We start from the raw sequence: 273,116 nt of genomic DNA on the forward strand, positions 1-273,116 counted from the left end.
TTTGGCTTTTACAATTAGGTCATTGATCCATTTAGAGGATTTTTTTTCAACATATGTAATATGAGGTAAAGGTCCACCTTCATTACTTCATTCTTTTGCACGTCGATATCTAGTAGTTTCAGTACCATTTGTTGAAAAGACTCTTCCCATTGAATCGCTTCAGCATTCTTGTTGAAAATCAATTGGCCATAATTGTGAGAGTTTATCTCCAGACTCACAGTTCTATTCTATTGATCTCTACATCTTTCCTTAAGCAAGGACCACACTGCCTTGGTTACTGTAGCTTCATACTACTTTTTGAAATTGGGAGGTGTGAGTCCTCCAACTTTGGTTTTCTTTTTCAAGGTTGTTTTGGTTATTTGGGGTTCTTGAATTTACATATGAATTCTAGGATCAGCTTGTCAGTTTCTGAAAAAAGCGACCTGGGGTCTTGATGGGGATTGCTTTGAATCTGCAGATTGATTTCTGAAGCATTGTCTTCCTAAGAGTATTGAGTCTCCCGACGCGTGAGCACCCGGCACCCTCCCATCCGTCCTGGGCTTCTTTCACTCCTTTCACCAATCTTTCCCTTCTTTTGTTAAGTTTATTCCTAAGCATTTTGTTCTTTTGGAAGAGACTGCTTTCTTGATTTAAATTTTGATGGCTCATTGCTGGTGTGTAGAAATACAACTGATTTTTGTATATTGGTGTTGTATCCTGCAACCTGCTGGGTTCACATATTAGCTCTAATAGTTGTGTGTGTGTCTGTGTATTCCTTGGGATTTTCTATATACAAGATCATGTCTTCTGTGAATAGAGACAGTTTTACTTCTTCCTTCCCAACCTGGATGCCTTTCATCTCTTTTTGTTGCCTTTTTACCGTGGCAAGGACTTCAGTGCAATGTTGGATAGAAGTAGTGAATGTGGGCATCCTTTTCTTGTTGCGATATTAGAGGGAAAACATCCAGGCTTTCACCCTGCCATGTGATGTCGGCTGAGGGTTGGGTGGATGCCCTTTACCAGGTTGAGGAAGCTCCCTTCTGTTCCACCCTGTGCAGAAGCAAAGCTGTGAAATCTGTGAGTGGTTGACTCCCAGTAACAGAGCCCAGTGATGGAGAGAGTGCTCCTCACCCCATGCTGAGCCACACTGTCTCAGAAGCAGTGCAATTTCCATTTTTGTCTTACAGAACATCCCAGGAACAGAGTTCCTTTTAGACTCACTTCCCTCTCTCTGGGTTGACTCCTGCTCTGGGGCCTCGATGGGCACGAAGACCACCCGTTTGCTCCCTTCCTAGGCTCTGAGAGAAAAGACCTCCTCTCCTCCACGCAGATCATCTCAGGGGAAAGGAACAGCATCCACTATTCCAACAAAGACAAACTCTGAATCCCATTTAGACTCAACTGGGACCCTCTATACTAATAAGAGATATTCTTTCATTCACTCATACATTCTTCACATTCATACATCCATTTAGTGATTCCTTCCTTCATTAGTTAATTTAACAAGTGTTTGTAAAATGACTACTGAGCCCAGCACTGGAGTGACAGCGTGAACACCTGGGGAGGAGTGCTGTATCAGGCAGTGAGAGGAGGAAGCACAATCAATTTGCTAATGAGACAGAGGCCAGAAGGAAAGGGTCACAGTGAGATCAAGGCTTATGGGTGGAGAATTTATTTGGTGGTGCACCCAGATTCATACTGGATCTTAATACACTTGTTTTAATCCAGAAAGTTACATGAGACATTCATATGCAAAGGTAATAAAGCTCCCAGCAGGTGGAGGAAAGCCAAGGTTTGGTGCTTCCCATGGAGTGATCAGAAACAGGAATTTCAGCTGCCTCCCTGGCCTGGGGCCATTCCCAGGTAGCATTTGGCTCAGGCACTAGGCACATGGGTAGGAAATGCAAAGTGCCTGGAGGATTGGATCCTCTTTAGGGAATGATAACAGAGGGGTCCACTTCTTTCCCTCAAGGGCTGGGGGAAAAGTCCTGAGCCGGGAGACTCCAGTTGTCCAGCACCTGGAGAAGGAGTGCTTGAGGGGTCAGGATGTGTCTATAGTCACTCAATGGAAAGCACAGATCTTTAGGAGCTACTTGAGGTCTGTGGCCAGAGTCTCAGATCTTGCACTGGCAGCAAATGGGGACACAGCAGCTGGACTGGGAGCAGCAGGGCTTGCAACAACTGCACTGGGAGCAGCAAACAGGGACACAGCAGCTGGACTGGGAGCAGCAGGGCTTGCAGCAGCTGGACTGGGAGCAGCAGGGTTTGCAACAGCTGCACTGGGAGCAGCAAACAGGGACACAGCAGCTGGACTGGGAGCAACAGGTCTTGCAGCAGCTGGACTGGGAGCAGCCACAGGAGCCACAGCTCCCCTTACATCCCCCACTGCAGCCACAGCTGCCTTTGGAGCCCCCACAGGATCCACAGCCCCCCTTGGAGCCCCCACAGGAGCCACAGCCCCCACAGGATCCACAGCCCCCCTTGGAACCTCCACAGGAGCCACTGCCCCCACAGGAGCCACAGCCCCCCTTGCAGCCCCCACAGGAGCCACAGCCCCCCTTGCAGCCCCCACAGGAGCCACAGCCCCCCTTGGAGCCCCCACAGGAACCACAGCCCCCACAGGATCCACAGCCCCCCTTGCAGCCCCCACAGGAGCCACAGCCCCCTTTGCCACAGCTCGAGCAGGAACAGGCTGGCACACAGCAGCACACAGGCTTATAGCAGCACACGGGCACACAGCAGCTGGAGCCACAGCCCCCACAGCTGGAGCCGCAGCCCCCACAGCTGGAGCCGCAGCCTCCGGAACAACCACAGCAGCCCATGGTTCTGGTGGGTTGAGGGTGGAGCAAGTCAGAGGAGCAGGTAGAGACGGGAGGGTCAGGTGTGGAGCCTCCTGGGCCCGGAGCCCTTTATACACCTGTGCAGGGTCAGGTGTGATGCTGGGCATGTGGTCACTTCCTGGTTCCTGTTTGTGCTACTTCCCCCGGATAATTTTGTTTGTTTTTACAGTCATGCACTGCCTAACGACATTTCGGTCAACAATGGACTGTGTATACGACAGTGGTCCCATAAGATGAGTACCATATAGCCTCTGTGTATAGCAGGCTGTACTGTCTAGGTTCGTGTAAGTGCACTCTGTGACGTTTGCATGACAAAATCACCCAATGACACATTTCTCATTAGGTATCCTCATCTTTAAGTGGCACATGACTCATGACACATGTTGACTAAATTTACCAATAACCCTTCTATAGATAGAGAGATAGAGTGAGTTTTACTTCAGCCACGCTGAAGATTATAACCTGGGAAGGCAGTCTCCACAAAGGAAAAGACATTCTAGAGAAGCATGATTTCCAGTACAGTTTTATACATTTTTAGAACAGAGAACATACGTCAAACATGCCCAGGATACATATTCATCAAAGTTTCAAAGAGATATTCAGTTGCAGATTAGCAGGTCAACATGACCCTGATGTCTAGGAAAGGGAGCTTATCTTCAGGAGCACTGATATGGGCATTACCAATACCTGTGAGCGTAGGAGGGGAAGTATGCATTCTTATCTTCAAAAACTGCATTCTTTAATGGTTTAAGCAGATGTACAATGTATGTTTGATAGGCCATAAATCAGGCCTCTTTAGTTGAAGCTGAATCAGTTTTAAGCCAGAATAGCTACCCTACATACCTTGATATGTGAAAATTTCTTGTCATTTTCTCCTCTTGGTCAATAACCTTTCAATAGAAAACATTGATGATCAAGATATTGTCCCTCACTGCTGGCTGGTTGCTGCCTGCCCTGGGTCCATCATGTCCCTTGATGCTAGGCTTTTATTTCACTGGTTTGCCCCGTTGTCACGTTGGGGGAAGACCGTCGGATACAGTGGACAAGCATAGCGGTATATATTGACAGGGGAAGCATTTCATAGGTTATGTAATTTGTCAATTATTTTTAGATTATTGCACAAACATTGTACATGTGCTTTTACGTGACTTCTTATGATTACATTGTTTGTAACAATTATAGAAGAGATATAATAACAATGGTAATAAATTTAATACTTGAAATGATTAATTTAGAAGAACGAGTTTTAAGCATAGTCTTTATCAGGAAAAGAATTCATCCAGTTATAAGATCAGTTGACTCTCTCAAGTCATTGGGCAATCTTCACTCTAGCCTGCATGCCAGTCTTACAACAAAGGGTTTAACTGAGGAGAAAGTTGGAAATACAGGCCTGGTCTGGAGTTTCAGGACAGCTGCCTACAACAGATGCTGTCTTCTTCTCATCCTGGTTTGGAGGTGTTGTCTTGGTCAGTTGAAGTCGGGTGTCAGAAATAGGAGTTGAAACCCACTCAGGTCAAGGGGCCTTTTTAAAGTGAGTCTATGCCTTTTAATTCTGCAGCACATGGATTGGCTAAAAGTAACTGAAACGGTCCTTTCCAATGGGTCTGCAGAGTCTTATATTTGACGCCTTTTCCAATAAGCAAAATCTGTAGGTTGTAGTCCATGATCCTTAAGGTCCTTGTCACATGTTGGAGTAAAAGAAATTGTGCTCCAATAGGCACTACAGGTTTTTTATCAAGTCCAAACCACACTTGTGTGGCAGGGTCAAAAATTCCCACTTTTTGTTGCCATATTTGTTTCTCTTCTTCCATGACAATTTCCTGAACCTGTAGAGGAAATCTTTGACTGGCTTATCAGGGTTAACAGAGAGCAGTGGGCATTCTCGATGCTGGACAGGACATCCAGCCTGGTAATGTCCCTGCTTATCTTTAAAATAGGACCCATCTGTAAAACAAACTAAATAATAAAATGCAGTCATGGTCGTTTTCCTCCTGTGGTGTTGTTAAGATAATGACTAGAATACCAGACATATTAGATTTTTTTACATTTTTATATAATTTTTGGAATACTTATATTAATAACACTTACCCATGCAATACAACATACGAAGGTTTATTGCCATTTACTTGACAATGCTTCCTATGTGGTTCAATATACCAAATAAACCTAATTAGTTTAGCATCTCCCTCCTTGAAGGAAGAGAGAAAAAATTCTTTGAGAAGTCCTGCGTGCCTGCTAGAAATTCTCAAAGTTACTTTCAAGTCAAAAGAAATACTTCATTTAGGATTTGAATTTTGGGGAAGCTTGTCAAAAATATCAAAAGGTTTTAAAACTGTTGGTCAAACAGGATCATCAGTTGCTTTGAAACATTGCTTATCCATTTAACCAAGGTGACAATTGAAGATTTTCAGGCAAATACAAAAGATTAAATAGCTGTAAGGAAAACCTTAGCTTCTGTGATTGACCCGATAAAAGCAATACAGGAAATTAATTTTGATAAAACCCCTGCCCCTCTGGTAGACTACTCAATGGTAAAGAAAAAACCTTCCATAATCTCTCCATCAGGAGCAGACTAAAACTCCAAGAAAATTATCCTTTTAAGACAAAGAAAACCAAATGTCAATTTTTGCACCAGCTGACTTTGATATTAAAACTTACTTGCTTAATTAAATTCAGTTTAGTCTTAGCCAACTTGACCAGGCACAAAGCTCTTTCCTCAGGGCTCCTTTTCTACAAACCTTCTATAACTTCCTTTTTTGACATCCAGAATTTGTCCCGTGTCTTCTTTCCTTGCTAGTACTTTAGGACAAACTTACCTTTCTTAACAAAACGAAAACAAACAAATCTCCAAACATCCACCTTATTTTTTTGTATACAGAGTTGTTTTCTTCATTTCTTATATTGGCATCCTGTGGAGTGGCAGACCCTCAGATACCGTCTAGAGACATGTGCTTCCTGGCAGAAAATTTCTGTCTGGCACAAAACATATTTATTAATAAACCCACGTATTTTTCTAGTTTCTTTGTAATAAGAAACCAAAGGTAGATAAATCTGTGTTTAGTCATTAATGTCTAATATTTTATCCTATGTGGAAATGATCTGGATACTCAATGAATTTCTATCATTTAACTCAATTTAACAAAACTCTAAGATTTTAAGTTATCAAAAGGTTTTGAAGTTATTTTGAGGACATATATACCATAACATATAATTATTGTTAAAAGTTCACCCAAAACTTTTATCTTACTTGCATCTATTTAGTTTGCTTGTTTCCAATAATGTTTAGATTGCCTACAAAAACCTCATAAGACTTTAGACAAAATCAGCTGTCATTCTAATCTGTTATTTTGCTGACAGATTTTGTAGCAGAGATACCATGAGCTTATTTGACTAATAAACCCGGGTGGAATGAAGGCTGTGTGTCTTCATCATATCCAACGCTGATAACTCTGGAGATATGCTTACTTCAATCACACCAACAAACTTAAATAAGCTTTCATTTACCAAAGCTTATTTTATATCGTGTTAACTTGAAAAACATTTGGGTTAGTTTCTATTACATTTAGAAATAATTCATATAAGCGCTTACTTTGAGCCAGTTGAGTAGAGCTCTCTTATAAACTAGTCTTAATAATACTATCCAGAGGTAGGAAAATATCGCATATCTATAATACACATATATAGACACATAAACACACAGACAAATGCAACAAAGATTTTATAGCATCCATTAAAAAATTTTCCTTAGATTTTTGGGCAAGGGTGTTTCATAGCAGCCTGCACCTCCAGAAGCTTCTTCCCCCTCCCTTTTTTTCTTCAGTCTCAGGAATCTGGGGTGGTCTAGATAACAGCTCCCAGAAAAGGTCACAAGTGTTTGAGATACACAGGGGAGGTGAGTTACTCATGAAATGACTGACACACCCATCCAATCACATTGTTCTTAATTTGCTTCTTTCCCTCTGGATACTTAGTTTTATCTTAATTTAGGGAAGAAGGCCCTAAAAAACAATCCTGTCAGCCTTTGCATATCAGCTTCCAATTTGGCCAAATTTCTGATCACAAGTTGCTAAATCCTTTCAAATATCTTGTCACATTTCAGCTGGAACAAACAGTAACCATACCTGGCAGCATTAAACAGCTCCGCTAATTTTTTATTTTAGTTTCCCCTTGACTGTTGAAGGGAATAATGTAGCAGTTTCCCAGAAAAATCTCTCAGAGCCTCCTCAACTGTGGGAGAGGCTCCTCCTGGGCCCTCCTTTGAAGGTCGGTTATGGGGATGTCTGTAAAGCCATGACTTAATAGACTTTTCATTTAGGTACCTCATAATTTTCTTTAGCTTTTTGCAACAAAACTTTCAGTAAGGCTATTTTGGAATTTTTAAGCCTTTGCTTTTAAGTGCACTTCTTAAATGATCTTGTCTGATTGGCACGTTCCTTCTAACGGCCAGTGTAATTCTGGAGGCTGGTGAAAGTTTCATGAAACTCTAGCTGCAAATGGGGTGCAACCTGCATTTCTGTCCAACCGTCTCTGACAGAAAGACGGGTGCAACCGCATTTGTGTCTGACCATATTTTGGGGCCCCCAACCTGACAATTATCAAGCCAAGGTCTCAGGACATGAAACAAGGTTAGTAAGATTTTGCTATTCTCTGTAAATATTTAGAGGAAACTAGTTTCTGAGCAGTTGTGGTTGAAGGGAGTGCCCTTGCCTCTTTAAAGATTAAAGATTGCATTTAATCTCTGTTTGATGGCTCTTAAATCTGGTGTGAAAAAGACAAGTTTTGGAAGCTCAAAGGAGCCCCAAAGTGGCCATTGTAATTTTCAATTATCCCGGGTTATCTTGATCCAAAGATCCAGCCATTTATAGTAATCTGTTCTGTTCAGCACTTGCAAGTACCAGCTGCACTCGTATTGTATGTGAAGCCAGCTGGAGTTCCAGGGGAGGCTGCCGTTCAGGAACTGGTTGGCTTTTAGAAGGGTGATTTCCTGTTTTCTTTTAGTTTAATTTTACTATAAAGTCTGAACAATTTCTAAGGACAGTGTAGTGGGTCAGAAGTGTGCTGCTTGTGTCACTTCCTAAAAGGCAGTGAACACTGTCTTATGTGTCTTGGTTTCTCCTGCCAGCATTTGAAAACTGCAGTGGGTGCTCAGAGCCCTGGATGACAAATCCTTGCGTGCACCCCCAGACGAGCCACCAATTGCTTAAAGAGAACATTCATGATGGGTCCCCATGAGACCACTGCGCATCATGAGGCTCGACCTCAGACACTCCCACTGGGTCCTCAGCTGCTTGAGAATGCCGTGTGGCTGGAGGAGCTGCTGTCTCTTCTTTGGGGCTGAAGGAGCTTTCAGTCTCTCACTTTGCTCTTCAATAATTTGTTCAGACTTTATAGACACAATTCCTTCCAATTTAAAGCCAAATTAAACAGGTCAGCCTGCCCCATTCACTCCAAAGTTCCCCCTTGGCTCCCCTGGCCCAGGAATTCCCCCAGGGTGTGTACTGGTGCCCCCTTAAGACAATGAGTCTTAGGACTTGAAACAGCTCAAGTAAAATCAGGCCCTCGGGGCCGGCCCGGTGCTGCAGAGGTTAAGTGCACATGTTCAGCTTTGGTGGCCTGGGGTTCGCCGGTTCGGATCCCGAGTGCGGACATGGCACTGCTTGGCACGCCATGCTGTGGTAGGCATCACACATATAAAGTAGAGGAAGATGGACACGGATGTTAGCTCAGGGCCAGGCTTCCTCAGCAAAAAGAGGAGGATTGGCAGCAGATGTTAGCTCAGGGCTAATCTTCCTCAAAAAAAAAAAAAGTCAGGACCTATGACTTAAATAAGGAGGTCTGGGCTTCAGGAGAACTCACCAGGGCACCTGAAGAATACGGTGAAGCTGGGGGTTGGTGCTCAACAGGCCTATGTGGCACCAAGTGCGGGTTCAAAGCAGATTCCAGGTCCCTCCAGTGGGTTTCCTGAAATCCTGCCAACCACACCAAAAAATGTCAGCTCAAAATAACCAACAACTGTTCCATAGATAGAGACATAAGCTGAGCTTTACCTGAGCCAAGCTGAGGATTATAACCCGGGAAGGCAGACTCCACAAAGAGGAAAGCATTCCAGGGGAGCATGGTTTTCAGTGCAGTTTTATAGCTTTTTAGAACAAAGAGCAGACATCAAGCATGCCCAGGATACATATTCATCAAAGTTTCAAAAAGGCATTCAGCTGCAACTCAGCAGGTCAATGTGACCCTGACGTCTGGAAAGGGAGCTTATCTTCAGGAGCACTGACCCAGGCGTGACCAATGCTGGTGGGCATAGGAGGGGAAGTACACAGTCTTGAGAGAGTATGTTCTTTCCTTTAACGGTTAAGCAGATGTGCAATGTATGTTTGAGAGGCCATAAGTCAGGCCTCTTTAGTTCAAGCCAAATCAGTTTTGAACCAGAATAGCTACTCCATGTACCTCAATATGTGAAAATCTCTAGTCAAACGTCTGCTGGAGTTAGGAGCATGGACTCTGGAGCAAGACGACCCAGGGCCTCACCTTAGTTTCTTAGCATACCATCTGTGTGACCTCATTGAATTTTAGCCTGTCTGTGCCTCAGCTTCCTTGTCTGTGAAATGGGTACAGTAGTGTCACTAACCTAGAAATGCTGTTAAAGATGATTAAGTGATAAAGCTCTTAGAGCAGAGCCCGATGAATGGAAACCACTCAATTAAATATTGTTATTATTTCAGATCTTTAAAAAACATTCTTAAGTGTCAGCTATGTGCTGGATCTATTCCATGTCCTCAGAAGCTAGAAGTGAAATAAATAGACAAAAATCCCTACCCTCAAGGATATTCTCATATAATTAAGGCTAGTAGTTTTTTAAAGAAAATTCTGGTGTTAAATTTTCTAGGTATAAGATAATTTCATCAACAAAAGAGATTATTTTTATATTTCTTATTTTCCAGCATATATACTGATTATTTCACTTTCTTGACTTATTGCATTTGACAAAAACACCAAAATAATATTGCAAGTGGTATTTAGGACTATTTATTTAATTAAAGATATTTTAGTAATGCCTTTAGTTTTCCATTTAGTATTTTAGACTTATTAGTTTCTAGTTAATAATATTTTAGTTGTGTCTTTCTGTTTCTGTCTTACTAAGACTTACGGGTAAAGCTACTGAGTTTTACCAAATGCACTTGAACATCTCTTTCTGTGACTAAATGGGTTTTCTCCTTTTTAAAATCCATGTACAGATTACCTGGACAGTGTCCTGGTGTTAAACCGCTCTGCGTCTCTGGAATCATCCCCGTATTCTTTGGATGCAATGCGGTACCCTTCTTGCTAATTTCAGTTTGGGATTTCATTTTGCACTCGTGCATAAGTGAGCTTGGAGCACCACGAGTCTGGTCGTCCCCATCAGCATCTTAGCCCCTGTATCTCGGTCCTCTCTCACCGGCACGCACCACACTCTGTGCATCCATTCACTCACCTGGTGGTGGGGCTTAGGTTTCTCCTGGATTTGGGTGTCAACATCCGTGCACAGGTCTATTTTTGGATGTGTGCTTTCATTTCTTCCGGATGAGCCTCCGGGCTGGATGACTCGGTCGAATGGCACCTGTTCATTTAACTTCATAAGAAACTGCCAAACTGGTTTCCAAATGCAGCTGTAGAACTTCACACTCTCGCTGACGTCGTTCTGGTTGCTGCGCCTCCTTGCCGGCGTGTGCCGTGGCTGCCCTTCTTCATTTCAGCCGTCCCAGTGGCCCTGCGTGTCAGCCTGTCGTGGTGGTGTTCATGTTGTCCTTCTATCACTGAGGTGTGAGCAATGACCCTGCCCGTCCCCCACCCGCTTCCGTCTCCTCGTGACCTCAGAGTGGAGCGGACTCACCCACTTGTGCACCTGGGAGATGGGCACCCGCAGTGGCTCAGGTGGACTTTCCGCCAGGGACCCGGGGTCTGCGGCTCGGCCCTCCTCCGAGTCCTCTGTGTTTCCTTCCTCTTCCCACTGTCTTCTCCTATGAGGGATCCCTGCAGCCTCTCCCTGTCTGCACCCTCTGGGGTCTGGCTTCTGGCTGGCGTTGGGACTCAGAATGAGGAGAGGGAAAGACGCGTTTCAGCTGCCACCTTTGCGGAGTGCCCTGAAAGGCTCCAAAATCAAATTCCAAATTAAGCTGTTTTGTTGAGGAATTTCCCCATCGGATCTGATCCTGACTTCTTGGTGGTGTGGACGACTAACTGTGCAGGAGACACCGTTGGATGGGACCCGCAGCTGACTGCGTTTGGAAATCAGCCACTATGTCTCGTGTTCATCGGGCAAGACACATTCTTAGGAGGCAAATGGCAGTTCTCAGGCTCATGGCGTAGCCACTGGGCCAATTTTATAGCAAATGCTGTGTGTGCTGTAATGATGTTCATTCATTTATTCATGGTAACAAATATCTCTGAGGACGAAATGCCCCAGAGTGTGTGGTCTTCTAAAAAGTTGCCAAAAATGCACAGACTCCCTGTGCTCGTTGGGTGAAATGCTGGGCTGTAAGCTCAGTGGCCTCGTCATCTTCTCAATTTTCCCAGCACCTGGTCTGTGCTTGACAATTGCTGCATGGATCCACGTGCCAAGCGTCCCTCATGACAGTCCGGCAGACTGTTCCCTGGGCTCTCGGTGAGGTCCACCCTCGGAGGAGACCCTGCCTTCTGAGGCCCCAGGACATGTCCTAGATGCCTGCGCCTCCATCACCCACATGCTTCAGGGCCCTGTCCTGGGGCGGGGATGGTCCCCCAAGCTCCTGTTGACATTCTGCCTCATTGGACCTTGTGGGCATCTCCTCTCTTAAATCACCCTCCTCCTTCAAGTTGTAGGATATTTGTTATTTTTATTGTTTTCTTCTTGAAGGATCAGATCCCCTTTCTAGAGTGCCCAGGTGGTGGTGGTCCCTGGAGAGAAAGCCAGCTCCCCGTGTCCCTGATATCATGGCATCGTGTTCACGTTACCCTGTCTTGCTGAGGTCGTCAGCCTCTCCCTCAGCCTCTCCCTGATTCCTTCCTCTGTCACTCCTTTCTCAGTCTCCATCGTGGGCTCATCTTCCTTTGCAGCCCCTACAATGTCGTCAGTCCTCAGGTTTGCATCCCTGATGCTGCCTCACCTCGCTCTAGCCATGGTCCTTGGGACCCACATCCTTCCACTTTTGGACTTCACCCTTCAGAGCCCTTGCCTCCCACATCCCCACGTCCTGCTGAGCTCCAGACCCCTGGATGATGCCCTTGGGGACACCCCGCCTGTGGTGTCCTGCGGACATGTCCACAGTTGTCTCCGTGCCCACCTCCCAGCCCCTCCTCCACCCCTGCCCCCCATCCCTCAGTTGGCATCAGTTGACCCCCCGTTGCTGCAGTGGCTTCCTGGGGCCTCCTTCCTGCTGTACGGCCACCTCCAGCCCATGCTCTACAGAGCTGCCTGCAAAGTGACTAAAACAGGTGATTCCCCTGCTTAAGTGGCTTCTGTTAGGTTTCGGAAAAATACAGTGGCAACGTCCTAGTGTTTGTGACTCTTCATGCTCCAGCCTGCTCACCCCCTTGGGTGGCATGTCCGTCACGGTGTGTCTTGTGCGTCCCCCTCCACCCTTCCCAGCTTACCTCTCCCTCTCAAGCAGCTCACGTTTTCATGTCTTCAAACCTTGTCGTGTGCCTCTCCCCCCACCTACACTGTCTCCCACTGCACTAAGGTCCTGGGGCGGCCGGAGCAAAGTCCCACAGACCAGGCGGCTTACACAGCAGACGCTCACTGTCTCCCGGTCCTGGAGGCTGGACGTCCGAGATCCAGGTGTAGCAGGCCTGATTCCCCCTGAGGCCTCTCTCCTTCTTGTGTAGACGCCGTCTTCCCCCTGTGTCCTCACACAGTCATCCCTCTGTGCGTGTCTGTGTCCTCATCTCCTCTTGTTACAAGGACACCAATCACATTGGATCAGGGCCCACCCCCATGACCTCATTTCACCGTAATCACCTCTCTAAAGACCCAGCTCCAAATGAGGTCACCTTTTGAGTGCTGGGGTGTAGGCTTAACATGTGAATTGGGGGGACACAGTTCCGCCCATGACACCCATCTTTCAAATTTTCCTTTACCTCCTTTATCCTCGCCTCTCTCGACCCTGAGAAGGTTTTCCTCACCATCCCTCCGCCCCCGCCAAAGGCCCCCGAAGCTCTCCCTGTGCCTGACCCGGGCACTGGCCACCGGTCATCGTCACTGAGTTAATAAGGGCCCCCCGCCCTCTCTCTTCACCTCTGGTCCACTGCCTGAAGTGGCCTCACTGGCAGACACGAGGGGTCAGTGGATGATGATCTGGTGTGAGGAGGGGACACAAAGTGGGAAAAGCTCGAGTTCGAGGGGGAAGTGCTGACTGTTTCTCGACGGACGGCGGCAGGTGGGAAAGAATCACAGACACAATCTGTGGTGAGGGGCGTTTATTTAATGGTGTCGAGGGCTGATCTGTCCCTAATCACACCTGCGAAAAGCAGGTCGCGGCTCTGGACTGGGGCCTTCCTAGGGACGTCCCCTGGGGACAAGGAGACATCTAAAGCTCTTGGGACCCGGAGAGTCGGAGCTGCCCCCCACCAGACTGGGAGCTAGTCTGGGGGCTGGACTTCCCAGGATGTCCATCCCTACGGAGCTCCAGGGTGACGCTGGACACAGAAAAGGTGCACAAGCTCCGGGGGCTGGACGGGAGCAGTGGTCACTCCTCTCCACAGGCCTTTGATGGTCAGGTAAAAAGATGGGCAAATGCAAGGCCGGCAGGTTCCAGAGTGTCCACCTTCTCCGCCTGAGGTCCAGCTCGTCCTCCCAACTGCTGACTGTGCTGGCGAAGGCCAGCCCTATCCCCGCGGGGCGATGGCCTCCCTGAGACAGCCCCGCTCTCCCCACGGCTGCCCCCTTGGTGAGTGGAGCTGCCCAGTGTGTGTCCACCTGTGCCAGTGCTCGAGGAGGGCCAGGAGCAGCCGGGGTCTGATTCTCAGTCCCCACACAGGTGTGTCCTACAATGAAGGCCTCAGCCCAGGACAGTCTGCTACCCCGACTGGACAAGATGAAAGGCCACGGATACCACGGACTTCACATGGGGGCTGAGAAGCCCCTGAAGTCTGTGGTCGGCATCTCAGATCTTGCACTGGCAGCAGATGGGGACACAGCAGCTGGACTGGGAGCAGCAGGGTTTGCAACAGCTGCACTGGGAGCAGCAGGGCTTGCAGCAGCTGGACTGGGAGCAGCAGGGTTTGCAACAGCTGCACTGGGAGCAGCAGGGTTTGCAACAGCTGCACTGGGAGCAGCAAACAGGGACACAGCAGCTGGACTGGGAGCAGCCACAGGAGCCACAGCCCCCACAGGAGCCACAGCCCCCACAGGAGCCACAGCCCCCACAGGATCCACAGCCCCCCTTGGAGCCCCCGCAGGAGCCACAGCCCCCACAGGATCCACAGCCCCCCTTGCAGCCCCCGCAGGAGCCACAGCCCCCACAGGATCCACAGCCCCCCTTGGAGCCCCCGCAGGAGCCACAGCCCCCACAGGATCCACCGCCCCCCTTGGAGCCCCCGCAGGAGCCACAGCCCCCACAGGATCCACAGCTCCCCTTGCAGCCCCCACAGGAGCTACAGCCCCCCTTGCAGCCCCCACAGGAGCCACAGCCCCCTTTGCCACAGCTCGAGCAGGAACAGGCTGGCACACAGCAGCACACGGGCTTGCAGCAGCACACGGGCACACAGCAGCTGGAGCCACAGCCCCCACAGCTGGAGCCGCAGCCTCCGGAACAACCACAGCAGCCCATGGTTCTGGTGGGTTGAGGGTGGAGCAGGTCAGAGGAGCAGGTAGAGACGGGAGGGTCAGGTGTGGAGCCTCCTGGGCCTGGAGCCTTTATATACCTGTCAAGGGTCAGGTGTGATGCTGGGCATGTGGTCACTTCCTGGTTCCTGTTTATATTCTTTCCCCAGGACACTTGTGTGTCATTTTAAAATGATAAAAATATTGCTTTACCCGTGTGACTGTTTCCTCCTTAGACACTGTTTTCTTCTCTCTATTGTTAAAGTCCGATGTCACTCCCCTCTGGTGGCCTTGGGAATGGGGCCAGCTTCGTCTGTCCCTGCCCACCGCCCTTTATGTCCCAGGCCTCCAGCACTAATCGAGGAGGACTTACCATAGGATGAGTTGCCTTTAATGGTTTCTTGGTTTTACTGAGATACAGGAGTCCCCCCTTATCCGTGGTTTCAGTTACCCGCGGTCAACCACGGTCCACAAATATTAAATGGGAAATTCCAGAAGTAAACAATTCGTAAGTTTTAATCTGTGCACCGTTCTGAGTAGCATGATGAAATCTCGTGCCGTCCTGCTCTGTCCGTCCTGGGACGTGACTCGCCCCTTGTCCAGCAGACCCATGCTGCGTACACTACCCGCCCATCAGTCACTTAGTGGCCATCTCGTCATCAGGCTGTTGTGGTATCATGGTATGCTTGTGTTCAAGTAACACTTGCTTCACTTAATAATGGTCCCAAAATGCAAGAGTAGTGACGTTGGCAATCTGGACACTCCAAACAGAGCCGTAAAATGCCTCCTTTCAGTGAAAAGTCAAAAGTGCTCAACTTAATAAGGAAAAAAATCGTGTGCTGAGGTTGCTAAGATCCACAGTAACTTATTACAGTATACGATTGTAATCGCTCTATTTTAGTATTGGTTATTGTTGTCAATCTCTTACTGTGCCTAATTCATAAGTTAAGCTTTACCACAGGTGTGTGTGTCTAGGATGAAACATAGTGTGTACAGGGTTCGGTACTATCTGTGGTTTCAGGCATCAACGGGGTCTTGGAATGTGTGCCCCGTGGATAAGGTGGGAGCACTATATTTATAAAGCTTAGGCTCTCTTGGTTCTTGACCCAAATTTGGCCTGATCAAGACGTCGTTCTCCACTGTGTCTGGGGGCAGAAGCTCGGGAACAACTTGTCTGCCCCGCCCAGCGTTCTGGAAGCCCAGCTCCCCTGGGGCTCCAGGTCCTCAGCTTCCCTGGAGTGTGTCTCTCCGTGTGACCTGGGGTGGTTCCTGCCTCTTCTCCCCTCAGGCTCGCTGCTCTCTGGGTCCCTGCTCCCCTGGGCCCCATCCTGGCCCCTCTGCCTCCCCCTGCCCCCCCGCACACGGGATCTCTCCCAACCTGGCACCTCGGCAGAATCAGGCAGTGCTGTCCTCTGATGTCTGCTTATTTCACTGAGCAAAACAAATGAAAAAGGAAGAACAACCACAACGTCTGTGATAATATGCTCTTCTGTTCCCTCGGCCCTCCTTCTTGCTTCCTTTTTTCCCGTCAGGCGAGGGACCCTCTGGAAGGTATTTTTGACATTTCTTTCCAGGTTCAAAAAGTCCACCAATGTATCAACACAACAGGTAGGAAAAAAGAAAAGAACCAGGCACGTGGCATGAATTTCCAAGAAAAATCCCAAAAGCTTCCAGAAATAAAATTAACAGTTCACATGAGAAGAGGGTTCGAATTCTCAGTGGTAGCACCAAAAGTAAGAAGAAAATAGAACAATTTCATCCTTGTTCTGGGGAGAAGTTTCTAATTCAGAATTTTGTACCTAGCCAAGCTACAAATTGAGTCTGAAGTGAGAGTTAAGATTTTTTTTCAGAAATGCGAGTTTTCAAAAGATGTATCTCCATTGCTTTCTTTCTCAAGAAACTACTAGAGGATGTGCTCCACCAAAACAAAGGAGTAAACCAAGAGAAAGACTGGGGACCCACTAAACAGGACATGAATGCAGGATGGGAGCCACAGGGTCCTCCAGGAGAGGATGGAGGGTCCAGGATGATGGCGGGCGGAAGACGGAGGACCCCCAGGGACCCTCTCCAGGGGAAAGAATAGCTGAGATTAGAGACGGCCTGAAGAGGCTGAAGGGATTAAAAGGAGATTCACTTTTTTTTTTTTTCTGCCGTGAGCTGACATCTGTGCCAGTTTTCCTCCACTTTATTTGTGGGTATCTGCCACAGCAGGGCTGACGAGTGGTGTAGGTCCTCACCTGGGATCTGAACCCACGAACCTGGGCCACTGAAGCAGAGCCCACCAAACTTAACCACTGGGCCATGGGGCCGCCCCCCATGAGATTCACTCTTGGGGCACAGAATGTGGGGACGAATTAGAGAACAGGCCCAAGAGGCTGTGTTGGGAGGGTGGTGGGCTAGCTTCTGGGGTCAGCAGAGGAGGGAGGAGAGAAAGCAAAGCCTCATTGTTTATTGTCGAAAGCCCAGAGCTATTGAACAGGAGACTTGACGGAGGGAAACACAGCAACGTCTAAAAACTGTCAAGGCAGATGACAGGAGACGCAGCTGACGTGTTTGGAGGTGTTGGGGCAGGAGGCTTCTGTTTTCATTAATGTCAGTGGTACTACTTTACTTTTCGACTGTTCATGTACAAAGTAGATAAAAATACAATTGTAAGCAGAGGGAGGAAGGATGGGGAGGGAGGGAGGCGGCAGTAGGTCCACTCGACGTGAAAACACAGTGGGGGCCACAGAACTGGACAGACCTTCAAGCAGACCAGAACAGAACGTCCACAGTTTTGAATGAAGTAAACCCAGGGAATCCTGAGTTGGGACAGAAGCCAGACCCTGAACACACAGCTTCGGTCTCCACAGCTGGCGAGGGAAAGCAGACGGGGATCAGAGAACAGTGGTGGGTGCAGAGATGGGACACGGGATAAAGCTTATGATATCTATTTTTAGTAGAAGGCAAACAGAATTTCCCTGGGTTGTAGCATAAACATCCACAAGGAAGTGATCACATGCCCAGCATCACACCTGACCCTTGACAGGTATATAAAGGCTCCGGGCCCAGGAGGCTCCACACCTGACCCTCCCTTCTCTACCTGCTCCTCTGACCTGCTCCACCCTCAACCCACCAGAATCATGGGCTGCTGTGGCTGTTCCGGAGGCTGTGGCTCCAGCTGTGGGGGCTGCGGCTCCAGCTGTGGGGGCTGTGGCTCCAGCTGTGGGGGCTGTGGCTCCAGCTGCTGTGTGCCCGTGTGCTGCTGCAAGCCCGTGTGCTGCTGTGTGCCAGCCTGTTCCTGCTCGAGCTGTGGCAAAGGGGGCTGTGGCTCCTGTGGGGGCTGCAAGGGGGGCTGTGGCTCCTGTGGGGATTGCAAGGGGGGCTGTGGCTCCTGTGGGGGTTGCAAGGGGGGCTGTGGGTCCTGTGGGGGCTGTGGCTCCTGTGGGGGCTCCAAGGGGGGCTGTGGATCCTGTGGCTGCTCCCAGTCCAGCTGTTTTGTCCCTATTTGCTGCTCCCAGTGTAGCTGCTGCAAGCCCTGCTGCTCCCAGTCCAGCTGCTGCAAGCCCTGCTGCTCCCAGTGTAGCTGCTGCAAACCCTGCTGCTCCCAGTCCAGCTGCTGCAAGCCCTGCTGCTCCCAGTCCAGCTGCTGTGTCCCCATTTGCTGCCAGTGCAAGATCTGAGGCTCTGAACCCAGACCTTCGGTTTCTCAATGTTTGGTGAAGCCCGTAGTCTTGTGGTTTCATTGAATCAGCTCCTTTCCACGTCCTCCTTGAAGCTCACCTCTGGAGCCCTCGTCTTCCGGTTTGTGAGAGCTGGGTCTCCAGATGGAGGAGCATCCAGTCCTGCTGGTGTAGAAGACAGACACATTTCACATGGTGGAATCAGGTCCCTCTTTCCTGCTCTCAGGAATCATGCTTGTTCCTCGATGTCACTCTCTGCAGTCTCTGCTGGGCCTCGACTCCTGCACCCCCATCCTGGGCTCTGGTTTGATCTGGACTCTTGTGAACATGACGGTCTCCTGACCCCTCCCCTCTTCTGAAGATACTCCATCCCCAGACCTCCTCTCCTTGCCTGTCTGCCTTCTGACTACAGTTGGAGTCAAGTCCAGAGGACCAGCAGACAGTGGGGTCCCCTAAACCCTGGGGACTTCCCCTGGAATGTGTACCTCTTTGCCACCAAAAGTTGGCCCTGCCTTAAGGCATCTCCACTTGGCCATCTCCTGTGACATGCTCCCTCTGACTTGTGAGTTCCTTAAATAAACATCCGCCCCCCAAAATACTGTCTCACAATGACTCTTCCTTCTGTTCCCTCCTTGCCCTGGGCTCCCTTTACTCGTTCACGTCACAATGCGACCACATGCAGTGCACTCCCGACCAGCCCGTGCAGTGCGGCACCCACCCTGGGGCAGGGCCAGGAGGACAGGAGGGGTGCAACCCCTCTTCAGGGGTCTTGGGGCCCTTGGAGAGTCTGGAGTCTGAGGCGACAGACAGAACACAGAAAGTATTTTTTTTAAATTTCAGAGTCACAAGCAATGCAAAGGACGCCCACGAGATCCTGAGCCAGGCATGGAGCGGTGAATGCTCCGCCCCATGCATCCCTGTTCCTCATGGACCAGCGCAGTGTACCCCTGACTGCAGCTGTGTGGACTGAGGCTGCTCCTGGGCATCCAGATTTGAGGCTCGCTGCCCGGCTTCCTCCTGAGCTCGCTGCGCTGGGGGTGAGGTTCACGGCTGAAGAGCAGGACCCTTCTGCGCTGCCCTCCGTGGCCACCACTCACCACGTGGGGCTGTTTAAACTCAAACTGATAAGAATTGGATGAAGTAAATGCTTCCGTTCCTTAGGGCACCAGCCCGTGTCAGGTACACAGTAGCGACACGGGGCCAGCAGTTATCTTACGGAAATCGCACACATGGAACGTTTCTATCAGACAGCAGACCGCTCTGGTGGGAACAGGAAAGACCCCACACCAGGTGTACCAGCCAGACCCGAGAGCTGGGCCGTGGACCCATAACACGCACATGTCACGTTCACGTGGCTGCTGTAACAAATGACGTCAAGCTCATGGCTTAGAACAACAGAATTTATCCTCTGACAGTTCTGGAGGCCGGGAGTCCAAAATTGAGGTGTCGACAGGACCACACTCCGCCCGGAGCCTCCCGGGGAGAACCTATCCTTTGTCTCTTCCAGCTCATGGTAGCTTCTGTGGCCTGTGACCCCTCACTCCAGACTCTGCCTCCTCCGCTTCTGTCTGTCTCTGCCTCTCTTACGAGGACTCATGTGACGGCATTGAGAGCTCACGTGGCTGATCTGGAGAGTGTTCCCATCTCAAGATCATTCATTTAATTATATCTGTAAAGATCCTTTTTCAAAATAAGGAAACATTCACTCTTTTGTCATATAAGGTAATATTCATAGATTCTGGGGATTTGGAGACAAACATAGATTTGGGGGGTCCACCATTCAGCCCACTACAGTCTGTCATCTGGCCTCCAAAGACTCACATTGGTCCCACGTGCACAAGACACTCACCCCGTCCCCACATCCCCCAACTTCCCCGCCCATTACAGCATCATGTCAAGTCTGACATTTCATCTCCACCTCATCAGCTCAAAAGTCTCAGATCTCTTCAGCAAAATCATCTGAATCAAGTAGGGGTGATATTCGGGTAGGATCCATCCTGGGGCAAATCTCCTCTTCATCTGTGGGCCAGTGAAACTAGAAAATAAATTATCTGCTTCCAAAGTACAATGGTGGGACCGGCATAAGTTAACAGTTATGGACATTCTCCTTCCAAAAGGGGGAAATGGAAGGAACACAGCCGAGTGGCCCTGTCAGCCTGTTTCCCGCGGGAGAATTTTGGAAGTCCCACAGCCTCTTACTACATCCTGTTCGATTCCCTTCAGTCTAGGCCAGCAGTGATTCTGCTGATCAACATTCAGAAAACCTTGTGGGTCCCCTGTGGCCACTGCCTGTGTTGGTAGCATCTGGATCTGTGTGATGACCCCAACCTCCAGGCCTCACCTCTGACCGTCCCTTGGACGCCTCCACTTTGACGTCCTATGGAGACTGTGAATGTGACCTTTCCTCACCCCTCCGAACTGGTCTTTCCTCCTGTGACAGGCAGAAGTGCAAAATGACCCTCGTCCTTATGGACCCTCCCTGTGAGCCCGGGTGGAACCTGATTACAATGAGCTGTCACTCCTGTGATTTGTTCTGCTATCCAGCAAAAGGAATGTTTGCAGGTGTAATTAAGGCTCCTAATCAGTTGAGTTGCATCAAAAAGGAGATTATCCTGGATGGTCCTGGCCTAAATCAAGTGAGCTCTTAAAAAAGGAGTCTAGAGCCTGGACCAGTGGCGTGATGGTGAAGTTCGCACGCTCTACTTCGGTGGCTCGGTGTTTGCTGGTTTGGATCCTGGCCACAGACCTACACACTGCTCACCAAGCCTCATATACAATAGAGGAAGATGGGCACGGATGTTAGCTCAGGGCCGGTCTTCCTCAGCAAAAAGAGGAGGATTGGTGGCAGATGTTAGCTCAGGGCTAATCTTCCTCAGAAAAACAAAACAAAAAAGGAGTTTAGATGCTGGAGACAGAAGTCAGAGAGATGCAGTCCCTCGGGCCTAGAAGGAATCAACAGCCATGTTGTGGACAGTCCATGGGGGTCACACATCGAGGAATTGTGGGTGGCCTCCAGCTGCTGAGAAAGGTCACTGGCGGATAGCTCACAAGAAAATGGGGACCTCGATCCTGCAATCACAGGAACTTAATTCTTCAAACTCTGTGAACAGGCTTGGGAGAGGGCCCTGAGTCCCAGCAGAGAACCAAGTGCAGCTGCCACGTAGACTGCAGACTTGTGACACCTGAGGAGAGAACTCGGCTTTGCTGTGCCCGGACTGCAGACCTGCAGAGGCTGCAAGATGGGCAACGTGTGTTGCTTCAAGCCTGCATTTGTGGCGGTTTGTTACACAGCAATTGAAAACCGATACACCTCCTCTTATTGTTACAGAGCAAGGATCCACTGCCCCATGCGCACAGAAGCCAATACTGTGGCACCGGCTTTGGGGAGAAGAAAGAGCTTTACTGCATGGCCGACCAGCAGGGAGACAGGAGGTAGAGCTCAAATCTGTCTCCCGGAGCTGAAGTGGGAGCGGTTATGCAGACACTAGTTTGGGAGAATCTGATTGGTTGGTGGGAGAGTAAGGATCTTGTAAGTCGGCTGTGCTACAGATCGGGGGGCCCCTCGCTTCTCATTAGGTTCCCCGGGCTGCCTTCTCATCACATTGAGCTCCCCAGTTGGGGAACTTTTGGTTCCTAGTTGTCTCGAGGCCGTCTGAGGACAAGGTTTCCTTCAGCTTGTGCTCCAGCAGTTTTTGCTCATCGTGACATTGTTATTGATACAATTGGATACAATCGGGCGAGTGGGAACTGGTCTCTGATGGTTACATTAGCACCGAGTGTTCCATGACCAGCACCTTCCACTCAGTCACCCCAAGTCCCATCCTCACCCTATCCTGCCTTCATCTGACCAAATGCCAGCCCGTGCGGTCAGCTCCCTCATTATCTGTCTGTTCCATCGCGTGAGTTTGGGCTTTCAATGACCCCCACCTCCCAGATGAACTTCCAGAAATTCCAGGTACTCCCTGTTTTTTTGCTTTCAGTGGAAACGTCAAGCTCCTCTGTAGTGAGTGCCCAGCACGGCCCTCGATGGCTCTTCCCTCTGCTCGCCACCTCCCTCCAGCCATGATGTTCACAGTGCCATGTGTCCGGCTTCACACTGAGCACCTGGCATGGATCAGACAGTCTTCACCACAACGCTGTGTGGTGGGTACCCACATATCCTCACTTTTCAGAGGAGGGAAGGGAGGCACCCAGAGGGCAAGTTACTTGCCAGAGGTCACACAGCATCTGGTACTAATTGCGCGTGGCATGGAGCATTTCCTCGTCCTTAGACGTGCTCTCCCCTGCGCCCCACAGGCCTCCGCCCAACTCTTTACCTGACAAAACCCTCTCCCCTCCGCTCCTCCCCACCCTGCCTCAACTGGGAGCTCCTCCTCTCCTCTAGCCGGCCTGGACTTCTCTCCACGAGTACCCTTCGTGCTGCCCTGTGGCCGTGCACTCCCTCCTCTGCAGGGACTCTGTTACCAAGAGTGGAGCATGGGCCTGCGCATAGTGGGTCTCTGTCAGTGCCGGAATGAGTGAGTGAGTGCACTGGAGCACAATGCTCCGGGAGGCAGAGATGTGGGTCTCACTCACCAGGCAGGTGCTGGAAAAAATTCCCTTGAGGATGTGTCTCGTGCAGAGGGAATGTGTTTGCTGAAGAATTTCACAATGCCTGGTTTGGACCAAAATATGCAAAGAAAAAGAGTTGGAGTGACTGAAGAGCTGGACGGGGCAGGAGGCCCCTTGAGGGGGAGTCAGGGGAGTGAAGTGAGGTGCTCTGAAGCTGGGGGGGTGCGGTGAGTGAGAGCAGGAGACTCCCCCACAGGTGGTGCTGGAGGGGATGTGGGCTTTCCGTCAGGGGTGATGGGCCTGAGCTTCATGCCCCCTCTGTCTGCCTCCATCCATAGCCTTGCTGAATTCCCAGCTCAGGAGACAGGGAAAGAAAATTCTGGAGGCTACGATGACATTACAGCTTTGAGGCTATGACACGCAGCCGGGGACAATCCAGAGAAATCTGAAAGTGGGGAATTACTGGGGTCTGTGGCCACAGCCTCAGGTCTTGCACTGGCAGCAAACAGGGACACAGCAGCTGGACTGAGAGCCCCCACACGAGCCACAGGTCCCCTGGGAACCCCCACATGAGCCACAGGTCCCCTTTGCCACAGCTGGAGCAGGAACAGGCTGGCACACAGCAGCACACGGGCACACAGCAGCTGGAGCCACAGCCCCCACAGCTGGAGCCACAGCCTCCGGAACAGCCATAGAAGCCCATGGTTCTGGGGGTCGAGGATGGAGCAGGTCAGAGGAGCAGGTAGAGAAGGGAGGGTCAGGTGTGGAGCCTCCTGGGCCCGGAGCCTTTATTTCCCTTCCAGGTGTCTGTACTCAACACATGGCCACTTCCTTTCATGTATTTTTGCTATTTCTTGTGGACAACTGTTACTTTTAAACTCTTTGCAGTCCCACGAGTTCTCAAGAGCTCAAGCCAAGGTCCACTTTCTTTGTTTTCTAGCTTTGGCCTCTTCCTTACGGTGCTTTTCTTTGCAAAGATAGACCGAGCTCCCTCCACAGGGGCCCCAGGAGCCGGTCCTCGCCCGCTGGCTGGGGGGCCACCATCCTTGACCTGTTTCTGCCCCGTGATGTGGATCCTCTGGCCCCAAGGGACCACAGTTCTTGTTCCCCTACTTAAAAATCAAGTGGTGGTCATTTTTGTAAATAAAAGTATCAGGAAGAAAGATAAGACGCTTTATAGTTTCACTACCCAAAACTGCCTATAAATATTTGGTTAAATTTGTAAAATTTGGAAGCATTCAGCTTTTAGCACAGTCGCATATTTTTCTTTTTCTTCTTTGCTCAGCCCCTCTGTCCGCTTAGCTTATTCCCCCAGATGTGAGACAGACCCCGTGTTCTCCCCGTGTGGCCCACATTCACGGGTTACGTCACTCTTCCCGAGGTTTTTAGTTTTCCTCAGTTGGTCTTTGTGAAGACCCCACAACTCCACTGAAAGCTCAAAGGTATTTTCTTCAAAGGCTATAAAAATAGTTCAACGAGTGAACCGGCCACAATTTGACTAGCCATCCTTTCTATGGACACATTTTCTAGAAAACCAATTTTAGTATTTCTGTTGAGGTGAAATTTACATCCAGTGAAACGCACGTGCAGTGAATATGTGGCCCTGTGAGTTTTGCTCACTGTGAACTGACGCAGCCAATGGTCCCATCGTGATGGAGCATTTCCATCATCTTGAGCGTCCGCCTGCCCCCTCCTGTCACCCCCCCCATGCCACAGCCCCCTCTTCTGACTGGTTTTGCCCCTTCATGAAGTACACATTCCTGCTTCTTTCGCTCAGCATCTTCTTCCGTGTATCAATAATGGATTCTTTGTTTCATCACTGAGTGGGGTTCCATGTAAGATACACCCCAGCGTGTCCCTCTTCTCTTGTTCGTAGATCTTTGGGGTGTCTGCAGTTTGAGACTGTGATGATAAGACACCTGTGAACATTCTTGTACACGTCTTTTTGTGAACACATTTCATTCCTTTTGGCTAAATATCTGAGTGTGGGCTCGCTGGGCCACGGGGTAGCGGATGCTTAACTTTATGAGAAACTGACAGTTCCCAACATGCTTATGCTGTTTTCAGCTCCTGCCGGCCGTGTCTGAGAGCACCGTCTGCTCCACATCGCTCTTAATATTTGCTGCTGGCAGCTTTTTAAAATTTCAGTTATCCTCACTGGTGTGAAATGGTGTCTCATGTCGACCTAGATTTGCATTTCTCTGTTGACCAAAGTTGAGTGTCTTTTCATGTGATTATTGGCCATTTATCTATCTTTCTTGGTAAAAATGTTCAAATTTTTTGTCTATTTTTATTGTTTTCGTTATTGGTTTATTGGAGTTCTTCATAAATTGTGGCTAGTAAAGCACTTTGAGAGATATAGATACAAATTTTCTCCCGGTATTTGGTTTGCTTCATTATCTCGACAGTATCTTTTGATGGGGAAACGTTCTTCATTTTCGTGGAGTCCCATTAAACATTTTTATCGTTGATGGTTCATGCTTTTGTCTGATCTCTCTGGACAATCTCCCAGGTTTTCTTCTGGAAGCGTTAGAGTCTTTGTTTTTGTGTTCTGTTCTGTGATGGATCTCAAGCCCGTTTTGTGTGCTGTGTGAGGCAGCAGCTCCCTTTTCTACACATTCAGCTGCATTTGACAGCTGGATCCACAGAGACGTGGCAGGGATGGGGGATAAGTTGTGTTGTCAGGCAGGTGTGCTGTTGGAGTAGGGAATCGTTTTAGAAGCAGTCAGCTCATCTGTGGGTGTTTTCAGTACATGACCGCCCTTCCCTGCCCCTGAGACTGGGACATGCACCCTCAGATAACCAGCCCCTGCCTCGACTGGACCTGGAGAAGCTGGGCAGGGCGGGGATGGATGCTGAAGGGGCGCGTCGGCACGAGTGTCAGTTCTTGAAGACATTTCGGTGTCATCAAGGAACCACTCCTCTAACGGGGGGTGACCAGGGGATGGACAGGACAGAACCGGCTCCTGGTTTCCTTTCTGTGCCACCAGCTCCTGTTGATTCTGTCTTTGAAACATATTTGGGATCTAATTTTTACCACCTTCACGGCCACCGCCACACTCAGAGCACTTTCTGCAGACTGGCACTCTTTCGTGCACTTTGTGAACGTCAGCTCCTCTGAGAGTCGTGAGCTCTCGCGAGGAATACATGCTTCATTTCAGCTGCTTATCTGGGGAGGACTGTCAATTCCCTGCAGGTAGGTGGGGCCCACCTTGTGAAACCACGCTGTGGTGCCCACTTAGAGTAGGCACTCCTTACTCTGAGTTTTAATCATCCTGTGCTGCTCGAAGACCTTCTAAATGTTAGTGTTTACCACTTGGGGTTGAGAATTCTGTATCTCCCCAAATTTCTGGATTTCTCTACACCTTTCCTTCTGGCTCGCAAACCAGCCAGTTCTTCGAGATAACCTCTTTCTTATAACGCTTTGCGAAATGCAACCACAACCACTGGCACAGAGGCAGCATAGCTCTCTGAGCCCTTGGCCAGCGGTACACGATCTGGGCAGTCTGACTGTCTTTCCACTTCTGATAACAGCTTCTGCTCAAGCAAACCACACAGCCATGCCCGGCTGCGAGGGACGCTGGGGAAGGGCCACCTACCATCTAACCTCTGACTTGGGTCCCAAGAGAGGACAGATAGGGTGTCTGCGATGCCCCAGCTCAGCGCTCCATGTGCAACTCTGTCGGTGCCACAGACGGGTTTTTAGCTCAATGGTCTCAAGCCTATCTCTTTCACTCTAACATATTCACTGAAGGTTATAGATTTTCCTCTAAGCACTGATTTGGTCGCATTCAGTAAATTTGACGTGGAATGAGTCATTATCGTCTCCTGGACCTGTTCTTTCATTAGTGTTACAGAATGGTGAGTATCTAATCCTACGACTTCTCTTCATTTATAAGCTGGAACGTGTGCTCTCGTTATTTGATTACGATCAGAGAGTTTGTGTATCAAAAATAGGATAAATGTGTGATTCTTTTACTTATTTACTTATTTTCAAAATAATGAATTGATTCCCAATATCCTCCAAAGGTGACTAATGAGGTTCCAGTTTTGCATACTTTTTCCAGCTTTGCTGAGGTGTGATGGATAAACAGAAATTGTATATATTTAGGTTGTACAAAGTGATTTTTTGATATATATACACATTATTAAATGGTTGCAGTGATCAAGGTAATTAACACCTCCATCACCCACATAGTGACCCTTTATTTGTGGTGAGGACACTTAAGCTCTATTCTCTTAGCAAAGTTCAAGTATTTGGTATAGTATTGTTAGCTAGAGTCACCAGGCTGCACATGACATCCTTGCAACTTATTTATCTTATAACTGCATGTTCGTACCTTTAACCAGAATCTCTCCATTTCCCCACACCCAAGCCCCTGGCAACCACCATGGTATTCTTTGTAACTATGAGTTAGACTTTTTTAGATTCCACATATAAGTGATACCATGCAGTGTTTGTCTTTCTGTGTCTGGCTTATTTCACTTGGCATAATGCCCTCGAGGTCCATTCATGTCGTTGCAAAGGATTTCCTTATCTTTTAGGCTGAACAATATTCCATTGCATATATAGACCACATCTTCTTTATCTACTCAGTTGTTGATGGACACTCAGGTTGTTTCCATACGTTGCCTGCTGTGAATGATGCTGTAAGGAACACGGGGTACAGATAACTCTTCAAGATGATTTCATTTGTATACATATGCAGAAGTGGGATTGCTGGATCATATGGTAGTTCTATTTCTAATTTTTTGAGGAATCTCCATATTGTTTTCCACAGTGGCCGCACCCGTTTACACTCCCACCAACAGCACACAAGGGTTCCCCTTTCTCCACATCCTCACCAACACTTGTTATTTCTTGTCTTTTTGATGACAGCCATTCTGACAGGTGTGAGGTGATATCTCATGGTGGTTTTGATTTGCATTTCCCTGATGATTAGTGATATTGGACACTTTTTCATATACCTGTTGGCCATTTGTAGGCCTTTTTTGAAAAATGTCTATTCAGATCTCCTGCCCATTTTTTAGTTGGGTTATTTGGGTTTTCTTTTTTGCTATTGAGTTGTATTAGTTCCTTATATAGTTTGGATATTAATCTCTATTGGACACAGTCATGCGTCACTTAACGACAGGGACATGTTCTGAGAAATGTACTATTAGGCAATTTCATCATTGTACAGACATCACAGAGTGCACTTACACAATCCTAGATGGTACAGCCAACTACACACCTCAGCTCTATCGTGCTAATCTGATGAGACCATCTTTCTTGACTGAAATGTTGTGATGTGGCCACGACTGTATGTGGTTTGCAAACATTTTCTCCTATTCTGCAGGTTGCCTTCTCTCTCTACTGATGGTTTCCTCTGCTGTGCAGAAAATGTTTGGTTTGATGTGACCCCACTGGTTGATTTTTGATTTTGGTGTCACGTCCGTAAAGTCATTTCCAAGACCCAGGTCAAGGAGGTTTTCCCCTGTGTTTTCTTCTAGGCGTTTTATTGTTTCAGGTCTTACATTTAGGTCTTTAATGAATTTGAGTTGATTTATGGTGTAAATGGTGTAAGATAAGGGTCCAGTTTCATTACTCTGCATGTGATTATCTGGTTTTCCCAATGCTATTTATTGAAGAGACTATCATTTCCTCATTGTGGATTGTTGACGTCTTTGTCAGAGATTAGTTGACCATATATGTATGGGTTTATTTCTGGGCTCTCTATTCTGTTTATTGCTGGCTCTAGGAGGGAGTCCCCTTGTCATAGGACCTGGGGGGCCGTGAGAGGTGCAAGGGAGGGGCTGGTGGTGCAAACTCCCCATCCAAGGCGGGGCGTCCCTGAGCAGTATCCTCTCATAGGACTCATACCGGAAGCAAGTGGTCATTGATGGGGAGACGTGCCTGCTGGACATCCTGGACACAGCAGGCCAGGAGGAGTGCAGTGCTCTGCGGGACCAGTACATGCGCACTGGGGAGGGCTTCCTCTGTGTATTTGCCATCAACAACACCAAGTCCTTCGAGGACATCCACCAGTACAGGTGAGCTGCCCGTGGGCCCTCAGGGGCCTCCCTGTCCTCCATCTGCATCTCCTGGATGCAGCCGAACCTGCAGCCTGCTGGCTGATTCACACCTTTCTCCTCACAGGGAGCAGATCAAGCAGGTGAAGGACTCGGATGACATGCCCATGGTGCTGGTGGGGAACAAGTATGACCTGGCTGCACGCACTGTGGAGGCTTAGCAGGCGCAGGACCTTGCCTGCAGCTATGGCATCCCATACATCGAGACGTCGGCCAAGAGGCCAAGACGCGCCAGGTGAGCCGGTTCTCCACCCCACAGTTATCCGCGGACCCGCCCCACCCAGCCACACACCCCCCCCCCCCCGCCCCCCGCCAGGGAGCAGCGCTCACTGCCCCCTCTCCCTCAACACATGGCAGCCACTCAGGCTCTGGCTCCCGCTTCAGCTCCGGGACACTCTGGGACCCTCCAGGACCTCCATGACCCACCAGCCCCTCCCGCTGTAAGTTTCCCCGGATGGCAGGGCAGTGAGGGAGGCCAGGGCCAGGGTGTGGACTGATGCACCTCCAGGGGGAGGTGGAGGTCCCTGGAGAGAGCTGCCCTGAGCCGGGCCGGAGCGGTGACCCTGGGGCCCTGTCCCCTTTCCCCAGAGCGCCCTGTGGGCCTTGTTGGCTCTGATCCCTTAGTGGGCTGTTGGGGACAAGGGCAGTAGTTCAGACAGGACCTGGGCACAGGGTGGTCAAGCTCAGAGCCAGACCTGGGGGCTGCCCTGCCCTGTGGGGGAGCTGCTGAGGAGCAAGCCACCTTGCCACGGGGTGGCCCTGGGGCCGCAGGACGAGCAGGGCCAGGCTCCGTTTGTGGGGGTGGAGGTAGGGAAAGGACTGGGATTCTGCTTGAGCCCGCGGCAGGCGTCCCTGGGTCTCCTCCCCGGCTGGGCTCTGAGGCCGGGTCCGCCTCTGAGCTGGCCCCTTCTTCCCAGGGCATGGGGATGCCATCTACATGCTGGTGCGAGAGACTGGGCAGCACAGGTGCATAAGCTGAGTGCCCCCACGCGGCTGCAGGGCTGCGGTGCATGTGGCCTCGCACCAGGCACGGCAGGAACCGCAGCTCCATCTGGCCCGCGGCCCCTCTGTGGGGACAGCTGGCAGAGGCTGGTCGGGAGGGCCCGGGCTACACCATCCTCTGCCTCGCGGGGCTTCTGGTCCATCCTGCAGAGAGTTCTGGGCGATGCAAGGACAGGCTGGTCTTGCATTTTAACCACGAAAACGCTTTATTGAACTTTAAGAGGGAGGGACCCGGCCTCCCACAGTGTCCTCCAGTCCGTCCTGGAGCAGCAGCTCTCGGGTTCTCTGAGCAGGCCCAGCGCCTTCAGCTCGGCCTCGGGGCTCTACCCCATCACTGCCAGGTGGCCGCTTGGGGCCCAGCGTCTGGCTGTCCCTGCCACCTCTGGGGCGGGAGGGTGAGACTGGCCCGCCTGCCCCTGCCACTCCCTCACTGGAGTGGCCTGATGCTCCTAGAGCTGCCTCTAGTCGCCGACGTCGCCCTGTGGGGCATGCCCAGGCCCCAGGTGACCACACACTGCTCAGAGAGACCTGGCCCTGCTTTGGCCAGAGACCAGGACAGGCCAGGGACATGGGGGGCTCAGTCACCACTGTCTTCATCCCGGCTGGGGGAGCACTCATGGCGCCCCTGCCCTCCCAGAGCCCAGGTTCAAGCCAGGCCAGGCCCCTCTATGAGAGGGGGGCACCGTCCTCCAGGACGGCCAGCATGACGACCCGGGGCACGCTGCTGCTTACTGCCGGGCGCTTCAGGGCCATCGCCCTCTCCATCACACTCCCCTCTAGAGGGACCCAAGCCTCCAGCTTCCTTGTGGACATGGAGATCAGGGGGTGGAGGGGACAGTCGAGGCCCTGGGGCAGCTCGCTGGGCCCTGCCAGGGCTTCATCTCCACTGTGCCCTTCACCACCCTGAGAGGGGCATCGGCTGCAGGCGTCACAGGGCAGGAAGGGTGTCCTGGGCCCTGTGGCTTGGTCCTCGTCAGGCTGGATGGGGCCTGTCACTGGGGCCCCAGTGGGGATGCAGGGCTGAGCCTGTCCTGTGGCCCTGGGGGTGGCCCAGGCGGGCAGTAAAGGGAGAGACGCCCAGCGTTCCAGCTCAGAGCCCACGGCTGGGGGCCACCTGTCCGCGGCTTCGTGATTCCCTGGGAGGTTCGGGAGGGAAGTGAAACGCTGTGGCTGCAGCCGATCCCTAGAGCTGTCCTGGGCTGGGGGCAGGCAGGACAGACCCGGAGCCTCTGGGGCCCCGAGAGAGGTGTGAGCAGCTGTGGGCCCTGTGGAGGCCCCCTCATTCTGTGGCTCCTCGGCCTCGGGGACAGCCTGGGTGGGCGAGGGTCCGGGCCGCTCGTGCTCGACGGGTAGGCGGGGAGGGCCAGCCCGGCCTCACTGGGCAGCTTCTCACAGCTGGGAGAGGCGAGGACAGGCCTGGGCTCCGGGGACGCTCGCTCCAGGCCCAGGGGCACGGTGGGGAACTCCTCTGGTTTGGATGAAAGTGAGCAGACTAGGTTAACTTCTGCACCAGGCCATCTGGCCCACGCAGGGTGGGGCCCTGTGGTGTCCTCGTGGCTCCCCACATGGCCACCCTGGCCCGACAATGAGAACAACCGTCCAGGCTGCTGATGCTGTGTCTGCAGCGTCTGCCCTCATAGCCGGCCTGGCCTGGCTGCTGAAGCTTCTCAGAGCAGAAGAGGAGACGGGGGGAGGCCCTGGGGGCTCCCCACTTTTCACAGCCCCCAGAGGGAGAGTCGGGAGGGGACGGTGCCTGTGAACCCACCTGGAGAAGGCAGGTCACATTTCATCCTCTGCAGCTCCACCATCAAGGCCTGGAGGTGCCTGAGCATTGCGTTATCCTCCAGGGCCCAGGGCTGGCCCAGCCTGTCCTGCAGAAACTCCCGCAGGCCTTCCAGAGGCAGCTTCAGGAGGTGTTCTAGGCAAGGGGATGCGCGTCAGGCCAGGGGCCCACCCTGACTCCAGGTCCCTTGTGTGGACAACTGCTGTGTTCTGCTGGGCGCCACCCCTGCAGGTCCCCCTGTGCCCAGGAGGCACATTCCCGCCACTTCTCAGAGGGTGCCCTGCCCTGACCAGGCCAGAGCAGAGGCCACCACCCCCGGGCACTTGGGCTCGCACAGACTCACTTACTCCTGTGCACCTTGAGCATGGTGTCGGCCATGGCCGTGAGCACATGCTCACCCTTCAGGATGTAGGCGTCCCAGAGCTTCAGGGTGAGTGAGAAGGGGGTCTGTGGGGGAGAACAGGCGTGAGGGGGCATCCTGAGCAGAGCCACTGGGGGTCCCAGCATGTGGTGAGAACCCCTTGTGCCTCTGGTCCCCATGTCTGACAAGGTCCCGCAGCTCCTCATCTGTGCGGACTCATCCCGGTGGGGACATGGCTGCTGGACGAAGGTGCTCCCCGCCAGGCCATGCAGGGACCTAAGGGGCTGGCCTGCACGACTGCTGACCTGGGGGGCAACAGGGATGGCCCCCCACCCAAGGGAACACACCACGAAGGAACAACACTCCGTCTGCAATGTGGGCCCAGAGCTCGCCCACACCCTGGGCTGACCCAGCCTTCCCTCCAGAGCCCAGGTGGAAACAGCCCGGCCCCGGGGCCCGGAGGTGTCCATCCTGGAGCAGGCTCTGGGCTCCCCAGGAGGGGTCCTGGCCCCATCTGCCACTCGGCAGGGCCTGGCCTGTCTGGGCTGAGCTCAGCCCTCCCCGACGCCGGGGGCAGGGAGCATCCCGGGACGGGCCCCTGGCAGCCTCACCCGGTCTATGAAGCATTGCAGGAAGCACTTGGCGGTGTAGATGCCGGTGCACATGTGCTCCTCGTCCTACGGGAGGGCAGAGGGCTCAGGGCCCTCCTGGCGCACAAACCTCCCTATGCGGGGCCTTTGCAGCCGCTCCCGGGGGCTGAGTGGATGCTCCTCCCGAAGCCCCGCTCAGCCCCGGCTGCCCCTGGCCACCGGACGAGCAGGATGAGTCCAAACTCTCTAGGCAGCAGGGGCCTGGCCCCTCCCCAGTCCCCACCCTGGGCCAGCGCCCAGGACGAGGCGGGACGCTCCTACTCCCCAGGTGCTCCTTTAGTTTCGGGAGCCCTTTGGTGAGGACCTGCTCATGGTGGGCCTGGAACCTAAGCAGTTTCGGGAACCCCGGAACGAAGAAGCCTGAGAAGCCCCCGGCCCCGCCAATCAGAGCCGGATCCCAGCAGGGTTGGGCGCTGGCAGGTGCCCCCGCTGAGCCCAAGGCCTCCTCTCGCCCACAGTGACCCCACTTGTGCCCACGGCCTCTGAATGCTGGCTGGACGCCCTCTACCAGAGAGCAGGATGCCCTGAGGCCCGGGGTGGCCCAGGGACAAGACCCCCTCATGGAGGCTCACTTGGCTGGCGCCCTGTGCTGGGGGTCAGGCAGATGTCCCCACACCGGCACCCCCCTTGGCTCCCCACTCCCCACAATGGCCACAGTGGGGGCATGGGGGTCCCACGTGGCAGGTGATGGGGTGTGCACGGCCATCTCCTGGGCTCAGGAGTCAGGCTGGGGGCCCGCAGGAGGGGGAGACGCTGCCATCTGGGCTTCGTTTGGCCATGCACCCGGAGGGCGGCTGGGCCGGGGGGCAGATGTGAGGAAAGAGCAGGAGGGACGTAAGAATCATCTGACGAGGACAGAGCCGGGGGCCATGGCTACAGGACAGAGAGGGCAGCGTGGGGAGGTGGTGCCCTCACCTAGAGGACAGGGTGATGAGGCAGGGGTCCCCGGGCAGCAGCACTGCTGGGGCTGCCAGGACCTCCTGGGCTCTAAGTCACGTCCAGCGGTCCGCAGCGCCCACCTACCATGCATGGCGTGCCTCTCGCTGACCATGAGCTGGGCCAGCGCCCAGAAGGCGTCCTCCTCACCCAGGAACATGAGCAGGACGGCCGCGACCTCGCTCACGCCCTGGCAGTAGCCCACCTCCTACAAGAGCCAGACCGCACGGCAGGATGACCCGAGGCCGCCTCTCCCTCCCTGTGCTCCCATCTCAGCGTCTAGGAGCCCCTGGACAGACCCCTGCCCGGCCCAGGCTCTCAGGGCCCAGAGGGGAGTGGAGGCCGGCGTGAGGCCCCCGAGATGTTGGCCAGGAGAGCCGCTGCAGCAGCTCCGGCGCCAGCCCCATGGCAGCCCCGTGCCCGAGCTCTGGGGTGTCCCCCTGGGGTCCGCTTTCTCAGATGAGGGAGAGGTGCCTCCGTGAGGCCCACCAGGGTGACAGGGACCCGCGAGATCTGGAGACCCCGCCACGACTGCTGGCTGGAGCCTGACCAGGTGCAGGATGGCGGCTGGGCCATACCCCGCTGTGGGCCACCCGTGGAGTCGGCTGAGCTGGTGGTTCTTGAGGGAAAGTTCTGGAAAGGGGAGCAGCCGCCCCGGGAGCCGCCTCCCTGTCTGCCTCACTCTTAGGGAGTCGGGTTGATGGGGAACTTCCTCCCTGCTGGTTTCTGATGAATAATGTGGTGGCTTCAGGATCAAATCTCAAGTGTGACGACAACAGCGATGCCCCTGAGGCCCCGCACTGACTGGTGACACAGCCCCACCGAGACGGGCGTCCGGCAGCCCCACTGAGCTCGTGGGCCGGGCAGCGCCGGGGGTGAGGGCCCCCTTCTGGTCCTGGAAGTGGAGTCTGCATCCAGCCCCGTCCGCCTCAGCATCAGGGGAGAGAGCCCCTCGCTGCGTCTCTGTGACCCTGTGAGCTGGAGGCCTGACGCGTGCCTCCTGTCTGGTCACAGACACTCGATTTTAAGAGGCAAGGACAGTGTGGGACCCTGCGCCTGGGGGCGGGATACTCACAGTGTTGTAAACGGAATAGGCTGCGAGCACATGGAACAGGGCTTGCTGCCTAGGAAAGGACGACAGGGGGCGGTGCTGATGCCATCGGGTTGGTTCTGTGACAAACACCGACGACAGAACAGGTGTGGTTAAGAAGTCAGCCAAGAAGCTGACGTCTTCAGGGTGCCTCAGTGTTTAACAACATTTTGGGGTGAAGTCTACACGCGATGAAATGCAGATACTTCAGGGGGACAGTCTGATGAGTTTTTATCTTCATTCTTGATTTTTTAGTTTGTGTACGTCAAAGTTCCGTCTTTCACCATGCAACATTATTTTGTTTGCTTTTTTCACCTCCCTTCTCCTCGGGACCCTCGCGTTCTTCCAGAACCCCTGCATCCCCCCAGGACCTGCATCCCTCACAGGACCCCTGCATCTCTTCTGGGATCCCCATCTCCCCTGGGATCCCCCATGTACCCCCGGGGACCCTGCCTGCCCAGCGGCCTCACTTGATGCCATCGCGGTTCCAGAACATGATATGGTTTCGGAATGTTCGGTTCACATCCTGGTTGATCTGTTTGATGTCCTGAGAAAACAGCCTCGCCTGCTCCTTCATTCTCTGTGGGGGGAACCAGGAGGAGCCGGCATCAGAGACACGAAACACTACCTGCCACCAACTGCACCCTGAGCAGAGCGAGCGCTCCTGGCTGGAACCTGAGTTTTTCCGCAGGAACCTCATCTCTGAAGCCAGGGAGGGTCCCAAGTGCCCACCACGCCCATGAGGCCCACGTGATGCCCAGCAGCCCTGGGGAGGGAACCCCGATGGTCAGCCCGTGGACTCCTCCAAGCCCAGAACCCCAATAGGCAGGTCCAGGCCCCTGACCGCTCCTCCCTGCCCTGCACGGGGGCCCGTCCAGGGTGACAGCGCCTGCCTGGGCTCTGAGCTCACCCCCAGGAGATGGCTCCCCGGAACCTGCTCCCAGGGCGCTGGCCGCTCAGGACCCTTGGGAGGCAGGAGGGCGGCTCGGCCTTGGCTCCCTGACACCCACCGGAGTTCTGCAGCTGGACAGCGAGACGAGGCCACTCTCTCTGCACCCTCCACCTTCACCCGCTAGCTAATTCTGTTCACCACACAGGGATCCAGCACCAGCCCACCTGGCCAACCCCCAGGGCGCTGGGTGACTAGAGGGCTGCGGGGGCTCCAGGCCCATCTGTGGCACCCGCTCCCGTCGCCCTGATCTTAAAACCGCCCGGGGGCGCGTAGCCCCATGGCCCTGACACCCCCACTTTCGGCCCCCTGGTTGCGGAGGCAGAGAAGCATCCTTGGGGTTCCATGCAGGCCTCCCTGAGCTGCGTGTTTCCCACTTTAAAGCTCCTTGTGCTCAAGTGGAGGGAACACTTGGCCTCTGCATCTCCCTCTGGACCCACCGACTTTCTACATCAGTTACTCATTCTGACTCGTAGGTGTCTGCAGAATGTCTTGAGTTTCTGTCTGTGATCAGATCACCTGCAAGCGAAGGTCATTTTGTTTCTTCTTCATCTGTGTGATGGTTTTTTTTATTTTCTTGTCTGACTGTATGAGTTAAAACTGCCAGAGCAATTCTGAATCAGTGGTGACAGCAGATGGCTCCGGTTCGTTCTTCTGATGTGGATGGAAATGGCTCCAGCATTTCCGGCCCCTCAGAATATTTGCTGTTGGTTTTTCTTCAACAATTTCAGAAATACTCGGTTTATTTCTATTCTTCTATTTCTCATGATTTTTACCAACGGGGAAGTGGCTGCTGAATTGTATTCACTGGCTTTCTGAATCCGCTGATGTCATGGATGACTTTCCCCTTTTACGAGTCGACGTGCAGTTTGGTCCCCACGGGCTGGCTCTGGAAGGCACTGTCCTGGGTCATGGGGTCATTCCTTTAAGATCCTGTACGTCTCCCCTGCGAGGATCATATCTAGACTCGTGCATCCACGGCGAGTGTGCGATGGATGGAAGGTCTTCCCCGGGCACTCTGCACGAGGCTCTGAAGTGGGGCCGAAGCGTCACAAAGATGGAGCGTCCCCTTCGCCCGACCTGAGCCCGGGCCGAGGAGCCGCGTCCACTGTACCGGGAGCAGTGGCCTCCACGGACGGCGCTCTCAGCTCGGCTCCGCTTCTCCTTCACCTCAGGCTTCTCTCCTCCCTCCACACGGGCCGATGCTGCCAGGAAATCCTCTGTTCAAAGGCCGCCCCGAGCCGGGCACGGCCCTCCCTGTAGTTCTCTGAGCCTGTCCTGCCTGCGGCCAGGCCCGCTTCCCTGAACGCCCCGCACCCTCTCCTCTCTCCCTTACTCAGGCCCAGGAGAAGTTTAGCTGTAAAACTGGTTTTTCAAAGGACCAGTTCCTGGTTTTATTTATCTTTTCTACATCTTTTGGGCTTCTATTTCATTTTGCAATTTTAAACTCCTTCTTTATTCTTTTTCTAATTTTTTTCTAATTTTAAAGTTGAATACATAGTTCTTTAATGTTAGTCTTTTAGAAAATAAAACACTGTTTTGGGGGGCTTCTCATGGTCTGTTACATAATGTCATCCCAGTTTTGACGTCCTTGGGTCTAAAGTTTTGGTGCTATGGTGAACAGGACATTTTTCTTAGAACATTTACACAGTAGCTGGTCAATAAGACGATGGTTTCCCTGATGTCCATGGCACACTGTGTAATACAAACTATAACCATGTGTGCTGTGCGGAGTAACCACCTGCTCCTTCAGTCCCCTCTCCTGTGGCCGACTGGGCTCTCGGCTGAGTCCCTCGTGTCTCTACACACGGGCAGCGGCAGCTGTGGGGCAGTTTGTCTGGGTTTTCACCCGAATACGGCTGCATCTGGCGGGCTCCTGGTCATGAGTTCAGAAGCGGACTCAGCTGTCAGGGGCTCGGGGGAGTCTGGGCAGCTGTGCAGGGAGCCTGGGGGCCCGGATGTGGGAGCAGGTGGGTGCGATGTCAGTGCTGCCCCTCCGCTCCCGGGAAGGAGCTGGCCTGGCCTCGCCTCGCCCTGCACGGGGCGGCGGGAGGGGTCTGGGCTCAGCCCCCGCTGGGACAGGACTCCACAGCCAAACTCATCCCGCCTCTTCTCTCCACACCTCCTTCCCCGTCTCCTGCGGGACCACAGGGACACGCTGCCTGCTTGACAACTACAGCCTCCTCTCGTCCTGGTCTGTGGGGCCCTTGGAGGGTCTCACGATTGAGCACGATGCTGGCTGTTGTTCCACAGTCATCAGCGGATGCACACTTGTGGACATATTCACCACATAATTCCCCGCTGCTTGCTGAACTGTGACCCCATCACACCCCCTCGGGCTGCATCTCCTCTTGTCCAGGCTTTGCTGGGCCGGTCCCACTCGGTCTGGGTGCATCGCTGCCTTGCATCATCAAGTGTGCACAGAGCCCCCTCCCTGGGCCATGTGACCTGGGGGACCCTTGGGTGGAGACAGGGCTGAGCCATGGGAACCAGCCGGGTGCTGGGTCCCCGCTGGGGGGACAGGAAAAGACCAGTTCCTGGTCCCATTAAGTTTTTCCTTTCTACCCAATGGCACTCCTGTCTGTGATTTCCGTGGGTTTGGTTGCTTTCCTCATTTTGTGGGTCCTGTGGGTGTGCTTCCTTGCTCTTTCCCTGGTTTCTGTCCTTTGCTGTGTGACTGTCCCCTACTCAGGGCTGTGGACCGTAGTCGGATTCATGTGGCGTCTGTCTGTCTCTGGCTCCAGTGTTTGCACTGGGTCAAGCTGAAGGTAATGGAGGCCCAGGCAGTGGGGGGACGGGCAGGGCCTTCCTGGCGGGAGTGTCCTGGGCCCGTGAGTCCAGTACGGGCCAGGAAAGAGCTGAGGCCAGGTGAGAGGGTCCCATGGCGCATGACCACCCGCCGGCTCCCCCAGCTCCTGAAAGGCCGGGCCTGTGGGCGCTGCCTCTGCCGAGTGTGGAAGGGCCGTACCTCGTATTTGCCTTCATTCTCCGCCTTCACCTTCTCCAGGCCCAACAGCAGCGACCACACTCGACCCTGCACCTGCGGGGGGATCCCCTTAAAGACCCGCTTGTGCATCTACGGGAAGCAGAAAGCTCTGGTGACCAGGCCGCAGGGCGACCCCGCGCACGAGATGGAGTGGGAGGCAACTGGAAGATTCTGGCCTCTGGCTCCGTGGTTCTGTGACCAGGAACCAGGCACAGAAAGGGTTACGGAGGGTCTGGGCAACAACAGACATGGTCCCTCAAACGTCTTTCAGACAAGAGGCAGCTCTGTGCTCTGCTTTGCAGAAGCTGATGTCCCCGTTTGGCAGACGTTGCTGTCTCGCAGAGACACTCACGTATTTGCAGCAAGACCCCTGCCAACGGTTCAGCACCAAGCGTCCTACAGCCACTTTCTCTCATTAACGTCTTAAATTCTCCCGCTGGGAGGGCCAAGCAGCCGCTTTTGGAGCAGGCGATGCAGCAGGAGCGAGTTTACCTGCTCCACACACCCTAAACGGCCACAGTTGTTACAAATAAACCTGTTCTCCTCCGCTCTTGTGTATAACGTCTCCACGGGCACCGAGCTCAGGGAGACGCTGCTCTGGGAGTCCCCGCTGTTCTCCAGCGCTCGTGCAAGCGAGAAACCTTTCTCCCCTACTTCTGCTTTGGTGGGCTTTTCGGCTCCGCACTCACCAAGAGACAAACCCACTGAGTTCGGTCACAGTTTCTCGGGAGACGGTGGGTCTACCTAGACCTGGGCCCCATCTCCCACAGCTAGGAGTGGACGAGGCCTCAGGGGATGAGGTGGACAGCGGTCCCGGCTTATCCCTCCCTACGGGGCCCTGCCCTGGGGTGGCCTTGGCTCTGGCCTCAGATTCTCTCCAGGTGAGGTGACCCTGTGGGGTGGGCAGGGAGGCTGTGGGCTGCCCTAGGGACACAGGCCCGTGGTCCTTTGTGCTCAGGACAGGGTGCAGCCTGCCAAGCGCTCAGGTCCTACCTTCTTGCTGCCCTGGTACTGCCCCCAGTCCCTCAGCATCTTCAGCCACTTGTCGGCTCGCCTGATGTCTCAGCGTTTGTGCTGGAAAATGAGAAATGGTGGTGAGAGCCCAGCTGCCCGCTTCCTAGAGGGGCCCTAGTGCATCAGGTCATATCAGGTGCCCTGACATGAGGGAACTCAAAGGGGCCAGAAAAGGCGCCGACCCTCTCCCACAGACCCCTGGGCCTGCCCCGGTCCCAGCCTCAAGGTGGGGTCCTGGCGGCTGGCAGGCAGTGATCCCTGAGCTGTGTGTGTGTTTCTGAGACAGGTGGGTTCAGTAAACCACGTCCCCTCAGGACAGCTCTGGGGGCGGGGATGGCAGGAACCGCAGCCCTACACCCACGGCCGCCTCCCGCCTGCGCAGCAAGGACAGGCTCTTACCTTCGCCTCCTGGGTGGTGAGGCTGGGCAGCTCCTCCTCAATGGAAGGCAAGAGAAGCAGAGCCCTGAGGCCCTGCACCAGGCCAGGGGCCATAGAAGGACAGGGTCCGCCCCCAGCCCCCAAGTCTGGGCCCTGGATTCTGCGGAGGGAGGGCTGACCTAGGAGGGAGCCCGGACACAGGGCAGAGGAGGGCAGGGCGGCCAGGTGCCTGTGGCTGGAGGCAGTGCCCTCCTCCGGTGCGTGAGAAGGGCCGGTGCTGGCGTGGGGGGTGGGCTGCGCCCAGACAGCAGCCCCACAGGAGGTGACCTGCCATTGTCCTGGAGTCGGGTTGCCCTGAGAACCATCCAACGTGCCAGGGTGCCCCCTGTGGCCATCCTGCTGAGGTCCGCACGCCCCCCGCAGGGTCTGCCTGTCCAGCGTCCAGCTGCTTCTCCCTGCCCCTGGCCGCCCACCCTCCTATCCCTGACGTCACCCGTTTCTTGTCGTCACTTCAGCTACTTGGGCCCATCTTTTAACGCTTGTGCTGTCAGAACCTCTGAGCAGGACCTGCCCCTGATGGGTCCAAACGGCTGCTTGTCCACTGGGTGATGGGCAGTGACTGAGGCCCGTGGGCAGCCAGATTGGCCCCACACCATGTCTGCAGCCTCCGTCCCTACCAGGTGGCTCACCACATGACCTGCTGAGCCCTCCACCTTCATGCTGCACTCCCACGGCGCCTCCTCCTCATCCCCCCTCACAACGCCTCCTCCCCTCCTCCCTCCTCCTCCAGGCAGCTCCTCCACTCCATGCTCCACACCCTCCCTCCCCTCCCCTCCTGATCATGGCACCTCTGCCTCATCCTCCCTCCTCCTCCAGGCTGCTCCTCCACTCCCTATGCTCCACACCCTCCCTCCCCTCCCATCCTGATCACAGTGCCTCCACCTCATCCTCCCTCCTCCTCCAGGCTGCTTCTCCACTCCCCATGCTCCACACCCTCCCTCCCCTCCCATCCTGATCATGGCACCTCCTCTCCATCCTCCCTCCTTCTCCAAGCTGCTTCTCTACTCCATGCTCCGCACCCTCCCTCCCCTCCTCTCCTGATCAGGCACCTCCTCACTGGCTTCTCCCCTGCAGGTCTGACTGGTGGTGTCTCCTGCTCCCGCTGTGTGATCCCCACCTGGGCCTCACCTGCTCCTGCCGGCCATGGTCTGCCCCCCAGGCCGTACCTGCTCCTAGAGCTAGGATCTCCTCCTGGGCCTCACCTGATCATACTGGGCAATTATTTTTGCTCTTTCCAGGGCCAGCAGGGTCTCCAGGTCTTCCTTCATGTCTAATATGCAAGACAAAAAAATCCAAATGTAGCACTGCACTCAGAGCTTCAGAGAGCAAACCTGTGTGCCCCGCTGCCAGCCCCCCGGTCTGTCTGATCAGAGAGCGGGCAAACCCGCAGGCAGGGCGGGCGGCATCCGGCTTGGCAGAACACAGGTTCACACTCACACTTTCTCGCACTCCCGCTTAGGGGCTACCCTCCCAGGCCCCTGGGACTTCTGTCCTCGTGAGATCAGAGTTCTCTTCAGCTTATGAGGAGGGAGAAGGTGGACCCAGGTGCTCAGATGACCTGCTGACCGGCAGCGCGGTGTGCGCGCTCCGGGCCCAGGGTGGCACTGAGCAAAGGAGCGTGCGGCTGCCGGCCAATGATTCCCGCAGGCGCACTGGGAATCCGACTGTGCTCTGAGACACCAAAAGCACAAGCAACACAAGAGCAGATGAGTCAACGGGACGTCAGCAACACGCAAACTGCTGTGCTTCAGACGACACCATCAAGGAGAGCAGAGATGGCCCGCACGAGGAACGAAGATGTCTGCCAATCACCTGTCTGATCAGGGCCTGCTGTGCAGAATATATAAAACTCCCCAACAAACGACAAATAGCCCAATTCGAAAGAGGACAAAGGTCAGAGGGACATTTCTTCAACGTGATGTACAAACGGCCGACAAGCCCGTGAGGAGGTGCTCAACGGCACTGGCCCCCAGGGAAATGCAGACGAAAACCATGAGACCCCACTTCCCGCCCACTGGACCGGCTCTCACCAACAGATGGACAGAACGAGTGTGGGGGGGGGGAGGAACTGGAGCCTCCGCATTGCTGGTGGGAATGTCAAATGGTGCAGCTGCTGCGGAAACCGGTTTCGTGGTTCCTCAGAAGTTACACGTAGAGTTACCATGTGACCCAGCAAGTCCATGCTCGTCAGAGTTGTAAGGCATTATCTGAAAAAGGCTTGACAGAAACATCTCAAAAGCCATAAAATGTCAGCTTTTGACCCAGCAATCTGATGTCCAGGACGCCGCTGGGGAGACTGTCCAAAAGAGGGCAAAAGGACATCATTTTGGCTTTGTGTTTTGTGTCTACAGAAAGCCCATTGCTACCTGTTATTTGCTCCATCTTTTTGAAAAAGATGGAAATTACATGAAGCCTATGTTGGGACACTAAGATCTGGTGTATCTCCTGAGGTTGGCATTCTTATCTGTCATAGTCTATCAATTTATATTCATCAAAGCACAATACTAAAAGAGAGCCAAACTGGAATATAATTTAAATGCCTGTTGATGGTTTCCTCTGTGTGCAGATGATTTTTAGTTTGGTGTAGACCCACTTGTCTATTTTTGCCTTTGTTACTTTTGCTTTTGGTGTCAAATCCAAGGAATCATTATGAAAACCAATGTCATGAAGGCAAGGATGCCCACGCTCTCCACTCCTGTTCAGCTTAGTACTGGAAGTCCAAGCCAGACCAATTAAGCAAGAAAAAGAAATGAAAGGCACCCAAAGTGAAAGGAAGAAGTAAAACTATCTGTTTGCGGATGACATGATTTTATATGTAGAAGACCCTAAAGACTCCACAAAAAAACTGTTAGATCTAATAAACAAATTCACTAAAGCAGCAGGATACAAAATCAACATATAAAAATCTGTTGCCTCTCTGTACACCAACAGCAAACCATCTGAAAAGGCAATTAAGAAAATAATCCCATTTACAATAGCATCAAAAGGAATAAAATACCTAGGAAGACACTTAACCAAGGAAATGAAATACTTGTACACTGACAACTATAAGATGCAGACGCTACAGAGGCCACCGCTTCCCAGCCCCGGCCTGCGCCAAGGCGATGTGAGGACCCACCGGAGAACACCTGTGCAGACGCCATGACCCCTCCCGTCACTTCAGATTCTCTGTCACCTGAAAAGTTGGGAGTGCCAGTTAAAACCACAGGAATGCCTGCCCCTGGCCTCAGAGCTGTGAGGTGCACAGCGGTTGGAAGCCATGTAGGCCACGTTTGAGTAACAAGGAAGGTCAGGAGGGAGAACTCTCAGGCATTTCCTATTCAAGGTCTACAGCTCTTTGAGGTCATAGGTATTGGAGGTCATCTCAAAGTGCTGAGCAGCATCACCTTACTGGGTACGTCATTTCTACAGAGGTTCAAGGCAATAGGTACAGAGCTTCACAGCAAGTGTCCAGAGCAGGATAAGAGTAATGCTGTCAGCTGGGTTTGCAGGATGGCTCTAAACCAGGAGCCCAAACCTAAAGGCACCAGCTGGACAGATCAAGACAGTGGATGGTTAGGTGAAACATGCTTGCTCTCTAATCTTGTGTAATTGGGTTTCTACTTCCCCAGCATTTACCCGTGTGCACCAGGAGGTGTTCACCACTGCACAGACGCCTCCTGCTCAGGAGATCATCAAGGGCTATATGATCACCCAAAACTACCTTGAGCAAGGACTTAAGTGACTGTTGCTGAGCTGAAACTGCTTTGGCTTTGGAGTCAGCCAACTCGTTCGGTGTCAGGGAGAGATTCCTGGTCATTTGCTCATTGGCACTCACTCCAACGCATGGGAAGAAAGCTCTTGCCACGGAGGGAAACCGAGTCACGCACACCTCCTGGGAGTTCTTGTTTAGAGCGACTATGGAGATTCAAGGGGAAAGACCTATGAGAGCTCTCTGTTTGGTTATGCAGAGAGAACAGAACAGTGACTATGGCGGGGCACACTGTCCTTGTAATCTCCAGCTGTCAAGGCAATGGGTTGCCCAAGCATAGGGGCCATGCCTGAAACGTCCACAGTTGAAGGTATAATCGGGGGTGTACATAAGGCTTCTGCGTAAGTGGGGGTATCTATGGACTCATTCATTGGTACAGAGGTGTTAACATTATCTAACCAAGGTTCAGACATTATGTTGTTACACACTGGAAGGCTACTTAAATATATGGGTATATCAAGAAATTTACAGAGGGCCTGCCTGATTTACAATGACGGCCCCAAAGAATTTTTCATACAAATATTTGGGAGGCCTTGTTTTCCCCTCACAAGGCAGGGTCAAATTAAAGCAAGGAACAAGTTTAGGCAGGCTTAGCACTCTCAGTCAGTAAAATGCACCAGCAGCTCAATTTAGACAAACAACCGCATCTGGAACCCCAGTGAAATTGCTTATAGGGTGAACTGGGGTCATTACTGTCTTGGACAGACCGAGGTTTCTGATGGCAAATCCAGCAATCGAAGAGGTTCCCTCTTTCGCAAGGGATTGGAAAATGCACACAAGGGCATTGTCCTTCCAGGAAGGAGAGGGAGAAAATAAAGTAAGAAACAACAGTGGGAAGAGGGTGTACAGGCCTGGTCTGGTCAGCTGGGGGAAGCCATTGCCTCAGGTGTCGGCTGCTTCTCTTCCTAGTCAATTTGATTTGAGGTCCCCAGTGTTTGTACAGGACTGGATGTCAGGAGGAGCCTTCTTCAGCTGTGAGATGTGCACCCAAGGCTCGAGTCCCTGAAGTCTGGCTGCCATCTGGTAGTGAGCAGGACCTGGCATAGTACCCTCCAAGGAGATCTCAAGGGCAGCAAAATTGGAAATGTTAGTTTGTGGAGTTGCAGCAAGACACTTAAGAAAACTAGAAGAATTTAGGATCCAGTCCAGCTTACACATATATAACAACACCTCAAAGACAATTAATAGGACTAGAATTTAATACCTAAGAAGGTACAAACGTAATTTCTCTCTATGATTACCCCCAATTTTATTAAACATAATCATAGTTAAAACTAATTTGTTTGTATTAAACTTGTTCTGATAACTGCAGCTAGAAAGGGTGATTGACCATACAAGCTCCTTTTTTTTTGTTTGTTTTTTTAAGATTGCTTTGCTGAAAGCTTGTAAGCAAGGTACTAGGCTGATTTTTCTAGACAATCCTTAAAGCTATGTGGTTATTTTTGAGTCTATGTACCTCTCTCTTGAACATGAAAATGTGGTCAAAGCCTTGATAATATTAGCCAATACTTCCAATTGTGTCCTGTGATAAGGAGAACAGATTCTCAATGATTTTATGCAAATATATATTTGTCATGAAAAGAATACTTAAGAGTGTCCAAGTGCTGGAAGGATCAGGTAGGGAGAAAAAGATAAATGTTTCAACCTCTGTTGCAAAGATACACTTTGCCAAATTGCTGTAAGTTACACATAGCCTAAAGGGGAGGAAAAAGGGGTCCTTTACATCTGGAAAACAAAACGTTACAGCAATCAGCCCTCCACTCGAGTTCCAGAAATTTCCACACAGTTCAGTGTTATGATCTTAAAGTTATCAAAACCTGTATTCCAGAGTACTTATTAAAGACTTTCCCGTGAATCTCTTTGAAGATGAAACATCTGTAAAAGTATCAGAGGAAAACAGTAACTGTCTGTAAATGGCAAAAGACTTTTTTTTCTTTTTTTTTTGTGAGGAAGCTTGTTGCTGAGCTAATATCTGTGCCCATCTTCCTCTATTTTGTATGTGGGACACCGTCTCAGTGTGGATTGATGAGCAGTACGTAGGTCCGCGCCTAGGATCCGAACTTGCAAACCTCGGGCCACCAAAGTGGAGCACGCAAACTTAACCACTCAGCCACAGGGCCAGCCCCAACAAAAGACTATTTTAAAAAGGCAATGGGTAAATGCACTTGACAAGGAAATCTGGGTATTTTTGTGGCATACGCTTTTAGATAGTAACTAGAATTACAAGTGATAACGTTATATCTATTTGACCCAAGTTAAATGAAAGATTTCAAAGGCAAATACAAAAGGTTAAATAGTTGTAAGCCAAACTGAGCTCTTTTAATATCAAGATGAAGTTGTTTTCCTAAGTAATTAAAAACTTGATAAAAAAAACAACAGGAAATTCTCTTAATAAAACACAAAATCTCTGTTTTCTAGGCATATTATTTAAAAGGTAAAAAAGCTTTCAAAATCTTATCAAAAGTAGGCCAATAGCCCAAGAAAACTTTGTCCTTTTAATAAAAAAGAAAGCTGAATTTTAACTTTGTATCAGGTTACTTTCAATGTAGCCAGTCCTAACCATGCATACAATTCCTTCCCCAAGATTCCTTTCCACAAACCTACAACTTTTTAAAGAAACATTCAGATTTTGTCCTTTGTTTTCTCTCAACAAAAATACATTTCCATTCCTCATACCTTTTCTTAGCAAAAACATACATCCTACTTTCCTTCTTACAGAGTCGTCTCTTGTTATTTCTAGTAGCTTCAAACAATTGTGAATAGTCTGTTACTAGAAAATTTATAAATATATTTCATAATTCCTAGAAGTACATTTTTCTCATGGTAAAATTTCCCATGTGGCACAAAACATGTTTGCCAACAGGCCCAAACATCTTTAGTTTTCCTGCAATTAGAAGCCAAAAGCAGACAGACCTATTTTTAATAATGTTTCACTGTTTTATCTTATTTGGAAATGATCTAGATGTTTAACTACTGCCCATCACGTAGTTTAACTTAGCAAAACTCTAAAGTTTCAAGTTACCAAAAAGATTTGGGGAAGCTGTTTTCAAGTACACGATGGTAACTCTTGAAGACATACCTGTTTTAATTAAACCAAGGTGAAATTAGCTTTATTTACCAAAGATTATCCCAGATCATCTGAACTTGAAACACATTTGAGTTAGTTTATTATATTTTGGAGAGTTTTGTGAATACCCAATTCATATGAATGCTTGACTTCCTTTAAGGCAATTAAATAAAGCTCTTCTACAAATTAATTTTGGCAATACCATCCAGAGGTGATACACAACCTGTCTATAGCATACACACATAGACATACATAGCATGCAGATAGCCACAGAGATCTCACAGCTTTTATTAGAAAACTTTAGCTATGTCTCAGGTAAAATAACATAAAACTCAAAAGAATAGTTGGATCCAAACTGAGTTTCTGGCATACAGATTAAGTTAAGATTACCTGCTGAGACAGTCGGGTTTTTTCCCCTAAAGATTTTTATTTGAATGCTGTCAAATTCTAGAATTATTTCTCCCTTTTGAGCAGGATGGGTAACTCACCAAGAAGCATCAGCACACAGACAGAAAAAGAAGGCAAATTTTCTCCTAGGAGTTTTGGGATTTATTTGTCTATTATCAAAAGTCTAGGGTAATTTCTATTTAAATTTTCCTTATAGTTGTTTATTTTCTCCAGTTAATTTAGAGATAGCAATCAGGGGTTTAGCATTTGAATCCTCAGAGAGTCTTATTTTAAAGGGGCAGGTTTTTGCGGAAGGGAAGAGAGGAAGATAGTGCCGGGGGTGGGGCCTGAGCACATGATGGCTACCACACATCCAGAGACAAAGAAGAAGCGGGAGGGGAAAAAAGAGGTCTCAGAAGTCATTTTGCCTTCTTTCAACTGTTTGTTCACCTCAGGTAATTTAAAACTTGTGTTCTGCAAAGAGGCAATTTTGGAGTCTTAAATATCTCTGGAAGCCTTTAGATGCCAATTAAAACAGGCATACCATTCAGTCTGTTTTATTTTAGAGCCATGGCTTTCTGATTTAGTCCTGAGAAAAGCAAATTTGGGGAGATCAAAAGTTCCCCTTAATGGCCAATGGTGTTCTAAATCAGTCTGTTAAATCAGTTCATTTAGTCAAAAATGCACATGCAGAGGGAATACAGTTTTTAAACACAAAACAGCCCAGGGACTCTAAAGGAGGGCTGCCCTTAGAGCATTCAGATGACTGGGATCCTACTTCTCAAAATTTTCCAAGACCAAAAGAAAATTCCCAGCTAGCCTGATTCCAAAAGGAACCTAGCCTTTCAGTGCACTACCAAAAGGAAAATAACTGAGTACGTACCAAGGATGAAGCATGATGCCAAGGACGAAGCCTTGAACCAGAAAGGACAGAGCCTTTCACAATCCCAGATAAAGTTGGAGTGCTCAAAACACACGCAGAGCGGAGCTGGGACTCTGAGGAGACTGACCAAGCTGGAACTCACAGTCAGCAGCTCGCAGACGCAATGAGCACGGGGCCTCAGTGCCAGTCTCGCACTCGCTTCTGGGGTCGCTGTCTCTCGGGGGTTGCCTCCTTCAGATCCCACTTCCAACACCACTTAACATCAACTTTAAATAAAACAGCCAGTTACCTTACCAGCAAAATGAGGTTATTTGAGAATAGCCAGAGGAATTGCAATTCAGGAGAAGCAAGCCATGGCAAAAACCATAGGCAATGTCCAGAGAACAAAGGCGGGGTTCTTTTACAGGGAGAAAGGGGAGTTGGGAGGGGCTGTTCTAAATGAAAGCTCATTGGGGGGAATAAGAATTGAGCAGGGTGACAGCTCCTCACTGGCTGAGCTGCAGCGTTTTCCACTGGCTGAGCTTGTCACTGGGCAAGAAGAAATTCTTCCTTCCCCCTCCTGGGGCAGCAAAGTGGTAGCTAACTTCCTGTCTGAGATGCCAGGCACGGCTCCTCCTGGTCAGCGACCAAGGATGCGTGGTAGGGCCGAGAACTCCCTCTCCAGACCTTCCCAACTCCAATTTTACTCGAGGTTTCCTTTATTAATGTTCACAAGAAAAACAAACCTGACCTGACTGACATTTTTATTACATTGTATGACATTTGTATGACACTGCCCCAGTGAGAATAAACATGGTTTTCAAGCACAAAAAGTCTTCACCAAAATCAGCCACATGCAGGACCAAACAGCAAGTCTCAACAAACGTCGAAGGTCTGAAATCACAGAGAGTCTGTCCCTTGAGCACAGTGGGTTTAAGCTAGAAACTAATTTTTTTTAAATGTCTATTAAAAAGGATTAAAAACTAAATAGTCCATTGGTCAACGCAGGGATCACAATAGAAATTAGAAAATATTTTGAACTTAATGTTAAAGAAAAAAATCACAAATCTAAACTTGTAGGAAGCAGCTGAAAAGGCATTTTTCTCATCTTAGATGTATACATGGGAACAGGAAAAAATCAGTGATCTACGCATGCAACTCAAGAGCTGACAGTAAGAAGAAGTTAAGCCCCCTTAAATTAGAAGAAAATACAAAATAAAGAACAGAAACTAGTGAAAGAGAAAAAAAAATACAGTATTGAGGATCAATGAAGCCAACAGTTCTTTGCAAAGACTAATAAAATTGATAGGGTTGTTGAAGAAAAAAAAGAGAGAGGCTATAAATAACTAACATCAGGAATGGAAAAGGAGAAATCACTACAGATCCTATGGACACTAAAAAAGAAACAGGATATCATGCAAAACTTTATGCCAAAACTTTGAAAATATAGTGCAAACTGACAAACATCTAGAAAAACACAACTTACAAAATAGAAAAGTCTGAACAGTTCTAGAACTACAAAAGAAATAGAATACAGGAGGTAAAAACTTTCTACAAAGAAAACAAAGAGTTCATTAGTGGACTCTACCAAACGCTTAAGGAATAATTGGCACCAATATTACAAACTCTTCCAAAAGACAGAAAATGGGGAAACACTTCACAACTATGAAGCCACCACAACCTTGGTACCCAAACTACTAGAGCTGAACGCACACTCTATGACGCAGCAATTCCACCCCAGGGACACACCCAACAGAAAGGCCTGCATAGTCCAGCAAAGGACACATATGCCATGTTCACAGTGGCACTGTGGGTGACAGCGGGGACCTGGAAGTGCCTAGCTGAGCATCAGGACGGAAGGAGGAGAGAAGGCGTGTATATCTGGGCAGTAGGAGGAACACAGCACCGACAGGTAGTGGACCACTGTCCCTCTCACATAGTGCTCAGCAAAAAAAGAGAACATACAATATAATTCCACTTATATACAGCTCAAAACAGGCAAAATGAGTCTATGGAATTAGAGGTCTGAAGAGCAATTATTTTAAACCTCTATGCCTTTGCACATGCCTTCCCCCATGCCCCGTGAACTCAAGTAGCTCCTATATAGAGCTGACTCGCTGGCCTCATCAAGATGACTGACCAAGGCCACCAGTGCCCACACTGCACAGCTGTGCACAGCCACTGCCTCCAGCTCCTGTGGATGGGCTGCTGTTTTGAATACCACTTCATTCCCAGAGGCTAACTCAGTGTCTGACCTGAGGCCCTCGAAGGAATGTCTAATTTTTGCAGTGTCTCCATGCAGGAAGAAGAGAATGGCTGGGTGGAGACCACCATGGACTCAGGACTCCCGAAGCGTGCGCCGCCTCCTTGACTGGCCTGCGTGCTTACTGTCTGGCTGAAATCAACAACGTCAAGCCAAGAACTTCTCACTTGTCAGGAGGAGCCCAGGAGGGTATATAAAGGTCTCCCCACACCTGCCACATTGTGAATTTCCTCCCGCCAAGTGGCGGACTCACCCATGAATCAGAGGGACAACACTCAGCTAGAAATCTCCAGTGTCAGTTAAAAACTATCAACTACATAACCACTCACATATGAGCCCAGGGCAGCCACCGATCAAGCTTAAGTCCCAAACGCTTGCTACTGCAGCCTCAATGTTCTCCATCTCACCTGGGCGTTGTCTGTGAGGACCTAAGGCTCTAAGCTTACACTATGTGCACTTTTCTGTATGTATCTTAAATTTCAATAAAAAGTTTGTTTTTTAAAAGAAATATGTTTACAAAACTAGAGCAGGACAGGGACTCCAACCTGAAGACACCGTGGGAGGCATCCCTTCCATGTCTGACTGGTCGCCCTGCAGCACCAGCGGCTCTGTGGGACAGCATCTCACAAACACGGGCTGGGGTCTCTCTCCTCAGCCCCTCACTGTATTCCTGTCTAGTGAGACCCTCTATGTTGGGACACTGTGACAGGTACTAAGGAAAAGGCAAAACCATCCAAAGGCTCTCTATTTCAGGAAACGTGTGGTCAGGTGGGGCCGGAGGAACAAGGGAGGGGGCAGGTGGGAAGGGGCAAGGAATTCCCTCCTATTAGGTGGCTGTTGGGACTGGATCAGGAAGACAAAGCACAGACCAGCATGCCAGGACCTTCCAGAGGTAGGCAAGAGTGTCATGTCTGGGAGGAGGGCAATAAAGAAGTGGGGGCGGGAGGACTTCTGTACACTCCAAATCCCACATCTGGTGAACTGGGTCAGTCTAAAAACAAAGATAAGGACATAACTGGGTGAATCAGGTAAGTTAAAAAAAATAAAGACACAACTTCCAGTGAATCCCATGTGGCCCCCTCTGTGGCCAGCGTCCCGTCTGGGAGGGGTACGGCCACATGGATGGTAGAGACCTGTGTGCTTGGCTTCGTGGAGTGTCTCAAAGTTGACGAGCACCTTCCCCCACGTTTTCTCACTGCTCCTCACAGCAGCCAAGTCCTCATATCTCCATAGGGTGTCACGAAGCGGCCCAAACAGCTTCAGGGCCAAACATTTATTCTGAATTGTCTTCTTCACCCTTACGAGAGTTGCAAGAAACAAATCTAAGAGGTTACGGCATAGAAAAGAATGAAATGAAAGGAGAACATTTTAGCAGCTTTCCTAAAATGTCACTCTTGTGGTAGGGAAGGGAGCCAGTCCAAGAGGCAGGCCAGCAGAGGTCTTCCAGTGACCTGGGATGCACTCGAAACCTCACAGCCAGATTCTAAACCAAAAGTGCCTACTTGTTGCAGTGTACACTCCACACAAACTTAGGGCCCAGGTGCACCGAGCATTCACCTGTATCACACCCTGAATCTTCACCACCGGCATAAGGTACTTGGTGGGCCTGGTTTACAGATGAAAATGACCAAGCTTAGAGGTTTGAGGGATGGGCCCCTGGTCACCCCAGGGCGAGAGTCACACCAGGTCAGCTGGTTCCAGGCCCTGCATCTTCCTGGTCCTCAGCCACCTCCCTTAAAGACAATCAGAAGAGCGGTTTAATAAAATGGGAAGGAACAACTCTGCCGGGCAGTCTCCTTATTTGCAAACCTCATCTGCAAAAATGTCAATTCTGAGAACTGGGGACTAGCCCACAACATGTTTGTTGAATAAGCACCCAAAATATAAGTCGCAACCTTTATGCAACAAAGTTCATAATGTTTATTCATGTGAGAACATCTCAAACCCATGCTCAGATGCCAACAAGCCTTGACTGTTGTTTCCCATTAAACAAAGAAATAAACTAAAACAAGAGATAACAAGACTAGGTCTATCTGGCACCAACACATACTCCTAAGATATCACATGAGCATCACTGTATTTCAGCAAAGGAATCAAAGGCATTGCTCATGACTACTTCTGCCTCTTCTCACAACCCAGCCTGGTACTACCTTTAGAGCATCCGTGACCACCTACCACCTTGAGGGTTGCCCCACATGCAGCTCCAGGCAGCAGGCCTACCCCTTCCTCCTCCAGGGCACCTGCTGTGGTGCTGGCCCACAGAAGGCTCTCCCAAACCGGCTGTTGAAATTAGTTTTAGAGGGCTGGCCCAGTGATGTAGTGGTTAAGTTCACATGCTCTGCATCAGTGGCCCAGCGTTCATGGATTTGGATCCTGGGCGAGGACCTACACACCACTCATCAAGCCATGCTGTGGCAGTGTCCTGCATGCAAAATAGATGAAGATTGGCACAGATGTTGTCTCAGGACTAATCTTCCCCAAGCAAAAGGAGCAAGACTGGCAACAGATGTTGGCTCAGGGCCAATCTTTCTCAGGAAGAAAAGAAAAATCAGTTTTAGAAAAGTTACTCAAGGTCAGTACACTACAGCTAGAGAACAGGAAAGTGAATAGTATAATTAAAAAATCAACTTCTATCAAAATTGTTAAAATGAAATTTTGGCACTTAAATAAAGAAATAAACCTTCAGGAAAAGTCCGTTTTTTCTTGAACATCCTCCCATCCCTTTTGCTCCAGCAGGAACTGACACTCCTGGGAACAGGGCTTCCCCTAAAGGCCCTCTCAAGTGCGGCTGGTTTCTCCCGTGGAGAGCGGTAGCTGGCCTTCTCACTCCTTACTGCTACTTCCAGACCAGTCTTCCTCTCTTCAGTAAAACTCCCAGCTTTCAATTTTATGTCTTTCCCCGAGCACCACTTTTCAGTCCGTGGACACCAGGCCGGGCCCCTCATCAGGTAACCCTCCTAGGCCTGACCTCCCCTTCCCATGTTCCCCCCATCAGGGATTTCTGTCTGTTTTGCTCAGTGTTGAATCCCCAGCACGTACAACACGGCGCAGCACAAAGGAGCTATTGATAAATATTCATAGAATGAATGCACTTAGGTGAACCGCTGAATTATTTCCGGCCCCTCACAGTGTCAGACGAATGAAGCACTACCCATAACTACAAACGGTGCCTTAATGAATAGCGCGGACAGCTTCTTTCTTACAACATTATGTCTATGTACACGCTCCAGCTCTACGACCAGGTCGGTGCTAGGCAAGGACTGCTATGCAGAATCTCGGAACCCAGATTTTGCTCGAAGTCACTGAACCGAGCCCCCCGGCAGCCAAGTTAATGTCACGACCAGGCGAGCTCACGTCCTCACGGCGCCCAGCGTCCGACGCCCGCCCACGGCGCGCGCCCCGCCCATGCTTCCCAGCCCAGCCGGGCCCACTGCTCCACGTGGGAGCACGGTGAACCGCCAGTCGGCCACCAAGAGCCCGCGCCAGCTCCACCCGGGGCCCCGCCCCGCCACTAGGCCACGCCCCCGAGGGCTCGGCTCCACACCCCAGCCCCTCCGCACGCCCCGCTAGGCCCGGCCCCCGCCCGTTAGCTCCCGCCCCCGCCCAGTAGGGCGCGCCCCCCTGGAGCCACGAGGCCCCGCCCCCGAGGACTCGGCCCCGCACCCCAACCGGTCCGCACGCAAGTCGCAGACTTCGCCCCGCTAGGCCCCGCCCCCGCCCAAGGCCCCGCCCCCTATGGCTCAGCCCCGCCCCCCGCCCGTCCTGACGCTCAACCAGACCTCGCCCCGCTAGGCCCCGCCCCTGCCCTAGACCCCGCCCCCTATGGCTCGGGCCCGCCCCCGCCAGACGCGACTCGGCAGCCAGACCACGCCCCGCTTGGCCCCGCCCCCGCCCTGCCGGAAGTAGGCCGTTTCCCCCCTGGTCTCCAGGCCACTGACAGTCCGTCGTCGTGTCGAGGTCAACCCTTACCGGCGCCGGCCTTGGTCGGGCCGGCTGTGGACGCACGCGGGGCTGTACTACGGCCACACTGCCCGGGGGAGAAGCCCGCTCGTGAGACGGGGCGTGGCGGGGGTGGGGGCTAAGGGGCGGGGCCGAGGGGGGCGGTCAGGCGAGGCGGGGCATGCGAGCCGGGGCAGCAGCGCCGCCCCGCGGGCGTCGGCGCGCCCCGAGGACGTCAGAGCGCCGAGAGCGCCCTCGCGCCTGCGCGCCCACGCCGGCCCGCCTCCCAGGGTACGCTGGGAGTCCCGGCGCGGAGCGCTGGTCTGCGCCTGCGTGGTCCGCGTCTTGGTGGTTTTCTGCGGCGCGGGTGTGAGGTGCGCCTTGAAACGCTGACCCATTGGCGCGCAGCAAGCTGCACAGGCAAGGACTGGCTCAGCCACACTTTATGCCCCAAATTGACTAACCCTCGACCTGTTGCCCCAAAGAATCGACCCTCTGGAAGGACAGCCCTGGCAGAGAGGAGTCGCCCACGGAGTTTTGGGGAAATGGTGGGGGTCTCGATGACGTAAGAGCGGAGATGGAAGGACACTCGCACGCGCTTCGGGTGGTCCCCACCCTCCGAGAGTGCCCGGGAAGGAGTACACCGCAGGCGGTGATGACGCGGAGCCCAGTGAGAGCTCGCGGCTGCCCCCGGTCACTCTGCCCCTGGAAGGTCACCGGACAATCCTGGGGGAGCTGGGTGGGCAGTTCACGGGGGCCAGAGAAGAACGGGACTGGGACAGCGCCTTGTGGGCCTCAGGGTCAGGATGGTCTCAGGGTTGGCCAAAATGTAAAAAGGGGGTCAGGCAGTTTGTATTACTGGCTGGCACCAGCCACGGTACCCGCGCAGGTGTGGAGACACGCGGTGCGAGACAGCTCGTGGGCTTCTGCAGCATTTCCGGAGGGCAGTTTGGCGGCGTCTTGGAACCAGGCAAGCCCCGTCTAGGATGGGTGCCAGGAAGGTAACCACGTGTTAGACGAAATGTCGGCCTGTAGAGATGGGTTGACTAAATGGAATACATTCAGACGGTGGCACAGAATGTGGCCACTAAAAGTTAGATTGTATACATATCTATTCCTAAGGGAAAAAATTTATATCAGCTCCATAATGCATTCGTTTCCTACTGCTGCTGTAACAAATTTCCACAGATTTGTTACTTTACAATTCTGGAGGTCAGAAATCTGAAATGAGCCTTAGGAGGTTAAAACCAGAGTATCCACAGGGCTGGTTCCTTCCCGAGCCTCCAGGGGAAAATCCACTTCTTGGCCTTTTCCAGTTTCTAAAGGCAAGAAACTCCATCTTCAAAGGGCAGGCACCCCAACTTCGTGGTCACGTGTGCTCGCTGATTTTGACCCTTTTGCCTCCCTCTTAATAAGGACCCTCGTGATTACACTGGTCCTATCCAGGTAATCTAGGACAGTCTCCTCATCTTAAAATCCGTAAGTTAGTCACATCCACAAAGACCCCTTTGCCATGGAAGGTAACTATTGACAGGTTTGGGGATTAGGACATGGACATCTTTGGGGGCCATTATTCTGCCTACCATTCCTAATACCTGATTTTTTATTTTTAAAAAGTGTATTGTGTGTACAGAGTGAGTAGGAGCAGATAAACAGATGTCAGAGCATTTGTCTCTGGAAGTGGGCATTCTAGAGCTTTTCATTTTCTTGTCTCTGTCTTCTGGTTTTTCTACAAAGAGCACGTGCTGCTCATGTGACAATCACATTGGAACGCCAGTGCACCGAGAGGCACCTCTCCACCCCTTGCCCTCTGCCTCCCTTCGTCCTCCCCACCCTCAGGCTGCAGTGGCCTCTGCCAGAAACCCAAACCTCCCTCATTTTCCTGCATCCGTCAGCTGTCTTCACTTGACAACTTGACATCTTGAACCTACTCAGGGGGAACTCATGGGTGGGGTTGTCTGCCCCTGTGAAGCCAGTGCACTCTACAGGGCCAGTTGGTGGCCTGACCCCCTTGTCCACTGGCACCCAATGAGCTACACAAGCAAGAACCAACCCCACTCGCCAGATCTGCTCCCAGCTCTCCTCCCCAATCTGTAGTGTGCTGCCCCCTGCTGGCCACAACGATTACGCCAGGTCTGCAGTGAGGGGTTTGTGAAACCACTTCAAATCCCCCTGCTGGCCGGCCACCATGGCCTCAGGCGTCGGCCACCCATGGCCTACTCATGCCTGGGAGGGCACTTACCTGACCTCTGCCCTGCTACTCCAGCACTCGTGATTCCCTTTTGTCCTGCATGGTTTTTGCTCCTTTGCACTATCCACATTCTAAATACTATTAATTTTTTCCCCCTAAGGAAAGATTGGTCCTAAGCTAACATCTGTTGCCAGTCTTCCTCCTCGCGCCCCCCCCCCCCCCCCCCCGCCCCAAAGCCCCAGTACATAGTTGTGTATAGTTGTAAGTTCTGGTTCTTTTATGTGAGCTGCTGCCACAGCATGGCTGCTGACAGATGAACCATGGCGTTCTGTGCCCAAGAACCAAACTCGGGCCACTGAAGTGGAGCGTGCTGAACTTTAACCATGAGGCCATCAGGGCTGGCTGTCTTTCAATTTGCTTTCTAATTTCGTGGGTCCCCCAGAGCTCCTCAAGGGCTACAACCTGTGCCCTGCTTGCTCACCAATGTCACCCAAATGCCTAAAACAGTTCCTGGCACACAGTAGGTGTTCAGTAAGTGCAGGTTGAATTGATGAATGCTGCGCGATTACAGCACATCAGCAGCCTGCTCTAACTTGTGCACATGGCAGCAGGACGGCTTGAAGGAACACCGCAGCCGTGTGCTGGGAGCCGGCAGACTCCCGCTGCGGGCCAGGCCGGGTGCTGACTCCCGGGGCCACCTCGTAGGTTTTCGGAGGTGGTGCTATAGGGCTGTTCTGCGTGTCTAGGAAGGTTCACAGCGTGCCCTCGGCCATCCTCCCTGTCAGCAGCGGTGTTTTAACTGGCGGGGTGCGGGTGTCATAAATTACTCAGCCCCCTCCCACTGATGGACATTAGGCTGTTTCCAGGGCACGGTTACAGTGTTGCGAAGAGACCTTCCCACCGTGTCTAAGGTCCTCCGTGAGCGTCTCCTGATCCGTACAGAGAAACTGGTGCGTGCGTGCGTGTTTCACGTGGGCCCTGTCGCGCCCCTAGAGCCAACTGACCGTCCCATCCATGTCATCACGGCCACACACGGCGTCACTCTGTCCAGTGCGACAGGGAGAGGCTCGGGGGTCTTCTGTCTGCGTGCTGCTGGGGGGGGGGGGAAGGGTCTCGGAGGGGGGCAGGGGCGGGGCGTGGGGGGCCGGGCCTCCCCGCGGGCAGGCTTGTGCCCTGTTCAGGAGGCAGAGTTGAGAGGATCGGGGCCACAACGTGGAAAGTCACGTGGGGGCGCCGAGTTGGATCCCGGGCTCAGAGGAAAGCGGCGGGGGCTGGGCGCGCGGTCAGAGAAGCCCCGGGGCCGGGCCGAGCGGGGACAGACAGCAGCCCCGCCACCCCGGGGCCCTTGCCTCCGGAGACCGGCGGGTGGGCGAGCTCGCCACCCGCCCCTTCTCCGGGCACCATCCCAGGACGTGCCCCCGCCCCTTCCCGGGCCCCGCCCCCTGGCGTGGCTCCGCCCCGGCCCCGGCGGAAGCAGCGGCTCGGCGTCGGGTCAGCAGCAGCGGCAGCGCGAGGTGAGGTTCGGGGGTCTCGGGGCGTCCTCATGGCGTCTTCTGGGGGTCTCTCCCTGGCTTGGCGGCGTGGCGGGGGTCCCCGGGGCCAGAGCGCCCATCCCCGCCGCCCCCACGCCTCGCGGAGGTGACCGCGTCCGGGGTGGCCCGGCCGGGGACGAGTGGGCCCCGGTTGAGGCCCCGGTTCCGATTACGAAGGTTGGGAAGGACCCGGCTTCTATCCTCCGGGCCGGTCCGGTCCGGCTGAGCGGCCCGTTCTCGCCCTGAAAGCATTAACTGGGCGCCAGTGTTCCGATCCTGGACCCTGGGGAGCAGCCCGGGCGGCGGGCCCGGTTCCCAGTGAGGCGCAGTCGTGGACCAGGGCCCCTGACCGGGGCTTGTGCGGAAGGCTGTCCGCTCGACATCTTTTGGGGGGTGTTACCTGTTTTCGTGGGGTTCTCAAAGGGATCGGTGGCCCGCTGGTTAAACGTCCTCCTAGCCCCGAGGCCCCGCCAAGGGGACACCCGAAGGTCTGCTCAGGCCTTCGAGGGGCGCTCGATATGGGTTTCCTGTCCTTGTTAACCTCAAACCGTCTCAGGAGGGCTGGGCCCCTAACGTCAGACTGGATTCTGCGAGGGCGCAGCCTGGGGCAGCAGCATTGGGCTGAGGTCCTCGGCCCCTCCCGCCGCGGGGGTGGGCGGCGGCCGAGGTCAGCAGCCCTGAGCTCCCCCTCCTCATGCCGCTCCGGATCCCCCTCCAGCGATGCCGAGGATTCTGAGTCAGAGTTGGACTGACCACACCGTGGGCTCCCGGGGGCGGGGCAGACCCTGGTTCCTCGTGTGATGGTTGTGACTCTCGCCTGTTTCCTCGGCGGCCCTCTGCTGGACTTGCTGGGTGGCACAAGGGCCCCCTCTCTGCTCAGCAGGAGTGGAACGAGAGCCGCTTCCTGGGCTGGCCCTCCTTCCCACTCTGGACTCCCAGCCGGCTCTGGGCCCCCATCAGCATGGCTGCCGTGCCAGGCGCCGACACATTCGAATGGGGCAGCGTTGTCAGGAAGCTGGGGGCTTCGGGCAGCAGGGAGCCTCATGTGGGCTTGAGTCATCCTGTTTGGCACAACCTTTCTAAAGGGCAGCTCCAATCGCATGATTTCCAGGCGGGAATCCTTTCTCTGCTCTCTGTCGCTCTTGAGTGAAACCCAGTTCCCTGCCCAGTCTCAGGGTCATGGTGCCCACAGGTTCCTCCCCTGCCGGCCCCACCTTCAGGGCCTCGGAAACACCCTTCCACAGTCAGCGCCCACGTGGGCTCTGGTAGCCCGTTTATTCAGGCTCTGAGCTCGTCCCTGCTGGGTTTCCAGAGCCTGTACCTGCTCTGGTCCAAAGGCCTTACTCTTGTCAGTCTGCCTGATGGCCTGTCTTCAGTGGCCTGGTCCCTGGGCTGACCCAGGTAGGGCAGAAGACATGCCCTGGCCTGTCCAGAGTCCCCAGCCCCCAGTAAGGGATCATGGAAGCAGGCTCCCCGAGTGGCCCCCTATGAATGCACGATCCTGAGTGCAGCCCCTGGGCCTGGGGTCCCCACCCCACCTGCTCTGTTCTGTCCAGGGTCCCTGTGGCTGGCTGCCTTGGGGAACAGTTAGCTGACCACAGCACCTGTCCCTCCTGCCCAGCTGCTTCAGGGCAGTGAGGCCTAGGCTCTTCACATCCTGGCAGGGGGTCTCTGGCTTTGTGGATGGCCTGGCCAGATGGGGCTGTGGCACTGCCTGCCCACCCAGCACAGCCCTCTTGTTCTCAGAGGGGAAAATAGGCTGAGCAGGAGGAAGGGTTTCCACAGCACTGCACAAATGCTGCCTCAGTGCTCCCCCAACCAGGGTCTCCACACCACATCCAGGCCCAGGCTCCCCCCAACCCCTCCTTGCCCAGGCAGATGGGAGGTGGCGAGCGCAGGTCCCGGCACTCTAACGGGCAGGAGGTGCCCATGACGGCTGGTGCGGGAAGCCAGGAGGTGACTGTGGCCTCTGCTCCCACAGCCGTGTCCCCAAGCGCTGCGGTCCGTGGTGGCGTTTGCCAGGGAGCCTGGTGGGCGCAGCCTCCCTCTGCTCTCCCCCATTTTTACTCCTGGAGGCTGAGGCTGATAGAGGTGCTGGAGAAAGGGAGCACAGCAGGCCCTGACCCAGGGGGTGGCCGTGGCTTCTCCTGAAACGGGTCCTTGGGGTCCCATGTGGATGATCCCGCTGGCTGGATCTCTGGCCTGTTGGACCTTGAGACAGTTTGGCTAGAACCTCCTCCTCTGCCTTCTGTCTAGAAAACCTTCCTCCCACCATGAACCTTGACATCCAGTGTGAGCAGCTGAGTGACGCGCGGTGGACGGAGCTGCTGCCTCTGATCCAGCAGTACGCGGTGGTCAGGTAGAAGGCCTGCAGGGTCCCTGCGGGAGGTGCGGGTGGCTGGGGGTGGCAGGTGGGCTCCCTCAGCTGACACCACTAGTGGGCATGGTGTGCCCTGGAAGCACTTTACTTATGGACAGGCAGTGTAAATTTTGTATGATTTTCACGTGACAGAAAATGTTATTCTTCTCGTACTTTTGTTGAACCATTTGAAAATATAAACTCATTCCTGACCCACGCTGAGTGGGCGTATTTGGGCGGAGGCTCTGAGGGCAAGTGGGCAGAGCAGCCTGGCTCAGGGTCTCCAGCTCGTCTCCTTCCTCTGGGAATGCGGTGGCCTCACTGGGCTCTGTGGAGGCACTGCCTGTCCCGCAGAGGGGCCCCTCTGCCTTTTGCCCTGCTTCCCCTGACGTCAGCGCCCCACCGCCTGGGGCACCCAGCATGGCCACTTTGACTGACTTTACCCCCTTTTCTGCCTGTGTCCTTTCCTGTGCCCGGTCCCTGCAGGGTCCCACATGGCATGTAGTGTCACCTCTCCTTGGCCCCCTCCCATCCACGATGGTCCCTGTCTCCCGCCTTGTCCTTGGCCATCTGACTCTTGAGTCTGCTTGCCCTCTGGAGAAAGTCCACCTGAGGTCTCCTTGTGCTGAGTCACACATTTTTGGCAACATAGAAATGATGTGTCCTGTCTGGCATGTCGTATTGTGGGGTGCACGATTGTGACGGCACCATGTGGTTGCCCCTGTGTCTATACAGTGCCTGCTGGATCTCCACCATGAAGTTACTCTTTTCCCTTTGGAAGTGTAAATGTCTCGAGTGAGAGATCTCGAAGCTCTTCTCACACCTTGTTTCTGCTCAGACTCTTGCCTACTGATTTTAGCATCCATCGGGGGTCTCGCCAGAACAGTTATTACTGGGCTTTTGCCTAATTGGGGTTTTAAGTTTCTCTGTTCCTTCCACATTTATCACTTGTCATTCTGCTGGGAGCAAGAGCTGGCTTTCCTCCCCACTGTGCTTGTTCACCGTTTCAGTCAATCGGGATGGACTTGATCCTGGGCTATCACCTAGTGCCATTGCCTGTCTCGTGGCTCAGTTGTCCATGCTGGCCGTGCCCCTCCCCAGCGCTGCCTCACAGCTGTGCCTCGTGCAGCTTTGCTTTCCTTCCTAGAGGTAGAAGGAACTTTGCACACGGACTGTTCCCCAGACGCGCGTCCATATGCTGGTATCTTCTACAAAACTCACAAGAAGGTCCACACGCTTTTTCTGGTTCACTTTAAAATGTCTTGGCTGTGACCCACCTTGTTGAGTTCTTGTCTCACCGCTGGGTCACAACCTGCTGGGTGAAATGACCATCCGCGTGTCCTGTCCGTAGGCTGGACGACTGTGGCCTCACAGAGGTGCGGTGCAGGGACATCAGCTCTGCCCTCCAGGCCAACCCCTCCCTGACCGAGCTCAGCCTTCGCACCAATGAGCTGGGCGATGCTGGTGTGCACCTGGTGCTCCAGGGCCTGCAGAGCCCTACCTGCAAGATCCAGAAGCTCAGGTGAGCCTGCACAGGGACGTGTTCCCAGGTGCTCCCCCGCCCTGGGCTCGAATCTGAACCTGCCTGGGCGGTGCAGGGACGTGGAGACTTGTGGGTGGCTGCAGGAGGGGAGGAGGTCGCAGCAGGTGTCCAGGCTTTAGCCAGAGGCCCTGGAGCCTGGGGCTCCTCCTGTCTCATCCCAGGCCCTGCCCCAGCCCTGCCCCAGGCCTCTCCTCCCACCTCATCCCAGACCCCTGCGCCTCGGGGCACTGAGGTGCATCTGAGCCCACTTACAGCCCCTCCCGTGCATTGCCTCCTGCTCTCTGTCCTCGGCCTGGAGACCCCAGAGCCCCGACCGGAGGAGGAGCAGGCGAGGCCGGGCTACGTGGTTCCCCGTGGGCATGGGTGCAGAGGTGGTGGGACTGCATCTGTCTTGCTCGCCTACTGCAGATGGAGGGGCGGCCACGCCAGGCTTGTGGGAGCCCTCCTGATGGCCAGGTGTGCTCCAGCCTCCAGAACTGCTGCCTGACGGAGGCCGGCTGTGGGGTCCTGCCCAGCGTGCTGCGCTCCGTGCACTCCCTGCGCGAGCTGCACCTCAGTGACAACCCACTGGGGGACGTGGGCCTGCAGCTGCTCTGCGAGGGGCTCCTGCACCCCCAGTGCCACCTGGAGAAGCTGCAGTGAGTGTGTACCCTCCCTGGGGGTCCCTGAGATGCCTGCCCCACCCCCAGCCACACCCCGCCACCCTGCGCCTGCCCCGGGCAAGCCCCTCACTGCATGATGGGAACCTGCAGGTGCTTCTCCGTGACACTGGGCTCTGGCCCTCAGGGAAGAGCTGGCAGCTGGCCTGTGACCCCACACTTTAGTGTGGGGCAACCTAGCCACCAGGAGCGTGCAGACGGGCTCAGCAACACTGGAAGGAAGCTGAGCCAGAAAGGCCCAGCTCAGGAGGCTGGGTATCTTCCTGAGTCCAGTGAACCCGGAGCTTGGGGTGGGGCTCGTGGTCAGTGAACAGTTTCCACGAGGCTCCAGGCGCTCACTGTCCAGGGAGGCAGCCTCTCAGGCACAGCTATGCTTCACTGCCCATCTGTTCTCCCGTCTCCATGGGCCTCACAGCCTGGGTGGGAGAGGAGACCCAGACAGATGCCCCCTCGGCTGGGACACTTTCCTGCAGGTGAGGGGCTGACTGCCCGCCTGTCCCCAGACTGGAGTACTGCAACCTGACTGCCGCCAGCTGCGGGCCCCTGGCTGCGGTGCTCAGGGCCAAGCAGGACTTCAAGGAGCTCACAGTGAGCAACAACGACATGGGCGAGGCCGGCGTGCGGGTGCTGTGCCAGGGCCTTGCAGAGTCAGCCTGCCAGCTGGAGACGCTCAAGTAAGTGTTGGGTGGTTGGGGGGCAGGGCGGCACAGGCAGGGGTTCTCCCCAGCTCACGCGGCACGTCCTGTGCCCCAGGCTGGAGAACTGTGGCCTCACGCCAGCCAACTGCAAAGACCTGTGTGGCATTGTGGCTTCCAAGGCTTCGCTGCGTGAGCTGGATCTGGGCAGCAACAAGCTGGGCGATGTGGGCATCGCGGAGCTGTGCCCTGGGCTGCTGAGCCCCAGTTCCCAGCTCAAGACCCTGTGGTGAGTTGGCCTCTGGGCATGGGGGCCGCGGGGGTCCGAATAGCTCTGCATGTGCTGTGTCACTCGCCCCGTCCCTGCTCCTTCTCAGGGCCGTGGCCGTGGCTGTGGCCAGGTGGGCAAGGGGCTTGCGGGGCAGCTGGGTGAGGGGATGTCCAAGAGTGTTGCTGTGCTGCTGTCCGGCTGGCGTCCCCCTGGTGGCCCTGCAGTGACGTGCCCCCTCCCCCCAGGCTCTGGGAGTGTGACATCACAGCAGGGGGCTGCAGAGACCTGTGCCGTGTCCTCAGGGCCAAGGAGAACCTGAAGGAGCTCAGCCTGGCAGGCAATGCACTGGGCGACGAGGGTGCCCAGCTGCTGTGCGAGAGCCTGCTGGAGCCCCGCTGCCAGCTTGAGTCCCTGTGGTGAGTGCGGGTGGGGGGCAGACTGGGCCCCTGCGGAGATCAGGACACCCGAAGCGACCCCAGCAAGGAGGGAGATGGGCCAGGAGACTGGGAGAAGGGTGCTGGGGGCCAGGCCAGCTGCCTACCAGAGGGCAAGAGGCAGGCATGAAGAGGGGACATCGAGGCAGGTGGCTGTGAAGGGGGAAGGCACTGTTTCCTTGGAGGGCAGGGAGGATGGTGGGAGGCTGAGCTGCCCAGAAGCCAGGCAGGAGCTAGGGGGTACCATGCTCCAGTGCACGGGGCCTCCCAGGGCACCTTGGAGGCGTGGCCCCAGTCCTGGTTTGTCCCCACAGGGTGAAGTCCTGCAGCCTCACAGCTGCCTGCTGCCACCACTTTAGCACGATGCTGACGCAGAACAGGCATCTCCTGGAGCTGCAGATGAGCAGCAACAAGCTGGGGGACTCTGGCGTCCAGGAGCTCTGCCAGGGCCTGGGCCAGCCCGGCAGCACACTGCGAGTGCTCTGGTGAGCGTGTGCATGAATGTACGTGCACTTGTGTGCATGCACGTGTGATGGTGTGTGCATATTGCCATGCTGGCTCGGTTCTCATCCTAAGGGCTCAGGGCAGAGGTCCCAGCCCCTGACTGGCTCGTTCCCCTTCCTCCGTGTGGGTTCCCCCGTCTCTCTAGGTTTCCTCTCTGTTTCTCTTAACTATCATCCAGCAGCTTCCAGAACGGGGCCTGGAGAAGGTGATTCTTGGAGCAGGTGTTGGGGGCAGGCTGGCGTGTGATGTGTGCGTGTACACGCTCACGTGCTGTGGTGCCCGGCCTCTGCGCCAAGTCTCCGTCCCTGGACCTCTGCGGCATCTGCTTTGCTGTGGCCTGGGGCTCAGTGCTCTTGGCTCCTTTTCTGTGCTGCTCGTGCCCTTGACGGTCTCTCATCCCCTTTCCATTTCCTTCTGGACAGACACACTTGGAACGCATCATCAGGTCTTCTCTCCACTTGCTTTTCTTTGGGTTCTTGTTCTGTGTCGTCCACCCATCAACTCGGTCTTATTTCTGCCGTCGTGTAGCTTGTCTGTTCCCGCGTGTCCCAGGCTGTGCCTCTCGGGCACTTCCCTGGGTGCAGGCTGGAGCACAGGGCTGAGAAGGGATCAGGAGCCCGAAAGGGATCCTCCAGCTTCTGCTGCCAGGATTGTGGGGGCGCTCTGGAGCCAGGCAGGGAGGAGGCTGAGGGTCAAGGTCCCTGTAGACACAGGGCTGCCTCCGCTGCCACATGGGGCGGGGCCATCCTCCGCCTCAGAGAGGCTCCTTGGCGTTGTCTTTGCCTCGTTGTCCTGCCACCCTGGGGGCTCCTCAGCCAGCGTCACCCCGACCCTGGTGAGAGTGGGTCTGGGGACCCAGCCTTCCTCCTGTCTGGGGCCTGTATCCGTGGCCTCCCTCTGGCCTGGAAGCATTCGTGCACTCAGGCCTCCTGTGCCCTCCACCCCCTCAGCTCTCCCCTTGGTGCCCCCAGGTGGAGAGGAAGCGAGGGTGGGTGGGAGGCCTTCTGGGTGGACAGCCAGCTCCACTGTCTTCTCCTGTTGTCCCCGTGTCCTCCACACCGCTCCTTCCAGAAGGCCCTCTGGTGCTCTAAGTCTAGGATATGCCCAGCTCATGTCAGCCAGCGCCCATGGTGCCCACTGAGGGGAGTTCTGTGTGTGCCTCCCATCTTCAGTGGGGACATCTGCCCGGGGCCAGCAGTCAGTTCAGGCCCGCAGACATCACGAGAAAACCACACGCCAAGGCTGAGATTTGGGGAACAGCTCCAGCCCTGGGGATTAGCACACCGTGTGCAGCGTGTTTCAGGGTCTGTGGGTGTGGTGGTGTGTAGACCCCCTTACCATCCTGCACATGTGCAGATGGCAGCACAGGTCCAGGTCACTCTGTTGGTCAGTGGCAGCCTGGGGCACCCTCTGTCCTAACTCCACCCTGCTTTCTGCCCAGGCTGGGGGACTGCGACGTGAGCAATAGTGGCTGCAGCAGCCTGGCCTCACTCCTGCTGGCCAACCGCAGCCTGCGTGAGCTGGACCTAAGCAACAATGCCTTGGGGGACCCGGGCCTCCTGGAGCTGCTGCAGAGCCTCGAGCAGCCTGGCTGCGCCCTGGAGCAGCTGGTGTAAGTGACGCACTGGGTGGTGTGGCCGGGTTGCCGGCTCAAGCCGACCGGGGAGGATGGCAAGGCAGGTGGCACAAGGCCCACTCACTCCCTGCCTCCCATGCAGCCTGTATGACATCTACTGGACACAGGAGCTGGAGGACCGCCTGCAGGCCTTGGAGGAGAGCAAGCCGGGCCTGAGGCTCATCTCCTGAGGCCTCGCTTCTGACACTCCCAGATGGCCCCCTCCCTTCCCACAGGACCAGCCCCTGGCTCTAACTGAAGAGAAACGCTCAAATCAGCTTACTTCTGTGAAGAAATCTGGACACTCTATAATTATTAAAGCACTTTTTTGGCAGGAGGGTCTGTCCTTCTTCATGGGGTCCCCACAAGGCGCCTCCATATTGAGGTGCGCTACTTTGTGAGCACTGTGCTGCCCAGAATCACCACAAATGTAGCAGCTTAAAACCACCTCCGGGCTCTAGCATGGGGCCTGCAGGCTGCCACTGGGCATTGGCCAGGCTTGGTTCCCAGGGGGCCACAGGCCTGGCCGGAGTTCCCATATCACTGGCAGATCCCACTCCTGCAGTTCCTGGAGGCCCCACCTAGACATCTACCTCCTCAGGGTCTGCAAGGACCAGGTCTTAGCCTGACTTCCCGTGTTCTGTCCTTGCAAGTGGCAGGAGCCTGGCTTGCCTTGGCCAGCAGTCTCTGGGGTTGTCGGTCAGTGGCTTGGCTGACAGCCTCCTATGTGGGATGGAAGGCCTGTTGAGCGGCTCCCTGGGCCATCTGCGGCTGCAGCCTCAGGCCTCTAGACTGCTGGCACCAGAATGCTCTCTCAGCAGAGCCCAGGGCCTCTGGACTGGAGGGCAGGGCCCACCCTTGAGTCTAGCTGGCTGCGTCCTGCTGTGGGTGGTCAGCATAGGGGTGACCTGCCCTGAATGGCACAATCGAGAGGGGCCGCTGCTCGGTGTGGCGCATGGGACACTCAGCAGCTTCCCAAGGCCCTGGTACCTGGGCAGCAGCTCTGGCTCGTTGCTACAAAGCCCTCCAAGCACCCAGGGTCTTGGTTTCTCCTACGATCCCCAACTAGAAGAATCCAGGACTCCGTGGAGAAACGGGCGGCCCCGGGTTTGGGCAGGAGGTGCATAGGGTGAGGCCAAGCGTCCACTGCCAGAACCCTGTCTCCTGAGACCAATGGGGCTGCCCAGGCACAGCTGCTGGAAGGGTTCCCCACGGCCAAGCAGAGCCAGGGGAGCAAGGGTCACTACCACTGAGGGCCAGGGAGGCAGCTGCGGCCCAGCAAGGACCACGAGCAAGGCACCACGGACACCTGCCCAGTGACCCTCGCTCATCCTGGGAGTGTGAGCCTGGGTGGGGTTGGGGGCCCTGGAAGTGGGGAGACGGGCGGCAGCCCCAACCCCAGGGATCAGCACTCGTGCAGCACCGAGAACAGAACCAGCCTCCGGGTGGGGCACTGAGGCCCCACGTCCCAACCAGCTCTGGAGCCCGCCAGCCCAGCAGAGGGCAGCCACGGGACAAGGCCTGTGCTCTCAACACCAGGGCGACGCCAGCGGCAGGCAGAGACCTCAGAGGAGCCTTGAGAGCTGGGAAAGCACCCCGGGAGACTCACAGGAACCGCCCCATGAGCAAGTGTGGCTGCATCCTGGAGCTGGCAGGTCCGGGGTGGAGGTCTTCCCTCTGCAGCCAACGCCCCGAGGTTCAGCCAGTCAGGAGACAGCACAGGCCTCTGGGTGGGGGGTACACAGAGCCCCCTGGTCTACTCTCTCAACCTCTCTAGGTTTGAAATTCTCCCAAAAGACAGGTAAGGAGAAAAAGCTGAGCAAACAAGCCCTTCAAGGGTCCTCCCCCCAGGAATGGCGCTGGAGCGTCACCCTCACCAGTGAGCAGGGAACTGCAAATTCAGCGTGTTTTTCTGTGTGTGAACATTCTCGCTGTAGCTGTGGCTGTGGCTGTCTCCCGCAGCCTGGTGCCCACCACCACCCACACCCCAGCTGGAACCGGCTCCCGAGCTTGCCTGAGGGGACAAAGAGCAGAGTGGGAGGCTGGGGCACCCTCGTGCCTGCTGGGTCGTCTGCCCAGGATGAGCGTCCAGGAGGAGCAGCTCCTGCCCACCGACTCCCCACCCTCTGGACGAGGTCTCAGGTGGGCAGGGGCCCACCCGAGGTCAGGGGGCAGCAAGGAGGACACGGAGCTTCATCATTGCTTTATTTGTTCTGTCTGCTCATGGAGATGACACTCCTCTTGGGCCACAGACACCCACGACCCCTCCTCCCGACCGCGGGCACCGGGCCGTGGAGTTTCTGACACGATGCCCTTGAGGGGCCAGCCTGGTGACCTCGGACCCCACACACACACGCCCTCCAGGTCAGTCACGTTAGATGAAGGCTCCGAAGACACACTCAGGGCTGCCCGCTTAGATCTGCCCCTTCTGAGCCATCTCTGGATGACCATCCTTCCCACATGCCACCCGGGTGTCCAGCACGGACACCCCAGGGCCTCAGAGTGGCCCAGGGCCCATGGAGTGGAGAAAGGGGCCTTGATACCTCTGCCCGGGCCGGGCCCTCTGGGTCCAGAGGTCAGTGGGCTGACCGCACATGAAGGGGAAGGGGCTGACCACCCCTCTCTCTGCTGGGACTGGCTGGCCCAGGGCGAGCCCCATGACACCTGCCAGCCCAAGAGAAGCCTCAGCAACCAGGAGCATGGAGCACACGTGTGTGCCCCCATACACATGTGTGTTCACAGATGCCACATGCACACAGGCTGGAGAAGGGGACCCCCATCACCCCCTCCTCTCAGGGCCCCTCTGTGTGCACGAGAAAAAAGGAAAATAAAACCGCGAGGCCAAGGCCCACCAGGAGGTTCCTGGTGGGAACCCCACGAAGGACGAAGGGGACAGCACACCTCAGTTCCGGGCGGGTCCAAGGCGCAGCGTCAGTTCAGAGCTGGCACCCCCTCCATCTCGGCCTCCCCGGGTCCCTGGGGGTTGTCTGGGCCAGGCAGGGGGTCGTCCGGCCGAGGAAGAGGGTCATCCGGCCCAAGTGGGTGTCCGTCCATGCTGCCAACGGCTCTGCCCTGGTCTCCTCTGCTCTGCTGCTTCTGCCGCCGTGTCTCCTTGTACCTCAGGGTGATGTCTCTGGGGGTGGCAGGGGCCGTGTCACCACCAGCTGGCCCACGGTGGTCCCATGAGCCACAGCTCCAGGAGGACTGAGGTGGCTGCTCCACAAGGGGAAGCTCACACAGCCGCAGGCCAGGGACCAGAGGGCTGGCAGGGGACGACAGAAACCACGTAGAACCCAGAGGCCAGGTAAACCCAACCCAAGAGATGGCTGGCACCCGCTGGAGCCATAGGGTACCCGCTCCCCGGGGCCACAGTGCTCACCGCAGGAAGAAGCGCCAGGCAGTCCAGGTGAGCAGGAGCACAGAGCCGAGCACCCAGCACTGGGCGATGTAGAAGGGCAGCGACAGCGTGAGCGTGTGCGGGTCATACTTCACCACGATGAGCAGCTCCGTGGCTGTGATGGCCGCCACCAGCCAGGCCTGCTGGCCCAGCTTCTTGTGGAGCTTCCTGCAGAGTTAGGGCACCAGGCTGAGCGTGCGGACCATGAACAAGGGGAGGCACGGGCCCCGCCCCACCCCACGCGCTGCCCCGCTGCGCTCACGGGTCATCCATGAAGTCGTAGATCTCCCGCATGGCCACGCCACCCACGTTCACAAAGAAGACCAGCCGCAGGAGGACCAGGTAGTGCTCGGGGGGCAGCCACAGCACGAACTTCAGGTAGAAGGTGTTCAGTTCTGCCAACAAAAACTGCGGGACAGAGGAGGGTGGGGGCGAGTCTGGCTGCCTGGGGGCCGCGCACGCGAGGCCAGCTGGCCTTACCACCAGGATGATGCCGCACACAGCCAGCCAGCGGCGCAGGCTGGAGGCAGGCTTCCACTCGAAGCGGACCCAGCTGTAGGGCGTGAACTGGAAGACGATCCTCTTCATCTTGCCCCTGGAAGCACGGAGCCCGTCAGCCTGTGGCCGTACTCCCCTCACAGGGCCTCCAGGGGCTCTGAGCACAGGGCAGCACCCACTGGCTGGGGGTCCTCGCCCACCCACCCCCAGGCACCTGCGATGCATGGGAGAGAAGACCCCACTCCCCAGCGCCCCCCATGGCTTTTCCTGGACTGTTTCTTTCCTTTAAATTCCAAAGTAAAATAGACAGAGTGCCTGTACCTACTACATAAGAAGGGCAGGGAAGGGACAAAGAGGAGCTGGTTAGAGGGGACGGGCCAAGGCCACGGCCACTGCACAGGCCTTGCGGGTTCCCACGGGCAGCCCAGGGGCGACTCCTGGGTGGAGATGACAGGAGGAAGAATCCTCGTCAGTCGCCCCGCGTGAAAAGCGCATTAGAGGGAGGCCGGCCTGGGTCTAGGGGCCACTTCATGGGACGTACTTGTAGGTTGGAATGTTCCAGAGACCCTGCCACTTGTATGTCTTCAGGGACAGCCACTCAAGGGTCTTCATGCCGCAGTAGATGCCCAGCCCGTTGCAGACAAGCACGTCCATGATCCACTGCGGGGGGCCAGGCGGGAGGCAGGCTCCATGGACCCACAGCCCCAGACTGCCTTGTCTGAGGGGACCCTATGCCCCTGTCCCTCCCGCCATGGGCAGCCTGGGCCTTGGGACACAGGGCCTCAGAACAGGCAGGACGCTCCAGGGCCCAGCCCCAGGCTGAAGCTTGGGAGGGGTGCCCAGCGGAGGCAGTTCCCACCCCCGGGGAGTCACCAGCATGCACGCGATCCCCACGTGATGCCATGGCACCTACGTGATCCCACCAGCACTCGCTGAAGTTGGGCAGCTGGTGCTCCAGGCTGTACTCGAGGAACTCGAACATCACGCTCACGATCATGCACATCCACCAGTCGCGGATCATGAGGGTCTGCGGGCGCAGCCAGAGTATCAGCCTCCTCGGAGCACAGCCTGGACACCCATGGGTGCAGCCCCTCCTGCCCCTGCCGCCCTCAGAGGTGACAGAAGCGAGGCATCGGCAGTGGCAGGTGCTCCTCCAGCTGCCTCGACTTAAGACTTTCAGGTGGCCACTTGTGTACCCAGGGCCTGAGGGCGTGGGCCCACATTCACCCTCACCAGGAGTGAGGCAAGGGTGGTGGCCAGTAGCCTCACGGGGGGTTAGTCTCCACTGTTCTCACTGGCCACCACGATGCCAAGGACAAGCGTGGGTCAGGGTCGGGGCCTGGAGCTCCCAGGCAGTTTACAGACCCTCTGGACAGCTTGCCCATCCTGTACCGCAGCCCCTGGGCCCTCACCCACCACTCAGAACCTCAAACTGTAGGCAGGAAACAGACCCAGAGCACAGGATGGGCCCAAAAACCACGGTGTCCCCACTAACGACAAGATCACCCTACCTTCAGGTACCAGCCAAGAAAGTGCGCAGGCACGAAGCCGTCCAGCTTGTCCTATAGGTGACAGGACACAGGCCTCATGAAGGCCCTGCCCTGTGTACGGTCCTCACCCCCACGTTCCCTCACCTCCATGCTCACCCCCCCACAGCCCTGCCTGGAACCAGGAGGTACGGATGTCCCACTTGTCCCTCAGGGCCCTGGGGCCTCCTCTCCCTTGGGGAGCCCCCTCACTCCCGCATGTGCATCACTGCACCAGCTCCCACCCCGACAGCCCCTCTGAGCAGTGCCTGCCTGCCCCAAGGGGCAAGGCTGGGCTGCATGCACATGTGGCTGTGGGCGTGTGCAGACGTCACAGCCTAACCACCACAGAGAGCAGGTGCCCCCTCCACAGCCCCTCTAAACCGACTGGGCCGAGAGCAGGTGTTGCACTTGGGAGGAGGGGTCACGTCCCCACCTGTGGCTGCACGGCCCTCAGGGTTGTCCACACCTGTGGCTACACGGCCCTCGGGGCCCATGCCTGCTCCAACGAGGCTGAGCCCGAGGGGAGCCCTGGGGCAGGCAGGAGGGAGGCCAGGCCTGCCAGGGCCCATGCTGCCCCACCCCACACATGTCTGCATGGTGACCTGGGTCCAGAAACATCCCCGCCTGCGGCAGCGCCTAGAGAGCACCCCCTCCTGGGAGAGCTCTGCCCTGAGTGCCCTAGCCGGCCGCCCCCGCGTCCTCACCCAGACGTTGTGGAAGGGGTCGCTCTCATTGTCCGCATCATAGATGAGGCAGTTTCCCCCGTAGTCCCTTTCTGGCAGTGGGACCCCTAGCCTGGGGTCGACATACTTCAGAAACTGGCGGCCGTCCTGCACGGTCTGCAAGCCCAGAGCCCCTGTTAGTGTGACCCAACGCAGGCACCCACCTCTGTTGCCGACACCTCGAGGCTCACACGTGGGACAAGGTTTGCAGTGTGCAGCGACACCTCCAATGACCGTGAGGGCAAGCACACGTCTCAGCAGCCTCCCCTACTCAGGGCTGGGTGGACCGGGGGAGTCCCAGGTCTGAGGTGACACTCCATACCCCATGCCCCTAGCACAGCACCGCATGGGGTCACAGGTGCGCCTCCGAGGGAGGGGTGGGGTAGCCAAGCACAGGGTGCAGGCACAGACCACAGGTCTCACTGCTTCCCCTCCCCACGTCCGTTCAGGGCCCAGACCCCCCTGAATCGCCCTCTGGGACACTCCTTCACACAACATGGGGACAGCCTTTCCCAGACATGCTGACACCAATACCAGCCAAACGCTCCTCCCAGCCGCAGGACAAAGGAGGCTTTTGGAACTGACTGACGGAGGAGGAGTCCCCCGAGCAGGCACAGCCTCATTCCTCCCTCCAGGCCCCCTCCAGCCACCCACGGGGGCCTCTGGTCCACAGAAAGGGGCCCCTGGACATCTATGCTCCTGCCCCGAATACCAGCCAGGGGACCAAGGGGGGAGGAGGCTGTGGTGACGAGACGTCATCCGTGGCACATGTGGGCAGACAACACTCAGACCTGCACCCTGCCACATGACCGAAGCCACCTGAGCTAGACAGAGGCACTGCTGGTCCTGCAGCTTGACCCTCCCTGGCTGGGAGGGGTCTCTGGACGTGACCCTGAGATGGTGGCATCATTACTAACTAAAATTGCTCCACGTCTAGCTTGTAACCACAGGACCTGGGGCCCCATGAGGACAGCACCAACTCCGTGGGGTCCTGAGTCAGGAAACCAGGGCAACAGGGGTCCAGATTCTTGGACACTCGAGCACTGTGAGACTGAAAACTCGCACAAGTGTAGGCAGTCTCTGTCTCAGAGCGTCTCAGGGCCAACACAACCCACTGACGGCAGCTCCAGCCCTGGCAGCCCCGCTCAGACGGGCCCCAAGGTCAAGGCCAGGAGCCTCTGCTCCAGCAGAGGCCAGCGGTGCCCGTGACCCTCGGCCCTCCCTTGCTGATACAGCTCCCTGGGAGAGGACAGCAGCCTGTGGGAGAGGGACGCAGAGAAGGAGTGCCTCAGAGTGAGCGAGGGGAATCGGCTGCACTTACAGGCATCTGCAGACACACTGGTTGTACACACACGGCTCCATGCCATCGGCTGAGGGCCCAGAAGCAAGGAGCCCACTGCGCCCAGATCCTGGCTCCTCAGACTGTCCTCCAGTGAAGGAACCAGGGCTGCTTGGAGGAACAGCCGGTTCAGGGCCTGGGCAGGAGATGCCCAAGGTGGGCCTGGAGCATCTTGTGTGCCAGAGGGAAGCGCTCCCCAAAAAGTGCATTGAGGGGTTGTGCCAAAGGGAGAGGGGAGCCAACTGGAAGAGCTCCCTGTGGCCAAAGGAACAACATCAGTAATGGAATGGATTATAACCCAGAGTATAAGAGAGCCCGACAAGTCCATGCTGCTCCAGACAAGTGACTAAATACATTAATAAATGGTGGGGAAGACACAGTCTGCCAGGCACGAGGATTCCAAGTAATATGCAGACGCTCCCTGTCAAGGTGGGGTGCTCCACTCACCCCCTGAAGAGTGGACCTCCCCCCAGAGCACGGCATTGGGGGGACCTGGTAGACATACTCAGCCCAGGATGGAGATCAGACGTCAGCATCAACAGTGATGACATGTTGATCACATGAACTCTGACCCCGTCAAGTCATGAGAAAACACCACACAAATCCCAAGTAACCCTGACCCCAAAACCAGGAAAATCACAAACAATACCTCTTATGAGTATGGACGCAAGAATCCCCAACAGAACACTAGGAAACTGAATCCAGCAGGACAGAAAAAGGGTTAGACACACAACTGAGGGAGATTTATCCCAGGAATGCTGAGCTGGTTCAAACGAGAAAATGCATCAACATCATACATCATATTAATAAAGGGAAAAAACCCACATGATCATCTCACTGGACACCGAAAAAGCATCTGACAAAACCCAATACCCTTTTATGATGAAACACCCAACAAATTAGGACCAGAGGGGAACTTCCCTCATCTGATAAGGGGCATCTATGAAAAAGTCACAGCTTCCGTGTCCTTCATGGTGAAGGACCGAGAGCCTCCATAAGGTCCAGACACGACAAGGCTGTCCACCTGGCCAGTCTAGGCGACGTAAGACTGGAGGCTCTAGCTGAGCAGTGAGGCAAGAGCAAGAACAAGACACAGGTTGGGAAGGAAGAACTGAAACCTTCTCTCTGCAGATGACATGACCCTGTGCACAGAAAACCCACCAAACTACAGCAGGGCAGCTGGAGCTCACAGCTGCTCACAGGTGCAGCAAAGCCGCAAGACAGACCAATACAGAAATAAGCTGTATCTCTATTCACCAGTAATGAGCAAACCAGAGACGAACCGGAAAAAAAAATCCACTTACAACAGCATCAAAAAGAATAAAACACTCAGGAATAAAGGTAACAAAGAAAGTGAAGCCAGATTCTGAAAACTACAAAACATTGCTGTAAGACAACAAATGGGAATCCCACGTTCGCGGAGCAGCTGGATGCGACAGCCCCCACAGTGATGTGCAGACTCCGTGCAGTCCCTGTCAGAGGCCCACCCGCTCTCTTTACAGAAATGGAAAAGAGGATCCCAAAACTCATATGGAGACACAAGAGACCTACAAGAGTTACAACCATCTTGAAAAAGAGGAATAAAGTAGGAGGACTCACGCCTCCCCATTCCAAATCCCACTTGAGGGCCGTTTACTAACCAGGACCAGGCCTATGCAAACGGTCCAGGCCACCAAACAGGGATGTCTGGGAACCATCACAGCCCAGAGGGCCCGAAGGGGGATCCTGGGGCAGAGAAGGGACAGTAGGGGAAAACAGAGAGAATCTAGAAAAGTAGAGATCTTGATTAATGATCATGTATTGATATTGGCTAATTGTAACATGTCATATTAATGTAAGATGCTCATAATAGGGGAAACTGGGTGCAGGATTTACAGGAACTCTGTACTAATTTCACAATTTTGTGAATCTGTTTTAAAATAACAAAATGAAATATTGACCATAAAAAAAGAAACCAAAACAAAAGCCGGCCTCCCAAGAAGATACAGAAATGGCCAATAAGCACATGAAAAGATGCTCAACATCACTAGCAATCAGGAAAACACAAATTAAAACCACAAGAGATATCATTTCAACACTTCATACCCATCAAAAAGAAAGGGGGGAAAGCACAAGTATTGGCGAGGACGCTTGTGCACTGCTGGTGGGAACGTACATCGGGGCAGCTGCCATGCTAAGGAGTGTGGCAGCTCCTCTTACACGTGAAACACAGAATTACCATAGGACCCAGCAATCCCACTCCCAGGTGTGCACCCAAAGAAACAGAGCAGGGACTCCAACAGACATCTGCACACCCACACTGACAGCAGAGTTATTCACATCAGCCAAACAGTGAAAACAACCCAAGTGTCCACGGAAAGATGAACGGATAAACAAAACGTGGTCCATCCACACAGTGGAATATTACTCAGCCTTAAAAAGGAATGGAATTCTGACACGTGCTACCACATGGATAAACCTTGAGGACATCATGCTGAGTGACACAAGCCAGTCACAAAAAGACAAATACTGTGTGATTCCACTCATGTGAAATCCCTGGGGTCATCAAATTCAGAGAAAGTAGGGAGGCGGAGTCATTGTCTAATGGGGATGGAGTTTCAGTTTGGGAAGATGGAAAGTTCTGGAGATGGATGGTGGTGATGGTTGCACAACAATGTGAATGTGCTTAATGCCACTGAGCTGTGCACTTAAGAATGGTTAAGATAGTAAACTTTATGTTATGTTTTTTATTGTAATTAAGAATTTTTTAGGGGCCGGCCCCATGGCTGAGTGGTTAAGTTCGCATGCTCCACTTCAGCAGCCCAGGGTTTCATGGGTTCAGATCCTGGGCGTGGACAGGGTACCGCTTAGCAGGCCATGCTGAGGCAGCATCCCAGATGCCACAACTAGAAGGACCCACAACTAAAATATGCAACTATGTACTGGGGGGATTTGGGGAGAAGAAGCAGACAAAAACAAAGAAGAAGATGATTGGCAACAGTTGTTAGCTCAGGTGCCAATCTTCAAAAAAAAAAAAGAATTTTTTAAATGCACTGTAATAAAACTTAGAAAAAAACAGAGAATGATGATAAGCTCTGTGGATTGTGTTAATGTCAATTTCCTGGTTTGATACTGTCCTCTATTTACACAAAATATTACCACTGAGGAGCTGGGTAAAGGGGACCTCCCATTACAATTTTTACAAAAGGGGACCTCTTCTGAATCTATAATTATTTCAAAGTAAGATGTGAAAAAAACTCAACATAGAAGAGAGATCTAAACCTAAAACATAAAACCATGGAAGTTTCAGAAGAAAATATAAGAGAAAAGCTTAATAACCTGGTATTAGACAAAGAAACCTTAGACCTGGCATCAAAATCACAACCCATGAAAGAAATAAGCAACACCTCTGCCAACGACTCAAGGGCATATCGCACGCGGCAAAGGGCTCACATCAGGACCACGGCCAGGTGCAGCCCGGCAAAGGGCTCACATCAGGACCACGGCCAGGTGCAGCCCGGCAAGGGGGACACATCAGGACCACGGCCAGGTGCAGCCCGGCAAGGGGCTCACATCAGGACCACGGCCAGGTGCAGCCCGGCAAGGGGGACACATTCTGAGAGACGGGCCGTTATGTGGCACACAGCTGTATATAAAAAGCTGTTATAGCTTAACGCCATGAAAATAACCCAATTTCTAAAAAAGGGCAAAAAATGAACACTTCACCAAAAAGGATTATCTGCATGGCTCATCAACGCAGCAGAAGTGGGTCGACACCATTAGCTGTTCTGGAAATGCAATGAAAACTGTGATAAGACAGGGATACACACCTGTTACAATGCCTAAGGCTCCAAGGGCTGACCGGGACAGGAGGGAGCAGCAGCGGCCGCTCTGGAAGCACTCTGGCAGCTCCTTAAAGGTAGCCTCCGCCAACATGGGACGCGGCAGTCCCACCCAAGGGTCTACCCCGGAAAGAGCAGAGCTCAGGGCCACGGGAAGGCCTGCACAGGAGTACAGCGAGCAGCCTTGCCCTAAAGGTGGCTCGACGTCCTCCTACATCCGGGAGGGGGTAACACTGCTGTCATGGAACCGCCGGGCAGCAGAGAGGAAGGAGCGCACAGCCTGGTGGACACAGTCTGGGTGGACGTCAGAGGCACCAAAGGTTGCACACTGCACAATTCCATTCACAGGAGATTCGAAGAGACAAAACTATAGTGACAGAGGGAGAACAGGGCAGGCTGCCAGGGGAGGGGAGATGGTACGACTATCCAGGGGTAACACAAGGGAGTTTTGGGGGCAACGGAACCGTTCTGTATCCTGATTGTGGTGTTTACACAAACGGGAGTTAAAATTCACAGAACAGTACCCCTGGCTTAGGAAGGTACATTACTGTGTGATGATAAATACCCCGGCCACATCGACAGGGTTTCGAGACTGTGGATAGGAAAGAACTTTGTACTAAAGATCACCACCAAAATGTGTTACATTTAGCAGAACAAGGAAGATTAAGAAATCAGACATTGGTGGCAACAAACCCTGCTCCACGATTTCCTAAGGAGATGAGTCCCACCCCCACCCGACAGCGGGCAGGGCATGCCAGGAGGGGAGCTCGCAAGGCCACACCTGGTGCACCAATCACAAGAAAAAACCAGCCACCCCCCGCCCGGGTGCTCCTCACACACTCAGAGTGCCTGGGTCATGGGTCAGCTGTGCTCCTCCCCTGGGTTTGGCCCCTTGCTCAAGCTGGAGCACCTGCAGCTCAAAGCAGACTGCCACAGGCACCAGCACCTGAACCAGTCCACCCACCTGGCCTTGCCCCGGCTCACCCGACCCAGAGGCCGTCGGGGCAGGGCCCACACAGCAGAGCCCGCACCCTGAGGTCCAGCTCTCCCCACTCCACACTTAGAACAGACTCTGCTAAAAGGTGATGGTTAGTCTTCCCACCAACGACCCTTCTGAGGGTCCCCGCAGCCTTGGCCCACTCTGGCTGGTCCCACCTTGCTTCCTACAAAGCTCGGGAGGGGCTGACGTGCACAGCCTTCTCTGTCATCTGTCACTCACTCAGGGACCACATGACCATCTGCCTTCCCACAGTTCATCAACCAAGCAAACCACGTACCTGGAAGAGTATGAAGATGAGGAACAGCTCGTAGACCACACTAACGCAGAGCCAAAACCTCCAGTAAGCTAGAGACAGAGGACACAGAAGCATTAGGGAGGCCAGCCCACCAGTTCCGCAGAGTCCCCCCCATGTGGCTCCTGGACCTGCGGCATCTGCTCTGGAGCCCTCAGCTCCCTGTGGAGACTTTATAAAGAGTGATCTAACTCAGAAGTGAGCGCTGGAATGTTTTTTGCCTTCCTTTCCAGTCCTTAAATCCTTCCTCTTTTTCTTGTCCACTGCAGCAGCACAGAAGGCCAATCGACTGCTGGACAAGAGCAGCGACCGCAAACATCCTTGTCTCGTGTTTGCTCACAATGCTGCTGACCTTCATGGTGACGGAAGTCTACAGGCGGTTCTTGGTGGGTATCTTTTATCATGTTAAGAAAATCTTCTTATTCCAGGATGCTAAGTTTCTATGATAAACGTGAATTTTTTTTCTTCTGCATTTAAGAGGATCACCTTTTTTCTTTAGTGTTAACATGATGAATTACATTAACACATTTCCTAGTGTTAAACAACCATCCCTGAATTCCTAGGATAAACCCAACTTGGTCCTGATGTCTTGTTTTAGGACACTGCTTTTGGTTTCAACCAGCAGACTCAAGAACCCATCCCTCTGGCGGCCACAGTTAACAGTACGTATTATACACTGGGAAGCTGCTAAGGGAGCAGATCTTAAACGTTCTCACCATGAAAAACTGTCATCATGTGAGGTGACAGAGGCGTTAACCAACCTGCAGTGGTGGTCACCCTGCACCCACGCGCGTCAAACCAACACGCACACACCTCACACCCACACAGTGCTGTCAATTACACCCAGCAAGCTGGGAAAAAGAACTTGCTTCTCAAAATTCCTTTCATCAGCCAGGACACCTCTCTCTCCACCATCCGCTTTCCATGCTCTCCAATGGAAAGCGCGGTTTTTCAGGGGAGGGAAATCTAGAACTACTCTACAACGTAAGCCTGCCTCACCCCCAGAACCTTGACAACACTATAAATACAGGCCCAAGAGACCTGCCTGCCCTATGCTTATGTCTGTAAAACCACCAGCCGACTTTTAAAACTTGATTCCCCTCAAACAAAAAAGGTGGTGCTCGCAAACATTTAAGAGCCTCTGGACCAGGACACCCAAGGCTGAGGCACAGCCATTCCAGGGAACTCGGGTTTATCTGCAGCCTGCCTATGGTCTCGAGCCCCCCAGCTCTGACAGAGACCGTGGGAGAACGGGCAGTCGGGGGACCTCACGTGCCAGGAGGGCTGACAGTGCTACAGCGGCCAGGCTCCACGTGCGCTCAGTCCTGTGGCAGCAGCTCCTGCACAGGTGTGCACACACAAGGCTCTAGGGCCAACCTAGCACTCAGGGGCTCATGCCTAACCCTCCAGCCGGGAAAAGAGCCACAAAGACTGAAGAAAACCCAACCCTGCACAGGCAGGAAGTGGTTAATTCTAAGGAAAGTTTGCTAACATACTTCTGGGAAGCTGGGGATAAACAACTGAGGTAACGAACTTATTCTTCTAGCCCTTGAGGATGGAGAGCACCTGGGACACTCTCCCTGGTCCACGGGCTGCACCAGCAGCTGACGAGCTTGGGGTGACGTGACTCATGCCGCCTCTGCCCCAAAGCTGTGCCTCCAGACAGGCCCCTTTGGAGGGGCCTCCCCGGCCCATAGGTGCTCCCAGGAGAGCACTCCTCCTGTGAAGTGCAGGTCTCCAAGGGGCCTTGCAGACCCTGTCCGAAACTGAATCTGTCTCCCCTGTGGCTGCCTGATATCAGGGGCCCTGTGCTGTGCCCAGCCAGAAAGGTGGGCAACCTCAGACTCCCTGTCACTCTCACCCTGTAGGGCCCCCAGGGCCCCAGACCTGCCCACCCTACCCCCAAGCATCCAGCAGGCCCTCCTCCCACATTCCCACCACCAGGGTCTCCGCCCCTCCCCTCTCCCCTGAACCACCTGAGACTCCTAAGTTGGGTTCCCTGATTCAGTACCCACCCCCCCAACACTCTTGTTTTCTTCCTAAACGTCACACTGACCCCCTCAACAGCACTGGTAATATTCTGACTTACTCCAGCTTTCGAAGGGAGCCACGGATGAAAATAAACACCATGAGGGGAAGAGGCCTTTCAACGGGCCAGTCTACCTGGAATTGCAGCCTGAGAACCCACTTTTCCAAAGCAAGCAGCTCCCACATAGTGGAGCTCCATCCGGCCCCTCAGCAGGCCCAGAGGAGGGCAGGAGGGCCCCGCAGCACCTCCCTGTTGGAGCAAGAAACCCTTCTCACAGCTGCTCTTGGCGTGCTGCCGGGGCTGATCGCAGACTCACTCCAAATGTAGCCTGCTTTGAGAAGTCTGAAGATTTGCCGCCAGCGACTAAGTTAACAAGACACCTGGAAGAAGGAGCTCCAGGACGAACACTGGCAAGGAGCACCAAGTTCACGCAAAGGAACTACTCTCAAAGGCAGGCAGAGCAGAGCTCAGAATGCAGACTCAGAAGCTACCACACCGCCCTCTCAGAGGGGAAGCTGTGTGGTGCTCCTACAGCTCAAAGGAACCACAGTGGACACTTTCAGATGAAGATGAGCGGCACCCCACCAGGTGACTGACTGGAAGCCAGAGCCCTGGGATGGGACAGAGCTGAGGGTCTCCCAGAGCCCAGGAGCCAAATGCGGGACAAGCAGCTGCCTGCTGGCCAGTCTGGCCCCTGGCAGGACCCCATGTATCCTGCTCACGGCTGTGTCTAGGCCCGACGCCCACAAGGGACTTGCTGTGCCTTCAACCACGGACGAACACCGGCTGCATTTCCAGCAGCTCTTACTCTTCCTTCCAAATCAACCCAACGAGCACTTAGTCACACCTGGTTTTCCACCATGATTTTGGTGGGTCCTACACCGTTCTTTCTCTTTTCCACTGCTCTGCTTAGGTGCCCCCAGACCTTTCTGAGGCAAGACGGGATGTACCCAGACAACTGAGCAGGCGGAGGTCTTGCAGCCCCAGAGCTGGGGGACCCAGCCCCTCCCCAATCCTTGCCATCCCTCACATGGGCTGTGCCCTGCAGCTCAGGACGCTCACCACCACCCCATGGGCCAGGACCACGCAGGTGTCATCCAGCATCGATATCCCCCCCAGGCACTAACGGGGCAGAGCAGCCAACAAGGCCCGGTGCAGGAGTCCTGCACTACTCAGAGCACGGGGCCGCAGGCAACCAAGGCGCTCACTGACCCCGGGCAGACATGTCCGTTTAGAGGGCAGTGCAGTAGTACCTACCAGGGCCCTCGAACTCACCAGCTCTACTCCCAGGACTTTCAGTTCAACCAACAATCAGATACGTACACAGGTGGATGTGCAAAAATTCACTACAGCCTGGTTTATTACAATAAAACTGGAAACCCTTAAGTATACAACCCTATGGGACTAGTTAAGTAAACTGCAGTACATTCAAATGATGGCTGAACCAACAGCCATTAAAAACCTAGCTGTGGGGCTGGCATGACAGCATAGTAGTTAAGTTCGTGCACTCTACTTCGACGGCCTGGAGTTCCGGTTCGGATCCTGCACATGAACCTGTGCACCACTCATCAGCCATGCTGTGGCAGGCATCCCACATATAAAGTACAGGAAGATGGGCACAGATGTTAGCTCAGGGCCAGTCTTCCTCAGCAAAAAGAGGAGGAATGGCAGCAGATGTTAACTCAGGGCTACTCTTCTTCAAAGACAAACAAAAACTCCAGCTGTCAATAAACAGTTAACAGTTAATAAGCAAACGCCCGTGTTACACCTGCAGTGAAAGATGCATGGCACAACGTGGTTCCCATTCTTTTTAAAGCGATGCATATGTATACGTACACAAACGCATCAGAACTTAACAGTGGTTATTTTTGAGTGGTTATTTTATCTAAAAATATTTTTTGTATTTTCCAAGTTTTCTACAATAAATGCACACCCCTACTGAGACAGAAAAGAAACATGTTACTAAGTAGTGACTCTTCAGGAAAAGTGACCACCCCCTGCCCCTAGAGCTGGCCCCTGGGTGAGGCTTCAGTCCTGGACATGCTGGGGCCCGGGGGCAGGACCGGGAGCAGTCAGAGCAGTGCTCTCCAGCTCTGAGGTCCAGGGAGTTGTGAGAACTCCCCATAACTTTGGAGGGTGAGGGACAGAGACAGGAGAACTCGCCACAGGAGACACCCAGTGAGCACCTCAGGAGCAGGGCAGGCACCTCACAGCCGAGGGCAGAGCCATCAGCTTCAGCCCATGCCAACCCTACTGGACAGGCCTGGGGGCACCTGGGCCTGCAGGAAGAATCCCCCTAAGGCAGGGTGGGCAGGAGGAGCAGAAACCCAAGGACAGCTGCAGGGCAGGGTGAGGAACAGGAGGACCGAGGGGCCTGAAGGAAACCCAGCAGCTGAAAGAAGCAGGACTCACGGGTCACCCTGAAACTCACCCCTCGCCCTCCTTGGCTGACAAGAGTGTGCCCTGGCCAGCTGGGGATGGGCCAGGAAGAGGGGAGGACACGACACTCACACCCAGCAGCACAGACACGGGGACCGCTCAGAACAGAACTGCCACACGGGCACACACGGAGAAAGAAATGGCAAGTTACCTGGATGAGGTCTGGAAAATGGCCCGTCTTTAGCTTGTGTGACTCCAAAACATAAGAAAACCAAAATACTGGCCACAATACCTCTGCAAATAAAGAACAAACAGCCCCTCAGTGTGCGGCAGCACGCGCCAGGCTGGCTTCTCCAGGCGGAGGGAGGTGGGAGGGTCCCCCAGGATGCCCACTGCAGGTGATGGCCCCCCCCAGGTGGGGGCAGGGCGGGAGGAGGCTGGCACCCAGCGGGGCAGCCCTGGACCAGCTCCGGCCGCCCAGAGACAGCACCACCCTCAGGAGAAGCCCTTCCAGTGGGGGCTGTGAGTTATTTGTACCGTAGAGTGTTACACCACTCACACGCGCCTCACATTTTAAAAAACACCGAAAATTCCATATGTGACAACCCAGGGTTCACTAAAGCCCTCCTAAGATGACAGGATGTTAGGATCAACTGGCTTTCTGCCCCAGGACAGGGACCCCAAGCAGGTATTCCCCGACAGTGCTCCTGTCCTATTGGGGCCGCCTCACCCAGTCGCAACGGGCCTGCTGTCACTCACAGGAAGACAGAGTAAGTCCTGAAGCTGCAATCACACAAAAACACACAGACACAGCCCAGACAACAGAGCAGGGCGACCAGAGAGAACCCGCTCTGGGGGGGATGCGCAGACTGCAGTGTTCACACGGCACGTGCACGTCCGTGCCCATGTCCACCGCCCGGACCGAGACCGCTCGCCCTCCCTGCACCACTCTGCTGCTCCAGAGGTGGCGGTGCCCACCCTCCAGCATGCGGTCTGAGGGCGTGGCACTGCCCACTCTTCCCACTGTTGACAGTCACATCATGAGGACCCCACCCTTTGCAGGTCTGGCTGCTGTACAGGAAGCTGCTGTGCACAAACGCACGTTCTGACACGAGACAGACAGAGGCCAAAGGCCGTCTGTCAACAGACTTTCAGTCCAAAAACGCCTTATTCTCCTCTGCCCACCAAGAGCACCCAGCTCTCGGGGGCAGGCGCAGGTGAGGCCGAGCCCACAGGGCAGCCAGCAGGTGCTCGTGCAGGGCCAAGGGGTACAGAATGCCACCAGCAGCCCCCTGTGCTCCTGCCTACGCCACATCACGGCCGGGAGAGGGGCTGAGGGCCTGCCTGCCCTCTGTGCAGCCAGGACCAGGGTCTGGTCATTCATGGTGTAGGACCCACAACACAGGCGTGGACGCAGAGGGTCAGCAAGGTGTCCGCCTGCCTGAGGACTCAGTGGTCAGTGGTGGGGGTGGAGATGTGAAGAACACGTGCAGGGCTGCCTGGAGAGTGGCACTGAGGCACCCTTCCAGTGCGAGGTGAAGAGACCATTAAACACCCTCCCGTCCCCCAAAAGAGAGAAGTGGGCAGCTGCCAAGAGACGCCGCTGTCAGCGTCACCCAAATGGCCTCAGACTTGGAGAGTCATGAGGACAGGATTAAGAAGATGCAGTCCCAGGGCGCCTGCGCCCGTGGTGCCAGGTGACCCTGACCCTCACAGCTGAGCCTCATGACTCCAACCTCGGTCACACAACTACTGCAAGGTGAGGATCGCCTGGGAAGATCCGTCAGTCAGGAGAACGATGAACTGCTAAAGGAAAGCAAATAAATTACATTTTAAAATAAACTTTTGATTTTAGAGCAGAAACGGTGCAAAGACAGTACAGAATTCCCATATTCCCCACACCCAGTTCCCCCATTATTAACACCTTACATTAGTAGGCTGCGTTAGTCACAATTAATGAACCCATACTGACATATTAACTAAAGGCCACGGTTTTCAGATTTCCTCAGCTTTCCGCCCCAGGATCCCATCCAGGATTCCACGTGACATCTGTTCATCACGTCTCGTTGGGCTCCTCTGGGCTGTGACAGTTCTTCAGGCGTCCCTTGTTTTGAATGACCCAGGCAGTTTTGAGGACTGGTGGAGATTCTGTAGAATCTCTTAATGAAGACTTCTGCTGTTTTTTAGGATTAGATTAAGGCTTTGGTTTCGGGGAGTAAGATCGCAGAGGCAAAGGACCACTTCCATCATATCATATCAACGGCACACACTATCGACATGATTTCCAATTGTCAGCGCTGACCTCCGACCTCCATCCCCAGCTGAATGTGTCTGCCAGGCCCGCCCCATGCCATGCTCTGGGGGGAGGTCCACTCTCAAGGGGGGTGAGTGCAGCAGCCCCCCTTGATGGAGAGCATCCGAATATTACTTGGAATCCTTGTGCCCACCATTTATTAATGTATTCAGTCACTCGTCTGGTGCAGCATGGACTTGTGGGGATCTGTTATACTTTGGGTTATAATCCGTTATTGATGTTGTTCCTTTGGCCACAGGGAGCTCTTCCAGTTAGTCCCCCTCTCCCTTTGGCACACCCCCCTCAATGCACTTTTTGGGGAGCACATCCCTCTGGCACTGGAAGATGCTCCAGGCCCACCTTGGGCAACTCCTGCCTGGGCCCTGAACTTGCCATTTCTCCATGGGGCCCTGGTTCCTTCACTGGAAGACGGTCTGAGGAGCCAGGATCTGGGCGCGGTGTGCTCCCTGCCATGGGGTGTCATGGCTTCTGGGCCCTGAGCCGACAGAGCAACAAGACGTATGCCTGTGTACTGTGCACATACGTGTGTACTGTAAATATTTCTGTGTGTAACCATCTGCTTCCACATTAAGCTAAACATGAGTTCTCACTGGTGTCTCCACTACCATCTACTTCCCATGGATCGGCCTCCCCTCACTTACCCGTAACCTCCCACTCCAGCAGGGAGACCCCCGGCCCCTGCATCCGCCCACTCAATTGTCCAGTCCCAGCACTCAGGTATGGCAGTAACACACTCATGAACCTGGAGCCCGACGTCATCGCCCCGAGCACAGCGCTTGTGTTCAGCTCCCTGCCTTTAGTCTACACACTCCGCTCACTTTCAAAGTGACCGAGGGCGGCCCCTGCATCAGCCCCCTTGGTGAGGTGTCTGCACACGTCTGTAACACGGTTACATTCTCTTGTCACAGTCTACACTCCTGCTGGGGTCCCCGACCTCCTAAATAACTTTTTAAAACCTGCACATGTTGGGTTTACTCTGTGTTGCCAGGTTCTGTGGATATTGATAAACGACTGGGGTCGTGCATCTACTGTGACAGCATCACACAGAACATTATCAACCTAAAATACCCCTGTGCTCCACCTATTCCCCCTCCCTCCACCAGAAACCACTGATCTTTTTACCATCAGTTTCTCCTTTGCCAGAATGTCATAGAGTTGGAATCATACACTAGGTAGTCTTTTCAAACTGGCTTCTTTCAGTTAGAAACAGGCATTTTTGGTTCATGTATGTCTTCGTCACCTGATAGCTCCTTTCTTTTTATTGCTGAATAATATCCCACGGTCTGGAGGTACCAGAGTTTGGTTATCCATTCACCAGCTGAAGGGTATCTTGGTTGTTCCGAGTTTTGGTGATTATCCATAAAATTGCTCTAAACATACAGTTTCTGTGTGGACGTAAGCTTTCAACCTATCTGGGTAGGTACCTAGGAGCACGACTGCTGGACTGCACGGTAAGAGCACGTTCAGTTCTGTGCGGACGGCCAGACTGTCTTCCAGAGCGGCAGCAGCACTGCAACCCCACGGGCAGCAGCGAGGGGCCCTGCTGCTCCAGACCCTCGCCAGCAACCCATGTTGTTTCATTTTCTGTCTCAGCCACTCATTCACATGGGAGTGGTAGCTCGCGGTTTTAATCTGCATTTCCCTGATGACAACGTGCTGGGCATCCTTCATGCTCTTATCTGCCATCTGACTATCTTCTCTGCTGAGGGGTCTGTTCAGATCTTTGGCCCAGTTTTTAACCGTGTTGTTAGTTTTCTTCTCGTTGAGCTTTAAGAGTTCTCTGCACATTTTGAATACAAGTCCTTTATCAGATGTGTGTTCTGCAAATATTTCCTACCAGCCCGTGGTTTGTCTTTTCCTTGTCTTAACAGTGTGTCGTCCAACTTAACAATTTCTTTCATGGATTATGCTTTTGGTGTTATATCTAAAAAGTTATCACCAAACCCAAGGTTACCAGATTTCCCCCATGTTTTCTTCAAGAAGTTTTATAGTTTTGTATGATAAATTTAAGTCTATAACCATTTTGAGTTAATTACTGTGAAAAGTGTGAGGTCTAGATTTGCTGTCTTCCACGTGGATGTCTGGTTGTTCCAGCACCATCTGTTGAAACAACCACCCTCCAGTGAATTGCCTTTGCCCCCTTGTCAAAGATGAGCTGACTGCATTTCTGTGGGTCTGTATCTGGGCTCCCTATTCTGTTCCACTGATCCACTTGTCTAGTCTTTTGCCTATACCACAGTCACTGTCACTTCACAGTCAGCCTTGAAGCCAGGTGGTAGCAGTCCTCAACTTTATTCTTCTTCAAGATTGTGAATACATTTTCTATATATTATAAATATGCAAAACATATCTGTATCTTATACATATTAATTTATTTATATATTTATATGTACATATTTACACAAACACATAAACATCCCAAATGTCACCAACAGATAAACAGATCAATGAAATGTGTGTGGTGCATTCACACAGCAGAATACTCCCCAGCAATGTAACAGAATAACCGCTGGCAGACACAACAACATGGGGGTGTCACAAAACCATCATGCTGAGGGAAGAAAGAGGGTGTCCGCTGGACGCCTCCTGTACACGAGACTGTGCAACAGGCAAGAAGAGCCTACGGCGACAGGTGAGAGCCCGGGGCCAGCGTGTGGAGGACTGACCACAGGGCTCGGAGGAAACCGTGTGTAGCGCCACTCAGTGGGCGGCACACAGACGTACACACCTACAGAAACGCACTGAGTCCTATGTTTTATTTAGATATATATACTATTAAATTATACATCAATGAACTTGACTTAAGAAGAAAAACAAAACCTTCTCCCCCAAAGTGAGAGAACTTGTTAGATCCATAAAAAGAACAACGGTGCAGAAGTCAAAATTGAAGGAAAACAAACAAGGCTCCTAAATTTTTAACAATGTAATTATAAATTTTTTGTAAATAACTGTAATCTTTAGAACGTATCTTCTGTACATGAAACCTACCCCTATGGGGATCAAAAGCTCTGAAGTAACAACAGTAGGTCAGCCCAGCAGCCTCTCGGAGACCCTGGAAGGCTGGGTGGAGAGCTGCCCCAACGGGTCCTCCTCACAGCCCCAGCCGATGTGCTGGGGGCAGGGCAGGGCTGTGGGTCTGGCTCGGGTCTAAGGGGGAGGATGGACTGAGGACAGATGAACCCATGCACACATGCACGCATGCACGAGAATGTCCCTGAAGGAGCAGCAGAGCCACGGATGCTGGAGCGACGGAGGCTCCCAGGGAGGAGCCAGGAGGAGGGTCAAGCACCACCAGCAGAATTACGGGGCAGGATGGTGGCTCCTTCTGAGCCCTTGAAGTCAGCCAAGAGGGCCAAGACTGTGAGCTAAAAATTGCCCAGTGTCCCCAGAATACAGAACTTCAGAGCAGAGGAGCCAGGAGCCCTCAAATTCCTACCCACTCCCTACCCCTACCTCTCTCTCAGTGAACTCGCACAGGGGATGCCTCGGGGGGCCCAGGCACCTTTTGTGCTCACTGTCCTAGCCTCTCATGTGCAGGAACAGCTCAGGAGAGAGGCCAGTGCAGGATGAAGAGGACTCGTCCCCACGGGTCCACGGCTGCTACCCTGGACGTGGCCAACAAGTCCCCTTAACCTCGGGGGTCTGAGCCCATGGCCCCCTGGGTCCGTGTTGGAGGGCAGGGCCCAGGGCTGTGAGCTTTTGTGACTCTCCTGGCAGCCACCTAGTGAAGCAGAACCAACCCTGCCCTTGGAAGGTGCTCCCAGGACACCCCACATGGGCCCACAGGTGGGGGGGTCACAGTCTTCCTCATGACAGTTCTTGCCCGGTGACATCAGAACTGCCCCACTCTGGCTAATTTCATATCCATATGGGGACACCTCGGGAGTGTAACCAAGCCCTGCTTTTTGGTATTCCCTGCGCAGCTGTGCCCAGATACCACACACCTCCACACCCAGGTGCTGATGGACAAATTCACAAAAAAGACCAAGTTCTACTCGGAAAGCCCCTCCTGCCAACAGCCTCACTGCCTCCTGTATCCACAGGTCAGTGTCCCCTCTAAAGGGACCCACTGCAGTGAGCACAGCCCCAGGCACCTTCCACCCCAACCCAGAGGGGCCCAAGGCACAGCCGACACTCCCCCACTCTGTTTCTGGAATCCATCACCACGCACAGCACGCTAACCAGCTCCACCTGCAACAGGCCTGCAAGCTCTCAGGCCGGGCTGGGAGGACCTGCCAGAGATGGAGCAGCAGGGAGCAGTGGGCAGGGAGCAGCGGGCACTGCCGGGCAGGAGGATCAGACTCAGAGGCCGATGCCAGCCCTTAGGGAGAAGAGAAGAGCCGGCAAAGCCTACTGGGACACGGTGTTGAGAGGAGGGAAGGAAACCCCAGAGCACGGAGCAGAGCCAGGACAGGAGATTGCACCTTACAGGTGAGTGCGAGACCTGTGCTCCTGGGAGCAGGGCCCTGAGTCCAGACCCCCGGGCAGCCATTTCTAACCAGCAATGCCCGGCTGCAGCCAGGGAGACGAGCAGGGTATGAGGCCCATGTGGACCAGAGGCCGAGCACACACCTGACGGGGAGCTGCTGGGCATCCTAAGAGGCTGCTGACACCTGCAGAGTACATAACCATGCTCACAGGCAGACGTTAAAAACCCTCATTTGACAAAAGCAAGGGCTGCTCTGGCAATGAAGCGTCCCGAGCCCCAGCCCCACCAACCAAAGCTGACCAGAGGTCCTCAGGCTACACCAGGCGCCCCTCCCCACCTCTGTCCCTGCCCCAGTGCCGGTCTCCAGACCCCGGTCCCACCTCCTCTGGCTGCCCCACCAGAGTAAATGGGGCCTCGACCCCAGGATGGGAAGAGCAATGGGGGCTTCGTGGGCCTCGAGAAGGAAAAGTAAGTCCATCCTGTACAGCAAACTCAAAGGACCAAGTTCTAAAACCAGCTTCTCCTCACACATTTCTGAGACTGGCCCAAGAACCATGGGATCCAGGCAAAGGACACACACCTCTCAGCTAGTCCCCCTCTGGAGATGGTAGTGAAGACAGTCCACCACTTCTTGACTTGCAGGATGGGACCCTCCACCAGACAGGCGTCTGACATCTTAAAGCCGGTTTAAAGTTTTCAGAAAGGGAGAGTACAAACAGAGCATAGAACAGTGCTGGCTGACAGGGACCATCCCTGGTGGTCACAAAGACCCCTACACCCCCAGACACCCAGACTCAGTCTCTGGGATACTGTGATTTCTAATAAGAAAAGTGCGTTTGGTCTTCATCCCATTTCTGGCACAGAACTAAAACCCTTGGCATGTCCCGTGATGACAGCAGAAAGGTGTCTTCTGCCATGTTAAGGAGGTGACTGGACCCCCTCCGGATGGGGCTGCAGGAGAACCGACCAGGTGGTTAGAGGGCTGGGGCTGTCAGCCTGCCCCACCTCCACCTCTGGGAAGGGGAGAGGGGATGCAGGTCACCAAAGTGACGATTTCATCAACTGTGCCCATGATGAGGCCTCCACAGAAACCCTCAGGAAGGGGCTCAGAGAGCTCCCAGGTTGATGCACACGTGGGGAGATGGGGAGCGAGACACCCCGAGAGGGCATTGAGGCTCCTCGCTCCTTCCCCACACCCTGCCCTGTGCACTCTTCTGGCTGGCTGGTCCTGAGTTACAACCTTTTATTATGAACCAGCGATCTAGTGAGTAAATGTTTCTGAGTTCCGGGAGCCGCTCTAGCAACTTAGTCGAACCTGAGGAGGGGGTTGTGGGAACCTCTGCTTCAAAGCCACTCCATCAGAAGTACAGATGACAACCTGGACTTGTGGCTGGAGTCTGAAGCTGGGGGCAGGCTTGTAGGACGGAGCCCTTCACCTGTGGGATCTGACGCTATCTCCAGGTAGACAGTGTCAGAGCTGAGCTGAACTGCATGACACCTGTGGGGATCTGAGAACTGCTTGTTGGTGTAGGGGGAACCCCCCACTGGAAATGGTGACCAGACGTCCTTTTAGGCCCCATCCCTGGAGCTGCTGCAGCACATTCTGGTCTCTCACTCGTGCAAATGCAGTCTGGGCTGCTGGTCACACAGCACACAGTGCAGTCAAGGGTCCCAGGGACAAGAGGAGGGGCCAAAAATGCCACACAGCTCTGAAAGGCAGCCCGGGGAGGGAGCTGCTTCAGGCACAAGTGATGGGGGGACAGATGCAGATGGCCTTCAAGTGGACGCGGTCCCCTGAGCCCCGGCCAGCTAGAGGAGAGCAAGGACCCATCCCCAGCCACACCAGGCGCCTGCAGTGCCTGGGCTGGCCCAGTTACCTCTTGGTGTTGTAGGCCGTGTCCCGTGGCGTCTCCTCCAGCAGAGTCACGTAGCCAAGCACACAGGTGAGGATGCAGAGCACAGTCAGGGTGTGGGCTCGCCTGGAATCCAAACACGCAGACCACATCAGAACACGGAAAGCATCATGACCACGCGTGTGGCACCAACCAGAGGAGAGCTTAGCCTTCAATCTCCAACTCAGAAACACTGGCTGAGAGTTACTACTTGGGGGAAGCCTAGGTGGGTCTGCATTTGCCAAGTCAGCCTGTCAGTCGGAGCAGGAAGGGCCCTGAGCAACCAGGGAACAGACGGAGCTCTGGAGCACTCAAGGTTGCTGCTCAGAGGACAGAGGGGCATCTTCCATCGCTGGCGTCTGGAGCAGGCATCTGTTGTCAACAGTGACCAGCAGCAGGTTAACTCAGCACTTTTCACTGAGCAAGATTATGCTGAGATGACCAGCCCTGTGATTCATGAAATGACCATATCTGACAGATTTGCAAGGACAAGAGCCCGAGAGAGGAAGGGCAGAGAGAAAGGGACACCAGGACCCAAAGCAAGAAGGGCGCATTTACTTAAAACACCTGGCAGAGAGAGGGCCCAGGCTAAAGAGAGACGTGGGCTTCAGCCCCTTCTGTCCGCCCCCTCTGGCTCAGCCTTCGGAGCCCTGCCATGGGAGGAAGGAGACAGGGCTCCCTAGCAGCTGGTGGATGTGCCTCACCTGGAAACAGGGCTGACAACCAGTCAGGTGCCAGGCTGCAGGGCAAGCAGACCGATGCTGAGACAGGCCCACACGCTGCGCCACGACACTCACCTGGGCCCCTCTGCATCTTAACTGCCTGCCTGCAAAGGAGTCACAGACCCAGCACCTAGATCCAAACAAGCAGGGTGACCTTGGAGAGACAGTGTAACCTCATCTCTACATGAAGATGCCTCCAACCTCAAAGAACATCATGAAGATTAAGTGAACACACATAAAGCACTGAGCCTTGGACTTGCCACCAAGGTTAGCTCCCTGCCCCATGTCAGAACCCCGTGCAAACATAAACTACCACAAATGAGAGCTTCATGGTAAAGAAATGAAAAAGCAAGCCACAAACTGGGAGAAAACATTCACAATACATACACCTGCCAAAGGACGTTGTACCAGAATATCTAAAGAACTCTTACAACTCAACAATAAAGACAAACAATCTAATGAAAATGCGGACAAAAGATTGACTAGACACTTCACAAAAAAGATACACAAATGGCCAGGAACACATGACAAGATGTATAGCACCAGTGGTCTCAGTGAAAGCAATCGTAAACCACAGTAAGGCACCAGCACTACGCACAACAGGCCGAGATGAGAAAGACTGACAACACCCAGCGCTGGCGAGGATGTGGAGCAGAGAGAATTCTCAAACGCTGCAGGTGGGACTGCAAAACAGTACACACGTTTTGCAAAACAGTTTGGCAGTTTCTTAAAATGTTAAATATACATCCAACCCAGCCATTCGCTCGCAAGTATTTACCCAAGAGAAATGAAAACATATGTCCCTCCAAAGACTTGTGCATGAACATTTATTTATAATAACTGAATCTGGAAGCAAACCAGACGTCCATCATAGGACGTGCAAACAGCGGTGCATCCACATCGTGCTGAGCCACCAACACCGGCCATAACACGATGAATCTCAAAAACACGATGCTGACAGAAGTCGGGCACAAAAGACACCAGCGTCTGCTTCCCCGGATGTGGAACTCGAGAAGAGGCGTCAACACAGCACCAGGGACTGGGAGCAGAGCCTGGGGCGCAGCAGCCTTCCAAGAGACGGAATCTTACACATCCGGAGCCTGGTGGTCTGCACAGGTGTGTACGTCGGTCAAGCACCAACGCACTCCCTTCAAGTGGCTGTGTGTCGCTGAATACAAGCATACCTGATGTTCCACAAAGCACGAGGACATGCGAAGACTGGACTGCAGCCATACCCATCCTGACACTGGGCAGCCTGCCCTTTTGTTTCTTTTTCCTGATTTTTCTTGCACATTTACTCATCCATATTAATTTTAACATCAGCTGGACAAATTGACACAAATAATTCTATTACGATTCTGATAGGAATTGCACTAGATTTATAGATTAATGCAGGAAGGATTGATGTGTGAATGACACTGAGGATTCCCCCATTCATGAGACATGGAATATCTCTGTGCTTATTTAGGTGTTATTTTATGCCCTTTAATTAAATTTTATTTTCTTTATGAAAAGAAAAAAGTCATGTCTAAGTGGACAAGCCCCAACTGAAGAAAGCAGAGACACATTTGCCACATTTCACAACACTAGCCATTTAAAAGCAGGAGAAGCAAAACAAAACTATCTACTGTAATACAATTCAACATCAACCACCTTCTGCTTTAAATAAATCCACGTCTGAGCTCTAAGCCGGGAGGGAACTCCATATGGTCAATGCTGCAGTGCCGGAGAGACCCGTGGAACAGTTACAGCACAGACACGACTTTAGAGGGTCCTCTTTCTGACTTTCACCCCTGAGGTTACCTGGATGTCGTGACGCAGAAACTCACTCTGCTGGATACACATTCCTCACCAGGCTTCTCTTCACAGGACTGACTTCAGGTCCAGCTGCAAACATCAAGGCTGAACTCAGATTTCTCACCAGAAAGATCAGGCCAGAGGAAGGGGGACACAATTTGTAAAGCACATCGTGGTGAGGAAAGGAATGTTAAACAGGGATTCCATGTCCAGCAAAGACATCCTTCAGGAATGAAGGTAAACTCAACATTCTTGGACGGCGGAATAATGAGAGAACCCAGTGCCAGCAGACCTTCTCTAAAAGAACTGCTAAAGGAAGTTCTCCAGACAGAGGGAAACGGGACCACCAGGACAGAAACAATAAAGAAAGCAGACTGCCCTCCTCCCGAGCTATTTAAACACGTCACGTCTGACTATTGAGAGCAGCCACTGTCAAACTGCTGATGGGGACCAGCACGGCCAAAGGAGGAAGCTGGATGGATCAATATGAACCTGACGTGGCAAAGCTGGGCCTGGGAAAGCTTAGGAATGTCCCCTGTTACTGGAGCAACACTCAAAGCTCCAGAGATGCACTAAAAGCAAGATGTCAGCTGAAATGGAACAAAACCAAACGAAGGTGGGAAAAGGACAGGAAACGGAGACAGCAGGAGCAGGACAGCAGCCGTGCATGCCAGCACTTCAGTGACTACATGGACCCATCTAGACAGTCACGCAAGGAATGCCGTTCGGCAACAGCAAAGTGCATCAACACCAACAAATCCAGACATGCCGACTGAGGGCTGCTGGGGACGGCCCAAGACTCCAGGCAGGCCTCCCTGCCCCTCCCGGACACCAGAGCAGGGCAGAGGCTCCTCACCCAACCTCCCTATGCCCCGGAAGACAAGTGCACTCTTGGGCTGATAGACAGCTCGGGGGAAGGTTTGGGTCCTGTGATCCAGGCACAGGACAACAGCGGCTTAAATCCTGTGACTTCAGTCACTCGGCAAAGGTGAAGGCGTGAGGACAGTTGGCTCCCTGCCACGATGAGTGGAAAATACCCAGTGGTCAGTCCTCTCCTAAGATGACCACACTCGCTGTGCTGAGTGAGCAGGAAGGCAGGCCTGCCAAACCAATTAGTGAAGATACGAAGGTGTGGCCGGGAGACGGAGTGCACAACAGTGCTTCGGCCAGGGAAGGCCAAGACCAGAGGGCCTCCCAGGCCTGCAAGAGGCGCCTGGGACATGACACTGACTCCCCTCCCCTCGCTGGCCTGCTGACCAGCAAGACCAAAAGGCATCTGGTGAACTATGCTACCCAGATGTGAGCAAAGCCGACAAACCCCTAGCCCACAATAAGAAAGGCATTTTCTGGAACCTGGGACACCTACGACCACGTCCACACACCCTCATGGCTACTATTAAGACGTGCTGCTGATAGTAGAGCCCCGTGAGTCACTAAGAGTGCTCCCCAAAGGCAAACACACAAGCACCGCTCCATGTCACGACCATCCGTCCTGCCCATGACCCAGGAGTTGGTCAGGAAGTCTGCTGGTCCAGTCTCCCATCTACCAGGGGCATGTCCGCAGCACCCTCCAGGGCTCTGAGCCTCCAAGCGTCTCCCAGACAGTTTTCAGACAACGCAAGCTGACGCATCTTTGTGTCATTCCTCTGGGTGTTTGGTTCTAACACTTCCCCCCCGATGTTTCCCACAGGAGACCACCACGACTGGCGGAAGAGGCAGTGTCCTTGCCACCAAGGACCCTGGTGAGCCTTACGCGTCCGCTCTTGGGCTCAATTCGGAGGAGCCCAGCTGTGGGCTCTAAGGCTCAAGCAAACCCTGAACCCTAATTCCATACCCTGCAGCTACAGAGGAATGAGAAAGAAACTCAAACTCCTCATACACAACCACCAGCACTGGCCTCCAAAGAAGCCCAGCCTCTGAAAACAAAAACCCTAAAGACAAGGTTTTGAATCCTGCACAAGTTCCTCTGAGGAATCTTGGAACATAAAGTCATTTCCACAACTGCATGTTTTTCAGTCTTTGTGTTAATTTTTAGTAACATTCATTACTAAAATACAAAATAAGAGTTTTAAAACTCCTAGCACAGCAAGTCAGTGAGGGGAGACTCCGAAGAAGGTTAAGTGGCTAGGCTGTGCAGGTGGGAATAAGCAACTCTCACAGGCAGGCATCCAGTTACCTGCCTTGAGGAAACATGAAGCTCCTTCTCCCACAGGTGAGGGGGAGGCTCACAAGGCAGGAGGAACCTGCACACACCACAGACGGTGCCTGCGCCGGCCAGGGCCCAGCACACCTCACAGCTGTGGTGGGGAGGCCAGAGCCACCCACCAGGAGACCCCCGAGGCAGACACCTGGAACCACCAGCCCTGCTGCACCCCCTGCCGGAAAGCCTCCCAGCCCGTCAGCCCTCCTCACAGGTAAGCGCAGCTATAGCACGCATCTATGTGTCCCACTCCCAAACGACCAAGACCCTGAGGGCAGGGACCCAAGGGCCGCTGGTCTGTGCTTCTGAAGAAACCAGCGCCCAGCACAAGACGAGGCATGTGTTCGTTGGCTCCCGCGGTGCTGCACTCGCAGCGCCCCTCCAGCCAGCACACTCATGCCTCTGAGCTTCCAGGCTTGTGCCAGAACCTGAGCTTGTTTAGTTCTTTGCTGGATCCCCTAGAACAGTGACTGGCACCCAGTAGGAACCCCCAAGATACATGCAGAATGAAGGGGAAACAAGGAAAGCAAGGCCAGCCACCACTATCCGGGACCTCAGTCTCCAGGGGTCACCAGGTAGACTGTGGGAGGTTGGTGCCCTGCCCCCTGCAGCCTGAAGGGGCATCCCCACGCCCTAGCAGGACAGCTGATGGAGGTCTGATCCACACGCAGCATTTCCAGTAGCGTTCAACAGTGCTCATGCCACTAGCTCTGAGACCACACCCACACTGACGAGCGACACCATCTCGCTCTCCCTCCTGCATTATCTCCCCAAAGCAAGACTGGGCACTGACAGGGAAAACACCGACTTCGTCCAGATGCAGGGCGACCTAGTCCCACACCCACCTTCCTACGTCTCTCCCGAGTCTAATATAAACCAGGACACCATTCAGCCCCATACACACCTCTCCTAGGTTTCCACCCACGTGGCCCACCTTCCCCTGAAACATCCAATTACCCGGTCGGGCTCTCCTCACTCCCTGACCAGACCCCACAACTCTGTGCTCTGAAGAGCTGCTTCCACGCACATTCCCCTCCCAGCTGGCTAGGACACGCCTGCCTCTCCTGTGAGCTTTCTTGGGGCTGAGGCCACATCAACTGCACTTCTGTCCCCCAGGGCCCAAGAGAGGACTCAACTGCCCTCACTGCCTGTGGGTCACCTGCAAAGGGACCAACCAGCAAAGGAAAGCCAAGCCACCTCCTCTCACCAAGCATGCTTCCCAGCGTGCGCGGTTTGTCTCTCTAACAAATAGAGAGCTCAGAAAGGAGAAGGGCTAGCCCAAGGTCACAGAGCCAGCAGGCGCGCCTGGGACCTTTCAGTACAGGGCTTGTTTTCTGAACCCTCAAACACAGAGATGCCCAACTCAGTGTAAAGCAGGGGCACGAACCCTTCCAACAGAGGCTCTCGGAGGGCAGGAGCCAGGTCTCTCCGTCCCTACGCCCCACTGAGGCAGACTGGGGACAGCATGACGCTGAGGCTTGCTCGGGCTCAGCCGCACAAGGGTCAAAGGGCTGGCCTGGCAAGGGGCAGCTAAAGAGAGAAAGACCCTTAGTCAACAAACGTCCACCCGAGTGCCGGCACGTGGTAAGGCGTTCGTGCTGGCCAATGTCAGCGCCCGAGCTGGGGGACCAGAAGGTAGTTTCATTCATCCCAGGGGCGGCGAAGAGACCAAAGGAAGGTAACACGACGGAGGGCAGAGGTGAATTTTGGACAAAGAGGTCAGGAGAAGCCTTTCCGAGGTGACTCTTGAGCCAAGTTCTCCCAGGATACGGGGGAGGGGAGCGGGGCCGGACGTCTGCGGACAGCTCCGGGGCAGGGTCGGAGATGGGGGTACCTCGGGAAGGCCAGTCTGAGGCTGCGGGCAGGGGGGCGGGGGCCCCTCCCGGGGTCTCGCGGGCACCCTGCCCCAGGACGCGGCCCGCCCTCATGCCCGCCGGCCCGGGCGGACGCCCCTCACCAGAAGAAGGTGTTGGTGCCGTCGTCGTAGACCTCGGACTCCGTGCTGCGGCGGCCCGGGCCCGGCGCTGGGCCCGAGGGCACGCCGTCCGGCGGCTCCTCCAGCGAGGCCTTGCCCGCGGGCAGCGGGGACCCCGGCCGCAGCCCCCCGGGGCCCCTGCGATCACCCCTCCGCATGGCGCCCCGGCACGACCGCTCCGCCCCGCGCCCTGACCCCACGCACACCGGGTCACCGAGAGAGCGCGCCGCGCGGAGCGCCGGGAAGGGGTCGCAGCGCTCGCTCGGCGGGGTCTCCAGAGAGCAGGGGCGGGAGTGGCGAGGAAAGGGTGGGCGCTGCATTGTGGAGCGGGTAGTCAGCGCGTCTGGGCCGCGGGGCATGCTGGGCCTCGTAGTCCTTACGTCCCGGGTTGGAAGCAGTGCTTGCTGGGAAGGATGCCGCCTGGTTGCTAGGTAACCGGAGCCGCTGGGCAGTGTCGTGCGCCGCGGGCCTCCGGTGCAGTGGCCACTCCAGACCCTCCTGCCCAGACGGCCGGACTCAGTGTCCCCGCGCTTTCCTGGAGCGCCTCCTCGCAGCGTGGAGCCGTGGCCCAGGCCCGGAGGCGGGATCCCTGCTTTGTCTCCTTTTGGGGCGCTTCCTGACCCTTTACCCCACATGCGATTGCCTAGATGCCGCCAGGAGCTCCAAGACTCTGGCCCACAGGGTCGTCCCTGCCGGCGGCAGTTCTTTCGTGGGATCTCGTGAAATTGGGCCTTGAGAATGGAGTGGACATGCTGATTTTGGTTAACTCAATTTGTTAACATAGACAGGGCTCGCCCCCAAAATATTTAGCCCTGAGCCACTTTGAAAAACAGCCTGGCAGCTCCTCCAGACAGAGTTACCATGTGACCCAGCAATTCCACGCCTAGGTATTGCTAAAGATGGCATGAGTGGAGCCTATCAAAATAGCACCAGAGGGGCTGGCCCCGTGGCCGAGTGGTTAAGTTCGCGAGCTCCGCTGTAGGCGGCCCAGTGTTTCGTTGGTTCGAATCAGTGATTCGTTGGTTCGAATCCTGGGCGCGGACATGGCACTGCTCATCAAGCCACGCTGAGGCAGCTTCCCATATGCCACAACTAGAAGGACCCACAAAGAAGAATATACAACTATGTACCGGGGGGCTTTGGGGAGAAAAAGGAAAAAAATAAAATGTTAAAAAAAAATAGCACAAAAGCTGTCATTTCAGAAGAATGCCTTGCAAGTTTTGTTTACTTTATCTTCCAAACTGGACCAAACAGCCAACGTTCCAAGAAGTCAGTAAGGACAAGAATAGCCTGTCGGTAAGGACTGATGGAACTGGACTTTGCTGATGACCTGAATGATGACCAATCTATGAAGTACAAACCTACTTATCTAGTACCCAAGAGGTGTATACACAACAGAAATGAAAATGTATGTCCACACAAAACTGTACATAGATGTTCGCAGTAGCATTATTCATAGTAGTCAAAAGGGGGAAGCAACCTAAGGTCCATCAGCTGATGAATGGATACACAAAATGTGGTATATCCATACAATGGAAAATTTGGCCATAAAAAGGAATAAAATTCTGACACATGCTACAACATGGAACCTTGAAAACAGTATGCTAAATATACTAAATGTACATTTCTTCCTGTAATTGACGTTCTTCTCTGTTGACTTCTTTCCAAGTCTGTAATTGACATTCTTTCCTGTAATTGACCGCCGGTGGTACTGCATGGGAGCTCCCCCTTCCCGCCTCCCGACTCCATTTTAAATGTTTTCCCTTTATTAATTTTCACATATGTGAATTACATATCAATAAAGCTCTTAATATATATATATATTATGTATATATTGTGAAAGTTAATTTTCATGTGTGAATTACATCTTAGTAAAGCTGTTGTTAATATATATGTATATGCACAAGCATGGGGCCTGATTGTTGTGTGACTGACTGTCAGCCCGATCGCTATGTGGAATCTCCCAATAAATCAGGGACCAAGGGGCATGCCAGGAAACACCGGCCCCACGAGGTGTGCTGTCGGGCCTTCCGGGGCCTGGCTGCTGTCACCTGCCTGCCCCTGCACCCACCCCGTGCCCCAGGCCCCTGCACCCACCCCCTGCCCCAGGCCTCAGCCCCATCCACTTGGGGTCGTCAGGGTGGCCTAGGCAGCCAGCTTCACCGTGGCCATCCACAGTGCTTGTGCGTGTGCGAGTGAAGGGAAGTGAGGCTGGAGAGGAGGGCCAGGGCTGGACCTTGTTCTGCATCCTGAAAGCCAGAGAGTCACGATGTGGCCCGCGTCACTGGCTGCTTTTCGGGGAAACTGGGACGTGCAGTCTCCAGGGCACTGGCCTGCAGAGACTGATGCCTTGGGACCCGCTTGGTCCGGGGAAGTGATGCTGGACCCAGGAGCAGGAAGTGCTCAGAGCAGACCAGGTCCCTCCCGCCCCGTCTTTCCAGCAAGCACGTCCAGGCCTGCTTCCCGCCTGCCCTGCGCTCGGGGCCTGGAGCCATCCTTCAGGGCTCCTCTTCTCCCGCCCCAGCCAGTGGCGCTCGCATTCCGGGCGCCGGTCAGGGTAGGGACGGGATCGGGGCGGGGCTAGAGGGCGAGAGAGGGGCGGGGCCTGAGGACCGGGGCGGAGACAGGTGGCAGGGGTGGGGCCTGGCGACGAGGCAGGGGAGGGGCCGGATCCGGGCGGGGCCTGAGGAAGGGTCAGGGCTAGAGAGCGGGGCCTAGGGACCAGGGAGGGGCCAGGTGCCATGGGGGGGGGTGGTTGAGGGCTGAGGACTAGGGCGGAGCCAGATGGCAGGAGCGGGGCTCAATGCCAGGGGTGGGGCCTGAGGGAGAGGCAGGGGCGGGGTCGGATTGGGGCGGGGACAGAGGCGGAGCCACACGCCAGTTGGGGAACATGGGCGGGGGGCTCTGAGGACCAGGGCGGGGCCAGATGTCAGGGGCGGGGCCTGAGGACGTGGCAGGGACGGGGCAGGATGGAGCAACGCGCGCGGACTCTGGCCAGGTGCCAAGGAGAGTTCCCGACACTTTACGAAAGCTGACTATCCTGCTCTTCACACCCTTTAGGCTCTATTTTTATCTCTCGCTTAGAGATCCAGAAACTGAGGCACAAGAAAGTTGGTGACACCCGCGCCCAGCTCCCTCTTCCCCCCTGGACTCCGCCTGCAGCCATGCACCTGGGGCCTAAAATCTGGGTCTTACCTCCGCCCGCCTCCTGTGCTGACCACCACCCTCCCCCCTGGCTGCAGCCCTTCTCACCCCTCCCCCTCGGGCTCGCAGGGTCCGGCAGGGCTTGGAGAGCGGCCCGAGGAGGAGCAGCTAGGGCATGCGGAAGGCCGGCAGTTAGTGGCTCTGGTGGCCGGACCGCAGGTGACGGCAGTTAGCCAAGCAGCTTTGGGGACGTGGTCCAACGCTGTGCTGGGGCTTGCCGGGCTGCCCGACGCAGCAGAACTTGAGGGCCCCCAGGGAGGAAAGAGTGCAGAGGCCCTGACCTTCCTCAGCCACCGAGATGACCGCCAGAAGCCCCAGGGCGGAGGGAGGCAGGGGCTTTAAAGGTGGCCAGCTCTGCCCTCGCTCAGGGATGGCTGCTGTTCCGTGACCACACCGCGCAGAGCCGGGTCAAAGCTCGCCTGGGCGCGGCCTGGCCTCAGATGCCAAGGTTCCCTTAGGCCTGCAGGGCTCACGTTCATGGTGGAAAATAGTGACAATGTTGGCGGAAATGCTTTCTAAAAATATTCTTGCAGGGAAGGGAGAGAAAGCTGAGAATTTGTGAAGGAACAATGACTGTATTTCCACTGGTGTGGTAAATCTGTAAAGGTGAGTGGATTACTTAAAATTGCACCCTACCATGTGCACACCTGCCACCTGGGAGTTTTCTCAAGGTTGACGGAGGGATTTGGGACAGCAGGGCTGTCAACTTAGCCAAGAATGGCTCTCTGCTTCTCTAAGACAGAAAGCAGGACCTGGTGGAAACTTAAGGCCCAGAGGTGTTGGGGGAGCAGCAGGGAGACAGAAGTGTCCCTAGGGTGAGGACATACAGGGACCATCCTGGTGTGACAGGCAAGGACCAGTTTCTGGCAGACTGGAGGAGAAGAGGCCCAGCCTGGCAGAGGGGTCTCCCCTGACACCAGGGAGGTCTGCCGCCCCCGAGAGAGAGGCCAAGGGGGAGCGTGTGCCTGGGACCAGCCCGGAGAGAACTCAGGAGGCCCACCCCAGCTGACCCAGCTGTGCTGCCTCTGAGAACCATCCTCAGAGACATCAGGATGTCCTAGTGTCACAGACAGGCCATGGGGGTTAGGAGGACAGATTCCCAAGGTGAAGACAAATTGTACTTACTCCTGCCTTTGGAGTTCACCGGCAGCACTCCTGGGGGCTTTGTCATCCTGACCTCCGCAGGGTGGCCACCAGCCCCTAGTTGAAAGGGTCTGAGGCACCCTGGAGAGAGTGGGAGTGGGGGGCCCGCCTCCTGCTGCACTTCGGCCCTCAGAGGGAAGAGGACAGGTGGGCAGGGTTCTCTGGAGCTCGGAGGAGGAAGGAAGGTGAACAGAGTCCAGGGTCCACTAGGGAAGAGCAGGAGGCCCACATGGGCCTCGACCAAAGTTCTCCACCCAAGATAGGGCAGCTCTGCTGACAGCCGGGGCGGCCAGGCCACATTGCGCGAGGGGCTGGTGCTCTATGCTGTGGTTCCTTCACGGGATGCGCTCAAGACCAAGGCTGAGTCCGGGAGAAATAAAGTTCATAATAATAGACTTTATTATGACAATAAAGTAAATTTAATAATAAAGTTTATAAAAGTGGTGTGTGGTGTTGTAGAAAATTCAAAGAAAGCAAACTAAAGCAAGAAAAGTATAATTCCACCGTCCGTAGTTCATATCATCCAGCAAATACAAATACCAAATGTTAAATCTGCTCTTCCAGTCTTTTAAGGCATTTTGACTGAGTTGAGATGAAAAATGAATATACGTTTGCAGTCTATGTTTTTTCACTTGACAGTATCAGCATCTTCCTATGTTCTCAGAGACTCTTTGAAAGCATCGTTTTCAATGGCTGCTTCATCAGAACACGAATTGACCACGTTTGCTCAGAGACTTCCCTGTCTTTGAACATCTAGGTCGTTTACAATTTTTGCCTCGAAGGACATATTTATACATGTTTTCATCCCGGATTTTGTTTTGGATAGTTTACAAAAAGTTAAATTAATAGACCAAAGTATAAACAATTGTAAGTCTTTCGATTCTGTTGTAGATTTGCTTTCTGAGTGGGCTGCACCTGTTTTCTCTCCAGCCCAGATGAGATGAGATCTGCCCTGACCTTCCATCCCTTAAGCGTCCCCTGGGGGCCTGGCCAGTGCTCCTCCCCCAGGCTGGGGATGCTGCCTTTGCCCCAAGGGCCCACAGGGGCCGGCTCTCTCGAGCAGCAAGGATCTCAATGTCACTCAGGTTCTCTCACACCCTCGGAAAGGTAGGAATGAGAAGAAGCAGTGTTTCTGAAGCAATAAAATTGGGAACGCCAAATAAAGAGAGCAGCTGTGTAGACATTTGAAATGATGTCTGACTCAGGGGTGACATCCATAATGCGCTGGAGGATTGGTTTATGGTAATGTAAACATCCACGGAGAAGGTCTCGAGCAGGACACTGGGAGTGGCAGAGTCCAGGAGCTGGCTGGCAATGTGGACCTTGAGTTCCGATTACTGGTGCTCAGAAACCCTTGCTGACTGTTTCCTGAACTCTTAGCCAGCATTTGAAGCCCTCTGGCCTGTGCAGAGACGTCGGGTTCCCCCAGTGTCCTTCACCTTCTTCCTTAGGAAAGACAATCACGCTTCCCAGGCTTCCTTGCAGTAGGCCATGTGACTGACCACGTGAAGCGTGGTGGGCCCCTCCTTCACTCTTTCTTCTTCCTGCTGGCTCTAATGTGGATGTGATGCCCAGAGCTTGAGCAGCCATTTTGAACCATGTGGTGGAACCATGGGCTTAAGGTGGCAGAGCAACAAGTTAGTGCTAGTCCCAGACTGACCACTTCCAGACTTCATTTCTGGGAGAGAGAAATGTACTATCATCTGGGATTTTCCCTCACACCGATCTTAATGCATTTGTCCAAATCTGCTCCATCAGAGTTGCACAGGTTCTGTGCTGCCAGATCCCTCCCTTGTCTTTGCCACCTCCTACTTCACTCATGGTCTCTGCTGCTATCACAGCCTGCCATGGGGTCCCCCAAGCAGAAACATGGGTGGGGCCATGTTTTCCCTGGGGGAACCGGGAGCAAACATGTCCACTCAAGTTCCAAACCTCAGGGTTGCATGGGCTGCATAATGCTGTACCCTGACACTAGGGGTGCTCCCTGCCCCCATGACATTGTGGGAGCGCCCCGTGACCTTGGGGATGCTCCCTGCCCCCTGTGACATTGGGGGTGCTTCCTGCCCCCCATGACATCGTGGGTGCACCTCGTGACAGTGTGGGTGCTCCTTTCCCCCCTGTGACATTGGGGGTACCTCCTGCCTCCCCATGACATACATTGTGGGTGCTCCCCATGACATCGGGGTGCTCCCTGTCCCCTCGTGACATTGGGGTTGCCCTCCGCAACGGTGTGGGTGCTTCCTGCTCCCCACAGTTGCCCCCTGTGCTGCTCAGTGTTTCCGGGTATCTGGCTTGGCTGAACTCCTGCCCTGTGTCCTCAGCTTCAGAGCAGCTTTCAGAGTGCGGGCACCCCACCTCCCTGTTGGGGACAGTCTGCTGTCTCCCACGGGACAGTCTTCAGTTGCTGCCCTCAGGCCTCAGTTGTCCATGCAGCCTGGGGCCAGCCATGTGTCCTCAGGACCCCAAGGGCTCCCCTTCCTGAGCTGGGGTCCACAAAGCCAGGGCTCAGGGTGAGAGAAGACAGTTTCTTTTTGGGATCTGTCTCTTCTTCAATCCTCCATGCCCCAGTTTCTCCTCTAAGGGAATCAACACTGGACATGGGGGGTAGAGGTTTGGACACTCTGGAGGGGACCTGGGGAAGGTGAGTCCTGGTGTCAGGAAGAGTGATGGGGAGCAGGGGGCCAGGTGATACTGTTGGGTGCTCATGTGCCCCCCACCCTGCTTCCCCCCGGGAGGGGGATGCCTATCTAGCTCCGCCTTACCCTGGAAGCCCTCTGCAGGTGAACTTGAAGGCTCAGGTAGGGGGAGGGGTCCCCCGCCGGGCCTCCAGGAAGGTGTCTGAGGCCCGCTTGCTCCTCCCCATGCCTGCCGGCTCGGGACCAACGGAGGAGTAGGGAGGAGAGAGCAGGGAGGAGAGAGAGGCGGGGGGAGAGAAGGGTGAGTCCCACGCGGAAGTCAGGTAGACGCGCCGGGCGCCTCGCAGCCACACTCGGTACCCGCACCCCGACCGCCCACCCTGCTGGCCCGGGACGTAGTGTGGCCATCAGCATGCAGGTGAGTCCCGGCTGCGCGGGGTCCACACCTGCGCCAGCTGCCGCAGGTGTTCCCAGCCACGCCCACCCGGCCTGGGCCAGCCCGCCAGCCCCACCAGCCTCACCTGGAGAGTGCCTGCTGAGTTCCCTGCAGCCCCGGGCCGGGCTGTGGTGTGGCGGCCAGAGCCCGGCGGAGCCCTGGGCTCCTGGGGTTTGGGGCAGGAAACAGGAGGGCAGCTTTCCGCCAGGCCAGCCAGGGATTCTGGGGACCCACAGGCCGGGCTCTTGGTGAGTGTGTGGGGCCTAGATGGGGAGGGCATGTTCCTCTTTGTCATCGTCCCCCTGCCGCCTCCCCACCCCCAGCCAGGGCAAGGACCCCCAGACCTTGCAGCTTTGCCCTGCAGCTGGCATCTGAGAGGCAAGGAACTGTGGCCTCCAAGGTGGGCTGACCTGGGGTTGGGGAGGCCCAGGGGACCAGCTGGGCCCTCTACTCCCTGGGGGTCCTGCCTCAGGTGGAGGTGGGGGCTGCTGGATTCTGATTCTGAGGGACAGAGCAGGAGGCTGTGGGGCCCCCCTTGGAGGTGGACAAGAGAACATCCTGGGAACACATCCTTCCTCCCCTCTTGCAGGGAAGAGGTCGAGGAGGTGGGGGCCAGCGCCTGGGCAGCCTGGGGAGGAGACCCACGCAATGTGGGGGGAGAAGACAGCCTCCCACTCTGCCTCTGCCCAGGGTGTCCTGAGCCTTTCCAGAGCCAGCTCTGGCACCCTGGCCACTCAGGCTGACCCAGGCACCCCTGCCAGCCCCTTCCTCCCATGCCAGCCCTTCCAGGGTGGAGGAGAAACTTGGGGGGACCGGGGTAGGGGAGAAGTCGCACTTGGTTTGGCTGAGGCGAGAGATCAGCCCTTTGGGCAGGTGCAGATGCAGACAGTGGGGAGGACCTGGTGGCCCCAGCCCCCGGCTGGATCTGAGCATACCCCTCCCGGCTCAGATCCCTTCCGCAGCCCCTCATTGCCCCCAGCTGAAGCCCAAGCTCCACAGCTGCCTGAGCAGCTCCATGGATCGCCCTCCATAACCCGGCTTCTGCCAACCCCTAGCCTCACCTTCCGGCAGCTCCCTTCTTGTTCTTTGTGCTTCTGCAAAGCTGAAGTGCCGAGGACAGAGTCCCTGGGTGTAGTAACTACCAAGTCCTTTCAGGTGCTGAGGACCAAGTCTCTGGGTGGTGCTGAGTACCACATTCCTTGCTGCCCGTCATGGTCTGTCCACACATTTCCCTCTCCCAGGAAGGCTGCCCCCACTTTTTCACCTCCTGCCAACCTCTTGCCCTACAAGGCTAAGCTCCAGGCTACCTCCCCTGCAAAGTAGGCACCTGCCCCTCCAGGCCCGTGTCTGCTCACACCATGCACTGCCCAAGAGGGCTGAACGCGGGGTGGGCTGCCTCGTCAGGGAGTGTCTGGGGTGGAGGGACACACGAAAGGATGAACTGACAGATGATGGACAGATGGATAGCTGAAGGGGGGCGCAGACGACCGGCTTGCGAAGCTGAGGAGGCAGGGCCGGGGGGCATTTGCTCAGGGAGGGTGGTCACAGGACGTCCGGGCTGGGCGAGCACGGATGGCCTTCTCTGTGTGTGGACGTTGGTGGGGGCAGGCAGGTCCCCCTGCTGGACCATGAACCTGCAGCGTGCCCATGGGGCCAAGCCAGGAGGGCAGGGGTGTGACATGCCCCTCACACAAGGTGGGCCACGGAGGGCGAGGGGAGGCCCATGCATGTTCTGTGTGCAGCCGGGTGACCTCACATGTGTGCTGCATGTTGCCCGCTGGGCCAGGCCTGGTCAGGACCTGGGTAGTGGTCACATCTACACAGCTGTCTCTTCCATCCCACTGGTGACCTGGAGGCCAGCCTGGGAAGGGCCAGGCAGGGGCAGGAGTCCCCAGCTCTGAATCTTCCTGTCCCCGTGAGGAGGGAGGATCTCCCAGGAGCTGCAGCATCTCCAGAAGTTTCCCCATCCGGAGCCAGTGGTGAGCTCACTGGACTCTGGCCTGTGCCAGGCCTGGGACCCTGGCCCACTGCGTGTGTGGGCTGTAGGGGGTGGGGCTAGATGGACTGAAGGGAGATAACAGTGACCCCAGAGCCTGAATCCCTGATCTGTGTGCAGGGACGTGCCGGGGGTCCGCCCATGGCAGGGCTGGGACCCCTGAGGTGGAGTGTACAGGGGAGCCCCTGCCCTGGCTCAGGGATCTGGGAGCCTCATGGGCACATGTCTTCCTGGAGGTGGGGCTGGTGGCCGGGGCATGGGGGTCCTGGACAGCTCGCTTCGGGCGCATGTAGCAGTCTGCTTGGCTGGAGGTGGGCTCGGATGGGGATGCTGACCCGAGTGGACAGGAAGCAGATTCTCAGAGCCTGCTCTCTGTCTGGCTGTGGAACAACCTGGCTGCTCCTGTGGCTGCTGGCCCATCGCCGAGGAGGGACCAGGCCGTGATGAGGCAGCCCTCAGGTGTGCGTGTAGCTTTGCTCTTGGGGGTTCTCCCTGTCCAGTGGTCCGAATCAATGGTGGGGGCCAGTGCCTGGCGGACACCTTAGGTGGCATCACTCTCCACTGATCCAGATAGCATACGAGTCCCCAGGGGAGATTGAGTCAGCCTTTTCCAAGAGGCTCTGGGTAACCATCCCAAAGCTGTCTCTGGTGGGGCAAGGGGTTGTCTGTGAATTGGGAGCTGCACCAGGTCCAGCAGCCTCATTTCTGGGGCCACTAAGGGCTGACCTCCCACCTCAACCTTTGATGGTCCCTCATGGTCACCCCTTCTTCCCAGGCTCCTTCCTCCTGCCAGCATCCCAAAGTCCTACCCAGTCTGGCTTCCCTGAGCTGCCCCTTCCCGCCCTGGGGTCCCCTCTCCCACCCCTGATTGTCCTGCATGGTCTTCAGTCTCCGCCCTGCTAATATTAGGGGTCTCTCCTTCCAGCCTCTGCCCGAGGAGCTCGGTCCCGGGCACAGGGGGCATAGGGAGGGCCCTCCAGGGTCTGAAGCCAGCACTGGAGCTCCTGAAAACACAAGGATCCATTTCACTGACAAATTTCTTCAGCACAACACTTACTGAGCCCTATGGTGGGCAAGTCACAGAGCTGAATGCTGGTGACACAAACGTCCCCGGTCCCCTCCAGCCAATACTTACTCTCTTCCCTGAGACAGAGGCGCCTCAGCCCGGGACCCCTGCCCCTCCCTGCAAACCTGTCTGTGAATGGCCAGTTTCTCCTCTGGCTAGAGACAGGGGAGAAGTTTCAGGTCTTGCCGGCCACACCTGAGCTGAGGGATCTGTGGGTGTCGGTGTCGTGGGAGGGCAGAGCGCCCGGGAGCAGAGAAGGTGATGCTGGCGGGGCGGAGACGGCTTAGTGGGAGACCTGCGCCGGGCAAAAGGCCAGGGTGAGCCCACCCCAGGTGATTCCCACGGGGCGAGAATCTCAAGGCCCAGGCAGGAGCCGCAAGTGGGTTTGGGGCACGAGATGGCATCTACACTGGCCTGTCTCCACATGACTGTGACAGCCGGTGCCTTAGAACCTGCAGTCCGTGGTTGGATTTGATGTATTTCCTGGCTTCTGTGATTGAGAAAGAGGGGGCCCAGGCTGTCCCGGAGCCAGCAGTGCTGGGTGGGCATGGGGTGGGGGCGGGCGGGTGGAGCAAGGTTGCAGTTTTAGCGAAACAAAGTAAAAAACAGACACCTACTTAAATCGAGTTCCACATAAACAATGACCTTTTCAGTATAAGTATGTCCCATGCAATAATTGAGACATACTTATACGAAAAGTGTTTGTTGTTTATTGGAAATTCAAGTGTGACTGGACGGCCTACATTTCACCTGGCAGCCCTCGAGACAGACTGGGTGGAGCAGTCCAGTGGGGCTTCCTGGAGGAGGCGGGTCTAGAGCTGGGCAGGAATGTGGTTGGGAAAGGGAAGGGATAGCAGGTGGGAAGACCAGCAGGGGCAGCAGAGGAGACGGGTGGTGGAGTAGGGTGCGGTGCAGTGGGAACCACCTTGCACCAGGCTGAGGGCTGAGCCGGGGAGGAGCAGGGCCTTGCTGGGGCTGTGGGGGTGTAGGCTGGCAGGAGCCCAGGGCCAGTGGGGGCCATGGAGGGGTGAGCGGTGCCCAAACCTGCCAGCTGGTCAGGGCAAGGTGGGGTACTCAGACAGACACAGCCCCCACAGTGGCCCCCACACCCAGTCCCCTGGGACGCAGCAGGGTCCCTGTCCCTCCGGGATCCATGTGCCTCTGGGAGCTGCCAGCTGGGACGCGGCTAGGGTCCCTCTCACTGGTGCACACACAGCGTGCTCACGCCGCGCTGGGGCCACAGGATGCCCTGTACATGGGGTGAAGGCCCTCAGGGCAGATACCATCACTGTCTGAGGTGGAAGAGGTAGATGACCTGGCCCGAGGGCAGTGGCGTTGGCATCCCCTGGCTCTCGGCTCCAAAGCCAGCGTCATCTCCCGGCTCCTTGGCCTGGGGCGCCCCCTGCCTGACCTGCTCTGACCATGTGCCCTTGTCCCCACCTCCCGCATCCCCCACCCCTCAGCCATGCGGCTCCCCCAGCGAAGGGGCCTGGTCACTTTGTCCTGGCCTCAGTGCCTGCTGTCCATTTGCTCACTGAGCATGAGCCAGGCCTGAGCCCACGCCCACCCAGACGCTGACCCCAGCATACCCAGCTCCCTGTTCCTGTGTGTGCACTTTTAGCACAGCTGTAAGAATTCCCGAAGGGCTATGGAGATGGTACAAGGTCCCCTCTGCCCTTCGCCCCACCTCCCCAACGTCAGCGCTCCACCACCTGAGGCACCCAATGCCGCCCCCTTGACCAGCTTTCCGTGTGTGTCCTTTCCTGTGGCTGGTCCTTGCAGGATCCCACATGGCACGTATCGTCATGTCTTCTTGGCACCCCACCGCGTCCATGACAGTCCCTGTGTCCCTCTTTGTCCTTGTCCTCCTGACTCTCGAGTCTGCTCGGGCTCTGGGGAAAGTCCCTCTGAGGTCTCCTCATGCTGAGACAGGACCAGAGGTTCAGGGAGGGGACCACATACTATGACCTCACATCCTGTCAGGGGGTCCCTGACATCCCAATGATGTCACCGTGACTTGACCTTCATCACCAGGGTCGAGGGGCATCTGCCGGGTCCTCCTCTGCAAAGTGACTGCCTTTCCCTCCCGCGCTTTCTCCATTAGTCACTAAGTCCAGCCCACACTCCCTGAGGGATAATGAGCAAATGTGTGACATTTGTTGATGCTGCCACAAGGATAAACAGATACTCAGGGAGAGACTGGGAGGCTGTGCACATATTCGCTTCCTCCTTCAGGTTCTGCCCACTGACCTTGGCATCCATCTGTCCGTCCGTCCTGGGTGTGCCCACAGCAGTTACTTCTGTGGGGCTCCCATCAGACTCACCTTTACCCAATTCAGTACCGTGTCCTTGGTCCCTGACACCCCGCAGCTGCCCACTCGTGCGCCTGTGGTGTGATCTTCCACCACGTCACAGAGTCTCGTCCGCCCGCCCGCCCGCCGATAGGAATCTGGGTTCCCTCCACAGTTTTGATGTGAAATATGCTGCTGTGAGCACCCCGTCCACGCCTCCAGGGGCGGCTGGGCCAGGCCGGGCCGTAGGGTCTGGGATGTTTGATTTTGTTTCACAAATTCATGCACCGACGTGCACCACGGCAATACACAGGGATTCCAATGATTTGCTGCTGTCTGACCCAAAAACGCCTGCGACCAGGGGCCTAGGAGGCGCCACCTCCTGGTCACTGGCCCTGCGTTTTCCTGATGGGCCACCACCTGAGCACCCTCTCCTGTGAGACCTTTTGCTTCTCTGTCTGTCCATCCATCCTGCCTCATGCGTTTCAGGGGCTCTTGGTGTAGATTCCCAAAGACACCTTCACTGCTTGTCTGTGTCGCACCCCTGGAGCCCGGCCGCAGCTGGACGGTCCACTTGTTTCCCACCTCCCCCTTCTGTTCTCGCCCCTGGTGCTGGAGGCCTGGCCCAGGAGCTTAGCAATGAGCCCGTCCCTCTGTCTGCCCCCACCTCAGGGGGAAGAGAGCCTCCAGTTCCTGGGGGGGACCGAAGGGGACAGCTTCCCACTGGTAGAGATCAATACTTGTGAGGTGAGTCTCGCTCGGACCCTTGGGAGGGGTCTCACCCCCTCCCCCTGCCCTGTGCCTGCCCCACCCCGTGCCTGGTCCCACACCTTCCTCCTCCAGACTGAGGCCTCTGAGCAGTGGGATTATGTGCTTGTGGCCGATCAGCGCACCCAGAAAAACCCCAGGCAGGCCCAACAGCAGCAGTGGTTCTTGGAGGAGCTCAGCAGAAAGGGCTTCCATCACAAGGTGGGCTGGCTGAGGCCCGGTGCCATGCGAGGGTCATGGGATCTGGGTGGGTCCTGTGGGGGAGTCTGGGGAGGTGGCCTGTGACCTTCTGCCTGAGGTGGCAGTGGACGAAGGGGAAGGGTTCTGAGGTGGTGTAGCGGGTCCCGTGCGGTGTCCTGCCCCCAGAAGTTGCAGGACAAGGAGAAGATATTCTTCGGGATCCGAGCCGACAGCAGGATCTTCAACCTGTACCGCACGCTCCTCCTGGAGCCTGAGAATCCTGCCCCCGGAATGGAGCCAGCCACACTGACCCCCATCCCAGCCACCACCAGGTGAGAGCTGGCCCAGAGCCTGGCCAGGAGGAGCCCTGCCGCCCACATGCCCTGTCCAGGCAGTGAGGCTCCCAGGCGTGGTCTCAGGGTGGGGCCTTGGGGCAGTTTTGTCTCTGTGATAAGGGATGAAGGCCCTTCTCACCTCTTGAGGTGTCCTGAAGGTTACACATGACTGGGTCCCCAGGACCCAGAGGAGAAACCAGCCTTAAAGGGCCAGCAGCATTTGGAGAGGCTGAGGGGATCCTCTCAGCCGTCCCTCCTGGCTCTGAGGTTGTCCCGCAGAGACCCCAGATGTGGGTCCCCACCTCGCCCCTCCTGACCGAATGCCCTTCCCTGGACTTCTGTCCCGACCTCCATACACCCACCGCCTCCTCTGTCTCCAAGCACCACTTCTCCCTTGGCTGGAGGCAGTCCTCCCAGCCAGCCCTCCCTACTCCCTTCCCCACCACCTGCCCAGTGGGCCCAGGCCCCGCCAGCCCAGCTGGGACCCGGCAGGTAGAGATGGCAAAGAACGCTCCAGAATTTGGATTCAAGACAACAGGAGGGCCTCCTGTGAACACAGGAGAACTGGCTGGTCGTGGGGAGGCAAGGGGAGGACGGATGAGGAGAGGCACCTTGATGGGGCCTGGGAGGAACAGGCTGTGGAGAGTGCCCTGGGACACCCGAGCGTCTCACAGGAAGATGTTTTAGAGGAGCATAGCTCTCTAGTCAGGTGCCACTGTGCTACTTCCTGGCTGTGTGGCCTTGGGCAAGTTGCTCAGCCTCTCTGAGCCTCAGTCTCCCCACAGGCAAGATGGCTCACGGGGTATAAAGAGGATTCATGCACATAAAGGTGTAGGGTGTGCCCTGGACAAATGGGGGCTCCAGGTGGGAGGTGTGATTGGAGGTGGGGGGTCTGGGCTGAGTGTTGGGGTCCTGGGAGGAGAGGGACCATCCCTGAGGGAGCCTCACCCTGGAGCCACGGGGCGGCTGGACCCTGGGAGGATTTAAGGAGGTGGGGGGTAAGCTCATGGTGGGCTCCACTGAGTCCTGGATTCTGGGCTCTGGTCAGACGGTCAGGGCAGGTGGGCTGGGGGCTCTGCCAGGATGGAGAGGGGCCTGAGCCAGGCCAGACAGAGGGCGGGGTCCACCGAGGCCACATGGGCCATCCTGAACCAGCTCCTGTGTTCCAGAATCCGAATCGTCAACTTCATCCTGAACAGCAAAATGGCAGCCAGCGGTAAGGACGGGATGGGCAGGGGGCCTGCACGGTGGCCACCAGGACGTAGGGAGGAGATAGCAGGTCCTCCTCACCCCTCACTCCTCTCTGACCCGAGACTCCCCGTGACCCCCAGACACCTTTGAGGATTTGGTGAAGGACGGGGTCTTTGAGACCAGGTTCCCACTACACAAGGTGAGGGGTGAGCCGGCTGGGAGAGGGCCTGAGGGCGGGACGTGGAGGCAGGAAGCTCTCACTGTCTGCCACCTATGCCCAGAGGGAGGAGGACCTGATAAAGAAATGGGCCCAGTGGAGAAACATGTTCCACAAGCAGCCGATTGATGAAATCAGGTAATGCTGCCCCAAGCAAGTCACCTGTGCCCCCATAGACACACCTGTGCCCCCACAGATGCACCTGTACCCCCACAGACACACCTGTACCCCTACAGATGCACCTATGCACACCACAGGCATACCTGTACCCCCACAGACCCACCTGTGCTCCCACAGACGCACCTGTGGCCCCTACAGATGCACCAGTGCCCCCTACAGATGCACCAGTGCCCCCTACAGATTCACCTGTGCCCCATACAGACGTACCTGTGCACACCACAAACGCACCTGTACCCCCACAGATGCACCTGTGCACACCACAGATGCACCTATACCCCCACAGACACACCTGTGCCCCCACAGATGCACCAGTGCCCCCACAGATGCACCTGTACCCCACAGATGCACCTGTGCACACCACAGATGCACCAGTGCCCCCTACAGATGCACCTGTGCCCCATACAGATGCACCTGTGCACACCACAGACACACCTGTGCCTCCCACAGATGCACCTGTGCTCCATACAGATGCACTTGTGCACACCACAGACGTACCTGTGCCTCCCACAAACGCACCTGTGCACACCACAGACGCACCTGTGCCCCCCACAATTGCACCTGTGCCCCCTACAGACGCACCTGTACACACCACAAATGCACCTGCGCCTCCCACAGACACACCTGCACCCCCCACAGATGCACCTGTGCCTCCTACAGACACACCTGTGACCCCCAGGACACACCTGTGCCCACACTGGCACACTGATGCCATCACTACAACACTCCTTGCCCCCACATGTGTCACGCCCACCCAGGCACTGGCGTGTGACGTCACCCCTGGGGGGCGGCTCTGACGGGGCAGCTGTGGCCATAGGGACTACTTCGGTGAGAAAGTGGCGCTGTACTTCGCCTGGCTTGGCTGGTACACCTACATGCTGGTGCCTGCCGCAGTGGTAGGCGTCCTCATCTTCCTGAGTGGCTTCGCCCTGTTCGACACCAGCCAGATCAGGTGGGAGGCTGGGCTGGGGGCTGGGAGGGGGTCCCGGGGCCAGAGATGGGGTGCAGCGGGGTTGGGGCTGGGGGCAGGGGCAGGAGGGGCCTGTGTCAGAGAAGAGCCCACACCAGCCATGCCTGCACCCCCAGCAAGGAGATCTGCGAGGCCCACGACATCTTCATGTGCCCTCGTGGCGACCACAGCCGCAAGTACCACCGGCTCTCAGACACCTGCACCTTTGCCAAGGTTTGCCACCTGGGGCCTGGCTCACCCTGCAGGAGAGGCCTGGCCTGTCCTCCCAGAGAAGGGGAAGCCGAGGTTGGGTCCCTGCAGAGCTGGGCTCACCCGTCCCCCCGGGGGGGGATGATGGGTCAGGGGAGGCGGCCCCCAGGCCACACATGTGCCTCTCTCCCCAGCTCACCCACCTCTTCGACAACGACGGCACGGTGCTGTTTGCCATCTTCATGGCTGTGTGGGGTAAGTCACCTCAGGGGAGCTGGCCTGAGCTCCAGGGCCACTCCTGCCCCCAGGCCCCTGGGCCGCCACCCCCACACCCATCCCAGGGACACCCTGTGATGCCTCTCTGTGCTCCCGGCTGCAGCCACGGTGTTCCTGGAGATCTGGAAGCGGCAGCGCGCCCGTGTGGTCCTGCACTGGGACCTGTATGGGTGGGACGAGGACCAGGTGAGTCGGGGCAGGTGTCCAGGGCCGTGTGGCCACAGTCCTGGGTCTGCCGTGGCGGGGAGTGTGCCCATGTCAGAGGCGTGTGCATCTGTGTCTGAGGCGGGGGTCCCATGTCTGCACTGTGTCCGGCGCCCTCTGCAGGAGGAAATGGCGCTCCAGCTGATTAACTGCCCCGACTACACGCTCCAGCCGTACCAGCACTCCTACCTGCGAAGCACCGCCATCCTCGTCCTGTCTCTGCTCATGGTAGTCCTGGGGGACCCGCAGCACGGCTGGGGCCCGGGCTGGGGACGGCACTCCTGAGGCCTACCATCCTGGCCGCCCCTCCTGCAGATCTGCTTCCTGATCGGAATGGCCCACGTCCTGGTGGTCTACCGCGTGCTGGTCACCGCCCTCTTCAGCAACTTGCCCATCCTTGGGGAGCAGGTGACCACGGCCGTGGTGGTGACTGGAGCCCTGGTGCACTACGTGACCATCCTCATCATGACCAAGGTGGGAGCGTGGGCAGGGGAGGGTGGGGAGGACCCTGCTGAGGCCCCAGTGAGCCTGCCGGTCTCCCCTCCCGCAGGTCAACAAGTGGGTGGCACTGAAGCTCTGCAACTTTGGTGAGATGAGGGCCCAGCCCCCTCTGGCTTCTACGGGAACCACAGGAAGCGGACGGGAGGATTCAGGGCTGGGGTCCTGGAGGCCGGGGAGGGGCCTTCCTGCTGTCTCTGTCGCCACTCCCATGAGAGGGCAGGGGCGCACACCTGGGAGACAGGTGAGGGGCACAGGTGCCCCCGAGTTGGCAGGATAGGGACTGGTGGGGCGTGGGGCTGCCGTTGGGGCGAGGGGTGGGTGTGGGACAGCCCCACGTCTTCTTCCAGAGAAGCCCAGGACCTTCTCGGAGCGAGAGAGGAAGTTTACCATCAAGTTCTTCACCCTGCAATTCTTCGTGCACTTCTCCTCTCTCATCTACATTGCCTTCATCCTGGGCAGGTGGGCCACCACCCCGCACCCCTCCAACTTGCCTCTCCCCCCTTAAAGTTGGAAATACCTGCTCCTTCTAATTCTAAAAGAATTCACGCTCAGAACAAGTGGAGACCCAGCATAGAAATGCGTGAAGGGAGCCCGGACTCTCCAGTCCCCGTCCCCGGAGGTGACCCTGTAGCCGGTCAGTGGGTCTGCCTGGCTTTACTACATACGCCCAGTGACATAAACTGTTCTGTCCTCTGAACACCTCCATCTGCTTTCCGCGCTGGACACACAGTGCGGGCATCAGCTGCATCCGCGTCGGGGCCAGGCCTCCTTTTAAAACCCACCGCGAGCGCTCTTCCTGGGATGTGCTGGGGTGCACAGACCCCCTCAGGTGGTGCACGTTTCGGTGATTTCTGGTTTCGAGCTTTATCCATAAAGCTGCAGTGAGCGTCCCACACGACACGCACGCATACTCGCTCACACTCCCCTCACCTCCCCAGTCAAAGTGAAACGAATCCTTCAGATTCCGTCAGTATACTTTTTTGTCTTTTCTGAAAATAATTGTTCCATTTGTTCTGGGTTTGTAAAGTGCATACACATTGCCAATGAATCCCAAACTCTCTACCAGAACTTTAAAAAACCCCAACCCCTCCCAGTACGTCCAGAGCTGTGGGGCATCCCTCTCTGGCCCTGGAGGGCCGTGTTTGGCCCTCCGTCCTGGGAAGCCCTCAGTGTCCGCCACGTAGGAGCCGGGTTCTCCCGAGAAAGGTGGATGGAGAATCCGATGTGCGTAGCTTCCCCTTCACGGGGGGCCAGACCGAGCGCTTGCTGGAGACAGAATTTCAGGCAGACAGTGTTTTCCTGACTTCAGAAGGGTTTTTGTCTCCGGCATGCAGCATGCATTCTGCAGGCCCCACCTGATTGCAGTCCCGACTCTGCACACCCAACCCGTCCCGGCCTCTGAGGTCGCAACCCTGCGTCTCGGTGGGTCTTCTCCATCCCACACACTTCGGCGCTGGCTTCTCTGCTCTGCCTCACCAGCTTGCTCTCCCTGGATGATCTCCACCGTCACACAAATGTGCGTCCCCTTCCTCAAGGAAGCCTCTCCCCTCACGTCCTTCCTGCTCTCCCTCCTCAGCACCGGCCGCCCCCTCCCCTGCTGGCTCTCCCTCCTCTCTGACTCCAGCTGTCCCCACGCCCAGGCTCTGTCTGTGACTGCAGGCACCATCACAGACACCACCTGGACACACCAGCGAGGCCGCACGCCCCCACCCAGGCCTCTCCCTGGAGTCCAGACTCAGACCCAGCTGCCCCTCGGCACCCCTACACAATGCCTTGCAGGCGCCCCAACCTTACCGCATCCACAGCTCGTCCCCCATCGCCCGCCTTCCACACTCCACTCTTCCAGCACCTGCCCTGCTTCCCTCCGTCACCCTCCTGTCCAGGACGCATCCCAGGGGGCATGGGTGCTTGTCCATCACTGAGTGCTCAGCGCCCACAGCAGGCCTGGCGTGCGGACTCCAGTCGGGCAGCTGAGAGGGTGTCACGCCGGAGCCTCCATCCTCCGGTCCCTCTCATGTCTGACGACGCCTGCTTTCGTGCTCTGCCCCTCCTCCAGGATCCTTCCTGTTAGGAAACTGGGCCTTCTGAATTCACCACCTAATTTTCTTTGTTTTCTTCCATTTTTGTTCCAGCTTCTGTGAGTTTTCTCACCTGTGTCCCAGCCCTCTGGCTGAACATCCTACGCCTGTTTGCATCCTTAGTCTCAGGTGCTCCTTTCGACGTCTGCAGGCTCCCCACAGCCTGCCCCTCGTGCTGCCTGTATGGCTGTCCTTGTCTGAGGATGGCGCCTCTGTCTTTTTCCTCCCCTCTGGCGTTGCGTTTGTTCTTTCCAAGCTTCTTGGATGCTCTTCCTTTGATTGGTCTCTGATTTTGATGTCAGAGACTTTCTTAAACGTCCTCGATTCTGGGCCACCTGTCCATAACTGAGAAAGGTGTGTGCCGGTGGCTTTGCTCTGGGCCACGTGTCTCCCATCAGACCTCTTGCTCCATTGGTCCCTGGAGGGGAATTCCTGGTCTCCTGCCTGGAGGCGGAAGGACGCTTGTTGGTGTGCTGGGAGCTCAGCTGGGGCGGGGACAGTATGGGATCATAGCGTGCACCCGACATGTTCTATCTTAGGTGCCACAGGTTCATCAGCTCTGATCCGCACAGCAGCCCATGGGATAGGGACTCTCTGATCCTTGTCTTACAGATGAGATGACTGAGGCCCAGAGAGGTTAAGAAACTACCTAAGGGTCACACAGTCTGTAGGTGGAGGAGCAGACAGAGGCCAGAGGGTGTGGTTCCAGAGCTCAGGTCCTCCAGCCTTGCTTGTGTTTGCTGCCTCTGTGGGCGAGGTCTCTGAGAAAAGAGGCACAGCTCCAGCTCGTGTTACTCTGGAGGCAGAGTTCCTTTTTTATGTCCCGAGGCTTGTCACATGTTCTTTTATGGTGTCTGCTTCTCATGCCCCGCTTGAAAAGGCCTCCCCCTCCTCAGGATTAGAAACCTGTTCAGCTGTGATTTCCTTTAGATGTTTATGGTTTCGGCATTTTAAGCCTTCAAACCTTTGATTTGTAAGGAACTTGTCCTGCTGTGAGGGACCCCGTTTTATTTTTTCCGAATGAAAGCCAGCCATCCCCAAGCCGTATGTGGCCACTGCATCACCCCCCTCGCCCCTCGTCAGACACCGCAGGCCATGCTTGCTCGCGTCCAGCCTCTCTGGCCGCGTCACCCCGGCACCTTCCTGTGATAAGTGTTGTTTCACAGCTTCGCTTTTAGGCAGGGCCAGCATTCACGACTCTTGTTTTCCACTGTTCCTTGATTACGGTTATTTACACGTTTATTATTCCAGGTCGACTTTAGAATCCTTTTGTCCAACTACATCGAAATTCTGTGGGATTTAGCTTCAGATTGCAGTAAAGGTATACATTCTTTCAGGGAGAATCAACATGGATTCCGTATTAGTTTCCTGTGGCTGCCGTAATGAATGCCCACAACTCTGGCTTTAAACAACACAGATTTATTACCGTACGGTTCTGGAGGCCAGAAGTCCAAGAGGGGTCTCCCTGGGCCAAGATCAAGGTGTCGGCGGGGCTGACTGCCCGGGGCCTTGGGGGAGCACCTGCTCACCTTTTCAGCCTCTGCAGTTGCCTGCCTTCCTCCGCTCCTGGCCCCTTCCTCCTCCACCCTCAGAGCCAGCAGCTCAGGCTGCGTCCTTCTCACCCACCGTCTCTCTGGCTCTCCCTCTTCCTGACTTAACGACCTTGTGATCACCGTGCAAGCCTGGATAAGCCCAGATAAACCCGGATAAGCCCGGATAAACCTGATAATCCCTGCATTGTAAGGCCAGCTCATTGGCCACCGTGACACCCTCTGCCATGTAAGATAACATACTCTGGGGCTCCAGCAATTAGGATGTGGACGTTTTCGGGGGCCCATCCTTCCATCAGAAAATATCTATTCGTGTCTTTTTTTATGTTCTTTTTAAAATTTTTTAAATTTAAGATGGGCACCTGAGCTAACATCTGTTGCCAATCTTTTTTTCTTCTTCTTCTTCTCCCCAAAGCCCCCCAGTACCTAGTTGTCTATTCTACTTGTGAGTGCCTCTGGCTGCGCTATGTGGGATGCCACCTCAGCATGGCCTGATGAGCAGTGCCATGTCCACGCCCGGGATCCGAACCAACAAAACCCTGGGCTGCTGAAGTGGAGCACGCAAACTTAATCACTCGGCCATGGGGCCGGCCCCTTTCATGTTCTTTAGTCGTTTTACGGTTTCCTTCACCTGGGTCCCACTGAGTTCCTGTGAATCTCACTCTAGTTATTTTATAATTTTTGCCTGTATCTGTGACAGTTATGTCCTCCTGCCACGACGCCCAGGATTTTCTTGCATCCAGGAAAGCAAGCAGAGCTTGACAGCAATTTTGTCTCCACTCTGAGCATTTGTCCGCTGTTTTATCCACCCAACCTCTCAGTTGATTTATTTTGTTTTTCCAGGTATATAATCATGTTTCCTAAAATAGTAATTTTTCCCGTTGCAAATTTATACAGTTCCAGCAGCGAGTTAAGTAACGGTTGTCGTGAACTGGAACAGGAGTGCTTCCAGGGTTTCACCGTTGGGTATGAGCGGAACTTTGGTTTAACATAGCTTATGTTTTTTATCATGTTACGGAGAGCAGGTGATTTCCACACAAAGTAACTCCAAGTGCACAGCTTCCATGGGGGAGAAACTGAGGTCACTGTCACAGGCCTGTCTGGGACGTGCATCTGCACGTGTGAGTGAATGCAGAGAGGGTGCGTCTGGGTGTCAGCCGTGCCTCCAGCACCAGCCTCTGCTCACCTGCGGGGCGGGCGTCTCTCCTTCCTGCCTACAGCACCCTCTGTCCTCTGCCCCACGCCCACCCAGTCAGAGGCCAGCTGCCACCTCCGCCCCACTCTCAGCCTCACTGTCCTTCTAGGATCAACGGTCACCCTGGGAAGTCCGTGCGCCTGGCGGGGTTGTGGAAGCTGGAGGAGGTCAGTCTGTCCTGGATGCCTCACCGCCATGTCCCTGACCTACCCTTCCTCCCGGGCCTCCCCCCACACCCTCGTGCCTGACCTCCCACTACTGACCCCACAGTGCCATCTCAGTGGCTGCATGATGGACCTCTTCGTGCAGATGGCCATCATCATGGGTCTGAAACAGACGCTCAGCAACTGCGTGGAGTACCTGTGCCCGTGAGGACACCCCCCAGGGGCCGCCCAGCCCCCACCCTCCCCTAGGGAGCACCTGAACCCGCAGGCCTACAGCGCCACCCCTCTCCCCATTTCCCAGAACCAGCGGTTCTGAGGGCCCCTCAGCCCCAGCACCCCTCCCTCTCTCCCCCCTGGTTCTTGTCACCCCAGGTGGCTGGCCCACAAGTGTCGCTTGAGGCAGGGCCACATGTCCCAGGACCCCGAGCTGAAGGACTGGCAGCGCAACTACCACCTGAACTCGGTCAACATCTTCAGCCTGTTCGACGAATTCATGGAGATGAGTATGTGGCAGAGTTGGGGGTGTGTGGCTGATGGGGGGGGTGCCTACGAAGGGGAGAACTTGCGGGAGGAGAGGCCAGTGCCGGAGGGCTGGCGGGTGGAAGGGTGGGTACTGGGGGGCTGGTGGGTGCCTGGTGGGAGGAAGGAACCTGGGGGGCTGCAGGCACGGGGGGGTGAGGAGCTCAGATGGCTGGTGCCCCCCACAGCCCAGGTGACCCCCCATCTACCCCCAGTGATCCAGTATGGCTTCACCACCATCTTCGTGGCCGCCTTCCCACTGGCTCCGCTGCTCTCGCTCTTAAGCAACCTCGTGGAGATCCGCCTGGATGCCATCAAGATGGTCAGGCTGCAGAAGCGCCTGGTGCCCCGCAAGGCCAAAGACATCGGTCAGGGCCCAACAGGGCAGCTGCACGGGGCAGGATGCTCCAGCTAGGGGCCGGGGTGGCAAGGGGCACGGGGACCACACCAGTCCCCTTGAAATCATTGCTCTATGCAACGGTGGCAAGACAAGCCCCCTCACCCCACAGACAGCCTCCCAGCCCTCTCCTGGGGTCTGCCAGGATGGGGGATGGGCCTGGGGTGGGCTCAGGCCCCAGGACAGGCAGGGCTGGCTGTACCTTGCCTGCACCACCCCTAATCCTCGGGGGCCCAGGCAGGAGAGTTAGACTCTAACAGCTGGGAGCTAAAGGAGGGAGGGGTCGAGCAGCTGGGGGCAAGGACTGAGAGCAGGTGGCCTCGGTCACCCAGACCCTAAGGCTAACCCTCCTTGAGTTGGACAGCTGTCAGAGATGAAGAGAGGGGATGGGGTGCTGGACGTGGGCAGGGGAGAGACAAGTGTGAAGGAGGCCCCAGTCTTGGGCCCAGGATAAGGGGTTCCACCCTGGTGTGGGGGCCCATGAGATAGAGCAGGCTCGGGGCTGCCGAGAGGTTCAGGCAGAAGAGGGGGGAACGGGGAGACCTGAGCCCCTCCCTGTCCATGTCAGAAGAAGGGAGTGTAGGAGCGTGGAGACCATGCTCTCTCAGCCTTCGCCGAGGTCTTCCTCATCAGCGACCTGGCCCCACGGCTGCGATGGGCTGCAGTGGGCAGAGGCGTGACAAGGCCCCCTGACCATCCAGGCTCCCAGCCTGGGCGGATGGATGGGTGTAGGTGGGGTAGGCAGTACCAGCCTCAGGGCTTGAGGAAGCAGCCCCCTTCACCCCACTGCTGTGGCCCAGGGACCTGGCTGAAGGTGTTGGAGACCATCGGCGTGCTGGCAGTCATTGCCAATGGGATGGTCATCGCCTTCACGTCTGAGTTCATCCCCCGAATGGTGTACAAGTACCGCTACGGCCCCTGCCGATGGGGGCCCCGCCCTGAAGTCGAGTAAGGGGGCACCACCACACAGCCCCGGGGAATCTCAAACTGCCTGGAGACCCCTGGCAAAACTGGCCCACCCACAGCCCAGCCTCAGGGGAGTCCAGGGAAAGGGCTCAATCCTGCCAGTATTACCTGCATACCCCAGGCTGGAGCCCAGGAGAGCTGACTGGGACCCCACTGGGGATTAAGGTCCCAGACCCAGCCGTTTTCAGAGCAGGCACGACCAGAATGGCTCCCCTCCCAAAGTCAGGCCCTTCGCAGCCTGCTCAGTGCGAGGGCAGAGGAGTGCCCTTACTCAGCCCTCAGGGATCCCCCCAGAAGGCTCCCCTCAGCTCAGGCAGGGAAGGCAGCTGGTGGTACCCAGAGGCCCTTTGGTCTCTCCCATGTATAGAAATGAAGGATGGGGCAGTGCTGTGCCCCTCCCTGACTGGCCCCCCCAGACATGGAGTAGCTCCAGGGAGGCACCCCAGGGCCCGAGGGGCCGCACCCTGTGGCCGACACACCCCTGCTCCTCTGCCCTCCCAGCTGTCTCACAGGCTATGTCAACCACAGCCTGTCCTTGTTCTACACCAAGGACTTCCAGGACCCCGACGGGATAGAGGACCCGGAGGACGTGACCGAGTGCAGGTTTGGACCCCCACCCTCCCCTACTCCCGTGAGTGCCCTCTGAACTCCTGACCCCTGACTCAGGTACTTCCCCATCCCAGGTACAGGGACTATCGCAACGCTGGGGACTACAACTTCTCCGAGCAGTTCTGGGTCCTCCTGGCCATCCGCCTGGCCTTCCTCATCCTCTTCGAGGTGGGCGAGGACTGGGGCAGAGGCGGGGGGCAGCTCTCTCCAGCCCTCCTCTGGGACCCCCACCCCTGAAACCCCTGGTTGGCCATCTCCACCGCCCCCAGCACGTGGCCTTGTGCATCAAGCTCATCGCTGCCTGGCTGGTGCCTGACGTGCCCCAGATGGTGAAGAACAAGGTTCTGGATGAGAAGTACCAGAGGCTCCTGGAGAAGCTGAGGTGTGGGCGCCGAGGCCAGGCCCCAGCCTGGGGGGTGGGGGCAGCCAGGGTGAGAGGGAGCCTGGAGAGGCCCCAGGGTGGGGCCTGGCTCTGATCCCCACCAATCCTTTTCCTGCCTCCAGATCCAGTCCCAGGAGCACAGATGTGTAGGGGACCCCGAGCTGGTCAAGAGTTGCTGGTGCCCAGGAGCCAAGGCTCAGAGCCGCCACCACCGCTTCCTACGCCTACTGTGTAGGCCTGGGGGGCAGAAAGAAGGCCTGTGTGTGTGTGGGTGTATACGTGGGGTGCCCGGAGGCCCCTACACACGTGGGTCCGTGTATGTCTGTGGCTCAGGGCGTCTCAGGAGCACTGATGGTGGCTGTTCTGTCCGTTAGAGGTCAGGCTCGGCACAGCCCTGACTTGAACTCTTGAGTGACCCCTGCCACCCATGGAACTGACAGTGGAGTCTTCTCATGCGGTCACAACGCATGAAAACCCAGCCCATTTCCTGACCCAGGTCCTGCCCCACCCCCATTCTGGCTGGTCAGGGGCCCTGACCCCACCTCCCTGGCTCCCCTCAGCCAATAGAACTTTCTATAATAAAACAGGAAAAGACTCTTTATGTTGATTTCTGGGCCTCCGGTGGATTGCGTCTGCCCTCAGGGCTGGATGGGAAACTGAGGTCCAGCTGGGGAAAGGTCCGGAATGTGTAGCCTGGCCCTCCTCTGGTTTTCTACAGGCTTCCAAAGGAGGAGCGCCTTATTGAAGTCCTACCCTCCCTGCACCTGGGCCTCAGGAGCCAGAGTCAAGGCAGGCTTCCTGGAGGAAGAGGAAGAGCTGGGGAGGAGGGGGCAGAGCCACAAAAGGTGCCCTTGGGGACGGTGGAGTCTCGAGGAGTCCGGGGGCTCCGAGACTCTCCAGGCAGGCTGGGCCGGTTTGGCCTCTGCCCCAGGCCATGCGGCCCCGGCTCCCAGGGGCTGAGTGGACACTCTTGAGCGCCAGCCTTGGGCGCAAAGCGGGACACTTGGGTCCGCCCTCGGCCCTGGCTGCTGGGCGGGGCTGCACCTGCCGCCGCCGCCGGGGCTGTCGCCGCTGCGCACCTGGACCAGGTGAGCCGCCCCGCCCCGCGGTCGCGCGAGTCCCAGGTCTTGGCAGCAGGTGAGTGGCAGTCGCGGCTCAGACCCACGGGGATGAGTGGAAGTCGCAGGCTCCCGGGAGCGGGGACCAGGACTGGAGCTTGGGCGACCCGGGTGCGCCTCGCCCCGAGGAGCCTCTGGGCCATGGCGGACGCGGTCCCGCAGGAAGCGGCACGGAGCCGGGCCGGCTGACCGCGTCGCCCGGAAGCCCGAGCTCGTCTGCGTCCCGGCCCCTTCGGCCCAGGGTGGGCAACGGCCGCCCTTCCTGCTCCGCCCGACGTGGGTAGTGGCTTCCTCGTGATTTTTGCGCGGAAGAGGGAGGGGGAGGCTCTGGGCGTGCGGGGACCCCCACGTCCGCTACAGACTCGGATCCCAGGCCTGAGGCCTCCCGGGGCGCCGGGGGCCGACCGAGCAACAGCAGGGACTGCGGCCACGGGTCGCCGGGCGGAGCTCTCACCGTCAGCTCGCCCCCGCCCTCCGTGCGCGGCCCCGCGCCCCGCCACCTCTGACTTCCGTGCGCGCTCCCACGCTCCGTCAGCGCGCTCCGACCTCCGAGCGCGGTCCCGCCCGCCCCTTGACTTCCTTGCGCGGTCCCGCCCGCCCCCCTCGACCTCCGTGCGCGCTCCCGCATCACCGCGCTCTCTGCGCACGTCCCCGCTCCGGGCAGCCCTCCAAGAGCGCTCCCGAGCCGCCCTCCGCGCGCGCCGCCGAGCCGCCTGCTTACCGCACAGGGAAGGTGGGGGGAGTCCTAAGGCAGGTCCACCCCCGCGGGAGGCGGAGCGCGGAATGCGGGGGGTGTGGCAATGTGTGCCCGGGGAGCAGGACAGAGCCTCTGGGCCTGCGGGGCCACAGCCTCTTATGCACGTTCTTTCCTTCAGGAGAGACGTCCGGGGGGCTGCGCGTTCCAGATGAGGGGGAGATGTTCGGAGACTATGGGGTGCTGAGCAGCACACTAGGCAGTGCGGAGGGAACAGGGAGCGTGCGCTGGCCGGGGGCTAGGCCAACACCGAGGCTCGGGGACAGCAGCCCCACCGCGCGCACCCAGCTCAAGTGCCTGGAGAAGCTGGGCCTTTCTGGGAACCACAGGGTGTGGGGCAGAGGGGGTGGGAGGTGCAGGGAGCGGGCTTGGAGTCGAAGGGCCAGTCTGGAGAGTGCCGGAGGCGATGTGGGTGTTTATGTTCACTTTGGAGAGTGGGCCTCGGGGGCGAGGGAGGGTGAGAGTGTCCAGGCATGGCTGTGAGATGGTGGCACAGATGGGCATACAGAGCAGCGGGCAGTCTGGCAGGAGCTGCCAAGGCTGGTTGGGGACACGGGGGAAAGCCTAGTTCTTTGCTTCCTGCCTGGGTATCCTGGGCAGGTCAATGACTACCGGTGGCGCTAACCTATGCATTAGGTGCTTCGCTGTCCACCCTCTGGCGCCAGAGCCCACAGGTGCACCTTCGCAGCGAGTTTAGTACCAGCTCCAGCATGCATCGAGGAAGCCAAGGCTCAGCGGAGGAGAGGTGCCATCAGGCTTCCCGCCAGTTCTGAGGTCCCCAAGCCCAAGATGCACCATCACCCAAAGGTCTTGAGGGCCACAGGGGGCTTTGAACAGGTCTGGGTCAGGGTCAGATCAAGGATGTAGGAAAATTGATGCTGCACTGAGCAGCTCCACTGTGGGCCCCACCCCTGTGTGGGTGAGGGCAGGGTCCGGCTGAAGGGGACCCTTGCCCCCCGACTTCTCTGGGCAGTGATACCAGCCACCTGTTGCTAGGCCCTGAGTCCCAGGTCAGTCTGGGGTGGGGTGGGGGAGTCAGTGGTGATGCTGACCGGCCCCCACCTGGGCTCAGAGCCCAGGAGCATCTCTCGAAGCCTCCTGTTTGCTTCCTTATCTGGAAAAGGGGGCACTGCCCTCCCATGACTGCCTGAAACCAAGGTCCACATGATACCACAGCCGCCTTGTAACTGCTCATGGTTTAGGGGCTATGCCTGGGAGGTAGACAGGGAGGGGCCAAGGGCCCTGCTCAAGGCCCCATTACTGGTAAGAGTTCCACAGGACCCCCTCCCCCACAGGTCGGAGGCTGCTCACTTAGGCCAGGGGACACGACATGGAGACTCCCTCCCCTCCTGGGTGTGGCATCGTGGGGGGTGTCCAGGAAGCGGGCCACATCACCCAGCTGGCCCTCCTCGTGTGTGTGCAAGATGGCCCTGACTGGGGGTCTCCTTGCCAGCACCCCCACACATCGCCCCGGGCCCCAGGCCCTCTGCAATCCCCCCAGGCCTGGCTGCGGGAAGTAGGGTGCCTGGTGGGCTGGGGCGGGCCCCAGAGGAAGGAGCAGCTTGACTCAGAGTTACAGGAAGAGCGGGGCAGGCGGGGCGGCGAGAACCACCAACTGCCCGCCTGCCTGCGAGGGGTGGGTGCCTGGGTGGGGTTAGGGTTAGGAGAGGATGTGACTGCGAGGCCAGGAAGCTACGAGGAAAGCTCTGAATAAACGCACAAGCAAAAGCCAGGTCCTCACCGTCCTTGGCCATGCGTCCCAGACAGCTGTGGTGCTTTGGACCGGGCTGGGGGCCCAGCTGAGCAGAGAGCTTGCTCCCAAGCACACGCCAATGACCTCAGTGACCGACATCCCCCCCAGGAGGAAAAAGCCGGAACCAGGTGACTTTGTGCCCTCCCACACAGCCCCGCTGCTCCATGTGTGCCTGCATCCTCATCCTCTGACACCGTTCCCGCCTGAGGCCTGTCCTCGGAGTCTGGCCTGGCGCAGGGGAGGTCCACAGCATGTATGGCATGTGTGTGCACACATGTGTGTGCTTGTGAGAGTGAGGGGTGATGGGAGGCTGTGTGTGCGCCACTGGCGGCCAAGGGTAGGTGTGAGGTGCACTGTGTGTGGGGTGGGGTGTGTGCAATGCTCATGGCTGTGCGCCCTGTGGGAACTGTTGCAAGTGTGTGCACTGTGTCCAGGTGTGTGGCCCACAAGAGTATTGGAGGTGTGGAGAGTGTACATGTGTGCACATGGACCAAGATAGGAGTTTAGTGCAGGTGTGCAAAGAGAGAGGGCGGAGTGTGCAGGGGGTGTGTGCAACAGAGACTGTGCAGGGTAGAGGTGTGCAGGGGGAGGACACCTGGCACCTGACCATGCAGTTGGGCCTTAACTTGCGGGAGGGTCGGGCTGCCTTTCCAGGGTAGGAGGTCTGAGCGGGGGGAGGTCAAGAGACCACTGCAGGAGTTGCCCTGGGACCTGCTGGGCTGGGGCACGTCCTTCTGGGCATGCTGAGCAGGGGTGTGAGCTGCCCAGTCCTCCGCAGCCCCTCAGTGGGCTAGCTCTCCTGCTTCAAGGGCTTTCCCAGGACTGCCCTCCACCCTGAAGGGCTTCTGGAGGGAACCTCCTTGGGAACGTGCCTGATGCTCCAATTCCTGAGGAAATTCCAGCCCCTGCAAAGCCTTAGGGGCCCAAAGGGCAGGGAAGACAGCCCGAGGGAGCCAGGGAGAGGGCCTCAGCTCAGTCCCCGCACTCGGCCCCAGTGTGTCCACTCAGCAGGGACGGAGCGGAGTAGGTGCTCCATGAGTACTGCTGGACCAACGGGGTGAACCTGGGCACCCGGGAGGAGTTGGCCTGGGGCCTGCTGCCAAGGAGGCTGTCAGTGAAGGCTCCGTGCTGGGGGCTTCCCACTCCCTCCTTTCAGCCAGCTCCCTTTTGTGTCAGGAGGCACATGTGGCTGCTGCCAATCTGGGCCAAAAGTGGTCCCAGACCCCGCATAGGAGAGAAGAGTCACCTGCCGGTGGGGTGGGGGCTTCCCTCGGAGCACTGGAAGGACAAGTGGACAAAGTCTCTGGGTTTGGAAATGACAAATGGGGGGCATGCGGGCACAGGACCCAGAAGGAGGGGTGCCCCGTGAGGCCTCTCGCAGCGGACTCAGCCCAGCCTGGCCTCCACGACCTTGCCGGGCCCAGGTGTTGTGTTCACGTGCACACGTGTGCCCGCGGGGCTGGGTCCAGAACAAAGTTTTACCATTGGGAGCGTGGCTCAGGGTCAGGCCGCCTGGCACTTGTGCCCCTCAAGCTCCCAGGGCCTGGCTGAGTGCAGCCCACACTGTAGCACCCCTGCATGTGGCAGCCCTCTCCCCGGTGACAGCGGGAAAGAGGCCAACTCCTGGCGTCATGAGGGGTGTTGGGGGGGATGCACATCCACTGCCCCACCCTGGGCCATCACAGCTGCCCTGGGGCAGGTGGAAGTCTGTCCATGTGCCCCTCCCAGCACCCTGGGCTCTGTGAGGTGGTGCCCACTCTGGCCATGTGTAAGGTGCTGGAGTCTGGGTGTCCTGCTGGCATCTATGAGGACCCTGGTGCAGAGGTGGTGCTGTCTGTGGCCGAAGTTACACGTTAACTCACCCTGTTCTTGTTTAACTTGTTCCCTGGGAATGGCAGCAGCCTGCGACCCATCCTGGCACCCTGACTGACTGGTCACAAGGACAGAGAGTGAGTCCTGCCCAGCCCTTGGGATACCGGTTGGCTTGGCCAAGTTGCCCCGTGGAGCCTGGGGTGGCCCCCCGAGGAGGTCCCGGCCAGACCATGGCAGGTAGATGGGTCAGAGAGGGACGGCACGGGCCCCACTCCCACCCCTGCCCCTCAGGCTGGCTCCACGCTGCGATGCTGCCTGGGCTTTCTGCTCGGCCTCAAGCCAGGGGTACAAAGGCCTCTGCTCACCACTCCCATGGCCCACGGTCCTGACCCCAGGGTCAGGATGGCCCTGAGCCCTCTCCCACCCAAGGCCTCCAGGCCGGGCCCATGGGGGTCAGTAAAGCTCAGGGGTACTGGGAGTGGGCACTGGTGGGGGACATGGGGAGCGAGGTGGGTAGATGTGGGTTGCTGGGAACCACACTACCAAGATGATGGTGGTCTTCTCTGATCCCCTGCTAGGGCTCATCACCCTGATTTAAAGGTGAAAGAGTTCAGCTGTCAGGGAGGTGGGAAGGCTTGCCTGGGGCCAGGAGAGGGTCCTGGAATCCCAGGCTCCTATCTCAGGCGGAAGAGCCCCCAAACCCACGGAGCCTGGCCCCTCACCTGGGTGAGCTTCACAGCAGTGGGCAACAGGCGCAGTGGGGATGTGGGGGCCCATGTTCTGGGTGGACGAACAGCCAGATGGGCCCCGCTGGGCCGGGTGAGTCAGCTCAGCTGTGACTAGCCACTGTCCTCAGTCCCAATGTCCTCTCAAGACCCAGCCACTGCTGGGGGAAGACGTGCCAAGCGCCAGGCCCTGTCCACCACGGGACTTGTGGATGCCATGGTGTGGCTACCAAGCAACCCACACCACTGGCCATCTTGTTTTTCCCTGGCCCGCAGTCTGTCTGTGGACAGTGGGAGCTCGGCGTCCCAGGCACAGGTAACCCACTGGGTCCTCTCTCCGCAGGTGTCTGCGACAGGGCCCCTGACTTCCTCTCCCCGTCTGGAAACCAGGTCCTGTGGCCTGCCCTGGGCAGTGTGGTCACTCTGAACTGCACGGCCTGGGTGGTCTCTGGGCCCCCCTGTCCTCTGCCCTCAGTCCAGTGGCTGAAAGACGGGCTGGTGCTGGGCAATGAAAGCCACTACGACCTCCATGAGGACTCCTGGTAAGAGGCCGGAGTGTCCGGGGCCAGAGTGACCCCCCTGGACACACCCATGGCCAGTGGCCTCTCTGACCTACACCTGGTCTACAACTACCTGGACTTGGGCTGGGGAGTGACTGCCCAGACATGACATGACAGAGTGCCACTCTGGACGCAGACTGAAAGTCAGTGACCGCAGGGACTGACGGCCCTGTAAACACTCACTCTGTAGACCACCCAGGGCTACAGGTGCCAGCAGAGGGCCTGAACGAGGCACTGGCCGCCGGGCCAAACCTGGGATCAGAGGACCCTAGGACCCAGACCCAGGGTTAGGGTGATCGTCCCCAAACACATCCATACTCCTCCAGGTCCTGGCCACTTCTCATAGCTTAAGGCCCAAGGGCTGCCCAGGAAGTCCAAATCCACAGCTTCCCTGGGTGAGCCCCAGACAGGTGGGGCTCTGGGGTGCCCACTGATGCTCTTGGGCCCCAGGTGAGAAGGTGTGGCCTGATCTCCCCAGGATCAAGTCCAACTTGTCAGAGGTGCTTGTGTCCAGTGTCCTGGGGATCAACCTGACCAGTACTGACGACTATGGGGCCTTCACCTGCTCCATCCAGAACGCCAGCTCCTCCTCCTTCACTCTTCGTAGAGCTGGTGAGGGGCACACTGGGTCAAGGGCAGGAGGGAGGCCTAGGGGCACCTGGGGAGCGTAGAGGCTGGGGAATGCAGTGGCTCAGGCTGCAGCTCTGTCCCCAGGCTCAGCAGGCCACGTGGCCGCGGTGCTGGCCTCTCTCCTGGTCCTGCTGGCCCTGCTGCTGGCAGCGCTGCTGTACGTCAAGTGTCGGCTCAATGTGCTGCTCTGGTACCAGGATGCGTACGGCGAGGTGGAGATGAACGGTGAGTGGGGGATGGACGGACGGGAGCTCTGGGGGAGTGGGGGGGGGGGGCGCGGGGTGACCCGGCGAGGGAGGGGCGAGCATGGTCCAGAAAAGGGGCCAGGTCGGCATGAGGGCGGCGGCCGGGATCCGGCCCGCGGGCTCCTCTCGGAATCCCGCGCTGGGGAAGGTTTAGGCGCGGCCGGTGGCGGGACCCGCGGGGGCGGTGTCTGGGGGGCGGGCCTGCGCCCTGACCGCGGGGAGACAGTGGGGAACCCGGGACAGGAGAGTGGCCGCGCTGACCCGCCGCCGTCCGCAGACGGGAAGCTCTACGATGCCTACGTCTCCTACAGCGACAGCCCCGAGGACAGGAAGTTCGTGAACTTCATCCTGAAGCCGCAGCTGGAGCGGCGCCGGGGTTACAAGCTCTTCCTGGACGACCGCGACCTCCTGCCGCACGCCGGTACCGCGGCGCCCCGCCCCGCCCCGCCCGGGCCCCACCCCGTCCGGGCCCCACCCCGTCCCTGCCCGCGCCCCGCCCCCCAGGCGCCCCGACCTGGTCCCGCCCTACTTCTCCTAGGAGCCCCGCCCCACTCTGGTCCCGGGCCCCGCCCCTTAGGGCCCCGCTCCCGGCCCAGCCCCGCCGACGCCCGGTCCCCGCAGAGCCTTCGGCCGACCTGTTGGTGAACCTGAGCCGCTGCCGCCGCCTGGTCGTAGTGCTGTCGGACGCCTTCCTGCGCCGCGCCTGGTGCAGCCACAGCTTCCGGTGGGTTCCGTGCGGGGCGGGGGTGAGTCCCGGCCGCGCCCGGCCTGACGGTGCCGCCCCGCAGGGAGGGCCTGTGCCGGCTGCTGGAGCTCACGCGCCGACCCATCTTCATCACGTTCGAGGGCCCGCGGCGCGACCCCGCGCACCCCGCGCTGCGCCTGCTGCGCCAGCACCGCCACCTGGTGACCCTACTGCTCTGGAGGCCCGGCTCCGTGGTGCGGGGGCGGGCTTGTGGGGGGCCCCCCAAGGGAAGCTGGTGCGGGGGGCTTTGTGCGTGGGACCCCGTGGGCGGGGGCTCCGTGCCTGGTGCCCCAGGAGGGGCCTCTTCAAGGTCCTGGAGCCGGTGAGCGCGATGCATGGTGTGTCCTTTGGGGCTGGATGCCGGGGGCTTCCAGCGTTCGCACCCCTCTATGTGCTCACACGCCAACCGCCCCACCCTGGCCCCCAGACGCCTTCCTCCGACTTTTGGAAAGAGCTGCAGCTGGCGCTGCCACGAAAGGTGCAGTACCGAACGACGGAGGGAGATCCCCAGACCCGGCTGCAGGATGATAAGGACCCCATGTTGATCGTGCGAGGCCGCGTCCCGGAGGGTCGGACCCTGGACCCGGACCTGGACCCCGACCCCGAGGGGGACCTGGGTATGCCCACCCGGCCCCACCCCCCCACCCTGAGAAGCTCGGCCTGCCGTGGAGGGAGGCTGCGCAGGGTTGAGGAGCCCAGAAAGGGACCCAAGTGTCGGGGACTCCTCTCTGCAGCCCGTGGATGGGCCTGATTTCTCACCACCCCTCACTGCCTTTCCCGGAGGCACTCGGGCCCAAGGCCTGGCTGGGAACCTCCAGGATCTCAATGCCACCTTGAGGAGGGTGAGCAGGGAGTGACCCCCAGGCAGGGGCTCCTGGCAGAGGGCAGGCTGTGGGCAGCCCAGCCTCAGGCCTGGTGGTGCCCCCTCCCCAGGTGTCCGAGGGCCCGTCTTTGGGGAGCCATCAGCTCCACCGCAGGCAAGTGGGGTCTCACTTGGAGAGGCCCGGGGCAGTGAGGTGGACATCTCGGACCTTGGCTCCCGCAACTACAGCGCCCGCACGGACTTCTACTGCCTGGTGTCCGAGGATGACGTGTAGTCCCTACCTGCTGGAGCCGCAGGATCGCCAGAGACAGCTGGGGGCCGGGGTGGGTGGGTCTTTTCTCCACTCAGCAGGATCATGACCAGCCTGCCTGCAACTCTGGGACCCTCAAGGACAAGGGGTGTCCCCTGCCCCCCTCCTTGTGCCAGAAATAAAGTCCTTTTGGGTCCTGCCTGGGCCTCAGCCTCTTCTCTCCTTCTCTGGGCTGGGCACCCATCACTCCCATCTCAGGCTCTCCTCATGGCCACCTGGTCACCAGATCTGGTCATCCTCTGAAACTCACCCTCTCTCCATCCCCCTCCATCCTTAGCCAGCTCAGGTGTGTCTCTGGCAGTAGCCTTCTCAGGCCTCCCAGCTTGGGGGCGCCTGTTCCCAGCCTGACTCTCACCCAGATACATCCAGGGGTGAGGCCCTTTAGAGACTTCAAGTTCTGAGCTTTATAGAAGAAGCCTTTTGTTGTAAAAATATCAGTGGGAGCTTCACAACCAAATGGCCTGGCTAGGTGAGCTGGTGGAGGGATCCCAGCATCTACTGGACCTCACGCCTCAGATGGACAGCATGAGAGTCACTGGTCAGGGCACCCCCAGGCCCAGGGGAGCAGGGCAGAGGAGGTGTTGGGTGCGTTTGCTGCATGAGCAAAGCCTAGCACGGCAGCAGCAGAGCCAGGAGTAGTCACTCTGTGCATGAGGTCCCCAGCTTTGCTGGGTCTGTGCCTCAGTTGACATCAGGGCTCCCTCTGCTGTCTGTCCCACGTCCTCCACTCTGTTAGCCAGCTCTCCCCCTGCTGGACACTCCCTCCTCCCTCTCCTGGGTCCCCTGACCTGGAGAGGCCTGTGTGTGAGCCCCGGGGGTGGGGGGGGGGTGGGGGGGTGACTCTCCGCAGGGGCAGACATGGTGTGCTTGGGGACGCTGCTGAGTCCCTGGGTTGGACCTTGAGGTCAAGCCAGCTGAAGAAGCATACAAGGCCATGGCTGCTGTGTTCACGGCCACCTTTATTCCCAGTGCTGGCTGTCCCGAGGCACTGCCGGGCCACGGCCAGCCCCAACTTTGCCAGTGTGACTTGGTCACCCCCCATGCACCAGAGTAGCCTCAAGCCCTGCCCTACCCCCTGCCCTGCAGAAGCCAAATCCCCAGCCACAGCCCCCGTCCCCTCCCTGATGGCCCAGGCCCTTCAGAGTTGCACACGGGGGTCCAGGGAGGGGCCCCTGAGCCATCAGCCTTCTCCTCCAGGCCAGCCGGTGAGCAGTGCAGAGCTGAGCCTGTCCCTTGGAGGCTGGGCCTCATCACATCCTCCTCCTCTGAGAAGGCCTCGCCTATGGGCCCAGGAAGTCCTCCTTTCGATAGCCCTTCTGCAGTGGAGAGGGGGCCCAGAGTTAGGGCCCACGCCTGCCTGCCTGGCCCTGCTTGTCCCCGCGTCCCGCCCTCTGCCGTGTGCTGGGCATGGGCCCCTCTCTCTGGGTCCCAGCTCTCCTTTCTCTTGTCTCTGTGTCTCCTCTGATGCCGCCCTTCGCCCACGTCCCTCACCTGTGCCTGCCCCAGGCTCCCAAAACATACCGCCCGGAAGTCCCGGTGGAGCTTGCTGTACTGCCACAGATTGGCCAAGAGGCTGGAGGCGGCCCGGGAGGACTTCTCGCTGTCAGGGCTGGGGGAAGTGGGGGAGCAGAGGTCAGCAGGGTGACAGGCACAGCCAGAGGCAGGGGGTCTGGGGCCCCCGCTGTCCTGGGGTCAGGGCCTTCACCTGTCCCGCTTCTTCTTGATGAAGACCAGCTTGCGGAGCCCGTCGAAGTAGAGCAGGTCTCGGGCGGCAATGGGACTGGCCACCACCAGGTTGTTGAGCACGGCTATGATGTTGACCAGCACGTCGGCTGGGGGGGCCTTCTCACCCACGCTGCCCGGCAGCTTCTCGATCAGGTGACTCACCACCTTAGTGGCTGTGGGCGGCAGGGAGGTCAGTCTCCACCCCCACCCCCAGCCACCTCAGCACCTTCGGTCCCCTGGCAGCTGGCCTGCCTGCCCATCCACCAGCTCCAGCTTGCCAGAAGCCAGTCCCACTGTCAGTAAAGACAGAGTCTAGGTGTGCACCCAGCCAGGCAGGGTGAGGGCGGAACCCAGGCTGCGAGACGGCCTGACTCACACATCTCGTCCTTGTTCCTGGCATTCCGAGACAGGTTTCGGATCAGGCCGGTCAGGGAGCGCAGCTGGTGGTGGTCCGCTGTCCGAACCCGGTCCAGCAGTGGGTTTAGGATACGCTCCTGCTCCAGAGCCAGGCGGCTCAGCACACCTGCCCACTGCAGGGGGTGGGGGGATGAAAGCAGGTGAAGGCCGCCCAGCCAGCCCATGACCAGCACTGCAGGCTGGCCCCTGTCTCTCGAGCCTCGCGTACCCTGGGGATCCTGCGCTGGACTAGCTTCTCTGTCTCACCTGCTCGGTGCACCGTTTCCTCAGGGCCGTTCTTGCTTCTGCCTTCGCACCCCAGCCAGGAGCCTCACCAAGTGTGACTCCAGCCTGGTCCCTCCTGGCTCAGACCTCCCAGGCACCTCCCCTAAAACCCTGCACAGAACCTAAATCCTCATGGCCCTGCAATGTGCCCATCAGGGATGCCGACCTCATGTTGCTTGCTGCGTTCACCTCCCTCCTGCCCTGCCCAGGCGCCGTGTCTCCTTTCGTCTCTCACTCTGGTGTCCTGGCTCATCCACCTGTCTTCATGCCCCGCTGTCTGTCTCCCACAGAGGGTAAACTAGGGAGCAAGCTCCCGTCCCCTGTGCGCCCTCATGTCCCCAACGTGTGGCCAGGTGTAGGTCCCATCAGACCGGGGCAAGTGCTGCGTGGTCCCCAGGATGCCTGTGGGACATCCGCAGAGGGGTGCTCACCCTGCGGTCACCCGCGGTGATGTTCTGCAGCGCCCCGGCGGCCGCCTCTGTTGTGTGCCGGTTCAGCTCACAGCGCTGCAGCAGCCGGTTGTACAGGCCCACGATCTGGGGGCTCCACAGCCACTCGAGGCCCTTGGGGTCCTTGGACACCTCGGCAAAGGTGAGCGCGTCGGCCGTGAGGGGCAGCTGGGCAGGAGAGCGTGGAGGGTCAGCTGGGGTCAGGCCGGGGCCCCTGCTCCCGCCCGCCCAGGCCCGCGCCCACCTCTCGGAGCCGCCGGCTCTGCGGCGTAAAGCAGCCGACCACCTCGCCAGGTGGCGCCCCAGCCATGTCCCTGCGGCCCCGGCCCTCGAGCCGCTGCAGGGCGGACGGCGGCATCTCGTCGTACAGGCGGTAGGACAGATTCCTGAGCACGCACACTGCGTTCTCCACACTCTGCAGAGAGCGGACGGCGGTCAGAGCAGGCTGGAAACCCCGGGGCCCCCTCAGCACTGGCTGCCCCTCACCTTGTCCTCGCACTTGCCCACGTCCAGGGCATGGTTGATGTAGGTGACCAGGGCGTCCACCAGCCCGTGGCACTCACGCATCTTCTGGCGAGTGGTTTGGGAGGCTGAGCTGAGGTTCCTGTGGGTGGAGTCAGATCAGAGACCCCACAGGGACCCCTCCCCCAAGCAGAGCCCATCCCCACAGGGACCCCACCCCTGCTGCAGAGCCCACCCCTACAGGGACCTCGGGCAGAGCAACCCCCACAAAGAGACCCAAACCCAAGGGCTGCGATCCTGAGCCCCAATCTCCTCCTTCCCCAATTTGGTCCTTGCCCCTCTGCACCTCCTGCTCCTGGTCCCTGCTGGACACTGCTGGCCCTGGTGCCTCTGCACGCCCATCCCCCATCCACTCCCCGAGTGTCCAGAGTGGGTTATGAATGTCTGACCAAGTGCCTGATTTAACGAAACTCGAGCCTGCGGCCCCCAGAGTCTGCTGACGTCTAATACCTGCTGGCCTGTCCCACTCCCGGGTCACCACCTATGCCTTGCCCGGTCTGTCCACTCCTCCCAGCCCCTCTGGTGGCTCTGCCTTATCATGAGACCTCGGATTCGAACACCCCTTCTCCGGGCCTCCCCTGCCCCCTCCCAGGTATCCAGCTCTTTCCCCACGGCCACCATCTCGGCCTCTCCCAGCTGACTGCCCCCTGCTTGGCGCACCTGAGGAAGCCCGTGGCATTGTAGAAGATCTCAGCCTCGGAGGCATTCTGCTGGATGAGGGGTGGTCCCCCGGCCCCTGAGAGGGGGCTCAGCACCAGGTCCGTGAGCTGCTCCAGCGTGTCCCGGGCCAGGCGGTCCTTCAGGTTGTCACTGGAGGACAGGTTCCACAGGATCCCTGGGGCAGGTGGGCAGAGGCAGGGGTCAGGGACCGCCCCCTGGCCCCTCTGGCTCTTGCAGGGAGGGTAGGGGGAGGCTCCTGACCTCTCCCAGGGCCCCGCTGGGGGGAGCCTGAGTGACCCGCAGGGTCACAGGGCTGCACCGGAGCAGAGGGACAACGCTGGGGGCCGCCACAGAGACATGGAACAAGAACAGTCACAGGCACCCACGAAAGAGATGGGCCTGGGGCAAGGACAGGGACAGAGAGCAGAGAGGGACAGAGGCAGAGGGAGGAACGGTGCTAGTGCAGGGCCCGGCCACCTGTGACGTTCTTGCGCAGCTCGTCGTCCTGCTCACGCAGCGTCCGCAGCAGCTCGAAGATGCCGTTCTCCTCCACCAGTGCCAGCTTGTTGTCCGCATTATCGTAGATGAGGTTGCGCATGGCGCCTGTGGCGTGGCGCTGCACCTCCTGGTTGGCGTGGTTGAAGAGCTTCACCAGCCGAGGCACAGCCTGGAGGCTGCGGGCCTGTAGGCACAGGCGCACAGGGGTTAGCACAGGTGTGCGCGCTAGATAGGTGTGTGTAGATGTATGCAAGTATATGAAGGTGTATAGAGATGATGCAGATGTGTGGAGGGGTGTGCAGCTGGGTGCACATGTATGCAGGTGTGTGCACATCTGTGCATGTGTATGCAGGTGTGTGCAGAAGTGTGCTGGTGTATTCAGAGGTGGACAGGTGTATACAGGTGTGTGCAGAGGTGTTCAGAGGTGGACAGTGTGCAGGTGTGTGCAGAGGTGTGCAGGTGTATTCAGAGGTGGACAGTGTGTGCAGGTGTATGCAGATATGTGTATATATCACTCCCTCTTGCCCCTCCCCTGCTGAGGCGGCTCTGGGCAGGATGGGGTCTGCCCAGTCAGCTTGGGGATCAGTGAGGGGTGGTCAGGGACCAGAGGTCAGTGAGACTTGGGGGGGCCAAGGAGGGCGGTCAGCAGGGGTGTTCATGGGCCAGCAGGGGCGGTCACCTGCTTCTTGGCCACTGCATCGCTGTAGCACTTATGCTGGATGTAGGCGGCTCCCAGCACCTGCAGGTTGGGGTCTGAGGCCATGAGGTACTTGACTGCTGAGGGCAGGTCAATGTCGTCAAAACTGCACAGACAGGGGCTGAGGGTAAGGCTGAACTGGGGATGGACCAGGGCCACAGTGCAGCCCCCTCCCTGAGCCAGGCCCAGCTCACCCGCTGCTGAGCCTCTGCAGAGCGCGGTGGCTGCCATAGCTGTCCAGCCCACGCATGTCCGGCAGGTGACCAGAGTCGGCCAGGCTGAGGCTGCGCACGGATGGAGCTCGGGCCACGGGCTCCAGGACACCTCCTGACACTGCCCCGGCCCCCCCACGGCTGCGGTGGCTGCTCTGGAATCGTTGCAGGGTCCGCATGGCAGGGGCACGGATGGTCCGGCTGGGCGGCCCCTCGGCGGCCTCTGGCCAGTCCAGGCCCCCTGCTCGGCTGGAACTGGAGCTGGCCTGGCGCTCATAGGCAAAGGCTCTGTAGGCGGAGGCAGCCGAGGGCTCCAGCTGCTCGGACACCACGCTGTAGCGGTCGTCCAGGCCCCCGGCCCCCAGCCTCAGTGAGCGCAGGGACAGGGTGTCATAGTCCACCCGGCTCCCCCCTCCACCATGCTCATGGAAGGACACGGGCCGGGCAGGCATGGGCACAGCGGTTGGGGCTCCCCTGTACCCCACAGCCCCAAAGGCACTGCCCCCGTTGTGGGCAGAACTCAGCCTCCTACTGGAGCTCAGGTCCACGGCCGAGCGGGAGGACCAGGAGGCAGGGCTGTAGGCTGGCTTGGCGGGCTTGGCGATGGGCCTGAAAGTCTGCGGGGTGGGAAGGGGAGGGCAGTGATGGGGTGCCGGGGGCTCACCTGGCACCCATCCCCTCTCCCTGACCCCAGAGCCCCCAGCCTCCCCCACGTAACTACAGAGCCCAGACTCTCCCCGGGCTGGAGAGGGTGTCACTCACCGAGGTGCTGTCCCCACTTAGGCCTTGGGAGCGGGAGCTGAAGCCAGCCTGCAGGGTGTGGTACTGGCCCCGAGATGTGCCTGTGGGCAGGGACACTGGTAGCCTGGTGGGCCAGATGGCAAAGTGCTGGCCTCCCCATTCCCTTCTATGACCCTGGGACCCAGGGCAGGAGGCCAGGTGGACTGCAGGCCCAGTGCCGTGGCCCTTGGTCTGTCTGTCACCTCGTCTCATCTCCTGTGACATTTGCCCTGGTCTTCCGTCTCCCACAGCCCCCTGCCCCTCAGCTGTGCTGGGGGACAGACGCGCTCATCCCACTGACCTCCTGGCTGCCTAGAGAATGTACCAGGGACTCCATCCTCCCTCCAGTCCCTGCCAGGGCCCAACACCTGGCCCCCTCCTCCAGGAAGCCACACTGACCTCCTGTAAGCCCGTCCTGTGCTGTGGTCACACGAGAGTGACGCTGCACTCACCAAGAACTCACAGTCTCCCTGGACCAGTCTGCCCTGAGGGGCAGCTCCCTGTCCCACCTGGCAGAACCACACCCACCCCATCCAGCCACACAAACTGAGGGCACCGGCGCCAGCCTGGCTCCGTGATGATGGACAGACAGGTGGGTGGGTGGAGGGTGGAGAGACAGGAAGGGGTGGGAGGCTGGTGGGATCATTGGAAAGATGGGTGGGTGGATGGTCAGACAGGTAGGTGAAGGGAGACCTGAGCTGGGAGGATGGAGGGACAGGAGGATGGAGGGAAGAATGGAAGGACGGGAGGAGGGATGGAAGGATGGAGGGACAGGAGGAGGGTAAACAGACAACTGGATGAAAATGTGGGTGGATACAGAGTGGACCGACGGGTGGGTTGGGTGTGGTTGGTCAGAAGGACTGATGGGTGAGGGAACAGACAGATGATGGGTGCTGGGTAAAGGCCAACGGAGGCAGTACAGCGAATGAACGGGGGGCACCGGCTGATGCCAGGGGCTGGTCTGTGGATGGGGAGGCGGTGTCTGGGGGTCAGCCTCTGCCAGGGTCCCTGCTGGGGCCACACCTGCAGGGAGAAGAGTCACATCTCCCCAGAAGGCCGGGGCAGAGTGGCTTGGCTGAAAGGACCCAGTGGTGAAAGGAAGGGGGCCACAGCCCCTCCTCACCCTGCCCCAGACCCGCCCTGGTTAATGAGGCTTCTGGGCTGGGACTATTAATCCTCTGACGCTGGTGAGGCTCAGCCTGGGGACCTACCTCCACCCCCAAATTATAATCCTCCTCCCCCTAATTGACAGGGTAGCCGCGTGGTAATTAAGCCCTCCCTGCTCCCTACTCTACCCCATGACCCCTGGGCACCCAACTTGGTCACCAGCAAGGCTGAGGCCCAGGGAGGGGAGGACCCAGGAATCCAGGCTGCCCTGGCGGCCCCCGCACTGGCTGGCCTTCTTCTCCCCCCGCCAGCAGCTGGAGGCCAGTCCTGGGGAAGGGCCCTCGAAACATCCTGTGAACCACTGTGAACCAGGGTTTCAGCCCCTGACATCCTGGGATGTTCATCCCACTGTCTAACTTCCACTCCTGTTGCTGCATCCTGGCCAGGGAGGAGATGCACTCTGCAGAACAAGTGCCCTGAACTCACTGCCTCTGTGGGACCCTTTAACACTCATGCAGGCACACTCACACGCACACACTAACATTCACAGCCTCGCATGCACACACTAACCACATGCTCCCATGTGTGCATGCACTCACACGTGCATACACATGCACACATCATGCTAACACTCACACACTCATGCACACACACTAACATTCACACCCACACACGCACACTAAAACACGCTCCCGTGGGTGCACACACTCACATGTGCACACATGCATGCCATCACGCGCACACACATGCACACACTAACATTCACACCCTCGCGTGCACACACTAACCACATGCTCCCATGCGTGCATACACACACACACACATACATGCCAGTGGAGCCAGGAGTCCTACACAGGGTCTGCTGCCTGGCTCTGTGGGGCACTCCCCACCTGCGGTTACACAGAGAATATCTGGGTCACTCCAGCAGGGCCCTCCCCTGCAATTCCACCGGGAGACCCTGGTCCAGACAGGTCTGGCTCCCGCTCAGGATTCCCGGAGCCCGCCCCCTCACGCTTCTGTCTGTGCATTCCCATGGGGCGTGGGGGGTGCTGGGGAGGAACGATGGAGTCTGCGTGTCTATGTCTCAGTGTGTTCGTGTCTCTGTGGGACTGACGTGTGTGTCTTCGTGTCTCTGAGACGGTGTGAGTCTGTGTTACGTGGGACCCGACTGTGCATGTTCCGGGTTTGCTGACAGAGATGGGCCTGGCTGGCTCGCCACGTGCTGTTGTCTCCCACTTGGGGCTAGGGGCCAAGGCAGCAGGTGGGACCCAGCCAGGCTTGGCCAAGAGGACCCCCGAGTCCCCGCTGGGTGGTGGGAGGCCCCACCCATGGCTTCTCCCACGCCCGGTGGGGCGGGGCAGGTGACTCAGGGCAAGGCCTTGGTGAGTCAGGGAGCTGAACCCTGGAGCCCGCCCCACCGTGGCCTCTAGCCCTGGCACCGCCACACCCACCAAGGCCACCTCTGCCCACGACCGCCGTCCCCGCCGCCCAGCGCCCACCCTGCCGGTGTCCGCCTACCTCTGGCTGCCTCGGCCACCCCCTCGGGATCGGCTGCCCCATTGTGCCTCGGCTGCTGGCCCAGCTGCAGGAGGCGGGCACGGACCTGCTCCTGGACGCGGGCTGCCCGCAGCCGCTCAGCCTCTGGCCCCTCGGCGCCCCGGCGATCCAGCTGCAGGTCGGAGGGCAGAGCCAGGGAGCACACGCCGGCCTCAGGCTGCAGGGCCGACAGCAGGAAGTTACCGTCCTGCATGGCGGCCAACGAGTACGGGGCTGGGTCCACCTGGCTTGGGCCGCGGGGCCGCCTCCAGCCCAAGCTGTCTTCACCGTCTCGTCCTGCGCGGCCCTGTCCCCAAAGTCCCCTCCCTGCTTGCCTCACCCAGAGCCGGGCCTGGAGACAGACACCCGCCCAGCCCTGAGCTCAGCTGGGGGCGGGGACACCTGGGCCAGGTGGGAGGGAGGGGCCACTGCCTGCTTAAGGTGGAATTTGGGCGGAAGAGCAGGCCTTGTGTGGCCCAGATCCGGGCCTGGCTCCTGGCTTCCGGCCCCTCCAGGACCGGGCAGCAGGGGTCTGGGCCTGACTTCGTTCCCAGTCTGAAAGGCCAACTGGGCCCTTGGGATGGGGGTGGGCTGACCAGGCCCCAGTGTCCTGAGCATTAGGGAAGGCCAGGGAGGCCACTGGGGAGCCTATGGCTGGCCACCTCCGGGAGTCCGAGGGGGTGGACTCCCCTCCCTGGGGGGCTACGGGCTCCAGGTAGCTCCAGGGACCAGGCGGCCCAACCACAAGGCTGGGGTGGGGCCTAGGCAGTGATGGATCATGAGTGACTATTAGGGGTCAGAGATCAGAGCGAAGGATCAGGGTTGAGGATAAAATGATTGTGGTGGAACTTTGGGGGTGGATGGGGGTCCTATGGAGCCCTTGCCCTGGTCCCTGGTGCCCGAGAGACCCTAGAGGCATGTGGACAGACCAGCCTACCCCCTGGGTTCATGACCCTCCAGACCTCCATTCTGTAGGCCCTGGAAGTTGCCCCGGCCCCCCACCTCTGCAGAGGCCTCCGAAGGGCTGGCTTGGCCCTCTCTGGCATCCCTCCCAGGCTCCTGCCCCCCAGGCCACGAGGGTGGGAAGCTGTTCCCAACTCGTGAGTCAGGGCTGGGCTCCACTCGGTGGGGCTGCCCCAGGGGATTGACTCAGAGGGGCCCACCTGCCCAGGCTGGTGGGGCAGGAGCTGGGGTGTTTGAAGAAGAACCCAGGAGTCTGGGAGAGCAGGGCCTAGGAGGGGCTGGAGTCGGAGGTGGGTGGGGAGGCCCGAGCCCAGTGGGCTGGCCCCCACCCAGCTGGACCAGCATGCTCCAAGGCCTCCTGGGTCGGCCTGGTGTGGATCAGGACAGGCCCCCAGTAGACTGAGCAGGGGCGAGGGGTAAGCCCAGGAGGGCTGGAAGGTTAGGGCTGAGCGGTGCCTCCTGAGTTCCCCTGGAAAACTCACCATGGGGCCCACTGAAGCAGCCTCTTCTCTCCCTAGAGCCCATTCCTCTGAGCCCTGTCTTCCACAGAGGCCCCTTCCCTGAGCCCTGGGACATTTGCCTTAATCTGCAGTCAGTCCTGGCAGGGGACGTGGTCCCAGGTGGGGATACTGATGGGGGCGGAGGGCAGTAGCCTGGGGGTGAGGAGGGGTGTCAGGAGGCAGTCCTGGGGTGAGGTCAGTGCTGGGGAGGAGGGAGCTGCGGGGGTGGGAGTCAGAGGTAAGTGTGTGTGGGGGGGTAGAAATGGAGGGGAGGCACCCCAGAAAGCGCCCTGGGGTGGGGCTGCCAGGCCAGAGGGGTGATGCATGGGTGGGAGACCTACCCTGCTGGTGCTCCGGAATCTGCTGGTCCCATGGCTCATCCCAGCGCCCACTGTTGCTGGCCCAGGCTCCATCCCGGGCCTGGCACATCCGTCTGGGGCGGCCTCTCACTGCGGGACAGGACTGTGGGGGCACTGGGAGGGCGGGGTGGGAACGCCCGCATGCCCAGCTCATCAGACCGGTTGCTTCCCTGGGAGATGTGTTTTGTGTGGAAAAATCCCGAGAGACAAGTTTGTGCGACGCCGAGCGGGCCTGGAGGCGCACGGCTGGCATGGGCCTAGGGCCCGCCCTTCACTAGGGGCCACCAGGCCTGCAGCATGACTGGGGGAGGCCAGCCTCCAGAGGCAGGCTGCAGGCGGGGGTCTGAAGGGCTTGTGAGGAGGCGCCAGGTGGAGGGCCAGAGCTGCACAGGGGTGAAGGTGCTTTGGTGGGGGTGGCAGCCATGGGAAGGAGAGGAGGCCTGGGGCAGGGGTGGCATAGCCGCAGGTAACTCCAAGCCCTGGTTTTCAATAGCCTCGCAAGTTACCGAACAGCTGGCAGGGGCCCCGAGGCCAGTTCTGTGGGGCTTCCCCCTCCTCTTGGCAGGGAGGGCTGGAGGTGCCCCAAAGCCATTCTGAGGAATACGTGGACTCCTCCCCATGCAGACCTCCCGCCTCTGCGGCTCAGTGCCCCAGGAAAGCCTGGGGTCTCCGGCACGCTTTCTCTAACTGCTGCAGGGCCCGAGGGATCAGCGGTGGCCAGAACCTGTCCCCATCGCTCTCAGTCCCAGGCTCGCAGCCGCATCGCAGGCGGAGGAGGGTTCACCCAGAGAGATTAGAAAACAGGGCAGTGCTGGCTGTGCGGGCAGGGCCTGGGAATCTGCCTGTGAGCCCTGCGGTGGCTTTGGTGCACCATCCGGTTCAGAACCTGGAACCTGAGGGCCTCAAAGGGTGAGTGAGTGAGGTGGGCGGCTCTGGGGAGCCTGGACTCTGCCTCCGGGAGTCCCAAGGAAGGCTATGGGGGCTCCTCCCTCTGACTGGGCGTAAAGGACTCCTGGCAGCTGTCACAAGTCTCCGGAGGAGGATCTGGGGGCACAGAGCAGGGCTGGGGGTCGGCAGGCCTTCAGGGCGGAGGGCAGAGTAGGGGAGGGGTGGAAGGAGGACCTCCTGATGCCGGCTTTGGTGACCTGCCGCGAAGGGGGTGCTCAGCAGGGGGGAGGGGCTGCCAGGTGTGTGGTGCAGAGCTGGGGGAGGCACAGGGGACCCCCGCCCCCAACCCCTGTCCGCAGCCTGGAGGTGGCTTATGAAGGAGCAGAAGAGGGAGAAAACCTCGAAGATGCAAACAGCAAAATAACATTCCAAACAAAATTCAGGGGCGCGCCGGCGCGCCGAGAGGATAGCTAGGTAGCCTGGGGCCGCACAGCCTGCAGGGGTGGGGACGAGCCAGCGTGGCCCTGCCGCGAGTGACGCACCAGGTGCGGCGGCGCAGCTGTGGCGAGGCCCCCAGGCGCCGGTCCCGCTGCCTCTCGGCTCCTGCCTCGCGCGTCCCAGGCGCTTCCTGTTTGCAAACCCGCGCCCACGCTCGCCAACCTTCCAACTTCGCGCGGTCTGTCTCCCGCCGAGTCCAGCTCAGGGCCCGCCTCTTCCACTGAGGCTACCTGGACTTGCGCGGGGGGCGCCTCCGCGATCCCCGGGGTCCCTGGGGGGACGCAGGGGCCCGGCATCCTGTTTGCCTCCATCTCCCGCCTTTGGCTGGAAGGTAGCTGAGGGATACGGGTCCCAGTCGGCCCGAGGGAGCGGGGCACACCCTTCATCCGACCCCCACCCCACCACCCGTCCACCGTCTGTCCGTCCGTGCGTCATCTGTCCGTCAGAGCAGACTGAGCTCTTCCTGAGCACCCGGCGCTGCTCTGGGGAAGGTTGTGTGACCAAGCTTCTCGAGGAGCTCTCCTTCTGGGGTCTGGCGGGGCGCAGATGATGAACAAACAAACGCTTGTCCTTAGTCCTCACAGGAACCCCAGGAGGGCGGAGCTATGCCGGCCTCCAGTCTACGGTTGGGGAAACCGAGGCTCCGAGGCTAAACAGCTCCCGGAAGTTGCAATGCCGGCCGGCTGTGCAGAGAGATTTCTTACCCTGAGCGACAGCGGGAAAAGAGTGGTCTTGGGGGCTAGCGCCGGCTGGGAGGATGGAAGTCTGGGCAGAGCCCCGGGTGGTCCCCTAGCCAGGTCTGGGCCACTTCCTGGGGCCACTTCCTCCGCTGGGGCCAAGAGGGGGGATCTGTGCCCTTAGCCTTCCCTGGGGGTTTAGCTTTGGTTTTGTTTTAACACAGATCCGCTCCTGGGAGCCCGTCCCAGCACCTGCCTCTCGCAGCCCTCTGCTCTCACGTCTTGGCCCCTGCATGTGGCTCGTGTGCACACGCCAGGGCTGCGGATATCTGTGGGCTCACACTTTTCCCTCAGGGCTTGGACGGTCTTGTGCTGACTTCCCGGCGGTGGAGAGATCAGAGCTGTAACTACCACTGCCCGCACCGTCCGCCCTCTGCTTCTGAAGCCCAGAGACTTCACACACACACACACACACACACACACACACACTGCATAACTTTCTAGCATCGGTGTTTCCCACTTTAGATTATGGTCTGTATTTATCTCAGAAAAGTTTTCTTCTGCTGTATCACTTGCATATTTTTTTCTCTTTCACTTCTCTTGTCTTCTTGCTTGTCTGTGCTCCTTCGTCTGTTGTCTCCTCGTGAATTGCTTTTAACTCTGTTCTTTTCCATTTCATTTTGTATCTTTTCCACAAGCTGGTCTTCTGTATTCCTGACTGGGTTTTTGACAATGGCTATTCTTATTTTTTGAATAATAGTGTTTTTTGAATAAAAGTAGCTTTTATTTCTGTCAAGGTTTTATTTTTCTCTTCCATTTTTCCCCCATGTGTTGTCAGATAATTTTAATTTCCTTTGTTTTTGTCACTGACTTTTTAAGGAGACTTTTTTTTAGCACAATTTTAGGTTCACAGCAAAACTGAGAGGAAGGTGCAGAAGTTTCCTGTATACCCCCTGCCCCCATGCACGCACAGCCTCCCAGTATCACCATCCCCCACCAGAGTGGGACATTCGTTACAGTGCTTGAACCTACGTTGACATGTCGTCATCACCCCAAGGTCCACAGTTTACATCAGTATTCACTCTTGCTGTTACATATTCTGTGGGTTTGGACAAATGTATAATGACGCGTGTCCACCATTCCAGTGTCACGCAGAGTAGTTTCACTGTCCTAAAAGTCCTCTGTGCTCGGCCTGTTCGTCCCTCCCTCTCCGCTAACCCCTGGCAACCACTGGTCTCTCTATTGTCTCTGTAGTTTTGCCTTTTCCAGAATATCATGTAGCTGGAATCATACAGTATGTGGCCTTTTCAGATTGGCTTCTTTCACTTAATAATATGCATTTAAGTTTCCTTCATGTCTTTTCATGGCTTGATGGCTCATTTCTTTTTTGTGCTAAATGATATTCCACTGTCTAGATGGACCACAGTTTATCCATCCACCTACTATTGGGCATCTTGGTTGCTTCCAAGTGTCAGCAATTATAAATAAAGCTGTTGTAAACATCTGTGTGCAGGTTTTTGTGTGGATGTAAGTTTTCAGCTCCTTTGGGTAAATACCAAGGAGTGTGATTGCTGGATCGTGTGGTTAAGAGTATTTTAGTTTTGTTAAGAACCACCAAACTGTCTTCCAAAGTGGCTGTACTGGTTTACAATCCCTCCAGCAGAGAAGGAGAGTGTCTCTTGCTCCGCGTCCTCACCAGCGTTTACTGTTGTCAGTGTTCCGGATTTTGGCCACACTGGTAGGTATGTAATGACATCTTACTCTTGTTTTAATTTGCATTTCTCTGATGACACGTGACGTGGAGCATTCATGTGCTTATTTGCCATCTATATATATTCTTCAGAGGGGTGTCTGTTGAGGTTCTTTTGCCCATTTTTGAATTGTGTTGTTTGTCTTCTTATTATTGAGTTTTAAGAGTTATTTCTATAGTTCAGGTAACAGTCCTTTATCAGATGTGTCTTTTGAAAATATTTTCTCCCAGTCTATGACTTGTTCTCTCCTTCTTTTGACATTTTCTTTCACAGAGCAGAAGTTTTTGATTTTATGAAGTCCAACTTATCAATTATTTCTTTCATGGATCGTGTCTTTGGTGATGGATCTAAAAAGTCATCACCATACTCAAGGTCATCTGGATTTTCTCCTTTGTTGTTTTCTAGGAGCTTTATAGTTTTGCATTTTACAATTTAGGTCTGTGATCCATTTTAAGTTAACTTTTGTGAAAGATGTAAGGTCTGTGTCTAGATTCCTTTTTTTCCTTGTGGCTGTCTGGTTGCTCTAGGACCATTTGTTGAAAAGACCATCTTTGATCCTTTGTCAAGGAAGAGTTGACTGTATTTATGTGGGTTTATTTCTGAGCTCTCTATTCTATTCCATTGACCCGTCTAGCCTTTTGCTAATATGACACAGTCTTGATCACTTTAGCTTCACAGTTGGTCTTGAAGCTTGTAGTGTCCTGCAAGTTTCTTCTTTCCTTCAATATTATGTTGGCTGTTCTGAGTCTTTTGCCTCTCCATATAGACTTTAGGATCATTTTGTTGAGATTTGTTGCTGGAATTTTGACTGGGATTGCATTGAATCTATAGATGAAGTCGGGAAGAACTGACATCTTGACAGTATTGAGTCTTCCTATCCATGAACATAGGATCTCTCTCCATTTATTTAGTTCTTTGATTTCATTCATCAGAGTTTTGTAGCTTTCCTCATATAGATCTTGTACAGATTGCTAGATTTATACCTAAGTATTTCATTTTTTATGATGCTAATGTAAATGGTATTGTGTCTTAAATGTCAAATTCCAATTGTTCATTGCTGGTATGTAGGAAAGTGACTGACTTTAGTATATTAACCTTGTATCCTGCAACCTTGCTATAATTGCATATTAGTTTCAGGAATTTTTTTGCTGATTCTTTTATATTTTCTACAGAGATGATCATGTCATCTGCAAACAAAACAGTTTTATTTCTTCCTTCTCAATCTGCATACCTTTTATTTCCTTTTCTTGTCTTATTGCATTAGCTAGGACTTCCAATCCTCTCCAATGTTGAAAAGGAGTGGTGAAAGGGATTTATCATTGATTTTTAAAAATTTGCTCAGATGTCACCTCTGACCACTTGCCTCCCCCACCTGCACTCATGATAGCTCTCACCACAACCTTAAGGCCTCTGCTGGGATGTCACCTTCTGACTTGCTTTTTCTGACCACTGTTTACAACTGCAGCAACTTGCCATCCTCTTTCCTGACTTTATTTTTCTCTACAACAGTTGCGACCAGCTAATATGCTAGACATTTTCTTTGTTGTGTCTATCGTCTGCTCCCACCACCCTTCACTAGAGTGTAAGTTACATGAGGGCAGGGATTCTTGTCTGTTTGTTGACTGCTTTTTCCTCAGTGCCTGGCACAGAGTGGATGCTCAATAAATAGTTGTTAAAATGGGTTAATAAGTTACAGTGTATGTTGAGTTCAGAATACATGGGATTTTGTCTGAAAGTTTCTTCTGTTTGCTGAGGTAATTACATTTCTGATGTATATGCTCCATCTACCTGTGGCTTACATTTCTTCTCTCCTTTCTTCTTCTTCCTCTTCTTTTTTCTGCAGTATGTGTGCTTACGTCCAGTGCTCGTTCTTGTTAGGAAATACTCGTGAGTGGAGACAATTAGATATTTAGGGAGGAGTGGGCAGTATGAGCTGGGGGCATCTGGTGGCTTCTGAGTAGGCATGTGGCAGGTTAGCTGTGTCCTCTGCCCTGTGGGCACTCACTCCCTGAGGACCAGCAGGACTTGCGGTGAAGCCCACATGTCACAGGTGAACTTAGTGTCTGTGAACACCTGCTGCCTGCCCTGGTCTGAATGCCCCTTCCCCATCTCTTCCAGCAGGGCCATCTCTAGAATCTTCTCAGGGCCCGACTGGCGTATCCACCTGGTTCCTCTTTCACTGACATCCGTTTTGCTGCCCTGTGTTCATGGTGAGCTATGACCTAGGGATACAACCTGGGTAAACATCATGAGGACGGTTTGGTCTGCCTGGCTGACATGCTGCCTTCCTGCTGAACGTGAATGAGGAAGTTCACAGAATTATGGCCCCAAAGATGGCCACACCCTGATCCCTGGAACCTGTGACTGTCACCTTATGTGGCAAAAGGGACTTTGCCGATGTGATTAAGTAAAGGATGTTGACTGAGATGGGGAGATTATCCTGGGTTATCTGGGCGGGACCAAGGTAATCATAGGGGTCCTTATAAGAGGGAGGCAGGAGGGTCAGAGTCAGAGAAGGGAGTGCGATGATGGAAGTAGAGGTGAGAGAGAGAGGGACATGACAATGATGAGATGCTGGCTTTGAGGACAGGGGAAGGGGCCATGAGTCAAGACATCCAGGTGACCTCTAGAAGCTGAGAAAGGAAGGCAGCAGATTCAGTCCTAAGGCCTGCAGAAGGAGTGCAGCCCTGCTGAAACCATGACTGTAGGACTTCTGACGTCCAGGACTGTAAGAGGATAAACTCCACTGTGTCTGTGGAAATGTGCTAGAGCAGCCACAAGAACTCACACAGGCACCCAGCACGGGCACAGCACTGGCCTCCCTCCCATGACCAGGACCCAGCCTAAGACAGGCTGAGCCCCCCAGGGAAGAGCTGGTCCTCGGCAGCATCATCCAGCCTCAGGTCAGTACCCCTGGTGTGCTCCGGACCCTGAACTTCCAGTTACATTAGCCAAAGTCAGACAGGCGAACTCCTGTTATGGCGTAAACCAGTCTGAGTTGGGTTTCCTGTTTCTGGCAACTCAGTCCTGGAAACCCCCAACCTGGTCACAGGACAGTCCCCCCTGGGGGGGCCGGTGCTCCTTCACCTGCCGGGAAGAGCAGGGAGGGTGACATGCATGCTCTGTCTTCAGAATGAAGGGGCCCGAGGAGATGGTCAAATGTTCTCTCCTCACAAGTGGGGAGGCTCCACGCAGTCGGCGTCTGTTGTTGGTGGCCACACGACTTCACAGGCTCAGGGCGGCAAGGACGAGGTCCAAAGCCTGCTCCCCTCCAGGGCCCAACACAGAAGCTCAAGGGGAACCAGCGAGAGGCGGGAGTGGTCTTGGGGAGAGGAGGGTGGGGTCAGCACAGGGCATCAGGAGCAGGGACAGTGCCCAGGGCCACCCATGGGTGCTGGGCTCTCTGGTCATCCTGAGGCTCATCTCTGCCCCCTTGAGAGAACCAGGCACAGAGGATGAGTCAGAACTAAAAAAAATATTTCATTTCATTCTGAATAAAAAACGGAACAGACAGAACTCTCGGAAATCCTGAAAACAACGTCATCGCTACAGCAAAATTTCACAGAAATCATCGCACAGAGTGTGGGGACCAAGCCCGGGCCCCGACCCGCTGTGAAGGTGCCTCTCTCTGGGGAGGGGCGCAAAGAGGGCCACGGAGGCCAGAGAGGAGCAGGCACAGGTGGTGGCCGCGCCCTGTGACAAGCCCGGCCTCCTGCTGCCACTGCAGGACTGTGGCCAGGGCTGGGGGGTGGCCTCGTCTTCACGGTCGCTCCATGCGGGAGCCCTTCCGGCTGCGTGTGCCCCACATGCCCCGCTTGGAGTGGTAGTGGTGGTAGAAGTTCCGCAGTCGGAGGCGCTCCACCTCCAGCCCTGCCTGCAGGACCCTGGGGGAGAGGGTGGGGTCAGGGCCCTGGGGAGGGGTGTCCTGCAGGACCCTGGGGGAGGGGGGGTCAGGGCCCTGGGGAGGGGTGTACTGCAGGACCCTGGGGGAGGGGGGGGGGTCAGGGCCCTGGGGAGGGGTGTCCTGCAGGACTCTGGGGGAGAGGGGAGTCAGGGCCCTGGGGAGGGGTGTCCTGCAGGACCCTGGGGGAGAGGGGAGGTCAAGGCCCTGGGGAGGGGTGTCCTGCAGGACCCTGGGGGAGAGGGGAGGTCAAGGCCCTGGGGAGGAGTGTCAGGACCCCCCCCCCAAGCCTGGAGAATCTTGAGGGGGGATGGGGTGGTCAGGGCCCTGATGGAGGGGGGTAACTGGGGATGCCCTGATTCTTCAGGATGCTGGAGTCGGGTGGGATGAAGTAGTCAAAACCCTGGTCCAGGGTCTAGGGATGTCAGGGTTTCCATTACTATAGCATCCCAGTGGGAGAACAGAGACTTAGGGCCACCACCCGCTCCGTGGGATATGGAGGCAGAAGTGGTTCAAGGGCCGTCCCCGAGTTTGCAGGACCTGGGGGTGGGAAGGGGTTTCGGGAAGTGGGGCGGGATCCCAGGGTCTCTCTAGGTCTACAGATCCTGGGAGGCTGAGGAAGAGGAGGACAGAGTCCCCTTAGCATGTGAGAACCTCTGGGGGTCCCCCTCCCCTCAGAGGAGGAGGATATGGAAGTCTCTTCCGTCTGGTGAGAATGGGGCAGCAGTCACCTGTCCAGGAGCTCCCAGTCCTCGCCTCCCCACTGGTCGCGGAACTCCTCAGTGTTCATGCCTCCAACGCGGTCAAAGTCTGACTTGTAGATCCCAAAGAGGCCAAAGCCATTCACCTCCCAGTACCCTGGGGCGGGTGGGGCGCCCTTCAGAGCCAGGTCCTGTGGGGCTTCTGCCCCGCCCACAGGAAGGGGTCTGGGGCAGGGTCCCACCACCAGGGGGCTCTCGGGGTCACCTTTCCGAGGTGCTCATAAACCAGGAGCCCTGAGCATGACTGGTGTGCTAGAGGAGGTTCCTAGGGGCCAGGCATGATCCCGGGGGGTATGGGGTGGGGGGGCTGGGGGGGAGGGAACCTGGGTACTACAAGGGTCCTAGACACTACAGGGGGTCCCGGGCACTATGGGGGGCACTGATGAGTCCCCAGGCCTATCTTGGGGGTTGGGAACGGCCCCCGGGGGAGCCTAGATTTTACTCTAGCGTTGGTGGGACCCCTGGCGTTACTGGGGGCATCCAGGGCATTACCGTGCGGGTCCCCCGGTGAGCTCCCACAGCCCAGGCGCATGACCACAGGCGCGAAGGCCAGCTTGCCCTCCACACAGTGCTTGCGGATGCCATCCAGGATGTTGGGGGGGAAGTAGATGTGCAGGTCGCACAGGAAAACGATGCTGCTGGCATCCTGGAGGTCGCAGGGAGGTCTGAGCTCCACCTCTCCTCCTCTCCGGCCCCCAGCTCACTCTCCCGCCCGCCCCACCCCGCGCACGCACCTCCACTGCATCCACTCCAGCCTGCAGGCCCGCGGAGCGCTCAAAGTTTCCAGTTCGCCTCAGGTATTGGTACCTGGGGTGGGGCAGGAGGAGAGTCACAGGCACTGATCCTGGGAGCAAGGGCAGGAAAACCCACCTCCCTGAGGAGGGAAGATGCGCTCGGTCCTCCCTGGTGGGGGTGGGGTTGGAGAATGGGGTGGAGGGCGCCGTTACCGGGGCAGCCGCGCCGCGCGCAGGGCCCGCTCCACGTCCATGTCCTCGCTCTCAAAGTCCACCAGGATGACGCTGAAGTTCGAGTCCCCCGTGTGGGCGTGCAGTGCGGCCATGTCCGCCAGGAACTGTGTCACCCAGCGCGCCTGGTTCTTCACTGGAGGAGGATGGGGCTACTGAGCCCACCCCGACCTGGCGGTACTCGGTCCAAGGCCAGTGGGGCTCCCTCCCCTTCCCATGTGGCCCCCTGGAGCCCCGCTACCCCATCCTAGGTGCCCGTCTCGCTCACCCCCGCGCACCTGGCACAATGAAGTGTACCATCACGTCCTGACGCCAGGCCAGGCGCAGCGGCCGGCAGAGCTCCGGGCGGCCGTCGGGGCGCGCGGAGGCGGCGGGAGCGGGCTCGGGACTCTCTGCGTCCCCGTCCCCGTCCGCGGCGCGCGCTCCCGGCAGCCGCAGGAAGACGTACTCGGACAGGCGCCGGCGGCCGCCCCCGCGCTCCTGCAACTCCAGCTCCAGGAGGAAGCGGCTCCCGCGCGCGGAGTCGCGGCGCTTCTCCACGTTCACGATGCGCAGGAGGGCGAAGCGCCTGGGAGGCGGGGCCGGGTCAGCCCTCTAGGGCTTTGAGCCTGCAACTCCCGCCCCCAATCTCAATTCTTCCAGCAGACTGCCCTATTGCCCTAGCCCCAGAAACAAGGGCCCATTCAGGAGACGGGGGCGGGGGGGTGGGGGGGGGGGCAGGAGCGGCTGCCACACACACATCGCCCCATCACCTCAGGCCCGGCACGGAGTTCCCAGAAGGCGGGAACATTTCCCATATTCCCCACCCCGCCTCCCCAGGGCAGCCCACCATAGGAAGTGTCCCCAAGCCCAGGCCGGCCTCCTCTGGGGTCTTTCTACCACCACTGAGATCCACGGTGACCTTTATGTCATGCCCAGGGACTATCAGGGGCACCCACTGCCCACTGGGAGGTTCGGATGTCCTAAAGCAACTTCTGGGACTGTCAAAAGTCTCTAACTTGTGGCTTGAGCAGACTTGCTCTTCTCTGGGGTCTTTGTCCTGAGTGTCCCCCATCTGGATGCTTGCCCCAATCCTCCCCAGTGCCCCCTCTCCAAGGCCCTGGGCAGCTCCTCTGAGAAGCCTCCTTTTTGCCTCCCAGGCACCAGCCCAGGGGCTGTCCTGACCCCTGAGGGAAGAAGCAGCAGGCTGCTGGTGAACCCCTCCCTGGCCTGTTCCCTGCACTGGGCCCTGCTGAGTACCTCGCTCCCCCTCCACCCTGCCACACCAGAGGCTTTTCCTCACCCTGGGAAAACAGGACCCTGCCCTGACTATGGTCACTTCTTCCTCCTGCCGCCTGCCCTCCCTTTGCAACCAGTGCCCCTCACGGACCTGGGAGCCCACCTGTGTGACCTCCGAGGGGTCCACACTCCTCTCTCCAACCCCTGCCATTCCCACCATCCTCTCCCTGAGCGTCAGGGACTTTCTGCCCCAAATGGCCTGGGTCAGTCTACACTCTTGCTCCTTGGGGCACCCCCACCCATGCACTGCCCAGGGAGGGTGGGGCACTGCCATAACCATGCTGCTGGATAGACCCCCTCATGCCATGGAACGATGAGCTGCTCTCAGGAAGCTTAGAGCCAAGGGCAGGCTCGTTCTCTCAGCCACCCAGAATCAAGGCCCCCCACTAGAGGGTCCAGGCCATCTCATCACCACCCTGCACCATGACTGTCCCTCACGGCCCCTGGGCTTCCCCTTCTAGGCAGCCACACACCTATCTACAGCTCAAACCCCTGTCCTGCTCAAAACCTTGAATCACAGGCAAGAAAAAGGAGTCCTGAGCATGCCTTTCGAGGCCCAGGACGGCCCTTCTCCGTCCTCTGCCTCCCAGTCCCCTGGCCTCCTGCCCCATGCCTTTGCTACTCATTCTGTCTGTGCAGATTCTGCCCCTCCTTTAAGGCTCCGCACAACTCTGAGGACTCCACAGTGCCTCCCCTCTGGCCAAACTGGGGCATCCACTCTCCATCCCCCTACCAGCATGGGGTGGAGACAGGACTGGATTTCCAGAGCCTGGGGGAGATCTGAGAGGGCAATGGGGCAAGACCTCTGTACCCCCTCCTGGAGACAGGCTGAAAGTCCTCTAGGAAGACTCAAGAGCGCTGTGCCAGGAGAAGAGGAGGGATCCAGGTCTAATGTGACAAGGTGGGGTTTGCAGGTGCAGGACAGGAGCCAGCCCTGGGTTGTGGATGGGGGGAGGCTCCCAACACTGACAGGAACTCTAGGCAGTAAGCAGCCTCAGAAAGGAGAAAAGACTGGGGCAGAAGACACTTCCTTGGGGTGTGTGTACCACCCCCAGATCATCACCCTGTTAGGCCCTGGGGAAGGTCTGAGAGCCCCACGGAGGGCGCAGTCCCCCTTCCCGCGTGCGCCCCTCCGCCATACCCGCCGTGGCGAGCGTTGAGCCGCTCCATGTACTGAGCCACCACGTCCACGGCCTCGGCCTCCGGCAGCTGTAGGTTCCCAGACACGTTGCAGCGCAGGTCATTCCAGTCGGAGCGCAGCAGCTCGAAGTCCATCGTGCCCACGCTGAACGTGCGCTGCCAGTTGATGGCGTCCTCGCGCCAGCGGCCCAGTGCCGGGCCGGCTGCCTCCTCGCTGTCCTCTGATGCAGCCTCGTCGCCAGGGGCCCCATCATCGTCCCCTTCCTCCTCCTCCTCGCCGTCCCCAGGCAGCTGTGGCCGGGACACTTGAGACAAGCTCAGGAAGGAGGTCACAGGCCGCGCTTCGGACGACGAGTTCAAGTCCGCCGTGGGTGCCGCGAGTCCCAGCACGCGTGCCTGGCCCTCACGGCTTCCCTGGGTGGCCTGCACCCGGACCAGGGGCCTCAGCTCTGTGGCCTGAGGGCTGCCGGTCCTGCGGCCTCGAGACCGGGGAGGGCGTGGGGGCGGCCGCAGCTGGACCCTGGGCAGAGGTCTGGGGCGCAAGAAGATGCCGCGGAAAGGCGGCCAGGGTGGGCCGCGTGGGCTGAGCGGCGCCAGGGCTGGGGGAGCCCGCAGTCCCGGCCGCACCCGCGTCACGTACACCTTCGCGGGCGGCTTCTGGGCAGCAGTGTGGGGGCGGGGGGCGCGGCCCAAGAGGAGGGGCAGGGGGTGACCGGCCCAGCTCAGCGCCCGGGAGCGCCTGCGGGCTGGCTCGTCCTGGGCACTGGGAGGCGTTGACGGGGCCGGGGTGGCTCTGGCCTGGGCGGGGGTCCCCAGTGCCTGTGTGGGGGTCTCCGGGGCGGGGACTCGGTGGTCACTCTGTGGTGGGGGCGCCTCGGTGGGCTCCAGACTGTCGAGCGGCTCCCCCTCGTCCTCATCGTCCAGGAAGTCTGCGGGAAGCGCAGGTGAGCTGCTCGGCCCAGGTGCACGCGGGCTGGGGCACTGGGGACACTCACCGTCGGCGTTTAGAAAGAGGAAGGCTCGGCGCTGCACCTCCTCCTCCTGGTCTTCATCCCCCTCCTCACGGTCCATCTTCATGTATTTATAGAACCCAAACCTGCGGCGGGGGCGCGGCATCAGAGACCCGATCTCCCTCAGCAGGACCTCGCCCCCTTTCCTCCCCGCGCACCCACCTTTCCAGGTACAGCGGAGACTCGCGGTAGAAACACTTGTTGTCCGTCTCCATGTGAGTGAGGCGCGTGTGGTCATTGGGGTAAACGAAGGACAGGTACACCTGGGGATGGGGCAGGGGGCTCAGGGAAGGCTGCAGGAGGCCCAGGGGACCTTCGGAGGGGAGGCCCGGGGCTCAGGGAAGGTCTGGGCGAGGGGCGCTCACAAACTGCAGTCCCTGGTATCTGGCGATGGGAAAGTCCTTGACCACATAGGTGGGGGCGTAGGCACAGGGCTGCAGCACGTTCTCCAGACTGGAAGGCTCCACCCGAGGAGCTGCAGGAGGGGTGGTCACAATGTGGCCAGCCGGGCACACCCGCCCACCCCCCTCGGGCTCCCTCTCACTGAGGAAGAAGGTGTCTCTGGGGTCAGGCCGCAGCATGTCGGCTCTGGGCTCCTCCTGCCGCAGGCGCCCCCCCACGTGGCTGGCTGGAGACTGGGGGATGTGGGCCACGTGGTCCATCTTCAGGGCCGACTCATCTGGGGACAGAGGGATGTGTGGGGTCCCCAGGAGGGCCATGAGACCCCCCCCTCACTCCTCCCTACCCCCATCCAGAGATGTCCCAAAGAGACCACCCATCAAGAACCCCCGCGCCCCCCCCCCCCACCCCACTCCCGAATAGGCACCGGGCTCCGAACCTGTGTACAGAGAGATGTGAGCAGAGCCTATGACCTCGAACTTCAGGCCAGGCAGGAAGGCTCTCCACTGGGGGTGGAGAGGGTGATCAGGACCAAAGGGTGGGGGTCAGGGTGGGAACAGGCTGAGCCTGGGAGGAGGGGGTCTTCCCTGACGTGGGGGTGGAGGACTAGTGGCAGCAACCCCTTTAAGGATGCAGGCAGCTGGGAGGCTGGATGGAAAAGGGGTCTTGAGAAGGAGCAGCGGGGAAGCTGGGGGAGGTCCAGAAGGCTGGGAGCCCTGGTGGCAGATAAGGAGCCCCCATGCTCCCTTCAGGCTTTTCCTGACTTCCTGAGCATGTCCTCGCCTGCTGGGTACGGCTTCCACCCCACCTGCTCCCGGGTTCTACAGCCGTCGCTCTCCCAAAGGTCACAGCTGGCCTTCCAGGGGCCAGAGCCAGCACCTCCCCTGCACCCCCACCATCCATTTCCCCAACTCCTGGGGCTGCTCCCTCTCAGTCTCTTTTGCAGACTCTGTCCCTTCCCCACCTCCTCAAGTTGGGGCTCTTGGGGGCTGTCCCAGGCCCTCTTCCCTTCCAGCTCCTCCTGGGCCCCCTCAGCCACTCCACTGGCATCCGCAAGGTCACCCTGAACTTGCGTCTCCAGACTGGATCCTCCACCAAGCTGAGCTGGGGTGACGCCCACCAGACATGTGCAACATCCAGCAGAGCTGGGCTGAGAGCCCCCCACCCCCAACACGCAGCCAGGCTCAGGCCCCTCCCCTGCACCTGCTGCTTCTTCCACCCCCTCCCTGGTTCCGGACCACAGCCACCTAAAAGTCCTCCCCCAGGCTCGCTGCACACAGAGGGTTCTTCCTGAAGTGCAAACCCAACCGCCTCATCTCGGGAGGAAGCCAGAGCCGTCAGGTGGCACTGCAGGCCCCGCCTCATCTGGCCACCAGACCCTCAATCTGGGTGGTTCCACACCAGTGTGGTTCTAGAGATCTGGAATTCACCGGATGCACCCCTGCCCAAATTCTCTCCACGGGCTCTCCCCGTGAACATCTCTCATCTCGCAAGACTACTCAGGGGCCGCCTCCTCCATGAAGCCTCCCTGAGCCCCCAGCAGGCAAAGTGGACTTCGGGCCCCTGTCCCTGAGCATCTGCCTTGTCCTCTAGATCGGAATCTCCTCAGGGCAGGGTCCACACGGCCCCGGGGGAGTGGGCAGAGGGAGAGGGCAGAGCAGGGGAAGTGGGTCTCCTGAAGCCCCGGGAGGGCTGGCCATACTCACGCCCACTTCCACGTGGTCCGAGCCTCGGTCGTCCTGCTTGTGCAGCAGCTCGAAGTAGTACCTCCGGGAGGCCATGAGCCTGGGGACACGAGGAGTCAGGGGGACGTGCCTCCACCGGGCCCCGGGGACCCCAAACAGATGGAGAACCCAGAGGAGGCCGGGGCCAGGGCTGGTCCCTCAGGGCCAGTAGTTTGGCTGGGATGGCACAGGGGCAGTGGTTCCTGCGTCCAGCCTGTATGCCCCTCACACACACACACACTCCCTAGTCACTCACCGCCTGGGCTTGGACACCTGGGAGCTGAACTTGGTGAATTCCCCAGGAGCCGTCCACTCCGAGCCAGTCTAGGGGGCGACAGAGGGGCAGGGGCTCACCCTCTCCTTGGGGGCACCGGCCCCACCCAGTCCCCATGCCTAAGAAGCTGGAAGGAACAGGTAGCCGAGGCCGCGGGAGGCTCAGTGAGACAGATGGGGGTGTGGACAGAGGGGCTGGAGTGGGAGGGCAGACTGGGGTCAGGGCCTCGGGGTGGGGTACCTTGCCCACAAAGGCCACCAGCTGGGCACCCGCTGGGCTCTCGTTTGGACTCAGCCAGAACTCAGAATTGTCATCCGAAGCCACAGAGAACTGCACATCTCCTAGATGCAGGACAGGACTCAGGGGGGTGGGGGGCCCCTCATGACACCCGCCCCTTCGCCCCCCCACACATACACCCCTAACCCGCACCATCTCTTGCCGGGTGGATGAAGCCAAAAATCCGGAGTCCGTAGTTCTTCCACTTGGGGGACACGGCCAACTTCTTCACGGTGGTGCGAGTCTGAGGGGGCAGCGACCGCTGATGTCGAAGCCCACCGCCTGCCCTGCCCCAGGGCCAGCCCGGCCGCCCCCCAGCACTCACGTGAGGGAACAGCGGGAAGTGCAGGTTCCTCCTCAGGTGGCCCACGGCGCCCCCACACCAGTCCTCAAACACGTGCAGGTTCACCTGCCCCTTGTACTGGGGGTGGGAGGGGGCCTTACCTTCTGCACAGCCCACACCGGCCCACCCCCCGTCCACCCAGAGCTCACCTCCTCCCGCCACGGGGGTGCCTGGTGGGTGAGGTTCAGCGGGGTTGGCCTGCCAGCGCCCCCAGGAAACAGCATGTTTGGGTCCCACCCTTCAGGCTACAGGATAGGAAGGACACCAGGATCAAAGCTGAGAAACGCGGGCAGGGAGGGGTCACACGACCAGACACGCACACACACACATGACACGCTCATACACCAGTCAAGACACGCCAGCCACACACACCAGGACACGACTTCACAAAGACCCCCTTGGCGCAGCTAGACGCAAGACCTCGAATGCATTGCACCCTGGCCACACACCCGGACGACTCTTGTCACACCTGCCCCTGCAGGCCCTCGACCACGTACATGCCGACACACCGACACACCAGCACACATGTGCAGCCCCTGTCTACCCAGACTCAGAGCTCCGGGCCGGGATGTCTGTCTGTCGGGCCATGCTCAGCACTGGAGCGTGCACGAGTGAGCTGCACCCACGTCCTCCATCCACACAGGCCACAGGTCCCTGTGGCCACCGGCACACAGGCAGCCTTGGGGTTCCACGTGTGCCCACATGTGCTCCTCCCCACGGCCCCACTCACAGCCTGCTCCTCCTCACGGCTCTCGCTGGAGTCCTCCACCCTCTGCGTGGACAGCATAGCCCGGACGCCCCGGTCGTCCGTCACGCCGCTCAGCTTCTCGCCGTCTGTGGGTGGCACACAGGGCGTGGCTGGGCCCGGGCTCTCTCCAAGGCTACAGCCCCTGCTGCTGGGCTTGGCTGGGGAGCAGGGACCCCTATCTCACGTGGCTGGAGCAGGCAGGCAGGCCACTGTGTCTCCTGCAGAAGCCTCTCCTCCCCAGTCTGCTCCCTCGTGCCCTCGGATGCCCCACCCTACAGCTAGGCAAGGACTCTCCACTGGGCCCTTCTCCCACAACCACCTCTGGGGGGGGGCAGCCCCGCCCAAGCCCTCCACCTGGCTTTTCCCAGCCCTGGGCTGGTTTGTGGGAGCAGAGTCATGCATGTGCATGTGCTAGTGTATATGCGTGCACACACACACCCATCTGCCCATCCTCACCAGTGGCTCCACCTCCAGGAAGGCCCTCAGGACTGTTCTGTGTCCTCAGCACTCTTCCCGTGTGCTCGAGTGTTTTGTGTGCCTCCCTCACCAGAACTGAGAGCTAAGGGTTAGTGTCAGAGCTTGTTGTCAGGAAACCCAACACTGTTGTCTCGAGGCTGAGCCAGCCCCAGCCCATGGCACATGTGCCACCTGCTGCCCTCGAGGCCGGGGCCCAGGACCAATGGAACCCCGGCACCAGCCTGGGCAGAGAAGGGACAGGCATGCTGGTCCAGTTGCCAGAGGACCTGGGGCCAAGGTGGCCTGAGAGGGAGACTGTCCCCTGGGCGCACCCTTCCCAGGTCTGCGTGTGGACACTGCCAGAGCTTGGAGCCCCCAAAACCCTGCCAGCCTGGGGCAGACAGGGTTTTGACATCCATGCCCATCCCTCAATCCAGACCCCAGGAGCTATGTTCCTGTATGGACACAATTGCCCTGGGCCTCTTCTGTGGGAGAGGGCAACTGCTCATGGTGTCCTGCCTGTGAGACCCCTGTGGTGACTGCCAACCTGCTCCTCGTTCTGGGTTCTTCCCCCCATCGCTGTCCTCTGTCCAGCTAGGAGGTGAGTCCCTAAAAAGCCTCCTGGCCAAATCCCACAGCCTGGCCCCAATGCCCGCTGCCCACCAAGTTAAGTATGTGGGCATGGGGAGCCTTCCGCAGGGGGTCCCAGCCAGGCTGCCACCACTGTCCTGCGGGGGCTGAGCCCTGCACAGCGAGGTCCAGATGGGCCTCCTGCCTCCCAGCTCACCCTCCCTCGGGGACCTGTGCCTGCATAAGCTGCTGGACAGCGGGACGGCAGCCCTCCTGCCCCACTCCAGTGCTGTCTCCCTGGTGGAAGTGAGGCAGAAGGGCCTCAGGCACGTCCAGCCACTCAGCTCCTCACAAGCCCTGCCCTGGTGGGAGCCCAGGCGGCCCAACAGGAGGTGGGGCTGCAGCCCGGAGCCGAGACCCATGGGCTGCAGCTGCTCCTAGAAGGTGCCACAGGAGGGTTTGATCTTCCAGGACCCTGAACAGCTCCTGCCCACCCAGAAGCTGCAAGGGCAGGCCGACCAGTCCCCAGCCTCCCTGCTGGTCCAGCTGAGAGCAGAGGGGGCCCCAGAATGGTTCCATGCCTCTACCCCCTCCCAGCTGCTGCGCTAGACTCCACGGCTGCTCAGGAAGTCAGACTGGGGAAGCCTGTGGTTTCTTGAAAAACCACAGAGGCAGCTGAGGAGGGGGCTGGTTTTGTTCTCTGTCACCGGATCACGCTATGGGGTCCTGACTTGTTTGCTGACAGCCGTGGGGAGGCAGAGGGTTCTTTTAGGGACCGGGCAGTGCTGGGGGCCTCTCAAGGGTGTGGCCGCTGTGAGGTGCATGGACTCTGGGGGGTTAAGACAAGCCCCAGAGCCCTGGCTGGGGCAGTCTGTGGAGCCAGGTGTCCAGGTACATGGAGGGGAGGCAGCAGGGCTTCGGCGAGTGGGAGGCAGGAGTGGGACTGAACAGGGAGGTTCAGACCCTAGGGGAGTGGCCCAGGATGCTGTGAGTCAAAGTCAAAGTTCTGAGACTCCGGGAAGCAAGATTCTCACGCCCCCCCATCCTAAGGACACCTGCTTCCTTGAGAAGGGTCAGAGGCAGCCTGGCTGGGATCTTCCCTGCTCTGAGTGGGGGCTTCTGCTCCTGCCTTAGTGGGGGGTTACTCCTAGGGCATCTTCCTCTCCCACCCCCCTCTCGGGTTCCAGGCACCCTGCTCCTCCTCCTCTTCCCATCCCAGGTCTTCATCAGTGCCTTCCGCCTGCAGGATGCTCTCCCCCCAAATGCTGTGTGTCAAAGGTCACCACCTCCAAGAGGCCCTCCAGGATCCCCTAACCAAAGCGGAAGGCTCCTCCCCTGGCTCCTTCATACAGTGCTCACCAGGACCTGGTTTGTCTGTCCCCATGGAGCGTGAGCTCGAGGAGCCGGGAGAGTTCACCCCTCGCAGTTCAGGGCTCCCCAGACTGGATGCCCCCCGCCCCCCGCCACTCCTCCCCGCAGCACACAAGCATCTCAGTGCTTGATCACAGGTTTACCCAGGGCACCCCCTCCAGGAAGTTCCAACTGCACGGGTCAGCTCCCTCTACCCTGCTCCTGGGTCCAGAGGCTGGATCTCTGCCCCTGCCCGCTTCCCCAGCAGACGGGGAAACTGAGGCTCTGCGAAGCAGGCAAGTGGTGGAGGCGCAGCCAGACTTGGCCTCCGGGAAATCCCGGCAGGCAGGGCCTGGGGGAGGAGATCTCTCCAAGTGCCCACCGTTAACCCTGTCGCTACCGGCTCCAGACCAGATCCCGGAGTCCGCTCGGGCCCAGGGACGCCCCCCGGGGGGTCGCGCACGTCACTGCTGACGTCATCGGACGCCCGGGCCGAGCCGAACCGCGCCCCCCACCCCGACAGCGCCGAGCTGGGCAGGGCGGACGCGGTCTCCGGGCGGGTCTGGCCTTGGCCGAGACTCGGGGCGGTGGGAGGACCCGGACCCGCGCCTCTCGGGGCCCTCGCCGCCCCGTCCCCGCCCCCCATCCCGGGCGCGCCCCTCCCGTACCTCGCCCGTAGCCCAGCCGCTGGCGCAGCGCGCGGCCCTGGCGCACCAGGCTCAGGTGCACGTACGTGAGCCACGCGGCGCAGGTGAGCAGCACCAGCAGGAGCAGCAGCTTGATCTGCTTGCGGATCTTCTTCACCGGGAACCACGGCATCGCGGCCGGTCCCGCCCCGCCCGGGCCGCGCTCAGCGGCGCCGCTGCGGCCCCCGGCTCCCGCGCGCCCCGCGCCGCAGCCCCCGGCCCCGCATGGCCCTTTGTCCGCCGCCCGCGGCCAGGGGAGCGGCCGCGACCCCAGCCTGCCTTGGCCGCGGGCCCGGTGGGCGGCGGCGCAGCTCCCGGCTGCCCCGCCCGCCGCCCGGCCGCTCCGGCTCCACGCTCCCGGGCCGCGGCGGGACCGAGCAGCATCCACGCTGCGGTGCTACCCACCGTGAACCGGCGGCCGCGTGGCGCCCGCCAATCGGGGCCCGGCCAGCCCACCGGGAGCCAATCCGCTACGCGGGGGGCGGGGCCGGCGGGTTAGGGTGTGCCCGCCGCCCGTCTCCACGCGCCGCGCGCGCATCCACCTGGGCGCGCCGGGCCGCGCGGCGCGGGGGCGCGGGGACACGGGGTGCGGGGCATGGAGAAGTGCGGAGGACCGGGGACGCAGGGATAAAGGGTGTGGGGAGCGAGAGGTGTGCGGACAGGGGTTGCGGGGTACGGGGATGTGCGGGGACAGGGGACACGGAGGACCGGGGACGCAGGGAGGAGGAATGTGGAGAGCGAGAGGCGCAGGGACAGGGGGTGCGGGGTACGGGGGGCTGCGGAGGACCGGGGACGCGGGGACATGGGGTGCGGGGTACAGGCGGGTGCGGAGGCCCGGGGACGCGGGGACAGGGAGTGCGGGGTATGGGCGGGTGCGGAGGCCCGCTATGAGTTGGGGGACAGTGGGGACACAGGGAACGGGTTGGGGGCAGGGTGATGGGGAACACTAGGGGCTTGGGGAACGTGGGGGAAGGCTGAAGAATGGGGGCAGCGCGGTCTTGGAGTTGGAGCAAGCCTCTTGAAAACAGTGCAACCAGAAGGAATGGGAGCTGGAGCTGGAGGAAAGAGGAAGGAAGTTTGGGGGAGAGACACTGGGTGGGTGAGGATGCAGGGTGAGGGGCTGGGCTGTGTGGGGGCGGCAGACTCTGTGGAGGGAGACTCAGGAGGGTCTGGAAGCACATGGCTTCACCCTGAGGAGGATGAGGAGCCGCCAAGGGATCTTAGCCTGCAGGGCCAGGGTCTTACTTGGCTGCCAGGTGGACAGGGGCAGCTGAGGGGCCAGGTGGCGGCCTCCCCTGGGGGCAGAGTGAAGATGGAGAGGGGTCCAAGGGGTGCACTACTGAACTCTTCCATTTCTGACCTGAGCAGTGCGTCTGAGGTGGGGCTCATGCTGAGCGGGTGCGGAGTGTGGTTGATGACAACTTTGCCCGCCTTGGTTCCCACTCTTGCTGGGCCCCTCAGCCCCTCCCCAGCCTGTCTGTCTCTTCCATCCCTCCCTCTGCCCAGCTGCAAGGCTGACTCCTGCCTTTATCCCTTCCTCTGTCTGTTTTGGTTTTTTCTTTTTCCTTTCTTTTTTTTTTTTTTTTTTTTAAAGATTAGCCTTGAGCTAACATCTGTTGCCAATCTTCCTCTTTTTTTTTTTCTCCCCATAGTTGTATATTCTGGTTGTAGGTCCTTCCGGCTCTGCTATGTGGGTCACTACCTCAGCATGGTCTGACACGTGCTAGGTGCTTGCCCAGGATCTGAACTAGCGAGACCCTGGGCGGCCCAAGCTTAACCACTCAGCCCCAGGGCAGCCCCTGTTCTGGTTTTCTATTGTGTGACAAACCACCCGACATTGATGTGTAAAGCAACAAATGCTTGTTATGCTCTTGGATTCTGTGGGTCGGGAATTTAGACAGGCTGAACTGGAGGGCTTTTCCTGGCCCGTGCTGTCCGGGCCTCAGGTGGGAAGACAAGGGCAGTGGGCTGTGCCCGGGGCTGGCGTCATCGGGAGCCTTCTGCTCCCTCGTGTCGGTGCCTTGGTGGGGACAGCTGGGTCAGTGGGATGGTTGACCAGATCACCTGGACATGGTTACTCCGGGGTGGTGACCTCTGGGCTCCAGCAAGCAAAGCAAAGCACCTGGTGAGTCACAGCCCACTGACTGCCACGTGCTGTCACAGGCCACCCAGGTTTGGAGGAGGGACATGGACCCCACCTCAGCCTGGAAAGACTGTCCAAGAGGTCACAGTCGTGTTTTCACACTGCCACACCGTCCCTCTGTGCCTTTTGTTTTAACTGGGGGGCGTAGGATCAAGCTGGCTGAATCCCACTATGTCATCTGTCGTCTGTCCTTCAGACAACAGCTGCATCCTTTCCAAGCTTTTCCCACCCATCACCTCCCGTTCTCGTCCCTTGCCCCTGTCTCTCTACTTTCCATATTTGTTATCCGCACATTCATTAAAACAGATGTCAAAGTGTGTGTATTTTAAACGTTTTAATAGTACTGTGCTATACAGCTCATTATGTTTCTTAGTTTTCTCCAAACCTTGTTTGTTTACATATATCTATGTTGCTGTCTGTGTGTTGATGCTTTCCGTCTCATCCCGCCAGTGCACACTCACCCAGCCAGCAGGTACTCACCTAGGACCTTTATCTTTATGAGCCAGAGAGTAAGGGGCACAGCCGTGAACCAGACAGATAAGATCCCTCCTTTTATGGAGCTTATATTTTTCTAAGCAGAGACAAACACGTGAACAATAATAGTTTCAGCTACTGGTCAGAAAATAAAATGAAGCAAGGGAACAGAGAGTGATGGCATGGAGGATTTCTTCAGCTAGAGTGGTCGCTCTTTGGGGAGGTGACCTCTGATCTGAGACAGAAAATCTTTGGGAAGTAGACACCAGGAGGGAAGTGTTTGGGACCCCGCTGCCTGTAGGGGTCCAGGCAGTCTCGATTCTCCTGGAAACCAGCAGATGGGATGAAGGGCGAGAGGCAGGGCAAGCGAGAGGACAGGCTGGGATCTGCCGGACACGTCTGTGCCATCTGTGACCATGTCTGACCATGACAACCTGTCAGAGTAACGGCTACTGCCCACTGCTGTCTCCCCAGCCTCACACGGTTCCTCCTTTACCCAACTCTGACCTGAAGTGTACAGGGGAGGGGAATAGGGGAAATGGATTCTCAGCCCAGCCGACAATAGACCACCCAGCAGAGTCACCCTCTGGACAATTCAGCGTGGACACACACTTCTATTCTAAACCGTGTTTAACTTTCAAACAAAAACAAAGGCACAGTCATGTTTCTGCTTGATATGACATGGCTATCCCGACCCCAAACCGGCTGATCCTCTCCAGAAGACACTGGGTGAAAGTTTCATATCATCTTACCCACCTCCGGGCAATTCGGCTCCTGAGCAACATGCTCTGCTGGAGTGTTGAACACGCAACCACCCTCAAAGAGAGTGTTGGAGAGTGAAGTGACAAACACTGAGATGTGGGTTGACTGTTATCAACATGTCTTGTCGGATGGAGGAGAGGGAAGAAGAAAAGACGGAGTTGCTTCCTAGGAGTACAAGGTTGCCTTGGGTGAAGGGAAGGAGGGAGAAGCACATGGTGGCAGTGGGTGCCTCTGCCTGCCTCTCTCCATGCCCGCTCCACACTCCCTTTGTCCTCAGCTGGTCTTTGTCCAGGGGGAGTGACCTGAGCCTTCACTCCTGGAGGGGCTGGGCAGTCCTAGTCTTCCATTGGCATTTACTCCAGGAATTAGGGGTACTCAGAGACACCCTGGACCATCTGCTGCCTTCCAGAGTTTCTCCTCCTATCCCCGTCTGTAACGAGAGCCCGATTCTCCCCTATAGGATTGGTCATCCCAGCCAGCACGGTGGCCCTCTGTCCCTTCCCTGGTGTGAGAGGCCCCAAGTGGCCAGCGGGCAGTCTCAACTTCCACTCTGGTGTGTCCCCTGGTGGAAACACTCTAGGGCTTGGCCGGGACCGAGGGGATTCCTAGGCTGTGGGACTTTCAGTCTTAAACCTGGGAAAGTCCTGGGCGAACTGGGTTAGTTGGTCATCCTAAAGCACTCCTCCCTTGGAAGCTAAGACCTCTGGACCACAGAGCCCAGAGGGCAGGGAGAGAAGCAAACATTCCACTAGTGGACTGTCTGGGACAGGAGGGCGCGGCCATTTCCACTTTTTGATACCTGGGCCTGTGAGTCCTGGCTGCAGGAGAAGCTGTAGATCGCTGACTCAGAGCATCCTCTGCGTCTGGAGGACTTTGGCGCAGCTCCGCGATGTTCCCCCCAGCTGGCACCACGATCACGTCTTCCGAAGGCCCTTCCATCCTTCCGTCCACTGTTCTGTCAGGCCAGCAGCTTTGGGGAGATGGGAATGTGACAGGACCAGTGAATCCCGTGAGCATGGACCCACTGCTGCACTTCATTTGCTGTGGACTGAGTTCCTTGGTCAAAAGCGATGCTGTGTGGAGCACCATGAGGGTGGGTACAGCATTCTGTAAGTCCACGTGGGGTGGTTTTGGCAGAAGTATTGCAGGCAAGGAAGGTACATCCATGCCCTAGTAAGTGTCTATTCCAGTAGAAACAAAGTGCTGCCCCCCAAGATGGTAGGAGGGGCTGGTGTTGGTCTCCGCTGTTGGCAGTTGAGCACCCCACTGTAGGCAGATTGGCCTGGTGGGTGGAAGTTCAGGTTCTGGGGCTGTGCATAACCTCCCTCCCCACTTGGCTCTTGAGCCCTCTGGCCAAGGGTGAGGGGTCCTGGGGCAAGAGGCTGACATGCCCACAGGATAGGTCTCTTTGTGCACCTGATTATTAAGGTCCTCCTCTGCTGAGGCAGCTCTAGTGTAAGTATTCACATGGGACACAAATTCTTCACACCCTGCACATGCAGACAAGTCTATCTACACAGCTTTCCCCAGACGCCTTGTCACCAGTTTCCCAACCACGCTCCTGCCAAGTGCCTGAGCATCCAGCTGAAGAGCTGGTCACTGTCTGTGAACCAGCTGGCTCTGTGCCTCTTGCCCTTGTCCTTCCAGGCTGTGAGAATAACCAGGCACAACACTTGCTGCCTGCCCACGATGGGGGTTTGCCTTCATCTCTCTCATGTCCCCTCCTGTAACAGAACAAAAAGGGGCTCGTTCTGCTCATCACAATCCAGTGCCAATCAATTGCAAACGAGCCTGTGGTTGAGAAAGGAAAATTCATATGATTAACTAGCATAATCTGAAGACGGCGGACTAGTGCCCTGAAGAACCATCTTAAAGTCATACAGAATCTTGAGGCAGTTATATAGGGGAAGTGGACAGGGAAGGAGCAGGGTTAGGGATGTCAACCATTCGGTGTGACGAACTTCAAGGCGCCACATTATCTCTTTCTTCCACCATTTGTGATGGGTACCAATGCAGGATTTTTCTTCCTGGAGGTCATTGTGTTCCTGGGAACTCAGAGAACAAAGCTGTCCTATCACAGCTGGGAGATATAGGTAAGCAAGACTCATAGAACTAGCAGGTCACATATTTTGTAAAAGCCAGAGGTGCTTAATCATCTAGGCTACATGCAGGCTAGAATGTATTCACAGAGACTAGCGAGTCAGGGTCGTAGTTACAATGTTGCTTCCTTTCCCTGAGATGGCCTCCCTCATGTTAACTTAAGATCTAGCTGTTACAGTTTCCCCACTGTCAGCTGTAACTTCATAATCATAGGAAGTGCTCAGGAATAAGGCTGTTGACATCTTCTGGTTACTTCCTGCTGGTGAGGGGTCCCGCAAGGGGGACGAATCTGGAAGCTTAAAACTGACAGTGTGGATCTGAGCAAGCCTTATAAATTGCCTAATTCTTTCTTGGAACTGAGCTTTATTAAGGCTTTATTCTGACCTTTACTAAGGCTATTTGATCTGATTGTTTTGATGGGGACCAACAACATCATTGGAGACACCAGCAACAACACATTCTACATTTCCAACAACAGAAGAAAAGGAAAATGGTGGCACATCCAGGACAATGTTCCAATGGGGGTTGATAGTGAAGTTGAGAGAGCAGAGAAAAAGCAGGTCATGCCACCTATGAATCCTTACATGGACATTTATATTCATTGACCAACTGGACAATTTTCTTTCCCCCATTGTCTACTGTGATCTGTACTTTATGATATACTTGACTAATTTGGTTTAGGGTCTGCATTAATTCATCATTAAGGAAAGGTAATTCCTCTTCTGGCCAAGTGGTGGCTACGACCTGTACTGTAGAGTCAGTCTAAGTTCTAGCTCCCATGTCAAATGGGATTTTATACCAGTGTTGTCCAATTTTAGTTTTCTGGGCTTCAGGAACCTGGGTGGTTTTAGTTTTCAATGATTCCAAATGAAAAGGACAGAAAAAAAAAAAAAGGAAAATGTTAATTTGGAGATCTGTACCAGATATTTGAGGGAATAGAAGAATTCAGGATCAATTCCAGTTTACAGATAGAAAACAAGAACCTCAAGGACAGTTAATAGAGCCAAAACCCAACACCACAAATGTGCATTATAGTTTCTATTGAAACATAATTTTTCTAAGTTCACTCTCATTTTTACCAAAGAGAGCCAACTTAAGATTCATCGGTTTGTAAAATAAGTGTAGTTAAAAGAAAAAACTTGGTCCAATTATTGACATAAGTACAGTAAGAATAGCAAGTGATCATATATGCTCTTTTAAATCTGCTTTGCTGGACATTTTTATAAGGAGCCTCAGATTGAACTTTAGAGGCCTCTCAAGGCCAGGAAAGCAAGATCAAGGACTTGTCATCAGACTCCACCTGCAATACCTATGGGTTTGGGTGAATTCCTCTCTTCTCGAGGTCCCCAAAATATCCTGGGGTTCCCTCACCTGCCAGGGTAGTGACCTTCCTTACTCACCTGGTAAGGTTGCTGGGGCCCCTGTAAGCAAAGTACCAGGCCAGCATTTTCAAGTGGCTTTATTCTTTACAGTCCAATCTTTGTTTCTCAAAGCTGTCTGGTCACATGTGAGTTTATGCATGTTTTTCTCAAATATGACATTCCAGTCAAAGCTTTGGTAATATAACCAATGTTTTCAATTGTCTCCTGCCATATGGAGAACAGATTCTTATTGAATTTATGCAAATAATTATATTGCCATGAATATATGAATACTCACTCATCAAGAGTTTTTAAATTCTGGAGGGATCAGATAGGGAGAAAAATATAAGTGATTAAATTCTGTTTACAAAAATATAATTTACCAAATTATTATAAGTTATAGTTAGCTTAAGAGAAAAGAGAAAAAGTTTTCCTTAAACCTGAAAAAGCAAAACATTAAAAAAAAGCAATATTTCAAATGAAAATTCATAAAAATTACAATCATCCTTATCAGTTCATTTAGTTTCATGTAACCAACTCTTCATCTTCTATTGGTAGTTTCATGAGGCCATCAGTTTTTTAGTTACAGTTCTGTAATTTCTTACGCAGCTCAATTTCATAATCTGAAAGTTTATCAGAAACCTGTATTCTAGAGAAAGAGTCAGAGTCTTTTCCATGAATCTCTAAAGATGAATCATATTTTTAAAAACATCAGAATAAAATAACTGTCTGTAAATAATAAAACATTCAAAAATGACAATTGCCAAAGACACTTGGCTATTTCTGTAACATACAACACTTTGAAATAATAACTAGAATTATGACTGACAACCAGGACAGATCAGAATTTTTGGAATGTTATATAATTTTTTAAAATAACACGTATTAATAACATCCACCCTCACAATATAACCTAAGAGGGTTTATTATCACCTATTTTATAATGTTTCCCATGTAATTTCACATACCAAACAAGTCTAATTAGTTTAATATCTTCCTCTTTATGGGAAGAGAGAACAAATTCTTTGAGAAGTCCTAGTGCTGATCAGAAGTTCTTTTTTTTTTTCTTTTTGTAAAGATTGGCACCTGAGCTAACAACTCTTGCCCATCTTTTTGTTTTGTTTTGTTTTTTCTTCCCAAATCCCCCCAGTACATAGTTGTATATTTTAGTTGTGGGTCCTTCTAGTTGTGGCATGTGGGACGCTGCCTCAACATGGCCTTGTGAGAAGTGCCTTGTCTGTGCCCAGGATCCGAACAGGTGAAACCCTGGGCTGCTGAAGCAGAGCACACAAACTTAACCACTTGACCACAGGGCTGGCCCAGAAGTTCTTAAAGTTTCTTTTTCTTAAGTCAAAAGAAAGACTTTAGTTTTGGCAGAAGTTCATCAAAAATATCAAAAGGTTTTAAAACACTTGGTCAAATAGGAAATGATTCTTAGTTACCCATTCAATCCAGATGACAACAGAAACAGTTAAAGGCAAACAAAGTTAAATCAGTCTAAAAACCCTTAATAGAGAGACCTCAGTCCTTTTGAACATAGGAGGTTATTTTAACAAAACACAGATTTTCTGTCTTTTAGGGAGACTTACTAAAATATAAAGAAAACCTTTCATAACCTCCTTATCAAGAGCAGACAAAAAGTTCAAGAGAATTATCTTTTTATGAGAGAGAAAGCCAAATTCTGACTTTCTACCAGCTTACCTTAGACAACTTGACCATGCACAAAACTCCTCAGGGTTTTACTTCCACAAACCTTCTGTCACTTACTTTTTACTTTCAGAATTTGTCCCATGTCTTCTTTCCTTTTTTTTCCTTTCCTAGTACTTTAGGACAAATTTATCTTTCTTAACAAAACAAAAAATATCTCTATTCTTTGTGCCTTCTTTACTGAAAACATACATTTTACTTTCCTTATGTACAGACTTTATAGAAATATGTGCTTTCTCATAGAAAACTTCTCAGCATATACAAAACGTGTTTATCAATAAACCTAGGCATCTTTAAGTTTCTTTGAGATAAGAAACCAAAAACAGACAAATCTATGTTTAGTAATCAATTTCTAATATTTTATCTTGTTCCCAACAACTATTTAGATTGCTCACAAAAACTTCATGTAACATTAAAGCAGTTAGCTATCCTCTTGAGTTGTTTTAAGTACACATACCATAACATAATTATTGTTAAAAAGTTCCTCCAAAAATCTACCTTTTTCACATTTATTTAGTTTAGTTGTTCCCAATAATTATATTTAGTTTGCCTACAAAAACTTCCTGAGACATGAGACAAAATCAGCTATTCTTCTGTTACTATTTTTGCTGACAAATTTTGTAATAGAGATAATGTCTGCACCGTATCCAATGTTAATAACTCTGAAAACATATTTATTTCAATTAAACCAACCAACAAACATGCTTTCATTTACCAAAGATCATTTTATATCATGTTAACTTGACAGACATTTGGGTTAGTTTCTATTACATTTAGAAATAATTTATACAAGCACTTACTTCAAGCCAATTAAATAGATATCCTTTAGAAATTTTGCCATCTGGACGCAGACAAATATATAGAGAGAGACTCACATACACATAGACACAAAGAGAGATCTTCAAAATTTTAACCAGGTCTCAGATACAAAACAAAAGAACAGTTGGGTCTGAACTGTTTTTCTGGCAGGTAGACCCGCTCAGATGGACAAAAATATTTATTTAAGAGTCTTCTCTTTTTTCTGTAAGGATCCTTTTTACAGCTGTTTTTGAAATAACTTTGTCTTTTAGAAGTTTCTGTATATTAATTAAAGATTGCATACCATCGTAAGAGGTTTGGAATCCTCTCTCTCTTTTTTTTTGTGAAGAAGATTGGCCCTGAGCTAACATCTGTTACCAATCTCCCTCTCTTTGCCTGAGGAAGATGGTACCTGAGATAACAACTGTGCCAGTCTTCCTTTACTTTCTATGTGGGACACTGCCACAGCATGGCCCAATGAGCAGTGCACAGGTCTGCACCAGGGATCCAAACTCTCAAACCCTGGGACGTTGAAGTGGAGCACACAAACCCCACCATTATGCCCCTGGGCTGACCTCTGAATCCTCTCTTTTAAGGATGACCCCTTAAGCTGGCCTCGTCTGAAACAAAGGTTCCCCAGAATGACCATTGTAATTCCAAATTATCTCAAAAGTTTACTTATTTTCACTTGCTTAATTTTAGATCAGGAATTTTGGGGGAGTTGAAGTGGGCAAGCTTAGTGAGAGGAGACTTGGTTTCGTTTTACTAGCGTGTTTAATTGTTTAATTATTTTCTTTTAAAGAGGCAGTAAAGTGTTCCTGATTTCATTTAGATTAAAATAGGCTTCACATTGGTTGTTTAATTTTATAGCCAACACTTTCCAGTTGCATATGCAAATACACCAGTTTAGGTAAACTGAAATTGTCCATTTTGGCCATTTTCTCTCTGGAGTCTAAAGAGTATTGAGGCCATGTGGTGTCACAAAGGAAAACCATCTTCTTCTTAGACATGGGCTCATAGCTGAAGTCAGACCATTTAGCCAAGAGGCAGTCCAGAGGGCTTTTCTTGGGGACAGAGGGAGTTCCCCCATTTCAGAATTACAAACACATAGACACTCAGACACAGACAGGACCCCACACAGAACAGACAGGTGCACACTCAACAGATTCCAGGTAGTCCTACACTATGGCTCTCGTTAGTCAGCACCCAGACTTAGACAGGGCTATCTCTCCAGGATTTCCCCTTCGAGAGACAGGGGTCCCACAGCAGGCCTGGCCAAGGCGACTTACCCTACTCCAGATTGAGCCTGTTGACTCATCAGAAGCAAAAACAAACAAAAAAACAAATCTAGAGCCTGTTTCATTTCTTCAGCCACCGGGAAGCACTGAAGGCAGTCAACAATCGGGAGAACTCAGGGAACAGTCCCAGGGAGAAAGAACATCCCAGCAGCCACTGGGAGAGTCCCGAGATTTCTCTTGGAGTCGACCAGCCACCGGCAGAGGCACGTCTCATCTGGGTCACCAGAAATTTGTAACCAAGCAAAAAGGGGCTCGTTCTGCTCATGGCAATCTGGTACCAATCTATTGTAGACATATGGGTGGTTGAGAAAGGAAGGTTTATACGATTAGCCAGCATAATCAGAAGATGGCAGACTCGTGTCCTGAAGAACCATCTTAAAGTCATACAGAGTCTTGAGGCAGTTACATAGGGGAAAGGGACAGGGAAGGAGCGGGTTAGGGATGTTGACCATTCGGTGTGACAAACTTCAAGGTGCCACATTATCTCTTTCTTCTGCCATTTGTGACAGGTACCAACGCAGGCTTTTTCTTCCTGGAGGTCATCATGTTCCTGGGAACTCAGAGAACAAAGCTGTCTTATCAAAGCTGGGAGACATAGGTAAGCAAGATTCATAGAACTAGCAGACCACATATTTTGTAAAAGCCAGAGGTGCATATTTTGTAAAAGCCAGAGGTGCGTATTTTGTAAAAGCCAGAGGTGCGTATTTTGTAAAAGTGGCAGCTGCTTAATCATCTAGGCTACATGCAGGCTAGAATGTATTTACAGAGACTAGGGAGTCAGGGTCATAGTTACAATGTTGCTTCCTTTCCCTAGGATGGCTTCCCTTATGCTAACTTGAGATCAAGCTGTTACACTCCCACCAGATGGGGCTGTAGAGCTGCAGCCATCCGCTTCTGGCTGAGGCCAGCCTGTTACACAGAACCTTTCTCAGTCAACTGGTCAGACAGAACTCCCCCTGGCGCCATCCAGGACCGTTGAGTGGGTGGAGGCAATGGGGGCAGAGCTGCCTGTGGTGCTGTTCATGACCTCCTCGCATGATTCACTTGGTCAGACACCAACCAGTTCATGATGGCAGCTCAGGCTGTATCATGACGGTGGCCTATGGCCACCTGCTTAGCATCTAGAGCCTGGCAGCAAGCCAGAGGGGTTCTCTTCAAAATATGGCAGAGCCCTGTTAGAGGCCAGGGCTGTGACTCACCACAGGGCCGGCCAAGGGCTCCATACACTCAAGTGCTTGGATCCACTGAGTCATTGACCCAGATGGCAGAGCAGCTTGTGTGGCAGCCTGGACCCAGAACCTCAGGGAAGGGATTGGAAGGACACCCCACACGAGGCAAAGGTCGCTCCCCAATAAGAAGACACACAGGCATTATGCCTCCTTCTTTGTGGAGAAGGGACTGGATGTAGCCACCTGCTTTCCACTTGGGGAGGGATATCTAGACACGCACTGGATCCCAGGAGCCCTAGACACTTCAGGGCCCCAGACTTTCTGGAATTTATTTCCCACTCTCTGGCATATGTGCGTCCTGCTAAGGCATTCGGAATAGTTACTACTTTCTGCTCATCAAGCTTGATCAACACGACAGCGTCCATGTAACGGACCGTGTGATGTCCTGTGGGAGGGAAAGGTGATCCAGGTCCCCGTGGGCTTGCTGTGACGTGGGGCTGGCACACCTCTAAAGGAGGACAGTGCAGGTGTATTGCTGACCTTGCCTGTTGAGCAAACTCTTCCAATGGTCTTTACCAAACTGTGTGGAGGAGAAACACACCTGCTCAACAGCTGCCTGTGTGGCACAGGGGCTGTGCTGACTTGCTCCAGCGATGAAACCATGTCAGGCACAGCAGCTGCAATGGTGGGCACCGCCTGCTTAGGTCTACAGCAATGGATTATCATTCTCCAAGATCCACTTGTCTTCACTGCAGGCCAAGCAGGCGAGGTGGATGGGGATATGGTGGGAGTCATCTCCCTCATCCTTCAAGTCCTTGACAGTGGCAGCAATCTCTAGTCCCTCCTGGGATGCAGTGTCGCTCTGGGTTTGCCATTTCCCAGGGTGGAGGCACTTCTAGTGGCTTCCACTTGGCCTTTCCCACCATAACAGCCCTCACTCACTTGCTGGCACTCTCTCTGTGCGCACACACCAAGGAAAGGCCGCGTGTGCACACTGAGGTGGTGGCTGCCTGCAAGTCTGCCCCAGAACTTGATCACACTGACCTCAGACCTCCAGCCTCCAGAACTCCAAGGAAACAACGTTCTGCTGTGTAGGCCCCAGTCTCGGGTATTCTGTTCTGGCAGCCCAAGCAGACGAGGGCACTTGTAGCCATCATACATAGAGCTTTTCCGCTTTTGCAAAATCAAGTGAGACTCTAGCATGTAGCCCGAGATTTTAGTCCTGGGGAGGCTATGATTTCTGCAGATCAATCCATTCCGGTTATGCTTGGCCCCCAGTAACCACACGCCTGTCTCCGGTGTTCAGGGCCACCCTTGGCCTGGCCGTGTCAGGACCCTCAGAAACCTCATTCAGTGGCAGCACTTCCCACTGTCATTCCTGGTCCTCAGACTCCTCGAGGATGGGCTCCCCTCACCCAGGCATTTCTCAGACCCTTGGTCAAGGGGGAAGTTCCTCAGGACCCCCAAGGGATACAGTTAGGAAGGAGGTGAGTGAGGACCAATCTGGCCTGTCCAGTACTACAGAAATACTGAGCAGACAGCAGAGTTCCCCTTTGCCCTCACACCTCAGTTTCCCCTATTGTTAACACCGTGCATTAGTGTGGCACATTTGTCACAATTAATCAACCAATATCGATCCATCAGCGTTAACTAAAGTTCATACTTTATTCAGATTTCCTCGGTTTTCCCTACTGTCCTTTTCCTATTCCAGGATCCCACACGGCATCTGGTCGTCCTGCCGCCTTGGGCTCCTCAGACAGCTCCACGGAGTCTCCTTGTTTGGGGCAACCTTGACAGTTTTGAAGAGAGCCTTGCAGGCGTGTTGCAGGGTGCCCCTCTGCTGGAACTTATCTGCTCTTTTTCATGATTAGACTGGGGTTATGGGGTCTGGGGAGGATGACCACAGAGGCAAAGGACCATTTTCCTTGCATCATATCAAAGGTGCATACTATGAGCGTAATTTGTGACTGTTGATGCTGACCTTTGTCACCTGGCTGAGGTGCTAGTCAGGTTTCTGCTGTCCATCACTCCCCCCCAACCCCCCATGCTCTTTGGAGGGAGGTCCCTCCACATGGCCTCACTCGAGGGGAGGCGAGTGGAGCTCCCCTCCCTTAGGATGGAATGTCTACACAATACATTTGGAATGCTTCTGCATGGGGGGCATCTCTTCTCCCCCATTTATTAATGTACCCAGTCATTTGTTTATATCAGTATGATCACATGGATATCTATTTTGACTTTGGGTTATAATGCAATACTGCTTTATTTATTTGGTAGCTCAGATTTTCCCAGTTATGGCCACTGGGAGCTCTGCCAGTTGGCTCCTGTGTCCCTTTGACTTGCCCTCTTCTTTGTGGTTTTTGTTTTCTTTGTTTTTTTGAGGACCTCCTTACTTTCTGGCACAAGATGTTCGAGGCTCATTCTGTATATTTCTTGTCCCAATCCTAGAGTCAGTTGTTTCCCCCAAAGACCCCAGTCCTTCCTTTTATTAGGGAATAGTCTTAGAACCAAGATCTGGGCGCAGGTGTGCTCCCTGCCATGGGGTGTCATGGCTTCTGGGCCCTTAGCCGACAGAGCAACAAGACGTATGCCTGTGTACTGTGCACATACGCGTGTACTGTAAATATTTCTGTGTGTAACCATCTGCTTCTACATTAAGCTAAACATGAGTTCTCACTGGTGTCTCCACTACCATCTACTTCCCATGGATCGGCCTCCCCTCACTTACCCGTAACCTCCCACTCCAGCAGGGAGACCCCCGGCCCCTGCATCCGCCCACTCAATTGTCCAGTCCCAGCACTCAGGTATGGCAGTAACACACTCATGAACCTGGAGCCCGACGTCATCGCCCCGAGCACAGCGCTTGTGTTCAGCTCCCTACCTTTAGTCTACACACTCCGCTCACTTCCAAAGTGACCGAGGGCGGCCCCTGCATCAGCCCCCTTGGTGAGGTGGCTGCACACGTCTGTAACACGGTTACATTCTCTTGTCACAGTCTACACTCCTGCTGGGGTCCCCGACCTCCTAAATAACTTTTTAAAACCTGCACATGTTGGGTTTACTCTGTGTTGCCAGGTTCTGTGGATATTGATAAACGCCTGGGGTCGTGCATCTACTGTGACAGCATCACACAGAACATTATCAACCTAAAATACCCCTGTGCTCCACCTGTTCCCCTCCCTCCTCCCTCTGTGCCTCTGGCAAGCACTGGTCTTTTTCTTATCTCCTTAGTTTTCCCTTTTCCACAACATCATATAGTTGGAAGCAGACAGTATGTAGCCTTTTCAATCTGGCTTCTTTCACTTAGAAACAGCCATTTATGGTTTGTCTATGTCTTTTTGTGGATTGATAGCAGTTTTCTTTGTATCACTGAATAATATTCCATTGCCCGATGTATCACACAGTTTATCCATTTACCGACTGAAGGACATCTTGGTTGCTTCCAGTTTTTGCAATTATGAATAAAACTGCTATAAACTTTGTGTGCAGGTTTTTGTGTGGACAGAAGTTTTCAACTCAGTTGGATAAATACCTCACAGCACAATTACTGGATTGTATAGTAAGACAATATTTAGCTTTGTAAAAAACTGCCAAATGTCTTTCAAAGTGACTGTGCCATTTGGCATTCTTTCCAGCAATGAATGAGAATTTTGGTTGCTTCCCATCCTTGCCAGTACTTGGTATTGTCAGATTTTCGGATTTTAACCATTCTATTGGTATCTTACTGTTATTTTAATTTGCAATTCCCTAATGACATACGATGTTGGGCATCTTTTCAAATGCTGTTTACTGTCTGTATATCTTCTTTGGTGAGGTGTCTGTTCAGATCTTTTGCCAGTTTTAAAATTGAGTTGTTTGTTTTTTACTGTTCAATTTTAAGAGTTCCTTGTATATTTTGGATACAATCTTATATGGGATATGTGTTTTGGAAATATTTTCTCCGATTCTGTGGCTTCTCTTTTCATTGTCTTAAAGTTTATTTAGTAGAGCAGAATTTTTAAATTTTAATAAAGTCCAACTTAATTTTTTTCTTTCAGGGATTGTGCTTTTGATGTTGTTTCTAAAAAATTGTCACCAAGTCTAAGCTCATCTAGATTTTCTTCTATGTGATCTTCCAGAAGTTTTCTGGTTTTGCAGTTTACCTTTAGATCTATGAGCAATTTTTATTCAATTTTTGTGAAAGGCATAAAGTCTGTGTCTGGACTGATTTTTTGCTTATGGACATCCTAATGTTCCACCACAATTTGTTGAAAAGACTATCTTTCCCCACTGAATTGCCTTTGCCCCCTTGTCAAAGAGGAGTTGACTGCATTTGTATGGGTCTGTATCTGTGCTCTCTATTCTGTTCCATTGATCTATTTGTCTAGGCTTTTGCCTACACCACACTGTCCCGGTCAGTGTAGCTTCATAGTAAGTCCTATTGTGTCAGCCCTCCAACTTTGTTATTCTTTTCAGTCCGGTGTTGGTCATTCTGGGGTTTTGCCTTTTCATATAAACTTTAGAATCAGCTTGTCAGCAGCATCTACGAAATAACTTGCCGGGATTTAAATTGGAATTGCATTCAATCTATAGGTTAAGTTGGGAAGAACTGACATTGTAACAATATTGAGTTCCTATTAACGAACATAGAATATCTCTCCATTTATTTAGATCTTTGATTTCCTTGAACAAGGTTTAGGAGTTTTCCTCATGTAGATCCTGTACATATTTTGTTAGATTTATACCTAAGTATTTCATTTTTATATGCAAATGTAAATAAATGGTATCACGTTTTAAATGTAAGCGTCAAATATAGGAAAGCAATTCACTTTGTACCCTACAACTTTGTTATAATCGCTTATTAGTTCCAGGAGTTTTTGTTGTTGTTAATTCTTTGGGTTTCCTACTAAACAGTCATGTCATCTGTGAACAAGGATAGTTTCATTTTTTCTTTCCCAATCTGCACATATGTAATTTACTTTTCTTGTCTTAGTTCATTTTCCTGGATTTGCAGTGGATGTTGCAAAGGAGTGGTGAGAGGGGACATCCTTGCCTTTTCCTGATCTCAGAGGGAAAGCATCTGGTTCCTCACCATTAAGCATGATGAGGATCTGAGTCAGGATCCTGGGAGGATGGCAGAAGTCAGTACTGTGGGTCACCCCACCTTGCAAGTGGACTCAGCATGTGCGGAACAAAGTGAGTGATGTGGTCCCAGCCCTTGTCAGGGAGTCTGACCTGTTACAGGGTGGCTCAATCTGTGACAATTTGAGTTCAGCTGAGGGTGAAGTTGTTGAGAGAGGCTGCAAGCTGTGGGACCTGTGCATCCTGCGTGTCCTTGCTGAATGGCCAGACTGCAGGGCCAGCTGTCTGACACTGAGTGCTGTCTGTTGCCAACATGAACTTGCTGAGCCCGTGGGCGAGTCAAGGGGACCAGAGGTGACCACCACTGACTGACTACTCCTGGGGAGGGACTGGCAGCTATGCTTCTTGTCCCAGGGCCCCAGGTCCTGCAGCTGTGATATGAGCCACTGTGCATTGCCCTGGGACCTGGGGGCAGGGACCTGCTGCTGCTGTGTGGGTCTCGTGTGCTGTGACCCTGCGTTGTGCTGGCTCTTACAGCCTTCGGAGTGGCATGCAGTTTACACCCAGCATCCCCTATGAGGCTGCAGTTCTGCTCGGACTATGAGCAGCTCAGCTCCCGCGTGGGAGGTCAGACATTCACCCAGCACCAGACCAGCATAATGCAGGCCATGTCACTGTTCTGTGGTGGTCCTCCCGAGCTGCTGCCCCCCTGCATCCAGACCTGGCCTCTGACCACTTCCCCTCTGGGTTCCCTCCACTTGAGGAAGGCACAAGCCCCATCTTGCCCCAGGGCCTTTGCATGGTTGTCTCCTAGGCTCTTCCCTAGAGGCCTTTCATCCTTGGCTTTCACTGACCTCTCTTCCTGGGAGATTCCTTGGCACTCCCTCCCGTTATCACATTTTATACACCACACTGCTTCATCTGCTTCCCAGCCCTTCCCAAACTCTGAAGTGACCCTGCTTACTTCTTTGTTTACATGTGTGCCACATCTCTGCTGAACTTTAAGCTCTATGAGGGAAGGGGCCCGTCTTCCCTCCAGGTGTGTCCCCATCTCTTGGGAGGGATTTACCCAACCTCCTCCTCCTGGGGGTAGTGGGCTTTAGCCAGGGCTGCCCAAACCAGAGCCCAAACCGCCTAGGTGCCCCCCAGTGCCCTCTGCACCCGGCTCTGCTCTCTGCTGGCTGTCAGAGAATGGGGGCGACAGCTCCCTGGGGAAACTGAGGTCCCTTCCTACAGACACTGGTCCTGACACCGCTCCTCCCGCCATCTCTGCTGTCCCTCTCCATCTGTTCTGGGCCAACAAGGACCGCTCGAGTTACAACAGGAACCCTTACATTTGGGTCCAGACACTCCCCTCCCGGCCGGCCCCTAGCTTAGGCTTCAGTCTGATCAGAAGTGCGGTGGGGACCCATCAGGATGTGAGCTGGGGTTGAGCCGGGTCTGACCCCCTCCCTATCTTTGGGATTTTGGGACGGGAGGCTCAACTCCTCTGGGAGAGAGCCCCCTTACCCTCCTTCGTGCCCCTCCTCTCTTCCCCCCTCCTCCCTATTGCTCCCTAACCGACCCCCACGTTACCCACTCCCTGCGGGCGCATTTTGCGCGAGCGGCCACCAGGTGGCGTGGCAAGCCCATGCGAGGCTGGAGGGGGCCGCGCCGCGCGACCCGGGCTCGTCTTTCCAGAAGCAGGTGGGCGGGTGGCTGCAGTGCCTGGGGTCAGGGTCTGCACCGGCGGGCGGCGCCGAAGGGCTGAGCGGTCCGAACGGCTGGGATGGTGTGTTGGGAGGGGGCGACACGTTTCCTGGCGTGGCCCAGGGTCCGGGTGCGCGGTGCTAGCGACGAAACACCCTGTGTCCCCGGCGGCCGCCGGCTGGGGTGTGGTTGTTGAGAGGGACCCGGGGAAGACCCACATATAGGGTGGGCCCAGACCCGTCCAGGCCTCAGGCAGGGGCGGGGATCAAAGGGAACCGGGCAAGGGGAGCGCGGGGACTGGGGTGAAGACACGCGGGGACTGGGGTGGGGGCACGCGGGGAGTGGGGTCGGGGTTCTCGGGGACTGGGGTGGGGGCTCTCGGTAACTGGGGTCGGAGTTCTTGGGGACTGGGGTCGAGACACGCGAGGACTGGGGTCGAGGCATGCGAGGACTGGTCGAGGCACGCGAGGACTGGGGTGGGGACATGCGGGGAGTTGGATCGGGGCTCTCGGGGAGTGGGGGCGGGGCAGGACGGCCTCGGGGACGAGGGCGTCGTTGCCACATCCGAAACTCCCCGCCCCTCCGTTTCCCCGAAGTTATGCGTGGGCTCCTGCCCTGGTGTGCGAGGTGAGTTGGGGGGGTGGGGCGCCGAGGCCCGGGCTGCGGCCGGAAGTGGGCCAGCGTGTGCGAGGTGAGTTGGGGGGGGGGCCTCCCGGAGGCCCGGGCTGCGGCCGGAAGTGGGCGGGGCGCTGGCTCGGGGCCCACGGGCCCTAAAAGGTCAGCGGAGATTTGCATGACAGAATCAGAGCATGAGCGCAAGGCACCCAGCCGGTTGGTTTGGTCATGCGGGGGCTGCTTTGGGGGTGCCCCCCCTACTCTGCGCTGAGACCCTGCTGAGAAAGAAGGGGAGGCAGAGATAGGGAATGTGTCCTCGGCCTGTGACCCGTGACCTCTGCTGGGACAGAGAGCCCGGCTCAGAAAAGCGGGCACAGGTGGCCCCCGACATTACCCTTGCGCTCTGAGCCCTGGCGAGGCTGCCCCCAGCCCCCTCAGTTGGAAGGCAGCTCCCTCCACCTTGCCCTGAAGACTTCTACCCCGTGAGCCTGCCTGGCGGGCAGAGGCGGCGGCACCCTGCTTGCGGGGTGAGAGTTCGGGGACCCGCACCCCGTAGACCAGGGGCCAGCTGGAGGGAAGAGCTGGGGGACGCTGCCTGCGGCTCGCCCCTTGTTTCCCGACTGTTCTTTTGAGGACGTTTTCCTCGTGAACCGCCTTAGAAGATGGAAACAGTGTCACCCCCTGGAGCAGAGAGCAAGTTTGTCTCCTGTCCAGTTTAATTACCATAGTGTTTCCCTGGGGCAAAGGTCATGCTCAGCACAGAAGTGCCTGGTCCCCTCCCCCCAGCCCTCCTCTCCATGAACCATGCAGGCAGGTGTGGGCTGGCCCTGGCAGAGCCCCTGGGTGATGTGTCCTTACTGCTCCTGCTGTGAGGTGTCCACTGTCTGTCCCGGACCCTGGGCTTGTCTTCTGAAACTGCGGCAGGCTCACTTCTCAGCTTGCAAAGTAGGTGAAATCTCAGACCCTTCAGTGCTTCACGGAAGAACCCCCTACATTGTCCAAAGCATAGCTCAGGGCCCTTCCTCCAGAGGTGTTTGCTGCAGTCCCCAACAGCCACTCCTTCCCCCAGGCCCAGCCTTTGTCCTGATGAACTTGAGCTGATGCTAAGCCAGTGGCCAAGCAAGCTGACCCTGGCTTGGGAGCGCCATCCATCAGGACGGGGCCAGGCCTGTGCTGGGGCCCAGGGCCCAAGACCTGCCTCAGTGGCATATTGATTACTTTGGGTTCAAGTTACCTGAAAAGCAGCCAGTGCAAGAAGGACACCTCTACACTGCTCTTTCCCTTCCCTGCACCTGGAAGCCAAGAGAGACAGCTTTGTCAGAGAGTGAGGCAATTCAGGGCTAAGTCTACGTAAACAAGCATTGTTCCTGTTTTTACTCATTTACTACCCCAAACCAAACTCACATTAAATTCTTTACTAATTAAGCACCCAAACCTAAGTTTTTTTGTCCTGTCAAATCCTCACAAATTTATTCTTTCTTTACATAAAAAGATACAAAAGCTGCCTGCTTTTCGGTCACTCTCTGAGCATTATTTTAATGATCTCCCGTGCATATGTATTAAATTGGTATTTCTCCTGTTAGTTCGACATATGTTAATTTTATTATTAGTCCTGCCACAAGAACTCAAGATGGGTAGGGGACAGTTTTCCTCTCCTGGACACCTCCCCCACAAAATCAGCCCTGGGGGTGTCCTCCCGGGGCTGCCAGGCGGGAGCTTGGGGGTGGGAGTGGGGGCAGCTTTTGCTTCCTTAACACCCTGACATGGACAAGCCCACGTTGTATTCTGGGCCCCAGTTGGCTTCCGTCCTGTTTTCCAGCCCAGATCTTCCCTCAGCACTTTCCCCAGTTCAGGGTAACAGAAGTTACACTTTCAGATCCAACAGCAGCGTAGAGAGGCCCTGAGGCTGTGACAGCAGCATTCAAAATGCCCAGATCTGAACACCAACCCTTTCCCAATATCCGGTATTCCAGGAAAACATCACAGGACGGTAATTAATCCTTTCCCTCAGTAAGCTAAGCCTCAGAGAAATTGAACTGAAATTCCTAAGTTCAAGTCAAAAAATGTTCAAGTCCTAGGAAGGAAAACAATCCCAAACACGGGGAAAAACAGACCGTAGTCATGAAAACAAAGTCCCTGGCTCTGCTTCCCATTAGCAGCCACGTGATTTCCCGGCTCCTGCTCCCCCTGCGGCAGCGGGTGGATCCCAGGCAGGAAGGTGGACCATCCCACCCGCAGACCCGCCCAGGCACGTACTGGGAGCCAGCCTCTGTGTTTTGCTGCTTCCTGGCAGTAAGTTTGACATGAAACCCACAGTTTGAGGTTTTGCTTTAAGGATCCAAAAAGATTGTTTGGTTTTGAATCTTTCTCAGGGTCTTCTGTGCCTCCGCCCTCCTCTCCCTGTCTCCAGGGTTGGACCAACAACACCCAGAGTCTCTCTCCTTTAAAAAAGCCGGAGAGTCAGTAGGATGACTGTGATGTTCACATCACCAGGCCCACACCCACAAAACTTAGAAAATGCATGTCCCCACTTCTCAGAGATCTTCCAGAAGAAAGCCCAGGGCTCCCCAGGAGTGGAGACTGGGGGCATCCAAGGGAGAAAGGAGAGACAGAGATGGAAACCCCCTGATGGTTCAGATGGTAACACAGCTCACAGCCCTGCTGCCTCAGCCAGAACCCCAGGTGGAGAGTGATGAGGATTTTTAGGCTGCTTAATTTTAAAACAGTTTATGATGAGGATTTTTAGGCTGGTTACTTTTAAAACTACAGATAAGAAGCAGGTTCCAAGGAGTGGAATTTGTTTGCCCTTTGATCAGAGGCAATTGCATTTGTAACATGCCTCCCTCTCTGGAATTTGTTTGCCCCTTGTTGGGAAAACATTTACATTTCTCAGGGAAACCTCTATCTATGAAGATGCCTCCCTCTCTGAGCCAGGAGGAAGGGGGGATGGCCTTATCTTTGAAGACTGTTTGGCAACCTCGTGTAACTGACCCCCCACCCCAAAATCCTCCTTTGTCTTTAGCCGAGGATAATATTTGAGCGGTGACTTCTGCCATTTACTCAATCCGGTTTGATTCTTATCTAAAAGTTGTGGGACCACCAACTGGCCAGACCAAACGGGCACTAATAAAGAGATAACTCACACACCTATGCCTTAAATATTGGCCCCAACCCTCAGTTCGGGGCAGCGGCAGCAGCAGAAGCTCCGACTGCCCATGGGTCCTGTCCCCACGCACCAGCTCTGCCTGCCCATGGGTCCTGTCCCCATGCCAGCGGGGGCAGCAGCAGCGGCTCTGCCTGCCCATGGGCTCTGTCCCCATGCCAGCGGGGGCAGCAGAAGCAGCGGCAGCAGCAGAAGCTCCGACTGCCCATGGGTCCTGTCCCCATGCTATTCCACACTATTCTCTAAATAAAAGAGCACTACTGCCAGATCTTGAGAGTCTAAGAAATCTTTCTTTCGACTCCTCGGCTCACCGACCCCGCATCAGAGAGGATGGATGCCAGGCAGGACCCGGACGCCTCTGCCTGGGCCCCTCGCTCGCTTTGGCGCCGAGGAGGCCTGCCCTGCACCCTCACTCCAACGCCCTCATGTCAGGGAGCCCCAGGAAACGGAGCAGCTCCCCTGTACCTGGAGCACAGGGAGACTTTAAAGAAAAACACACAGTTGAGGAACAGAGTGTGGGCACTGAAGCATCACACCAGATGGACCCTCAGCTCTAAAAAGCCCTATTCACACAGTTAAAGACGCAAACCCTGAGCAGGAGTAACAGCCAAGTTTCAGTCCTGGGCACGCCCTCCACGTTAACTCCGTGTGTGGGGCCAGAACAGACACGGCCCAGGAACGGAACAGGAAGTCCAGGGCCGCCCGAATGCCGACGGAGCCCAGCGCAGTCACAGTGGACTTGTAGAGAAACAGGCTGGGATCTGTATGCAGATCTGAAACCATACAGGCACCAAAGAAAGGCTTTCTAAGACTGAAAATGCAGATGCAGCAAAAGAAAGGTGAATTAATTTGACTATGTAAACAGTTGTTTAAATCTGCATGACAAAAAACACTGTAAACAAAGGAAAAAGATCACTGAGAAACCAGGAGAACATATTCGGAACACACACCACAGACAGAGGGCTAATATCCCTCATAGGTCAAGAAATCTGAAACCTTGAAGGACAAAGGACCAAAAGCTGAATAAGAAAAATGGAGAAAAGACATGATCAGACAATCTACATTAAAAAAAAAGTGACCCTCAAATATATGGAAAAAATATTAAACTCACTCATTAGAAAAATACAAATTAAATTGACTGAGATTTCACTTCTCACCTGTCAAACTGGCAAAAATTTTAAAATGTGACACACTCTGTTGGTGAAGCTGCTGGGAAGCCAGCCCACTCCTGCATCTCTGGGGGATGCAAACGGTACAATTCTGGAGGAAATTTGCTCCTACCTAGCAAAAATACACGTGCACTCACCTTACACCAAGCAATCCCATTTTAGGAATCTGCCTCACCATACGTCTCCAACAATGTGGAAGTACACATGCACAAGGGCGTGTTGTCTGCAGCCGCAAAGGGCAAGGAATGACAGGTACCGCCAAGGCTACTTGGTTGTTTAAGCAATCAAAGTTTATCGCTAAAGGGAAACAGAACAAGGAGCAGGGATAAAGGGGAACAACAAATCGGCACTTACAACATCCGCACCGCAATCAGCCGGGGAACTCCCCATAGTTTGTATGGCAGCCAGGAGCACTGATTGTCTGGGTCTGAGGCAAAGCGTCCTCTCCTCAGCGAGACTCCCAACTGTTCTATGTCTGTGAGTCCCTTTTATCCTAAGGTTTCTCTAGGTTCTGACTCAAGGTTGTAGACATTTGGATATTTTGAGTTATTTCTTCTTGTTCCCATGAATGGGATGTTTCTACACTCCAGTCAGGTGCCCGTCGGGGTGGCCAGCCCAGACAAGGAACATGATGCAGGACATATTCTTTGTAACTTGTGCCTTAGAGTCAAGGCCGAAGTGGCCGTCTTTGGCCCCGAAACCAGACACGTTCCTTCGTGTAGGGACCAGGCCCAGCGTCCTTGGAAGGCGGGAAGGTCAATGAACTCTGTACAGGTGTCCATTGCAATGCTTTTGTACTTGCAAAACATTAGAAGAAACTAAATGTCTGCTCGTAAAAGATGATTGAATAAATCGTGGTTGGTGCACACAGTAGAGTACTAAGCAGCTGGGAAAAAGAATGGGGCAGATGGCTATAAACTGATGCATGGTTCCCAGGCCACGTCTCAAGTGAGAAAGCAAAGCACAAAAGCTCATCTGAGTGCACAGCCTTTAATCTGAGAAGGAAAGTGATAGGAGAAAACACATGTGTGTGCGCTCACTTGTGAAAATGCAGTACAGGAAGGAGAAACCACAGGTGAAGAGAGTGGTTGCCTACCAGGGTGGGAGGGGGCAGACGTCTCTGGGTCTCTCTTTTTATAGAAATTCACCAGCTGGAACCAAAGTAATGCTTCACATACCCGAAAACAAACAAGAAACTTAAACCTCTCAGGACTGGGGAAAATTTGAGATGGAATCCACACCTAAGAGATGAATCCAACGTCACGACCTGGCCTGCACGCGGGGAGGCAGAGGGGGGGAAGGGCACCACTGTCGCCGTGGAGACGGCAGCGGGAGGGGATGTGGGCTGGAGACCAAGGAGCTGCCGGTGCATGTTGTAGTTAGCAATGGGGTTTCCTCAGGGCGATGCTCTAGAAATTCTGAACCTCTTTTACCTGCCGTTGGGGACTGAACAAATATGTCAATCTTTGTAAAAAAGAGCTGGATTCTCTCTGTTGCAGAACGACGTCAGGAGTAGGAAGGGGAGGCCTTGCACGAGCCCCACAGAGTCATATGGGAGTCTCAGGGGTCAGCATGAACTCGCAGCTTTTAGTCTGTATCCAGAAACACAGGGACCAACAGATGTCTGTGTGTGTGGAGTAGTATGCGTGCATGCATTTCCCATCTCTGTGGAGAGGGCCCAGCAGCCACAATGCCCGCAGCAAGGAGCACATCTGTACCCAGATCCGGGCTCCTCAGACCGTCCTCCAGTGAAGGAACCAGGGTCCTCTGGAGAAATGGCCAGTTCAGGCCCAGGGAAGGAGATGCCCAAGGTGGGCCTGGACCGTCTTGTGCGCTAGAACGTAAGGCAGTGCTCAAAATCACAAACAAAACCAGAGAAAGGCTGTGAAAGAGCGCAGGAGGCAACCCGGAGGAGCTCCGAACAGCAAACTCTGGAGCTGTTTCAGCAACAACGTGGAAAGCGCTGGATTGTGGGCCAGAGAATAAAGTGAGTATCTGTATGTCCTTCCTGATCTAAGCAAGACAATGGTTAAATAAACAAGTGGAGGGTGAGGGACAGCTCCTCCCGACTGCAGAATTCCAGCGAATCAACGTGGACGGAGAGAGGAAAATGAAACCACCCTCGGGCAGACTCTGCAGTGGACATGCTGTGGACAGGATCCACCAGGGGACACGGAATTCATAGGGGAAAGCTTGAAGGGAAATGCAGTTTGCATAGTCTTAAATACACTGATTATTAATTATCTACAATATATTATCCCACTATATTAATTATCTACAAAGAAAACAGTAATTTTATGTGGAGACACCCAGTAGACACCACCTACCCAGTGATCAAGGTCAATGTCACCAGTAGTAACACATCAGCATTGCGAGCTCCGTGACGTGACGCCGAGAGGGTCTCAACAGCATTTCCGCAGTGTTGTTGCCAAAAACACATAACCTCACTGCAAAAGTGAGAGCCCCCCGAATACACAAATCAAGGGACGCTCTGCAAAACAGCCGATGGTACTTTTCAAGTGTATTAAGATCATGAATGAGAAGGAGAGATTGAAGGGGTTTTACGGGCTGGCGGAGGCTGAGAGAAATAACAACTAAATGCAGCGTGGGATCCTGGAACAGAAAAAGGACATTTGGGAAAAACTGGTGAAGCACGAATGAGGTCCTCGGCTTAGCTGACAGTATGGCGCCAGTGTTGGCTCCTGCTGTGATCGGGAACCACGGGTGAGATGTTGTCAGCAGGGAATCTGTGAGGGAGGAACAGCAGCTCTCTGAGCTATTCTTGCAATTTTCCCATATGTCTTAAATTGCTTCAAACCACAAAGCTAGACAAAAATCAATGTTAGGCACGTTGAAATAAATAGCTGCTTTCCAGCTGTGTGACCTTGGGCAGGTTACCTAACATCTCTGTGCCTCCATTTCCTCTTCTAAAATAAGGAAAATAACAGCAGCCCTCTCATCAGGTTGTTGTGAGGATTCAATCTATTGATATATGTACCACATTGAGAGCAGTGCTTGGTGCAGACTCAGTACCCTGGAAGTGGCAGCATATATCACTCTTAAGATGACCAGCAGTGTAAACTGGCCCAACTGAGGGCAGGTTAGTGTATTGGAAGGCCCTTCGAGAGCTGTCCCCAGAGGTGACGTGGAGGAGTGAAGAGATGGGAAATGCAAGATAAAGCTGAGAGATGCAGGGGCAAGAGGCAGAAGTGCACATGTGTCCTGGAACAGGAGGAAAAAGGAGATGGAGGGGAAGACTTGAAACAGTGAAGAAAGAGTGAAGACAGACTTCCCAGAGTTAAAGAAAGTTGGAGGGCCTCAGACTGGAAGACCACGAAGAGGCAAGATGAGAAATAACCCACACTTTGATGCACGGCAGTGAAGTTTACGAGTCTCAAAGAAAAGTTTCCGGAGAGGGAAAGTTCCACAGAGAAAAACAGGTCACCTATGTGGAACAAGAATCGCAATGACACCAGATTTCTCACGCACCAGGTGAGAAGACTATATGGTGGTATTTTAAAGTATGGAGAGAAAAAAAAATCTAGAATTTACTATCCAGCCGAATTGTCTTTCAAATATGAGCATAATAAAGACATTTCCAGCAATCCTCAGAATGTGTCCCTCCCAGACACCTGCACTGAAACCATTCTCGGAGGAGAAACCAGAAAAGAAAAACTAACCCAGGAAAAGCTGTGAGCTGCCGAGGAAATGAGCGGGCAAATGCCTTTGCAGAGTCTGTCCCTGTCTCAGGACCAAACCACCACCAACGAAAAGGACGCAGGTGAAGGAAATGCAGCTGTACAAACCCCAATAAAATTCTAGGTGAAACCGGTGTGGGGGGAGGGGATGAAAGGGACGCAAGAGGAAATGCCGAGGAGCCGGTGGCCGGGGGTCTTGTGCTCAGAGCAGGTCCTGAGAACAACCATCACAAAACATACCCAGACCATGCTGTGTCCACCACCCACAACATGTCTTGGCACAAAGTAGGCACTCAATAAGTATGTGTTGAATAAGTGAATGAGTGTAATTTCTTATAAAAGTTATAAAATAAAATGTAACCTGTCCCGTGAAAAGCAATAAGAAAGACAAAAGAAAAAGGGGAGCAAATCGTAAATATAAAAAATGCAACAGAAATAAGTCCTATTGTTACAACATATGAATTAAAAGACAGACATCCAACAAGAGATACAACTTAAGAAAAGATCCAGAAACATGGAGAAATCTCAGTCTCTGAAATTGGGTTTGGGATTCCAGGCGCTTCCAGAATCATCAGGAGCCTCCTGGGTGAGTTATGATCCCAGACCTGGAATCAGCTCTGCGCCCAGCACCCAAAGGTCAACAGACAAGATAACATGGTTGAGGATCAGCAGGAAAAACAGACAATAGAAACTCTGGATACTGGAATTTCCAGGTAATAACCCAGCTGTGTCGACGATGATCTTGGAGGTAAAAGGTAAACTTGAACATTTTAGCATGGGATGGGAAACCATAAAAAGTGACACTGCAGATCTGAAAAGGACCTAAATAGAAATTCTAGGACTGCAAGATAGAGTAACCAAACTTAAGGGCTCAGTGGATGGGCCAGCAGCACATGGAACACGGCTGGAGAGGACATACACCTGGGTCCCCGGATCTTGTTCCCAGGCTGCTTCCAGGGGAGGGGGATGCTGCCAGCTCAACGGCTTCCCTCTGAGAAGAAGACGGACGAGATGGCAGCGTTCAGACAGAAGCACAGAGGCAGTGTGAGAAGCAGACAAGAGTGTAAGAGATCCTGAAGACGGAGTGACAACTTTTAATGTATGGTTAGTTGGAGTTCCAGAAGGAGGGGGGATGGAGAAGGGGGAAAATCAATATCTGAAACTATAATGATGAAAATTTTCCAAAACCCTCGGCAGACATTGACACGCAGATTTAAGAAACCGGAGAAGTCTCTCCCAGAATAAATAAAAATGAATGCACACCTCAACACATCGTAGTAAAATTGCAGAAAAGCACAGTTATAAACAAAATCATAGACAGCCTGATAAAAACACAGGTTTCCTAATAAGGGCAAGGATGACGTCGGTGGCTGACCTCACAGAAACAGCTGAAGCAGAAGACAGTGGGATGGTATCTTCAGCGCCAACCTCCACTTCTACACCAAGTGAAACTGCGAGAATGGAGGTGAAATACAGATATTTTCAGGGAAACAAAGACCGAGGACTCCGGCCATTCAGCCCACTGAAGGCTGAAGGGAGCTCATCACACCAAAGGAAAACGGTCTGGACAAGAATGAGCCAGAGGGAGGGACGAACAGCAAAGAAACCTGTGTGTACGTGGTCGGTATAAACAAGAATTAGTTGTACCCGGCGATGATGGCAACATCTCGATGCATTAGGACATGAAAATTGAAGAGCACAGCTAAGTGGCATGATCAGGAGGGGGGCCATGGGATCAAGGGGCTCCGAGGCCCCCCCGTCATTGACCAGGGAAAGGCACCCTAGGGTCTCCAATGCTGAGAAACCAGAGTTATGTCGTAATTTATAGGGTAAGCACTAAACTAACAGGAAAAGAGTGGAATATTCAAGCTCTTGGATGAAATCATCAAGTAACAAACATCAGACAATGTGGAGATGTTGTCAGTATCAGCAGGACAGTCTGCGAGGTTGCTGCATGCAAAGCTCCTGTTACAAACGTTGGTTGATTTCTGTCGCCGGCCAATGGTCATCAAACGTAAGGAAGGGGCCGGACTTCTCGGGTAGGTTGACTGCCGAAGCGGCCCTGAGTCTCCACTCCCCCCAACAAGGGCCTGGATGTGGGGCTGGGAGTCACTGCGGCCAGTTTTCAGTAATCCACACTTGCTCCAGTTAGTGACTGTGGTGAGAGTGTGACGTGGGCCAGTTCCAAGACTGGACCTCAGGAGTCCCTGCGTGCTTCTACTCTCTCTGGGGACCCTGCCATGGCTGTAAGGACACCCTGGGGTAACTTCTTGGAGGATGAGAGATCCCCGGTCAGCTGGACCAGGTCAGCTGAAACTCCTAGAGATTTCATGCTCTTGAGCAAAAACAAGCATTTATTGGTTTGTACCACTGAGGTTTTGTGGGTGTTTATTATGCAACTTTATTGTGGCAACAGATAATTGCTGCAACCTAATTCATCACTGGGGACATGAAAATTAAAACCAAAAGGAGATGGCACTACACAACTCCCAGAGTGGCTGCCCGTCGAGACGGGGGCCCCTCAGGGCCTGTTGTGGGGGGTGCGTTGCAAAAACCACTGTGGAAAGCAATCTGGCCCGGTCCCCTGATGGGAGACACACGTATCCCACGACCCAGTACACATTCGACAGAAACGCAAATTCAACGTAGGAGAGGTGCGTGCACACAGGGGCCTGAAGCAGCATTGTTCCCAGGAGCCACAAGCTGCAAGCAACGCAGAACATCCACAGTGGAACAGATGAGCTGTGGTATGTTTATATAATGGAAAACAAGACAGAAATTAGGATAAAGGATCTTTAGCAACCCGGGTGAGGCTCACGGATGCAATGTTGAGTGAAGGAATGGAGGCATCGAAGAAAACACACAGTATGGCTCCATTTACAGCAGTTCCAAACAAGCAACATTAAACCATAGTGTTCAAGTTTCTCTTACACACAATCAGGTTTGGTTTAACCCACACTTAGGGGTTAAAACTTGGATGAAACGCAGGAGTGTGCTCACCACAGAAGTCCAGAGAGGGGTGACCTTCATGGGAAGGGAGGCTCGGTGCAGGAAAGGCTGGGCAGCTGCCCTCCAGGATATTGGCAATGTATTGGTCTTTGACTTGGGTGGTATTTTCATACGTGTTTGCATTTTAGCAATTCATTAGGCAGTGCTCTTTATGTTTTATGCCCTTGGCTGTATGTTTGCTAAATTTCACAATAAGGAAAGGTTTAAATTATTCTCACCCAATAACACAGACTCTGAATATATCAGGCAATGGCCGATGGAAATGTTAGGAAAACGGACTCCTCGGTAATTGTGTTTCTGAAGTCACGAAAATCCTGCCGGGAAAAGGTTTGGAGAACACGTGGAGCCAAGGCTAGAATCTCAATGGATGAGAGACTAAGCTGAGCCTAGAGGTGGCTGCCACAAGGAACAGTGCACCAGTCAGGGTGGGCTGGGCCAGGCTGTGTAACAAACAACCCCAAATACACGTCCTGTTCTTGCTACTCCCCCAGTAAGTGTCAGGTAGGGACTCTGCTTCCCACAGTCGTGCGGGGACCAGCTTCCACCTTGACCTGCGCCTCCACACCCACTGCAGCAGAAGGAAGGACACTCGGTGGGTCACACCCTGGATTTGCCCAGATTTGAAGGTGGGGGGAGATGCAAGCCCAGCAGCTGCTCCAGAGAGCCAAGCATCTGGTGACGAGTGCCAATGATGGCCACCTTCAGACGCCTGGTCACAAAGAACTTGGGGACTCTCCTTCCTGTATGCAAAATACCCCTCCCCCCGCAGCCATCCCACCCTCTCCTCCAGTCTCGTGAAGATCAAAGTGGATGCAGCGTCCTGGATCAGGCAGCGACGTCCGGCAGGCACTGGAGAACTGAGCAGCTTTCCCAGTCCCCTCTCACCCACGAAGAGTTGGGGTCACAGTCTCTTTGGGTCTAGGCTGTTTTGGGAGAGGGGGCACTACAACTCCTTCATATATTGAATCAGCTTTTTAAAAATTTGATTTAACTTCAGGCAGGTTCCTGTGCCCATCGTTACACCCATAGCTCCTTTTTCCCCACAGTTCTAGGGTACCGCTCGGTTCTCAGCCCAGCTCCGGACTTGAAGGCAGGGGCTGGGACTTGTCGGGCTTGATGCGCGAGCCACACCCGCGATTCCCCTCCTTCAGCATTGCTGAGTTTTACACCTCGGGAGCCTGTAATTTTATCTTTTACTGGCTGCAGTTGGAAAGCTGTCATCTCTCCTGAGGCTGCAAGGCTCCACTCTGGATTTTCTCCACATCCTTTCATTCTTGCTCACCCACCAGGCGATTCTCTCCTGAGCTCACGAAGCCCAAATACACAGCCGACAGCGAACAGCACGATGACGGTTTGCTGTCCAACATCTTATTCTAGGGCAGATCAAAAACTGAATCCCAAATATCACAGGGAGCCATTTAACCACCAATTTCCTCACTGCTTGTATTAGGCTGGGCTCTCCAGAGGAACAGAACCAGGGGGTATACAGAAAGAGAGCTATTACTAGGAACTGGCTCGCGTGGTTATGGGGCCCATGATCTGCTGTCAGCGAGCTGCAGGGCCATGGAGTCCATGGCGTAGCTCTGGCTCGGGTCTGAGTCTGAAGGCAGGAAAGGACGGATGTCCCAGCTCACAGGCAGTCGGGCGGAGAGAGCGCATTCTCCCTCACTCCTATTCTATTCAGGCCTCCTAAGGAATGGACAAGGGCCACCGCACCGGGGAGGACGGTCTGCTTCACTCAGTCCATGGTTCAAACATTAATCTCATCCAGCAAACCCTCGGAGAGGTGCCCAGAGTCCTGTTTGGCCCAAAGTCTGGGCCCTGCGGCCCCGGTAACTTTCCTTACCCGGGTCGCTCTCTCCAGCCTCGAGCAGAGCCCCCGCTGCCTGGCAGCTGGCTCTGGGCCAAGGCCACGTGTTCCACGTCTGCACTTGTGGTGGTGCTTCGCTGTGTCGGTCAGCGCGAGCCAGACTGTGCTGGGGTGGTAAACGAGCCTGACTCTCAGCGACTTCAAGGCAAGCTTTATTTCCTGCTCCTGCGAGTGCTCAGTGTGGGTCCAAGTAAGGCCCTCGCCCAGGGGCCCCAGGCGGACTCCCCTAACGTGGGCTTCCATGGTTGCCACAGGAAGTGTGGCAAGTCTCTTGTCGCAGCGAGCCCCCAATCACGTCTGACTTCTCAAGGTGGCGGGGAAGTGCCTTCCTTGCACTTGCGCAGGAAGAGGAGAGCAGGTGTCCTGGTGAACAGCACAAATAACTATTGCAGAGTCAAGTGGATGAGTTCAGGGAACTGGCGGGTTTACAGAGGACAGTGGGAGATGACCTGCAGGAGGCGGCCAGGAGCCAGGAGGGTACCTCCAGCACCCCTAGGCTCCACGTATTGGATAAGTGGGTGTGGACGAGAACCCAGCCTCCCCCTGAAACTCACAGAAGAAGACTTTCCACCCTTATTTCTATGTAAAGCAAAATTCTGTTTGTACCCTCCTCCATCTTGGCCAGTAAGGGACCCTGTCGAGACTTCCTTCTTCTTTGAAATGCTAACTCCCACGACAAGACAGGGAGGAGGGCACTGGGGGCCTCAGAAGCTCCGGGAGAGAGCTAGGAGGGAACCCTGACCTGGGAGGGCTCTCAGAGAGCAGAGCGGGAGGGACGAGAAGGAGCCAGAGGGGATGATCCACGTGGAAGGGGCTACAGAGGGGCTGTGGTGCAGGGGCTGGCGTAGGACGCCCGATGTCTCTGTTCTGTTAGGGGAACAGTGCAGTGGTCATTGCAGCTAGATCACAGGAACTACCTGACCACAGGTACCACCTCTCTCTGCTCTGATGTCCTCATCTTTCCGTGGGGTGGACGGAGGCAGGAAGGAAAGCATGTAATTTCAGGAAGGCCCTGGCCAATGGGGGGTACTGCCTCCTCCCAAGGCTCCTCTGAGCGATCTGCTTTCTGGGTACCCCTGGATCCTTCCTCTCAAGCTCCTTGGCCCTTATATAAAATGATGGGGGATGGAGGGGGGGGTGGGGCTGCACAAGTATGCTGGCCCCGTGCTCCAGAGCTGCTGCCAAATGCCCTGGAGTCCTCCTGTCTCCCACCACAGCCACCTCCTCACATCACAGAGCGCCCAGTGTTCCTGTTCCTGGGGGACCCTAGGGAGAGGGCCTGGAAGGCTCCTTGGGGGCAGGCAACGCAGACTGCTGGGTCCTGATCTGCAACCACGAAATGTAACTGAAAGTTCAGTCTCTTAACCCAATGCCAACCCAAATAAGGAGAACACGGACTTGAGTGAAAAAGGAAAGGCTTTTCTTTCTTTGCCAGGCAGAGGGAGCACAGCAAGGGCCAGTGCTTCAAAAGTTGCTAGCTCCCTTTTAAGAAACGGGTGGGGGTTTTTATTTGGGGTTTTAGGTAGGGGAGGGGGCGGTGGCCTTCTTGGTCAGCATTTCCCATCGGCCTGTGTCTGGGGCTGCTCCCAGCAGAGGAGACAAAGGATTTCTCAGCTGAGCGTCCCTGGATGTATGTCTCCGTGGTGGAGGGTACACTCTGGCGTCAGGAAGCTGAGGAGTTGGGCCCGGGAGGTTTCAGTTTCCTGATGTTCTCTGGACGTTAGTTTCTCTGTAAAAGAAGCTCGAGGGCTAGTGATGAGCCGCAGCTTTAGTGGGAGCCCAGTGCCAGCCCACCGGGGCTTGAACAATGTGTAACTTCTATTTGTTGGTAAAGCCCAGGGAGTCACAGGTTAAAGAGACAGACGTTTACACATGAGTATAACTAAAGACCCAGGGACCTGGGAATGTGTGCTTTTAGTTTTAACCCCATGCATGCTGGGGTCACTTCAGGGGAACTGATAGCAGGGATGGTATCAAGTAAGAGCGTGTCACAGCAACACCCAGACCCCACCTGCGGCCTGGAGGCAGAAGGAGGAAAGAACAACAGACTTCAGAGAGGAGGCGTGGAACTGCCCAGGTTTGGGCTCTGGGGGTGGGGGTGGAGGGAGTCCTTCGGGGCCTGGAGTGTGGAGTCCCAGTGAGGGCCTGGTGGGGGCCCTGCCTGGGGACAGTGAGGTTCTGCAGCAGGCTTGGGGCTGGGCTGGGGGAGAGGATGGGTGACTGTCAGGCTGGGGAAACGTCCCCAGGGCCAATCCACAGCCCTAAAGGAAGAGGTGGGTCAGCAGAGACAGGACCTGACCTGACTGCCTGGGACAGGAAGCCCCCCTTAGACCACAGCCCTTCCTCCAACCCTGCCTGAGAGTAACTTGAGACTCAGTCATTTGTTCCACCTTCCTAGTTCCAGCCAATTCACCAATTTACGAAAGACCATGAAATAGAAGCTTCTGAGAAAGCAGAACTACTGAGTTGAGATGTGGAAAGGGGACCCCGAGATGGGGGCTGAGCTACACCAAGGACCATCCTCCTGCATCCGGTCCTCACTGCACAAATGGTCATAGCTCCACATCGAGACCACACTTTCCAGCCCTTCTTCACTGGCTTCCAGATCAGTGTCCCATAACATAAGACATGTCCGGGGACAAGAAAGGGGTGGTTGTGATGGGGGCACCCCAAGGCTCAGCTCCCATGACAACCACCGTGATCAACATCCACAGCGAGTCCCCCATTCGCGACCATGTCATCTGGTCCCTGTTCAACACGCTCTTCATGAACTGGTGCTGCCTGGGCTTCGTGGCATTTGCCTTCTCCGTGAAGATGGGTGGGTGCATGGGGGATTCCCCAGAAAGTGTGTGTCTGCCGGCTAGGTCCCCACCCAGATGGCACCTGGGGTGTGGGAGGCCTTGTGTGTGTGTGTGGGTGTGCGCATAGATCACAATGAGGCTGCATGAGGTGCACGGCCATGGCCACGGTCTGACTTTGTCCCCAGGACTCCAGGGAATTCCTCTACTGATCAAACGAGAAATTGCATCCCTCAGACTCAGGATGGGGCTCCGAGGATCTCTCAGAAGGAACAAAGGGACTCACAGGGAACGCTGCCCCATTGCGGGGCGAGCAGCCAGTGAAGAGGCCAGAGCAGAGGGAGGAGGAGCCTGAGGCCTACTGGAGAGGCTGAGTCTGTGAGAAAGGAGATGGAGGCCCAGCTGGGAGGGCCCACGGGGCACTGTGCTGCTCAGGCTCCAGGGGACGGGACGGGGTGGCCCCATCTGGGTGAAGAGCAGGTGCAGGCTGCTCTGGGCAGGGACCAGGCAGGGAAGGACCTGAGTCACCTCAGCTGGCTCTCCCAGACCCCCTCCAGGTCCCTCTCACTGTGTCTTCTCCCCCAGTCTAGGGACCGGAAGATGGTGGGTGATATGACTGGGGCCCGGAGCTACGCATCCACTGCCAGGAGCCTGAACGTTGCTGCCTTGGTCCTGGGCGTTGCTGTGACTATCGTTTTCATCGGTATTTTCACTGCTAGCGCTAGTGTCATTTACTACCAGATTTCCGGGCATCCGGACGGTGACATCTAGCTGCTCACAGCCTGGCCCCGACCCACCTCACCTTGCTGGCCCAGCATCCTGAGCTGTTGGCCCTAACCCCTCACCCCACGCCTTTCCACAGCACCATGTACAGACATACCTGTCTACACCTGGATTCAATAAAGTTCACTTGCATGTGATGGTGCAGTGATGTCCCTGGGGGGGCCTGTGGAGAGTCCCCAGCTGCCCCTGAGACGGAGCCACCTCCTCCCTGCCCACCTGCTGTGCTGCTCTGGAGGGTGGGGCATGTCCTCAGGTTTTCTTGGTTACTGGCCTCCTGCTGGGAGCCATGGCTGGACCAGGGTCCTAGGATGGGTGTCCCTCCTTCCCCAATGTCTGCACCCTGTTGCAAGAGCACACTGTGTCCCCACTCCCACTGGCCCTCTCAGCTGGCTGGGAGCAGCTGTGCTGTGTCAATGCGGGCACTCAGACCCTGTGGGAAGTCATGGGTTTTGTATCTGTGGGCGAGGCTGATGGAGCCGCAGCCCTCCCAGCCCACCCTGGGCGATCCAGCTGCTGCTGCATCCTGCTGTTGCCTCGTCCAGCCCACCAGGCTCTGTCCTGGTGTCCTTGCTCCTCTGCAGGTGAGGGGTGGGGTCACCAGTGTCCTCAGGAGGGACAGGGGCCAGCTGGAGAAGTGAGGAGCAGCCATCCTCAGCGTTAAGCCCTTTCTAGTCCTGGCCAACTACCTGAACAAAACCGTGCCCTGACCAGGAGATCTGCTCCCTTACCTTGTTCCACGATGGCCCCTGGATGTGTGGGTACTTGGTGATGCCCCAGGGCAGACCTTGCCCACAACCAGCTGGGCAGGTGCAGTGAGGGCTGGGGAGGCCACAGCCCCTCATCCTCCCTGTGCACCGGGACCCCAGCTGTGGATCCTCCACACCCCTCAGCCACATCCTGTTATCTGACTCCAAAAGCAGTCCCCCAGCTCCAGAAGGTAGCTGGAAGGTTGGGGTCCTCGGGGTGGGACGTGAGTGTGCACGAGGCACACCTCCTTTCCCCATCGTCCTCTGTGTGGGAGCACGCAGGAGGACAGGCCCAAGGAAGGTAGGTCCTGGGGGAGGAAACACTGCCAGACCCACCCCTCTGGGTCTGAGAGGGACTTACTCTGAGTTGGGAAGGACCTGGGGGTCAACTGATGACGCACAGCCCAGACCCCACTCAGGCGACCCCGACCCAGGCCCGGCAGACAGGGCCAGTCAGACCTTCCCGCATCTGACAAACCCTCTGTCAGCACGTCCACACCCTGAGCCTCTCGGTCCCACCTCCACCACCTGGCAGCACATCTCCTGTGTCCTCCTCACCTAGTGGGGCCTCACTTTCCCACGTTTCCTGGCGCCTCCTCAGGGCGAGTGCCTCGTCTCCCACTGTCCTGCCTGGGCTTCCATCCCGACTTCCAGGCTAGAGCATGTAATGCTGCCTGGCAGGAGAGCTGGGGACACCCCACTCGCCAGGTGGAGGGTGAGGGCCATCACTCCGTGCAGGAAATGGTGGCCTCCTCTGCCCCAGGACTGATTCTGGGAGACGCCCACAGGGAAGCAGGGCAGTGCCAGTGGAGCCTGGAGGCCAGGGGACCAGTGATCTCCTCCCAGAACGTGAGAGTGGCAGCCACAGGACCTGACCAGCAGAGGGTCCTAGAGACGTTCATAGACTGTGTCCCTGGGGGTGAAATAGAAGGACAGAAAACAGGATGCCCCTCAGCCTCCCCCAGCCGAGGAAGCAAGGATGGCAGACCAGGAAACTGATGCAAGAGCTCAATACAACTTGTTACCCTGGGCCTCTGTGGTGAACTGGTCTTCAGACCTGACCCCACAACTGAATGAGGGTAGAGCCCTCAGGGGGAAGGACGCTGTCACATCACGGCTGTGTGCAAAGGCCCATCCCTCGGGCTGCCCTCAGAGGAGCACATGGCTGGTCCTTGGTGATGGACCCTGAGGAGAAGGGCATCAAGACATGGTAGGAGTGTTGGACTCAGGGCCCAGGTCATCATCTCGACAGGCAAAGCATCATCCTGGCCCCTCTTTCACGTGGGGCACATGGGGGCCAAGGAATCAGAGGCCCCAGGCACAATCAAACTCTCAGGGGGGCCCCTGCCCCCTCGCAGCAGGCATTCCCCACTCCCTGAATGGGAACTGGAGTAGAAATAAATGGTAGTTGGCACATCCTCACATTGGGTCAATCTCCCCTTTCTAAACCAGTCTTACAGCTGGACCTGCCCTTGTGGTTCTTACTATGATTGCAAGAGGCCCTTCAGCAATAAGCCTCAGGAAACATGTGGAAGAAAAAACAGTTTATTACATACAAGTCCTGGAGTGTACAAGGCTCACCCAGGGCCACGCAACCAGGTCATGGGTAGAGAGAGAGAGAGATCCAGTGGGGTCGAGGTTGGGGTCTAGGGTTTCCAGGACTCACTCTTTATGTGTGAATTTAAAACATAAGAGTGGGAATTTAAAGCATAGAAGAGAAGTCAAACAAGCAGCCCAAAGGCTGATTCTCTAAATCAACCAGGATCTCTAAAATAAATGATGACCATGTGGGCCTGGGCGGCATCCTTGGCTCTATCTAGCCGTGTGGCTGGCAAACTGTTCATTCCAGGTAGATTTCCTTGAGCAGATGCCTCAGCAAGCAAAGCTGAAGTCAGGAACTGAGAGGACAAGGGCTCGGAGGCCCATGGCCAGGCCTGAACTGTCATATTAGGAGCTGTGGCCTTTGCCTGGAGACCCAGTTGGGTCAAGGCTCCCAGACCAGCCTCCCGGTGCCCCTGTGGCTCTCACACCACCCAGACATCTGGGTCTCTGGCCCTGGGGCCTCCTCCAGGTTTCCAGGTTCTGATCATTTCAGCCCCTTCCCTCGGTTCCCCTCAAGGGTGTCAGCTGCCTCCTGCAGTTACTACCCCTGGGCTCCCCCTAAACAGGGGCTCCCTGTCACACGTTCCTAGGTCCGAACCTCCCTGTGGAAATACCTGGTGTGGTTCTGTGTTCCTTCTGCACCCACACTGACCCAGAAGGCTCTCCCACCTGCCTGAGCCGACGTTGCACACGTCAATGCAAATAATCCATTATCAATCTATAAATCAAAATTTGGCATAAGGTTGTTAAGAGCCAGGTCTGAGGACTATAGTATGAGACCTTCTGTCCCCAAGGAAGAAGGACAACTAAAGAAATGGGGTGTACAGGGCCGTTATACACCATCTTGGAACAAAGAGCAGCGATCACATGATAGCAAGGTCCCTTTTACAACAGTCACGAGATTGCTTAGCTAGCACAGCAGGTCAGTCAACACAAGGCAAGTGCTACACGTCAGTAATTAATCCTTAGTTCCCAAGAAGAGATGCTTATCCTCAAGGAAATGGCAATATGGGGCGAAGATATAGCCCTACCTTTAAGGACATCGTTCCTGTCTTTGGGGCACTGTGAATGTTTAAAGCAGACGTACAATGTCTGCTCAACAGGCCACATCAGGCCCTTTTGGAAAAACAAGTTCAGGCCAAATTAGTTTTAAACCAAATGGCTCCTTTATATACTCTAATATATCCTTTTGCTTGTCATTTATTCATCATTTCACCCCTTTTGATCTCTAATCGTTCCAAGAAGGCATTGATGATCAAAACATTGTCTTTCGTGCCAGCGTGGTTGCTGCCTGCCCCGGGTCCGTCATGTCTGGCAGTGGTAGGCTTTTATATTATTGATTTGCCCAGTTGTCCACGGTGGGGGGAAATAGTTGGATATCGTGGGCAAGCATAGAGGTATACATATTAATGGAGGAAGCATTTCATAGGCAATATAATTTTTCAAGTAATTTTAGATTGTCACACAAACGTTGCACCTGTGTTTTTACAGGAATCTTAATTCTCACATTGTTTAAAATTATAGAACAGGTACAGTAACAATGATGACCATTCAATATTTGAAAAGAGTCGTTTTTAAAGTGAGTTCTTAGGCATGGTCTTTCTCAGAAAAGGAAATTCATCCAGGCTGGTAAGATCGATCGACCCCCTCAAGTTGCTGAGCACTCTTTGCTCCAGCCTGTATGCCGGTTTCACAACACTGAGTAGAGAAAACAGTGACTGGTTTGAACATTACAAATAATACAAGAATTCTAAGGAGTAACAGAAATAGGAATTGCAATCTGGATTGAAAAAGGGAACCAATACCTGAAAGGGGCCAACCAAATCAAGACTGGGTGTAGACTGTCTATGATAAGAGGTTAGCAAACACTTAATTAAAAAAATTAAAGATAAATGGAAGGACAACATCAAGAATAACTATAATAACTTCAAAGTCACCACAGAAAACAGAAAAAGTTTTGACAATAATAACCTAGATGGGGAAGAGGAAAGAGATGGAAACTACTTAGGCTAGGGGAATGAGAGGGTATCAGAAAATGGACTATCTCATCTATAAGATCTTTTATAAAAACCTCACAGTAACCACTAAACAAAAAATCAGAACAGACACACAAATGATAAATACTGAGAAAACCATCATAGACAACTTCCAAACTGGATTGGCAGTCTGAAATACATGGGCTGAGAAACAAGGGAAATACAGAACAACCAGCAAACAAGAGATAAAATGGCAGTATTAGCTCTCATATATCAATAATCACTCTAAATGTAGATGGATTGAAGTCTCCAATCAAAAGGCTCAGAGTGACAAGATGGATTAAAAAAGAAGACCCAACAATATGCTGCCTCCAGGCAACACATCTCAGCTTTACAGACAAACACAGGCTCAGGGTAAAGAGATGGAAGATGATACTCTATACTAATGGCAAAAACAAGAAAGGAGATGTTACTGTACTTATATCAGAGAAAGTAGACTTCAAGATGAAAAAGGCAATGAGAGTCAAAGAGGCACAGTATATAGTGATAAAAGGGACATTCCACCAAGACGACATAGCACATAAATATATATACACCTAACGCAGGAGCACCAAAGTACATAAAGCAACCATTAATAGGCCGAAAAGGAGATATTAACAGCAGCACAATAATAGAAGGGGACCTTAACATCCCACTCACATCAATGGATAGATCACATGGACAGAAAGTCAACAGGGAACTAGCGGAATTAAGCAGAAAACTAGACCAGATGGACTTCATAGATATATATGGAACATTCCATCCCAAAACAGCAGATTATACATTCTTGTCAAGTGCACGTAGAACGTTCTCAAAGATAGACCATATGGTGGGAAACAAGGCAAGCCTCAATAAACTTAAGAAGATCGAAATCATATCAAGCATCTTTTACGACCGTTATACTGTGAAACTAGAAATCAACTACAAGAACAAAGCTGGGAAAGTGACAAGTATGTGGAGACTAAACAACATGCTACTGAACAACCAACGCATCCTTGAAGAAATTAAAGGGGAAATCAAACAATATCTGGAGACAAATGAAAGTGAAAATACACCATGCCAACTCATATGGGAGGCAGCAAAAGCGGTCCTAAGAGGGAAATTCATAGCAATACAGGCCCACCTTAGCAACAAGAAAAATCTCACATAAGCAATCTTAAACTACACCTAACAGAACTAGAAAAAGCAGAACAAACAGAGCCCAAAGTCAGCATAAGGAAGGAAATAATAAAAATTAGAGCAGAGATAAATGAAATAGAAACCAAACAAATAGTAGAAAGGCTCAATGAAACTAAGAGCCAGTTCTTTGAGAAGATAAACAAAATTGACAAACCTTTAGCCAGACTCACTGAGAAACAAAGAGAGAAGCCTCAAATAAATAAAATTAGAAACGAAAGAGGAGAAATTACAATGGATACCACAGAGATACAAAGGATTATAAGAGAATACTATGGAAAACTATATGCCAGTGATTTGGACAATCTAGAAGAAATGGATAGATTCTTAGACTCTTACAACCTCCCGAAACTGAACCAAGATGAAATAGAGAATCTGAAAAGACCAATCACAAATAAAGAGATTGAAACAGTAATAAGAAAACTCCCCCAAAACAAAAGCCCAGGACCAGATTGCTTTTTAGGAGAATTCTACCCAACATTCAAGGAAAGATTTATTACCTATTCTTCTCAAGCTATTCCAAAAAATTGAAGAAGATGGAATACTTCCTCATACATATTACAAGACCAAAATCACCCTGATCCCAAAGCCGGAAAGCAACAACAAAAAGAAAGAAAACCACAGGCCTATATTACTAATGAACACAGATGCAAAAGTCCTCAACAAAATATTGGTAAACTCAATACAGCAATACATTAAAAAGATCATACACCATGATCAAGTGGGATTTATACCAGGGATGCAGGGATGGTTCAACATCTGCAAATCAATGTGATGCACCACATTAACAAAATGAGGAATAAAAACCACATGATCATCTCAATAGATGCAGAGAAAGCATTTGACAAGATCCAACATCCATTTATGATAAAAACTCAATACTATGGATATAGAAGGAAAGTACCTCAACATAATAAAGGCCAGATGTGACAAACTCACTGCCAACATCATACTCAATGGAGAAAAACTGAAAGCCATCCCTCTGAGAACAGGAACATGACAAGGGTGCCCACTCTGACCCCTCTTATTTGGCATATTACTGAAGGGTTTGGCCAGAGCAATGAGGCAAGTAAAAGAAACAAAAGGAATCCAAATTGGCCAGGAAGAAGTGAAACTCTCACTGTTTTCAGAAAAAATATTTTATATGCAGAATACCCTAAAGAATCCATAAGAAAACTATTAGAAATAATCAACAACTACAGCAAAGTTGCAGGGTAAATTATCAACTTAAAAAAATCAGTTGCACTTCTATACTCTAATACTGAACAAATAGAAAGAGAACTCAAGAATACAATCCCACTAACAACTGCAACAAAAAGAATAAAATATCTAGGAATAAATTTAACTAAGGAGGTGAAAGACCTATACAATGAAAAGTATAAGACTTTATTGAAAGAAATCAATGATGACATAAACAAATGGAAAGATATTCCATGCTCATGGATTAGAAGAATAAACATAGTTAAAATTTCCATACTACCTAAAGCAATCTACAGATCCAATGCAATCCCAATCAGAATCCCAACGACATTCTTCATGGAAACAGAACAAAAAATCCTAAAATTCGTATGAGGCAACAAAAGACCTCGAATAGCTAAAGCGATCCCGAGAAAAAGAACAAAACTGGAGGCATCACAATCCCTGTCCTCAAAATATACTACAAAAAGACACTGGCAAGTGCGGCCCTCAGGACACTGAACAGGCAGCAGCCCTCCAGGCCTGCAGACGCCTCTCCCCACCCCTCACTGACCACCCCCACTCCAGGCTCCAGGGAGAGGCTCCCTGCCTCCAACACCCTGACTGCCACGTGTGCCACCTTGGCTCAGGCAGACGGGCCAGACTTCTGGGTCAGCGTGGGCACAGCAGGAACACAGAACCACACTAGGTATTTCCACAGGGAGGATCGGACCTAGGAACAGGTGACAGGGAGCCCTTGTTTTGGGGGATGCCAGGGGTGGTGAAGGAAGGAAGCAGCTGACACCTGTAGGGGAGGAAGACAATCCCTCTGCCGTCTAGGTCCTCCTGGCTGTCTAAGAATTAAGTTGACAAGAGATGGAATAACAGGAGAAAATAAAAGTTCAGTAACATGTATACATGGGAGAAAGCCAGGAAAAGTAACTGGCCAAAATGGCCAAAGACGTCACCTTTAAATCATCTTCAGCTACAGACAAAGGAGGATGTTGAGGGTAGGGGTTAGGGACTTTAGAGGGGAGGAAGACAATTTACATGGAGATGGAATAGCAAATGTTTGTTAAACAAGTGCCTGCTGGGCCGTCTACAGACAATGTGACCCAAGAGGCAGAACTTTGATAAAAAAGGCTTTCTGGTTCCTTTCCAGCACCCCATTATACATTATAATATAATGATCTCAGGACATCAGCTCCTTCCTGGAACAGGCCTTCTCTCTTAAATTCTTTTAGGCAGTTATGGGGAAGGTCAAAGTTTCTTTCAGAATCTTTTTTCTCAAAAATAATCAGGGCACGGGGGCCGGCCCGGTGGTGCAGTGGTTAAGTTTGCACGTTCCACTTCTCATGGCCTAGGGTTCACTGGTTAGGATCCTGGGTGTGGACATGGCACCGCTTGGCAAATGCCATGCTGTGGTAGGAGTCCCACGTATAAGGTAGAGAAAGATGGGCATGGATGTTAGCTCAGGGCCAGTCTTCCTCAGCAAAAAGAGGAAGTTTGGCAGTAGTTAGCTCAGGCCTGATCTTCCTCAAAAGAATAAAATAAAATAATCAAGGCAGAGAGACACATTTTGGGTTGGCCAATTCTGATCCCACACAATCCCACCTTTGAAACTTTAAGAAGTTTCACAATCCAGAAGCTGGGTCTGTAGATATTTTCATCTCGTTGAACATGTCTCTTAGTCCTAACGACAGGTCATTCTAGTTAAATTCATTTCAGGGGGCAGTGATGCAGGTGGGCTCCCAAAGTTAGTCCTATGCTGTAGAAGCAAGCAATCAGATATTTAACAAGAAGTATTTCTATGGAAACAAAAAGAAAAACAAGGTTAACGTTTGGATCAAATTATCAACCAATTTCTGAGTCTGGAGGACAGTCAGTCAAGAAGATTTCTAGACGTCTGAGTTGAAGCATCTTTTGCAGTTTGAAATGTCTCCGATGATGTCATTGGGAGTTCAGGTATCCTCTGAGTGGCTTACACAGCAAAAGGCATGCTATTGTGGTGATCTCTACAAAGTCAATATCAACTTTGTTTTTCCAGCTTCGGTGTTTGGGTCTTCAGGAACAAGTGTGGTTTTAGTTCTCAATGATTCCAAATGAAAATGATGGAAAAAATTGAAAATGTTACTTTAGAGATTTGTGGCTAACTATTTCAGGAGACTAGAAGAATACAAGATCCAGTCCAGTTTACAGGTAGAAAAGAAATACTCAAAGACAATTAACAGAACTCGAATCTAATATCCACAAAGGTACACTAGAGTTTCTACTGAAACATAATTTTTCTCTCTCAAATCACCATCATTTTTATCAAAGATTGCCAAATTAAGACTAATTGATTTGTAAAATAAGTCTAGTTTCAATAAATTTAGCCCAATTATTTACATAAGTACAGTAAGAATAGCAGTTGATCATAGAGTCTCTTTTAAATCTGCTTTGCTGCAACTTTGTATCAGGAATCTCAGATAGAACTTTATAGACCTCTCAAGGCCAGGAAAACCGAGCCAAGGACTTGTTATCAGACTCTGCTTGCAATACCTATAGATTTGAGTGAATTCCTTTCTTCTGTTGAGGTTCCCCAAAATATCCTGAGGTTCCTTGTGCCTGCCAGAGAAGTGCCCTTCTTTACTCACCTGGTAAGCTTGCCTCAAACCCTGTAAGCAAGGTGCCAGGCCAATATTTCCAGGTGGCTTTATTCCATAAATTCCAATCTTTGTCTCCTTCCTTCCTTCCTTCCTTGCTTCCTTCTTCCCTTCTTTATTTCTTCCTTCCTTCCTTCCTTCCTTCCTTCCTTCCTTCCTTCCTTCCTCCCTCCCTCCCTCCCTCCCTCCCTCCCTCCCTCCCTCCTTCCTTCCTTCCTTCCTTCCTTTCTTTCTTTCTTTCTTTCTTTCTTTCTTTCTTTCTTTCTTTCTTTCTTTCTTTCTTTCTTTCTTTCTTTCTTTCTTTCTTTCTTCATTTCTTTCTTTCTTTCTTTCTTTCTTTCTTTCTTTCTTTCTTTCTTTCTTTCTTTCTTTCTCTCTTCTTTCTTTCTTTCTTTCCTTCTTTTTCTTCCTGCATTCATCCCTCCCTCCCTTCCTTCCTTCTTTCTTCTTTTCTTGGCAAGGAAGATTGACCCTGAGCTAATATCTGTTGCAAATCTTTCCTTTTTGCCTGAGGGAGATGGTTGCTCTCCTTACATTTGTGCTGGTCTTCCTCTATTTTCTGTATGTGGGATGCTACCACAATGTGGATTGGTGAGCAGTGTGTAGGTCCACATCTGGGATCCAAACCCATGAACCCTAGGCTGCCAAAGCAGAGCACATGAACCCAACCACTATGCTACTGACCAGCCCCCAAACTTTGTTTCTTAAAGGTCAGTCATATCAGAGTTCATGACTACGTCTCTCAAATATGACATTCCAGTCAAAGCTTTGGTAATATAACCAATATTTTCAATAGTGTTGTTATAAGTAGAACAGATTCTTATTGAACTTATATCAACACCTATATTGACATTAAAATAAGAAGATTTACACACCAAGAGTTTTCAAATTTTGGAAGGATAAGATAGGGAGAAAAAGATAAATGCTTAAATTCTGCTTATGAAAGTATAATTTACCAAATTGTTATAAGTTATAGTTAGCTTAAGAGGAAAGAGAAAAAGGTATCCTTAAATCTGAAAGAACAAAACATTAAAAATGAGCAATATTTCAAACAAAATGTTATAAGAATTATAATCATCTTCATCACTTTATTTAGTCCCATCTGATAAACTCTTGATTTTCTGTTAGCAATTTCATGTAGTTATCAGTTTTTCTGTTAGATTTTTGTAATTTCTTACCTCATGCAGTTTTGTGATTTGAAAGTTTATCAGAAACTTGTATTCCAGAGTGTCAGAGTCCTTTATATGAATCTCTCTGAAGATGAAATCTATTTGCAAAAGTAGGACTAGAATTATGACTGACAACCAGGACAGATCAGAATTTTAGGAATGTTATATAATGTTTAAACCACTTATATCCATAACATTTACCCACACAATATGGTAGGTCCCTATGAAACAATGCTTAGCTGTCCATTTACCTTGGTGAAAATTAAAGATTTTCAGGCAGAAAATTAAATGGCTGTCCTGTGATTAAAGACCTGATATTTATTATTCATTTATTTATATTTATATTTATTTATTAAAGACTAGAAATTTATTTTTATAAAACATAAAATCTGTGCCCTCCTGGTAGGTTACTCAAAGAAAAATCTTCATAATGTCTTTATCAAGAGCAGACTAAACGTTTAAGAAAATGATCCTTTTAAGTGAGAGAAAAAAGAAATTCTATTTTTGCATCAGCTTACTTTTGATCTTAAAATTCATTCACTTAATCGGATTCATTTTAATCTTAGCCAAGTTGACCATGTACAAAATTCCTTTCTCAGAGTTTTTCTTCCATAAACCTCCTATAACCTTTTTGAACAAACCAAAATATCTTTATTTCTTATAACTTCTTTACTGAAAACATACAGCTTACTTTCCTTGAATACAAAGATATTTCCTCTATTAATTTTAGTAGCTTTAATCACATATATTAATTAGAATTTTTAACCCTTAGAAACTTTAATTTTTGGTGAAAACTAAGAAACAATTATAAAGTGTATTTTACATTTGCATTCTTGACCTGGAAAATTTATAGATAGCTTTTCTAATGTCTAGTGACATCCTACTTCATAGTACCATCTTTTTAATGAAGCACAAGACATGTTTACTAATAGACCCAAATATCTTTTGGTTTCTCTGTAATAAGAAGCCAAAAGTAGACATACCTACATTTAGTAATTAATGTCTAAGATTTTATCTTATTTGGAAATGATCTAGATATTCAATAAATTTTCAATCATTCAATTAAACCTAGCAAAACTTCAAAGTTTCAGGTTACCACAAGGTTGTTAAGTATATACCCCATAATACATAATTATTGTTAAAAAGTTCACCCAAAAGCTTTTATCTTACTTACATCTATTTAGTTTACTTGTGTCCAATAATTATGTTTGGATTCCCTACAAAACCTTCATGAGACATTGGACAAAATCAGCTTATCACTTTAAGTTATTATTTTGCCGGCAAATTTGTAACATGGACATGAGCTTATTTGACTAGTAAACCCAGGCTGCACGTCTGCATCACCTCCAATGTCGATAAGTTTGAAGACGTGTCTATTGTAATCAAACCAACAAATTAAAGCAAGCTTTCACTTACCAAAGATTATGTTATATCACGTTCACTTGAACGACATTTGGGTTAGTTTCCATTATATTTAGAAGTAATTGATGTAAGCTCTTCCTTGAAGCCAATTAAACAGAGCTCTTACTTTTGGCCATAGCATCCAGAGGTAAAACATCACACGTATATAATGTGCATGGACACACGTACACAAAGGCTCCACAGCTACTGTTTTAAATGTTTAACGCAGTGAGTCACACCTTTACAAGTCTACACTAGGGATCTGACAGACACCCTCTTCCCAAGTGTACAGTTCAACCCTGGACCAATTTACCTTGGTGGGCGATGGGCTTTTACTATCTTTATGAGCCTTTAGTTTTTATCTCATGCTGTGTGGGCTCCCTATTGACTTCCCTTTAGTATGTTTCATTAGCCTTGTCTGAAGGGCAGGTTTGTACACTGTCTTACAATCAGACAAGGGAAACAGTCCCCAGTGAGACACAGTGTCGATCCCCACAAAACATCTATAACACAACCACATACAGGAGATATAATCACTTAGTTCCATCGACTCTTATACCCTAATCATAGCTTTTGTCAGGACTTTATCAATAGGTCTTGGCCTTATAATATCGGATAGGGGAAGCTTCCAGCCAGACATTTTCCAAACATGCTCAGGCCAAGTTGATATAACGTCTTTATATGAAATTAGCTGAAACATTGCAACTTTTATAATCTTATCAACCCTTATAGTTTTACATTTTCCTTTTTTTTTATTGAGTTATTGATAGGTTACAATCTTGTGAAATTTCAATTGTACATTAATGTTTGTCAGTCATGTTGTAGGTGTACCACTTCACCCTTTGTGCCCACCCCCCACCCCACCTTTCCCCTGGTATCCACTAAACTGTTCTTGGTCCATAGTTTTAAATTCCTCATATGAGTGGAGTCATACACAGATTATCTTTCTCTTGCTGGCTTATTTCACTTAACATAATTCTCTCAAGGTCCATCCATGTTATTGCAAATGGAATAATTTTGTTCTGTTTTGCAGCTGAGTAGTATTCCATTGTATATATGTACCACATCTTCTTTATCCATTCGTCTGTTGATGGGCACTTAGGTTGCTTCCACGTCTTGGCTATTGTAAACAGTGCTGCAATAAACATTGGGGTGCACAGGACTTTTGGGATTGCTGACTTCAGGCTCTTTGGATAAATACCCAGTAGTGGGATGGCTGGATCGTATGGTAGTTCCATTTTTAGTTTTTTGAGGAATCTCCATACTGTTTTCCATAGTGGCTGCACCAGTTTGCTTTCCCACCAGCAGTGTATGAGGGTTCCTTTTTCTCCGCAACCTCTCCAACATTTGTTGCTATTAGTTTTAGATATTTTTGTCATTCTAACGGGTGTAAGGTGATATCTTAGTGTAGTTTTGATTTGCATTTCCCTGATGATCAGCGATGATGAGCATCTTTTCATGTGCCTATTGGCCATCAGTATATCTTCTTTGGAGAAATGTCTGTTCATGTCTCCAGCCCATTTTTTGATTGGGTTGTTTGATGTTTTGTGATTGAGTTGTGAGAGTTCTTTATATATTAAGGATATTAAGCCTTTGTCAGATATATGACTTGCAAATATTTTTTCCCAGTTAGTGGGTTGTTTTTTTGTTTCAATCCTGTTTTCATTTGCCTTGTACATTTTCCTTTTTTTTTTTAAAGATTTTATTTTGGCCTTTTTCTCCCCAAAGCCCCCCAGTACATAGTTGTATATTCTTCGTTGTGGGTCCTTCTAGTTGTGGTATGTGGGACGCCGACTCAGCGTGGTTCAATGAGCAGTGTCATGTCCCCACCCAGGATTCGAACCAATGACACCCTGGGCCACCTGCAGCCTGTTTCTGGGGCTGCTCCCAACAGAGGAGACAAGGGATTTCTCAGCTGAGTGTCCCTGGCTGTTTGTCTCCGTGGTGGAGGGTACACTCAGGCGTCAGGAAGCTGAGGAGTTGGGCCCGGGAGGTTTCAGTTTCCTGATGTTCTCTGGACGTCAGTTTCTCTGTAAAAGAACCTCGAGGGCCTGTGATGAGCCACAGCTTTAGTGGGAGCCCAGTGCCAGCCCACCGGGGCTTGAACAATGTGTAACTTCTATTTGTTGGTAAAGCCCAGGGAGTCACAGGTTAAAGAGACAGACGTTTACGCATGAGTATAACTAAAGACCCAGGGACCTGGGAATGTGTGCTTTTAGTTTTAACCCCATGCATGCTGGGGTCACTGTAGGGGAACTGATAGCAGGGATGGTATCAAGTAAGAGCGTGCCACAGCAACACCCTGACCCCACCTGCGGCCTGGAGGCAGAAGGAGGAAAGAACAACAGACTTCAGAGAGGAGGCGTGGGACTGCCCAGGTTTGGGCTCTGGGAGTGGGGGCGGAGGGACTCCCTCGGGGCCTGGAGTGTGGAGTCCCAATGAGGGCCTGGTGGGGGCCCTGCCTGGGGACAGTGAGGTTCTGCAGCAGGCTTGGGGCTGGGCTGGGGGAGAGGATGGGTGACTGTCAGGCTGGGGAAACGTCCCCAGGGCCAATCCACAGCCCTAAAGGAAGAGGTGGGTCAGCAGAGACAGGACCTGACCTGACTGCCTGGGACAGGAAGCCCCCCTTAGACCATAGCCCTTCCTCCAACCCTGCCTGAGAGTAACTTGAGACTCAGTCATTTGTTCCACCTTCCTAGTTCCAGCCAATTCACCAATTTACGAAAGACCATGAAATAGAAGCTTCTGAGAAAGCAGAACTACTGAGTTGAGATGTGGAAAGGGGACCCCGAGATGGGGGCTGAGCTACACCAAGGACCATCCTCCTGCATCCGGTCCTCACTGCACAAATGGTCATAGCTCCACATCGTGAGCACACTTTCCGGCCCTTCTTCACTGGCGTGCAGATCAGCGTCCTCATAACATAAGACATGATGTCCGGGGACGAGAAAGGGGTGGTTATGATGGGGGCACCCCAAGGCTCAGCTCCCATGACAACCACCGTGATCAACATCCACAGCGAGCCCCCCATGCGCGACCATGTCATCTGGTCCCTGTTCAACACGCTCTTCATGAACTGGTGCTGCCTGGGCTTCATGGCATTTGCCTTCTCCGTGAAGGTGGGTGCATGCGTGGGGAATTCCCCAGAAAGTGTGTGTCTGCCGGCTAGGTCCCTACCCAGATGGCACCTGGGGTATCAGAGGCCTTGTGTGTGTGTGGGGGGGGGGGTGGTGCGCGCATAGATCACAATGAGGCTGCATGAGGTGCACGGCCATGGCCAGGGTCTGACTTTGTCCCCAGGACTCCAGGGAATTCCCCTACTGATCAAACGAGAAATTGCATCCCTCAGACTCAGGATGGGGCTCCGAGGATCTCTCAGAAGGAACAAAGGGACTCACAGGGAACGCTGCCCCATTGCGGGGCGAGCAGCCAGTGAAGAGGCCAGAGCAGAGGGAGGAGGAGCCTGAGGCCTCCTGGAGAGGCTGAGTCTGTGAGGAAGGAGATGGAGGCCCAGATGGGAGGGCCCACGGGGCACGGTGCTGCTCAGGCTCCAGGGGACGGGACGGGGTGGCCCCCATCTGGGTGAAGAGCAGGTGCAGGCTGCTCTGGGCAGGGACCAGGCAGGGAAGGACCTGAGTCACCTCAGCTGGCTCTCCCAGACCCCCTCCAGGTCCCTCTCACTGTGTCTTCTCCCCCAGTCTAGGGACCGGAAGATGGTGGGCGACGTGACTGGGGCCCAGAGCTATGCGTCCACCGCCAAGTCCCTGAACATCGCTGCCCTGGTCTTGGGCGTGGTTCTGACCATCGTTGTCATCGCTGTTTATGCCAGTACCATTGGTTTCGTTTCCTTCCAGAGTAAGAGTCAACAGAGAGGCTACTCCTAGCTATCCATGGCCCAAGCCCTTCCCCACCTCACACTGCTGGCCCAGCATCCTGGGCTGTTGGCCCTGACCCCTCACCCCACGCCTTTCCACAGCACCATGTACAGACATACCTGTCTACACCTGGATTCAATAAAGTTCACTGGCATGTGATGGTGCAGTGATGTCCCTGGGGGGGCCTGTGGAGAGTCCCCAGCTGCCCCTGAGACGGAGCCACCTCCTCCCTGCCCACCTGCTGTGCTTCTCTGGGGGGTGGGGTATGTCCTCAGCTTTTCTGGGTTTCTGGCCTCCTGCTGGGAGCCACGGCTACATCAGGCTCCTAGGACGGGGGTCCCTCCTTCCCCAATGTCTGCACCCTGATGCAAGAGCACACTGATGCAAGTCCCCACTCCCACCTGCCCTCTCAGCTGGCTGGGAGCAGCTGTGCTGTGTCAATGCGGGCACTCAGACCCTGTGGGAAGTCATGGGTTTTGTATCTGTGGGCGAGGCTGATGGAGCCGCAGCCCTCCCAGCCCACCCTGGGCGATCCAGCTGCTGCTGCATCCTGCTGTTGCCTCGTCCAGCCCACCAGGCTCTGTCCTGGTGTCCTTGCTCCTCTGCAGGTGAGGGGTGGGGTCACCAGTGTCCTCAGGAGGGACAGGGGCCAGCTGGAGAAGTGAGGAGCAGCCATCCTCAGCGTTAAGCCCTTTCTAGTCCTGGCCAACTACCTGAACAAAACCGTGCCCTGACCAGGAGATCTGCTCCCTTACCTGGTTCCACGATGGCCCCTGGATGTGTGGGTACTTGGTGATGCCCCAGGGCAGACCTTGCCCACAACCAGCTGGACAGGTGCAGTGAGGGCTGGGGAGGCCACAGCGCCTCATCCTCCCTGTGCACCGGGACCCCAGCTGTGGCTCCTCCACACCCCTCAGCCACATCCTCTTATCTGACTCCAAAAGCAGTACCCCAGTTGGGGCTGGCCCCGTGGCCGAGTGGTTGGGTTCGCGCGCTCCGCTGCAGGCGGCCCAGTGTTTCGTTGGTTCGAATCCTGGGCGTGGACATGACACTGCTCATCAAACCATGCTGAGGCAGCGTCCCACATGCCACAACTAGAAAGACCCACAACAAAGAATATACAACTATGTACCGGGGAGCTTTGGGGAGAAAAAGGAAAAAATAAAATCTTAAAAAAAAAAAAAAAAAAAAAGCAGTACCCCAGCTCCAGGAGGTAGCTGGCAGGTTGGGGTCCTCGGGGTGGGATGTGAGTGTGCATGAGGCACACCCCCTTTCCCCATCGCCCTCTGTGTGGGAGCAGGAAGGGGGACAGCCAAGGGACGGTAGGGCCTGGGGGAGGAAACACTGCCAGACCCACCCCTCTGGGTCTGAGAGGGACTTACTCTGAGTGGGGAGGGACCTGGGGGGGTCTCCTGCCGACGGACAGCCAAGACCCCACTCAGGCGACCCCGACCCAGGCCCGGCAGACAGGGCCAGTCAGACCTTCCCGCATCTGACAAACCCTCTGTCAGCACGTCCACACCCTGAGCCTCTTGGTCCCACCTCCACCACCTGGCAGCACATCTCCTGTGTCCTCCTCACCTAGTGGGGCCTCACTTTCCCACGTTTCCTGGCGCCTCCTCAGGGCGAGTGCCTCGTCTCCCACTGTCCTGCCTGGGCTTCCATCCCGACTTCCAGGCTAGAGCATGTAATGCTGCCCGGCAGGAGAGCTGGGGACACCCCACTCGCCAGGTGGAGGGTGAGGGCCATCACTCCGTGCAGGAAATGGTGGCCTCCTCTGCCCCAGGACTGATTCTGGGAGACGCCCACAGGGAAGCAGGGCAGTGCCAGTGGAGCCTGGAGGCCAGGGGATCAGTGATCTCCTCCCAGAACGTGAGAGTGGCAGCCACAGGACCTGACCAGCAGAGGGTCCTAGAGACGTTCATAGACTGTGTCCCTGGGGGTGAAATAGAAGGACAGAAAACAGGATGCCCCTCAGCCTCCCCCAGCCGAGGAAGCAAGGATGGCAGACCAGGAAACTGATGCAAGAGCTCAATACAACTTGTTACCCTGGGCCTCTGTGGTGAACTGGTCTTCAGACCTGACCCCACAACTGAATGAGGGTAGAGCCCTCAGGGGGAAGGACGCTGTCACATCACGGCTGTGTGCAAAGGCCCATCCCTCGGGCTGCCCTCAGAGGAGCACATGGCTGGTCCTTGGTGATGGACCCTGAGGAGAAGGGCATCAAGACATGGTAGGAGTGTTGGACTCAGGGCCCAGGTCATCATCTCGACAGGCAAAGCATCATCCTGGCCCCTCTTTCACGTGGGGCACATGGGGGCCAAGGAATCAGAGGCCCCAGGCACAATCAAACTCTCAGGGGGGCCCCTGCCCCCTCGCAGCAGGCATTCCCCACTCCCTGAATGGGAACTGGAGTAGAAATAAATGGTAGTTGGCACATCCTCACATTGGGTCAATCTCCCCTTTCTAAACCAGTCTTACAGCTGGACCTGCCCTTGTGGTTCTTACTATGATTGCAAGAGGCCCTTCAGCAATAAGCCTCAGGAAACATGTGGAAGAAAAAACAGTTTATTACATACAAGTCCTGGAGTGTACAAGGCTCACCCAGGGCCACGCAACCAGGTCATGGGTAGAGAGAGAGAGAGATCCAGTGGGGTCGAGGTTGGGGTCTAGGGTTTCCAGGACTCACTCTTTATGTGTGAATTTAAAACATAAGAGTGGGAATTTAAAGCATAGAAGAGAAGTCAAACAAGCAGCCCAAAGGCTGATTCTCTAAATCAACCAGGATCTCTAAAATAAATGATGACCATGTGGGCCTGGGCGGCATCCTTGGCTCTATCTAGCCGTGTGGCTGGCAAACTGTTCATTCCAGGTAGATTTCCTTGAGCAGATGCCTCAGCAAGCAAAGCTGAAGTCAGGAACTGAGAGGACAAGGGCTCGGAGGCCCATGGCCAGGCCTGAACTGTCATATTAGGAGCTGTGGCCTTTGCCTGGAGACCCAGTTGGGTCAAGGCTCCCAGACCAGCCTCCCGGTGCCCCTGTGGCTCTCACACCACCCAGACATCTGGGTCTCTGGCCCTGGGGCCTCCTCCAGGTTTCCAGGTTCTGATCATTTCAGCCCCTTCCCTCGGTTCCCCTCAAGGGTGTCAGCTGCCTCCTGCAGTTACTACCCCTGGGCTCCCCCTAAACAGGGGCTCCCTGTCACACGTTCCTAGGTCCGAACCTCCCTGTGGAAATACCTGGTGTGGTTCTGTGTTCCTTCTGCACCCACACTGACCCAGAAGGCTCTCCCACCTGCCTGAGCCGACGTTGCACACGTCAATGCAAATAATCCATTATCAATCTATAAATCAAAATTTGGCATAAGGTTGTTAAGAGCCAGGTCTGAGGACTATAGTATGAGACCTTCTGTCCCCAAGGAAGAAGGACAACTAAAGAAATGGGGTGTACAGGGCCGTTATACACCATCTTGGAACAAAGAGCAGCGATCACATGATAGCAAGGTCCCTTTTACAACAGTCACGAGATTGCTTAGCTAGCACAGCAGGTCAGTCAACACAAGGCAAGTGCTACACGTCAGTAATTAATCCTTAGTTCCCAAGAAGAGATGCTTATCCTCAAGGAAATGGCAATATGGGGCGAAGATATAGCCCTACCTTTAAGGACATCGTTCCTGTCTTTGGGGCACTGTGAATGTTTAAAGCAGACGTACAATGTCTGCTCAACAGGCCACATCAGGCCCTTTTGGAAAAACAAGTTCAGGCCAAATTAGTTTTAAACCAAATGGCTCCTTTATATACTCTAATATATCCTTTTGCTTGTCATTTATTCATCATTTCACCCCTTTTGATCTCTAATCGTTCCAAGAAGGCATTGATGATCAAAACATTGTCTTTCGTGCCAGCGTGGTTGCTGCCTGCCCCGGGTCCGTCATGTCTGGCAGTGGTAGGCTTTTATATTATTGATTTGCCCAGTTGTCCACGGTGGGGGGAAATAGTTGGATATCGTGGGCAAGCATAGAGGTATACATATTAATGGAGGAAGCATTTCATAGGCAATATAATTTTTCAAGTAATTTTAGATTGTCACACAAACGTTGCACCTGTGTTTTTACAGGAATCTTAATTCTCACATTGTTTAAAATTATAGAACAGGTACAGTAACAATGATGACCATTCAATATTTGAAAAGAGTCGTTTTTAAAGTGAGTTCTTAGGCATGGTCTTTCTCAGAAAAGGAAATTCATCCAGGCTGGTAAGATCGATCGACCCCCTCAAGTTGCTGAGCACTCTTTGCTCCAGCCTGTATGCCGGTTTCACAACACTGAGTAGAGAAAACAGTGACTGGTTTGAACATTACAAATAATACAAGAATTCTAAGGAGTAACAGAAATAGGAATTGCAATCTGGATTGAAAAAGGGAACCAATACCTGAAAGGGGCCAACCAAATCAAGACTGGGTGTAGACTGTCTATGATAAGAGGTTAGCAAACACTTAATTAAAAAAATTAAAGATAAATGGAAGGACAACATCAAGAATAACTATAATAACTTCAAAGTCACCACAGAAAACAGAAAAAGTTTTGACAATAATAACCTAGATGGGGAAGAGGAAAGAGATGGAAACTACTTAGGCTAGGGGAATGAGAGGGTATCAGAAAATGGACTATCTCATCTATAAGATCTTTTATAAAAACCTCACAGTAACCACTAAACAAAAAATCAGAACAGACACACAAATGATAAATACTGAGAAAACCATCATAGACAACTTCCAAACTGGATTGGCAGTCTGAAATACATGGGCTGAGAAACAAGGGAAATACAGAACAACCAGCAAACAAGAGATAAAATGGCAGTATTAGCTCTCATATATCAATAATCACTCTAAATGTAGATGGATTGAAGTCTCCAATCAAAAGGCTCAGAGTGACAAGATGGATTAAAAAAGAAGACCCAACAATATGCTGCCTCCAGGCAACACATCTCAGCTTTACAGACAAACACAGGCTCAGGGTAAAGAGATGGAAGATGATACTCTATACTAATGGCAAAAACAAGAAAGGAGATGTTACTGTACTTATATCAGAGAAAGTAGACTTCAAGATGAAAAAGGCAATGAGAGTCAAAGAGGCACAGTATATAGTGATAAAAGGGACATTCCACCAAGACGACATAGCACATAAATATATATACACCTAACGCAGGAGCACCAAAGTACATAAAGCAACCATTAATAGGCCGAAAAGGAGATATTAACAGCAGCACAATAATAGAAGGGGACCTTAACATCCCACTCACATCAATGGATAGATCACATGGACAGAAAGTCAACAGGGAACTAGCGGAATTAAGCAGAAAACTAGACCAGATGGACTTCATAGATATATATGGAACATTCCATCCCAAAACAGCAGATTATACATTCTTGTCAAGTGCACGTAGAACGTTCTCAAAGATAGACCATATGGTGGGAAACAAGGCAAGCCTCAATAAACTTAAGAAGATCGAAATCATATCAAGCATCTTTTACGACCGTTATACTGTGAAACTAGAAATCAACTACAAGAACAAAGCTGGGAAAGTGACAAGTATGTGGAGACTAAACAACATGCTACTGAACAACCAACGCATCCTTGAAGAAATTAAAGGGGAAATCAAACAATATCTGGAGACAAATGAAAGTGAAAATACACCATGCCAACTCATATGGGAGGCAGCAAAAGCGGTCCTAAGAGGGAAATTCATAGCAATACAGGCCCACCTTAGCAACAAGAAAAATCTCACATAAGCAATCTTAAACTACACCTAACAGAACTAGAAAAAGCAGAACAAACAGAGCCCAAAGTCAGCATAAGGAAGGAAATAATAAAAATTAGAGCAGAGATAAATGAAATAGAAACCAAACAAATAGTAGAAAGGCTCAATGAAACTAAGAGCCAGTTCTTTGAGAAGATAAACAAAATTGACAAACCTTTAGCCAGACTCACTGAGAAACAAAGAGAGAAGCCTCAAATAAATAAAATTAGAAACGAAAGAGGAGAAATTACAATGGATACCACAGAGATACAAAGGATTATAAGAGAATACTATGGAAAACTATATGCCAGTGATTTGGACAATCTAGAAGAAATGGATAGATTCTTAGACTCTTACAACCTCCCGAAACTGAACCAAGATGAAATAGAGAATCTGAAAAGACCAATTGCAAATAAAGAGATGGATACAGCAATAAAGAAAACCTCCCAAAGCGCAACCACCCAGGACCAGATGGCTTCTCAGCAGACTTCTACCAAACATTCAAAGAAGATTTAATACCTAATCTTCTCAAACCAGTTGATCATAGAGGCTCTTTTAAATCTGCTTTGCTGCAACGTTGTATCAGGAATCTAGAACTTTATAGACCTCTCAAGGCCAGGAAAACCGAGCCAAGGAATTGTTATCAGACTCTGCTTGCAATACCTATAGATTTGAGTGAATTCCTTTCTTCTGTTGAGGTTCCCCAAAGTATCCTGAGGTTCCTTGTGCCTGCCAGAGAAGTGCCCTTCTTTACTCACCTGGTAAGCTTGCCTCAAACCCTGTAAGCAAGGTGCCAGGCCAATATTTCCAGGTGGCTTTATTCCATAAATTCCAATCTTTGTCTCCTTCCTTCCTTCCTTCCTTGCTTCCTTCTTCCCTTCTTTATTTCTTCCTTCCTTCCTTCCTTCCTTCCTTCCTTCCTCCCTCCCTCCCTCCCTCCCTCCCTCCCTCCCTCCCTCCCTTCTTTCTTTCTTTCTTTCTTTCTTTCTTTCTTTCTTTCTTTCTTTCTTTCTTTCTTTCTTTCTCTCTTCTTTCTTTCTTTCTTTCCTTCTTTTTCTTCCTGCATTCATCCATCACTCCCTTCCTTCCTTCTTTCTTTCTTCTTTTCTTGGCAAGGAAGATTGACCCTGAGCTAATATCTGTTGCAAATCTTTCCTTTTTGCCTGAGGGAGATGGTTGCTCTCCTTACATTTGTGCTGGTCTTCCTCTATTTTCTGTATGTGGGATGCTACCACAATGTGGATTGGTGAGCAGTGTGTAGGTCCACATCTGGGATCCAAACCCATGAACCCTAGGCTGCCAAAGCAGAGCACATGAACCCAACCACTATGCTACTGACCAGCCCCCAAACTTTGTTTCTTAAAGGTCAGTCATATCAGAGTTCATGACTACGTCTCTCAAATATGACATTCCAGTCAAAGCTTTGGTAATATAACCAATATTTTCAATAGTGTTGTTATAAGTAGAACAGATTCTTATTGAACTTATATCAACACCTATATTGACATTAAAATAAGAAGATTTACACACCAAGAGTTTTCAAATTTTGGAAGGATAAGATAGGGAGAAAAAGATAAATGCTTAAATTCTGCTTATGAAAGTATAATTTACCAAATTGTTATAAGTTATAGTTAGCTTAAGAGGAAAGAGAAAAAGGTATCCTTAAATCTGAAAGAACAAAACATTAAAAATGAGCAATATTTCAAACAAAATGTTATAAGAATTATAATCATCTTCATCACTTTATTTAGTCCCATCTGATAAACTCTTGATTTTCTGTTAGCAATTTCATGTAGTTATCAGTTTTTCTGTTAGATTTTTGTAATTTCTTACCTCATGCAGTTTTGTGATTTGAAAGTTTATCAGAAACTTGTATTCCAGAGTGTCAGAGTCCTTTATATGAATCTCTCTGAAGATGAAATCTATTTGCAAAAGTAGGACTAGAATTATGACTGACAACCAGGACAGATCAGAATTTTAGGAATGTTATATAATGTTTAAACCACTTATATCCATAACATTTACCCACACAATATGGTAGGTCCCTATGAAACAATGCTTAGCTATCCATTTACCTTGGTGAAAATTAAAGATTTTCAGGCAGAAAATTAAATGGCTGTCCTGTGATTAAAGACCTGATATTTATTATTCATTTATTTATATTTATATTTATTTATTAAAGACTAGAAATTTATTTTTATAAAACATAAAATCTGTGCCCTCCTGGTAGGTTACTCAAAGAAAAATCTTCATAATGTCTTTATCAAGAGCAGACTAAACGTTTAAGAAAATGATCCTTTTAAGTGAGAGAAAAAAGAAATTCTATTTTTGCATCAGCTTACTTTTGATCTTAAAATTCATTCACTTAATCGGATTCATTTTAATCTTAGCCAAGTTGACCATGTACAAAATTCCTTTCTCAGAGTTTTTCTTCCATAAACCTCCTATAACCTTTTTGAACAAACCAAAATATCTTTATTTCTTATAACTTCTTTACTGAAAACATACAGCTTACTTTCCTTGAATACAAAGATATTTCCTCTATTAATTTTAGTAGCTTTAATCACATATATTAATTAGAATTTTTAACCCTTAGAAACTTTAATTTTTGGTGAAAACTAAGAAACAATTATAAAGTGTATTTTACATTTGCATTCTTGACCTGGAAAATTTATAGATAGCTTTTCTAATGTCTAGTGACATCCTACTTCATAGTACCATCTTTTTAATGAAGCACAAGACATGTTTACTAATAGACCCAAATATCTTTTGGTTTCTCTGTAATAAGAAGCCAAAAGTAGACATACCTACATTTAGTAATTAATGTCTAAGATTTTATCTTATTTGGAAATGATCTAGATATTCAATAAATTTTCAATCATTCAATTAAACCTAGCAAAACTTCAAAGTTTCAGGTTACCACAAGGTTGTTAAGTATATACCCCATAATACATAATTATTGTTAAAAAGTTCACCCAAAAGCTTTTATCTTACTTACATCTATTTAGTTTACTTGTGTCCAATAATTATGTTTGGATTCCCTACAAAACCTTCATGAGACATTGGACAAAATCAGCTTATCACTTTAAGTTATTATTTTGCCGGCAAATTTGTAACATGGACATGAGCTTATTTGACTAGTAAACCCAGGCTGCACGTCTGCATCACCTCCAATGTCGATAAGTTTGAAGACGTGTCTATTGTAATCAAACCAACAAATTAAAGCAAGCTTTCACTTACCAAAGATTATGTTATATCACGTTCACTTGAACGACATTTGGGTTAGTTTCCATTATATTTAGAAGTAATTGATGTAAGCTCTTCCTTGAAGCCAATTAAACAGAGCTCTTACTTTTGGCCATAGCATCCAGAGGTAAAACATCACACGTATATAATGTGCATGGACACACGTACACAAAGGCTCCACAGCTACTGTTTTAAATGTTTAACGCAGTGAGTCACACCTTTACAAGTCTACACTAGGGATCTGACAGACACCCTCTTCCCAAGTGTACAGTTCAACCCTGGACCAATTTACCTTGGTGGGCGATGGGCTTTTACTATCTTTATGAGCCTTTAGTTTTTATCTCATGCTGTGTGGGCTCCCTATTGACTTCCCTTTAGTATGTTTCATTAGCCTTGTCTGAAGGGCAGGTTTGTACACTGTCTTACAATCAGACAAGGGAAACAGTCCCCAGTGAGACACAGTGTCGATCCCCACAAAACATCTATAACACAACCACATACAGGAGATATAATCACTTAGTTCCATCGACTCTTATACCCTAATCATAGCTTTTGTCAGGACTTTATCAATAGGTCTTGGCCTTATAATATCGGATAGGGGAAGCTTCCAGCCAGACATTTTCCAAACATGCTCAGGCCAAGTTGATATAACGTCTTTATATGAAATTAGCTGAAACATTGCAACTTTTATAATCTTATCAACACTTATAGTTTTACATTTTCTCAATTTAATTGTAGCTTGAGTCAGGGTCTTAAGGCTGGTCATTTTTGTGTAGTTCCTTTTTAATTTTGTCTTTTCAGAGGTACAAATAGAACAGTTACGACAAGAGCTCTCCAAATTTTTTTCCTATGTAGAAGTTTTTTCCAATTTAAATGATCCATCGTCTGGCTGCAGTGACAAGTAGGATCTTAATAGCAACTCAAACCAATAAGGCTTTTTTATGGCTTACCGTGGATGCATAAGCCGCCCCCAAAAGAGACTACAAAAGCAGCCCTCACAAGATCCAGAAAGTTCACTCCCAAAAATAGTCTAAGAACGCAAAGGCCTTCATTGCACAGACGGTAAGTGCCAGCATCAACAAGAGACGAAGGTTGAGATGGCAAAGATAGCTAATGATGGCAACTGGGACCCCTTATGAGAAACTCCCTGAGAGCTGACACAGCTGGACAAAGAAAGTGCATCTCAGAACCTCAGTCTATAGCACTGCCTGCCAAGCTGCACTCTGGTGCTAGCATCCTCCAGATGGCAGAGACCAGAAAAGTCACAGAGCCAAGCTCTCAAGACACAGAACAGGACAAAAGATAAAACCTCATCTTGTATGCACATTAACAGCTTTAGCTGAGCTTTGGGTCCCTTGCAGCCGGATTCAAACCTAGTTGGGAGGTGCCGTGGGGTTGGGGATTGTGTGTGCTGTACAGAGTACCTACTGCAGAAAGACCGAGGAGGATGTTTGGGGTAGTAATTTGGAACTGCAGAGGGGAGGAGGACAATTTACATGGAGATGGAAATGCAAATGTTTCTTAAGCACGTGTTTGCTGGGCCGTCGATGGACAACGTGACCTGAGAGACAGAACTTTGTTAAAATGGGCTTGCTGGTGCCTTTCTACACCCATCTTACATTTTACCATAGTTGTCTCATGGCATTAGCTCCTTCCTGGAACCAGCTTTTCTATCTTAAATTCTTTTAGGCAGTTAGGGGGAAGGTCAACATTTCTTTCAGAATCTTTTGTTCTTAAAAAAAATCAAGGCAAAGAGACACATTTTGGGGTAGTAAATTCTGATCCCACACACACAGTTGAGGGGACTCCAGGGAAGGGACTGAAATGATCAGACCCTGGAAACCTGGAGCAGGCCCAGGGCAGCAGACTTAGACTTCTGGGTGGTGTGGGAGCCCGGGGCGCGCAGGGAGGCTGGTCTGGGAGCCTTGACCCAACTGGGCCTCCGGGCAAAGGCGACAGCTCCTAACAGGACAGTGCAGGCTTGGCCATCGGCTTCCCACACCCTCGTCCTGTCAGGTAAGGACTGCAGACGATGAGAACACATGGATCCTTCAGTCTTAAAAAGAGCCGTGTCCTGGCTGCTAAGCTGACCTGAGCCTCTCCCTGGGAAGGGGGCACAGGACCGCCAGCCGAGGAGCCATCCTGACAACACTGGAGCTTCATCCTGTAACCACCCCAATGACACCTACATGAAATGATAGGGACCAGAGGGAGGAGGGGGGGTGGGGCTGCACTAGTATGCTGGCCCCGTGCTCTAAAGCTGCTGCCAAATGCCCTGGAGTCATCCTGTCTCCCACCACAGCCGCCTCCTCACATCACGGAGCGCCCAGTGTTCCTGTTCCTGGGGGACCCTGGGGAGAGGGCCGGGAAGGCTCCTTCAGGGCAGGCAACGCTGACTGCTGGGTCCTGATCTGCAACCATGAAATGTAACTGAAAGTTCAGTCTCTTAACCCAATGCCAACCCAAATAACGAGAACACGGTCTTGAGTGAAAAAGGAAAGGCTTTTCTTTCTTTGCCAGGCAGAGGGAGCACAGCAAGGGCCAGTGCCTCAAAAGTTGCTAGCTCCCTGTTAAGAAACGGGTGGGGGTTTTTATTTGGGGTTTTAGGTAGGGGAGGGGGCGGTGGTCTTCTTGGTCAGTATTTCCCATCGGCCTGTGTCTGGGGCTGCTCCCAGCAGAGGATACAAAGGATTTCTCAGCTGAGTGTCCCAGGCTGTTTGTCTCTGTGGTGGAGGGTACACTCTGGCGTCAGGAAGCTGAGGAGTTGGGCCCGGGAGGTTTCAGTTTCCTGATGTTCTCTGACGTCAGTTTCTCTGTAAAAGAAGCTCCGGGCCTGTGATGAGCCACAGCTTTAGTGGGAGCCCAGGGCGAGCCCACCGGGGCTTGAACAATGTGCAACTTCTATTTGTTGGTAAAGCCCAGGGAGTCACAGGTTAAAGAGACAGACATTTACACATGAGTATAACTAAAGACCCAGGGACCTGGGAATGTGTGCTTTTAGTTTTAACCTCATACTTGCTGGGGTCACTTCAGGGGAACTGATAGCAGGGATGGTATCAAGTAAGAGCGTGTCACAGCAACACCCAGACCCCACCTGCGGCCTGGAGGCAGAGGGAGGAAAGAACAACAGACTTCAGAGAGGAGGCGTGGGACTGCCCAGGTGTGGGCTCTGGGGGTGGGGGCGGAGGGAGTCCTTCGGGGCCTGGAGTGTGGAGTCCCAATGAGGGCCTGGTGGGGGCCCTGCCTGGGGACAGTGAGGTTCTGCAGCAGGCTTGGGGCTGGGCTGGGGGAGAGGATGGGTGACTGTCAGGCTGGGGAAACGTCCCCAGGGCCAATCCACAGCCCTAAAGGAGGAGGTGGGTCAGCAGACACAGGACCTGACCTGACTGCCTGGGACAGGAAGCCACCCTTAGATCACAGCCCTTCCTCCAACCCTGCCATAGTGTAATTTGACACTCAGTCATTTGTTCCGCCCTCCTGGTGTCCAGCCAATTCGCAATACCCCAAAGCCAGGAAAAGGAAACTTCAGAGAAACCGAAACTACTGGGGAAAGAGAAGACCCACTGAGCACCATCCAGCTGTCCAGACCACAGCTCGCTCCATCCCGGCACCATGAACCACACTTTCCAGACCTCTGTCAGTGGCGTCCACACTGGTGTCCCCCCAACCTATGAGATGATCAAGGAGGAGCATGAGGTGTCCGTGCTGGGGGCACCCCGGAGCTCAGCTCCCGTGACGACCACCGTGATCAACATCCGCAGTGACACCTCCGTGCCCGACCACATCGTCTGGTCCCTGTTCAATAGCATCTTCATGAACTGGTGCTGCCTGGGCTTCGTGGCTTTTGCCTACTCCGTGAAGGTGGGTGGTGCATGGCGCATCTCCAGAAAGTGTGTCAACCTGCTAGGTTCCCCACCCAGATGGCACCTGGGTTGTGGGGAGGCCTTGTGTCTGTGTGTGTAGATCACAATGGGGCTGCATGAGGTGCACGGCCATGGCCAGGGTCTGACTTTGTCCCCAGGACTCCAGGGAATTCCTCTACTGATCAAACGAGAAATTGCATCCCTCAGACTCAGGATGGGGCTCCGAGGATCTCTCAGAAGGAACAAAGGGACTCACAGGGAACGCTGCCCCATTGCGGGGGCGAGCAGCCAGTGAAGGGGCCAGAGCAGAGGGAGGAGGAGCCTGAGGCCTCCTGGAGAGGCTGAGTCTGTGAGGAAGGAGATGGAGGCCCAGCTGGGAGGGCCCACGGGGCACGGTGCTGCTCAGGCTCCAGGGGACAGGACAGGGTGGCCCCATCTGGGTGAAGGGCAGGTGCAGGCTGCTCTGGGCAGGGACCAGGCAGGGAAGGACCCGAGTCGCCTCACCTGGCTCTCCCAGACCCCCTCCAGGTCCCTCTCACTGTGTCTTCTCCCCCAGTCTAGGGACCGGAAGATGGTGGGCGACGTGACTGGGGCCCAGAGCTATGCGTCCACCGCCAAGTGCCTGAACATCTGGGCCCTGGTCTTGGGCCTCTTTCTGAGCATCGGATTCATCGTGGGGGTTGTCTGCCTGATAATTTTCATGGGACAATAAAGGGCCTGCAGGAGGGCAGAGGCTACTTCTACCTGCCCATTGCCCCGGCCCCGTCCCCACCATAGCCTGCTGGCCCAGCATCCTGGGGCTTTGGCCCTGCCTGCCTGCCCATACCCTTTTATACAGCAGTTTGTGCAGACACACCTGTCTACACCTGGATTCAATAAAGTGCAGTTGCCTGTGACAGTGCTGTGCTATCACCATTCATGATGGCTGCCCTCTGGGGAGGTGGCCCCACTTGTCACAGGGGCCCTCGTTGGGATCACGTGACCCAACTCTGCACTGGTTGCTGGGAGGGAACACTACTGACCCTTCTCCTGCTCTGAGTGAGTCCTTCCGGGGCCCAGAGGGGCGGGTCTGCCAGGGTCCCCTCCTTATCTCCCCCACACCCTGTTATGTGCCCCGAAAATCAGCGTCCTAATGCCAGTAGACTGATGGTGGGCAAAGTCCCCAGGGTGGGCCATGGGAGTGCACCGGGTGCCCCTCTCCCTGAGGGTCCCATGTGCGGGGGCACCAAGGGGGACAGGACCAGGGAAGGTGGGTCCTGGAGGAGGGAACACTGGCAGACAGCCCCTCTGGGCTTGGGAAAGACTCACTCTGAGGGATGAGGGGCTCACGGTGTCCCCTGCCTGAGGATAGCCAGACCCAGGTCAAGTAACCCCAACCCTGGCCCCCATAGACACAGTGGCTGGACCATCCTCCACCCAGGAGCGCATCTGTCCTCACTGCCCTCGGCCCCTCAGGACCAGACCCAGACTGGGCATCTTCAGGAGGCCGGCAGGCCGTCTTCCTCCAAGCTCACTCCAGGCAAAGCGAGAAGAAACACACTCTCCCGAGTGCGGTTTAGAAAAGCCTTCCGGGAACGTGGCTCATCTCTGCGGCCTCGAGCCTGTCCGACCAGCCCACCCACCGGCCCCACCCACACGGCCTGCCCCGCCCCGCCCACAGCATGGCCACGACCCTCAGCCCCGCCCAACCCCAGGTGACACAGGACCTCTTCGGAATCAGAGCTGGCCGTGTGGCTCCGAGGACTAAGGCTGCTCGCTGCGGGGCCCTCACGAGCCCAGCGGTCAGCGGCCAGGACCTTCCAGCTGACCTGCAGTTGCACCTGCCTGGTGCCTCCTGCCCCACCCACAGCTTCTCAAAGGTCATGATCAGGGGCTGTTCGCGGGGTGCACGACAGGGTCACCCCCCAGCAGGAGCCTCATCCCAAGTCACCTAAGCTCAGATGGGGTTAGGCCCGAGGCTGAGCGCCCTTCTTGACGGCTGTCTGACAGGAGAATGTGGGCCCCACCTGTCCTCTAGGGCCGGGGTCGGGGTCATCCCAACTGGGTCCACCTGTCAGTTGGCAGGGGGCGCTGTGCCCCTGCTATCCTCGGAGTGAGTCCTTCCTGGACCCAGAGGGGTGAGTCCGTCAGCATCCCTTCCCCCAGGACCTACCTTCCCTGGGCCCGTCCCTCTTTGTGCTTCTATGCTTGGGACTACTGGGGATAAGGGGTGTCCCTCGTGCACTCCTATGTTCCCCCAGAAGACCCCAACCCACTGGCCACCTCCTGGAGTTAGGGTGCTGCTTTTGGGGGCAGATAACAGGGTGTGGCTGAGGGGTGTGGCTGAGGGGTGTGGAGGATCCACAGCTGGGGTCCCGTTGCACAGGGCGGATGCAGGGCTGTGGCCTCCCCAGCTCCCACTGCACCTGCCCAGCTGGTTGCGGGCAGGGTCTACCCTGGAGCACCCCCAAGTCCTCACACGTCTGGAGGCCATGACAGAACTAGGGAAGGGAGCTGAGTTCCAGGTCAGAGCAGGGATTTCTCCTCCTCCAGGAGAGCAGGGACCACTGGGGCTTTCTCACCGAAGGTGAACTGTGGGCTCCGTGAGTCAGATCTCCTGCAGGCTTCCCACCAGTGGGAGTGTCAACCTTAACAATAAAACAGCCAGTTACTTTACCAGCAAAATGAGTTTATTCAGAAAGAGCCAAAGAATAGGAATTCAGAATATGTGCACTTTCGAAGACCACAGGCAAATCCAACAAAGGAGAGGAACGTTATTTTATAGGGAAATTGAAGGAAATTGGGAGTAGTTACTTTAAATAAAAATCCATTGGAGAAAAGCAGGAGTTCAGGGTGGTGATGGTTTCTCATTGGCTGAGTTGCTGGGGTCATAGATTTCTGTCTGGCATGCGATGGACATTTCTGCATGTAATTGACTGCCCTTCCTGTAATTGACTAAGAATGGGACTGCATGGGACCTCCCCCTTCTGGCCTCCTGACTGTATTTTAAGTGAGGTTTCCCTTTCTTAATTTTCACAAAACAAACTCTGCTTAGTTTCTTCATTAATTAGTACTTTGTCTTGTTACAGCCTTTGTACAGCCTACAGTACAAGCCTTTGTCTTGTTAGTTCTTCGCAAATGTATTGTTTCTTTGTCTAAAAGGTATAAAAGCTGCCTGCTTTGGTTACATCTTTCAGTACCATTTTTCTTATGAGGCCCCAATACATATGAAATTAAATTTGATTTTCTCCAGTTAATGTGTCTCATGTCAATTGAATTTTTAGACCAGCCAGAAGAATCTAGAAGGTGTCAACGTAAAAAGCAAATTTGCCTATTTCATCTCAAAATGAGTTTATTTGGGAATAGCCAAAAGAATTGTAATTCTAGATGTGCATGCTATGGCAAGCTGTAAGCAAATCCAACAAAGGAGAAAGCTGCTTTTATAGGGAAAAAGGGGGAGTAGGGAGGGGCTGTTCTAAAGGAAAGTCCATTCGGGAAAAGTAACAGTTGAGCACAGCAACAGCTCCTCATTGGCTATGCTGCAGCATTTCTTATCCGCTGGGCTGTAGTATTTCCCATTGTAGTATTGTTGGCTGAGCTGCAGCCCTTCCCATTGGCTGGGCTGTAGTGTTTCTCATTGGCTGACATGAGACACATGTCATTTCTCATTGGCTGAGCTGCATGAAGCAGTTGAGAGGATTTGGGACAAACAATAAGCTAACCAGAAAGTGTAGGGGGAAAAGCTAGGGGATGAGGTGTCTATAGGGGGCTTTGAAAAGCTAGAACAATATTCTAAAATGGGCAAAGGACTTGAATGGATATTTCTCTCAAGAAGATATACAAATGGCCAATGAGCACACAAAAATATATTCAACATCATTGGTCACTAAGAAATGCAAATCAAAACCACAGTTAGATTCCACTTCATACCCATAAGGATGGTTGTTACCAAAACAAACAAACAAACAAACAAAACCCTGAAAACAACAAGCGTTGGAGAAGTTGCAGAGAAATAGCAACCCTCATGCACTGCTGGTGGGGATGAAAAATGGTGCAGCTGCCATTAAACACTGAACATAGAGTTACCATGTGACCCAGAAACTCCATTGTAGGTATCTATCAGAAAAGTGAAGACATATGTCCACACAAAAACTTACACACAATGGTTATGGGAGCATTACTCCTGATGGCCAAGTGGTGGAGACAACCCAAATGTCCAACAATGAATAGAGAGAGAAACAAGTCATGATATATACACAGTGGAATACTATTCAACCATAAAAAGGAACAAGGTCCTGACACACACTACAACTTAGATGAAACTCAAAAACTGTGTGCTGAGTGAAAGAAGACAGACACAAAACGTCACGTATTATATGACTCTTTTTATATGATGTATCTGGAACAAGCAATTCCACAGGGACAGAAAGGAGATTAGTGGTTATCAGGAGAGAGGAGGACAGTGGAGTGGAGAGTTATTAATTTATGTGCACAGGGTGTTTTTCTGGGGTGATGAAAAAGTTTTGAAACTAGAGAGAGATGGTGCTTGCACAACACCGTGAATACACTAAATGCCACTGAACTGTACACTTTTGAATGGTTAATTGTATGTTATGTGAATTTCACCTCAATTTAAAAACAGAAAGAAAAAATAAAAGCTCCAACATATTCTTGAGATTCTAGAAGCCAGGCACACGTATAGGGCTATGCTCATGCTCAGGAAACACCTGGCAGAGTCCTGTATGCCCACCTCTGTGCAGGCTGGAAAGGAAAGTTAGAGCACGCTTCTCATCCGCCTGACAACATTGCAGGCACATCGTCTGCACCCCAACATCTTCCCAGAGCCCTTTGGCAAAGACAAAGGACTTACTGGTTTTAGGAGTTTAAGAGATCTCTGTCCAAATATTAGGTCACCACGAATTTCATCAGAGACATGTGTGGTCACATAGGACAAAGTGAACAGGCTTAGATTACTTCAGAGAACAGAACAAACAGTAGTAACAACAACAAAAAGGGGGAAACTGTCGCCCCACCCTACCGGGAAGGGGTGAATTTGGTTTCCCAAGCTGTTATGTTATGTTATCTTAAAAGCCCAGTTTTCAACTAAGAATTATGAGAAATGCAAATAAACAAGAAACTATGGCCCATACAAAGGAAAAAAGGTAGTCAGTAGAAATTGTCTCTGAGGAAGCCCAGACATGGCCACTACCAGAAAAAGACTCTAAATCAGCTGTCCGAAATATGTCCAAAGAAACTAAAGGTAATGGTGTCAAATGAACTAAAGAAAAGTGTGAGAATGACATCTCACCAAATAGAAAATATAAACAGAGAGATAGAGATCATCAAAAAAGGGCCAAATAGAAATTCTGGATAAGTACAAAAAAAAAAGAGAGAAAAATCTCATAGAGGAGCCCAGCAGCATATTTGAGATAGCAGAGAAAGAATCAGTGAACTTGAAGATAGGTCATTTGAGATTATCCAGTCTGAGGAAAGAAAACACAAAAAGAATAAAGAAAAATTAACAGCCTCAGAGACCTGTAGGGCTCCATAAAGCTCATTAACACATGAAGAATGGGGGGCCCAGGAGGAGAGGACTGACAGAAAAGGGACAGAAGCAACATTTGAGGAAATAGGGCTGCAAATGTCCCACATGTGGTGAAAAACATTAGCACCCATCCAAGAAGTTCAGCAACTTCAAGAAGGATGAATGCAAAGAGATCCAACCTGTACACAACAGAACCAAAGTGTTGAAAGAAAAATCAAAGAAAGCATTTTGAAAGCATCGAGGGAGGAGCAGCTCATCATGTACAACGGTCCTCAACAAGATCAGAACTGACTCCTCCTCAGAGCCAGGAGACTGGAGGGTAGTGGTATGACAGGTTCAAAGTGCTGAAAGAAAAAGACTGTCAATCAAGGATTCTATATCCCGCAAAACCAGCCTTGCAAAATAAAGGGGAATCCAGACATTCCCAGAGAAACAAAACTGGAGAGAAGTCTAGGTTAGCAGAACTGGCCTACAAAAATACTTAAAGGAATTATTTAGGCTGAAATGAAAGAATATAGACAATAACTCAAATTCACACAAAGAAATAAGGGCACCAGGAGAGGTAAGTATATTTGGAAATATAAAATACAGTATAAGTGTATTTTTGTTTGTAACTTTCTTTCTCCTATCTGATTTAAGACTCCTGAATTGAGAAATATTATAGATCTGGTATTTACACCAGATGTCTGTATACACAGTGAATAATTCATCACACATGTGACATCACACACGTCACGTGTGTGATGAAAATGGCACCAAAGATGGATGAGAGAATGGAGCTATACAGGAATAAAAATTTGTATATTATTGAAATTAAGTTGAGATTAATCCAAGCCATTTTACTATAAGTTAAAATGTTAATATAAGTCCCCAAGGCAACCACTAAGAAAGCAATTTGCAAAAAATAGAGTGAAAGAAATGAAAAGGAAAGTAAAATGCAAATGATCTATTTCATACAAAGAAGGAATATAGAAATATTGAGGAATATAGAAAATAAGATGTAATACACATAGAAAAAATGTCAAATTGAAGACATACATTTACCTTATCAATAATTATACTAAAAGTGAATGGGTAAAATAATCAAATGCCAGAATGGTGGAAGGGATTAGAAAAAGAAAAACTGGATCCAAATATATGGAGTCTACAAGAGACAACCGTTAGATTCAACCACACAAATAGGTTGAAAGCAAAAGTATGGGAAGATATATTCCCTGAAAACAGTTGCCAAGAGAGGCATGCACTGGTAATGTGAATATCAGCCAACACAGAGATTAAGACAATTATTACTAGATACAACAGAGGATGTCTTATAATTATAGAAGGATAAATCCATGAGCAAGATACAACAATCATGAACAGTAATTAGAGTTAGTACACTTTACAGCCCACACATGATGGCCTCAGTGGAGAGCAGCTGCTTGTCGTCCCTTAATCAGGATGTTCCTGGAAAGGATGGGAGCCACAGCAAACAGGCAGTCAACCCGGTACCCAAAACCATGGCCAGCCACTGGCCCCACCTGCCCATTTGACAGACATAGGGGTAAAAAACTGAACCATGGGAATCTTCTGCCTCACAGATGCTCACAATATAAACTAAGGTAACCTGTGTCTCTACACACGCTAAAGCCACAATATAAGTCCTCACAAATCCTTATCCTCCTTATCCTCTTCAGAGTTCCAACGAGAAACAAGGCCCTCATTTCACTTCTCAGAATGCACAATGCTGGGCTCTTGAGTGAGCCATTCAGTGGAACTTCCACCTCCTTTACCAGCCTCAGCTGCAGGCCTCATAGAGAGCCATATGGTTTACTTAAGGAAGTTCAAGTTAAATTAAATGAGGAAGGCCTATTTCAGCCACCAGTCAAATATCAGGGGTAAATTATGATGAAGTATCTGATTCAAGCGTTTGATATTTGATGATGGCTTTAAGCCTCACTCCTTCCTCTTCTCTTTCTGCCCTACATCAAGGCCAGCTGATAAGAAGGTGCTTGCAGAAAGTTCAAACTACACCTGAAAAGTCACATCCCAGGCCAAATCCCTACCTACCACAAAAACCTCAAACCAGTCTCCCTGCCCGGCTCTCCTAAGCCATTTTGGACCTGCCAGGCACCACCCTGCTCTCCCCACAATGCCTCATTATGTGAGCAATATGCCTTTTCATATCCTTTTGGTGAGTTTGTGGCATCATCACATTCAATATCTGAATCAAAAAACTTGGTGGGGAGTGATACTGTGGGGTGATCATACAACAACCATAAGCCAACTAGACAACATGAAAATACACATTATTCTTAAAGGCACTTAAAATATTCTCCAGGTAGGATATATGTTAGGCAGTAAAACAATTCTTGATAAAGATAAAAGGATTGAAATCATACAAAATACATTATCCAACCACAATGAAATAAAATTAGAATTCAGCAACAGAGGGAAAATAAATTCACAATATGTTTAAATTGTACAAGATACTCCTGAGTAATCAACAGATCAGATAAGAAATCACAAGAGAAATTAGAAAACACTTTGTGATGAATGAAAATGAAAACATAACATATAGGATGCAGGGAAAGTGGTTCTCAGAGGGAAATTCATAGTTGTAAACTTCTATCTAAAAAAGAAGAAAGACGTCAAATCAATACATAAGTTTTCACCTTAAGAAACTAGAAAAAAGAGCAAACTGAAACTAAAGCTAGTAGAAAGAAAGAAATAATAAAGGTTAGAGAAGATATAAAGAAACAAGAATGGAAAAACAAGAGGGGGAATCAACGAAACCAAAATTGGATCTTTGAAAAGATCAATAAAATTGACAAAACTTTAGCTATAATGACTAAGAAAAAACAGAAAAGATTCTAATTTCTAAAATCAGAAATGAAAGTGAGGACTGTGAAAATTAATAAACAGAAACCTCATTTAAAATGGAGCGAGAAAGCCAGAAGGGGGAGCTCGAGGGCAGGTACCACTCCATCAATCCAGACCCAACAGGAAGAGAGAACTCGCACCTCAAGCGGAAGTGACACTACTTTGCTAACTCCAGTAGGAGGAGGGAAGATTTCCCTCTCACCAGGCAACAGTTCAGCCAATGAGAAGCCCTCCAGCTCAGCCAATGAGAAATACTACATCTCAGCCAATGAGAAGCCCCACAGCTCAGCCAATGAGAAATACTACATCTCAGCCAATGATAAGCCCCACAGCTCAGCCAATGAGAAGCCCTCCAGCTCAGCCAATGAGAAATACTACAGCTCAGCCAATGAGAAGCTCCACAGCTCAGCCAATGAGAAGCCCTCCAGCTCAGCCAATGAGAAACACTACAGCTCAGCCAATGAGAAGCCCCGCAGCTCAGCCAATGAGAGACTGTCACAACTGAGCCAATGAAAGGCCACTACACTTCCGACGCCCATCTTCCTCCAGCGACTCTTCCTGTACGACAGCCTCTCCCACTCCCCTTCTCTGTAGGAGAAGATCCTCTGCTTTGTTTCCCTGGACCTGCCTGTGGTTCATAGATTGTACGTCCTGAATTGCAATTCTTTGCTGTTCCCGAATAAACCCATTCAGCTGGTAAAATAACTGGCTATTTTATTTGTTTTAGGTCAACGTTACATTACAACCTATTTTCAGAAATAAGAGAATTATAAGAATACTATCAACAGTTGTACACCAACAATTTGTATAATCTACGTGAAATGGACAAATTCCTAGAAACACACAAACTACAAAACTGACTCAAGAAGATACAGGTAATGCAACTAAACAATAAAAAGATAAATGACCCAATTCAAAATGGGCAAAAATTTATCCAGGGAAAATGTACAAATGCCAATAAGCACATGATAAGATGTTGAAAATCACAAGTTATTGTGATAACACAAATAAAAATCACAGTGAGATACTACTTTTCATCAGGATGACTGTTTAAGTTTCTTTGACTTTTGACGGTTTGACTACAATGTGTCTAGGTATCTATCTCTTTGGGATGATCCTTCTTGGAATTTGTTGAGCTTCTTGGACATGTGGATTAATGTGGATTTTTCCTCAAAGTTGGGACGTTTTCAGCCATTCTTTCTCCAAATATTTATTCTGATACTTTCTCTCTCTCCTCTCCTCTGGGATTTCCATTATGCCTATGTTGTATCCTTGATGGTGTCCCACAAGTATCTGAGGATCAATTCACTTGTCTTTGTCCTTTTTTCTTTCTGTTCTTCAGACTGGAGAGTCCCAATTACCTGTCTTCATGTTCACTAATTCTTTCTTCTGCCAGGTCAAATATGCTCTTAGCCCAGGTAGTTAATTTTTCATTTCCGTTATTATAGTTTTCAACTTCAGAATTTTGGTTCTTTTTGAAAATTTCTCTCTCTTTATAGTCCTTACTTAGTAAAACACTATTCTCATGCTTTCCTTTAATTTGTTAGACATGCGTTCTTTTGGGGTTTTTGAACATATTTTAAATGAATAATTTTAAATCTTCATCTAGTGTGCCCAACGTCTGGCTTCCTCAAGGACAGCATCTATTTAATGCTTGTCCCCCTGTGTATGAGACATATATTCGTGAGTCTTTGAATGTGTCAAATAATTTTAGTTTGAAAACTGGACATTTTAAATATCATAATGTGGCAACTCTGGAAATCAGATCCTCCTCCAAACATGGTTTGTTGCTGATCCTCTTGTTGCTGTTGCTATTCGTTTGGTGACATTCCTGAACTAATTTTGTAAGGCCTTTCTTCCTCGTTGTGCATAGACACTGAGTTTCTGTCAGTTACTTTACAGTTGGGCTAATGTATCACAGAGATTAAATGCCTGGAACCAATAAATCACCCAGTCTTTGCTGAAGGGTTTTGAGGGAGGTGGAGGGGGACACGTCCTCAATTCTCCAGCAGTTTACAAGCCTGCCTTAGCTTTTACTTCCTGCTCATACAGGGCTTCAAGGTCAGCCTGAGGTGAGAGATTGGTAAAATATCTCTCTAGTCAGAAACATTTTGTTAATTTATTTATAAACATTTAAAAATTTTGTATAATCCCTATGGAAAAGTATATCCTGAGAGAGATACTAATCTAATATGTGAAAATGTTAAATAGATGAATGGAAATGACTCACAGGTGAATAAGTATAAGGAAACCCAAGACTCTGACGGAAGCACCTCCTCAGTCTCTCTTTGCACCTGCCCTGGGACTGAGCCCTGTGCTCGGTGGGTCCTGAGTGCCCACGGCACCCCCGTCCCACCTGGAGGTTTGTGTCTGGGCTCACAGTCTTCCTCTCCCTGTGTGCTTCTAGCACAGTAACACACAGCCATGTCTTTGGCAGGAATGGCGCCCAGCTGTAGGGACAACTGGTTCTTGGCCATGCCTCTGGAGATGGAGCTGCAGCTCAGGCAGAGTGGGTAGTATTTTGTGACTCCAGAATCACTTAGTTTTCCTACACACTGCAGCTCTTTCCCTGGGGGCTGGCAGATCAAGCAAGAGCCACTGGTTGTGATGGAGAATCCTGAGAGAGTGCAGGTGATGGAGGGTCTGCGGTAGTTCGACAGCCTGGGCCAGTTCCCATCAGTTTCACTTGTGACAGGACCCTTAGGACAGACAGACAAACCATCCATTGTGACAAATGTCAGGCACCTCACGCAAGTTGACCACTTCGGAATTACCCGAGACACTCACAGGGAGCAGCAGCCACCAGAGGATGCTGGTGGTTTTCTGGACAAGGTCCAAGATCCCTGGAGAACCCAGCCCCCAGCACACAGGTTCTCACCGGATTCTGAAATTCAACCTGCAAGATGAAGGCCCCAGGCACAAATCAGGGGGTGCAGGGAGCCTCAGCATCCCTTTCAGAATCTGTGGGGAGGAAGCATGACCTCTCCCCAGGGTGGCCCTCCCTTCATTGAGACCCTTGGAGCCTGGAGCTCCAGGCCAAAGAAGCTGCCAGACCATAGAGAGAGGCCTCTGACGGTGCAAAAATAAGTTCTTGGAGAATGACTTCCAGCATGGCAGCATGAGCTGCTCGCTGACCCACTCCCCAGGCAATTGGTGGTAATGGTTTAAAACAACCACAAAAAGCCTCTAGAAATTGTCCTAAAGACAAACAGAAAATGAAGAAACATCTATTCTAGAACATCTATGAAAATTTAGGCAGAAGGTAAGAGTCTGCAGCATGTGAACCAAGATAACTCCCTCCCCTCCCAGGGCTTCAAGGTGCAGGCTCCTCTCCAGACTGGGGCAGCCACACTGCAGGGCTCCCTCCCCACCAGCCCTCAGCCAGAGGGCTTCTGTCAGGGAGGAGCAGCCCTTCAGCATTTTGCATCTTGCCCCAGGGGCCCGGTGCTGAGGCCCAGGTGAGGGCAGTCAGGAGACGGGCTGCTTCTTCTGCCCAGCTCCATTCGTGGAACAGACGCTCTGCCTTGGGCTTGGGGCACTGAGAGGACGGGGCACTGACTACCTGGTGGAGACTGAGTGTGGACCAACATGAGGGATTAAACTCCCCTAGAACTGGGCCCACACTTCTGTGAGTTTTACCTCCAGGTGCCCCACTAGGTTCTCAGAGTGAAGAGCATAGAAAAACCCCCTCATGCTGATGACAGGGGAAGGGGAAGTAAGCATTTTGAAATCTGCCCAGAGCAGTCAGTTCTCTTTAGCAGAGGTCTGGCCTTGAGGAAGAGCCTAACCAATGTGTGGAAGGGAAATACCCAACTCCACCCCCTTTACCCTTCTTGTCTCACACAAGGGAGGGAAAGAAGAAGCTGAGAAGCACTTGTGAAGGTCACAGGTGGGCAACAGCTTCCCTGAAAGACAGAGACCTCATCACAGGATGTGAAAAGACTCTCTCCCGACAGTGCGCCACCACAGCAGCAGGGCTCCTGGGTAGGAACAGGAGACTAGAGCTGGGAGAATTGCAAGGCTCAGATTCAGATATGGCAGAGATTTTGGAATTGTCAGGCCAGGAATTTAAAATAACTCTGAATAACATGCTAAGGGCTCTAATGTAAAAAGTAGACAATATGCAAGACCAGATGGGTAATGTAAGCAGAGAGATGGGAGCTCCAAGAAACAATCCAAAGGAAACACTAGAAACAAAAACACTGTAACAGAAATGAACACCTTGGTGGGCTCATCAGTAGACTGGACGCAGCCAATGAAAGCATCAGTGACCTTGAAAATAAGTCAATAGAAACTTCCCAATGAATATGAAAAGGAAAAAACCAGAACAGAATATCAAAGAACCATGGGACAATTGCAGAAGGTGTAACATAAACATAATGGGAATACCAGAGGTAAAAGAAAGGGAGAAAGGAACAGAAAAAATATTTGAAGTAATAATGGCTGAAAATTTTCCAAAATTAATGACAGACACAAACCCACATATGCAGGGATCTCAGAGACCATCAAGCAGGATAAATACCCAAAGATTTACACCTAGGCATATCATATTCATACTGCAGAGCAAAGAGGAGACAGAGAGAAGATTCTGAAGGAGGCTGGGTGGAAGGATGACTTACCTGGAGTGGATCAGTGTGAGAATTACATTGGAGTTCTCTTCAGAAACTATGCAAGCAGGAAGAGAGTGAAGCGAAATATTTGGTGTTGAAGGGAAAATAAACCCATCAACCTAGAATTCTCTATCCAGTGAAATCCTTCAGAATTGAAGAAATACTTTCTCAGAAAAACAGTAATTGAGAGGATCTATTACCAGTAGACCTGCCTTGCAAGAAGACTTGCCTTAAAAGAAGTTCTTCAAAGAGAAGAAAAATGACGTAGGTAAGAAAGGCAGATCTACATAAAGAAATAAAGAGTGCTAGTGAAGGAATAAATAAAGGTGAAATAAAATATTTTATTTTTCTTATTCTTAACTGATCTAAGAGACAACACTTTGTTTAAATAATAATAGAACCATATATTGAATTATCATGGCTTATGAATAAGTGAAATTAAAGACAGCAAAGTTATAAGGGATGGGAGGGATGAAATAGGAATACCATTATAAGGTACCTGCACTAATCATGGAGTGGTGTAGTGTTATTTGAGAGTGGACTTAGATTGCTTGTAAATGTATATTGCAATTCTAGAGAATAGAGAAACAGAGAAAAATCAATGAAGCCAAAAGATGATATTTTAAAAAGATTAATAAAATTGACAAACCCTTAGCTAGAGTGACAAATGAAAAAAAAGAGAAGACTCAAATTCCGGAATCAGAAATTAAAGAGGGGACATTACCACTTACCTCACAGAAATAAAAAGGATTGTAAAGGATTACTATGAACAATTGTACACCAACAAACTAAATAACTTAGAAGAAGTGGACAAACTGCTAGAAACACGCAAACTGCTGAAACTGACTCAAGCAGAACTAGACAATCTGAATAGACCTAGAAGTGAAGAGATTAAATTAGTAATCAAAAACTACCCAAAAGAAAAGCCCAGGCCCAGTAGCTTCAACACTAAATTCTATCAAACATTTAAATAAGAATTAATACCAATTCATCACAAACTTTTCCAAAAATTACAGTGGGGGAACACTTCCCAACCCGTTTTATGAGGCGCATATTTCCCTGATACCAATAACAGACAAAAACATTTATATAGAAAATCCTGAGGGATCAACACAAAATAATATTGGATCAAGTAAATGATATTGGCAAGGTGGCAGGATATAAGATCAATATAAAAGTCAGTTGCATTTCTCTGCTTGCAGCGAACAATCTGAAAATGAAGTTCAGAAAACAGTTCCATTGACAAGCACTTAAAAGAATAAAATAGCTGAAAAAAATTTCAAAAAAGAACTGCAAAACTTATACTTTGAAAACTACAAGACATTCTGAACAAAATTAAAGACCTAAATAAGTGGGAAAACATCCATGTCCATGGATAGGAAGATTTACTTAGCATTGCTAAGATGGCAATAAGCTCCAGATTTATCTAGAGTCAACCCAATATCCATAAAAATTCCAGCTGATTTCTTCTTAGAAGTTGACAAGATGATTCTAAAGTTCATAGCGAATTGCAAGTAACCCAGAATAGCCAAAAAAAGTACAAAGTAGGGAGATTCACACTTCCTAATTTCAAAACTTACCAGAGTGCAATGGCAGTCAAGACAGCACAGTCCTGCCACAAGGATGGAAATACAGATGAATGGAATATGATTTAGAGTCCAGAAATAAATCCATACATCTATGGTCAACTGATTTTGACAAGGTTTCCAAGGCCATTCAGTAGTAAAGAATCATCTTTTCAACACATAAATCCTCAGAAAACTGGATAGTCACTTGCAAAGGAATGATTGGACCCTACCTCACACCATATAAAAAAATTAATTCAAAAGGGATCAAAGACCTAAATGTAAGAGCTAAAACTATGAAAAGTTTAGAAGAAAACTTAGGGGTAAAACTTCATGACCTTCCCCTCAAGAAATTAAAATTTAAATTACCATATGATCCAGGAATTCTACTTCTGTGTATATAACAAAAGAATTTAAGTCAGGACTCACACAAATATTTGCACACTCATGTTCACAGGAGCATTATTTACAATAGTCAAGAGTTGTAAACAACCCAAGTGTCCATCCAGGGATGAATGGATAAGTGAAATGTCTTATATACATACAATGGAATATTATTCAGCTTTAAAAAGGAGTGATAGTCTCACACATGCTACAACATGGATGAAACCTGGAAACATTGTGCTCAGTGAGCTAAGTCAGTCACAAGAGGACAGTACTGTATGATTCTACTCATATGAGGGACACAGAGGAGTCCAGTTCACAGACACGAAAAGTAGAATGGTGGCTACCAGGGGCTGAGGGGAGAACGGGATGTGGAGTTACTGTTTAATGGATATAGAGTTTCAGTTTTGCCAGATGTAAAGACTTTTGGAGATCGGCTGCACAACAATGTGAATGCACTTACTACTGAACTGTCCACTTAAAATGGTAAATTTTAGACTATGCATATTTTACAATTAAAAAGTAAAATAAATTTTGTGACCTTGGGCTTGATAAAGCATTCTTAGATACGACACCACAAGCATGAGCAAAAAAAGATAAAATAGATAAATTGGACTTCATGAAAATCTAAAACTTTTGTGTTTTAAAAGACACCATTTAGGGACCGGCCCTGCGACCGAATGGTTAAGTTCGCGCGCTCCGGGGCAGGCGGCCCAGTGTTTTGTTGGTTCAAATCCTGGGCACGGACATGGTATCGTTCGTCAAGCCACATTGAGGCGGCATCCCACATGCCACAACTAGAAGGACCCACAACTAAGAATATACAACTATGTACCAGGGGGCTTTGGGGAGAAAAAGGAAAAAAATAAAATCTTTAAAAAAAAAAGAAGACACCATCGAGAAAGTGGGAAGACAGCCCACAGGATGGGTGAAAATATTTGCAAATCACAAATCTGATAAGCAAGTGATATCTGGAATATATAAAGAACACTTACAACTCAATAGCAAAAGGACAAATAACCCAGTTAAAAATGGGAAAAGGACCTGAATAGACATTTCTCCAAAGAAGATATACAGATGACCAACAAGGCATGCAAAGATACTCCATGTCATTAGTCATGAGAGAAACGCAAATCAAAACCACAGTGACATACTACCTCCCATCTATTATGATGGCACGATAAAAAGTCAGATAATAACAAGTGTTGTCGTGGATGTGCAGGAAACAGAGCCCTTGTACACTACTGGTGTGAAGAAAAATGGTGCAGCTGCTATGGAAACCATATGGCAGTTCTGCAAATAATGAAACATAGTTACCCTATGCCCCAGAAATCCACTACTAGGTAGTGAATGAATGAAAAAATGTGTCTACAAAAGACTTGTACAGAAATGTTTATAGCAACATTATTAATAGTAGCCAAATGGCGAGAACAACTTAAATATGCATCAAGTTATGACTGGATAAAAGAATGTGATATATCCATATAAAGGAATATTATTTGGCCATAAAAAGAAAAGTATTAATAGATGCTAAAACAACGGTGAACCTTAAAAACCTTATGTCTAATGAAAGAAGCCAGTCACAAAGGACCACATACTACATGATTCCATACATATGAAAGTCCAGAAGAGGGAGATTGAGACAGACACAGAGATGCGTGGGCTCTAGGGGCTGGAGGTGCAAGGAAACTGAAAGTGATTGCATAATGAGGATGGGATTTATTGTTTGAGGTGCAAAAATGTTCTGTAAAGATTGCAGAAGAGCAAGAGTGCATAAAAAGACACTAAATGATACACTGTAAAGCGGATAAAACAGCAAATTTTATATGTTATTCAATTTTTGCATGAATAAAAAGTAAATAATTTAAAATATGAATTAAATTCTATGAAAGAAAGTGATGATTACTCAAAACACATCACTTTTGTTCTTAAAATAATCAAGCCAAAGAGACACATTTTGGAGTAGCAAATTCTGATCCCCAGCACATGTTGCTTTCAGGAGAAAATCCAGGTCCCGTGGCCTGGCAAATGGCCTGTAGCAGAGGAGTTCAACTTCCAGGAATTTTGTGAGTGGATTCTGAACGCAGCCGTGATTAAAATCAAGTCCTGGAAACTATCAATCACTGACATTACATGAGACAAAAGTCGTCATTACCCAAACACATCACTTGGCAACTCTTTCACCACGTTTTCCTGTTCCTCTGCATTGCGGTTGCTTATATCTCCTTTACCAGCCACGTGGTGAAGAGCTGCACCAGGGTGGGCCGCTGCCCAACGGTTCGCATTCCAGGAAATGGCCCACCGTGGGAGTATTGTCCCACAGACACTGGTAAGTGTGGCCCTCAGGACACTGAACAGGGAGCAGCCCTCCAGGCCTGCAGGCATCTGTCCCTGCACCTCACTGACTTCCCCCCATGCCTGACATAACCAAACTCAGTGGGTTCATCTCTTGGTGAGTGTGGAGCCGAACAGCACAACCAAGTCAGAAGTGCGTGAAGGAAGGTTTATTCCTTCACAAACAATGGAGAGCACAAGGGACAGCTCCCAGCGCAGTCCCCGCCCCTCCCTGCCCAGGGCTTTGGGGGTCCTAGGGTTGTTAGATGAGGGACAGTTCATGAATATTCAGTTAAGGAAAAGGCAGGAGATTGGGGTTTATCTCCTAACAGCCGTGTTCTGTCCTGGCCAGTGCGTAGCACACACACGTGCCACTGCATACTCACATGATAGAAGTGGCTGCTCTACGCCTCCCAGAGGAGGAGAATTTAAGATGTTAATGAGACCATAATGGGAGCACTTCACTTAAGTTTATCTTAGAGCTGTTTGAGGTGGCTTCAGTTAGCTTGTTTCTGGGAACCTTCTGCAATCAGGCTTTTCCTGAAACTTTTTGTCTGGAAAACTCTCAGCAGATAATGTTAGTTTTTGTCAGATCCTTGGTACCCCTTTCTTTCCTGGCTCCTTGGTTACACAGGCTCCAGGGGCAGGTTCTGTCCCGGCAACGCCCCCTGACTGCCACGCATGCACCGCTGGCTCAGGCAGAAGAACAGCCCTCTGGGTCAGTGTGGGTGCAGCAGGAACACAGAACCACACTACGTATTTCCACAGGGAGGATCAGACCTAGGAACAGGTGACAGGGAGCACCTGTTTCGGGGGAGCCCAGGGGTGGTGAAGGCAGGAAGCAGCTGACACCCTTGAGGGGAACCCAGGGAAGGGGCTGAAATGATCAGACCCTGGAAACCTGGAGCAGGCCCAGGGCCTAAGGCCCAGACCTCTGGGTGGTGTGAGAGCCGCAGGGGCACCTGGAGGCTGGTCTGGGAGCCTTGACACAACTGGGCCTCCAGGCAAAGGCGACAGCTCCTAAAGGGACAGTGCAGGCCTGGCCATGGGCCTCCCACACCCTCGTCCTCTCAGGTAAGGACTGCAGATAACAAGGAGAACAGACGGATCCTTCAGTCTTAAAGAGCCGTGTCCTGGCTGCTAAGCTGACCTGACTCTCTCCCTGGGAAGGGGGCACAGGCCCGCCAGCGGAGGAGCCATCCTGACAACACTGGAGCTTCACCCTGTAACCACCCCAATGACACCTACGGGAAATGATAGGGACCAGAGGGAGGAGGGGGGGTGGGGCTGCACAAGTATGCTGGCCCCGTGCTCCAAAGCTGCTGCCAAATGCCCTGGAGTCGTCCTGTCTCCCACCACAGCCACCTCCTCACATCACGGAGCGTCCAGTGTTCCTGTTCCTGGGGGACCCTGGGGAGAGGGCCTGGAAGGCTCCTTGGGGGCAGGCAACACAGGCTGCTGGGTCCTGACCTGCAGCCAGGAAACACCCAGACCCCACCTGCTGCCTGGACTCAGAGCCAGGAAAGAACAACAGACTTGGGAAAGAGGAGACCTGTCACAGCCCAGGTGTGGGCTCCGGGGGTGAGGGGACATCCTGTGTCCTAGGGCCTGGTGGGGGCCCTGCCTGGGGACAGTGAAGTTCTGCAGCAGGCTTGGGGCTAGGCTGGGGGAAAGGGTGGGTGACTCCCAGGCTGGGGAAATGTCCCCAGGGCCGATGCACACCCCCAAAGAAGGAGGTGGGTCAGCAGAGACAGGGCCTGACTTGAGTTCCTGGGACAGGAAGTCCCCCCTTAGACCACAGCCCTTCCTCCCACCCTGCCCTAGAGAAACTTGACACTCAGACATTTGTTCTGCCTTCCTGGTGCTCAGCCAATTCACCAATTTACAAACACCAGGAAATAGAAACTTCTGAGAAACCAAAACTACACCAGAGAGGGAGGGCACCCTGAGCAACAGACCCATAGCTGCTCAGGTCTCTGCATCAGGAGCCGCACTTCCCAGCCCTTCCTCATTTGAGACAACACCTGCTCCCCCAAAGGTGGAGATGATCAAGGAGGAGCATGAGGTGTCCGTGCTGGGGGCACCCCAGAGCTCAGCTCCCATGACGACCACCGTGATCAACATCCACAGTGACACCTCCGTGCCCGACCACATCGTCTGGTCCCTGTTCAACACGCTCTTCATGAACTGGTGCTGCCTGGGCTTCGTGGCCTTCGCCTACTCCGTGAAGGTGGGTGGGTGCATGGGGGCATCTCCAGAAAGTGTGTGTCAACTGGCTAGGTCCCCCACCCAGATGGCACTTGGGGTGTGGGAAGGTCTGTGTGTGTGTGTGTGTGTGTGTGTGTGTGGCTTGAGGGGTCTTGCAGTGAGAGAACGCAGCGAGGTTGCATGGGGATGGCTAGGGAAGACTGTGTCTCCATAATCCCCAAAGTCTCCTCCCATACTAGTCAGACTAATTACATACTTCACACTTGAATTCAGACCTCAAGTCTGGTCCAGAAAAAGGAAAAGGTACTCAAAGGACTCTGACCCTGATGGAGCTAGTGCCCAGCGAAGAGACCAGAGCAGAGGGAGGAGGAGCCTGAGGCCTCCTGGAGAGGCTGAGCCTGTGAGGAAGGAGATGGAGGCCCAGCTGGGAGGGCCCACGGGGCACGGTGCTGCTCAGGCTCCAGGGGACGGGACGGGGTGGCCCCATCTGGGTGAAGGGCAGGTGCAGGCTGCTCTGGGCAGGGACCAGGCAGGGAAGGACCTGAGTCACCTCAGCTGGCTCTCCCAGACCCCCTCCAGGTCCCTCTCACTGTGTCTTCTCCCCCAGTCTAGGGACCGGAAGATGGTGGGCGACGTGACTGGGGCCCAGAGCTATGCGTCCACTGCCAAGTGCCTGAACATCGCTGCCCTGGTCTTGGGCCTCTTTCTGAGCACCGGATTCATCGTTCTCATGGGATTTGCCTGCCTGGCACTCTACCAAATATTTGTAAGGGCCATGCAGGAGGGCAGAGGCTACTCCTAGCTGCCCATGGCCCGTCCCCATCCCCACCTCACCTTGCTGGCCCAGCATCCTGGGCTGTTGGCCCTGCCCCCTTGCCCCACCCTTTTCCACAGCACCATGTACAGACATACCTGTCTACACCTGGATTCAATAAAGTTCACTTGCATGTGACGGTGCAGTGATGTCCCTGGGGGGCCTGTGGAGAGTCCCCAGCTGCCCCTGAGACGGAGCCACCTCCTCCCTGCCCACCTGCTGTGCTTCTCTTGGGGGCGGGGTGTGTCCTCAGGTTTTCTGGGTTTCTGGCCTCCCGCTGTGAGCCACGGCTACACCAGGGTCCTAGGACGGGGGTCCCTCCTTCCCCAAGGTCTGCACCCTGATGCAAGAGCACACTGTGTCCCCACTCCCACTGGCCCTCTCAGCTGGCTGGGAGCAGCGGTGCTGGGTGAATGCGGGCACTCAGACCCTGTGGGAAGTCGTGGGTTTTGTATCTGTGGGTGTGGCTGATGGAGCCGCAGCCCTCCCAGCCCGCCCTGGGCGATCCAGCTGCTGCTGCATCCTGCTGCTGCCTCCTCCAGCCCACCAGGCTCCGTCCTGCTCCTCTGCCCTGCTCCTCTGCCGGGAAGGGGTGGGGGCAACCCTTGGCCTGAGGGAGGGACAGAATGGTCAGCTGTAGGCTGACTTCAGAAGCCAATAATCTGAGCTGGTGACTCAGCCCCCTTGGACCAAAACTCTGAGCAGAAGGACCAATTCCTCCAACCCAGACTGTGCTGGCCCTGCTGGGTGGGGCAGCCGCCCAGTGCCCCTGTGCCCCAGCCATTGGGGACCGTGGGGCATTGGCAGTGTGCCTCTGCCTAGCCCGGGCTGCACATGGGGAGGTGTAGCCGTCCTTAGCCTGGTGCAGAGAGGACTTGCCCCAGGCAGGTATTCCTGTCCCTCAGGCCCCAGAGGGAGTGGGTGGGGTACACACCCTTCTGGCTGACCCATCATGCCCTGTACAGCATCAAGGGTGTGCTGGGTGGTCACCCTGGAGAGGCTGGAGAAGTACAGGTGGCCACAGGCTGGTGCCAAAGAGGTGAGCCCTTCTCCACAGTGCTTTGCTCTTGGGGGCTCCAGCCTGCCTGGGGTCCGGCAGTGGGGAGAGGTCGGTCCTGTTGGCTCACCCTTGAGTCTGCAGCTCTTCACGCTGGGTTCTCCTTCGGGCCAGCTCCTAGGACGGATAGACGGTCCAAACTCCCACAACGCCTTGTGTTACCCCCTGCAGCGCCCTAACTCCTGGGCCTCACTGGTTGGGGTCCTCTGTAGTGGAAGATGGCTCGTACCAGGGTGTCCCCTCTCCCCTGGGCTCCCAAGTGTGGGAGTACAAAGGGGGACAGGCCCGGGGAAGGTGGGTCCTGGGGGAGGGGACGCTGACGGACCTGCCCCTCTGGGTCCAGGAAGGACTCACTCTGAGGGGAGCAGGGCCGCGGCGCCCCCTGCCGACTGACAGCGTGGACACAGGCGGGGTGACCCCGACTGAGGCCCTGGAGGACAGGAAGGGCCCACATTCTCCTGTCAGACGTCAAGAAGGGCGCTCAGCCTCGGGCCTAACCCCATCTGAGCTTCGGTGACTTGGGATGAGGCTCCTGCTGGGGGGTGACCCTGTCGTGCACCCCGCTAACAGCCCCTGATCACGACCTTTGAGAAGTTGCGGGTGGGGCCTGAGGCACCAGGCAGGTGCAACTGCAGGTCAGCTGGAAGGTCCGGGCCGCTGACCGCTGGGCTCGCGAGGGCCGCGCAGCGAGCAGCCTTAGTCCTCGGAGCCACACAGCCAGCTCTGGTTCCGAAGGGGTCCTGTGTCACCTGGGGTTGGGCGGGGCTGAGGGTCGTGGCCATGCTGTGGGCGGGGCGGGGCAGGCCGTGTGGGTGGGGCCGGTGGGTGGGCTGGTCCGACAGGCTCGAGGCCGCAGAGATGAGCCACGTTCCCGGAAGGCTTTTCTAAACCGCACTCGGGAGAGCGTGCTTCTTCTTGCTTTGCCTGGAGTGAGCCTGGAGGAAGACGGCCTGCCGGCCTCCTGAAGATGCCCAATCCGGGTCTGGTCCTGAGGGGCCGAGGGCGGAGGATGGTCTGGCTGCTCCTGGCCACGGACCCCCCGGGTCCCGGTGGAGAGCGTCCACTTCCGGCCTGCAGTGACCTTGAGTGTGTCCTCTGCTGCAGGGCAGAGTCAAGGCCAGCCTGCGCGTAGGCCGAGGGCCGCCAGTTTTGTGAGAAAGGCAGAGACCGGGAAATGTTGCCAGGAAACGGATGGATATACCGCTTCAAGTGTGTTACACAGGGGAGGACCGCACCCCGCGAAGGGAAGGGTGTGGCTGTTACAGGCCACACTCATGGTGACGCCCACAGGCATCATGCAGCCAAAGAAGACAGGCAGGACAGTGCCTACTGGGGCATCTGATTATGGGCTGATCTGGGATAGGCCAGACTGATGCAGGTGACATTCGGCACTTGTCTGTCACTGGACCGGACTGAATGGGGAAACCGTACCAGGAGCCCCTGGGTGGAAACGGTGTGTTCCTTGTCCTGAGAGGATGTGGACGTGCGGGCAACCAGTTTCAAAATTGTACAGATAACAATTGCCCACATCCATGTGCATAAATTTCAGCTACAAAGCTGAAAATAGAATGGGGGGGATCAGTGCAAGTACAGATGCTGAAATGACAGACTGTGCTTGTGATGAGGCTGGGTGACCAGCAGAGATGCTTATCTTATTATTCTTAGTTCATTATGCATAAATTTTTCAGTAACAGCAGCAACAAAAAAATAATTTAGCTCCAAAGAAAGTTAAACCCCCCTGCAGGGAGATCTGTACCAGAGTCTGGGCTGCTGGGAGGGCTTGGGGTCTCCACGTGGGGGAATCCTGAATCCCCACGACTGGGACCCCTGAGACCACTGAGACCACAGCAGTGCCCCCAACCCGCCTTCCTATTAGAGCGAGCCCTCAGGTTTGCTCGAGGCCACGGCAGGGCCTCTCCCAGGAGCACTCCAGACACTCCCCCAGGGCCTACTCCGTGGCTACTAGACCAAACTAGGGTTGATCCCAACATGGCAGACGTGGGGCTGGACCGAGCCTGCCTGTCTGATACGTTCCCATGGTTGTGTCAGCAATTCCTTCACACCTTTGCGACCCACTATCAAAAATCTCACACTGTCACTGTCTCATCTCTTAGATCACTCACTGGGAGGGCGGTGAGCTTGTTTTGCAGAGAAGGAACTTTTGATAACATTTGAAACCACAGCCATTTAGAAGGAGCTGCAGACCATGGTGCACAGGTATAGTCAGCCAACATGTCCCAGAGACTAGGGACAGGAGGCGGGATCCCCAGGGAGGTGGAGGGCAGGGGGTCCCACAGAAAGCTACAGGACAGGTGACCCTGGTGGAAGCTCATTGCTGCAAGTCAGGATGGAAGGGGCGGAGGATCCACAGCTGGGCTCTGGGTGCATGGGGAGGATGGGGGCTACGGTGTCCCCACTTCCCACTGAACCTGCCCAGCTGGTTGTGGGCAGGGTCTGCCCTGGATCACGCCCAAGTGTAACAGAACTAGAGAAGGGAGCCAAGTTCCAGGTCAGGGCAGGCATTTCTCCTCCTCAAGAAGAGCAGGGACCTCCGAGGCTTTCTCTCCAAAGGGGAAGTGTGGACTGAGTCAGGTCCCCTTGCAGCCTTCCCACCAGTGGGGGCCTTGGGGGCCAAAGGTGTTCTGGACCCAGACTACCTTTCCCCAAACGAACCATCTTGGGTCAGGGCTCAGACCTCTGGGAAGGAGGGACCCCCTCTCAAAACCCTCATCCTTTTGTGCCCCCAGCTGAAGGCCAGATACAGGCAAGCCCTGAGGACATGCCCTGCCCCCTCAGAGTAGCAAGTAGGAGGGACCGATGGGAGGGGTTCTGTCTCAGGGGCTGGCGGAGGACTCTCACCCTCTCCCAGGTGAAAACACAGCAACTCCTCAAACCAGCGTTTTATTGAATTCAAGTGTAGACAGATGTGTGTATAAAGTGCTGTGAAGGCTGGGGTAGCCACAGGCCACGCACAGCTGCTAGTAGTCTCTGGAACTCATTATGATCGCTAAAATGTGTGGAAAAAGATCAGTCAGCCAGAGGCAAGAAATAATGAAGAATGTAATGATCACGAGGAGGCCCATGACCAGGGCCCAGATGTTCAGGCACTTGGCAGTGGACGCATAGCTCTGGGCCCCAGTCACGTCGCCCACCATCTTCCGGTCCCTAGACTGGGGGAGAAGACACAGTGAGAGGGTCCTGGAGGGGGTCTGGGAGAGCCAGCTGAGGTGACTCGGGTCCTTCCCTGCCTGGTCCCTGCCCAGAGCAGCCTGCACCTGCCCTTCACCCAGATGGGGGCCACCCTGTCCCGTCCCCTGGAGCCTGAGCAGCACCGTGCCCCGTGGGCCCTCCCAGCTGGGCCTCCATCTCCTTCCTCACAGACTCAGCCTCTCCAGGAGGCCTCAGGCTCCTCCTCCCTCTGCTCTGGCCTCTTCACTGGCTGCTCGCCCCCGCAATGGGGCAGCGTTCCCTGTGACTCCCTCTGTTCTTTCCGAGAGATCCTCGGAGCCCCATCCTGAGTCTGAGGGATGCAATTTCTCGTTTGATCAGTAGAGGAATTCCCTGGAGTCCTGGGGACAAAGTCAGACCCTGGCCATGGCCGTGCGCCTCATGCAGCCCCATTGTGATCTATGATGAGGATTTTTAGGCTGCTTAATTTTAAAACGGTTTATGATGAGGATTTTTAGGCGGGTTACTTTTAAAATTGCAGATGAGAAGCAGGCTCCGAGGACTGGAATTTTGCTTGCCCTTTTGAGAGACATTTGCATTTGTGAAGGAAGCGGGGGATGAACTTGTAGGGACCTGAAATTGGCCACTCCAAGGTATGACTCTTTGGCATCGGGATTGTTTTGGGCTGATTGCTTTTGATAAACTGGGACAGGGAAGGAGGCTCTGGGGAATGGAACTTGCCCTTGTTGGGACACATTTACATTTGTAAGGTAAATCTCTATCTGTAAAAGGTGCCTCCCTCTCTGTACCAGGAAGAAGAGGAGAGATGACCTTGTCCCTAGAAACTCTTAATGGGGAAGGCAAGAACTTAAATTGGTTGCTGTCTGGCAATCTCATGTAACTGGTTTAGGATGGTGGCGTCTACCCTTTCTAACCTTTACTTAATCCAATTTGATTCTTGTCTAAAAGTCATGGGATCACCCAATGACCAGACCCCACCTGCACTGATACCATTTTAACTTTTTTACATATTCTTTGTCTTGTAAAGAGATAACTCACATACCTATGCCTTAAATTTAGCCTTACTCTCCACCCAACTTTGCAGCAGCAGCAGAAGCAGCAGAAGCGGCAGCAGCAACATGCCGGCAGCAGCTCTGCCTGCCCATGGGTCCTGTCCTCATGCCAGCGGCGGCAGCAGCAGCTCCCCATGCCAGCAGCATCTCTGACTGCCCGTGGGTCCTGTCCCCAAGCAGCAGCCTGACTGCCCATGGGTCCTGTCCCCATGCTATTCTACTCTCTAAATAAAAGAGCACTACTGCCAGATCTTAAGAGTCTAAGAAATCTCTTTCGACTCCTCGGCTCACCGACCCCGCATCATCTACACACACACAGACGTACACACACAAGGCCTCCCCACAACCCAGATGCCATCTGGGTGGGGACCTAGCAGGCTGACACACACTTTCTGGGGAATCCCCCACGCACCCACCCCCCCTTCACGGAGTAGGCGAAGGCCACGAAGCCCAGGCAGCAGCACCAGTATGTGAAAAGCGTGTTGAACAGGGACCAGACGATGTGGTCAGGCACGGAGGTGTCACTGTGGATGTTGATCACGGTGGTCGTCACGGGAGCTGAGCTCCGGGGTGCCCCCAGCACAGACACCTCATGCTCCTCCTTGAGCATCTCATAGGTCGGGGGGACACCAGTGTGGGCGCCACTGACAAAGGTCCGGGAGGTGTGGTTCATGGTGCCGGGATGGGGCGAGCTGTGGTCCGGAAGGCTGGATGGTGCTCAGTGGGTCTTCTCTTTCCCCAGTAGTTTCGGTTTCTCTGAAGTTTCCTTTTCCTGGCTTTGGGGAAATCGGGAATTGGCTGGGTACCAGGAGGGCGGAACAAATGACTTGAGTGTCAAATTACACTAGGGCAGGGTTGGAGGAAGGGCTGTGGTCTAAGAGGGGCTTCCTGTCCCAGGCGGTCAGGTCAGGTCTCGTCTCTGCTGACCCACCTCCTCCTTCAGGGGTGTAGATGAGCCCTGTGGACTGGGAGCCATCCACCCTTTCCCGCAGCCCAGTCCCAAGCCTGCTGCAGAACCTCACTCTCCCCAGCCAGGGCCCCCACAAGGCCCTCATTCAGACTCCACACTCCAGGCCCAGAGGGAGTCCTCCCCCCAGAGCCCACACCTGGGCAGTCCCACGCCTCTTCTCTGAAGTCTGTTGTCCTTTTGTGCCGTCTCCACCTACCGAGGGTAAGGCTATCGGCTAGCAATGCCTGGGGGTACTCACCTGGACCCTGCTGAGCTTTCCACAGACATCTCCCCTCCCTGGACCAGCCCTCATGGTTCTTGTGATTGCAAGACGCCCTTCAGCAGTAACCATCAGGAAACATGGGAGAAAAAAGCTTATTACTTACAAGTCCTGGGGCCAGAGAGAGACAGAGAGCAATCGGGGTCCAGGGAGGGGTCTAGAGTTTCCAGGGCTCACTCTCTATTGGTGACTTTAAAACATAAGAGGAGGAATTTAAAGCACAGGAAGAGAGAAACACAAAGAAAACCAAACGAGCAGCCCAAAGGCTGGTTATGTCAAGGGGATCGAAAACAAAGGAGACTCATGGGGGGCCTGGGGAGGGGGCGGTCCCCTGGCTCTTTATCTAGCCGAGTGGCTGGCAGTTGTTTATTCCGGATAGACTTCCTTGAGCAGATGCCTCAGCAGTTAAAGGGGAAGTCAGGCACTTGCATCACAAAAGAAGAGCCCGCTCTCGGGCCACAGGACACTGCTCTGGCTCTGAGTCTAGGCAGCAGGTGGGGTCTGGGTGTTTCCTGGCTGCAGGTCAGGACCCAGCAGCCTGTGTTGCCTGCCCCCAAGGAGCCTTCCAGGCCCTCTCCCCAGGGTCCCCCAGGAACAGGAACACTGGGTGCTCCGAGATGTGAGGAGCCGGCTGTGGTGAGAGACAGGATGACTCCAGGGCATTTGGCAGCAGCTTTGGAGTACGGGGCCAGCATATTTGTGCAGCCCCATCCCCCCTCCTCCTTCTGGTCCCCATCATTTCCCATAGGTGTCATTGGGGTGGTTGTGATGAGGATCAAGGCTGCCCCAGGGACAGAAGCCCAAGGTGACCCGCCCTACATAGCAATCTACATCATCCTCCGGGAAGCATGTCCTGACTTAATCTGATTTGATTCTTATGGGAAGTTATAGGACCACCCAATAACCAGACCCCACCTGCACTGATACCATTTTAATGATTTTTTTTCATGATCTTTCCTTTGTCTTGTAAAGAAATAACTCACATACCTATGCCTTATATATTTAGCTCTAACCCTCAACACATTGCAGCTCTTACTGCCCATGGGTCCTGTCCCCATGCTACTCCATGCTATCCTCTGAATAAAAGAGCACTACTGCCAGACCTTGAGAGTCCAAGAAATCTTTCTTTCAACTCCTTGACTCACCGAGCCCACATTAGTTACAGGGTGAAGCTCCAGTGTTGTCAGGATGGCTCCTCAGCTGGTGGCCCTGTGCGCCCTTCCCAGGGAAAGGGTCAGGTCCACTTAGCAGCCAGGACAGGGCTCTTTAGACTGAAAGATCCGTCTGTTCTCCTTGTTGTCTGCAGTCCTTACCTGAGAGGACGAGGGTGTGGGAGGCCCATGGCCAGGTCTGCACTGTCCTGTTAGGAGCTGTCGCCTTTGCCTGGAGGCCCAGTTGTGTCAAGGCTCCCAGACCAGCCTCCAGGTGCCCCTGCGGCTCTCACACCACCCAGAGGTCTGGGCCTCAGGCCCTGGGCCTGCTCCAGGTTTCCAGGGTCTGATCATTTCAGCCCCTTCCCTGGGTTCCCTTCAAGAGTGTGTTGGGGGTAAGAACTTGTACCCCAAAGTGTATCTCTTTGCATTGATTATTATTATTATTATTTTTGCTGAGGAAGATTTGCCCAGAGCTAACATCTGTGCCAGTCTTCCTCTATTTTGTATGTACGCGGCCACCACAGCGTGGCCACTGACAAGTGGTGTAGGTCTGCACCTGGGAATTGAACCCTGGCCACCAAAGCAGAGCCCGCCAAATTTAACCCCTAGGCCACACGGCTGGCCCCAGCCTTGATTATTTTTAAAAACAAAAGACTGAAAGAAACGTTGACTTTCCCCCTAACTGCCTAAAAGAATTTAACATAGAAAGGCCTGTTCCAGGAAGGAGCTAATGCCATGAGACAACTATGGTAAAATGTAAGATGGGTGTAGAAAGGCACCAGCAAGCCCATTTTATCAAAGTTCTGTCTCTCGGGTCACATTGTCCATCGAGGGCCCAGCAAACACTTGTTTAACAAACATTTGCATTTCCATCTCCATGTAAATTGTCTTCATCCCCTCCAACGTCTCAAACCACTGCCCCCAGTTTTAGCTGAAAATGGCATTTAAACTGGTGGCTTTGGCCATTTTGGCCAATTACTCAGTTTTCCTGGGTTTCTCCTATGTATACATATTATTAAGCTTTGTTTGATTTCTCCTGTTGTTCTGTCTCATGTTAACTTCATGTTAATTTAATTCTTAGGCCAGCCAGAAGGACCCAGAGGGCAGAGGCATTGTCTTCCTTCCTTACTGTTTGGAGACTTGGATGGCATAAAACTTCACTGGCTGGACACTGCTCGCTCCCGGATGACTGCAGCCGAGAGATGCTGGACTCCTGACAAGAGCTGGGAGAAGACAATAGTTCTTACCACGTCAGTCTCCTGAGTGTCTGCCCACAGGGTCCAGTGGAAGTGAGAGTGGTGGGTTTTTTCCTTGTCTAAATTTAGATTCACAGGAGAAAATATTTGTGAAGCTAGTTTCTCGGACTCAGCAGCTCTGGGACATTTGGTTTGAGTACTCATTAGTCTACCGATCCTTCTCCCAGAGATGGTCACTATTTTTCCTTGTCTCTGTCTTTTGTGTCATTTGTCATAAAAAGGAAAAGCTGTAGTGCAGGTGCAGACATAGGGCCCTATAAACCTGTTGTCTGGGCCGGCCCTGCAGTAAACTTCACTCTGGGTTAATAGCACAAGGGGTGAAAGCTATTGCTAAGGGACATCTTGGAAGCCAAAAGGCCACAAAGTTGTTGCACATAGGTTGAGTATTTAAGAGCCATTAGGACACTTGACACCTCAAGAAGACTCCTGTGAGAGGATAAGTCATTCATGGAATTAGGTAGGTGAAACAGGTCATCCACCAACCTCAAGGAGATTTCCATGCAACACGATACTCTAGAAAACAGCACACATTTCCCAACCCTGGGGAACATCCCTCTTAGGTATTAGTTTGGCTCCAAGGGACCCAAGGCTTAGCTAAAGTTGTTAACGTGCATGTAGGATGAGGTTTCTTTTGTATTATTCTGTATTTTGAGAGCTTGGTTTTGTGACCTCTGGTCTCTGTCATCTGGAGGATGCACATACCAGCATGTATTTTGGTGGCCAGTCAAATAGCCTGGGGCTCTGAGCCACACTCTCTTTGTGCAGCTGTGTCAGCTCTCAGAGGAGATTAGGGTCCCAGTCTATAAGGAACCTTTGTCATCTCAACTTTCATTGCTTGTTAGTGCTGAAAAAGTTCAATTCCAGCAGCGCTTGCCCAGTGTACAGATTAGTAGGTTTGTGACTGGAGGCATCCATGTTCCCACGGGAGACCGGAGAGAGCATTTTCACTACACCATTCTTACATAAGAGGTGGTGAAATTAAGAAGATTGGAATATCTAAATTGGCTTTATGTGCAATGATTGCATCTCTTTTGCCTGGTAGTATTAGAGGTTATATTGTAGGGACAGACATTGTGTCTCACCAGGGAATGTTTCCCCTGCCTGATGGTGTAAACCAGAACGTATAAATCCACCATTTAGGTAATGCTAGTTACACATGCTAAAGGCAGTCAACAGCATTCCCTGAGCCCACACAGTGGGAAATGGAAACTAGAGGCTGATATTCGAGGGGAAATTAACAGAAAAGATGACAGACCCCCCCCCCCAGGGTGAATACGTCTAGGTTTGAATTCTGCACTCAGATAGACAGCCTCTGTTAAATGCTTTGTGCAGACTTTTTAAAGGTGTGGTACATTGTCCTCAAGTTTCAGAAAATAAAAATCTTTTCATTTACTTCTTGGTTAAAAACCTCCCGATATAAAGAAGGAAATTAAAGAAAATGTAGTTGGAGGAGCAGATCAGCTTTTTGATAGCATTCAGACTGCAACCCAAGTATCTGAGAAACTTAAAACCACTATCTTTGTCTTACAAAAAGGGAGAGGAAATATTTGGAAATTTAACAACAACAAGAAGATCTTAAATGTCTTCTCCATAAATATCAGTAAAAAGATTTGGCAGGTGAACTTAACTCTTTCCAATTGCTAAAACAAAATTTGGATCCAACTATTCTCTTATAAATTAGTGAGTTTTGTACTGTACCTGATTCATAGCAAAAATTTAACAGAAGTTATAAGGTCTCTGTGTGTGTTGACCTGTGTGTTCATGTATGTCTATAAGTGTATGTTGTAAATGTGAGATATTTTTCTACCTCTGGATGATATGGTCAAAATTAAGAGCTCTATTGAATTGGCTTGAAGTAAGTGCTTACATAAATTATTTCTAAATGTAATAAAAACTAACCCAAATGTTTTCAATTAACATGATATAAAATAATCTTTGGTAAATAAAAACTTATTTAAGTTTGTTGGTTTGGTTGGAATAAACATGTCCTAGATGTCAGCATTGGAGATGATGCAGACATGCAGCCTGAGTTTACTAGTGAAATAAGCTCATGCTATCTTTGTTACAAATTCCTTAGCACAAATAATAACTTAGAATGACAGCTAATTTTGTCTAATGTCTCATGATGTTTTCATGGATAATCTAAACATAATTGTTGGGAACAAATGATTTAGATAGATGTAAGATAAAGGTTTATAGATAAACTTTTAGCAACAATTATATTTTGTGTCATGTGTATTTAAAATAATTTCCAAAATTGGGGCTGGCCCCGTGGCCAAGTGGTTAAGTTTGCGCGGTCCGCTGCAGGCGGCCCAGTGTTTCGTTGGTTTGAATCCTGGGCGCAGACATGGCACTGCTCGTCAGGCCACGCTGAGGCAGCGGCCCACATGCCACAACTAGAAGGACCCACAACAAAGAATGTACAACTATGTACTGGGGGGCTTTGGGGAGAAAAAGGAAAAAAATAAAATCTTAAAAAAAATAATAATAATTTCCAAAATCTCTTTGGTAACTTGAAACTTTGAAGTTTTCCTAGGATACATTAGATGATGGAAAATTAATTGAATATCCAGATCATTTTCAAATAGGATAAAATGCTGAAACATCAACTGCTAAACAAGTCTAAGTCTGTATACTTTTGTCTTCTTATTACAGAGAAGCTAAAAAATGTTTGAGCCTATCAATAAACTTGTCTTTATTAAAAGATCATTCTATGATGTAGCATGTTTCTAGGAATTATAAAAAGTATTTATAAATTTGCAAAGCCACAGAATGCTAATGTAAAAGACAGTTCATTATTGCTTACTTCTTAGTTTACAATAAAAATTAAGGTTTCTAAGGGTGAAATATTCTAATTAATACGTGTAATTAAAGCAACTAAAAATTACTAAGTGAAACATCTTTGTATTCAAAGAAAGTAAGATGTATGCTTTTGGTAAAGAACATATAAGAAATGGAGATATTTTTGTTTGTTGGTTAATAAAGTTATAGGTTTGTGAAAGAAGAACTCTGAAAAAAGAGTTTTGTGCATGGTTAAGTTGGCTAAGATTGAAATGAATTTAATTAAGTAAATTAATGTCCAATGTAACCTGGTGCAAAACTAGAAAAAACTAGAAAAAAAAATAAATTTTTCTCTGTCTTTTTTTTTTTGAGGACGATTATCCCTGAGCTAACTACTGCTAATCCTCCTCTTTTTGCTGAGGAAGACTGGCCCTGAGCTAACATCCATGCCCATCTTCCTCTGCTTTATATGTGGGATGCCTACCACAGCATGGCTTGCCATGCAGTGCCATGTCCTCACCCGGGATCTGAACCAGTGAACCCTGGGCCGCTGAAGTGGAATGGGCGCACTTAACTGCTGCGACACTGGGCCAGCCCCTGGTTTTCTCTCTCTTAAAAGGATACTTTTCTTGAACTTTTAGTCTGCTCTTGATAAAGAGATTATAAAAGGTTTTTCTTTATTTTTGAGTAAATCTACCTAAAAGGCAGAAATTCTGTGTTTGGTCAAAAATATAATTTCCTATGCTCAAAAAGCTAAAGTCTCTCTATTGAGAGAGGTAAGGTTTTTTAAAAGACTGTTTAACTTGCTATGTTAAATGGATAGCAGAGCATTGTTCCACAGTGACCTATGATCCTTTTGAAATTTTTGACTAACTTCCCCAAAATTCAAGTCCTAAGTAAAGTCTTTCTTTTGACCTGAAAGTAACTTTGAGGATTTCCAGCAGACCCCTGGGACTTCTCAAAGAATTTGTTCCCTCTTCCTATAGAAAGGGAGATATTAAACTAATTAGGGTTATTTGGTATGTTAAATTTGCATGGGAAGCATTGTCAAATAAATGATGGTAAACCTTCTTAGGTCATATTGTGTGTGTAAATGTTGTTAATGTAAGTGTTTTAAAAATTATATAACATTCCTAAAATTCTGATTGGTCTTGGTTATCAGTCATAATTCTAGTTATCTTAAAATGCTATATGTCACAGAAATATCAGAATTTCTTTGTCAACTGCCATTTTTAAGTCTTTTGTCATTTACAGACAGTTTTATTTTTACTCTGATGCTTTTGCAAATATATTTCATCTTCAGAGAGATTCATGGAAAGGATTTTGACATTTACTCTAGAATACAAGTTTCTGATAAACTTTCAGATCATAAAACTGAACTGGGTAAGAAATTACAGAACTCTAGTGGAGAAACTGTTGGCTTCATAAAATTCCTAACAAAAGATGAAAATCAAGAATTGGGGGCTGGCCCTGTGACCAAGTGGTTGGGTTTGCACGCTGTGCTTTGGTGGCCCAGGGTTTCGCCAGTTTGGATCCTGGGCGCAGACATGGCACCACTCATCAGGCCATGCTGGGGTGGCATCCCACATGCCATGGCTGGAAGGACCCACAGCTAAAAATATGCAACTATGCACTGGGGGGCTTTGGGGAGAAAAAGGAAAAATAAAATCTTTTTTTTAAAAAAGAATTGATTATATGGAGCTGAATGAACTGATGAAGATGATAATTTTTATGACTTTTCTTTGAAATATTGCTGATTTTTAAAATGTTTTGTTTTTCCATATATAAGGAAATCTTTTTCTCTTTTCTCTTAAGCTAACTGTGACTTATAAAAATTTGGTAAATTATACCTTTGTGAGCAGAATTGAAGCATTTATCTTTTTCTCCCTACCTGATCCCTCCAGAATTTGGAAACTCTCAATAAATGAATATTCTTATTTTCATGGCAATATAGTTATTTGCGTAAGTTCCATAAGAATCTTTTCTCCTTATAACAGGACACCATTAGAAACATTGGTTATATTACCAAGGCTTTGACTGGAATGTCATATTTGAGAGAGACATGCATAGACTCAGATATGACCAGACAGCTTTGAGGAACAAAGGTTGACTTTATGGAATCACTAAAACCCCTTGGAAATATTGGCCTAGCACATTGCTTACAGGGTCCCAGCAACCTTACCAGGTGAGTAAAGAAGATCACTTCCTGGCAGCTGCAACAAACCTCAGGATATTTTGGGGACCTCGAGAAGAGAGGAATTCAACCAAACCTATAGGTATTGCAGGCAGAGTTTGATGACAAGTCTTTGGCTTGGCTTTCCTGCCTCAATAGGCCTATAAAGTTCAACCTGAGATTCCTTATAAAAATTCCTGCAAAGAAAATTTAAAAGAGCCTCTATGATCAATCAGTGCTCTTCCTGTACTTACATAATTAATTGAGACAAGTTTATTGAAAGTAGACTTATTTTGCAAGCCAATTAGTCTTAACTTGGCTATCTTTGTTAAAAAATGAGGGTGAGTTTCAATGTTCATTGCAGCATTATTTACAATAGCCAAGACATGGAAGCAACCTAAGTGCCCATCAACAGATGAATGGATAAAGAAGATGTGGTATATATACAATGGAATACCACTCAGCTGCAAAACAGAACAAAATCATTCCATTTGCAATAACGTGGATGGACCTTGAGGGAATTATGTTAAGTGAAATAAGCCAGCTAGAGAAGGATAATCTGTGTATGACTCCACTCACATGAGGAATTTAAAAATGTGGACTAAGAGAACAGTTTAGTGGCTACCAGGGGAAAGGTGGGGTGGGGGGTGGGCACAAAGGGTGAAGTGGTGCACCTACAACACAAATGACAAACATTAATGTACAACTGAAATTTCACAAGATTGTAACCTATCATTAACTCAATTAAAAAAAGAGGGTGATTTTAGAAAGAAAAATTATGTTGTAGTAGAAACTATAATACACACTTTTGGCTTTTAGAGTCTACTTCTGTTAATTGTCTTTGAGGTCTTTGTTTTCTACCTGTAAACTGTACTGGAAATCTCCAAACTAATGTTTTCAATTTTTTTCCATCTTTTTTATTTGGAATCATTGAGAACTGAAACTGCTCTTCCCCACAGCCCTGCAAACTGAAGCTGGACAACTTGATACAAACTTAAGAGAAATCACAGCACCCATGTTCAGACAATCTTCACACCTCTTGCTGTATAAGATACTCAAAAAGATACATGAACATCCAATGACATCATCAGAGACATTTCAAGCTGCAAAAGATGCTTCAACCCTAACATATAGAAATCTTCTTGACTGGCTGTCTCCTGGGCTCAGGAATGGGTTTATAATTTGCTTCACCATTAACCTTTGTTTTTCTTTTGTTTTCATAGAAATGCTTCTTATTAAATACTTGATTTCTTGCATACAAATTAGAGGCCTAAGTTTGGGAGCACACCTGCATCACTGCCTCCTGAAATGAATTTAACTGGACTGAACTATTATCGGCACTAAGAGACTAGTGTTTAGTGTATGGAGCAATCTATCGTCTCAGCTTCTGGACTGTGAAACTTCTTGAATTTCCTAAGGCAGGATTGTGGGGGATCAGAATTTTTCACCCCAAAATGTATCTCTTTGGCTTGATTATTTTTAAGAACAAAGACTCAAGAAGAAACATTGACCTTCCCCCTAACTGCCTAAAAGAATTTAAGATAGAAGGCCTGTCCCAGGAAGCAGCTCTCAGCATAGATAACTACAGTATCATATGACACAGGTGTGGTAAATGAGGAGGAACTTAGTAAGGCCCATTTAATCCAAGTCCTCCCTGTGTACCACTGTCTTCTCTAGGAATGGTAATCATTTATTTACCACACATTTGCTTTTCCACCTCCATGTAAATTACTTTCCTCCCCTTTGAAGTCCCAAACCACTGCCCCACAGCATCCCCCTTTGTCATTAGCTGAAGACGGGATTTAAGGTAGTGGCTTCAGCCTTCTTGGTGAGTTACTCAGTTTTTCTGGATTTCTCCCATGTATGCATGTTATTAAACTTTGTTCAATTTTCTCCTGTTATTCTTTCTCATGTCAATGTAATTCTTAGGCAGCCAGAAGGACCAAAGGGTAAAGAAATTGTTCTTCCTGCCCTACGCATGTGATAGCTGAAGCTTTGCTCTCTGTCCTCTGCCTGAGTCCTCAGACCTCCACCGCAACTCCTGGTCCCCACCTTTCACTGCTTCTTCTGCTAACCACTGGCCTCTCCACGGCCAGGCATAATGGGCCCTGAGGAGAGGGGAATAGTAGACAATGTTAAAAAATAAAATTCAACTGAGTAAAATTTAAAGATCCTATTGGCTTTATTCAATGATTCACGAGTCGGGCAGCATCCTGTCTAGCAAAAAGAAAAGAACACTGAAGAGCTGCACATAATGACAGACTTATGGACACAAGCGGGTGGGATAAGGAAGTTACCAGCAGAGAGGATTGTTCAAGCCAAGGTCACCTTCCTTGGGGGACGGCAGGGGTGTACCAGGCTGACTCCCTCACTAGGGCTGATCAGGAAGTTCCAGACTGGCTGGTTAAGGTCACTGTCCTGGGGGCTGAGGCTGCACTGCGGCTACGTGCCTAGTCTTAGTTTGCTGGTGGGGGCTTAGCTTTAGTGGCTCCACTTTGGGCCTGTTGTCTCTTTTTAACAATGCCTTCGTGTCGACGCAAATAATCTATAATCAATCTATAAATCAAAATTGGGGTGAGCCAAATGTGAGGACCATATAGCCTGGGGCCTTCTTTCCCCAAGGGAGGAAGGGCACCGAAGAAATGGGGTGTACAGAGTGGTTGTATACCATCAGAGAGCATGTATCACGTGTGATTGAAATGTCCCTTTTACAATAGTCACGAGACCGCTCTGTCTGCACAGCGATTGATGGACACAGCAGGTGGTAGCTCCGCTGTCTCGGGGGACACAACAGGGAGCAGGCCTGCTGCCTCAAGCTGGGTGGTCACAGGTGAGCACAGTAATCCTAGCCTAGGGAGAGATGCTCATCCTTAAGGAAATGCCAATGTGGGGGAAGTTGCACCTTTATCTTAAGGCCATTTGTTTTTGTCTGTGGGACATAGCAAATGCTTAAAGCAGATATACAATGCATGCCCAATGGCCACGTCAGGCCCTTTTGGAAAAACAAAGTCACGCCGAATTAGTTTTACACCAAATGGCTTCCTCATCTACTCCAATATATCCTATTGCTTGCCATTTTTATTTGTTATTAGGGACTGTTGGTCTCAGATCAATTTCTGAATTAGGTTCCTGGACCCAATTCCCATTTGTCATGGGGGAAAAGGACTTTCCACACTATATCAAGCAACTCTCAGACACCAGCTGGGTGTCCTGCAGTTCAACTCGGCTCTGACACTGTCTACCTGGAGATAGCGTCAGATCCCACAGGTGAAGGGCTCCGTCCTACAAGCCTGCCCCCAGCTTCAGACTCCAGCCACAAGTCCAGGTTGTCATCTGCACTTCTGATGGAGTGGCTTTGAAGCAGAGGTTCCCACAACCCCCTCCTCAGGTTCAATTAAGTTGCTAGAGCGGCTCCCGGAACTCAGAAACTTTTACTCATAATCACTGGTTCATAATAAAAGGTTGTAACTCAGGACCAGCCAGCCGGAAGAGTGCACAGGGCAGGGTGTGGGGAAGGAGCGAGGAGCCTCAATGCCCTCTCGGGGTGCCTTGCCTCCCCACTTTCCACGTGCACCACGAGCACCAACCTGGGAGCTCTCTGAGCCCCTTCCTGAGGGTTTCTATGGAAGCCTCATCATGGGCACAGTTGATGAAATCGTCGCTTTGGTGACCTGCATCCCCTCTCCCCTCCCCAGAGGTGGAGGTGGGGCAGGCTGACAGCCCCAGCCCTCTAACCACGTGGTCGGTTCTCCTGCAGCCCCATCCGGAGGGGGTCCAGTCACCTCCTTAACATGGCAGAAAACACCTTTCTGCTGTCATCATGGGACATGCCAAGGGTTTTAGTTCTGTGCCAGAAATGGGATGAAGACCAATGCACTTTTCTTATTAGAAATCACAAAATCACAATATCTCAACTGGCAAGGCATCATTCTGGCCCCTCTTTCACATGGGGCACATGGGGGCCAAGGAAGTGGGGGCTCCAGAAGCAATCAAACTGAAACCAGCTCAACACAAGGGTGACACAAGGGAAGCCATATTGTAGAAAAGAGACCATGTTGTAACTTTGAATGACCTCTGACTAGCTAACCCAGAAGGATCTGCACCCTCCAGGAGATCCACCTTTTCTGTGGATTTTATGACCTCTGCTAGTACATATACCTCTCAGCTGCGATAAGACAATAACTTGGTTCTTTTGAGTTCCTTAGGAATGTGATGACCCCCAAACAGAGAGTCTATGCTGATAGCCATCATCAATGCAAACTGAAGGATCTGATGTGGCAACTCCCAGTCTGTAACACCAGAGGGTCAACATTCCTAACCCCTCCCCTATAACCCACTGGCCTAAATAACTGCTTCAGGAATCTGTGCCCCCCTTAAGATGGTTCTTTTGGACATTAGTCAGCCATCTTCCCTCTTGCTAGCAAGCTGTGATAACATGCCCTTTCTCCGCCACCATCTTGGCTCTTGATGATTGGCTTTTGTCTTGCAGGGAGTAGATTGTGCCCTTTGTGCAGTATCAAAACTCTCAGGGGGGCCCCGGCCCCTCCCAGCAGATGTTCCCCACTTCCTGGATGTGAACTGGAATAGAAATAAATGGTGGTGGGCACATCCTCACATTGGGTCTACAGCCTTCTGGGTCAGACCTGTGTAGTCTGATGGGCCGGGTGGAGTTGTCTGGAATTACTCCCCACTACCCACCCTGAGAGGGACTGAAATAAAAACCAATATCCCATCCTGGGAAGAAGAGCAGAAAGTAGTGCCACCCTCAAATCCTAATGGGTGCAGGGGTGCTCACCACTGGAAATCTCCATTTTGATCACCCTTCTGGCCCCAAGACCCAGATGGACCCTGGTGGAGACAGTGGTCCACTGCAGATCAAGCAAGGGTGAGCCCCAAGTATAGCTGCTATGCCAGACACAGATCAACTTGACCTTGGGGCTGTGGTCTGTGGACAGTGATCTGGCAAAGGCAATCTTTCCCATCTTGTCTCTAACCATGTGGGCCTCCAGCTGACCTGGTGGCAGAACTGCCCATCACAGCAGGGTTGTGTCAGACCCACCAATCAGAGCTTCAGGTGGCCCAGCAGCGATGCTTATGAGGATGGAAGTGGAACATTCCAGATCAAACAGGCAGGTTGTCCTGACCCTGTGTCGTCCACCACTGCTTCCCAACGCCGGTCCCTCTGTTCACGCCTGGGACTGCAGGGGGAACCCCTTGGGACCAGATGATGGAGAAGGAAGGATTCCCAGCCTGGTTCTCCATGATCAGCTCCGTGTTCAGCACAAAGCTGGACACAGCTGGAGCCTGAACTCCAGCCCCCTCAGGGGTGGCCTGAACATTCCTGGGAAGGCAAAGTTCCCCATGGGCAGATTACAGCAGGGCCCCGGCCATCCTCTTTGTGTGGGGAGAAGTGGACACGGAAAGAATGAACGTGGAGACCTGGACATAGAGAGGCCAGTGGCAGCAGGAGAAAGCATGGAAGGTGGGGACAGGGGGCTGGGATGGAGACCTCAGGATGCAGGCAGAAGATGGGGATGTTACAGAGCCTGAGATGTTACGTGTTACTTTCAGAAGAAGATCCAGGTCCCGTGGCCTGGCAAATGGCCTGTAGCAGAGGAGTTCAACTTCCAGGAATTTTGTGAGTCAATTCTGAACATAGCCATGATTAAAATTAAGTCCTGGAAACTATCAATCCCTGACATTACATGAGACAAAAGTCATCATTACCCAAACACATCACTTGGCAACTCTTTCACCACGTTTTCCTGTTCCTTTCATTGAGGTTATTTAGGTCTCCTTTACCAGCCACGTGGCAAAGAGCTGCACCAGGGTGGGCCGCTGCCCGTCGCTTTCCACTGCAGGAGCAGGGGCCTTGTGCTGGCCAGAAATGGCCCACGGTGGGAGTGTTGTCCCATAGACACTGGCAAGTGTGGCCCTCAGGACACTGAACAGGCAGCAGCCCTCCAGGCCTGCAGGCATCTGTCTCTGCCCCTCACTGACCGCCCCCGACGCCAGGCTCCAGGGACAGGTTCCCTCCCTCCCTCACCCCGACTGCCACGTGTGCCGCTTTGGCTCAGGCAGACAGGCCAGCCTTCTGGGTCAGTGTGGGTGCAGCAGGAACACAGAACCACACTAGGTATTTCCACAGGGAGGATGTGACATAGGAATGGGTGATAGAGAACCCCCGTAACAAGAGACTTTCACATATTTAGGTAATGGGGTAACTATTTGAGTTCAAAACTGTTTTGGTGTGAACTAAAAAGCCTGACTTATGGCTTATCAAACAGACATTGCACATCTGCTTAACGGTTAAAGCAAAGAAAGTACTTTCTCAAGATAAGAATGCAGGCTCCCCTCCTACTCCTGTTGGTACTGGCCTGTTTGTAATGCTCCATTAGTCCCTTTCCTAACTTCAGGGTCATGTTGATCTGCTGATTTGCAACTAAATACTTCTTGAAACTTTGAAAATGTATCCCCGGTGTGTTTAAGGTATGTTCTTTGTTCTAAATGGATGTAAGACTGAAAATGACGCTTCCCTGGAACACTTTCTAAGGCCTACCCAGTTATAATCCTTACTCTGACTCAAGTAAAACTCACTTCATTGCTCTAATCTAAAGAATGGCTATTGGTTATCTTGCATCGACAGACAGCTGTTTTGGGGCAGCCCAGGGGTGGTAACTGCAGGAAGCAGCTGACACCCTTGAGGGGAACCCAAGGAAGGGGCTGAAATGATCAGACCCTGGAAACCTGGAGCAGGCCCAGGGCCTGAGGCCCAGACCTCTGGGTGGTGTGAGAGCCGCAGGGGCACCTGGAGGCTGGTCTGGGAGCCTTGACACAACTGGGCCTCCAGGCAAAGGCGACCGCTCCTAAAGGGACAGTGCAGGCCTGGCCATGGGCCTCCCACACCCTCGTCCTCTCAGGTAAGGACTGCAGATAACAAGGAGAACAGACGGATCCTTCAGTCTTAAAGAGCCGTGTCCTGGCTGCTAAGCTGACCTGACTCTCTCCCTGGGAAGGGGGCACAGGCCCGCCAGCAGAGGAGCCATCCTGACAACACTGGAGCTTCACCCTGTAACCACCCCAATGATGCCTACGGGAAATGATGGGGACCAGAGGGAGGAGGCGGGTGGGGCTGCACAAGTATGCTGGCCCCGTGCTCCAAAGCTGCTGCCAAATGCCCTGGAGTCATCCTGTCTCTCACCACAGACACCTCCTCACATCACAGAGCGCCCAGTGTTCCTGTTCCTGGGGGACCCTGGGGAGAGGGCCTGGAAGGCTCCTTGGGGGCAGGCAACACAGGCTGCTGGGTCCTGACCTGCAGCCAGGAAACACCCAGACCCCACCTGCTGCCTAGACTCAGAGCCAGAGCAGTGTCCTGTGGCCCGAGAGCGGGCTCTTCTTTTGTGATGCAAGTGCCTGACTTCCCCTTTAACTGCTGAGGCATCTGCTCAAGGAAGTCTATCCGGAATAAACAACTGCCAGCCACTCGGCTAGATAAAGAGCCAGGGGACCGCCCCCTCCCCAGGCCCCCCATGAGTCTCCTTTGTTTTCGATCCCCTTGACATAACCAGCCTTTGGGCTGCTCGTTTGGTTTTCTTTGTGTTTCTCTCTTCCTGTGCTTTAAATTCCTCCTCTTATGTTTTAAAGTCACCAATAGAGAGTGAGCCCTGGAAACTCTAGACCCCTCCCTGGACCCCGATTGCTCTCTGTCTCTCTCTGGCCCCAGGACTTGTAAGTAATAAGCTTTTTTCTCCCATGTTTCCTGATGGTTACTGCTGAAGGGCGTCTTGCAATCACAAGAACCATGAGGGCTGGTCCAGGGAGGGGAGATGTCTGTGGAAAGCTCAGCAGGGTCCAGGTGAGTACCCCCAGGCATTGCTAGCCGATAGCCTTACCCTCGGTAGGTGGAGACGGCACAAAAGGACAACAGACTTCAGAGAAGAGGCGTGGGACTGCCCAGGTGTGGGCTCTGGGGGGAGGACTCCCTCTGGGCCTGGAGTGTGGAGTCTGAATGAGGGCCTTGTGGGGGCCCTGGCTGGGGAGAGTGAGGTTCTGCAGCAGGCTTGGGGCTGGGCTGCGGGAAAGGGTGGATGGCTCCCAGTCCCCAGGGCTCATCTACACCCCTGAAGGAGGAGGTGGGTCAGCAGAGACGAGACCTGACCTGACCGCCTGGGACAGGAAGCCCCTCTTAGACCACAGCCCTTCCTCCAACCCTGCCCTAGTGTAATTTGACACTCAGTCATTTGTTCCGCCCTCCTGGTACCCAGCCAATTCCCAATTTCCCCAAAGCCAGGAAAAGGAAACTTCAGAGAAAACGAAACTACTGGGGAAAGAAAAGGCCCACTGAGCACTGTCCAGCCGTCCGGACCGCTGCTCGCTCCATCCTGGCACCATGAACCGCACTTTCCAGACCTTTGTCAGTGGCGCCCACACTGGTGTCCCCCCGACCTATGAGATGCTCAAGGAGGAGCATGAGGTGTCCGTGCTGGGGGCACCGCAGAGCTCAGCTCCCGTGACGACCACTGTGATCAACATCCACAGCGAGACGTCTGTGCCCGACCACATCGTCTGGTCCCTGTTCAACACGCTCTTCATGAACTGGTGCTGCCTGGGCTTCGTGGCCTTCGCCTACTCCGTGAAGGTGGGTGGGTACGTGGGGGCATCTCCAGAAAGTGTGTGTCAGCATGTTAGGGCCCCACCCAGATGGCACCTGGGTTGTGGGGGGGCCTTGTGTGTGTGTGTGTGTGTGTGCACGTGCACAGATCACAATGGGGCTGCATGAGGTGCAAGGCCATGGCCAGGGTCTGACTTTGTCCCCAGGACTCCAGGGAATTCCTCTACTGACCAAACCAGAAATTACATCCCTCAGAGTCAGGATGGGGCTCCAAGGATCTCTCGGAAGGAACAAAGGGACTCACAGGGAACGCTGCCCCATTGCGGGGGCGAGCAGCCAGTGAAGAGGCCAGAGCAGAGGGAGGAGGAGCCTGAGGCCTCCTGGAGAGGCTGAGTCTGTGAGGAAGGAGATGGAGGCCCAGCTGGGAGGGCCCACGGGGCACTGTGCTGCTCAGGCTCCAGGGGACGGGACAGGGTGGCCCCATCTGGGTGAAGGGCAGGTGCAGGCTGCTCTGGGCAGGGACCAGGCAGGGAAGGACCTGAGTCACCTCAGCTGGCTCTCCCAGACCCCCTCCAGGTCCCTCTCACTGTGTCTTCTCCCCCAGTCTAGGGACCGGAAGATGGTGGGCGACGTGACTGGGGCCCAGAGCTATGCGTCCACTGCCAAGTGCCTGAACATCTGGGCCCTGGTCTTGGGCCTCTTTCTGAGCACTGGATTCATCGTTCTTATGGGATTTACCTGCCTGACACTCTACCAGATAATTGTAAAGGCGATGCAGGACGGCAGAGGCTACTTCTAGCTGCCCATGGGCACAGCCCCGTCCCCATCATGCCCTGCTGGCCTCACATGCTGGGGCTTTGGCCCTGCCCACTTGCCCATACCCTTTTCTACAGCAGTTTTTGCAGACATACCCGTCTACACCTGGATTCAATAAAGTGCACTTGCCTGTGACAGTGCTGTGTTATCGCCCTTCATGAAGGCTACCCTGGGGGAAGGGGGGGCCTTCCTGACCACTGTGGCTGGGATGGGGGTCACCTGATGTGGATCTGCCCAGTCTACCTCAGGAGGTACTGTGGGCCCCTCCTACCTTGGATGAAGCCCTTCCTGGACTCAGAAGGGCATGTCTGCCAGGCTCCTGTGCTCGTCTCCCCACACCCCTGTTATGTACCCCGAAAATCAGTGAGCTAACTCTAGGAGGCAGCTGGAAGATTGGGACCTCTAGGATGAGCCATGGGAGTCCATGGGGTGCCCCTCTCCCTGGGGGTCCCACGTGTTGGAGTACTAGAGAGGGACAGGTCCAGGAAGGTGGATCTGGCAAAGGCAGTCTTTCCCATCTTGTCTCTAACCATGTGGGCCTCCAGCTGACCTGGTGGCAGAACTGCCCATCACAGCAGGGTTGTGTCAGACCCACCAATCAGAGCTTCAGGTGGCCCAGCAGCGATGCTTATGAGGATGGAAGTGGAACATTCCAGATCAAACAGGCAGGTTGTCCTGACCCTGTGTCGTCCACCACTGCTTCCCAACGCCGGTCCCTCTGTTCACGCCTGGGACTGCAGGGGGAACCCCTTGGGACCAGATGATGGAGAAGGAAGGATTCCCAGCCTGGTTCTCCATGATCAGCTCCGTGTTCAGCACAAAGCTGGACACAGATGGAGCCTGAACTCCAGCCCCCTCAGGGGTGGCCTGAACATTCCTGGGAGGGGAAGGGCCCCCATGGGCACAGCTGCAAGCCAGTGACGCTCATTGGGCACTTCCCCCAGAGGGACAACACGTATTCTGATGCCTCCAAAGGGCCTTCCAAGCTCCAGATCTGAGGGTCAGCAGTCTTTGCTGGACCTCAGTGCACCTCAGCTTCTCCTGCCCCATCCTGCTTCCTTCCTCTCCCTTCCACTGGGCTTGACCCCAAGAGCTATTAAATGTCCTGCACACGAATCTCCTTCTTGGAGTTTGTTGTCCAGGGAATGTGGCCTGGAGCAAACTTGCAGGGCCT

General features: G+C 53.4%; 12 protein-coding genes, 4 long non-coding RNA genes and 1 pseudogene across 54 annotated transcripts; 11 read left to right on the forward strand and 6 right to left on the reverse strand.

Annotated features, from left to right (window-relative positions):
* The first annotated feature begins 18,590 nt into the window (after positions 1–18,590).
* Positions 18,591–38,803, forward strand: LOC106825304 (GTPase HRas-like; annotated as a pseudogene).
* LOC106825305 (USP6 N-terminal-like protein) lies at positions 30,073–58,626 on the reverse strand. 19 transcript variants are annotated; one of them, XR_011495258.1, is made up of 11 exons: positions 54,395–54,573; positions 41,298–41,365; positions 40,057–40,089; positions 39,637–39,717; positions 38,626–38,697; positions 35,179–35,288; positions 34,694–34,742; positions 33,706–33,826; positions 32,019–32,118; positions 31,654–31,806; positions 30,073–31,356 (listed from the first exon to the last, which is right to left on the reverse strand). XR_011495258.1 is itself a non-coding variant. In XM_070488536.1 (10 exons), exons 4-10 carry the CDS (start codon positions 39,673–39,675, stop codon positions 30,881–30,883), a joined length of 1,035 nt encoding a protein of 344 aa, XP_070344637.1. In that variant the 5' UTR covers positions 39,676–39,717; positions 40,057–40,089; positions 41,298–41,365; positions 58,488–58,626; the 3' UTR covers positions 30,073–30,880. The 19 variants fall into 19 exon arrangements, 16 of the variants coding, with proteins under 16 accessions (XP_070344637.1, XP_070344636.1, XP_070344640.1 ...); XR_011495257.1 differs by having other exon boundaries at positions 40,057–40,092; positions 54,395–54,533; XR_011495255.1 differs by lacking the exon at positions 40,057–40,089 and having other exon boundaries at positions 38,626–38,733; positions 54,395–54,533.
* RNH1 (ribonuclease/angiogenin inhibitor 1) lies at positions 54,316–66,441 on the forward strand. 3 transcript variants are annotated; one of them, XM_070488532.1, is made up of 10 exons: positions 54,316–54,475; positions 60,344–60,446; positions 61,798–61,968; positions 62,457–62,627; positions 63,152–63,322; positions 63,402–63,572; positions 63,800–63,970; positions 64,303–64,473; positions 65,934–66,104; positions 66,211–66,441. In XM_070488532.1, exons 2-10 carry the CDS (start codon positions 60,361–60,363, stop codon positions 66,296–66,298), a joined length of 1,371 nt encoding a protein of 456 aa, XP_070344633.1. In that variant the 5' UTR covers positions 54,316–54,475; positions 60,344–60,360; the 3' UTR covers positions 66,299–66,441. The 3 variants fall into 3 exon arrangements, with proteins under 3 accessions (XP_070344633.1, XP_070344634.1, XP_070344635.1); XM_070488533.1 differs by lacking the exon at positions 54,316–54,475 and adding an exon at positions 57,784–58,069; XM_070488534.1 differs by lacking the exon at positions 54,316–54,475 and adding an exon at positions 58,011–58,069 and having other exon boundaries at positions 62,398–62,627.
* A 1,848-nt stretch (positions 66,442–68,289) lies between these two features.
* Positions 68,290–100,273, reverse strand: PTDSS2 (phosphatidylserine synthase 2). 3 transcript variants are annotated; one of them, XM_014833681.3, is made up of 12 exons: positions 98,425–100,273; positions 91,734–91,835; positions 83,325–83,407; positions 78,691–78,758; positions 72,236–72,370; positions 71,514–71,564; positions 70,916–71,029; positions 70,544–70,662; positions 69,985–70,099; positions 69,767–69,912; positions 69,487–69,672; positions 68,290–69,240 (listed from the first exon to the last, which is right to left on the reverse strand). In XM_014833681.3, exons 1-12 carry the CDS (start codon positions 99,075–99,077, stop codon positions 69,039–69,041), a joined length of 1,974 nt encoding a protein of 657 aa, XP_014689167.3. In that variant the 5' UTR covers positions 99,078–100,273; the 3' UTR covers positions 68,290–69,038. The 3 variants fall into 3 exon arrangements, with proteins under 3 accessions (XP_014689167.3, XP_014689088.3, XP_070344645.1); XM_014833602.3 differs by having other exon boundaries at positions 69,767–70,099; XM_070488544.1 differs by lacking the exon at positions 83,325–83,407 and having other exon boundaries at positions 98,425–98,476.
* A 5,438-nt stretch (positions 100,274–105,711) lies between these two features.
* On the forward strand, positions 105,712–124,680 carry ANO9 (anoctamin 9). The gene is made up of 24 exons (XM_044749933.2): positions 105,712–105,843; positions 111,887–111,961; positions 112,058–112,183; positions 112,349–112,494; positions 113,667–113,713; positions 113,829–113,887; positions 113,970–114,043; positions 114,900–115,034; positions 115,169–115,265; positions 115,436–115,496; positions 115,621–115,703; positions 115,845–115,949; positions 116,037–116,195; positions 116,272–116,308; positions 116,570–116,681; positions 121,155–121,212; positions 121,316–121,413; positions 121,582–121,712; positions 121,944–122,096; positions 122,926–123,073; positions 123,593–123,694; positions 123,775–123,868; positions 123,970–124,082; positions 124,205–124,680. Exons 1-24 carry the CDS (start codon positions 105,838–105,840, stop codon positions 124,230–124,232), a joined length of 2,247 nt encoding a protein of 748 aa, XP_044605868.1. The 5' UTR covers positions 105,712–105,837; the 3' UTR covers positions 124,233–124,680.
* A 14-nt stretch (positions 124,681–124,694) lies between these two features.
* SIGIRR (single Ig and TIR domain containing) lies at positions 124,695–133,698 on the forward strand. 10 transcript variants are annotated; one of them, XM_044749937.2, is made up of 10 exons: positions 124,695–125,170; positions 129,606–129,756; positions 130,588–130,786; positions 131,283–131,416; positions 131,519–131,659; positions 131,957–132,100; positions 132,301–132,403; positions 132,468–132,618; positions 132,852–133,041; positions 133,358–133,698. In XM_044749937.2, the coding sequence occupies exons 2-10, from the start codon at positions 129,750–129,752 to the stop codon at positions 133,519–133,521; spliced, it is 1,233 nt and encodes a 410-aa protein (XP_044605872.1). In that variant the 5' UTR covers positions 124,695–125,170; positions 129,606–129,749; the 3' UTR covers positions 133,522–133,698. The 10 variants fall into 10 exon arrangements, 8 of the variants coding, with proteins under 8 accessions (XP_044605872.1, XP_070344646.1, XP_044605873.1 ...); XM_070488545.1 differs by having other exon boundaries at positions 124,696–125,219; XM_044749938.2 differs by having other exon boundaries at positions 124,696–125,170; positions 129,609–129,756.
* A 795-nt stretch (positions 133,699–134,493) lies between these two features.
* PKP3 (plakophilin 3) lies at positions 134,494–144,384 on the reverse strand. Its single transcript, XM_014833420.3, has 14 exons — positions 144,229–144,384; positions 142,407–142,602; positions 139,764–139,843; positions 138,984–139,618; positions 138,772–138,895; positions 138,072–138,276; positions 137,595–137,769; positions 136,899–137,016; positions 136,657–136,827; positions 136,395–136,580; positions 135,659–135,812; positions 135,263–135,455; positions 135,079–135,166; positions 134,494–134,873 (listed from the first exon to the last, which is right to left on the reverse strand). Exons 1-14 carry the CDS (start codon positions 144,298–144,300, stop codon positions 134,838–134,840), a joined length of 2,433 nt encoding a protein of 810 aa, XP_014688906.2. The 5' UTR covers positions 144,301–144,384; the 3' UTR covers positions 134,494–134,837.
* A 7,133-nt stretch (positions 144,385–151,517) lies between these two features.
* On the reverse strand, positions 151,518–164,323 carry B4GALNT4 (beta-1,4-N-acetyl-galactosaminyltransferase 4). 3 transcript variants are annotated; one of them, XM_044750044.2, is made up of 20 exons: positions 163,924–164,206; positions 160,862–160,965; positions 160,281–160,376; positions 160,114–160,209; positions 159,942–160,032; positions 159,753–159,853; positions 159,495–159,562; positions 159,221–159,299; positions 157,954–158,020; positions 157,660–157,794; positions 157,481–157,590; positions 157,278–157,378; positions 157,101–157,201; positions 156,107–157,034; positions 153,966–154,255; positions 153,670–153,823; positions 153,457–153,529; positions 153,215–153,368; positions 152,693–152,819; positions 151,518–151,944 (listed from the first exon to the last, which is right to left on the reverse strand). In XM_044750044.2, the coding sequence occupies exons 1-20, from the start codon at positions 164,072–164,074 to the stop codon at positions 151,821–151,823; spliced, it is 3,150 nt and encodes a 1,049-aa protein (XP_044605979.2). In that variant the 5' UTR covers positions 164,075–164,206; the 3' UTR covers positions 151,518–151,820. The 3 variants fall into 3 exon arrangements, with proteins under 3 accessions (XP_044605979.2, XP_044605978.2, XP_044605981.2); XM_044750043.2 differs by having other exon boundaries at positions 156,107–157,201; positions 163,924–164,323; XM_044750046.2 differs by having other exon boundaries at positions 156,107–157,201; positions 163,989–164,130.
* Positions 164,324–183,141: 18,818 nt separating this feature from the next.
* Positions 183,142–187,785, reverse strand: LOC123277974 (uncharacterized). Its single transcript, XR_006515181.2, has 3 exons — positions 187,588–187,785; positions 184,353–184,410; positions 183,142–184,107 (listed from the first exon to the last, which is right to left on the reverse strand). It is a non-coding gene; the product is annotated as an uncharacterized lncRNA (long non-coding RNA).
* Positions 187,786–198,738: 10,953 nt separating this feature from the next.
* Positions 198,739–199,744, forward strand: LOC139040490 (uncharacterized). Its single transcript, XR_011494993.1, has 3 exons — positions 198,739–198,845; positions 199,014–199,203; positions 199,411–199,744. It is a non-coding gene; the product is annotated as an uncharacterized lncRNA (long non-coding RNA).
* Positions 199,745–214,292: 14,548 nt separating this feature from the next.
* On the forward strand, positions 214,293–215,571 carry LOC106826066 (interferon-induced transmembrane protein 1-like). The gene is made up of 2 exons (XM_044750160.2): positions 214,293–214,657; positions 215,237–215,571. The coding sequence occupies exons 1-2, from the start codon at positions 214,469–214,471 to the stop codon at positions 215,420–215,422; spliced, it is 375 nt and encodes a 124-aa protein (XP_044606095.2). The 5' UTR covers positions 214,293–214,468; the 3' UTR covers positions 215,423–215,571.
* A 12,322-nt stretch (positions 215,572–227,893) lies between these two features.
* Positions 227,894–229,216, forward strand: LOC106826008 (interferon-induced transmembrane protein 3-like). The gene is made up of 2 exons (XM_014833117.3): positions 227,894–228,318; positions 228,877–229,216. Exons 1-2 carry the CDS (start codon positions 228,070–228,072, stop codon positions 229,030–229,032), a joined length of 405 nt encoding a protein of 134 aa, XP_014688603.2. The 5' UTR covers positions 227,894–228,069; the 3' UTR covers positions 229,033–229,216.
* An 18,195-nt stretch (positions 229,217–247,411) lies between these two features.
* LOC106825931 (interferon-induced transmembrane protein 1-like) lies at positions 247,412–248,759 on the forward strand. The gene is made up of 2 exons (XM_044750555.2): positions 247,412–247,829; positions 248,415–248,759. The coding sequence occupies exons 1-2, from the start codon at positions 247,644–247,646 to the stop codon at positions 248,607–248,609; spliced, it is 381 nt and encodes a 126-aa protein (XP_044606490.1). The 5' UTR covers positions 247,412–247,643; the 3' UTR covers positions 248,610–248,759.
* A 3,773-nt stretch (positions 248,760–252,532) lies between these two features.
* LOC123278125 (interferon-induced transmembrane protein 3-like) lies at positions 252,533–255,516 on the reverse strand. Of its 2 annotated transcripts, XM_070488560.1 has the most exons (3): positions 255,255–255,516; positions 254,336–254,695; positions 252,533–252,843 (listed from the first exon to the last, which is right to left on the reverse strand). In XM_070488560.1, exons 2-3 carry the CDS (start codon positions 254,590–254,592, stop codon positions 252,657–252,659), a joined length of 444 nt encoding a protein of 147 aa, XP_070344661.1. In that variant the 5' UTR covers positions 254,593–254,695; positions 255,255–255,516; the 3' UTR covers positions 252,533–252,656. The 2 variants fall into 2 exon arrangements, 1 of the variants encoding a protein (XP_070344661.1); XR_011495270.1 differs by lacking the exon at positions 252,533–252,843 and having other exon boundaries at positions 254,382–254,695; positions 255,128–255,516.
* LOC139040831 (uncharacterized) lies at positions 253,107–254,169 on the forward strand. The gene is made up of 2 exons (XR_011495271.1): positions 253,107–253,499; positions 253,952–254,169. It is a non-coding gene; the product is annotated as an uncharacterized lncRNA (long non-coding RNA).
* LOC123278126 (uncharacterized) lies at positions 254,898–264,670 on the forward strand. The gene is made up of 3 exons (XR_006515406.2): positions 254,898–255,090; positions 257,384–257,600; positions 263,472–264,670. It is a non-coding gene; the product is annotated as an uncharacterized lncRNA (long non-coding RNA).
* Positions 264,671–269,205: 4,535 nt separating this feature from the next.
* On the forward strand, positions 269,206–272,077 carry LOC106825562 (interferon-induced transmembrane protein 1-like). 5 transcript variants are annotated; one of them, XM_070488556.1, is made up of 3 exons: positions 269,206–270,370; positions 270,802–271,153; positions 271,731–272,077. In XM_070488556.1, exons 2-3 carry the CDS (start codon positions 270,905–270,907, stop codon positions 271,923–271,925), a joined length of 444 nt encoding a protein of 147 aa, XP_070344657.1. In that variant the 5' UTR covers positions 269,206–270,370; positions 270,802–270,904; the 3' UTR covers positions 271,926–272,077. The 5 variants fall into 5 exon arrangements, with proteins under 5 accessions (XP_070344657.1, XP_014688308.2, XP_070344660.1 ...); XM_014832822.3 differs by having other exon boundaries at positions 269,950–270,243; XM_070488559.1 differs by having other exon boundaries at positions 269,950–270,243; positions 270,806–271,153.
* Positions 272,078–273,116: the final 1,039 nt, after the last annotated feature.

Source organism: Equus asinus, chromosome 17 (genome assembly GCF_041296235.1).
Source record: "Equus asinus isolate D_3611 breed Donkey chromosome 17, EquAss-T2T_v2, whole genome shotgun sequence".
In the NCBI taxonomy this organism is placed as follows: Eukaryota; Metazoa; Chordata; class Mammalia; order Perissodactyla; family Equidae; genus Equus; species Equus asinus.

Bases quoted from the DNA above. Each gene is read 5' to 3' on its own strand.
- LOC106825305 (XM_044749738.2), bottom strand. From the start codon at position 32,502: ATGGACACCTCCGGGCCCCGGGGCCGGGCTGTTTCCACCTGGGCTCTG. The intron at 31,807-32,018 runs GTAAGTGAGTCT...CCCCTTGCCTAG, and splicing joins CATGCTCAAGGTGCACAGGA to AACACCTCCTGAAGCTGCCT. The intron at 31,357-31,653 runs GTGGGTTCACAG...CATCCAAACCAG, and splicing joins ATGTGACCTGCCTTCTCCAG to AGGAGTTCCCCACCGTGCCC.
- RNH1 (XM_070488532.1), top strand. From the start codon at position 60,361: ATGAACCTTGACATCCAGTGTGAGCAGCTGAGTGACGCGCGGTGGACG. The intron at 60,447-61,797 runs GTAGAAGGCCTG...TCCTGTCCGTAG, and splicing joins CAGCAGTACGCGGTGGTCAG to GCTGGACGACTGTGGCCTCA. The intron at 66,105-66,210 runs GTAAGTGACGCA...CCTCCCATGCAG, and splicing joins TGCGCCCTGGAGCAGCTGGT to CCTGTATGACATCTACTGGA.
- PTDSS2 (XM_014833602.3), bottom strand. From the start codon at position 99,077: ATGTGGGGTAAAGGGTCAGGAAGCGCCCCAAAAGGAGACAAAGCAGGG. The intron at 91,836-98,424 runs GTGAGGGGCGTC...TTTGGATTCCAG, and splicing joins GGCACCAACACCTTCTTCTG to GCGAGCCCACACCCTGACTG. The intron at 69,241-69,486 runs GTGAGCACTGTG...TGCCACCCCCAG, and splicing joins GCCTGGCGCTTCTTCCTGCG to AGACATCACCCTGAGGTACA.
- ANO9 (XM_044749933.2), top strand. The intron at 116,682-121,154 runs GTGGGCCACCAC...CTGTCCTTCTAG, and splicing joins ATTGCCTTCATCCTGGGCAG to GATCAACGGTCACCCTGGGA. The intron at 121,713-121,943 runs GTATGTGGCAGA...ATCTACCCCCAG, and splicing joins CGACGAATTCATGGAGATGA to TGATCCAGTATGGCTTCACC.
- SIGIRR (XM_044749937.2), top strand. The intron at 132,404-132,467 runs GTGGGTTCCGTG...GCCGCCCCGCAG, and splicing joins TGGTGCAGCCACAGCTTCCG to GGAGGGCCTGTGCCGGCTGC. The intron at 132,619-132,851 runs GTGCGGGGGCGG...CCTGGCCCCCAG, and splicing joins TCTGGAGGCCCGGCTCCGTG to ACGCCTTCCTCCGACTTTTG.
- PKP3 (XM_014833420.3), bottom strand. From the start codon at position 144,300: ATGGAGCCTGGGCCAGCAACAGTGGGCGCTGGGATGAGCCATGGGACC. The intron at 139,619-139,763 runs GTGAGTGACACC...CCCACCCCGCAG, and splicing joins TAAGTGGGGACAGCACCTCG to ACTTTCAGGCCCATCGCCAA. The intron at 138,896-138,983 runs GTGAGCTGGGCC...CTGTCTGTGCAG, and splicing joins CTGCAGAGGCTCAGCAGCGG to TTTTGACGACATTGACCTGC.
- B4GALNT4 (XM_044750043.2), bottom strand. From the start codon at position 164,074: ATGCCGTGGTTCCCGGTGAAGAAGATCCGCAAGCAGATCAAGCTGCTG. The intron at 158,021-159,220 runs GTGAGTATGGCC...CTCCACCCCCAG, and splicing joins CGGACCACGTGGAAGTGGGC to TGGAGAGCCTTCCTGCCTGG. The intron at 153,530-153,669 runs GTAACGGCGCCC...GCCCCACCCCAG, and splicing joins CGCGCGGCGCGGCTGCCCCG to GTACCAATACCTGAGGCGAA.
- LOC106826066 (XM_044750160.2), top strand. From the start codon at position 214,469: ATGATGTCCGGGGACGAGAAAGGGGTGGTTATGATGGGGGCACCCCAA. The intron at 214,658-215,236 runs GTGGGTGCATGC...CTTCTCCCCCAG, and splicing joins CATTTGCCTTCTCCGTGAAG to TCTAGGGACCGGAAGATGGT.
- LOC106826008 (XM_014833117.3), top strand. From the start codon at position 228,070: ATGAACCACACTTTCCAGACCTCTGTCAGTGGCGTCCACACTGGTGTC. The intron at 228,319-228,876 runs GTGGGTGGTGCA...CTTCTCCCCCAG, and splicing joins CTTTTGCCTACTCCGTGAAG to TCTAGGGACCGGAAGATGGT.
- LOC106825931 (XM_044750555.2), top strand. From the start codon at position 247,644: ATGATCAAGGAGGAGCATGAGGTGTCCGTGCTGGGGGCACCCCAGAGC. The intron at 247,830-248,414 runs GTGGGTGGGTGC...CTTCTCCCCCAG, and splicing joins CCTTCGCCTACTCCGTGAAG to TCTAGGGACCGGAAGATGGT.
- LOC123278125 (XM_070488560.1), bottom strand. From the start codon at position 254,592: ATGAACCACACCTCCCGGACCTTTGTCAGTGGCGCCCACACTGGTGTC. The intron at 252,844-254,335 runs GTGGGTGCGTGG...CCCCCAGTCTAG, and splicing joins GCCTACTCCGTGAAGGGGGG to GGACCGGAAGATGGTGGGCG.
- LOC106825562 (XM_070488556.1), top strand. From the start codon at position 270,905: ATGAACCGCACTTTCCAGACCTTTGTCAGTGGCGCCCACACTGGTGTC. The intron at 271,154-271,730 runs GTGGGTGGGTAC...CTTCTCCCCCAG, and splicing joins CCTTCGCCTACTCCGTGAAG to TCTAGGGACCGGAAGATGGT.